General features: G+C 42.4%; 9 protein-coding genes and 1 long non-coding RNA gene across 38 annotated transcripts in view; 6 read left to right on the top strand and 4 right to left on the bottom strand.

The window, feature by feature from the left end:
* Positions 1–7,813: 7,813 nt before the first annotated feature.
* Positions 7,814–22,824, top strand: LOC139546853 (N-chimaerin-like). Of its 3 annotated transcripts, XM_071355728.1 has the most exons (8): positions 7,814–8,063; positions 8,218–8,547; positions 10,294–10,378; positions 18,121–18,294; positions 18,940–19,017; positions 19,851–19,988; positions 21,663–21,768; positions 21,913–22,824. In XM_071355728.1, the coding sequence occupies exons 2-8, from the start codon at positions 8,293–8,295 to the stop codon at positions 22,082–22,084; spliced, it is 1,008 nt and encodes a 335-aa protein (XP_071211829.1). In that variant the 5' UTR covers positions 7,814–8,063; positions 8,218–8,292; the 3' UTR covers positions 22,085–22,824. The 3 variants fall into 3 exon arrangements, with proteins under 3 accessions (XP_071211829.1, XP_071211828.1, XP_071211830.1); XM_071355727.1 differs by having other exon boundaries at positions 7,814–8,547; XM_071355729.1 differs by lacking the exons at positions 7,814–8,063; positions 8,218–8,547 and adding an exon at positions 9,953–10,051.
* Positions 22,825–26,806: 3,982 nt separating this feature from the next.
* Positions 26,807–32,744, top strand: LOC139546856 (acetylcholine receptor subunit alpha-like). Its single transcript, XM_071355736.1, has 9 exons — positions 26,807–26,965; positions 27,774–27,916; positions 28,022–28,066; positions 28,416–28,525; positions 28,906–29,101; positions 29,319–29,556; positions 31,035–31,258; positions 31,815–32,054; positions 32,147–32,744. Exons 1-9 carry the CDS (start codon positions 26,920–26,922, stop codon positions 32,276–32,278), a joined length of 1,374 nt encoding a protein of 457 aa, XP_071211837.1. The 5' UTR covers positions 26,807–26,919; the 3' UTR covers positions 32,279–32,744.
* A 428-nt stretch (positions 32,745–33,172) lies between these two features.
* On the top strand, positions 33,173–44,429 carry LOC139546854 (lysosomal cholesterol signaling protein-like). 6 transcript variants are annotated; one of them, XM_071355732.1, is made up of 16 exons: positions 33,173–33,291; positions 34,048–34,570; positions 34,766–35,165; positions 35,943–36,114; positions 36,209–36,364; positions 37,122–37,205; positions 37,401–37,521; positions 37,685–37,769; positions 37,872–37,962; positions 38,048–38,270; positions 39,637–39,767; positions 41,991–42,086; positions 42,187–42,251; positions 42,348–42,485; positions 43,640–43,726; positions 44,034–44,423. In XM_071355732.1, exons 2-16 carry the CDS (start codon positions 34,144–34,146, stop codon positions 44,125–44,127), a joined length of 2,370 nt encoding a protein of 789 aa, XP_071211833.1. In that variant the 5' UTR covers positions 33,173–33,291; positions 34,048–34,143; the 3' UTR covers positions 44,128–44,423. The 6 variants fall into 6 exon arrangements, with proteins under 6 accessions (XP_071211833.1, XP_071211835.1, XP_071211834.1 ...); XM_071355734.1 differs by having other exon boundaries at positions 43,640–43,740; positions 44,034–44,151; XM_071355733.1 differs by lacking the exon at positions 43,640–43,726 and having other exon boundaries at positions 44,034–44,429.
* An 8,879-nt stretch (positions 44,430–53,308) lies between these two features.
* On the top strand, positions 53,309–58,022 carry LOC139546859 (uncharacterized). Of its 2 annotated transcripts, none has more exons than XR_011669277.1 (7): positions 53,309–53,486; positions 54,359–54,432; positions 54,695–54,745; positions 55,230–55,332; positions 56,004–56,110; positions 56,500–56,585; positions 56,728–58,022. It is a non-coding gene; the product is annotated as an uncharacterized lncRNA (long non-coding RNA). The 2 variants fall into 2 exon arrangements; XR_011669278.1 differs by having other exon boundaries at positions 53,407–53,538.
* Positions 58,023–61,203: 3,181 nt separating this feature from the next.
* LOC139546857 (transcription factor Sp9-like) lies at positions 61,204–63,803 on the bottom strand. The gene is made up of 2 exons (XM_071355737.1): positions 63,656–63,803; positions 61,204–63,099 (listed from the first exon to the last, which is right to left on the bottom strand). Exons 1-2 carry the CDS (start codon positions 63,674–63,676, stop codon positions 61,819–61,821), a joined length of 1,302 nt encoding a protein of 433 aa, XP_071211838.1. The 5' UTR covers positions 63,677–63,803; the 3' UTR covers positions 61,204–61,818.
* Positions 63,804–63,961: 158 nt separating this feature from the next.
* LOC139546858 (obg-like ATPase 1) lies at positions 63,962–107,390 on the top strand. Of its 3 annotated transcripts, XM_071355741.1 has the most exons (12): positions 63,962–64,085; positions 64,389–64,549; positions 68,041–68,129; positions 69,507–69,650; positions 70,588–70,715; positions 87,108–87,283; positions 90,346–90,426; positions 90,777–90,874; positions 100,998–101,138; positions 101,712–101,808; positions 103,966–104,088; positions 106,878–107,390. In XM_071355741.1, exons 5-12 carry the CDS (start codon positions 70,709–70,711, stop codon positions 106,980–106,982), a joined length of 828 nt encoding a protein of 275 aa, XP_071211842.1. In that variant the 5' UTR covers positions 63,962–64,085; positions 64,389–64,549; positions 68,041–68,129; positions 69,507–69,650; positions 70,588–70,708; the 3' UTR covers positions 106,983–107,390. The 3 variants fall into 3 exon arrangements, with proteins under 3 accessions (XP_071211842.1, XP_071211839.1, XP_071211841.1); XM_071355738.1 differs by lacking the exons at positions 63,962–64,085; positions 64,389–64,549 and adding an exon at positions 67,762–67,925 and having other exon boundaries at positions 68,038–68,129; XM_071355740.1 differs by lacking the exons at positions 63,962–64,085; positions 64,389–64,549 and adding an exon at positions 67,762–67,925.
* Positions 107,391–119,146: 11,756 nt separating this feature from the next.
* Positions 119,147–128,952, top strand: LOC139546860 (transcription factor Sp3-like). Of its 13 annotated transcripts, none has more exons than XM_071355746.1 (8): positions 119,151–119,698; positions 119,785–119,896; positions 120,035–120,132; positions 120,314–120,409; positions 120,926–122,144; positions 124,605–124,791; positions 125,091–125,287; positions 125,529–128,952. In XM_071355746.1, the coding sequence occupies exons 3-8, from the start codon at positions 120,064–120,066 to the stop codon at positions 125,834–125,836; spliced, it is 2,076 nt and encodes a 691-aa protein (XP_071211847.1). In that variant the 5' UTR covers positions 119,151–119,698; positions 119,785–119,896; positions 120,035–120,063; the 3' UTR covers positions 125,837–128,952. The 13 variants fall into 13 exon arrangements, with proteins under 13 accessions (XP_071211844.1, XP_071211846.1, XP_071211843.1 ...); XM_071355747.1 differs by having other exon boundaries at positions 119,528–119,633; XM_071355743.1 differs by lacking the exon at positions 119,785–119,896 and having other exon boundaries at positions 119,147–119,698; positions 120,323–120,409.
* A 64,055-nt stretch (positions 128,953–193,007) lies between these two features.
* On the bottom strand, positions 193,008–196,307 carry LOC139546865 (cell division cycle-associated protein 7-like). The gene is made up of 10 exons (XM_071355765.1): positions 196,169–196,307; positions 195,266–195,394; positions 195,034–195,153; positions 194,715–194,924; positions 194,548–194,622; positions 194,220–194,408; positions 193,910–194,044; positions 193,663–193,812; positions 193,432–193,568; positions 193,008–193,337 (listed from the first exon to the last, which is right to left on the bottom strand). The coding sequence occupies exons 1-10, from the start codon at positions 196,187–196,189 to the stop codon at positions 193,307–193,309; spliced, it is 1,197 nt and encodes a 398-aa protein (XP_071211866.1). The 5' UTR covers positions 196,190–196,307; the 3' UTR covers positions 193,008–193,306.
* Positions 196,308–196,391: 84 nt separating this feature from the next.
* map3k20a (mitogen-activated protein kinase kinase kinase 20a) lies at positions 196,392–242,023 on the bottom strand. Of its 3 annotated transcripts, none has more exons than XM_071355762.1 (20): positions 241,892–242,023; positions 239,926–240,119; positions 236,945–237,032; positions 223,608–223,709; positions 223,149–223,214; positions 222,946–222,974; positions 222,682–222,819; positions 217,123–217,209; positions 214,050–214,124; positions 212,081–212,187; positions 207,523–207,658; positions 201,619–201,663; positions 201,476–201,506; positions 201,253–201,389; positions 201,046–201,108; positions 200,860–200,955; positions 198,718–198,834; positions 198,365–198,439; positions 197,952–198,105; positions 196,392–197,808 (listed from the first exon to the last, which is right to left on the bottom strand). In XM_071355762.1, the coding sequence occupies exons 2-20, from the start codon at positions 240,082–240,084 to the stop codon at positions 197,102–197,104; spliced, it is 2,412 nt and encodes an 803-aa protein (XP_071211863.1). In that variant the 5' UTR covers positions 240,085–240,119; positions 241,892–242,023; the 3' UTR covers positions 196,392–197,101. The 3 variants fall into 3 exon arrangements, with proteins under 3 accessions (XP_071211863.1, XP_071211862.1, XP_071211865.1); XM_071355761.1 differs by having other exon boundaries at positions 201,253–201,392; XM_071355764.1 differs by lacking the exons at positions 236,945–237,032; positions 239,926–240,119; positions 241,892–242,023 and adding an exon at positions 232,597–232,705 and having other exon boundaries at positions 201,253–201,392.
* Positions 242,024–242,411: 388 nt separating this feature from the next.
* LOC139546862 (rap guanine nucleotide exchange factor 4-like) overlaps positions 242,412–282,500 on the bottom strand; it is a 42,433-nt gene continuing 2,344 nt past the window's right edge. Inside the window, exons 1-27 of one of the 5 annotated variants that reach the window (XM_071355756.1) lie at positions 277,349–277,482; positions 268,328–268,403; positions 267,837–267,901; positions 262,741–262,847; positions 262,483–262,604; positions 262,182–262,365; positions 261,924–262,008; positions 260,148–260,208; positions 259,838–259,914; positions 259,373–259,519; positions 256,250–256,380; positions 255,159–255,244; positions 250,877–250,955; positions 250,457–250,607; positions 250,111–250,199; positions 249,988–250,018; positions 249,761–249,839; positions 249,133–249,279; positions 247,549–247,646; positions 247,073–247,198; positions 246,440–246,618; positions 244,453–244,543; positions 244,258–244,308; positions 243,934–244,021; positions 243,553–243,617; positions 243,401–243,455; positions 242,412–243,280 (exon numbers count right to left, since the gene is read on the bottom strand). In XM_071355756.1, the coding sequence (XP_071211857.1) occupies positions 243,153–243,280; positions 243,401–243,455; positions 243,553–243,617; positions 243,934–244,021; positions 244,258–244,308; positions 244,453–244,543; positions 246,440–246,618; positions 247,073–247,198; positions 247,549–247,646; positions 249,133–249,279; positions 249,761–249,839; positions 249,988–250,018; positions 250,111–250,199; positions 250,457–250,607; positions 250,877–250,955; positions 255,159–255,244; positions 256,250–256,380; positions 259,373–259,519; positions 259,838–259,914; positions 260,148–260,208; positions 261,924–262,008; positions 262,182–262,365; positions 262,483–262,604; positions 262,741–262,847; positions 267,837–267,901; positions 268,328–268,355 (2,550 nt within the window). In that variant the 5' untranslated portion in view covers positions 268,356–268,403; positions 277,349–277,482 and the 3' untranslated portion in view covers positions 242,412–243,152. Of the gene's footprint in view, positions 243,281–243,400; positions 243,456–243,552; positions 243,618–243,933; positions 244,022–244,257; positions 244,309–244,452; positions 244,544–246,439; positions 246,619–247,072; positions 247,199–247,548; positions 247,647–249,132; positions 249,280–249,760; positions 249,840–249,987; positions 250,019–250,110; positions 250,200–250,456; positions 250,608–250,876; positions 250,956–255,158; positions 255,245–256,249; positions 256,381–259,372; positions 259,520–259,837; positions 259,915–260,147; positions 260,209–261,923; positions 262,009–262,181; positions 262,366–262,482; positions 262,605–262,740; positions 262,848–262,970; positions 263,022–263,995; positions 264,080–265,607; positions 265,742–267,836; positions 267,902–268,327; positions 268,404–277,348; positions 277,483–282,500 lie in introns of those variants that run through there. The other 4 variants (XM_071355760.1, XM_071355758.1, XM_071355757.1 and 1 more) reach the window with 4 other exon arrangements.

A 282,500-nucleotide genomic window follows, 5' to 3' on the forward strand; every position in this document is an offset into this window, starting at 1 on the left:
GACGTCTATATTTCACAGAGCAGTACAGCACAGTAAAGCACAATAGAGTACAGTACAGCACAGTAGAGTTCAGTTCAGTAAAGTAGATATGTACAGTACAGTAGAGTACAATACAGTACATTATACTGTACTCTTGAGTGCTCTACTGAACTCCACTGTACTGTACTGTACAGTACAATATAATACTGTACTGTACTCTACTTAATTGTACTGTTCTGTACTGTACTATAGTGTTCTCTACTGTGCTCTACTATACTGTACCATGCTGTCTAAAGTTGTGAAACATAGACATCTTTGATTGATTCAGATTTGGTCCGGCCAGGGCGGACTGACCAAATTTAAACTAAGTCTCAACGTCCATGGACAACACAACGTCTGGTGTCAGTCGGTGCTTAGTGGGTGAGGATGCTTGTTACAGTAAATGGAAAGAGTGTAGATGGTAGGTGTCAGTAAGAGCCAGGAGAAGTGAAATTAATTGGAGAGAGAGAGAGAGAAGAAAGAGCGGGCAGAAGAGGAAGAGGGAGAGTGAGAGGGAGGAGTTGTCCAGACTGTTTTCACACTCTTGCTTTGCTTTGAAGACCAGACGACAGAAAGAGAGAAAAAAACAGTTATGAGCTGAACATAACAGTATGTAAATGGAAGGGAGGACAGTAGCAGGTGACCCAACTGTGACCCAACTGTTTGTTACTACTATGATTTCCCATTGTAGCAAATTCAATTGCAGTAATTATGTTACAGATTTGTTTTACTTTACTTCAACATTATTGTGTTTTGATGTACTTCTAATACTGTTTAAGACTTTTTCTGGTAAGTATTGTTGTCACATGTGCTCCCTCTCCGGCCTGCTCGTTATGGTGCACACCTGTCACCATCGTTACGGGCATTATGACACTCACCTCCTTGATTACCTGCCCTATATATGTCACTCCCTTTGGTTTCTTCCCCATGCATCATTGTTTCTGTTTCATGTGTGTGTGTGCTGTTAGTGTTTCTTGTTTTGTATTAAGTTCCGTTTATTTTATTAAAACACTCACTCCCTGAACTTGCTTCCCGACTCTCAGCGCACATCGTTACAATTGTCTAAGACTCCTTTTCCATCTGTTTGACCAGAAATCAAAGCATTTGCTTATTCCTCATTTTTAGCATAGATAATGGTTGAAAAATGTATATATGCATTCATTTAAAAAAAATAGATATATCCTCTTAGCTTTCATTTGACACCAAATTTGATGTGCTCCTATGAACTTCACATGTTGGTTCTCATGGGTCCTTTTACATGGAAATCCCCTGATTCATCCCGTCCCTTCCTAGCTTTGAGTTGGTGAGCTTTCTGATTCTTTACAATTAAATGCACATCTTTGTCTTTATGTGAAAATGGCCATGCAGCCTACAGAAGCACTGTCAGCGCTATCGCTTATGAAATATTCCGCTTATGAAACATTTCTTGTAACTTTAATGCGCAGGCAGCTGCAGCTGTGAGGACTTCTCTCTGGTCATGCGGGGGAGTGTTACAGAGGTAGCAAGGTTGCATAACCACAGAACACTGAGAGAGATGGACAGAGTGGTCGCAACAAATGCAGGTATTAATACTAGGCCGCTGTGTGCTGTATGATCTGTGAACTTCTCAACCAACGCTCTCTGTAATCCCTCCCTGCTATCCTTCATCAGTTTCATGGAGAGAAATCAAAAGGCAGGAGAGTTTATCTGATAACTGGGATTAGATAAGTGTAAATCTGTGGACAATGTATTTGATTGCTTTTTGGAGAGGATTAATGTTGCTAGCGTATGCTGATCGTCATCCGTTGTTCAGTCAGAGACAGAGCATCGTTGTCCTAATATTAGACATGGATAAAGATAGTAGACGTTTAACCAGAGAATGGTCAGTCTGAGTTTACATTTGCTGGTTATTTAACATATTTAATGAGATCGACAAGTCATTCTTATCAAGGTTGACTGGTACAGTTTCTCTAATATAGCTAAATGAGCATGTGTTTCGAGTTGATGAAAGGTCATCGTTTGTTCAGGAGAGAGATACTGTATTACCCTATACCCCACATACCAGTGTAGTGTGGATTAACACACAGTACAGTACCTATGCATCCCATAAGCTGCGTGGATGTGTCCTTGTATAACCCTCCTGTGTGGAATCCACTGTGGATGGCAAAGTGGGATAGCAGCACAGCATACATCACTGTCGAGGCAACAACCAAAATCACAGCCAGGTAATGTTTTTGTCTTGGAGAAATACGGTGTGAATGGTTTCTCTTTTTTGCTAGGCAAGCAAAAATTGTGAGATTTTCAGCAACAGTACCATTTCCCGGGGAAAGGTTGCCCAAGCCACAGCTGTAATAATATCAATAGTGAACTGTAGTCTTCCCCTCTATGGAAGCTCTCAATGACATGTGGAGGGATGCGTAATGAGCAGGTACAGTAGGGATGATACCATTCTGTTGCCAGATTGCAGTGGATTGTTCTCTTGCCCCTCAGTCAATTAGCCATTAGGCCATAGTTGATTCCAGCCATCACAGTTCCTATGAGGACATTAGTTATGAAAAAAATGATAAGCCCCAATTTAGAGTCTGTTTAGCTATCATTGCACTCATGTCATGATTAACACTCTTTGCCATCTTTAATTTAGCTAGGCATGTCATTTAAGAACAAATTCTTATTTACAATGACGGCCTACCCCGGCCAAACCCTAACCCAGACAGCGCTGGGCCAATTGTGCACTGCCCTATGGGACTCCCAATCACAGCCGGTTGTGATACAGCCTGGAATCAAACCAGGGTCTGTAGTGACACGTGTAGCACTGAGATGCAGTGCCTTAGACCGCTGCGCCACTCAGAAGCCCAACATATCACATGGAGTGGAATGTTACCTAAACAGACTGTTCCCCCAGCCTGGTCTCATAGACTAGACATAACATAGTAAATGTAAATCACGGACACTCGAATTAGTATGATATGTTACGTTTGGTATGGTTACCTAAGACATACAAGTATGGTTACTTAAGGCAAAAATGAAAGAATGGTCGTTGGTCGGGGTGGATGGGTGGGCATATAACACTAACGTCAAGCAACGGAAAAGTTGGTAGTTCAAATCTCATCAGACAACTTTAGCAAATTAGCAACTACTTAGCATGTTATCTCACCTTAACCCTTTAACCTAACTCCTGAACTTAAGCCTAACCTTAACCCTAACCCCAACACCTAGCCTAGCTAATGTTGTCAACCTAGCCACATAGCTAGAATTCGTAACATATCATACGTTTAGCAAATTCATAACATATTGTACGTTTTACATATTGTATGTTTAGCAATTTCCTAAACTATAATACAACTAGTAACATACTGTATCATATGAAAAATGATGATAGACATCCACAAATTAATACATGCCATACAAAACTTAACATATCATACTAAATGGAGTGTCTGGGATTTACGTACTAAATAATACGAAGTTGTCACGTCCACTCCCACTCCCCTTCCAGCAATCGATGTTGCTGGTCTACTAACCACTGGTCCTGGCAACCCATCCTGACACACACCTGGCAACCTTCATTACGCAGACCTGCGCCTCATTAGGACTTCATCACCTCCCTGATTACTTCCCCTTTATACAGTGCCTTCGGAAATACTTTTTCTACATGTTGTTACATCTCAGAAATCTACACCCTATAATGAAAAAGCGAAAACAGGTTTTTAGAAATGTTTGCAAATTTAAAAAGAAAGAATGAAAGAAATACCTTGTTTACATAAGTATTCAGACCCTTTGCTATGAGACTCAAAATGAAGCTCAGGTGCATCCGGTTTCCATTGATCATCCTTGAGTTGTTTCTACAACTTGATTGGAGTAAACCTGTGGTAAATTCAATTGATTGGACATGATTTGGAAAGGCACACACCTGTCTATGTAAGGTCCCACAGTTGACAGTGCATGTCAGAGCAAAAACCAAGCCATGAGGTCAAAGGAATTGTCTGTAGAGCTCAGAGACAGGATTGTGTCGAGGCACAGATCTGGGGAAGGGTACCAAACAATGTCTGCAGCATTGAAGGTCCCCAAGAACACATTGGCCTTCATCATTCATAAATGGAAGAAGTTTGGAACCACCAAGACTCTTCCTAGATTTGGCCGCTCGGCCAAACTGAGCAATTGGGGGAGAAAGGCCTTGGTCAGGGAGGCGACCAAGAACCCGATGGTCACTCTGACAGAGCTCTAGAGTTCCTCTGTGGAGATGGGAGAACATTCCAGAAGGACAACCATCTCTGCAGCACTCCACCAATCAGGCTTTTATGGTAGTGGCCAGACGGAAGCCAATCCTCAGTAAAAGGTGCATGACAGCCCGCTTGGAGTTTGCCAAAAGGCACCTAAAGTGTCACAGACCATGAGAAACAAGATTCTCTGGTCTGATGAAATCAAGATTGAACTCTTTGGCCTGAATGCCAAGCGTCACATCTGGAGGAAACCTGGCACCATCCCTACGGTGAAGCATGGTGGTGGCAGCATCATGCTGTGTGGATGTTTTCAGCAGCAGGGACTGGAAGACTAGTCAGGATCGAGGCAAAGATGAATGGAGCAAAGTACAGAGAGATCCTTGATGAAAACCTGCCCTAGAGTGCTCAGGACCTCAGACTGGGGTGAAGGTTCACTGCCAAAGGTGCTTCAACAAAGTACTGAGTAAAGGGTCTGAATACTTATGTAAATGTGATATTTCAGTTTTATTTAAATAAATGAGCAAAAATGTATAAAAAACTGTTTTTGCTTTGTCGTTATGTGGTATTGTGTAGGTTTATGAGAAAAAACAACAATTTAATACATTTTAGAAAAAGTCTGTAAAGTAACCAAATGTGGAAAAAGTCAAGGGGTCTGAATACTTTCCGAATGCACCGTATAGCACTCTGTCGTTATCACCCACCAGGCAATATTGTTTGTGTTTCCATGTTCAGACGCTGTTCTTGTTTTGTATCGTTCAATGTTCTTCGTCATTAAACTCACTAACCACATTTGCTTCCTGACTCTCTGCGTCTACGTGACAGAAATGCTCTGAGACCAGGTTGGGTTCCCAGGCCAGAGTGGTACAGCTCTTTATGAAACACTGTATTGAGAACTGTGGACTATCAGACATCCACTCCCTTTGGGTTGTCAGGACCTCCTTTAAATGTTGAGCCTCTTCTTGAAATTTTTTTGACATTTGGGCAATTCTGGACTGCCCTAGTTATTATGGGATCAATCTACTGACCTCACAAAGAGCCTTTTCACAATCCATTATTAGAATGATCCTGCTCTTCTGATTAGAACATGATTATGTATCACAGATTAAGTCATCTGTTATGTAACGCTCCGAATGATCTTTGGTTCTGTTCAAGGCTGAGAAGAGATGTACAATTGTTCTCTCAGCCTCCTCCTTGTATCAGCCTCCCTCTAGTGTGAATCCATCCTTCTACTGCCAGCACCACTCCCCCTCCTCATTTACATACAGTAATACCTTTTTTTAAGAACATACTTAACAAGTATCTAGAATATTAACTCTGCTAAAATGCTATTTTTTTAGCAATGGAGTTAACCCCTAATCTATACTCCCAAAGTAAGACATTTATTTCCCAGTTTATAGTCTATGTAGTTGTACCCAGTAAGAGTTTATGGCCTGAACATGAGAGAGAAACCCTGTCCACTTTAATGGCTCATTTGTGATGGTGCTAGGCCATAGAAATGCATTAAGAAGACATTACATTATATGACAATCTTGCTGTCCGCCACATATTACTTTTATTACTGAACCTCTATCCCAACTCGCAAATAATTTAGCCCTCATTTTGTGAAGAGAATATTACGAAAGATAAGATTAAGAAACATGTTTGTCTGTACATTTGTATTAGTGCAACAGAAATTCCAAAAGAGTTTCAATGCAACAGAAATGTATTTTCTATTTGCGTGAAATGTATTTCTAGAAACTCCACACAAAATGCTTGTTGTTGGATGGTTGTAAAGAAATCTTGTCTCGGACACATCAGAGACATCATCAGAGACATGGCAGGTGCATTGGGAGACAAATGAACCCAGATGCCCAGACTTGCCCAGATGGACACGTGTCTAGGTGGAGAAGCAAAAGGTATTAAGGTAACTGCTTTTGCATCCATCCTTTCTTGAAGAGGTCCAACTTGGGACATGTTTGAGAAACAAGTCCCGTCAATCAGTGTCAATTAGAGGAGCGTTCAAAGTAAGGCCACATCCTGGGTGTCAGATGCTCTCTCCATACCTAACAGCAGGCTACATAATTACTGTGCACAGCCTCCTAAAGAACCCAGGGTCTGTGAGTGTGGACGGCTGCATATGAAAGGGCTGCCTTTCATCCGCCTCTTACATGTAACTATCTACCTCCTGAAGAGAGAAGGTTCCACAGTGTGGAAGAGGACCTCTCCATTGGAAGCCTCTGTTTCATGTCCAACCTAAGTCTCTTTCAGTTATGCACACAGCAGTTATGCAATGCCATCATACCTGCAGTGATCTTCAAAGCCAGCTCGTCTCTAGCAGCTCTCATTTTGCCCCATCTCTCTGTGTTGGGGGATACACACACCATCAATAAGCTCTTCCTTTATTGATTGCATGAAGAGTGAGTCTATGTGCACTCATACTGGGCTACTCCACCTCCAGTCTCTTTTAAGAGGTGTTAGGTTGGCTTTCTAACAACTGAGCCCAAATCAGCCTCTGGGATTGGGGAGTATAATCACATTTGACTCGCTGTGTGGATTGTAGCAGGTTTCAGATCATTCCCAACGTGGCACTTTAATTGTGCTCTATATGTGATGCAGAATTTGCATACCATCCGTGCTGGCATCAGTAATAGAATAAATGAGCACAATTTCAGACAGAATCCTACTGACAGAGAGACTCAATGTTTTCCTCTTCCATTTCTCATTATAGTAATTAAGAAATATCATACAAGTCGTCTGATTTATTTTTTTTTAATAAAAAATGAAAAACTAGACTACAGTATCTATGAATTTTGGTATTAGAGAAATGTACATTTGTTCAGTATAATTCTGTGATTAATGTTTCAATATTCAGCGCATTATTTTTCCATAGCCGATATTTGAAAAATAAACGATATTACTCTTTCATGATTTCCTTCATTGACATATTACTTTAATCTGTTTATGTATTTGAAGCCAGGAAACAAAACAAAGCTCGAAGGTACCCCAAGGAGCTTGTAATTGTGTGGGATGAGCACATCTGGGTTAATTCTCTCTGGGTTGTCTGCATGGTGACTGAAATATAGGCTTGCAGGCAGACTATTGCAGTTGAAAAACATGGCCTTGCATCACCTCTCCCTATTCATAGCGTTTCCAACTAAATTATTCATATTTTTGTGAATTTTATTTTGTGAAAATGCATGTGTTTTGAATGTTTCATGTGCTATAAATTCATGTGGTTTAAACATGTATCGAAAAAGATTCTAGCTGAAAATATGAGATGTTTATTTGTTTTTCCTGTATATCATTTTGGAGTGTGAGGACAGGTCTCTGTGGTCCCTGGAACAGGAAATGGTTGGTAACCAGATTTTGAAAAGAACCCTTTCTCCAACAGCCCACCTCTGTCGTTAGCTGTGAGCAGTGGCAGCTCATTGATGATGCGTGACTCATTCATTGCTCATTATCAGCCCACGCTCACTCTGACTCTTCCGACACAAGCTCTCCTGCTTTGGATCTGAAAGGGGGATTGTAGAGGGCGGGGAAACGGCAACGATGAAGCATAAGCAGCCTCCTGCCTCACTGTGATTGGCCAGTGCGATCCATCTAATCTGTTGTGACTACTCCTCTTTCCCCTCACTCTGGTAATGCTGGCAGCATCCATCCACAGTACACACTGTGCTGTCTCTGTTCCAGAGAGAATATATCAGTTCTGCACAGGGAGGAGAGGATTAACACAACATCAGCTCATCTGCGTAAACATTCAGGGAACAAATGAGCACCCAAGGCTTCTTCTCTTTGCTATCCAACTCCAACCATCACAGGACTTGAGACTCTCGTCGTTGGAGCATCGTTCATGCAATTCTTACTGTGGTGAGAGGATTTAAAGGAGGACACATTTTTTGCGTATTGGATTTTGCGATTTGTGTGTGCTGTTTTTGTTCACTTAGTTGAGAATTGTCAAATTGGAACAATGCAATTAATATTACATCGTTTAAACTAGCTCTAAGCATCCAGTTTTTTCCAGGGGGCCTCTAACTTTTTGGACTGCGCTAGAAGGTTTGCTGCTTGTTAATCTGATTTGGCCAACCTGAGTGTCAGAATGCCATCCAGGGAGTCTTACGAGGTCCGGAAGGGAGAGAAGTCCCTGGTGCAGAAGGCCAAGCAAGAGGCCAACCAGCAGGACATACTGGCAGCTGCTCTGGGGATGAGGATCTCAGGACCCCAGAAACCTCCAGCCACAATCTGGCAGCCTCTCAAACTGTTTGCCTATTCACAGCTCACCTCGCTGGTCCGCAAAGCCACGCTGAAGGACAACAGCCTGCCGCACAAGTACGAAAAAGTCCACAACTTCAAGGTGAGACAGATCGCCACAGGAACAGTAGTTCTGTTGCACCTCTTCATGCCATTCCACTCTAAAATATGGCTTGTATTTCAGCATGTTGTAGACAGGCTGTGTTTTTTTGTAGTATGCTGCTGTGGTGGCAGTTGGCCACCAGAATGTCTGTTTGGGGGGTTATGGGGCAAGAGAAAGCCTGAGAAAACAGGACTGTTTTTGGATCTGTCCACTGAGTGTTTTTCAAAAGGAAATCTGTTGGGCGGTCTGTAGTCCACTGTTGTGGGTTCGGGCACCAGATGGGGAGATTAGGTGATGGAAGGGGGGGGGGGGCAGTGGAAGAGTGGTATCCCCATTAGGCTCCAGTCAGCAGACTTAGCCCCTGCTCTGCTCTGACTGTTTGGGTTAGTTAATGAAGTTGGGAGCTGGGGGAGAAACATTCCCTCAAAGGTTCTAGAACTGCTGACACTTACAGGACTCCTGCTTCCCTCTTCCCTTATTTATTTATTACTCTGCCATGCAGTCCATGCTGAATGCGCCATTAAATCATTTGAAGGGTCTGTCACATATTTAACTGTTTCAAGATCCCTTCACAACAGGAAGCAGTCTGGGCTGATATGATTAGGGTGTAATAGTTATTGACAGAGCATTAAAATGAATAATCATCCTAAACCTTCTGTACAACCAAGATATCTCTTTGAAGTTATGATTACAAAATATGATTAAAAAAAATGAACATTGGAGACAAATTTAACCAAATAGGCCAGACATAACAACCAGTGGTAAGTTTTATGGGTTAATTAAATGTTCTGGTTTTTCCACACACACACAAAAGAAAACGTGTTTTATTGTCACATACACCAGATAGGTGCAGTGAGATGTGTTGTTTTACAGGGTCTGCCATAGTAGTACGGCGCCCCTGGAGAAAATTAGGCTGAAGTGCCTTGCTCAAGGGCACATCGACAGATTTTCCACCTTGTCGGCTCAGGTATTCCAACCAAATAGAATAAGGTTTTCTTTCCCTCTAAACCATGGATCACAAAATAGATTCTAACCATCCTGCAAATAGTATAGTCTGATGAACTCACAGTTCATCAGACTTGATATCATCTTCACCATGGTATACCGTGGCGGATTGTTTTACTGCTAATCCTCTCATGCTTTCCCTGCTCCCATAGTGAGTTTACACAGTGTATTGGTGATGGCGCTAGTATTCTCACCTCATATCAAAGGGGCCGTTATTGCCTCCGTTGTGTAGGAAAACACCTCAGAGGGTGGCAGCACTGCCTCCTCCCCAGAGGTCTGGATCAGGCACTCCTGATTGGCTGAGCTGTTGTTATGTTGCCTGGCGGAGTGGGAGCTCCCTTCCCTGCGTGAGAATCCTTTAACCGTTGCCGTAGCACATTTCCATGACAACATTCCCTCCTCAAACTGGCACAGGGTCAACGGTGCCCACCCATCCTCCCCCGTTCTGCATCACCATCACATCACCACCACCACTATTCAGCCTGGCCACTCATTAATGGTTAGCATGGACTCGACATCCTGTCAGATTTGACTGGGCTCTAAACGCCCCTAATCTACAACACACGCACAGATAATCCCTTTATTTAACTAGTTTAAGACGCCGGCATTGTGGTTTTCTCCAGGGCAACCTGGGGAAGGTATGGTACCTGTGCAGTACATGACTGCAGCTTCTGACTGCCAGCTCTCTTTCTCTCTCTCTCGCTCTCTTTCTCGCTCTCTCTCTCTCTTTCTATCCTCCAGGTCCACACGTTCCGGGGACCTCACTGGTGTGAATACTGTGCCAACTTCATGTGGGGGCTGAAGGCTCAGGGAGTCAAGTGTGCAGGTACGTACTGTGCTATACTTAACAGTAGACAGCCACTATACAGCTGCTGCTCCTGGCTGCTCTTACTTAACAACACGCTGTTCTCTATTTATAATGGACTTTGATGTTCTCACCCCAGTATGTGGGTAACCTGGTTTTTAATGTGAGTGTTTGTAAGTATAACCTTGTATAATAGCGTGAAATAAGAACTCAATATCAAGCATTTACTCAGTGTGATGTAATCCATACTCCCACTAATGTGAAAGCCGTGCTTTAAGAGCAGATTGTGTGTTACTGTACTAATGAATGAGAGGTCAAGTTGATGAGTTTGCTTATGGCTACCATTCCACTGTTCAAATGACAAGCTATAATGAAAATATTCCCATATTCTCACGTAATGTTCAAAGCAGTTGTTTTCCACTCAACGTCAGACTAATAGTGTACTTATATGCACTCTATATGCACTCTATATCCTGTCATATTGATCAGTCCATTATCATAATGTACAGTGGCGTTCGGACTCAGACTGTCTCTCTCTCTCCCTTCTCTCTTCGCTCTCTCGCTCTCTCGCTCTAGCTCTCGCTCTCTCTCTCTCTCGCTTTCTCTCTCTCTCTCTCTCTCTCTCTCTCTCTCTCTCTCTCTCTCTCTCTCTCTCTCTGTGCTCCAGTTGCAGGGGAAGTGGGGGGTTGAGAATGCCTCTGTGGATTCATGCGGAAATACTCACTTGATGGTCTCTGAATAGATTCACAATGTTCTAACACGTGTACGCCTAGGTCTATTTATCCAATCAGGGCTGATATTACTAGTTGAGTGATTTTGCTTCCTTTTGAACAATAACCAGTAGCTGATGTTTTGGAGCCATTTACAAGATGTACAGTATAGTCATGAGATCCCTTTGTTCCCATCTAAGTGTTTTAAAAATGTTTTTTGAATGTATTCTAGTGATTTCATATCATTTTTAATATCACAGGATATTAGGTAACAAGCCATTTTATAATGCTAGGATAACGTAAAAATGTGGCATAATTGTGGCATCCCATGAATGTCGTATAAAAAATGGGATCATATTTCTGCAGTGAATGCATACTTTGCTATTGTAAAGGTCTCTAAAAAGGATTAACTAATTAGCTTGAGAGCAAAAGTTTTTGGAACACACCACACTTACAAAAAAGAAAACATGTCAAATTTGCAGTTTCACATGTGGAAATCGTATTTTCACATGTGAAATCGCACTTTCACATATGAAATACAGTATCTGTTTTCACATGTTGAGCTTAAACTTCCTTCATTTGTGAAACCATATTTTCATATGTATTACGTTTAGAGTTCACATGTTAACACCACCTTTTAACATGTGAGGAGAATGACATGTTTTCACCTTACATGTGAATTGCAGTTTCGCATGACATTTGTGGTTTCACATGTTAACTTTCATGTGGGAATTGGATATGCAGTTTCACATGTGAAAAACAATCACATGTAACAATCAAATTTGCAGTTTCATATGTGAAAAACTTTCACGTGATTGTTTCACATGTAAGAAAACTTGACACTTGACATTTGTTTAAACAAACTTGACATTTGTTTAAACAAACATGTTTAAAACGAAAATGTTGATATCATGGATGGTTAGTCCATGCATTCTTAGCATAATCTATGGATTTAAGAGTGGTTGCATTTCTCCAGCCCCATCCCTCAGCTTTTTACCGAAACTGTGGTGAGGAGTACACTTTGTTAATGTTTAAATTAAGGATTGCGGCTTTAAACACCTTCAATAGAGTAATTGTGTCATTATATGGTGTAATCCTCTATTAAGTGAGTTACTTTTGCGCCATTAATATCAAGCAAAACTTCTGAAGTCGAGAACAACATTCTTCGAATTGCCAACAAAAATAATGATATTGAAAGCAAACCATAAACCCCAAAGTATTAATAGCAAAACCAAATATTGCAAGGAAATCCTTTTTAAATGCGAGGGTAAAAAAATAGTATTCAGTGATAATTAAAAAAAATTATAATGATAACACAATTAAATATAACGCCTCCCAATTTTTTGTTGTTACCCTGGCTTTTGCTTTCGCTGCCTTTTTGAAGTTTTGGCACAATCATTCCAGCAACATATCACCCTGCATCCCACTTCTGGTTTGCCTCTGAAGCTAAGCAGCGTTGGTTCTGGTTGGTCCCTGGATGGGAGACCAGATGTAGCTGGAAGTGGTGAACATAATCATGTGAAAAATAAATGTAATGTGGGGAAAAAACAAGTGAGAAATTCACGTGTCCGAAAACCATGTGTCTGATTTCACATGTACAAAATGTACGAAACCAAGTAATTAATTTTTTTGTATGGGATTTTTTTAGCATTGTTTTTTGATAAACAGAAGATCCCAGGTGTTGATAATTCCTCAATAAGGTATTAACGTGGACTGATGTGTGTGTTTAATATATTATTGATGGGTCACAGTGAGCCACACATATGTCTGTGGAAGCTGAGCCATGAATAATTTATGCGCTGCCTTAGAAAGCAGCTGACAATCGAATGAAAAGCACCTATTTTTGTAGATTCTCTATAGAGTTTTTTGCCATTCCTTCAGACTAAACCCATGGCGACCAGAATCTAGGACAGTGAAGTCTTATGTGATCTTTGAATTTGCATTCCAAAAATGTGCTCCCCCTTTCTTTCTGTATGTGTTTTTGGGCAAGCGCCAGGAAGCCAGACCCTGCCAGTGCTTGTTGTGCCACATTTCCTCATCAGAGGACGCCCCCCAGTCTCATACCATCATGCCCATGAAGAAAACAAAGCTCTGGGCTCTGAGCACTGCGAAGGAACTCCATTTCCACCCGCATTAAAAACCAGAGAGCTAGGTCACACAGCCCATTCTCTATTCATCCCCAATCTATGCAACTACAATGGCGCCGGAGGGGAGGGCTGCCGTCTTATCGGCTCTTAACCAAGCATGCTATTATGTTTGTTTTTTCGCGTTGTTCGTAACTTGTTTTGTACATAATGTTGCTGCTACCGTCTCTTATGGCCAAAAATCAGAACTGCGATTGCTCACCTCAAACTGGACAAAGAGTTCTTCTTCAATGAGTCGGACGGGAGGGATATAATACAGACACCCGACCAGGCCCAGATCCCCGTTATTCACTGGAGAAGGAAACGCAGATTTCACGGAAAGAGATCAAGGTGCCTTGCGAGGATCAGGTGACGAGTGGCTAATCTGCCCTTGCCTTCTGTCCTGCTAGCTAGTGTTCAATCGCTGGAAAGCAAATGGGACTAGCTGAAAGCACGTATATCCTACCAACGGGACATTAAAAACTGTAATATCTTATGTTTCACCGAGTTGTGGCTGAACGACGAAATTAAGAACATACAGCTGGTGGGTTATACACTCCATCGGCAGGACAGAACAGCAGACTCTGGTAAGACACGGGGCGGGGGCCTATGCATATATGTGAACAACAGCTGGTGCACAATATCTAAGGAAGTCTCGATGGTTTTGCTCGCCTGAGGTAGAGTATCCCATGATAAGCTGTAGGCCACACTATCTACCTAGAGAGTCTTCATCTGTATTTTTCGTAGCTGTCTATGTACCACCACAGACAGATGGCACTAAAACCGCGCTCAATGAGCTGTATACGGCCATAAGCAAACAGGAAAACGCTCATCCAGAGGCGGCGCTCCAAGTGGCCGAGAACTTTAATGCAGGGAAACTTAAATCAGTTTTACCTAATTTAAACCAGCATGTTAAATGTGCAACCAGAGGAAAACAAATTCTTGACCACCTTTACTCCACACACAGAAACACGTACAAAGCTCTCCCTTGCTCTCCATTTGGCAAATCATAAATCTATCCTCCTGATTCCTGCTTACAAGCAAAAATTAAAGCCGGAAGCACCAGTGACTCGGTCTATAAAAAAGTGGTCAGATGAAGCAGATGCTAAACTACAGGACTGCCTTGCTAGCACAGACTGGAATATGTTCCGGGATTCTTATAATACCAACATGTTTCAAGCAGACCACCAAAGTCCCTGTGCCCAAGAACACTAAGGCAACCTGCCTAAATGACTACTGACCCGTAGCACTCACGTCTGTAGCCATGAAATGCTTTGAAAGGCATTTCAACATCATTATCCCAGAAACCCTAGACCTACTCCAATTTGCATACCGCACCAACAGATCCACAGATGATGCAATCTCTATTGCACTCCACACTGCCCTTTCCCACATGGACAAAAGGAACACCTATGTGAGAATGCTATTCATTGACTACAGCTCAGCTTTCAACACCATAGTGCTCTCAAAGCTCAACACTAAGCTAAGGACCCTGGGACTAAACACCTCTCTCTGCAACTAGATCCTAGACTTCCTGACGGGCCGCTCCCAGGTGGTAAGGGTAGGTAACAACACATCCGCCACGCTGATCCTCAACACGAGGGCCCCTCAGGGGTGCGTGCTCAGCCCCCTCCTGTACTCCCTGTTCACTCATGACTGCATGGCCAGGTACGACTCCAACACCATCATTTAAGTTTGCTGATGACACAACAGTGGTAGGCCTGATCACCGACAACGATGAGACAGTCTATAGGGAGGAGGTCAGAGACCTGACCATGTGGTGCGAGGACAACAACCTCTCGCTCAACATGATCAAGACAAAGGAGATGATTGTGGACTACAGGAAAAGGAGGACCGAGCATGCCACCATTCTCACCGACGGGGCTGTAGTGGAGCAGGTTGAGAGCTTGGCGTCCACATCACCAACAAACTGACATGGTTCAAGCACACCAAGACAGTCGTGAAGAGGGCACGACAAAACCTATTCTCCCGCAAGAGACTGAAAAGATTTGGCATCCTCAAAAGGTTTTACAGCTGCACCATCGAGAGCATCCTGACGGGTTGCATTACTACCTAGTACGGCAACTGTTCGGCCTCCGACCGCAAGGCACTACAGAGGTTAGTGCGTACGGCCCAGTACATCACCGGGGCCAAGCTTCGTGCCATCCAGGACCTCTATACCATGCGGTGTCAGAGGAAGGCCCTAAAAATTGTCAAAGACCCCAGCCACCCTAGCCATAGACTGTTCTCTCTGCTACCCCATGGCAAGCTGTACCGGAAGCGCCAAGTCTAGGTCCAAGAGGCTCCTAAATAGCTTCTACCCCAAGCCATAAGACTCCAGAATAGGTAATCAAATGGCTACCCAGACTATCTGCTGCTACTCTCAGTTATTATTTATGCATAGTCCCTTTAATAACTCTACATACATGTACATATTACCTCGACACCGGTGCCCTCACACATTGACATTGACTCTGTACCGGTACGCCCTGTATATAGCCTCGCTATTGTTATTTACTGCTGCTCTTACTAATTTTTTAACATTTCTTTTTGGTATTTTCTTAAAACTGCATTGTTGGTTAAGAGCTTGTAAGTCAGCATTTCACTGTAAGGTCAACACCTGTTGTATTTGGCGCATGTGACAAATAAAATTTGATTTGATGATGGAAAACTACATATAATATTATATATGCTGCTGCCACTAGAGATGGTGTATTATGCTGTGGCATTAGAGATGATGTATTATGCTGCTGTCATTAGAGATGGTGTATTATGCTGCTGCCATTAGAGATGGTGTATTATGCTGTGGCATTAGAGATGGTGTATTATGCTGTGGCATTAGAGATGGTGTATTATGCTGCTGTCATTAGAGATGGTGTATTATGCTGCTGCCATTAGAGATGATGTATTATGCTGCTGCCATTAGAGATGGTGTATTATGCTGTGGCATTAGAGATGGTGTATTATGCTGCTGTCATTAGAGATGGTGTATTATGCTGTGGCATTAGAGATGGTGTATTATGCTGCTGTCATTAGAGATGGTGTATTATGCTGTGGCATTAGAGATGGTGTATTATGCTGCTGCCATTAGAGATGGTGTATTATGCTGCTGCCATTAGAGATGGTGTATTATGCTGCTGCCATTAGAGATGGTGTATTATGCTGCTGGCATTAGAGATGGTGTATTATGCTGTGGCATTAGAGATGGTGTATTATGCTGTGGCATTAGAGATGGTGTATTATGCTGCTGCCATTAGAGATGATGTATTATGCTGCTGCCATTAGAGATGGTGTATTATGCTGTGGCATTAGAGATGGTGTATTATGCTGCTGCCATTAGAGATGGTGTATTATGCTGTGGCATTAGAGATCGTGAGATAGAGAACCATTGGGGATCCCAGGCACGGTAAAGGTTAAACTACATGATAATGTGTTGATTGGCTACCAGCGGGACTGGCCCCTTACCTCTTTCCCCACCTCCAGTGTCAAACCCTTTTAGCCATATCAGAGCAGAGCTTATCCTCACTGGAGTGTCTTCTCCTTGCCATGGCAACAGAGCTGACAGTGCAGTAAAGCAGCGTCTTTCTGCAGGCTCCTAGGCTCCCTTGGGGCTCTCCCACCACATCATTGTGTGTGTGTGTGTGTGTGTGTGTGTGTGTGTGTGTGTGTGTGTGTGTGTGTGTGTGTGTGTGTGTGTGTGTGTGTGTGTGTGTGTGTGTGTGTGTGTGTGTGTGTGTGTGTGTGTGTGTGTGTGTGTGTGTGTGTTTGCGTGCGTGCGTGCGTGCTCACATGCACAACACCAGTTCAGCAGCCCTGTGCCTGGTGAGAGGCTGCCTTCTATTACACTGCCTGTCTCATACCCTTAAGAGAATCATCTCTTAAAGGTAATTACATTTCTGCATCAATGCACATGAATAAAGCCTGGTTAAATTTTTCTGAGGGCCCATATTAATCAAAATATGTATAGTTATACCAGTAGATCATAGTCTTTTTGTGATTTGTAAATTATTGATATTTGAGGAGCAAAAATTATGACATATTTCCTCTGAATCTAGGTCTGATGTTGTCCGCTGCGGCTGAATTTCTGCCTGCACGGCCATTGTGTGCGAGCCCAGATTCTGGAGGAGAATGGAGCATGCATGTCTGACTCTCCCTCCTCCAGGCCACGTTGTTTTCAGTGGCATCTAATTCCTTCTAAGAGCCTCTGTTACAAAGCGGAGCAGGGGTCGCTCTGCGTCTGTTCTCTGTAGGCTGCTGTGCTGTGCTCAGTGTGCTGTGCTCCCTACAACCTGAAACCTGCTCTGACTCTGAGGCAGGCAGTTGCACCTCAGGCCCCAATCACTAGTACTGAAGACCAAAGCAGCGTGGGATGCTCATTAAAACTACATATTCACTGCTTAGAAGAGCATAAATGAGGAGCATGTTGAGCTACAAATTATTTTTGTGTGTAAAAATGACAAAACAAACCAAGCCACATAGGAAAATCTAGAATAAATTTGTTAGCTATAAATGTGTTAGCTATAAGATCAAACTTTGTGGAATTTGTTATGAATAATTTTTATGCATGAATGGCACACTGTCTGAATGAGGGATTGTTTGTGGACCTGTGTTCCACTCCGGTGCTCAAGGTGACTCCAATAACACCCCTGGCAGCTGACCAGTGAGTGAAGTCAACAATAGGACAGAATTCTCCAGTGGTCCAATGACTTGCTGACGGCAAATATTGATCAAGAAGATGTTGGCCTTAGCAAGCAAAAACAAAACAAGCCAGTCAACTAAAATGAAATGAGCAATTTGGGGGATGCAGGCTAATCATTTTGGTACACTTCAATGCTCAATCAGGTCTATTATTTCTCTGGAAGATAGTATCATTGGAAGATATCCCTCTTAGGTCGTCCACTCTGACTCTCCTCTTCCTCTTTTCTTTCAGATTGTGGCCTGAACGTCCACAAGCAGTGCTCCACTATGGTACCCTGCAACTGCGTGCCAGACCTGAAACACGTCAAGAAAGTATACAGCTGTGAGCTCACAACTCTGGTGAAAGCTCACAACACCAAGCGACCCATGGTAGTGGACATGTGCATACAGGAAATTGAATCAAGAGGTGAGCAGAAGATAGATGGCCATGGCTCTATGAAAATACTTGGAAATTACACCATTCCATCTTTCCTTTTCAGGACATGTTATATTTTGAGAATTGTATAGGAATTGTAATGTAATGTGATGGACTTGCACACAAACCCAATTCAGTGTAGGTAGTAGAAGGGGAAGGACTAATGATTGTAAAGTTGGTGCTATCCATTAATATGACTTGTAGAGCTGATGGGAGGCCTGGTAATTGTACATGTGTAATGGAGAATAGTTTACTGTGTTGCTGCTGCTGCCTCAGTTGATTGCATTCCAGTTGAATCACTCAACGATGTAAAACCCTCATTTCTACCTCATTGTCTAGCCCGGTAATCTACGTCTGTAACTAATGCTATGTTTGATTTATGTCTTTATTATTTTGTCCAATGATGCGGAAAACTATTTGCATCTGCCCATGTTATTCCCTGTGTGCTATTGTAGACATTCTTAATTTCTCATGCATATTGAAGAGCTGTTAATGACATTCTCTATGTTGCCCAAGGTGACCGCTGAAGGTGAATTTGCCTCTATTTATTTTGCTCTTGGATGCCCGCTTCAGTCCTATGTTATGTTATGTAAATGCAGAATTTTTCATTAATCCCTCTCTATCCCTCTGTCATAGGTCTGAAGTCTGAAGGGCTCTACAGAATGTCTGGATTCAGCGATTCAGTCGAAGATGTCAAGTCGGCATTTGACAGAGGTATGTCTTCTTTTGACACCCTATCCTTCTGTTCGGTGTTAACAAACCCCTCGGGTGCCTCTCACAGTAGCATTCTTGTCAGCTCTTAGCGCCTCCATGTTTGTTCAATGTGATGGTTTAAATTTAACTAATCTTTGAGTTAAATGTTGGCAATGCGATGTGTTTGCATATTTGTGATTAATGGGAAAGTGACACATTTGCGGAGGGATTAATCTCCATCTGGAGAGCATGGCTTGTCCTGACACGGTCCACTCACAGGATTTACAGACAGGGCCATGGGCCAGCTCTGGGGATGGCAAATTATTGGACTAGTCCAAAGGCTGTAGCTGACCGAAATGTAATTCACCGTAGTATTAAACCTCCAACTTCATTTATCTACTCCAGTTAAAGAGGTAGTTAGTCTGCCTCGTTCTCTGCCCAGTGCAGAATGAGTTTAGAAATGGATTGGGGGGAACCCTGGAGCTATGGGCTAAACCTTAGCTAGACCAGTGTATGGGAGATCACCTATGACAAGAGTGTCATTCCAGCTCACAACACTGTGATATGTAGACCCTCAGAATTAGGCCATGGCCTGCTCTGGATACTGTGTAGGACTCAGGAACAGTCGGAGTAAAGCAGGCCAGGCGAGTCAAAGCAGAGGACCAGCCTAGATTTCATCCCCCACAGTGACACAATCCCTTTAGTCCTCACCTTACACTACACCACAAGCACACCATGCTGATTGAACTCAATTTCCTTGAGTTCAATCAGCAAGACAAATGTAATGCAATGTCTTATGCACATCCAGACAGTTTTTGCCTCTTTTCTAACAAATGTGTTATATCTCTTCACAGATGGTGAGAAGACAGACATATCTGCAAACGCTTATGAAGATATCAACATCATCACGGGAGCACTTAAACTGTACCTCAGGGATTTACCCATTCCTGTCATCTCATACAACGCCTACCCCAGGTTCATTGAGGTTGCAAGTGAGTTCAACAAAAGCAGCTTTTTCCTCTTCTCTGCTGGTTAAAACGATGTATAATTGTTTCAGTCACGCACCAGCAACATGGAAAATGTACCATGCAAGAACTACCATTGGTGTGCCTTTTCATATCTGTGGTTGAATTATGTAAATCCCTCAACATTAAAGCCATGATGCATTCAGTGAACATTTATTCAGGTCTTCCTTTTTGCACTGTGAGTGTTCAGAAATAATTCTGCAAAATAGATCATGATGTTTTTGAGTTTTCGTTGTTGTGCTTTACTGAATGTCCACTAATTATGTATCATTATTAACAATCCTGGGCATTCAGTGGAGAATGTAATGTACTTTCATGCAGTCCACATGACTCGTTCCATGTCATTTCGCCAAGCCATGACACCCACCAACTCAGATTGTTCTGAAATTCTTTATGTAGTTAGAAACAGGTAAGATTCACATTCCTGAAACATTCTTTTGTTGAAATGAAACGTTATCTCAGAGAAATGAAGCTAATTGATTGCACCCAAATTGGCCATTTTAATTTATAGGATTCAGATAATATTCAATAAATATAGTACCCAACATCCGATTTGGACCAAACTTCTTCCTACCAATGAGTAACACACGATGAATCCAAAATAATAGTCAAAAGCCACCCACTGACGCCCACACCCCACGCCAACCCCACCCCAACAACCAGTATACAGTATCAGTTCTCTATGTTTGACAAGTAGTATAAAGCCATGGTTTGGAGTATTGCTTCTCCATACTAGGAAATGTATTCTCTGTGAATCTGGTGATGTTTTTTTCCCTTGTTCAGAGAAATTAGTAATTGAATTCACTCGCATTATTTACCATAAAGTAGTGTGAAAATACCAGGTTTTGACCACTAGATGCCACTGTTCCTGCTATACCACCACACTCTTTTATCCAAATACTGGTCTCATTTGTTTTATTCAATAGTTCACAACATTGCCTTTGCGACTTTGGGTAGAAAACCAATAGATTTGGCTCGTGATTAAAATAAATTGTGTGGTCATCCTCACAATTCAAGCCAGTCCTCCATGAAAGCAAATCAGTTTGTTCTTCTTTTACGCTTTAACCTCTGTCCAGGAAATGGCCCCTTCAAAAAAGGTCTGGATTAGTTACTGTTAGACCATTCCTGGGTGAACAAGCAAACCATTAGGCTACAGCAGTTCTAATGATTTCAATGTTATGGTCTCTAATGGTCGTCAATGGTAAAAGGCCCAAACACACACTGTATAGTGTTTTGCAATTGTAATGGAATTGGGTTGCGTTGGGTTTAATGGTAAATGTCACTAGTCACAATACATGTAGAGCCACAGCTTCAGCTATAAATTCAAATGGCCAATTTGGGTGCAATCAATTAGCTTCATTTCTCAGAGATCAAATTATATTTCAGCAAAATTATATTTCAGGAATGCTTATCTTATCTGTTTCTAACTACAGAAACAATTTCAGAACAATCTGAGATGGTGAGTTTCAAAATCGTCTTTCTTTTGCGTTTTGAGGTGGAACGACCCACATGATAGTAAATAATTTCAGTGAGAACCATTGAGCACGGATATTTCAATGGGAGGTTTTGAGAGTGTCTTGTGAGAGTCTGTAGACAGAGAGACTGCTCTGCTTTGATCCCGTGCTTCTGTTTGCTTCTCAGAGCTGGAAGACCCAGAGAAGCAGCAAGAGGCCTTCCGTGAGGCTCTGGAACTGCTGCCTGCGGCACACAGTGAAACCCTGAGGTACCTCATGGTCCATTTAAAGAGGTGAGTTATTGACACCATCTAGCTTCTCTACAAAGCAATTCATTACCCTGGTGATTTGTAAGAGCATGTTTGTTTATCTGAGACACATGGTTATAATTGAATGCTCAGATTGTTAATTGCCTCTCCTTGATGCCTCTTCTACAGGGTAACGTTGAATGAGAAGGACAACCTGATGAATGCCGAGAACCTGGGCATTGTTTTCGGGCCCACCCTCCTGCGTGCCCCAAACCTGGATGCCATGACGGCACTCAACGACATCCGTTACCAACGGCGGGTGGTGGAGTTCCTCATAAAAAATGAAGACATCCTCTTCTGAAAACATACATCCATTCTGCTGAGATATGGAAGGAAAGAGCCACATTTTTTTGTAAAACAGCTTGATGCTGCCTAATCACTTTTTTTGTGCCAGGACTTGAATAGTAAGGAATCTTTGTATTACATTTGTTATATATCCATTTCCACTTCTAGTGGATTAGTGCTGAACCACACTTTTTCTTCCCCTGTAACGGGTGTGGATGATGATGTACCTTAAACTTGCATGTCTGTCTCCCCATTTTTGTCGGGGCTTGTGTAGACCACTGATGGACCAGACTTGGCCGTGTCTTTATTTTGTATAGCTTTGTAGAAGTAACCCAGCATGTGGTAAAGATTGTGAAACATTGTTACTCTGCTATTATTTGTCCTGTAGATTTACAGTATCTCCCGCCCGGTTGCCTATTAGGCAATTGTTTTTGTGAACATTGTATACCTGGATGTGAAATAGACTACTGTATCTTCTGTGAACCTTTGTAATGATCTTTGACTGATCCTGTCTTTTTTTGCATTTTCAGCTGTTTTATATGCAAGTCTTCTTTAGGGGAAATTCAAAGCCTCTTTCAATCAGAAAACAAGTAATCAGTGTACTTTTAAGTGTTCTGTTACATTTCCTAACAGTCAAAACTTTATTGCATTCAAACTACTACATTTGTGCAGTTAATGTTTTTTTATTGTAATATTTGTTTACTTAATTTGCTCATGTACATTTTTATTTATTAAACCTTGCTTTCTGAAAATGCACTGGTATGGCCTGAGTCATCTCAATTGTTCCAGTAACAATGAAGCTGTTGAATAAGCATTTATTGCAGTGCATGTTCATTTTAGAATATGGTAAAATATGTCCAGACACCAGACATTGAGGTACATGGCATGCTACATTTGCGTGCACTTGCAAAATGACCTTGATAAAGGGGGCTGTTCCTCTCAATCTGCATATTGAAATGAACAGGCAGTGCTATAGACGGCCCAGGGCCCACATGACCGTGTGCAGCGTCCCCTCAAACTATGCGTCAATCACAATGATTCGCTCTGAGATTAAAACAAAACCCACAATACCTTTAGGCACGGCCTTCTCTCCATCCAGATTTTTAATTGCTGGATACATATGCAAACATTGTCACTTGGGGTTTATGCATTTTAGGTTTAATTAACCCACAAGCAATTTCTTTCCACACATTTTCCAAAAGCCAGTGATGTCTTATCTTCCTTACCCGCGGCTCATTATAAGATCAAAGTGTACCCTTGCATTTGTGCTGCCAGTGAACTAAAGCTGTTGTTATTTTGGTTCATGTGTTTTTCCTGATTGAGTTTCCAACACTTTCCGCTGAGGGGTATACTATAAAATAGGATCAATGACTTAGCCAGCTAACTTTAATAAGCAACCATAAAAAACCTTTGATTTTCTGATTCATTAAGAAGGCTAAACAGTCAGGTCCATAATTATTGGCAACCTTGATAAAGATGTGCAAAAATGACTGTATAAAATAAATAATACAAATACCAAGCTATATTGTATGCAAAAAAAAGCGACATAAAATTAGAGCTCTTTGGCCATGCACACCAGTGGTGGGTTTGGCGTTGAAAAATAGAAGCATATGAAGAAAAGTATCTCATACCTACAGTAAAATATGGTGGTGGATCTTTGATGTTATGGGGCCATTGTTAATGTCAACTTTACTAAGTAACAGGACATTTTTGCCAAAAACCTGGGTGCCTCTGCCAGGAGGCTGACACTTGGCCGCAAGTGGATCTTCCAGCAAGACAATAACCCCAAGCGCTAATCAAAATCCACAAATAAATGGTTAATTGACCACAAAATCAACATTTTACAATGGCCCTCTCAGTCACTGAGCTTGAACCCCATTGAATTGATGGGGTGGTTTGAATTGATGAGGGCAGTCCATAAGACCAGACGATGGATATCAAGGATCTGGAAATATTCTGTATAGAGGAATGGTCTAACATCCCTCCCAACGTGTTCTCCAATCTCATAAAGCATTTTAGAAAAAGGCTCAGTGTCGTTATCCTTGCAAGGGAAGGGTGCTAGAGTATTGAAAACAGGGGTGCCAATAATTTTGACACCTATCTCTTTTAGCACATTATTTATTACTTGTTTAACAAATCTTCTTTCACTGAGCAATTGTATTAGTATAAAATAATATAATTTCCCAAACAATTTTTGCATTCAATATTCCTCAGTATTTATATTATTTATTTTATAAAGTAATTTTTGCTCATCTTTATCAAGGGTGCCAATAATTATGGACCTGACTATATATGAGTTTTTGGTTGTTGAGTCAATTAGAGCATGCCCATTTTAAGCTTAACTTTCTTTAAAAGTAAAAGTTCATTCGAAAATATTTAGTCAAGTTAGCTGGCTAATTCCTTGATCCTGCTTTGTAGTATACCTTAGGAGATCTCACTGGCCATGGTTTCTTGGTGGAGAACCACAGCCATCCTGAATGACAGCATATGAAATCCCATGTGAAATCCCATGATGTGAAATCCCATTAAATGCTCTGCCATTGTTCTCGTAGTGGAAACACTACGCTTTTAGGTTGGATTATTTAATACGATCAAATTGAACCTGCCCCAAGCTTTTCTGTGTTTAGCACCTCATGCTTTTTTATTCTTTCCCATTTTGTACTCAAATCTTTGTGGCTACTGTATTCATGCTTCAGTATGATTTATACCTGTTCAGGAATTCTTGACATCTTTATCGCTGGGGTTTATCATTTACATTAGGTTTGAATTAATGGTGAAATAATGCAGCTCTAGTTTTGGTTTATTGGTCAACAAAATTGTAATTTCTTGTTATTCTATTTAATTTCAGCTATTTATTATGCATCTCTATTAGCTGCAGCCAGTAGTAGACCAAACCAAGAAACCCATGTAAATGTTCAGACTACTGCTGTGATAATGTTATGACAGACCTAGCTTCATGCAGATCAAATAGAATTCGCTAAATATACCATGGGATGGCTGATTCATATTCACATTAATGAATCTAAATGTTTTAGTGCTTCTGATCCATGAGATAACTGTCTTCTCTCTGTTGATTGGATGAAGCTGTGTGACATTTTGTCCTGCATAGGCTGACCTACATTTCCAAATGCTAAAATATGCTGAAGTATTCAGTTCAGCCATGTGAAGTGAAAATGTATGTAATGCTTGTCCCAGATACGGTAGTCGTATATTTAGTTCTCAATGTGGACACTTACTATATTTTTCTATAGCCTATGTCACTATCATATTGTAGAAATTTGGGGACATTTTTAAATTGCATAGGCCTACATTAAATAAAATTGCATCACCAAATACAAATATCCCGTACTATACAGCCATTGCAACCCTTCCCCCACCCATCATACCCATAAAACAAAATGTACATGAAACAATTGACCTACTGTTAAATACCCTTGCAACATCAAAGAGCTCTTAGAATAGCTTTAATTGTAATTCATGTTAAATTATAGAATACATTGATTGTAAATATAATTTATCTTCAGAACATAAACAATACACGTAAAACTAAACTGCTATTCTTTGGGTTAAATATTGTGTCAAAATATCCCAGTAACACACTCCATGGAAAGTGTAATCCACATAATCTCGTAGGGAGCAGAAACAGGCAGCGGGAGATGCTCAATGCACTGCCATGCCGAGCAGATGTTCCACAGACACCACATGACTATTATTCAGATTAAGAGAGTGTTTTAATCACATGTAGAAAAGAGACTAAAAGAGGTCTGACTGAGAGAAACTCCCGCCGGGCTATATAAGGGCCGACTCCTGCTGAAAGAATGAACTGGTTCTCAACCGCAATGATAGGATGACACAGTCCCACTGCCTGATCACGGTGAGGTTGAATGAGCAGATTCAATGGGTTTCTCCAGGGTCACATGGGTTGGGTCCAGGCAGGAGGTACTTAGAGGTTGTAGGATTCAGGTGGTCTATGATTGGTATGGGGAGGGTGGAGGGGCTAGAGAGACAGATCTCTCTTGATTCAGACATTGACAAAATTGCAATTTGCCACTAAATAAGATGAATGATGCGGCTGGTTGAGTGACTGGCTGATTGAACAGGTGGAGGCTGTAGGGAAATGGATTTGCCTGGTCCCATCATTGCCTTGGTGGGGAGGGGCAGGTGTACAGCGGAGGTGGGGTGTTGGGGTGTGATGCTTGGCCATCTGGAAACTCATTGCAGTAGCTAGATGGGGTCGATGTTGTGGATATGTTGGTCCAACATTACCCTCAGAGGGAGACAAAACATCTTTATTAGAGATCAAACAAGACAATTTTGGTGACAGTTTGATTACTGTATTTGACATGTAAAATCATTGTGTTTTTCTCAAACTAATCGTATAGGATTCCCAAATAATTATTCTGGAAAGGACATTATAATGTAACACAAGTTAACCAATGGGATCCGTATCAAATATCCTGATAGCCTGATTGTCAATATATCACAACAAATGGCATGATTTGGGAAAGCAGCCATATGCTATTACTGTCTAATAATATGGGAAGTATTGCACTGTGAGATATTTCAGTGCCAGATTAGCCAACCATGTAGAGCTTATAACATGTGAAGGATGACAAAGAATGTGACCCTCTCAAATGACAGCTATTGGTGGTGGCTCATAACATGTGGTGTCAGCGAACAACAATACTGTTCCCCATTACAGAACATGAAGCAGCAAGTCAGCGTTGCCATTATTTAGACCACGTTTTAAAGTAGACAGAAATCAATGTTGTCACTTTACTAGCTGCTTACCCTCTATTCGAAGACTCAGGACATTGGATACCCCAGATTTGATGGGAAAATAACACAAAAATGAATAGCCTGCTTTTTGTTTCTCATCTTCTTATCATTCTGGCAGGTAAGGCATATTCTAACCATGCCTGTTGGCTGGCTGACTGTTCTTCTGTCGACTATAACATACCTTTGCCAGGATATTTTAGGTGGTAATCTATCCTAAACCAATATTTGAATATCTCACAAATCTAGTTCATTCATGGGATATCTACATCTGATAATTTCTCATTGATTCTTGGTAATGCTTTATCCTTTAGTTAACTATAAGATTTCAAATCTTACTTGAGGTATATCTTAGCTACGATAGTGACTGTTGGATATGCTGGAATAGTTTAAAAGGCATCCCGCATTAGGCTCTGTTGATTGACAGGGGCATGTGTGCTCTATCTATCTGTGTTTGGCTCCACAAGTCGATTGTTTTGTGAAATACACTGTATATTTGTAGCCAATTTTCATAGATTTACCGTTTTGAATATCTCAAAACGTCTTTCAAGCTCTCGGGGTATGTTCTTGCGCAAAATAGGTTTAATTTCAAGGGCAGGCAGGAAAATGAAATGGGACACCGCTCCGGCATGGGTCAAATATGTAGCAGAAATAGCGGATGTCATGTCTGAAACACTATCTGTATTGACAGAGCTCTCATCTCTATCACCTCCAGCATCCCACGATGATAGTATACCACTGGTCTATAACAGTGTATGATTCAAAGTAATTAAGGAAGGAAGGAATGAGGGAAGGAAGGAGGGAAGCCCTTTAATAATAAATATACTATTTGCACTTACATTAACCACTGCCTATCAGTCTTCTGAGGCTGTAAACCCCAAACTGTACCATTCGAGCCATACGCCAAGCTGTCTCTGTGTTCCTTGTAGGTTCTGCCTGGGGCTCTGAGGATGAGACCCGTCTGGTGAAAACCCTGTTCACTGGCTACAACAAGGTGGTGCGTCCTGTCGCTCACTTCAAGGACCCAGTGGTGGTTACAGTTGGCCTGCAGCTCATTCAACTCATCAGTGTGGTAAGAAAGATATCATACCATCCCATATCAATCAATATTTATCATGCAATTCACATCACTGTCAAACACTATGTAGAAACTAAAATCAATTATCTTTCTCTGCAGGATGAGGTCAACCAGATTGTTAACAGCAACGTTCGACTGAAACAGGTTTGTTTCTGCCATTTCCTGTATCAACACGGCAATATAAATATGAGATTAAAGTATTTTTCTTTCTGGCTATTTTGTAAGAGAGTAATGATAAGGAAGTTGTAAGTATGGGTAATTATTAGAAGGAATTCCAGAATTATTTCATAAGAAACAGTAAACAATCCCTATAAACCGTTGATTTATATCAATTTTAAAGAAATTGTAACAAAACATTATCTGGAAAAATTCCATGTTGAAATGATCACTCTTTGTCAATTTCATCTGAATCAGACTTAATTTCAGGAACTTCAAATAGTCTATCTGAAATTTTCTTTGTATGCTCTTTGTACCTTGCACTGTCATTTTCCAGCAATGGAAGGACGTGAACTTGCAATGGAATCCTGAGGATTATGGTGGAATCAAAAAGATAAGAGTGCCTTCCACTGACATTTGGCGTCCTGACCTCGTTCTCTATAACAAGTAAGATTAGGGCCATATTTGCATCAAATGTCTTTCTTTTTTACCATTCTCCCACTGTGATAAAATGTCACCAGACAGACTGGATGTTATGATGTTTCCCATCTTTCCCTGTGCATAGTGGGTAAGAGCTCACATAGCATCAGGCTATATCTGGCTTCTATATCACAGGTTCCCCCCACACCATATGCTGCGTCTGACACACTGCTGTTTCTCCCTGACAACCAGCTCCTATGCCACAGCAACCTGTACCAGTCTCAGCTCTGGTTGGTTGGCCTGTGTGGATGCTGTGATGGCAGGGCCATGCCAAGCCCTAGGCAGTGACATCACTCTGTGTTAACATTATCTCCCGTGCTGATGCCCGTGTTTGTGTGTGCCCACAGTGCTGATGGTGACTTTGCCATCGTTCACGAGACCAAAGTGCTGCTGGAGCACACTGGCATGATCACGTGGAACCCCCCTGCCATCTTCAGGAGCTACTGTGAGATCATCGTATTGCACTTCCCCTTCGACCTGCAGAACTGCAGCATGAAGCTGGGTACCTGGACCTATGATGGCAACTTGGTTGTCGTCAATCCCGTAATAATCATAATCACTATTTTGTCATATTTCTCTAATTGATCCCCTGTGTATCTCCTGTGATACAGCTGTGTATACACATACAGCCCAGTGCTGATTTTACATATTGTTCTAAGTCCCAATACAAAACACCCCACGTCCTAAAACCTTCCAATAAGGTTGTGCCGTCTCTGGTCAGTTGCTTCCTTATTACATTTTTATTACCTGTGTCCACCAGGACAGCGACCGTCCTGACCTGAGTAACTTCATGGAGAGTGGAGAGTGGGTGATGAAGGACTACCGCAGCTGGAAACACTGGGTGTACTATGCCTGCTGCCCAGACACGCCCTACCTGGACATCACCTACCACTTCCTGATGCTGCGGCTGCCCCTCTACTTCATCGTCAACGTCATCATCCCCTGCATGCTCTTCTCATTCCTCACTGGCCTCGTCTTCTATCTGCCCACTGACTCTGGTTGGTATTGCATCACTTCAATCATTTCAGTTCTAAATCTCTTTTATATTTCAAGTGGCTGAAGATGAGCTGAAATACATGTTGTCATCATAGCTGCGACATTGATCATTTATGTAGTGGTTGTGAAGTACCTGTATCAGCTGGTACAACTACACGCTTGTCCTCCTAACTGTCTCTGGGCGTCAGAAGTTCCTAGTAGCTACATTAGCTGTAACAGTGATGTGTCTCAGCTAGCATCTGGCCCTGTTCCCAGTGTTGAGGCCTGCCTCATTACCCAGAGACCCTGTGTGCTGCCATGTCTGTGAGCAGGCCTTTCCTTTAATGTATAATACATCTCCGGCTGCCTAACTCGGATAGGGCTGCTGCTACAGTATGATGCAGTGGAGGGGCTGAGATGCAAAATGGAAGTCCTCTTGGTTTACTGATTTGACTGAACAGCAAAAACAACACATAGTTCACATTCCACAGTAGAATCTCTGTGAATAAGTTTTGGACACACACCCCAGCAGACGTGTGAAGAATAGCATGAAATTGGCTTCTGGTTGTGAAGGTGCTCAACTAAAAATAACACATACTAGGAATTATATTGTCTGTGTGCCTGTGTGTCTGTTTTCTTACCTGAGGTTGTTTGTGTGTAAGCCTATGTGTAAGGAAGGCTACATGGGATGGGACAAATTAAACAACTAATTGCTTTACTCCTGCTTGTAGCTATGGTATAGGCAATATTGTTCAGGCTCCAACTCACAGTTCTTTTGTATAAGCAGAATTCCTACCCATCTAATGGAGGACTGAAAGAGAGGTTGGAGGAGCTCAATTGGACCAAGCCTATAAGAGTTGTGACAGAGGCTACTCCTCCCTGTGGTCAGAATGAGTTAGTGCCCTAAAGGGTGTGATGCCACTGACAGTCTCTTGCTATCAGTCTCTCTCTGAAGCTGCAGTGTGCAGCGATGCAGAAGATCAATTATCATAATGATCACTTCACTCACTTCACACCCTCTTGTAATTAATCTGAGAGAAGGCGACCAACCAGAGGGGGGATTAGCTCCCCAAATCCTGAGACCAAATGACTATTTATTGATTTCTTTTTTTCAATTAAATTGTAAAGGGTGTCACAGTTGAGTTGCACTGGAGCAATGCTGTGACTGTAGTATTTGCTTTACCCATTCTTACCTCGTTATTAACTGCTCTCACAGTGTTCAACAACAGTTAGATGTTATGAAGCTCAGTTGTCTCCCTTATGAGCATATGTTCAGTCTCTGTCATGAGCCTGGATTCTCCACTGAACTGTTCAAAGCTGTCTGCGTGCTGTATGAATGACTGATTTAGTATGCGACAATTGTAATTGTGAAAATGATAACCTTATGTCACAACGGAACATAGTTTGCATTCATCGCAAACTCCAATTGTGCCTTTCTTCATAGATGAATATATGCGTCTGCTTTTGCAGACCTGAGTGTTGTGAACATGTGTGTCCTCAGGTGAGAAGATGACTCTGAGTATCTCTGTCCTGCTGTCTCTGACTGTGTTCCTGCTGGTCATCGTTGAGCTCATCCCCTCCACATCCAGTGCTGTGCCGCTCATCGGGAAGTACATGCTCTTCACCATGGTTTTCGTCATTGCCTCCATCATCATCACTGTCATCGTCATCAACACCCACCACCGTTCCCCCAGCACTCACACCATGTCCCCCTGGGTTCGCAAGGTGGGAACAGCCGGTACATTTCTAACAATTCGTTTTTGAAATCTAAAAAACATATGAACGGTCTTAGAGTGTCTTAAGTTAAATGGATAAGAGCGTCTGCTAAATGACTAAAATGTAAATAATAAGTTTGAATAGCATGATGCTTTGCTAACAATAACATTTGGGTTCATTTGCAATGTGTAAATGGCATGACACAGCCAAAGGATGACTTGTGCATCCGATTTGTGAATCTTATGAGTGTGTGAGAGTTTAGAAATGTATCTATTTTTAAGCATACAGTATTCACAAATTGGTCATGAAACAACATGGCAGACACACTGTGGTATCAAGTCTTCATAATAGTACCAACAAAAAAAAGTGCCCTCCCCAGTACTGCCATCTAGTGACAGAATATAGATGACTGAAGTTGTTTACTGTATAACTGTATAGTTGACTGTATTTTCTGATTTGACCATGATATTGTTAAATTGAGGAGCCAGATAAGTGTCTGAATTTGGCACATTGTAGGTATTTTACCTGTCTCAGTATAACTTCTGTTCTTATTTTTTCTTCACAGATTTTCATTGACACCATTCCCAACCTCATGTTTTTCTCAACAATGAAACGTCCTGCAAAGGAGAAACAGGATAAAAACATCTATGGTGCTGACTTTGACATCTCAGACATCTCAGGCAAGCCCACCCCTACTGCAGTCACCTACCAGTCCCCCATCACCAAGAACCAAGACGTACGCAGTGCTATTGAGGGGGTGAAGTACATCGCTGAGACCATGAAATCTGATGAGGAGTCCAACAGTGTAAGACTCTGGAATTAATTTCTATCCTTCCCACAGATTTCTCCTTAAAGATATCCGTTTACATGTTTCTAATTGTTCTCCTCTTTTCCCAGGCTGCTGAAGAGTGGAAGTTTGTAGCCATGGTGCTGGATCACATTCTGCTGTGTGTGTTCATGGCAGTGTGTATCATTGGCACACTGGGGGTGTTCGCAGGCCGTCTCATTGAGCTGAGCATGACACCCTAGAGGTCTGCGGTGTGTCATGTATAGTGCCAGACGTTTTTATTGACCTGACCAGGAAAAACTCTGGGCCCAAGTGACTCTAAAAGTCAAATATTGCTGTGTGAAGACTTGCTTGCTGCTGTTTTTGACCCTCATGTTAACAGTATAAATATGAATTATTATTGGGTGGTTTGCAATTTGTCACACCCTGATCTGTTTCACCTGTCTTTGTGATTGTCTTATACCTGTGTTCTCTGTTTGTCTGTTGCCAGTTTGTTTTGTTTTGTCAAGCTTACCAGCGGTTTTCCCTCTGCTCCTGTCTCTCGATTGTTCCTGTTTCCTAGTTTTCCCGGTGTTGACCATTCTGCCTGCCCTGACCCTGCCTGCCGTCTTGTATCTTTGCCCCACCTATCTGGATTACTGACCTCTGCCTGCCCTTGACCTGCCTTTTGACTACCCCTGTTCTATTAATAAACTGTTGTTACTTTGACTTTGTCTGCATCTGGGTCTTACCTGAAACATACAATTAGGTCAGATTGCTGGGTGCATGCATGTTTATCCATATTTTCACTAATGTGTGTTAATTATAGAGCAGTTGATCCACATTCTAATCAAGTTTATTGTAATCAAGTTCTAGTTCCTCAATGTATTTTGTTATATGTTTTCATTAATCTATAATTCAGTATTTAAATCAAGTTTATACTTGACCCTGGTAGTCAATTTTCTATATCTGTTTACTAAGTTGAATTTTGTGCATATTTTGGAAAAAAGAAAATCCTTATTGACAAATGAAAGAACAATCAATGCTATCAAAAATGAAATAGTATCTCAACAGTACTGGTGCATGTGAAACATTGTGGAACGTTGAGGTCTGAATACTACAAAAGACTGAATTTTGACCACGTGATAGGCCCATGTGCAAAATTCGGCTAAATTGTTTCCCCCCGGCCCCCCATGTAGTCTAATGTGATTGGTGAAGTAGTTTGCTGTCAGAACAAGAAGGAAATTGCGGGTTGTTGTGACATAGAGAGATACCGGTAAGTTGTCTTGTCTTTTTTTACAGTCACTTGTCGACTAGTCTAAATAGCACCCCGTATATTGGCATTTGGCAAACTAGCGTGTCATGTTGTCACCTATTTATAAATATCGCACGTACTAACTGGCTAGAGTTCGGTGAATTGGCTAGCTAGCTAGGTAATTTAGTTAGCCAACCCTCTCGAACTCCATGCCTTGATTATCTGTAGGTACTGGTAGCTAGCTACCTTAGTTGTCTTTTTAAAGAATGGCGCTCTATTTTTCATCAAGCTAATAGCAATGCTAGCCATTTTTTTTAACCATACATTAATTAGCTCAGATTGCTGGGTGCATGCATGTTTATCAATATTTTCACTAACGTGTATTATAGAACAGTTGATCGAATTTTTTGTTGTTGTAATTGATACGTTGTATCTAACATTTTACATTGTGAGAAGGATATATCGCTACAAAGTAACTACTGTAATAGACTGTTTACGAGTTTGTGCCTAATATTGACGTTACATCTAAAAAAAAAACTGTAAATGGTGGTTATACCTTCGCTTCAGGACTCAACTTCGTGAGTCTGTTGGGACATTCATTTGGCTGAAAGGTTTACCTATGTAACTACCATGTATAAATGGTTCAAATCGAAATCTAATCAAATGTTGTTTGTCACATGTGCCGAATACAACAGTGCTTACTAAGTTACGAGCCCTTTTCCAACGATGCAGTTTTAGAGACGCCAAATTTAAATTGTAGTTTGATTGTTCTCCAAGTATAGATTTTCAGTAACTGGTAGTGACACCAGCAACCCCATCAGCGTGGCCAGGCATGAGAGCTGATATCTGAGGATTTAAACCACCAGCACCACAATGGAGGTCCCTGCCATCAGTAACAACCTCAACCTTTCAAATGGGGACTTGGATCCCTCTGACACCCCTCCCACCATGTCCATTGACAAGCTCTTCCCAGCACTCCTGGAGTGTTTTGGGATCATCTTGTGTGGCTATATTGCTGGTCGAGCAAACATCATCACATCCACACAGGCCAAAGGATTGGGGAACTTTGTGTCCAAGTTTGCCCTCCCAGCATTGCTCTTTAAGAACATGGTACTCTTGGACTTTGGGAATGTCATCTGGCCATTTCTGTGGAGTATTCTCATCGCCAAGGTGTCTGTGTTTTTCATTGTGTGTGTGATTACACTACTGGTTGCCAGTCCTGACACTCGCTTCAGCAAAGCTGGCCTATTCTCCATCTTTGCTACTCAAAGCAATGACTTTGCTTTGGGATACCCGATTGGTGAGTGTTGTATTAGTCTTTCCATCCTTTCAGTTTCAGTCCTTTTAAAATGGATAACCTCCTGCAGAACCTCAGAACAAAGGAAATATGTCTTTATGTCATTCTTTAAAATCTTGTTGGTTTGTGACAAAATGTTTGATTCACTCTGCTCTCCTCCCTAAAAGGGAACTTCCTGAACTGTACCTTTCTTCACAGTTGAGGCCTTGTACAAGAACACACACCCAGAGTATCTACAGTACATTTACCTGGTAGCACCAGTGTCCCTCATGCTTCTCAACCCCATTGGGTTTGCCTTCTGTGAGATCCAGAAGTGGAGGGATCAGAGAGACCGGCAGCAGCGCAAACTCCAGATAGTGGGTGTGGTCATCCTGCAGGTTCTGAAGAACCCCATGGTCTTCATGGTTGTTATTGGCATTATCTTCCACTTCATCCTGGATCAGAAGATCCCTGCTTTCATGGAGCAGTTTGTGGATGGCCTGGCCAACTCTTTTGGAGGAGCAGCTCTGTTCTACTTGGGCCTCTCCATGGTGGGCCAGTTGGGGAAGCTCACCAGGTCCACGGTTGTAGCCCTTATCCTGCTCATCACAGCAAAACTGTGAGTGTTTACGGGGATTTATGATGGATTGTTTTGAGTTTAAGAATGTTAAGTTAGATTATTATACATGTAGGCTTCTATTATTTAATATTCATAATGGCCTACACTTCATACACATTCATACTGTAAATAAAAACACACTGTAGACATAGTGTCAGGACATGAGACCACATCTCCTTGTAATTAAGTGTTAGGTGTTCTGTGTACTGTTATTGACTCCGAGCTAACTGTGGACTCGTATTGGTCTGCTGCACACCAGGCAACCTTGGCACATGACTACCATTTTTGTTTTGTGTAATACAAACATTCTTGAATACATCCACGTTTCAGTATTTTTGACCTTGAAACCTTTATTTATTCTCATGCAATCTTGAAGGGGGAATCTGCATTTCAAACGATAACAAAGCGGAAACCCCACCACTGTTTTGGTAAACGGCTGAGGGATGTCTAGACTGTCTCAAAATGGGCAGCCTAAAGAGAACAGGAGAAAATAAACAGTCCTAAATGAAAAGCTGCTCTCTGTGTTTTACTAGCATCGTGATGCCTTGAAGACGTTAAACTGAGGCAACATTATAGGAGGAAGTAAGCCTCAAGTCCATGACAATGGAGTAGGCTAAAGCACAAATAGATCTGGGACCAGGCCACGAGCCAGACCCTTGAAAATATAGTCTCTTCCTTCTTACCTGATGATTCCTTGTGAATGAATCAGGCATTTATCTTGTAACATTTCGCAACCGCAACATTACAATGAAACTTTACGTGTTTGATCTTCCGGAGGTTGGTGATGCCATTGATCTGTCGAGAGACGGTGGAGCTGCTGGATGCTGACAACACCAGCTCTAATCTCGAACACTCCAGCCTCTCCAACTATGCCTTCCTCTATGGAGTCTTCCCTAGTGCCCCCAGTGTGGCCATCTATGCTGCTCACTATAACATGGAGCTACAAGTTGTAAGTCATCTACTCTCTCCTATATGGATAGAAGTGTATGTCATATGAAGACATGGACAGTGTCACATTTTTCTTGTGTATTGTTTTCTAACAGGTTACCTCAGGGATGGTAGTAAGCACATTTCTCTCAGCTCCCATTATGTATGTTTCTGCTTGGTTGCTGACAATACCATGGATGGACCCTAAGCCATTGATGGATTCTCTGCAGAATGTCAGCTTTAATGTCAGCATCATCAGCTTAGTTGCACTGGTGAGTTTTCCCCCTGCCTCCCATCATTATCAAAGAACTATCATTAACTGTAATCTTTACTTTTCAACTGGCTTTGTGCTGGTTATTTATTTTATTTCAGGCAGGGTGGTCGGACTTCAGGAAATTATAACCTACAAGCAGGTGTTTATTGTACTAAAGCTTCTATTCACATTATCCCATTCATATTGTGTTATTTGGGGGCGGTTTTGGGGACAGTAGTTGAGGGGGGTATCAGGTGATACTGTTAGATGATACTGTCTAGACTAGGCTACGTTGATTCAGTATTGAAAATGGAAACAATGATATTGAAAAGCTTAGAGCAGGAAGTCGATGAACAGTAGGGGTGGAGATATGACTTGCAACCAGGCAGTTCAAAGTCATAAGCAGGATGTCTCTGTCTGGTGCCAATGATATGATACTTGAGGCTTACTTCCTCCTATAATGTTGCCTCAGTTTAACTTCAAGGCAACACAACGCTAGTAAAACACAGAGAGCAGCTTTTCATTTAGGACAGTTTATTTTCTCTTGTTCTCTCTAGGCTGCCCATTTTTTGACAGTCTAGACTGGTCATATGACCTTTCTTATAACCTGTGATGTAGTTTCACTGAATGTTACTGCTCTAGAATGCATGTGGTGTTTATTGGGACCGGATATGATGAAATTGCCTTTGCAGTTTACATAAGTATGCTATCCTTTTCTGTATGGTATGTGTAGACAAGCATATCAAATGTTGAGATCTCTTATCTCTTTGTTACAGGCTTGGACAGTTACTGTCATGTTCCTGAGTAAGAAATTTAAGAGACTACCTCACATGTTCACCGTCAACCTGTTCTTGGCACAGGCAAGGCTTGCCTTTTTGAATATCTGTTAGTTTTCACAAAACATCCATCCCATATGCATATTGTATCAGTATTTCCATTGAATAATGTTGTACATATCATATTGTACAAAGCCAAATTAGCAATATCACTGTCTAAATGTCGTTTTAGGATTGCTTGCTGCTGTCTATTGACGTTTTGCCTCTCCGTGCGTCCAGATTCTAGCTTGTGTTAGCATGATCATGTGGAACTTTGTCGTGAGACAAGACCGCTTCATTGGACACGTGTTGACATTCACACTGTTGTACGGCTCACTGTACAGTACTTATGTATGGCCAGGTATGTCTGTCACACACACAACCATCAACATTTATAATACCACCATTTTCTCTTATAGTATGCTTTTGTGTTGTATGTTAACATACTGTGATTTTTAAAATGTGAATGGTGCGGTGTCTGGCAATGATTCTCTCACCATAGAGTCCATGTTGCTTTGTTTTAGGTCTGATAGCACTTTCCCTTGTGTTGATGAAGAGAGGTGGTGAGCTGAAGGTTGCGCCAGGCTTCCTGGTGATTGCAGGCTGGGGGTGAGTCATGAGCTTTCCACTGAATAATTGAATTATTGGAAACCAAGGGACCTTTTTTGTTGAATCTGCTGCTCAAACACAGTTCGTATCTTATGTCAACAGAGTCCCAGCCCTTGTGGCAGCAGTGCTCCTCGTAACTGGGGAGAGGATGCCTGACACCATCGATTCGGCTTTCTTTTATGGAAGACCCCAGGTGAGACAGACTGGGGAAAGAAGACGGCATCTCTCATAGAACATGACCTCATCATCCTGACCTTCTGTCTTTGTGTTTTCTGCAGATCATCTGCACCTCAGTTGTGCTTGCCTTCAGCATAGTGCTGGGCGGGTGCTCTTTGGTGGGCCTCCGTCGAGGCACGTGGGACTCAAAGTACCATGTCCTGGAGAGAGACTCTATGCTAGGCACTACTGAGGATCTGAGGCCCCAGACTGGCCAAGATACCCAAACTATCCCAGATATCCGTGACATGTTTGAGTCAGCCGGAACTGGAAGCATCAACATAGGTATATGTTAGCTGGATTTATGTCATGTGTATATAATACTAGTTAATCAAGTGTATGATGCGGATTACATTTTTTCTTATGGGGTATTGAGTGTAGATTGATGAGGAAAATTTTTAGTTAATCAATTTTAGTATAAGGCTGTAACGTAACAAAAATGTGGAAAAAGGAAGTGGTCTGAATACTTTCCGAATGCACTGTAAATACAAAAGTATGTGGACACCCCTTCAAATTAGAGGATTTGGCTATTTCATCCACACCCGTTGCTGACAGGTGTATAAAATCGAGCACACCGCCATGCGATCTGCATAGACAAACATTGGCAGTAGAATGGCCTTACTGAAGAGCTCGGTGACTTTCAAAGTGGTATCGTTATAGGATGACACCTTTCCAAAATGCCTGTTAGTCAAATTTCTGCCCTGCTAGAGCTGCCCCGGTCAACTGTAAGTGCTGTTATTATGAAGTGGAAACGTCTAGGAGCAACAACAGCTCAGAGGCGAAGTGGTAAGCCAGACAAGTTCACAGAACGGGACAGCTGAAGCGCTCGGCGTGTAAAAATCGTCTGCCCTCGGTTGCAACCCTCACTACCAAGTTCCATAATGCCTCTGGAAGTAACGTCAGCACAAGAACTGTTTGTCGGGAGCTTCATGAAATGGGTTTCCGTGGCCAAGCTGCCGCACACAAGTCTATGATCACCATGCGCAATGCCAAGTGTCGGCTTGAGTGGTGTAAAGCTCGCCACCATTGGACTCTGGATCAGTGGAAATACTTTCTCTGGAGTGATTAATCACGCTTCACCATGTGGCAGTCCGACAGACAAATCTGGGTTTGCGGATACAAGGAGAACACTACCATAGTGCCAGCTTGAAAGTTTGGTGGAGGAATAATGGTCTGGGGCTGTTTTTCATGGTTTGGGCAAGGCCCCTTAGTTCCAGCTACAGCATACACGATTCTGTGCTTCCAACTTTGTGGCAACAGTTTGGGGATGGCCCTTTCCTGTTTCAGCATGCCCCTGTGCACAAAGCAAGGTCCATACATAATTGATTTGTCGTGATCGGTGTGGAAGAACTTGACTGGCCTGCACAGGGCCCTGACCTCAACACCATCGAACACTTTTGGGATGAATTGGAACAACGACTGCGAGCCAGGCCTAATCGCCCAACAGCAGTGCCTGACCTCACTAATGCTCTTGTGGCTGAATGGAAGCAAGTCCCCGCAGCAATGTGGTGGCTTGTGGGGCGGCAGGTAGCCTAGTGGTTAGAGCGTCGGGCCAGTAACCACATACCACATACAGGTGTCCACATACTTTTGTTATCAGTCATCACCCTGTGGGTCACTAACAGTGTGTCTGCTCTGTGGTCTCCCTCAGGTCAGTGTGAGACTGGCTGTGAGTCACCAGGCTGTCTACTGGCCCAGGAGGAACAGCAGAGGCAGGTGGCAGACAGACAGGTGGCCCGCCATGTGCTCTTATGCCTGCTACTGACCGTCAGCCTACTAGCTGTGAGTGACTGACTCACTATTACAGAATGACGCTGAGACTGTTACTAAACCCTATTGTACTGTACTTTACTGACCTCTAATCTTCTTTACTGTAATGTGCTGTTCAATTTTGTGAAACAGAGAGGTCTTTGATTGGTTCAGATTTGGACTGACAAAATGTCAACTATTTTTTGACGTCCATGGACATCCGGTGTCCGTCTGTGCTCAGTGGGTGAGGACGCTGGTTACAGTAAATGGAAAGCGAGGGGCCTCGTGGATGTGTGTCAGTAAGAGCCGGGAGAGGTGACATTAACCCAATGAGTCCCACCGCCATGCCAACACGATTTGGACTTCTAACCCCTTTTAAACATTGGGTGTTAGAACTACAGACTTCTTGGTTGTACAATTTGGATTCATCCATTAATCTGTGATTTATTAATTTTTTTAATTACAAAAATGTTTGTAGAGTCCGAATGGTTTCAGATAGCTTTTAATAAATTTGTATCTATGAAAAGCTGAGGCTCTCAAACACGCATGTATTTTACTCTATAACAATCAAGCTACACAAGAGTCATCAGAGGGTATGGGGTTCTTCTAGAAGATCATAGGAAATCCAAGGACAGTGTCTGTAATACTGTAATAAGCTCACATAGTTGCTGTCACGAACTCCAATCTCCACACAGTTGTCACTGACTAGTTTGATATTAATTTCCCACTGACCAAACAATTTCTGTACTTAAGAGCAATCATATAAATTCATTTTTGATCAAGTTTTTGCTTTGCCTAACCTTTCATTTTAAACTTTTTAGTAACCTTTATATAACTAGGCAAGTCAGTTAACAAATTCTTATTTACAATGACGGCCTACCCCGGCCAAACCTGGACAACGCTGGGCCAATTATGGTAAATATAAGGGCTGGACATGCAGATAAATTAAAGTCAGATAAATGAAAGCCCCCCCCCCCCCCAAAGTTCTGGGGTCTCGGGACTGATCCGGGTAACTGGAGAGAAAAGAAAGGTAGACAAGGAGAAAGGCTGGGTGAGAGAGAGGGAAGGGTTGTTCAGACTGTTTTCATAATTATCAGCTGAACAGTATGCCATTGGAAGGGAGGGTGGTAACAGGTGCCCCAACTGTGGTTTGTGACTATCATTTCCCATTTTAGCTCATTTAATTGCAGTCACTCTGTTACTGATTCTTTTCCGGTGATTCTATTTTGGATTTTATAACAGAATGACACGTTTAAATCCCATAATAAATCATTAACAAAATTGTTATCAGTAAAAACACTATAGTTGGTAGGTTTACCTTTTACTTGTTACTTCAGTGAATTGTCATTATCCTCCCTCATGAGGGAGAGAAATTTGAATATATCTTAAAGATATGTGGGTTTTTTGATACAAAATGAGAAGACACTAGGCAATATTTCGTAAACTTACAGAAGGCAAATCAATTCTGCAAAATTAAATGTAAATTGATATTAGTTGGTAAGGGTCTTAAAGGGATAGTTCACCCAAATTCCAAAATGACATATTGGTTTCCTTACTCTGTACGCACTAAGCAGTCTAAGGACATCAATCCATGCTTTGGTTTAGTTTCCCTGGCACTGTTTCCACATTCTAACGTTTTAGCATTTGTGGCACAAATCCATTCAAGTCATGGAACCGGTATTAGCATTTTTTTTGCACATGTTCAAAACATCTATAAGTGACTTTGTTAAGCTTCACAATAATTTTTAGATACTTTCGGGTGATTTGGACATAATGCTTGAAAAATGCTAATATCAGTCCCATGACTTGAATGTGATTTGTGCCACATGTGGAAACAGTACCAGGGCAACTAAACCAAAGCATGGATTGCTTTCATACCTTGTCCATAGACTGCTTACAGGGTAAGGAAACCAATGTGTTAATTTGGGTGAACTATCCTGTTAACTTCAACATTGTGTTTTGATGTTTTTCGAATACCTTTGTAAGGTTTGACCAGAAATCAAAGCCTTCGCTTATTCCTAATTTTAGGATGAATGGTTGGAAAATGTATATGCCTTCATTTCTCAAAAACATCCTCATTTGACACCAAATTTGTTGTGCTCCTATGAACTTCACATGTTGGTGCTCATGGGTCCTTTTACATGGAAATGGCCTTGTGCGACAGAACCTGTATGTTGAGTTGTTTTACGGCTGTCCTGTCCTTCAGTTTTGGGCGAGTGTGACAATCCCTGTTTCAATCTCTCTCCCCTGTTTTAGAACCTGTCCAGCTGCCTGTGGTGGCTCTTTAGTCGAGTTCCTGGGAGACTTTACTTAGAGCTGCAGTTCTTCTGTGCTGTGGTCAACTATGGACAGGTACCGTACATATAGGTCTCCATAGACACATTGGGATTTGGAGCCACTGTATTTACTCAATGGTGGTGGTGTTTACATATCTGTGTTTTGCTGTTCTCAGGGCTTCATCTCGTTCGGGCTTTTTGGGCTGGACAAACATTTGATAATACTGCCATTTAAAAAGAAGTAAGAGGCTCACTGACATGCATTTCATATGATCAAGTAGTGAGCTGTGTATTGAATAAGAAGCCTTGAGAATACTTTTTTTGGACCTGTGCCCAGGATATCCTGTCTGTGGCATAGAAGGAAGCCAGAGGAGCAGCCTCAACTGGTTGTATCTGATGACATCATGATGACCTGCACTCAGTTCATCAGATACCACAAAGAGCAGTGTGTCCGGGACATTGTCCAGAATAAGAGGTGAGGGGTCAATTAGTCACCTTACAGGGCTGCTCTGTTCAGGGATTCAATAGACCCCCTGCTTTTACTGTGCACCCACTGTGCATTTCCTAAAACGGCTCACAGTATATATGAAACCTCCCATATTATGCAGTAATTCACAACTTTGCTTAGGATTTGACAGTCTGACACAGTTTGTGTAACAACTGCATTATACCCATTGATCATCCCTAATATGAATATTTTTTTTGCATGGGTTGTGTTGAGCACTTCTCTCTTGCGTTTGTTTCGGTGTGCCATCCTAGCTATAGTTCCTATAGAAAGTATTCACATTTCACATCCCTTTTTCCACATTTTGTTTTGTTACAGCCTGAATGTAAAATGGATTATATTGAGATTAGTTTTTTTTGTCACTGGTCTACACCCCAAGACCCCATAATGTCAAGGTGAAATTTTAGTATTACATTTATTAATTAAAAAAGATAATGTCTTGAGTCAATAAGTATTCAAACCCTTTTATGGAAAGCCTAAATAAGTTCAGGAGTGAACATCTGCTTAACAAGTTGCATGGACTAACTCTGTGTGCAATAATAGTGTTTAACATGATTTTTAAATTACTACCTCATCGCTGTACCCCACACACACAATTATTAAGGTCCCTGTCGAGCAGTGAATTTCAAACACAGGTTCAACCACAAAGACCAGGAAGGTTTTCCAATGCCCTGCAAAGAAGGGCACCTATTGGTAAATGGGTAAAAGAAGAAAAAAAAAGAAGCAGACATTGAATATCCCTTTGAGGATGGTGAACTACAAAGATTCAGGTGTCCTTCCTAACTCAGTTGCCGGAGAGGAAGAAAACCGCTCAGCAATTTTACCATGAGGCCAATGTTGACTTTAAAACAGTTAGTTTAATGGCTTTGACAGGAGAACTGAGGATGGATCAACAACATTGTAGTTACTCCACAATACTAACCTAACCTAAAACCTAAATGCAATACAACAGATTACTTAGTACCACTCTCCATATTTTCAAGCATAGTGGTGGCTGCATCATGTTATGGATTTGCTTGTAATCATTTAGGACTCTGGATTTCTTTCAGGATAAAAAATAAACTGAATGGCACTAGGCACAGGCAAAATCCTAGAGGAAAACCTGTTTGTCTGCTTTCCACCAGACACTGGGAGGTGAATTCAGCTTTCAGCAGGACAATAGCCCAAAACGCAAGGCCAAATCTACGCTGGAGTTACTTACCAAGAAGATGGTGAATGTGGCAGAGTTAGTTTTGACTTAAATCTGCTTGAAAATATATGGCAAGACTTGCAAATGGTTGTCTCGGGGGTTTAATACTTATCTAATCTAGATATAGTGTTTTATTTTGCATGAATTGTTTTACAAATTCCACTTTGACATTTTTAGTATTTTGTGTCGATCTTGACAGAAAATGACAAAATCAATTTGAATCCCATTTTAATACAACAAAATGTGAAAGGGTGTGTGAATACTTTCTGAAGGCACTCTATCTGCTCCCTCTCTCTCTCTCTCTCTCTCATTCCTCTTGGACCTGTCAGCTGTGGGGAGTGCCTAACTGGCCCGTTGGTGGATCCTTCCTCTGACACACAGGTGTGGGGAGAGGACAGTGGCGAACACTTTTCTTGGCAGTGAGCTGGTAGAGTGGCTGTTGCAGGTGGGTCTGTCACAGGACCGAGGAGAGGCGCTGCTCTACGGGATCCGGCTGCAGCAGGGTGGGGTGCTCCAGCACATCACCCAGGAGTATGGCTTCAAAGATGACAACCTGCACTACTGCTTCACAGCATAAGGTGGGCCCTGGGTGGGCCCCAGTCTCTGTTTTCCAGAGGCACAGGATGAAAAAGAGCTATCTACCAGACCTGAATCCAGGTCGCTACCTACATAGCACTAGCAGTATTGGTTGACTTGAAGAGTCTGCTGATAAAAAAAAAAAAAAATGCTTTTATTGTTTTGCACATGGAAATATGCATCATAACAAGCATTGAGCACTTGTTAGTTTTCTTTTAAACTGCCTATTTTTTGTGGGTTTTGTATGGTACTGTATGCATAACGAGATTTAACAGTTGTCAAAGAGGCAGAGGTAATAATGATCGGCCCAAATCATGGATGTCAAATAGCTTGCATTATCGTCTCATGTTATACAGACCAGCTTGTATCCCCTTGATGACACTCGTATACCGTAAGGCTCAGATTTTTATTTATTTGATTTTTATTTATTTAGTGTGGATCACAAGAATGGTATTTGTCAGGTATAGAAAATGTAAGTCTGTAATGGGCCTCTCGAGTGGCGCAGAGTTCTAATGCACTCCATTACAGTGCTAGAGGCGTCACTACAGACCCGGGTTCGATCCCGGGCTCTATCATAACCGGCCGTGATCGGGAGTCCCATAGGGAGGAGCACAATTGGCCCAGCGTCGTCCGGGTTAGGGGGGGTTTGGCCGGGGGTGCTTTACAAGTGGGCCGTCATTGTAAATAAGAATTTGTTCTTAACTGACTTGTCTAGTTAAATAAAAAATGTAAATGCATGCTGCTGTGTATTCTAAATACCCTTAATTTGGCCATAATTTATAACTTAAAATACATATGGCAGCTAGATCTATTTTTAATATATTTGAATAATGTCACATTTTAGGGACGCAGAATTGTATTGTTTGATATCTCCGTCCGTTCCATTATTAGTCACAAGCGATATCTCGGACACCATTGGGTGATTTTGACGAAACTTGGATGAATGATGCATCTTGCCATAGAGACCTGGCATTTACAAAATTACACTAATTGGCCCAAGGGGGGAGCTGTAGTCATTAACTGAGAACTTTGAACAAGCATATCTCCTGTCCCGTCATTTTGTACATGCAGTGCCTTCGGAAAGTATTCAGACCCCTTGATTTTTTCCACATTTTGTTAAGTTACAGCCTTATTCTACAATGAACTAAATAAAACAATTTCCTCAGCAATCTACACACAGTACCCCATAATGACTAAGCAAAAACAGTTATTTTTTGAAAATGTATTCAAATTAAACAGAAATACCTTATTTACATAAGTATTTAGACCCTTTGCTATCAGACTCGAAATTGAGCTCAGATGCATCCTGTTTCTATTGTTCATCCTTGAGATGCTTCTACAACTTGATCGGAGTCCACCTGTGGTAAATTCTATTGATTGGACATGATTTGGAAATACACACACCTGTCTATATAAGGTCCCACAGTTGACAGTGCATGTCAGAGCAAACTGAGCAATAGGGGGAGAAGGGCCTTGGTCAGGGAGGTGACCAAGAACCCAATGGTCACTCTGACAGAGCTCTAGAGTTCCTCTGTGGAGATGGGAGAACCTTCCAGAAGGACAACCGTCTGCAGCACTCCACCAATCAGGCCTTTATGGTAGAGTGGCAAGACGGAAGCCACTCCTCAGTAAAAGACACATGACAACCCGCTTAAGAGTTTGCCAAAAGGCACCTAAAGGACTCTCAGACCATGAGAAACAATATTCTCTGGTCAGAAGGAAACCATGATTGAACTCTTTGGCCTGAATGCCAAGCGTCACGTCTGGAAGAAACCTACCACCATCCCTACGGTGAAGCATGGTGGTGGCAGCATCATGCTGTGGGGATATTTTTCAGCGGCAGGGACTGGGAGACTAGTCAGGATCGAGGCAAAGATGAACGGAGCAAAGTACAGAGAAATCCTTGATGAAACCTGCTCCAGGACTTCTGACTGGGTTGAAGGTTCACCTGCCAACAGGACAATGACCCTAAGCACTCAACCAAGACAACGCAGGAGTGGCTTCGGGACTAGTCTGTGAATGTCCTTGAGTAGCCCAGCCAGAGCCTGGACTTGAACCCGATCGAACATCACTTTAGAGACCTGAAAATAGCTGTACTGCAACGCTCCCCATCCAACCTGACAGAGCTTGAGAGGATCTGCAGAGAAGACTCGGAGAAACTCTCCAAATACAGGTGTGCCAAGCTTGTAGTGTCATATCCAAAAATACTTTTAGGCTGTAATCGCTGCCATAGGTGCTTCAACAAAGTATTGAGTAAAGGGTCTGAATACTTATGTAAATTATATTTAAGGTTTTTATTTTTAATAAATTATAAATTTTTATTTGTCATTATGGGGTATTGTCTGTAGATTGATTGAGGGGGAAAGAACTACTTCACAATTTTAGAATAAGGCTGTAACGTAACAAAATGTGGAAAAAGTCAAGGGGTCTGAATACTTTCTGAAGGCACTGTTTATGCAGACCCTCATGAGCAACACGTTTCCCGTAAAGACCTAAACTCATCAAAAAAATAAATGTCCTCTCACTGTCAACTGCGTTTATTTTCATCAAACTTAACAAGATTCAACAACTGAGACCATAAAATGAACAAGTTCCACAGACATTGAATAATGTGTCCCTGAACAAAGGGGGGGGGGTCAAAAGTAACAGTCCGTATCTGGTGTGGCCAACAGCTGCATTAAGTACTGCAGTGCATCTCCTCATGGACTGTACAAGATTTGCCAGTTCTTGCTGTGAGATGTTACCCCACTCTTCCACCAAGGCACCTGCAAGTTCCCGGACATTTCTAGGGGGGAATGGCCCTAGCCCTCACCCTCTGATTCAACAGGTCCCAGACGTGCTCAATGGGATTGAGATCCGGGCTCTTCGCTGGCCATGGCAGAACACTGACATTCCTGTCTTGCAGGAAATCACGCACAGAACGAGCAGTATGGCTGGTGGCATTGTCATGCTGGAGGGTCATGTCAGGATGAGCCTGCAGGGAGGGTACCACATGAGGAAGTCTTCCCTGTAACACACAGCGTTGAGATTGCCTGCAATGACAACAAGCTCAGTCCGATGATGCTGAGACACACCGCCCCAGACCATGACGGCCCCTCCACCTCCAAATTGATCCCGCTCCAGAGTACAGGCCTCGATGTAATGCTCATTCCTTCGATGATAAACGCAAATCTGACCATCACCCCTGAGACAAAACCGCGACTCGTCAGTGAAGACCACTTTTTGCCAGTCCTGTCTGGTCCAGCGACAGTGGGTTTGTGCCCGTAGGCAACGTTGTTGCCGGTGATGTCTGGTGAGGACCTGCCTTACAACAGGCCTACAATCCCTCAGTCCAGCCTCTCTCAGCCTATTGCGGACAGTCTGAGCACTGATGGAGCGATTGTGCATTCCTGGTGTAACTCGGGCAGTTGTTGCCATCCTGTACCTGTCCCGCAGGTGTGATGTTCGGATGTAACGATCCTTTGCATGTGTTACACGTGGTCTGCCACTACGAGGACGATCAGCTGTCTGTTCTGTTTCCCTGTAGCACTGTCTTAGGCGTCTCACAGTATGGACATTGCAATTTATTGCCCTGGCCACATCTGCAGTCCTCATGTCTCCTTGCAGCATGCCTAAGGCACGTTCACGCAGATGAGCAGGGACCCTGGGCATCTTTCTTTTGGTGTTTTTCAGAGTCAGTAGAAAGGCCTCTTTAGTGTCCTTAGTTTTCATAACTGTGACCTTAATTGCCTACCGTCTGTAAGCTGTTAGTGTCTTAACGACCGTTCCACAGGTGCATGTTCATTTATTTGTTTATGGTTCATTGAACAAGCATGGGAAACAGTGTTTAAACCCTTTACAATGAAGATCTGTGAAGTTATTTGGATTTTTACGAATTATCTTTGAAAGACCGGGTCCTGAAAAAGTTTACGTTTATAAGCTCCGCCCATTCAATATTTTTTTATTTCTGCATCATTCATGGGGGACAACATGTTTACTGATGCCTTGTTAACTTATTTTAATGATTCTTGGCTCAAAGAATATATATATTGTTTTTTTTAAATACACAACTATAATTCCAGTTTGTTTTGGTTTTAGGTTTGTTGAGAGAAAAAGAGTACAAAACCGAATGTGCCAGATGAAATGCAATATTCTTTATTACTGGAGTTATTTTGGAGTCAAGTTACTTTTTCCTTAATGGGATTGTGCTTATTACGGTAATTGAGCCATGTATTCACCTTGTTTGGCATTATGAATGTTTGAATGATGGTTTGTCTTTAAATTTTTTCATGTCACTTGACTAAAAGAGAATGTACGGTATCATGCACTTTGAAGCTAACTAATGAGGCATGTTCTTCTATGATTCCCAGCCTGTTTTTTTTTACAAATAAACTGCTGTATTGCACCTCTGGCATATTCGATTCCTTTTATACTGGGTTAAAACAGAACTGATGGATACATGTTGTGGTAAAGTGTGTGTGTGGCTCTTCCTGCAGGGCCTTTCAGGGTGGCACAGGATGCCTGAAGACAGAATTTGACAATGAAAAGATGTCCTGTCTTTTTACTTCAAATAAACCTATACAAATCACTCAGTAAATTGCTCAATGGTTAAACAAGGCCAAGCTCTTCCCTCCACTACTAATGTTTCGTATACTAAGTGTATTATTTTGCATAGTGCGACATACAGGAGTTGGTCTTGAAACAACCATTGGTCATTTTAGATATTAAAGACCGATCTTAACTGTAAACCAGTGGCGGTCGGTGTCGTTTAAGATCAGAGATGACAATAATTTTTTTATGATCGTGGCCTTATTTCTATCACAGCATATTGGATGACTCATTCATATTCCATTCACCCAGCTAAATATAACATTGATAGGTTTAGGTTACGACATGACACTCATTTTCCCAATACCCATCATGAGGTTGCTACAACCTAGCTTATGAATGAAAGTTTACAACGTAAGTGCACAGGTCCTTGACTTTGTTGTCCTTAAGCCATTTTGCCACAACTTTGGAAGTATGCTTGGGGTTATTGTCCATTTGGAAGACCCATTTGCGACCAAGCTTTAACTTCCTGACTGATGTCTTGAGATGTTGCTTCAATATATCCACAGAATTTCCTGCCTCATGATGCCATCTATTTTGTGAAGTGCACCAGTCCCTCCTGCAGCAAAGCACCCCCACAACATGATGCTGCCACCCCCGTGCTTCACGGTTGGGATGGTGTTCTTCGACTTGCAAGCCTCCCCCTTTTTCCTCCAAACATAACAATGGTCATTATGTCCAAACAATTCTATTTTTGTTTCATCAGACCAGAGGACATTTCTCCAAAAAGTACGATCTTTGTCCCCATGTGCAGTTGCAAACCGTAGTCTAGCTTTTTTATGGGGGTTTTGGAGCAGTAGCTTCTTCCTTGCTGAGCGGCCTTTCAGGTTATGTCGATATAGGACTTGTTTTACTGTGGATATAGATACTTTTGTACCTGTTTCCTCCAGCATCTTCACAAGGTACCTTCAGGCGTTTGGAAATTGCTCCCAAGGATGAACCAGACTTGTAATGGTCTACAATTTTTTTCTGAGGTCTTGGCTGATTTCTTTTGATTTTCACATGATGTCAAGCAAAGACGCACTGAGTTTGAAGGTAGGCCTTGAAATACATCCACAGGTACACCTCCAATTGACTCAAATTATGTCAATTAGCCTATCAGAAGCATCTAAAGCCATGACATCATTTTCTGGAATTTTCCAAGCTGTGTAAAGGCACAGTCAACTTAGTGTATGTAAACTTCTGACCCACTGGAATTGTGATTAAGTGAGTTATAAGTGAAATAATCTGTCTGTAAACAATTGTTGGAAAATGTCTTGTGTCATGCACAAAGTAAATGTCCTAACCGACTTGCCAAAATTATAGTTTGTTAACAAGAAATGTGTGGAGTGGTTGAAAAACGAGTTTTAATGACTCCAACCTAAGTGTATGTAAACTTCCGACTTCAACTGTATACAGTTATGTTTATCCCGTTCCGTTTGCTTCCATTTAAGAAAGGTTTTTCAGTGGAATGAATACACCCCTGATCACATGCAAACACAGTTCACTGTTATAGCAGCCACATACAAACAGAATAATTTCTTCTCGTGTCTATGCGCTCTCTACCTCCCACCTTTTCCCTTTCTTGTGGACTTCCATACACAACACATGTGACCAGGCAAAAAAATACTTTCCAAGACCAACCTTCATATCATAACCACTACACACAGCCTACAATTGTAGTCACCATATTAGCTAACGTCATGGTAAGAAAGGATCCTTAATTTACATACATTTGCATAAACTTGAAATGGTACAATAACATTGCTAGGTAGGGTGTGTGGCCAGCTCCATACTGTACCTCTCAGGGTCAGGAGTTCCAGTGATGCTGTGCACCCCCGGCAGGTTGGGGTCTGTTAGTACGACAGACACCATGCTTCCTGTTGTCATGAAAATATCCTCCATGTTTATGCCACTCTCCTTGTCCCTTAGGATATCCATCATTGTCTCAGCAGTGATATGTCCTAAATACTCAGATTCATTATCAATAGTTCGCAAGCTATATGGATTCAATGCTGTTTCAAATTATCTCATCAAACTCAATTCTTCTACGCTTGACTCAAACAACTAAACCTAAAGACGTACATAATCTTCATATTTAACCAACTAACCTTTACTTTTCTCCAGTAGGTTCTGCACTTCGCAGTAAGGGCTGCCAGAGGTCTCTTCTGGCTGTAGTCATGAAAGAGTACGTCTCAGCGAAACTGAACTGGGCCTTCCCATCCCACCAGCCTTGGCTCTTGGCATACTCCCAGGGTGTTCCTTGTCTATCTTGGTTGTTATTGAGTACTGATTGGAGATATTACGATATAAAGGATACAACATATTATCAACAACAAAACTCTTATTGCTCAGTCTGCAAGTTTTCAAGTTGGGAAAACTCAAACCCTGATAGCTAATAACCTTCCACTCTCTCTGCTGCCCAGTACTTCCCAGACGTCTCAATCATCCAGGCCTCAGTCTTGTCTTAGATGAGGAAGCTATTGTGGTAGGCAAAGCCAGACTGGTCGTCCATGCGGTTTCCTCCATGCAATTTCTCCAGCAGCTCAGCCTTCTGAGCAGTCTCAGCTCTCTCCAGACCAAGTGTGCAAAGACATACCCATCACATTGATGAGTCCTCATTCTTTGCAACCTTGTCCCCATTATTTGCTTCATAGTGCAATGCATTTTTATTTTACAAGCAATAATTAACAAATACCGGAGCAATACTTAGTTGAAGAATGACAACTACAGACAGGAACATACACTGCACCGTATTTTTGTTGTTGTTTTGGCTCTGTACTCCCAACACTTTGAAATGATCATGACTATGAGGTTACATTTACACTTTAGTAATTTAGCAGATGCTCTTATCCAGAGCGATTGCATACATTTTCATTGTTGTTTTCCACACTGGTCCCCCGTGGGAATCGAACCCACAACCTTGGTGCTGCAAATGCCATGCTCTACCAACTGATTCACATGGGACAGGTTAAAGTGCAGACAAGCAGCTTTAATTTGAGGGTGTTTTCATCCATATCGGGTGAACTGTTTAGCAATTACAGCACTTTTTGTACATAGTCACCCCATTTTAGGGGACCAAAAGTATTGGAACAAATTCACTTAAATGTGTATTACAGTAGTCAAAAGGTTAATATTTGGTCTCATTTCATAGCATGCAATAACTACATGAAGCTTGTGACTACTAATTTGTTGGATGCATTTGCTGTTTCTTTTGGTTGTGTTTCAGATTATTTTGTGCCCAATAGAAATGAATGGTTAATAATGTATTGTGGCATTTTGAAGTCACTTTTATTGTAAATAAGAATAGAATATGTTTCTAAACACTGCTACATTCATGTGGATGTAACCATGATTACTGATCATCCTGAATGAATCGTGAATGATGATGAGTGAGAAAGTTACAGATGCAGAAATACCATACCCCCCCCTGATTTATTTTTTAACATCCCCTGTTATTGTTTCATGTGTAACTCTGTATTGTTGTTTGTGTCGCACTGCTTTGCTTTATCTTGGCCAGGTCGCAGTTGTAAATGAGAACTTGTTCTCAACTGTCCTACCTGGTTAAAATAAAGGTTAAATAAAAAAATATATATTAAAAAAATATTGTAATGGTAAAGAGGTTACCGTGTCCTGATATTTGTCTGTAACTCTCTCACTCATCATTATTCACAATTCATTCAGGATTATTCATAATCATGGCAGAATCCACATAAATGTAGAAGTGTTTAGAAACATATTCTATTTTTATTTTAAAATAAAAGTGACACAGTACATTATTTACCATTACTTTCTATTGGGAACAAAATCATCTGAAACACAACCAAAACAAACAGCAAATGCATTCAACAAAAAAATATAGTCACAAGCTTGATGTAATTTTTGGGTGCTATGAATATGGGACCAAATACTAAACTTTTGACTACTTTAACACACATGTAAGTCAATTTGCCCCCAATACTTTTGGTCCCCTAAAATGGGGGGACTATGCACAAAAAGTGTTGTAATTTCTAAACGGTTCACCCGATATGTATGAAAATATCCTCAAATTAAATCTGACAGTCTGTCCTTTATCTCCTCATAGTCATTGTATCATTTCAAATCCAAAGTGCTGAAGTACAGAGCCAAAACAACAACAAAAATCACTATCCCAATACTTTTGGAGCTCAGCTGGCAGGTATTCACTTGACAAAATCCATGCCAAGGGCCTCCTCGTCCTCGGCACTCTCTTCCCATACTCTCCGCCCCACACAAACAAACACTTGACCATACACTGGACATTGCTTAACTGAGATTTCAATCCGAAATAATCTGTTGATTTCAGTTTGGTGCTTGTTTCCTGTCGCTGCAGCCAAGTACTGGATCACAAATTGTAGACGACAATATAATTTTTACATGTCCCCCCGTTCGTTTTTACTTTCAGTTTATTTAGTTATTTACCAGAATTCACAAGTCCGCAATTAATGAATGTTGTGAACGCTTCAGTGTTGTTGGTGTTACGTCAGAGGTCACGCACAGAGCTGACCCGGATAAAGATTTGAACCACGTTGTTTTGTTTTTGTCATCGCCAGCTAGCCAACATTTCGCTTTGAATCCCCTAACTAATCATTCTTCAGCCATTGGGAAGTAATTTGCTAATTGTAAGTGCATGAAAGATTTTCCATCCCGCATCGAAGTCAAATATAAAAAAAAGTGGGTGGCTAAATATTTGTTCTAGCCTAGCCTTCCTCGCAAACTGAAATCAACAGATTATTTCGGATTGAAATCTCAGTTAAGCAATGTCCAGTGTATGGTCAAGTGTTTGTTTGTGTGGGGCAGAGAGTATGGGAATAAATCTACAGTAGCTAGTTTAGCTAGCTAACAGTTGGTTGCAGATGTTCCAGATACAGTTGATCTCCATTGTTCCATTTATGCCTTTACATAGGACTTTTTATTCGTCTCTCATAATTTCCCCACTGAAAGATATTGTAGCGAACGGAGGCAAACTCGGGTCGCAGGTGTAAAAGGCAAACACCCAACGCATCGCGCCATTTAAGCTGGGTTGCCCCACTTGTTGGGAATAATGTATATTATAAACTGGGTGGTTCGAGCCCTGAATTCTGATTGCCTGATAGCCGTGGTATATCAGAACGTATACCACGGGTATGACAAAACACTTATTTTTACTGCTCTAATTACGTTGGTAAACAGTTTTATAATAGCAATAAGGCACCACTGGGGTTTGTGATATATGGCCAATATACCACGGCTAAGGGCTGTGTCCAGGTACTCCGCTTTGCGTGTTGCATAAGAACAGCCCTTAGCCGTGGTATATTGGCCATATACCACACCCCTTCGGGCCTTATTGCTAAAATATAATTAACTAGGATTGCTACACTGCCTCCTCCGAACGCGAACGCATGTCCCGTGCTTCGACCATATATTTTGTTTTGTGTAAAATCACAGCTCTAATTTATCATATAACAGATATAACCATTGTCTGGCTTTTGTGTTGTTAAAACCTTTCTCATAGACTGTTGATGGGAGATGATCGTGTGAAGAATGGTCTCAACTTCATGTATGAAGCTCCATCTGGGGCAGACAAAGGTAACTACATCCATCTTGCATCTTTACCATACTGAATAATGCAAATCAAACCATAATACTGCACTCCTTCCACCCACACTCTGCAGTCTACTGAGAAGGGGAGACCAAGGAGGTACAATGTTTAATAAGAGTCCCTCACTTGTTCACAGTTGCATACTTGTTTCTCAAAGCAAGCATTGCTAGTTTGGTAAATGTTGTAGATTGAAAGGCATGTGTTAGTTTATTATTGTTCAAAATGTTACATTTTTATATTATTTTACAGGAAGGAGAATCAGAATACAAGTTTGAGTGGCAAAAGACGTCCCCTCGAGAAGTAAGTAGCTAATTGTGTTGATCAACATAAATATTCAGATGACTTGAGTCCTACTATTAGAGGTTACCTTTGCATTTGGTGATACTTTCGCTTTCATCTTTTTAGGTATGCCAAGGATGTCATGGCTAGTAAACTTTTGCGTAAATTAATATTGTGCATTTTTCCCATTTATGTTGAATTAACTTATGACATACCTATTCATGACAATCTACTGTTACATGTGATTACCCTCATTGCTAGGCTAATTATTGATAATACATGTGCTAAATATTGATAATACATGTGTTGGCATTTGACACTTGGTGGTGCTAAAGTCAAAGGATGATCTCTAACTCGGGATAACGATGTGTTTATTTACATTATGGCAGGTGTCTGGGTAGTATATATGCTTTGCTTGTTGTCATCGCAATTAGGTTGTATGGGAGGTGTTATAAGTGATGGAATGAATGGATTTAAGTCCAGTCTAATGACCTGTGATTCTCAGGTGCGCAATGTGAGATGCATCATGTGTCACAAATAGGGCCGTGTGAATACAGACAGTGGCCTGTCTGGGATCAATGCCAGCGCTGCGCCCACAGAGAAAGCAGGTACAAATAATAATCTGACCTACCTGGATGAATAGAGGAAAAAAGTAGAATGGTAATTCAAAATAATATTTCACAGATGTAGCTAATGGTTTATTTTAAACTAAATGTTATCAAGTTTTTTTTCTTCATATTTTCATTCTCAACCATAAAATCCTCCTTTTTATTTTTGCACTGACTTTTAAATAATTTGAATAAAGAACTTATGATGCAGCTATTGCAGACAAATTGCAATAATAATGTGTCCCAATAGAATGGGCATTCAGTATTACATTGGATATTTGTGGTAACTCTATACTTGTAGCAGTAGTTGCCATCACTCCTGGTGTCCTGTAGAACTTCCAGAGTGGAGCTGGTTCTGACTCCTACAATTAGGAAGTGAAGTAGTAAAGTAATGTTTACAGAGGGAGAGTCCTGCGCATGGAGTTGATGGTGGAGGGCGATAATGGAGCCCCTCCTGTGCTGGGAGAAAAATGCATTTATTGTGTATTCTGATTCCCCTAACCACTGCTTTGGGAGAATGATATTGTATGATTTGCTCAGCCTGAAGACGAGTGAGTTGATTTGGTGTCCCTTTCTGTTAACAAAGCCGGCCCTGAATTCCCCACTGTGGAAGCAGTGGCGGATGTGGACAGACGTCAATGGGACTTTGAGGCTATGATTTGTGTTAACAGGTCCGTCGATGCACCCCTCCGAGTTAATGGCAGAGATGTGAAACAGTGGGTTTGCCCTGAAGAAATGTGTCCTTGGAAGAAATTCTACTGTTTGTGATCCATCGCAGGTAATCTTCTGTTCTTCTTCCCCGCATGAAGAAAAAGACCAACAATATCCATGGCAGATCCCCGGTCTAAATGTGATTGCTGCAAAATGGCCAATTATCAGAGTAAACCACCGAGCTCTTCCAGTCGCTGCAAGTTTAGTCAATTGGGCAGATGTGATGAGACTAACTGCTAAAATTATAGGAGTGTTGCAACACCAGATGTAGCAGTATATAGTTTAACCCCCCCCCCCCAATAATCTCCCCTCAAACAGAAATCAGAGGTTATTCTGCTCTTACTTGCTTCACTTCTAACCATTTGTGACGTCTTTATTCATGTTTTTTTAGCGTTTGATGCATGCTTTTTAAAATGTTCATTGTTTGATTTATTACTAATTGTGTTTATGCTATAGGAGTATGTTGTCAATGAAGAAGAGGAGGATCCTGAGGTTGAATTCCTGAAGTCGTTGACCACTAAACAGAAAGAGAAGCTCCTCAGGTAGGAGAGCACCACCATTCCTACGTTTAGTTGTTTTGAATATAATATGCTTATTGTAAAATAAGATATGCTTATTGTAAAATAAGACAACAAAAAAAATAAACATGAACTACGAATATAACAAATTGTTTTCATTTTAAAGGAATCTTGACCGTCTACAAAAGAAGAGTGAAGGAAATCAGAAGAAGAACTGTGATAGTAGTGACAGCTCTAATGAAAGTAGCAGGAGTGACAGACTGACAGCTCTAATGAAAGTAGCAGCAGTGACTGACTGACAGCTCTAGTGAAAGTAGCAGCAGTGACTGACTGACAGCTCTAGTGAAAGTAGCAGCAGTGACTGACTGACAGCTCTAGTGAAAGTAGCAGCAGTGACTGACTGACAGCTCTAGTGAAAGTAGCAGCAGTGACAGACTGACAGCTCTAATGAAAGTAGCAGCAGTGACTGACTGACAGCTCTAGTGAAAGTAGCAGCAGTGACTGACTGACAGCTCTAGTGAAAGTAGCAGGAGTGACAGACTGACAGCTCTAGTGAAAGTAGCAGCAGTGACAGACTGACAGCTCTAGTGAAAGTAGCAGCAGTGACTGACTGACAGCTCTAGTGAAAGTAGCAGCAGTGACTGACTGACAGCTCTAGTGAAAGTAGCAGCAGTGAATCAGACTGACAGCTCTAGTGAAAGTAGCAGCAGTGACTCAGACTGACAGCTCTAGTGAAAGTAGCAGCAGTGACTCAGACTGACAGCTCTAGTGAAAGTAGCAGCAGTGACTGACTGACAGCTCTAGTGAAAGTAGCAGGAGTGACAGACTGACAGCTCTAGTGAAAGTAGCAGCAGTGACTGACTGACAGCTCTAGTGAAAGTAGCAGGAGTGACAGACTGACAGCTCTAGTGAAAGTAGCAGCAGTGACTGACTGACAGCTCTAGTGAAAGTAGCAGCAGTGACTGACTGACAGCTCCAGTGAAAGTAGCAGCAGTAAGTAGCAGCAGTGACTCAGACTGACAGCTCCAGTGAAAGTAGCAGCAGTGAATCAGACTGACAGCTCTAGTGAAAGTAGCAGCAGTGACTGACTGACAGCTCTAGTGAAAGTAGCAGCAGTGACTGACTGACAGCTCTAGTGAAAGTAGCAGCAGTGACTGACTGACAGCTCCAGTGAAAGTAGCAGCAGTGACTAAGAGTCAGAAGAGAAAGAAGAAGGGCAAGAGACAGGACTCCTGTCGTGATGACAACACTGAGAGTGATGGATGAGTCAAGAGTAAGACCAGGCCCAACCTCCAGACAGAAACAGCACAAAGATGATACCAGAGAGGAGAAAGAAACAGTAGAGATGAGACACGACAGCAGGGAGAGGCAGAGAACCAGCAGCAGCTCCCAGCCTGGCCCAGATAGAAGCAGAAGGAGAGAGATATAAAGACAAGGTTCACAGTAGAGATGAGGCAAACGGTAGAAGAGAGATAGATAGAAGTAGTAGCAGAGATGGAGCAAAGAATAAAGCAGCCGCAAAGCGAGGAGTAGGATCCTCTATGGAGGGAGGGAGAGAGAGGGGAGGCAAAGGGAGGAGTAGGATCCTAGATGGAGGGAGGGGGAGAGAGGGGAGGGAGAATGAGAAAAGAGCCAGAGGGAGAGCTGAGAGAAAGCACTGAACTGTGAGAGTAGACAATCTTACAAAGTGGGCCAGTGATACCATTTTATTTTGCTGATGTAAACATTTTTGACACGAAAGTGTAATGTTTTGAAGGTTTTATGATGCTATTGTTAATATGTACATTTTTCTTGGTGGGCCCACTTATTAAACAAACACATAGAAACCAAAGTTTTAGTAACACCATGTTTTGGTGTTGCTTGCTAGTTGGCTGCCACGGTAAAGTGAGTGCAGGGGCGTATTCATTATGCCGATTCTGTTGCAAAATGTTGAGCAGAAGCAAACGGAATGAAACGGAAAGGGGCCTAGCTGAATTTGACCAATAGAAACTGTTCAAAATGTTCCATTTTGCTACTGTTAGGACTAGTGATTACACCCCTGCTCCTCAAATAGTTCTTATTTTCATCCACTAGAGGGCAGCAGTAGACCTAAAATAACTTGAACCACAGAAATATTTTGCATTTCTCAGATTATTGAACAAATGAATGTCTTGCATGCACTATTATTCATGGTTGTCACTTTAGTCCAGAGAACCATCTTCACAATACTATAAAAAAATATTATTGCAACTCGAACTTTAAAAATAGTAAACTGTGCTCACATGGTTGTGACCGTTCTTCATTACATGTGTTACAAGTCTAGCTTAATTATGTAGGCTTGTTTCAAAGTGGTCTTCTGGAAGTGGCCTAAGCGGGAGCATGGTTGACTAATGACAATCAATCTATGATTGTTCATTATGCCATGCATACGATTAGGTCTGCGTAAGTGATTAGTGTGGAGACATCAAGTTTGTTTCAAATATTTAATACTGAATACTTAATTCTGAATCGAGATCAATGCATGGAACTGTACTCTTTCTGCAAAACCCAGTGCATGATTTACGCAACATTGCGCGCCTATCGGCCTTTAGAGATTACTTGTTGCATTACTTGCATGACATTATCATCATGATGGACAAAACAGAAGAAACGATGAGGTCATCGGGGTTCATTTGACATTGGACTGTGTAACATACGACTTCCTATTTGTTTTGGAGCCATATATTTTATGGCAAAGAAATAACAATAACTCCTGTGTCGATATGATTTGTTAAGAATTCCTGATCAGGAAAATTAAAATCGAGAATTTCTTGCATGTTTTATTTTATTTCAGTCGCTTCAGATTTGTATGTTCTGTATAGACAGACCATTTAACCTTTTGCAATGATGCCGCGAGGTGTGCACCTAAATACTGTAGACCTATGCCAATTGGTTTGATTCATTGTTATTTTATCATTATCACAATACAAGTATTTTTTGTGACCTTCCATAGTGAGTGGTGGACATTTTTTTAAATCCTGGAGACAAGAGGAGAGTCGCCCGAGGCCTTGAGCAGTGAGATGTTTTCCGTGTCCCGTAAAGTCTCACTGGTTCTCTTTGATTGTGGCTTGAAAACAAAGATGACTTCTGCCTAATGCTCAGCGAGAGGGAATTCCATGGAAAAGTAACAAAGCGATAAATGGCAGCACTTTACTGTCCGCAACCCCAAGCGTCTCTCTTCCCGAAGCATTTTGACGCACTTAACTCGTGTTGAATTTAACGCCATTTTGTAGCCATAAAATAGCAAACTATGCTCATGAATTACAGATTAATAGTTATTTCCGTCGTTATGAAAATTGATCGAATTTCAAATTCACTAAAGTGTAATGAAAATATTACATTTGCCCACAAGAAAACTGTAATTTACTTAGTGTGCCTATGCGGCAAAATAACTAAAACATTTTTTCTGAAGAAAAAAAAGAACATAAAGTCACTGCAAATAAACCGCCATTTTATAAAAAAATAAACATACACTTTTAACTGAAGGTTGTATTAATTTATCATGAACGTTCGGTTATATAATAATAGCCCTGTTTTATTTTGCCTGTTGGCTTCATTTAAAAGTTCACATATTAAATGCAAAATATAGGCTATAATACGTTGTCTTTTCTAAGCTGTTTATTCTTAAACTCGAATTCGTGGTTATAGAAAAATTTACATTTTATTTTTTATCGTTATTTTCGTGATCTCAAAGCCAGCCACACAAAAGGAAATGAAAATAATTTTCCTCTATTGCCTTCTGGTCAATTTAACTTCCTCTTCAGAAAGAGGTTATCTAGATGAGATGCCTGTCCCTAACATATTCCCAGGCCTGGGCTCACGCTGTAATTATTCCCCGGGTTTTTCTTTGAGATCGGACGCTGCACTGGGTAAGCACAAAGAAGTCAGAGAGCATCCTTGAACCCTTTCAATACGGGGCCACTGATATTCAAATAACATGCAGGAACCATTTGACTGCGCCGCGACAAGAGCATTTCAAATTCATCATTTGCATATGGCTTTTTACCCCTTTTCCTTTTCAAAAGTTTAGAAACAGTTCCCATAACATCAAATCAAGTGTAGAGTTTCAAGGAAAGCTTAGAGATGCTTTATCCTTATTCTTGGACTGCCATCTTTCCGTTTGACATGCAAATTAAAGCAGTTAATTTGGACAATTAAAATAAATATTCAGGGGGCCTTTGTCATCAAAACCCCCTGGAAGCCCCCAGATAAAGTAAAGCTGAACAAATGATGTCTCGGAGATTAATTAGATATTTGATAAGACACGAATCCCTAATCGCAAATACAAGACACATGGGGTTGCGATGTGCTCCAAGTCATAATTAATACCATTTAACAAGATTTTCATTTGGGCATGAAATGTCTTTTCCGAGGCATTAACTATTGATTTATTCCTCAGAGAGAATGCACGTCAATGTGCGATTGCCTATATCAGCAATGTATGATTGATTTTATGTAAAGGAACACTCTTGCCTATCTACATTTTACGTTTGGCAATCGTTCATTTTTACCATTTATACCATCACATAAAATACCTTGGTTCATAATTTATTTTCATTTCGCATAATGAAAACAAGTATGGGACCCAATATAGTGAAACACTCCCATTCACACGACTACTGCCTCAGATTTTAGATCGTTTTAATTATGACAAAATGAAAGTCTTATACGTGTGACTTTATACAAGTAAACATTAATATATTTTTTTAGCAAAGAAATGAAATGGTTAACTGAATTTAAAAAGCTGTGTACATACATATCCACAAAGTGCGTTGAAAGTAAACTGCCTGAATTTCAGGATCCCAAACACGAATAAAACAATCATAATTCACATTTACATGAAAATAACACGTTGTTTGTTGTCAGTATGTACAATATGATGGCGACTCACATGGGCCAACCAAGTTCATTTGGGTTAGCTCGCCCCTTTTAAGCACTGATCGTAAAAAGTACCCCGCGGTTCATTTTTAAGTTGACAGCTTTATAGTTATGTCATTTTCACATAATATAGAATAATTCTGCTTTTCGTTTGATGGTGAATAACGAGTTGAACATATTCAATCAAGATGGTGTTAAGTTTTAATTATTTTTTGTTTTCAAATGCTTTGCGTAAAATCGTATTTTCCTCCAATACTATCTCTCAAAACCAGACCCGTTTTTAATACATGTACCAGTTTTGATAACCTACTGGTAATTTGCTTTATAAAGTTAGTTTCAAGGTCATTCAAATAACAGTCATTCAGTGCTCGTCATGAGGAGATGGATCCTTGATTCTGGGGTTTACCCCGTCTAAAATGAGTTCTGGGGACTCGGACCTGGGGGTCTCCAGGTTACTGGTGTCGGTGTCACTGTCGCTTCCCTTTTTGCCTTCACCACCGGCAGTGTGGGTTTTAATGTGCTTGCTCAAATGGTCGCTCCTCATAAAGCGCTTGTTGCATACTGGGCAAGCAAACCTTTTCTCACCGGTGTGGGTACGGAGGTGTCTCTGAAGTTCATCTGATCTTGTAAATCTTTTGCCACAAAAAAGCCAATTGCAGACAAATGGCCGCTCGCCAGTATGCCATCTCAAATGGGCTTTAAGGTGAGAGGTTTTGCCATACACCTTACCGCAGCCTGGAATGTGACAGCTGTGAAGTCCTTTCCTCCGGAGGCTGGCCCCTGCAGGCCCCAGCCGCTCAGCCTCCTGACAGTTCGGACAGTCGCACGTGGCTCTGCCGGAGTACCTCCTGGATGACCTTGAGGAACCAGAACTGGAACCTGAAATCATAGCGTTCGCGGCAGAGGCGTCCGTGTATGTTGGAATGACTGTTTTGAATCCCTCTTGTGTTAACAGGTGTTGGCTAGTTGATAGAAGATGCGATGCCGTGGGACTTATACCGGTTGAGCTGAATGCCGAGTGTGTCAAAGTGGAGAAGTCAGGGTTATAGCCACTGAGTTGAGAGTGTATGGCTTGGGGGGTCCCGGAGTGCAGGGAGGTCTGCAGCGAGCTTGCAGGGTTTTGGACCTCGAGCCATGAGCCAGGGTTGGTATGAACGTCCCACCACGCGGACGCCCCATTAGTAACATCGCCCGAGATGGTTGAATGGAAACCAGACTTGTACCACGACTCATACGGATGTGCCATCCCTACCCTCGGGTACAAGGTTTCTGCTGATGTGTGGACTTTGGAAATGAAGGCTGATTGCCCAGACTCTTGAGACGAAATGCTCGCTGAGTTGGAAAACAGACTGCTGTACTCTGTGGAAAACGCAGAGGTGGTCGGGGAAGTGGAGGCTAAGCAGAACGCGCTGTTGCCTGTGCCAGTAGTTGATGTTAGTCCGGTCGATCCGCGGCTTGTTGCTACAGTGAATCCAGGGAGACTGGATCCCAAGTTGCAACTAGAGGATCTTTTCCAAGGATGAAATCCGCCTTTTGAAAAAGCACTGGAATCAGGTAGAGTGGTAAGGGGACTGGTATTGCCAATTTTGTTACAAGTAGCAGCCAGCATAGCTAGAGGTGTAGTTCCGAATCGTGGTTCTTCCTGCAAAGAGATAAATCACTGTACTTTAGAACATTGCAAGCAACATTTACCATTTTCTTTCTGTAAATAAGATGCATGCATTTGCTATAAGTATAATTTGCGTCTGCCTATGTGGTCGTCCAACCGTTCGGTTGTTGTGCTTGTTTGGATAGCAATTAGTGCATAGGCTACACAATTATTTACCGTATTGGATTCAAACATACATTTAGTGAAAATGTTCATTCATAAAGAATGTATCGAAATGTGAACTAAATATCCACTGAACCAAATAAACAGACACAATCATGGAGGAAATACAGTAACGTCACTCAGTAGATAGTTTACTGCAGGTCTCGAAAGTTTGCTCATGTGGGTAGCCTATTATGAAAGTTGGCAAAAGCAAAAATTATTTTGATTGAGGAAAATTACAACATCTAAACAAGCACTTTCAATACCTACAGTAACAACAAAGCTCAACGATAAGAGAACAATGACCGAAAAGTAGCCTATACAATTTAGTAAGTGTGAACGTATAAAGCCTACTTCACACATGAAAAACAATATTTTGTCGGCTTACCCCAAGTATAGACGTAGCCATATCCAGGGTCTTTGCTATGTTGAATTGGTCACAATTCTGCAATAGTGTACTTTTCCAATTCGACTCAGACACTTTGCTTTTCCGTAGTCACACGATTTCTCTCTTGGCTCGGAGCTCCTACACTACCTAGTTGTAGAGAGCGCGTTCTTTGAAGTACAGCTGGCAAGAGCAAGCAGCCAATCTAAGCGCTGGATTCTTGGCAAGAGGACGACGTCAGCCAATGAGAGATTCGACTAAGGACAGAAACGCTAAAGCTTCATGTCAATCAATAACTCTTGTGCGGATTTGACTGTCAAGCAAGATACGATTTGGTATTTTTATACATGTTATGTATTCTCCCATCAAGGCTCAATGTGCTCTTTATTGTAGAATCGAGATCATTTTGGTTTAAGCTAGTTCTCTGCAAGAGGTAAGAATTTGATATAATTTATTTAGAGGTATTTTGTTTCTGTTGCATTTCATAAAGCTTTCTGACCAATTGTCATTTTTTTCAACTGCAGGTTCTTGGTTTCTCTAGGCCTATATAGACATAATTGTAAAATATAATGTTCTGATGTATAGCTGCCTCTGCTTTTATCCCTCGTGGAGTCCCAAATTGTTTTTTGTTTCATGTCATGACATGAGGGGATTGGTGATTATTTAAAAAATATATATCTTTACGAATTGCGGTGCCTTCATATTTGTCAAAACTAAAGATGTCATGCACTTACAGGAATGGAGACGTCTTCATAGGCGCAGGGCATGTGCTTGCTTACACCATCCATGAAGTTAAGCAGAAGTTCCCATACACTCACCAGGGGGGCAGAAGTGCAATAAGCCGACCCATTATCAATAAATAATGGCTGACTAAAGTGAAGACGCTTACAATACAAGGTATATCATACAACAGGTGAATTATCTTAAAAGTTTCCATAGGCTCAAGCGGTGTTGCCATGTGTGCGTTTAAGAGGCTATTGGGGACTTGTTTTTAATCTGTGTGTGTGTGTGTGTGTGTGCGCGTGTGTGCGTGGAGTGCGCTCGCGCCCGTCCCCCTGCCTGTCTGTGCCAATTTACGCGCGTGTGTTGAGGCTGTACAGTGGGGATGTTTGGTTAATTAAAAAGTGACAATTAACTCGATGAGTGGTTGGTGTTCTAAGTGCTACAGCCTGGAAACTAAAAATATTAGAAAAATTTTGCAGTCATAATAATCACGAGATGTTGTTTCCCTCATGTCAGCCTGGTGAATGCATTTCATTCAACGATACAGGCTGTTTTAATATGGCACAATGAAACCATAGAGCATTCCACACTAAACATTTAGGCTAACTGAATATAACGTTTGGAGATTCAATTGAACCATTGAAAAAACATGCGGAGCGCATCAACGTTAACCTTTTTTTTCCGCCAAATTACTATATAGTTTTTCTTCCTCTGGAATTTATAAATTTTTTTAAAGATCGCAATGCAATATATGTCAACGTGTTTCACAGCTTGTTAAACATTTAGGGGTAATGACATAATGTAACAATGGCCTGCTTTGGTGTGACTCATCATCCCTTAAAAAGTTAAAGCAATTTTCCATAGAAAGGCTTCGCCAAAAGCTGTGTATTACAGTATTCAAAACGGGCGAATAATGCACCATTATTGAGCTTGAATTCTGCCAGTCAACCAAGCGCAATTTGTTCAAAGGCTTTCTCTGCTTTAAATCCCCACCTTTTGAACCGTGAATATAAAACAATTTCATCAAATCCAACGAACGGAGCCAAGAAAAGTGCTTCATTTTTGCAATCATTGCAATTTTAGTGGTGTGCTATTAGCACTATTAAATGTCGATTCTGCATTAACAAATTTGATTGCAATGCCAAAGTGTCTCGAACAGCGTGAGCGTGTAATTATTCTTTTATATTTTTCTTTTTTTTCAACTACAGTTCTAAATGTTTTGTAGTGTAATGCACCTTTGGTTAAAATGAGTACCATGTCATTCATTGTTGATTTTGATTATTTTGCTATGTGTAATGGTATTCTGGTATTATCTGTCTCTTCGTGTTTTATTTATATTTTATTGGTTCGAAAATAAAGATAAATGATTTATCAATGAACAAGGCGAAGATAAGGCCCTCGATGGAGTGCTCGTTTTTAATTAGAGTGTTTATCCCCACATTATTCAACATCTAACTGATTATTGAAACACTTCTGAAAATAAAATAAGTAAGGAAATGTATAACGAACAAAAACTTTAGAGGTGCAGGCAGATAGTAACAAAAGAGCACGAAAAAAAATAGGATTAGATTATCTTTCAAAATGACAGGTGTTGGTTCACATATGATTGCCAATACTCATTTTCAATTGTGTTGACTTTTTAGTCTTTTTGAATGCCATTGTAAATTGGAATTTCATAATGTAGGCCTACCATAATACCAATGTGATAGCCTGCGTAATAGTTGGTAGTAGCCCTACCCAATGCCAGCATCCTTGACGAAATCTTGTCATTAAAAATATTTGAACAGTGTCATTCAAGTGGGAATTTGGAGTTGAATCTCGCATGCAGGACTCCACCCGAGAGCACTTTTCTGTGGCAATTAGGAGCCTATTACAAGTCATTAGATTGATCAATGTACCTTAAACAATGAGAATGATTTATTTGGTAGAACAAAACGCTGTGCATCTATTGTGGTGAGGCTAAGTGACGGTGCATCCATCAAGGCGTTCAACGACAAAAGATAAATGATTAATCCAAACCTATTCATTTAAACTCTTGATACAAAAGGCCTTTGACTTGCTTCAAATCTAGATTATTAGAGGCTCGTTTTCTGCATGTTAAACGACTCAGGGTGCTGGATTAGACCAAGTTTTCGTGTTGGTCCCTGCAGGGATTTATTTGCTTTGGCTTTGAGGAAAGTTTATTTGTGAACAATTAACTAATCGGTGTAATCTCATGGTCGAGAGTGGCGGAGGTCCACAGGCCTACACCTGTTTCTGTCTAAGAGGGGAAACAATTTAGGGGCAATGATGTCATGCTTCAATTCTAAGTAGTTTTATATGTTAATTGATATCATTATCTGAAAACAGGTGTATGATAGTCTATTAAATCCGACAGAAATGTTCAATCAAGTAGGCCTAGCCTACAAGCTTGTTTGGGTCATGGTGATTGGTAGCCTCTAAGATAGAAAACTATATTTTCTCATTAACTCGCGTTTTTATTATATTGTAAAAACTATAACATATCTCTTTTTATAAGATTTGTAGACTAACGCACGAGATCATCGACGTGAGTCTATTTTGCGTATGCAAAGACTTGCATGCCATGCTGTTTTCCATTAATTGTCAATGTACAGTATTCAACCTGTTCCTCAGCCGTGTCTGCCCGGCTCTTGCACAGTAAGTATTGTTGGACACCTTTTACATTTTGCATCCGATGTTTGTAATTTTTCTGGTTGTCAAGGGAGTAAAAAAAAACATATGCGGGAAGACTTGTATTCACTATATAATGGTGCATAACAGGAAGATATAGAATTAAATTCCTGTTCAGTATGAAATATAATTTTATTGGGGAGAGAGATAAACTGGAGCGACAATCCAGTCTGTTGCAAGGAGTAGCCTAGAAGATTCACCTTCAGGGGCGGAATGGAACCATAAATCGGCCCTTACATGTCAAACACACCAGCCCATTTTTTTCCCTTGAGGTCCCCACAAAATGGACTAGCACATCTGGCATTTGCCCGAAATGCCAGATGGCCGCTCTGCCCCTGTTCGCCTTGTTAAAGGCACTATAATCCCACAGCTGCTTACTTGCACTGATTTAACCCTCCCTGATAAGAGGTGCAGCCTAACCAGCACTCCCATGCCACTGTCATATTGTGTGTGAGGGACTGTCATTTTGGTTACATGCCTGACACTTGCATAGGCACCTGTAATAACTCCTATAGTTACCGATATTGGCTTATACATATGTTGTCTATGTTCTGTGGTGAAGCTTGGCTCAGCTCACAAGTACAGTAGGCCTAACATTAACAAGTGTCTGCTAAATTTAGAAACATGGGTCAGCTACCAGTGTCATCTTTCATTTCGACCAGACGCATGTCCTAGTTTGAGAGTGAGGCGTTAGCCAGTAGTGTGAGTGAGGTCGACTGAACTTGCTGTTAGCTAGACCGCTATTAGCTTCTTCTCTAGAGCTTACATTACCAGCAATATATGTTTTTTTTTCACTCTAAGTTGTGAGTAGATTTAGTAGGCAGTGAAAACTGAAGAAAAGGACATGGCTCCCAAGAAGGTGTGTTTTGTGTATACTATAGTAGCTCAGGCCAAAGCTGAATGTGTAGCCTCGATTACATAATGCCACGAGGTCTGACTCGCTATGGACATTGACACGTTGTTTTTGTTAGCAGAAGGAAGGTGATGGACAGCAGCCACCACCACTGATTGGACGGTTTGGGACTTCTTTGAAAATAGGAATCGTCGGATTGCCCAATGTAGGGTATGTCTATAGTCGTTACATGTAAACTGGAAATATACATTTGACTGCTTAACAACATGGCCTATGCATTTTTAAGTACAGTACTAAATGTATTCATATGGCTCCCATGAGCCAGTGTAAAGGTATTCTGGTCATTCATTGACTAGTTCATTACAGGTCACATGCCATTAGGCTTTCACTAGACTAGTGGACACAGGTCGTGGAGTTCTTACAATTCACTGTACACGTGAAGCTAAAGGTCGCAAACGCTGCACCAGTAATTTAATTTGCCTAATGTCATTCAATAAATCATAATATTGACTCACTCTCAAACGTAAAAGATTAGAACAAACAGACACAAAATGCTTTGGATTGATACATGGGAATTATAAGATCCTACTCAGATAAAGACATACAACAAATGATACCATGGTGTATAATCCAAAAGCCTACCAAGCAGCAACAGCTCTCACACTATGGTGTTCTGCTATTTCCTGTCATTTCCACTGTACAGGGATCAGGATGGTAGCATGAGTGTTCTTTGGAGATCATTTCTCCCGTATGAAATAATAGCAGGCGTGTGGCTTCAACATGATCACTGTCCTCACCCTGCTCCCCACCCTGCATAGCCCCCACTGCTGTTGACCTGGCCTCATGCACTGTGACAGGCTGATGAATAGCAACATGAGAGCTGATTGAAGTGACATGTTTTTGTCCACCACTGTAGGCAGAATAACAAATGTAAATCTAAAGCATATTGTATTTTTCTGAGGGTGATCTAAAACATCCTTGAAATATATGATAACGGAACAATCCTGCGATTATAAGATGAATCCATGCTGTATCACAGCAATATCCGAGCAATTCCAGTCCTGTAGGTTTTGGAGTCTAAACCAACCAATCCTTGAAATGTGGAGCGCACCAGGTGAGGGGATAAAGATAGAAACGTCCAGGATTATATTTAACTGCCTTGCCATTATTACACTTGCATTCATTGAGTAGTCAGTGCAACCTGAAGCACTCTTGAGGTGCTTGTGCTGTGGAACAGAAATCGCTCAGTGAGCACGACATGGGGCTATGTTTGGCTGTACCCGATCAACAGCTCAGATCTGTCAGGAATGTAATTTTCCCCTGGATTCCAAGCACAATTGATCTATTATGGGATTATCTGACCTTGTAATTGGGCTTAGTGTTTCACAATCAGGCCGTTTATGATTCTGAAGATCAAACGTTCAATATATTAGATTGACTTCTTTCTCATAGTGGAGAATTAAATGGTCTTTCGGCCTCGCAGGCTTTGCTTAGGTCTTTGAATAAACCAACATCATACTCTCAACCCATCAGGATCCACCAACAGTTTCTGGGATGCGTTGACCTCTGTGCCGTTTTTATTTCTAGGAAGTCAACCTTTTTCAACGTACTGACAAAGAGTCAAGCTGCAGCTGAGAATTTCCCCTTCTGCACCATTGACCCAAATGAAAGCAGAGTGCCCATTCCAGATGAACGCTACGATTTCCTGTGCCAATTCCACAAGCCCGTCAGGTATGGGGTCTCACTGTTCACGTATTATTCACACTTCAGACTTGGGATCTCTGCCAAATATGTATAGGCCACCGCAAGTATACACCTCAGCGACATGAGAAGATACAGAAATGTTGTTGACATTAAGTTGCCAGTCCTTTACTCTACATATAATGATAACTGCAGTTTTTCGTGTTATTTGTTTTTTTTAAAGTAAGAGGCCATGGCATTTATGTGTCAGTGGCTGGCTATCGTATGTCATTATGAGCGAGGTTAGACCAGCCTATTGGTTTAATGTGAGAGACTCATAAATCACAGCAGTGAACCAATGTCTCGCTGTCTCTGGGGTTGACGGTAGTGCAATATAACATGTTCAGCGCTGAGCAATGTGAAACGTTTCATTATGACTCTGCTACGACTTTTCCATGAGCAGTATGAACTAAACACCATCACCCCTTAGTCATAGCACTTGTGTCTCAAACCATACATTCCAGGGTATAGGTGCCTGATGATGAAATCAAGGTATGGCACCACTACCGACCTCTGTTGTTGTAGTAGAAGTATAATCGTGAGGTGTAGAAACAGTCTTAGTGTACAGGCTTCTGCTGGGTTTTATTCTCATTTATCCACATTGAGTGGGAAGGCTGATAGAGACATGAGGCTCAAGGGCTACCACTTATTCTGATAGATAGCTAATACCCAGTAGCCAGAGAATTTAAAAAAAACTTTTGTTTTTATTGTTATGTATGTTGTGTATTTTTCATAGAAATCTTAGAAACTGTTTGACCACCAATAATCTACCCTGGTACTGTTGATCCATATCCAAAAACGTAAGAAAGACTGATTCACAAACTGTGGGCTTGTCTCTGTATTATGTTATATTAGACGTTAGACATTAGCTGACTTATATAACCCCTGTTTCCTTTCCACTGCCTTAACCCCACTGCCTGTTCTGCAGTAAGGTGCCGGCCTTCCTGAATGTGGTGGACATAGCAGGACTGGTGAAGGGAGCTCATGCTGGCCAGGGCCTGGGCAACGCCTTCCTCTCCCACATCAGTGCCTGCGATGGCATCTTCCACATGACACGTGAGTCCCACCTGTCAGACTATAGCACACTGCATATCATTCTGTAAAATGACCCGCTTTTCATCTGGTTAAAGAACAATTACTGAAAATGTACTTCATACCTCCCTGTAGTATGTTGTTGAAAGCAGTTGACAGAGCTTTTCTACTGAGGCCTATATGGTTCTGTCTGCTGGGTTCCAAGATAAACACAAAATTCAGGGATAGTGCAGGTGAAGCCAGACTCAAAACTCACATTCCTATCCAGAGTTTTTCCCTGATTTGGAATCAGAGAAAAGGGAATGGAAGGAGCCGTGTCTGGTTTGGTAGACTCACTGCACACAATCGGTAGCATACTCTGAGGTTGGGAAATAAAACTTGACTCAGAGGGATGTCTTTAGTGGCGTCCTGTGACCACAGATTATTGTAACTTGATCCCGAAATGTCACAATTGATTATGGTTGAGCACAAGAACGGTAAGTAGCCTATATGGCAAAAATACAGTAAGATTAAAGGTCCAATGCAGCCGTTTTCATCTCAATATCAAATCATTTCTGGGTAACAATTAAATAACTTACTGTGATTGTTTTCAATTAAAATGGTCAAAAAGAAACAAAAATAGCTTCTTAGCAAACAGCAATTTCTTAAGCAATAATTTTGCTAGGATTGTAAAATAAAAACTAGCTGTTATTGGCAGAGAGGTTTGGAACTCTATTTCTTATTGGTCGATTAACTAATTTACCGCCTGGAGATGTCACCAGAGGGGTATCCTGCGAAGCAAACATTTTCTAAAGCGAACCAGCTTCAGTTAGCATCACATTCCAGCTCAGGATTCATCCGAACTACAGTACGTACTACGATGGTGGATATTGCTTGTCCGCCTGCCGCTAACTCTGGGAGGCTTGTAGCTGTGTGTGCATGTCGCTGTTCGAACACCGAACTCTTCATTCAGACAATGTTGAAACCGTCAATCCATGGGCCACATTTTCACTTGTGCCAAAATCAAAAGGAAGGAAAATGTATATTGCAAATTCAGCTGGCTGTGGTGTGAAATAGGCTTTTAGAAATGCCATCTTTATTTTATTACTTATGGTTAATGCCATCTTTGATGTGCTTATCAATGCATGAGCAACTTTCATCACACTCCTATCGATAAAATAATGTTATTAAGTCATACAAACGTTTTTTTGTTTCAAATGCATTCTGTCATTACTAAATAATGTGATGGGTATTTTACCATTTTACTATTTTCTAACACACCAAAAAATTATTTGATTAATAAAATATTTAATCAGTCGTCTTCCTCAGATGAAGGGGATGATGATGCAATCTTTGCAAGAGGGAGGGAATCTGATTTCATTGGTCCTCAACTCGCGGCTCAGTCATTTCATCTAGGGTAAGGGGAGTTAGCTGTGAGTTAGCCTGCCACGGTGCAGGTTAGTTCTGAAGGATTCATTGCCATTGAAATTTACCTGGCTAAAAGGTGAGACACTTTCGTATGACTGGTTATCCCAAGTTGAACTCAGAGTTGACCAAAGTTACCTCGCTAACTCCTCAAACCAGGTACGTAGGATAGGCCTCAGGCAGGCCAAAACAGACTGAAATTTCAAACAGCTCTTACACCAAAAGGGCGTCATCATAATTTTCACATTTTCACACTATTATTCCAACCTCAGTGTGGAAATATACACTGACTATACCAAACATTAGAAACAACTGTTGAGCGTGAAAAACCCAGCAGTGGTGCAGTTCTAGACACAAACCGGTGCACCTGGCATACCCCGTTCAAAGGCACTTAAATCTTTTGTCTTGCCCATTCACCCTCTGAATGGCACACATACCCAATCCATGTCTCATTGTCTCAAGGCTTAAAAATCCTTCTTTGACCTGTCTCCTCCCCGTCCTCTACACTGATTGAAGTGGATTTAACAAGGGATATCAATAAGGGATCATAGCTCACCTCAATTCACCTGGTCAATCTACAGTATGTAATGGAAAGAGGTGTTCTTAATGTTTTGTTTACTCCAGTGTATATAAAACACAGTAAAATCACATTTTTGATTGCACTGGGCCTTTAATATTTTTTTTCTGTGTTTTATATGAAATATCCTATAGATGATGCGAAATCAATGCAATACCAGCCTACATCACACTAAATATATTGAAACATTGCTGAGTTTTCCCTCATTTTTGTGCAGATAAATGGCTTTTTAGGGTTAGTTGGCGCTGTTCAGTGAAAGCTGAAAGGCCATTCTGTAATACAAGTACAATTCAGCATTGTTGCTTTCGGTTTATCATGCCCACTAACAGCCTTTTGTATTCTCAGTAAATACACAGATGTGAGTGCATTCGCAAAAGAACCCCCACAAAATACTTCTCACTTGTCTAGGTCAACGCCTGAAGTTCTTTTGTGCCTTCGACATCGTCTTTGTCTTACATAATTAAAGTGTTACACGCTAGAATAATTTAAATTGCTGCTACATAAATGTGGATGGAGGCTATAATAAAAATTGCTGAATTTGTTTACTGATTGTATGCAGCTATTGACTTTGCCATTATATGAAAAGAGCTCTGATTAGTGACTAGGCTGTGGCAGGCAGAGAGCAGTCAAATGGACAGGGTTAAAATACAGACCATTTTCTCATATTGTTCCCAGGTCATCTCTGCAAGGGATTTCTTGGTGGACAGTATAAGTGTGTCATTTCAGATCCGAGGCCATTTTCCAATAGCCTTTCAACTGACTTTGTGTGACAGACTGTACATCGTGAACTACCTCAGGACTCTGATGAGTATCTCAAATGTGTAGCTTGTGACATTTTCATATTTCTTCACAGCCGTGGAACGGATATCCCGCTGCCATTTGCTTTCGACATGGTTACTATTTCTCCTGTGATTAAGAAGGTATGAAGAAGGCATTAGGTTATATTCTCTTCAAATATACAGAAACACATCACAATGCAGCCTCCTTTCCTAGCTATTATAACAAACCATTGAAATATACTGTACAGTATCAAGTGGAGGCTGCGCCAGTGTACACTAAATTACTTTCATGAAAGGGTGTGTTGTGTATGGAAGGATATAGTTCCCTGAGACCACTGGTCTGAGAGGAGGTTGTCTGCTTTTGTTGATGCAATTGAGGACCACCCACTGTAACTAAGCTATAGCAATGATTTACTCACTAGGACAAAGTCATGTTAGATGAGATTTGCCTACGGAGGTAACCATTACTTTTGTGGACTCTCTCTGGGAAATCCCTGTTCTAGTGAGGTTGTACTGTTTTTAACAGGTATAACATGTACTATATAGACGTGACATCACTAGATAAATGTGTCCCCGGGCGCCGAAGACGTGGATGTCGATTAAGGAAGGAAGACACATTTCAGTTGAAGGCATTCAGTTGTACAACTGACTAGGTATCCCCCTCTCCCTCTCCCTTTCTATTCTGACTAAAGATACAGGTACAGTATGTTTCCTGTGATACTGTCTTCTGTCTGCAGTGGCCTCAGGGAGAAGCAACCATGTTAATATTGTTTATTAACACTGTTTAGAGGCTTCCCAGAGGCTTATATTTATATCTACCTGAATGATTTTGTTTTGACATTGTACTTATGGATGCATTGAAATGTATTTCCAAGATGTTATTATTCGGTTTTGCGTCAAATGATATGTGCTTACGTACAGCCGCTAGTGAAAGTCTACACACACCTTGCACAGTCTTCACATTTTGCTGCCTCAGAGATGGAATCCGCAGTAGGGGGTAACAGCGCCACTGACCACCCCACCACCATTGTTATTGTTTTTGTTGCCGAGCTGAGGAGCATTGCGTAGCAACATATAGGCCCATGCACTGTTTTTGTCAAAGTTTTTCAAGCTCAGTCAATTTGGTCGATAATCATTGATGGACATCAATATTCAAACATTTTCTCAGATTTCAAACAAATGTAAGCCAGGACTGAGACTGGACCACTCAGGAACACTCAACACCTCTTGGAAAGCTATTCTGGTGTGTCTTTGCCATTAAAATGTGTGTAATTGTCCTTGAGTTTTCAGAAGACTGAGGCAGGTTTTCCTCTAACTTTTTACCTGGGCTTTGATCCTTTTATATGTTCTTTGATCTTGACAAACTCCCCAGTCCCTGCCAGTGACAAACATATCCATAACATGATGCTGCAACCACAATACTTGGAAATACAGAGGGTTTCACTCTGTTGTGTTGTATTGGATTTTAACCAAACCTTTCGTTTTTAATTTAGGCCAAAAAGTGCATTTTGCTGTGTTGTTTTGCAGTATTACTTAATGGGCTTGTTGCAAATATAATGGATGGTTTGGAATAGATTTTTTAACACCGGCTTCTTTTCACTTTGCCATACAGGCCAGTAATGTGGAGTGAATGCAATGTTGATCCTCTGTATTTAAGTATTGTGTTGGCAGCATCATGTTATGAGTATGCTTGTCATTGACAAGGGACTGGGGAGTTTGTCAGGATCAAAATAAAAATGAAAGCCTCAGTAAAAAGTTAGAGGAAACCCTGCCTCTGTCTTCTGAATACCTAACCCTGGGATGGAGTTATATTTTTCAGCAGGACAAGTACACACATGTGAATGCAAAACACATACCAGAATGGCTTTCCAAGAGGTGTTGAGAAGTTGGAAAAATCGTATTCAAAATGATTCAGAACTGTAATGGCTGCCAAAAGCGCTTCCACCAAGTAGTACCTCTGGGGTGTGAGGACATGCACGATCAAGACTTCGTTTTTTTATTTGTATTCATTTGGACCATTTTTATCATTTTTCTTTCACTTTGAAAGTGTGGAGTAGGTTATGCAGATCGCTCGGAAACTCCCCAATTTAAAAAATAAATGTTTATTTCATTTTAAGGCAGCAAAATGTGAAAGCTTTGCCAGGGATGTGTAGGCTTTCACTAGACACTGTATGTGCTTGCTTTTTTATTGACACAAAGAAGGAAGCAGATCCTCAAACCAAAACCAGTTCTGTTGTTTCTGTGTGTAGAAAACAGTCTTTCTAAATAGGGATGAAATTATGTGGATGCTTTTACTGGGACTTTACGACTATCTGTTTTGACATACCATTGTTTTCCCTCTGTGGACTCCTTAGAGACTAAGCGGTATGTTCCACAAGTTAACCATAAAACATTGCTGGTTTTGTTTTGCAATTACAGTACAGGCTGCAATATTCCAGGCACTTCTTTTATATTGCTTGATTATACGGTTGGGGTGAGCACACTTTTTCTTGTCTGGAACAGTATGTTTGTCTGAAAATTAGAAACGTGTTTCTCCAAACATCTTACAGAGCAGAGCACTAGCTGAGTGTCAGTGAAGTGCTTGTTAGTGCATGTGCCTGTGCCTGTGCCAAACTGGAGGACTGGTTGACCTGATTCTGATCCAATGAGGTGGAGGTTTGTGAAACCTCAGCCATACTGTACACTAGATCAGCTGCAAAACTGAACCCTTTTACTTTCGATTTATTCCCAATTACCATTATGGAAACCCTTTGTAAATGTAGGCCTATATGCTATTGTTTCATTCATTTTCCTTGAATGACACTAGACACTACTTTTCCCTCCGCATTTCAATTCAATTATTGTCAAGGGCGATAGGTTCCTATTATGATTTGTTTTATAGTCAAACAACACTCTCTTGTTTATGTATATTTGTATCATTAACTTGTTGGCATATTGATGAAGTGCATGATTATATTCTAAACAGTGCATTCTCCGACTTTACATACCTCAGCTGGAGCCTTATTGAAGCCAGACAGTTGTCAAACAGGCTTTTCAGCCTGGCGTTGGAACTTTGAAGTCAAGTCAGACCAAGTTGCTCAATTCTCCCAGTAGTGTGCATGTTATGAACATTTTTCAACCCCTATGGTTTAAATTTTTCTTTGTATAAACAGTGAATTTGCTTTTAACGTAACCTTCCAAAAACTATTAAGGGGCATTTTGGCATCCTGAAAGCTGATTCTATTGAATGCCTTAGTTTCCCATATTTCATAAGGGAATGGTTTGAAGGGTATGTGCTCCCAGTGCCTCTACAGTGACTGGAACACCGTTGGTTCCTTCCTCAGACACGGACACGTTCTAGCTCGACTGTTCTGTGTCCCTCACCAGCAACCATATGCTTCCTCACATGGCCTAATTCCCACTGGTTTGATCTCCAACTATTTATTGAAGAAACAGGATGCTCACAGACTAGCCCCTAGTAGCTGCATGAGCAGGCCAAAGGCAGTATCAGAAATCTTATGCGTATGAATCTGTCGCCATAGCCTGATACTGTAGATAGTTGTGAGTCGTTCTCATCCATGTGTATTAATTGCTCAATGTGCGTAGCCAAAGAAGTAGCAGACAATGTAGTACATTCATCCACAAAGACTGGATGTGGTCAATCAATTGGAAAACAGCAGTTTTTCTTGTCTCCCGCTCTTCTCACTCGAATGCCTTGAGCACCTGCATACTACTACGTTTAACCAAGATTCTTCTTAAACCAGCGGAAAAAGGCAGAGCAAAGCATTACTATACTATATCTTACATGTGGACATATTGAGAGAGTATTGAATCTTTAACAGTAATATCAAGTATTTCAGGGAGTGCTTGCTGTCTGTAATTTGATAAATAAAAACGTTGAACTTGAACATGTGAACTTAAGAAATTGCCAGTCAACAACCCAGATACTGGTAGTATTTACCTATTGCATTGATTTATCTGCCAAATTACGTCAAAGGGAGTCTGGGAATGAGACTGAATGCTGGCCTTCCTGTGTGGAGGCCCCTCTGGTGTTGGTTTGGAGGGTGATCATGTGACTCACAGAGAAGTTGCAGACAGGAACCTCTGGTGATGACAACTCACCCTGTTCCCCACTTCTGACCTTCAGGCACTTCTAGTGTCTGTGTCCCCTGGGTAAAAATATGACTGACAGAATCATCCACTGGTAACATTGTAAAATACTGTTTGTGATGGAAAGGAAACGACTGTGATGAAAGCACAATGAATTGGCAGTACTCTGTAGCGTCCTAGTAAATCAAATCAAAATGTGTTGGTCACAAAGACATATTTAGCAGATGTTATTGCAGGTGTAGCGAAATGCTTGTTGCGTAGTGAAATGCTTGTAGCTAGTCACACTGCATTCACAGATATTATTGTTCAGTTGGATAGCCACGAAATGCACAAATCGTTGTGTTTTACCTTTGTTTCCGTTACTAGAGAGGCACTTCATGTTGAACTAGTCTAAACTCATGTTTTGTATGTGTCACTGCTTTGTTGAGCAGTTTGAACACGGTGTGATTTGTACTCACTAGTCATTACAACATACTCCAAACTATTTCCAGTATTCAGAGAAATAGTATCTGAAATGACCCCAGCCCCATTTCCAAGTATTCTATGTATGTATATTCAATTATTACAGCATTTCCATAGTTGCATTTAGTCGGCAGAGCAAAGAAACGATGGGATAAGTTACTTCCTATTTATGTTCTGTAAGAGCGCAATCATTTATTTTTTAGAAATGCAGCCTATGTGCTGTTGTGTGTGTGTGTGTGTGTGTGTGTGTGTGTGTGTGTGTGTGCTCCTGCAATTATATCATCTGCTGTCTTACAGAGTGATGTGATTTCCTAGAGACACAGCGGATCCACGGCATTTTGCTCTATTTACCGGTGGAGACCATGAATCCTCCTCCAGCGTGTTTGTGGCCTGTGTTGATATATACTGTCTCACCGTTTAAATGAGCATTTGGATTCTGGCAGAATGAAGAGTTTTTGTCAGCCTCCACTCATCGTGGGTGATTAGACTAAAACGTCTACCCATCTTGACTGGAGATCACAGCAGCTCCAGATAACATGCTTGGTGATTGAAGGTCGAAATATTTTGAATTCTAATGGGGCTGGCGGATGAATTGCCTGAAATAGACTGTAGAATTTGTCTGCTTCCTCCTCCTGCCCCCCTTCCCTGTCTGCTGTGAAAAGAACCATTGGGAATGGCTGGGCCCGATGATCATAGAATTATTGGACGGTGATTCTAAACCCCTCAAAGAGGAGTTGCTATGGTGATCCCTTTCCAAACTGTAAAATGATTCACCTTTGAAAGGCTGGAGGGTCTGAAAGCCGAACACATCATTGTTCAGGTTGCGGTTGGTTAGGAAATTGCTGGTGCCTGTGCAATCAGCACCGCTATGGTAGTTAAGAATCTAAAAAGGTTTGTTCTCTGAATGATGTGGGACAACAGTGATGTGCATATGATGGTTCCTTTCAATCAAGGCGCTCTTGGACCCACTGGCTTAAAAAAAATGACAGAGGGGACTTAAATGAAAAGGGAATGAACACCATTATTGTCTATCAGAGTTAATGAAAACTGGAGCCTCCCCAGTACATTCATTCTTCAACTGCATAAATATCCAACTAGACTGAGAGGTTATCTTCCCAGTCAGATGTCAGCTCTTCACTTTGGCACCTATTTTCAGTGACAAAAATATTGCTGAAAGGATACACATTTGATACATCGGTTTGTTTGGAAGTACTGCAATTGGCTTGAGATTATATTGGAATGGGAGATACCTTGAGGTAGCCGACTGATATTCATAGGATGAAACACTGTCATTTCTTTACAATCAATTCGGAAATATGGTATCTTGCCGGAAACATGAGGATGTCCTTTTAGATATACAAACATACAATTTCTGATGTCTTTAAACATTTATTTTTAGATACAGATGTATTTTCCATTTTTTCAATCCGTTGAGAAACTAAATAACCCAAAACAAGTGAGATGAGTCCTACATGTAAGTCTGCTATCAACGTTTTTTTTCTTCATGATATATATAAAAAGAGCTCAACATAAATAATCCTGTCTACATTGCCAGTGTTTTGATGCAGGGAAGATGGCCATAATGGGCTTTTCCTGACAAACTCATAAAGTAGTTTTACTGCTTTGAATACCAGGAGAATTGCGGTATTAGATTTGTATAGAACATCTTAAAAGCGGAGCCAGGAATGCAAGTGCTTTAGATCTGCTCTTCCCCCTCTCGCATGTGAAAACATGCACAGGAAGTTAGCAGCCAGTGAATCAAATCAAATCAATAAACTGTTATTTGTCACATGCTTCTTAAACAACCGTGGTAGACTAATAGTGAAATGCTTACTTACGGGTCCCCTTTCCAACAATGCAGAGGTAACAATAAAGATTTTAAAAATATAGAAATAGTGTCACGAGGAATAAATACATAGTGAATAACTATAACGACTTAAAGTAACGTGGCTATATACAGGAAGTACCAGTACCGAAGTCGATGTGCAGGGGTACGAGATAATTGAAGTAGCTATATACATGTAGGTAGGGGTAAAGTGATTAGGCAACAGGATAGATAATAGACAGTAGCAGCAGCGTATGTGGTACGTGTGAATGAGTGTGTGTGTGGAGTCAGTATGCATGTGTGCACCTGCTATGTATGTGCGGGCATATGTAGTGTGTGTACAGATGTAGGATCTTAATTTGATCGCTCTTTTGTTGCTGAGAAATGTGAACTTTTAGTGTATTTGAGTTTTAAAATTTCAGACTCGATTTGACCGAATGAAAAATGTCCATTAATTATAATCCACATAATAATTCACATTTCCTGTTGCTGCAGGATTATTCTCCTGCTGTACCAAACTGGCTCAAATTTGAATCCTACATCTGTATGTGTGTGTTGGGATGTGCTTCCCTTTGTAGTCTGTAATAGTTTGCAAGCCCTGCCACATCCGACGAGCGTCGGAGCCGGTGTAGTACGATTCGATCTTAGTCTTGTATTGACGCTTTGCCTGTTTGATGAGGAGGATAGAATTATGGTCAGATTTGCCAAATGGAGGGCGAGGGAGAGCTTTGTACGTGTTGTGTGTGGGGTAAAGGTGGTCTAGAGTTCTTTTCCCCTCTGGTTGTACATTTAACATGCTGGTGGAAATTTGGATAAACGGATTTAAGTTTACCTGCATTAAAGTCCCCGGCCACTAGGAGCACCGCCTCTGGATTAACATTTTCCTGTTTGCTTATGGGGGTATACAGCTCATTGAGTGTGGTCTTAGTGCCTGCATCGGTCTGTGGTGGTATGTATTCAGCTACAAAAAATTCAGATGAAAACTCTCTCGGTAGATAGTGTGGTCTACAGCTTATCATGAGATACTCTACCTCAGGTGAGCAAAACATCGAGACTTCCATAGATATCATGCACCAGCTGTTGTTTACAAATATACTTAGACCGCCCCCTCTTGTCTTACCAGAGGCTGCTGTTCTATCCTGCCGATACAGTGTAAAACCTGTGAGCTGTATGATGTTCATGTCGTCGTTCAGCCACGACTAGGTGAAACATAAGATATTCATTTTTAATGTCCCGTTGGCAGTTTAGTCTTGCTTTTAGGTCATTTATTTTATTTTCCAATGATTGCATGTTTGTCAATAGAACGGATGGCACTGGGGTTTTACTCGCTCGCCTACGAATTCTCAGAAGGCAGCCCGACCTCCACCCCCTTTTTTTCTGTCTTCTCTTCACGCAAATGACGTGGATTTGGGCCTGTTCCCGGGAATGCAGTATATCCTTCTCGTCGGACTCGTTAAAGGAAAAGCTTCTACCAGTTCGTGGTGAGTAATCGCTGTTCTGATGTCCAGAAGTTATTTTCGGTCACAAGAGACGGTAGCAGCAACATTATGTACAAAAGAAGTAAAAAAAGAAGTTACAAACAACGCAAAAAAATAAAAATGATTAACACAATTCTATGGACCTTCCTCTGACACTGCCTGGTGTACGAGCGGCAGGGAGCTCGGCCCCAGCGATGATTGTAATTTGACTGAATTATGCTGACCACATAGCCTCTCCAGGTAGCAACATTCTTTATAATTTTTTTATTTAACCTTTATTTAGCTTGGCAAGTCAGATTTTTATTTACATTGACAGCCTACTTATAAAGCCCCCCCGGCCAAACCCGGACGACGCTGGGCCAATCCCTATGGGACTCCCGATCATGGCCGGGATTGTGAAACAGCCAGGGATCGAACCCTGGTCTGTAGTGATGCCTCTAGCAGTGCCTTAGACCGCTGCGCCACTCAGGGAGGCCTAGAGGAGTCAGTTTGATCAGTATTTACTTGTGACATGTTTCTCCTGTCTCTCCTTGTCTTTGTACTTGACAGAAAAGTAATGACATCAGCCCCTTTAAACTAGCTGCATGTTTTCAAGTGTTTCACTTCTACGAACTGAAAATATATGGCCTCTTGAAACAGTTGTCACCCTGGTTCATTGAAAGCTCACATGTCAGCACCCCAGAGGAGGAACAAGCTGTAAAACCAAAAACAATCAATGAGCCCATTATTGTGCCAAATGATTTGAACTAGAGACGTAACAGACCTTGTTCAGTACCTATTTGTAATTTCTTTTCTGTGAATTGTATTATATTTACTATGGGAATGGAATTCTACATTGCAGATGCTGTAAAAGGCAAAGTCAATCTATTGAGACATGCTAACAAAAGAGAAGGCAGTGCATGTTAGAGAGATAGGCACTGTTGCTCTGTTTCCCTAGTCCCTAGCTCCCACTGGTGCTGCTACTGGTGCTCCCACTGGTGCTCCCACTGGTGCTCCCATTGGTGCTGCTACTGGTGCTCTCACTGGTGGTCTAACGTAAGAGTCCTATCCCATGACTTTGCAGAGGCAAGGCTTCCCCAGACTCCACTCCTTACGGCCATCCTCTGGTCAGAGCATTGTTGTGCCACTCGGGCCCTTAAAAGATAAAGCCCTTTGTTCTGTCAATAAAGGAACACCTGCTAATGGTCTCTTCAAAACATACCGTATTTGAAACAAAGCAGTAAAATGTTAATTGGAAGATGGACTTGACTCCTGAAACCAGGCTCTCTTCCCCCCCCCCTCTTCTTTTTTTTTTACTGTCTTCCTTGTGGCTTTGTGTGGCGCCGCAGTCTCATAAGTGCCGTCTTCACAGAGGCCTACCCAGACCCAGTCGTTAAAGGCCTAATTGTGGAGATTTACCTCCTCCGTTTTTTCTTCTTCTTCCCTCTTTCTCCTCATGCATAGATAGTAGCCCAGTTACTAAAAGGCCTGAATGGGCCTGGTGTGGTGTAAATGTGAAATTAGAGGAAATTAAAGTAAATGACTTTGGAATGTAGTGTTCAGTAAAGCCTGTTGGTAGATCACTGAAGGGGTGGTGGATCAGCTGATCCTCAACCTAGAGGTACAGCTTCTTCCTCACAATCCACTTCTCAATTCTGTGTGTGTAATAGTGAGTTATCCGTTTGTTGGGTGGGCTGTTATTTAGAAGATTGACAATGTCAAAATATGACTATTATTGTTATGTCCAGCCTTTCCAACGAATATATATTAGAGATATAGCCTATAGAACAATTAACCCTCACACACATTCTTGTTTTATCTATCCCAAAAAAGAATGACAATCCTTTGTCAGTATATACATTTATGCCTCTCACAGATGATTCACATTGCGCTATTTTCACTTTAAGTTCATGGAGGGACCGTGCACACAATAGCACATTTTCATTCCAATCAGTGTAGAACTGGGAGCTGGCAAATTGGAGCAGCAAAACAATAATTCCACTGATTGGCCTCTTTCTGTGTGGCGTAAGTGAACTGTTTATACTGTGGAGTACCTCTGGAAGAGGAGAGGAACCAAAACAGCCTGATTAGGCAAAGTGTAATTGGATAAGTTCATTTTACCATGAGTATGACAACGACACGCATGATCATGACAGCTTGCACCAAGGTGTAGAGCTTCTGTTGACTCGAATGAGACTGGCAAATTTGATTTCATGTTAATCTGTCATTTTGTTGTTGATCTCATCACGCTATCAGAGTTCAAAATGATTGAATGGTGACGTAAGCAGTTGCATTTCCATAGATTGCTTGTTTTTTGTGTAATGTCAGAAGAAGAAGAAGCCAGTGTAACATGCACATAAAGAATAATATATATATATATATATATATATATACTACCATTCAAAGGTTTGGGGTCACTTAGAAATGTCCTTGTTTTTTAAAAGAAAGCACATTTTTTGTCCATTAAAATAACATCAAATTGATCAGAAATACAGTGTAGACATTGTTAATGTTGTAAATGACTATTGTAGCTGGAAACGGCAGATTTTTTTTATAGAATATCTACATAGGTGTTCAGAGGCCCATTATCAGCAACCATCACTCCTGTGTTCCAATGGCACGTTGTGGTAGCTAATCCAAGTTTATCATTTATAAAGGCTAATTGATCGTGAGAAACCCCTTTTGCAATTATGTTAGCACAGCTGAAAACAGTTGTTCTGATTTAAAGAAGCAATAAAACTGGTCTTCTTTAGACTAGTTGAGTATCTGGAGCATCCAAATTCTTTCAACAGTAGTGTATATCAGACCGTATACCACGGGTATGACCAAAAAATACTTTTTACTTTTCTAATTACTTTGGTTGCCAGTTTATAATAGCAATAAGGCACCTCTGGGGTTTGTGTTATATAGCCAATATACAGTACCACGGCTAACGGCTGTATTCAGGCACTCCGCATTGCATCGTTATGCATATATTGGCCACCCTTGGGCCTTATTGCTTAAATATAACACAGCACATAACTCAATTAGTTAACCAGGGGAGAGGAAGTCTCAGGAAACTGCAGTGTTGTTGTAATACCTGTTAAAACACCCGTCCACGCCATGAATCATCAATATTTCCAACATGAATCATAGTTGAAACTTGTTCTAAATCAGAAGTATGACAGCCATGATAAGTGGCATGAATCAATCAAATGATGTACTTTCCTCACTGGGCCTCAACTGTCAACACTCCTCTCCACTGAGGTGTTAACACTTCAAGCGGGAGTGCTGTTCGAATAAAGTAACTCATCGCCAAAACACGCAGATGCCAAATGTATCATGCATCATCCATTAACACAGCAATGCTTTAACCTGAGCTTCAATGTCCTGACAGACACTACACTGCAGGGTTGTGCTCAATTCAGAATTTTGGAATTGACTCCCATTCAACTGACGATTTAAAATTCAAATTGAATTGGCCAAACCCCACAGGATTTTGAATTTGAATTTGAGTGACAGGAAGTAGAATTTAATTCAGTGCAATTCAAATAAATTCCACTCAGTCATAGAACATGAGTTTCATTGAATCTGACAGGTCACTAGATAACAAATAGTATATCACTTTTCTCTGGAAACAATGTTTATATACTGTACTCTTTTAACGTTAGTGCTTAGAATAAGCAATTTTATGGCAAAGAATCATTTAATTTGTTTGGCGTTTTTTTAAAAGCTTTAGGGCCAACTTGAGGATTAAAGTAATGGATCCTGGGAAATGTAGTATTTCCCCCATATTTTTGGTTGTTGTGATTAATGAAAAATAATAACTTTGAATATTCGCATATAGGTTTTGTTTTCATTAATCATTCATTTTAAGAGTTTGTCCTGAAAATCTATTGTTTCAACAAATCAAATCAAATTTTATTGGTCACATACACATGGTTAGCAGATGTTAATGCGAGTGTAGCGAAATGCTCGTGCTTCTAGTTCTGACCATGCAGTAATATCTAAAAAGTAATCTAACAATTTCACAACTACCTTATACATAGAAGTGTAAAGGAATGAATAAGAACATGTACATATAAATATATGGATGAGCGATGCATGTATATAACGACACGTTTTATGTTTTATATACAATGTGTATATTGTTACAGATTACACCTAATACAGAATAGGAGAGGCATTTGAATTTTATTTAATTTCACTAAATTAAATTCTATTTCCTTTCATTCAAATTCACATTGCAATTCTGTATCCTGTTTACGACAAATTTAATTCAACTTCTAGAATTTAATTGGAATTTCAGAGGCTTTCTCAATTCAATTTTGAATTTAGCGCAACCCTGCTACACAGGTGGATGATAAAGCTTCCTTTATCGTGAAAATGTAAGGTTTAAGTGCAACTGATGATGTCAGTGTTTTACTAAAACAGTTTTAATGATTTTCAAAAAACTCATTGTTAATGCTTGTCAGGTAGAAGATGTGTAGGGTATGCTGCTAATGAGCTTAAACATACACAGAAACAACATCTTTGTGTTTAGTTACATGGTGTTTTACTCGTGGCTTAATAGAAGTAAAAGTTTCAGAAAACAAGTTAAAATATCATCCGGATGTCCTAGAAGCCATAATTGATTCTTGTCACCTGCCAGTTGGGTGAATGTTAACGATCACTGTGCTGACACTAGTTAATGACATAGTAGATAGTGGGCCAGAGAGATGGCCATGACTGGTGTTAAAGGATGTCAGTCCCCGTCTGACAGATGCCTCCCACACCCCACTACCCCTCCATTCCTGCCCCGTGGCCGGAACCCTGAGCCCTTCTCCAGAATCAGGAGGAGGGCATCATCAGTGGCTGGCTAAATTGTGTGGTTAAGTGCTTCATTATCTAATCACCATCAAGACCATTGCAACTAGGCCATTGATTAGCAGAGGGAAGGCCCTGTTTTTATGTATTCATATTTACAGTAACATTTTACGTATGAATACATTTTATTTCCAGGTGGGCATTATTTAACTCTTTGTGTTTGGTTTATACCTCACCATTTTAAGAGACTGTGCCAGACAGCCTCTTAGAAATTAACTAGCTACACACCATACAGATGTACATTCTGGCACAGGCACAGGTACAGAAAGTTGTCTTGTTTCTCAGCACAATAAAAAACAGAAACGCCTTTGGCTAAACTCACATATTGTGGTACCAAAGTTGGCAAAGAGTTCATGTTTTCCATGTAAGTAAAAGGGGGAGCCCACAACTGTTAGAGGAATTTACCATGACACTGCAAGTTGAAGATTCATAGTGGTGCTTACAAAACGTGTGCTTGCTTACGGTATGTATTTTGTAGAATAGTCAAATGTATTGTGATTTGGCTATTACATTTACCATGGTTTTCTCCCACTGTGCTTTTTGAAGTGGATGCATTTATTTTTTCCAATTTTCCCCTGAGAATGTAATCATTGTTGGTGATCTCAGTACTCATAGTACAACTTGTGACCTGAGGAACAGTCGATGCCATTGATCCTGATGATGGTGTGTGTGTGTGTGCGTGTGTGTGTGTGTGTGCATGTATCAGTGGAGGCTGCTGAGGGGAGAACGGCTCATAATAATGGCCAGAACAGAGCAAATGGAATGGCATCAAACACATGGAAACCATATGTTTGATGTATTTGATAACATTCCACTGATTCCGCTCCAGTCATTACCACGAGCCAGCCCTCCCAATTAAGGTGCCACCAACCTTCTGTGGTGTGTGCTTGTGTGTATTTCTGTAGCTACAGCAAAGGTTCAAGTACTTGTGTATGTGGTAGTGTGTTACAGTGATGTGATCCTGTTGCTGTGTTCTAGGTGCGTTTGAGGATGAGGACATTGTCCACGTGGAGGGGAACGTGGACCCAGTGAGGGACATTGAGATCATCCATGAGGAGCTGAGGCTGAAGGATGAGGAGATGATCGGGCCCATTATGGAGAAGCTGGAGAAGGTGGCCGTGAGGGGAAGCGACAAGAAACTCAAACCTGAATACGTGAGTCAATGTCCCAGCATGTCCAATGCAGCTCCCACACAGCACGTGAGCACAAATAATAACCCAGCGTTCCACACACAGTGTCAATGAGGAAAAATGTATTTTTCTGTTCTCCCCCCCATAGGGTCTCCTTCCTCTCTTCGCGCCATTCTCTCTCTTTTTCTGAGATTGAAAGTGATCGGGGGTCAGGGGTTTTCTGCTGTTGAAATCATGAATAGAGAGTTAGGTATTCAGCTGCTAACCCTGGGTCACAGTGCTGGGCTAATGAAAGTGTTTTCACAAGCCTCTTTTCATCTGAAGTAATACTCAAATCACAGCACAGCTCTCGCTAGCTCGCTCTCGCACCCACGGCAGTTTCTGGAAATTGGGTGAGGCCATACAATGGGTGACCCACAATCCCACATCCAGCTATGAATACAATAAATGTGCTTTGACAGAACATTCTTCGGTTCTCCGCAGTGATACACAGAATAGACTGTGTCAGATTAGAGGGCGTCGAAATATACTGTATATCATGTCGAAATGCATGCGGGGCCCAAACCTAAGTAATCATATTGATATATAATGAAGCTTTGCAGTATTTACTGCGGTAGTTCTGCTTCTGTTGTGATTGCATGATGTGCTCTGTGCAGGGCAGAGGGAGTGTGACCCAATGCAGAATGGGCGAGTAAGCGAGGTAATCTGGCCTTTCAGAGGGAGCGACGTGCTCAATTTCAGAACCCCTGCACATGGAGCCTCTGACCGCTCATTACACTAACGAGCGGGGCCATTTCACCTGCTGCAGGGGCCCCGGCCGGTCGGTCCCCTTCAGAGTAATCCCCCTTAGCAGCCCGGCAGACGGGCAGCCATTCAGGCCAGGCAGGTGGCCGCTGACGCACATAATTGCTGACAATTTTAGGCAATGAATAAAAATAATTTACATTACTTGTCAAAGGTTGTGTATGCCTTGCCAAGTGAAATCTATAGAAAGCTCCTTTAGAAGTGAGAGAATGGTCCTTATCAAAGGCTGCATTTCTTACAGGCTGAATTTGGTATTTGACACGTTCAGCTGAGTTTTATTTTGTTTTACTGAGAGCATCCTTCGTCCTTCTGTTTATGTCCAGGTTTAGGGTAGGCAGTACCTCTGCCACCGTATACCATGATTCTCCTTAATGTAAATAAATAAATGGTTTAGCAGTACGTCCTTTTATAGTGCCTTGAGTACCATAAAATAACCAGGTAAATACCATGTATTTGAATTTAAACGGTAATAATTAGCACTTACTGAGTAATTAACGAGAACGTAGAATGAAGCACTGATTTCTGTAGCTGCGGCGTGTTTTCCCAGAGCTCCTCACTTAGTCCTCTCTCTTTCGAAAATACGCCTGAATACTGAATTAACACGCATTTAAATACAGATATTTACATTTCTGTAGTGTGACATATTATACACGTTTCTATACAAAATGATGATGTTACTCAATATTCTATAGCTACCTACATGTGTTGGGTATTGATAGGACTGAGACAAACATGGGGTGTTTTATAACTGATGCTGATTATTCCTGTTATAAAATAGACATGATATCTGCACTTGTTCAAAAGTGATTGAAACCATGCCATCTGCCTTTTTCTGAGAATACTCGGCCAATTGAACCATGCAGGTATTTATTCAGCATGAATTCAACTGGCTGATTGTGGGTTCACAAGCAAATATGTCTTTGTATATTGTGAAACACTGTATAGGCCTTATGTTGCAACATAATGGGCTATTCGAACTCATATTAAAAGATTGTTGTTATGATCACTTCAATCCATTTGAGATCATAATGTACATTGAACAAGGACAATGTTTCATCCCAGAATTCCCTGTCCGTAACAAACAATAATATTCAGCAGCTAGGACCCCCAGCAGTGTTTCCTGGTGGCAGGCGTATGTGTTTGACCCCTGTGGGACCCATATGCCTTTTATTAACACCTGCCTGTTAGAGGAGCGCTGCACGGAGGCCCAGAGCTGATGAGGGAAACCTGGAGCGGGTTCAGCCTATGTCACTGGCCGTTTGCTGTTTCCATTTCACACATGATTAATCTCTCTGTGAAGACTTGGGCTGACGCGGGCGGACTGTGCGGTGCTCTTCCTGCTCTCTCTCCTGCTGGCTGCACTCTGGCTGCCTGACTAAAAGGCCTTTAGAATTCCTGCGGAGAGAGATGTGCAGAGAGTGAATGCAGCTGCCTGGGGGTCAGTGTGTGGAGCTTTTTCTGCCATTGTGTAATTGAGGCTCTGGCAAGCTCTTTTCCTCTGTTCTTTAAAGGGTTGTGTGATTGTGAAGTGCTGCGAGGGTTTGGGGAGGAAAGAGGAGGTAGGGGGAGTGTTGCAGGGGGTGGAGGAGTTTTTATATGAAGGGGGAGGTTAAGTTGAAAGGAACAAAAAGAATGTGTTCCGCTAATTTCTGTGGGGGCCGGATCAACAATAATAGGCTCAATTTCTTTATTACAAATTTTTATAACTGCCTCCCTCCCATGTTCCCACCCATTCCCGCTCCCAGATCCTGTCATGGCCCAGTCTTGCCTGTGGGTTCTCAACCCACAACTGCTTCAGTAATGAATATGGCAAACATTGCTGGAAAAGCCTAATATTTTCTCCAAGAGGAACAGTGTGTAATTAGTACCTGACTAGTGCATATTCAATGACTGCTCACTGCAGAGAGCCTGAGGGATTTAAAATAACACACACATTACTAACCAACTAGCCTTACCTTTTCTCTCTTTCTTCCCCTTTCTTTCTCTCTTCATACTTTTATTATTGGATGGTCCTTATTGAATATAGCGTGTGCCAAACAGGTGAACTTAGTGCGACTCACTAGAGGGCATTTTATTCTGTTTTAAGAGAGCGAAGGGGGGGCCTTGTGCGTGCCATCCCTGTCAAAGCCCGGCCTCTCCTGTTTCAATACGAGCAGGCATTGTTCATTTGGTCATCAGGATGCCATGCATTTAGGAAATAATTACCCTGTACCCTGCTGGGTTTATATTCTTTTTCATCTCCTTTAATGGCTTCTTGTTCATTCTTTTTTAATCCCGAACAGGACGTAATGCTCAAAATCAAGAACTGGGTAGCGGATGAAAAGAAACATGTCCGCTACTGTCGCGATTGGACTGAGAAGGAGGTAAGACTTTGATGTTACACTCAAATGTATTAGTGCCATTTATCAGCTTTATCTTTTCATCTGGCCTGAAAGTCAGACTCCTGCTTTTGAGCCAAATGGGTCTGATATGCAAATCACAACTGAATGTGCATGCTGTCTTTTTGGGGGGTATTTCTATATTACTTTTTTAACAAACTAATGACATCAGTCCGGCCTGATATTGATCTAAACGCTTTATAGAGGCTCCCTGCAGAGTCCAGACAAGATCCTAATTTGATTTGGCTTCACTTTTTATTCCGCATCCTGCTCAAAGGCTACTTTGGAAAGTTTGGATCCTCAGTTCTTGTCCTCTCTCTCTCTCTCTTTCACAGATCGAAGTGTTGAACAAATACTTGTTTTTGACATCCAAGCCAATGATTTACCTCATTAACCTCTCAGAGAAAGACTACATCAGAAGAAAGAACAAATGGTGAGTCAGTGCTCAGAAATAGGGAGGAACCCCACTGACTTTACATCCAGCATGGATAACCATGGACCTTCCCTTTTACAAAATGTGTATTTTCCTATTAATTGTTGACTCCCTTACATCTCACCCATCCATAACCATGAATTGATGATTCCTATTTTCAGTTTATGTGATATCAGCTCAAACTGTGAGACATTTAACCAATGTTTTCCAAGGAACTTCCATTGTCAATTTCCAATATTCAATAACAGTTTTAAAGCATGTCCCCCTTCTAACCAGTAACTGCAGATAGTTATGAGTGATGTTAGATACAATAGGCCTACAGTGCTCAGAGTAAAGTCCTATTGTGAAGCTTCTTTATTCTCCCCATGCTAAAGTGATCCCTCAGTCACTGTGGAGTTGGTTTGTCTACTACTACAGTACCCACGCTGCTCTACTGACTCCAGACCAATAAGATAGTCTCTCTGTGACAGGACTTGCCTGGGGGTGGCACTCAGCCCGCTCTGACACTCCAGTCACAGTCAACCCTGCAAAACCAAAGCAGCCCCCAAACTCTGCACTTCGTTAAGTATTAAGACCATCTGGTTTCCATTTTCCATGAGAAATGGCACATTTCCATACGATATCAAAGGGGGAAAGGCTTTAAATGACAACAAAAATGAACATTCATAGACTCATAGCCAAAATAGCAATGAATGTCGTATGGAGAGGGCCAATAAATCACAAGGATGGTTCTCTTTAAATATTATGATGTCTACAATTGTTTTCCCCCAAATGTTTGGTTTTGTCTGAAGAGTTCACTGTTTACATGTGTTTGCTCTTCTTCGAAAATATGAATACTTTATGTCTTACTGGGTTGAGTCGCCATCTCCAAATACATATTTTACATGGAATTCAAGTGAGATCAGAATGACATCTGCAACTTAGATTTTCACAGTGACTCACAAACATGTGCTTTCAACTACTGTATTTATTTCCTAGTAAACAGGTCAGTGGGGTTCTTGGTGTAATCAGGCGGTTCTATTTGACTTGTCATCTCAAGCCCTGCCTGACTTATCTCTGTCTCATAAACTCTTGAGGTGAACTCATACTAAATGAGATTGTGTCAGAATGTTTCCACATTTATTTGTTTAGCTCTGGTCTGGTAAACAGTGTTCTCCATGTCCCATTCATGCAGTACCTGATATATGGGCCATATGGTATAGCCGTGGCCTGTTGCAGAGTGCTAGTGTGGCCATAGGGGTGATGGGAGCGGGCTTTTTCACTTGAGCACCTTGAGGAGAGTGGAGCTTCCCTGGCCACAGGGAGAGCAGAGTGGGAGATGGCCATTACAGGTGAAAGGGATACTTGTCTTATCTACGCAACAGTCACATACTGTCAATAACCGCTCACCTGTGGATTGGTATCGCACTTTTTCAATTGCAGGATCTAGGATTTGGTGTCAAACAGTTTGTTCCTGCGTTTGTTTATCTCTGCTTCGCTTGGCAGACACGTTCGATTCGGAGGGAAGTTGTTCAACTGATGACTGTCTGTTCAAAATGTTCCTGACATAACAGTCTGTCTGTCTGTCTGTCTGTCTGGCGGCGGGAGGAGGGAACGCTGCAACAGAAACACATAAATCTGATGAATCATGACGTTGCGGAACATCAGTCATGTGCAGGATTTTTTTTTACTGTGAGAAATGCAATAAATCTCGGGCGTTTTCAAATGGGCAAACAGTAGTGCCGTTGTGTCCTGAGGGCTCAGCGTGGAACAATGCAGACATCAAAGTGTTTCTGATTGACAAGTGATGGGCCACTTCCCTTGTCCAGAGTGGAGCCCACACCTGTACGGAGATGATTACAGGTAGATTTAGCTGCCCCTAAATGTATACTAAATGCTGCTCTCAGCCCTAATAGCAGGCAGTCTGCTGTGGCGACGCCAGACTGCCATTTGGCTGTCGCCATGCTCCATGCTCCCTTGTTTTCCCCCAGCCTACTATTGTAATGGTGTGTCTTTACATCAGCGAAATACTTCCATGTTATATAACATAGGGAAAGAATTCTACCAGAGGAAAACACGTCCATTTGCTAGACCATCCCTGTTTGCACCCTGTTTGGAGTGCAGTGTTGTAACCTCTACATACCAAGCTGACCTCATTTCAACAAGAGTAAACCGTATTAGCGTTAGCAAGCAGCCATCAGTAATGGTGGGATCAGAGAGGGAACAGGGCCCCCTTTCATCCCCAGGTTCTCTGCTGGAGACGGTACATCATTTACTGTAGAGAGGAGCACGTGGGTATAATTCCATACAGTACAGTACAGTGCGTGTGTATGAGAATGTGTACATGTGCATGTTTGAAGTCTGTTGCCGAGGCGACTCCATGCTCATTTGGATGTTGGCGTAATTGCGGTGTGGAGATCAAAGGCCGGCTGGCCGAGTGATGTTCCAGAGGAGCCTTTACCACGCGGCCCTCTCCTCTGTGGAGCGGGGGCTGCCTGCTGCTCGCGCCGCTCCCCTCTCCCCTCCAGCCATGCGCTGCCCCCTGCACATCCCCGCTCGTAAAAAATGATTAAGGCCGCATTTGTCATGTGTTTATGACTGAGAGGCATTGCGTGATAGGGAATGGCATCTACAAGAGTCTACCAAGAGGCTTTCTCTTCCCTCGGCGTCAGTAGGCTGCCTGGAACACTTTTGTCTGTGTCACATAGTTTGTGTATTAGAGAGGGTCATTACTCCTCAGTTTATAATGTGGGTGTTTGTCTGCTGTTTGTATGTTTTCACTTGTCAAGGCACAAGCTGGTAATTTAAAAGCTCCTGGTCAGTGGAGTTTTCAGCCTTTTTAATATTTTCATTAGCCTCAATATTATCAGATATTTAATCCAAGGTCCTTAGCAGACAACCAACTGCCATCGCATTTAGTAAACGCAAAGCTCCACTTGAGAGCCAGCCTGTTTTGCTGAAGAGTTTTTTTTGATCTCATAATGTGCTTTAAAGTAAATTGGAGCCTCTTAAGTAGGTGTGTTGACCTTTAAGAAAACCGGAAAGCGTGACCTCTCTGAGTGTGCAGCGTTTGTACCGTGAGCGGGGAGAGGAATGTCAGGGTAGTACGGCTCTTCACAGGGGGCTTTTACATGCAAGGGGTCTGTCTGTCTCTGTCTGCGTGTATGTGTGTCTGGCACGTGTCTGTCTGTGGATTGGTCGTATGTTTATTGCTTTCTTCCTGCTTATGTTGTGTGTCTCCAGACATGTTACTTTGTTCTTACTGACTGTCTCTTCATTTCTCTCTTGATATGGAAAGTGAACCAGCAGGTATGTTTGCTTAGTGAACTACCCCAGCTAGCCTGTAGATGGGGCTTTGACAATTAAAGTAAAGGTACCTCTGCAGTGAATCTCAGCAGGGTGATGGTCTAGCCACGTTTAGTTTTAAGATCCCACTGTCTGAGAGGATGTGCTCCGTTTGTCCCTCGGTTTCTCTCTACAACCTACTCATCCATGTTTTGTTCAGGTCTTCTATTCATTTGATTTCAGGATTGACTTTATGTTTAACTTTTATTTTGGTGTAGAGTAATGATAACTGTACATTTTCTATAATGTTAGAGGACTTGTTAATGAACTGGCAAGCGAGCACATCTTGGTCTCCATGAGATTTTGAGGCAGACTGTCACTGAGGGAAGGCATTGTTGTGGTCTGCTGAGAACCGTTACAGGAAAGCGGTGGCAGCAGCCCACTTCTGCTACGCCAAACCATAATTCCCGTAAACAGAATTGAACGTTTATTGAGTGCAAAACCGCTGGCTCCATCCAAGTTTTAAGGAACTGCTGTCTAGGGAGTCACGGTTTGCCTTTCAAAAGCGATGTGGGAGATATATGACCAGTGGGTCCGCTTTCACTCTGTCCACAGCCATCCCCTCTCCCCTTATGTACTGTGGGATCCTGGAGAGAAAAAAACGCATTCCCGTGGTAGGAAGACATGTACCCTGCTGAAAATACCCACTCCTAGTGGAAGCCTTCAGTTAGGCTTTGTAATGAGTGTGGATGACTTTGAGAGGCTCGGAGAGGAGTAAACCATATCCAGATGGTCTTTAATAAAGGTCCCGGAGCATCAGTTCACTTGGCTTTGTTATTGACCGTCCCTGGTCTGTCTGCCTGGTCTATCACACTGTTGTTGTTCACCATGTTGGATTAGTAGAAGACATTGGGTAGCCTGGCTGCCTTTGTTGTGGTCTGGTCTGGTGAGGTCTGATGGGGCTTGTTGGGGAAGACATGCAGGCAGGGACGGCTCTGTTCGGTTGTTGTTATCACTAATGAGATCCTAACGGTGAGTGTCACAGCCTTCCTTCCTGGCCATAGGAACAAAGCAGACACTCGTTTGTTCTCTGTTGACCTCACAAGACAGCGACTTGTTCCCCAAAACGGTCCCCTTGTGTAATAAAGATTGGGACAATGCCAAGTGGGTGAACCGGGCTACATACTTGACCAGAGGGAATAGCTTCAGGTTAGATACTGATCAGAAGTCCCATTTAACTGAGTAAAGCTCGCTTACCTCTTGCTCTTGACCCGCTCATAGGACACATAATGATTATTGTGTCACTACCTTTTGCCATACTTTCTGTGTTACTAACTAGATCAACTGCTGTGACAACACTGGATTTGGTTTGAATCTGCTGCTTAAAGCATGTGTGTCAGCATATAATACATCATCACAGCCTCATTCAGTTCAGTCCCTGTTCTTTTGATAAGAATAGCCATTTCTGTTGTAACACAATATGCTAACCTCTTCCAAAGCATTCAGAAGCAGCTCAGTGGTGGGAAAAAAAGAAGCCCTCGGAAGCATTCTTTGTGCTATTGAGAGCATACGAATCTCTGTGTGTTTTAAGTCAGGCTAATGATATATTTTGATAGCTTTGGCTGTGGCAAGTTGTGCTGTTTATTATCTTTGCGATAAGGTTTAAAACAAAACACACATGTCACAGCAAGTGTCCTGCAGCTTGGCAGCTTTAATGAGATAAATTAATGAATTTAGTGTTGCCACATACAGCTCCTGAAAGCTTGTTATCAGAGTGATTGTTGAACTGTTATGAATGGAAAAAGGAAACGGAGGGGGAAAAAAGGATGGGGGGGCATGATTGGCTGATGTTCCATATGTCCTTGATTACCTTCCCTCTGCTTTTATTCTAATAAGTGCCATTCTTTGTACTCCCTTGGACGGGTAGACAGTCTGACACAAGATGAGAATAAATATTGCATGTGGTACACATTAAGCTGTCATCCAGGAAGAGAGAGGGAGAGATGGAGAAATCCACCGCTTTACATTCTGCTGCCTGCTCTTGTCACAATTGTCACATCTTGATGACTTTCTCCCCCCTCGTGTTCTTGCTCGCAGTCAATTGCAATGAATGACAGCCCTGCTGTCCCGTATAGTATAGAGAATTATTTAGGGTGATGTAGTATGTACTCCTGGGAGTTACTGTTTGAATTTCTGATCGTGATATTCGTTTTTTTATTTTATTGAGTGTTTGTTCCTTCAATAAAGCCAAATTCACTATGGATTTCATCTATGTTTGTTTTCAAGTATTTGTACTTCACAAAATAAATTTGTTAGCAAAGAAACAATCGAAAAAGCCTGTTGTTAGCATGGCCTTGTTGTGCAGCTTGAAAAAAGAGAGCAAGAGGATGCTCTTAATTAAGCCTCTTCCCATTGTACCGGTACCGCTCTGCTTCCCTCAGCCGTGAAGAGGGAAACAAGTTCACAATATTGGCTGTGATGTGAGGAAAGTAGTGAGAGAGGCTGAGGTTCTGTGCTGGCTGCTTGCCTCTCGGGGCTGTATGTATTGCCTCTCTTCGCCTCTTCATCCAGCCGTGGCCACGAGGAGCAGAGAGCTTCTGCACTCATGTCCTCACAGGAGCGCACCACTGGGAAGATGAAAGCGTCCCACAGAGCCCCTGACTTCCCAGCCTCAAACGGCACCGTGAGCTCATACCTCTCATTTCCCCACTCCACTGAGGGAGGAGGGGTGGAGAGCTGGTCGAGATGCTGTGTGCTCCCGAGCGTTCAGCGGGAACTGGGAAACAGAGAGGGGGGGATAAAGCCTCTGGGTTGTTATTGTATTAGTTGGTGCATGGCATGCAAGCCAGCAGCGGCAACAGCAGACAGATGGGGAATCCTTCAGCAGCACGTGTGTGTGTGTGTGTGTGTGTGTGTGTGTGTGTGTGTGTGTGTGTGTGTGTGTGTGTGTGTGTGTGTGTGTGTGTGTGTGTGTGTGTGTGTGTGTGTGTGTGTGTGTGTGTGTGTGTGTGTGTGTGTGTGTGTGTGTGTGTGTGTGTGTGTGTGTGCGTGCGTGATATCCAGGTTCAAGTGCTGAGGAGCTTTGTTTGGCTGTGTGTCTGTCCACCTGTGGGTGGGTCAGTAATGAAGTAGTGGAGAGGGAGAGATTGTTAGAGGATTACTTCTCAGTCCTGTCAGCATTCAATTGCATCTGAAAGGAGGCACTCTGGGCCTAGGTGCTGGGTCCCTTTGTCCCCACCTTTTACAGGCTTACCTGACTAAGCAGTGATAATGAAGCCGGTCCGTATGAATGCACGGCAGACACAGGCCCAGGTCACAGGCCCAGGTAGCTGCACCTGTACTTTAGGAGCTCCCATTGTGTCCTCCCTCCTGAGTCGTTTAAGCAGATCAAAGCTGTGACAAAGCCCAGGGCAGCCCCAGGCAGGCGGAAACACAGGAATTATTCCCCCTTCAGGATTCTCTCACAGAACAAGACAAATAGACAAGGCACCCCTGTGGGAAGTGTTCATTCCAGCCTACTGTGTGTTGGAAGTTCTTTTGTTTTTAGTAGGTTGTCATTACTTTACCATAGGTTGTTCCGTTGAATAGACAGACGTATTGTAATTGCTGCAGGCATGTATTGTAGAGCTAATAACCTGTGTTAATGTAGGTGTAGGTATTGTTGGCTTATTGTGGAATAAAATATGTAGGCGACACACAGAAAGGCTATTAGGGAATCGAATAACAGCATGTTTAGGATGTGGTTGTTTTGAATAATCTAAACAACATGACCGCAAGAAATTACCGTTAGAGTATTATGAAGACATACCAGAAATATGCATCATTTGATGAATATATATATTAGGTTGAATAGAGATTAAAATAAATACATTTAGAAATAGAAATCGTTGAAGGAGGCCGGTTTTAAAGAAAATATTGATATATTATATTTGCTTTTAAATGATTATATACTGGATATATATACATACTTTTTTTAGGAGACTAGCAGGAAAAGCAGCAGAAACCTGGCTCGTTCCCCAGTCTTCTTTGAGGCTTTTAGGCCGGTGAGTGATTAGCAGAAATAATGTCCCTGTCACCCTTAATCACATTAAAACGTGGTTAACATTTAATTTTTCCTACTTGATATGCAAAAATTTCCACTAGATTTGCAGCGAAGGCCATTGAAATTCCATTATAAAAAGAATAAAAATTTCAGGCGTCATTTGTTCAGAGAAGGAGATCTAGATTTGAAAGTGCTGAATCTTTCTATTAGCAGAGCTGTGAGAGATGGCACTCTATACTGAGGCATAATGGAACAGTGACAAGACACACACACACACACACACACACACACACACACACACACACACACACACACACACACACACACACACACACACACACACACACACACACACACACACACACACACAGTCACAGTCACAGTCACAGTCACAGTCTTCATAGTCTTCATAGTCTTCATAGTCTTTTGTTCTCTCCCCCAGTAATGTATTGTATCTACTTTGATATTTTGGCATCTTTGACAGTGGTCACCCTGCTTTTACAAACAACACATTTGAACTCTCAATTGCACAGCATGTTAAGGAACATATTTTTTTCTCAAATAGTACGGGTACTTTGAAGCATTCTTGGATTGTGTAAACTGTATACTGAAAGTGAAACATTTCGACAACAGAATATACATTTTATTTGCCAGTTTCTGATGAATTAAGCTCGGCATTGCTTAGATTGTAGAGTGCATAGTTGAGACAGATGGCCCAGACTCAGTATCAAATTGTCAGCACATTAAGATACAGGACATAGACCCATCTGAGTGCAGACAACTTTTCACTTATTAACTGCATGGTCCGACTTTGACATGACGGACTGACATCACATGACACTTTGTACGTCATTATTTACCAATGTATGCGTGATGGAATATCCTCTTGGAGAGAAGCAATATTTTTGATGTTTTGGCATGAACATTTACCCGATTCATTTGTCAAGATGCATTCTCACACAAATAATTGGAGAGGATGTAAATACTACTGTAAAGTGGCGTGACTAGACAGTGGTGAAGTTCCTGAAATTGGTCGGAGAAGTCATGTTGACAGAACATCAAATCTCTTAATTGACAGTGCTGCGTTGCCTCTGTTGGGAGAAGGGGGTGTACCTTGTTCCTGTGGCAAGGTGTTTGTCTGCTACTGTGTCACTCGATGCGAGGACCCAGGGACCCTCGTGCTCATTTGGCGCTCACATTCTCCATCTCGGCATCCGCATTATTAAAATCATCCCTCAGCGCTCCACCAAGAGCCTCTTTGTTACTTGGCTGGCGAAGCTCGCTTCTGTCAAGTCTTCACCAATTACAGTCGCAGGTACAATGGTCTATTCACAGGATCACAGCCCTTGACTGGTGTGGGGAGAGTGATTTGTGAATCATTATTCGGCTGCCTGTAGAGAATGCGATACCTGAGGAATGCAAATAATCTGCCAGCGAATAGACGGCTGGGCTCCTAAAAGTGACAGGCTACAGCTGTTATTATCCCAGATTGGATTCTTTTCCCCTCTTGGAGAGGCAGTCATCTCCTTGGCTTTCAAGCTGGAGGTTTCCACTAAATGTTATTTATTTTCCTTCATGAGAAGTGGTGGCCAGCTCATAGTGGCGGCTGTCAAATCCTCAACTCTAGTTTAAGCGCATCACAGCCTCACTCTTAGCAGGAAGGGAAATATTAGGCGATGGTTCTAGATAGATAGTTATGTTTACTGCAGAGAGAATCCATTGATGGTGTAAGAAGCGCTTTTGGCATCACTCAGTAAGATAAATCAAATGATCAAAAAAGCATCCAAGCAACCGCCGCTATGACGCTGCTATGACATTTCCCTGAAGTTGTCATTCTTTTCCCATATTTAGCATTGATTGTATTGTTCAGCTGTAAGCGGTAGAAATACACTAGATTTGATTGACTGAACCAGTGATCCAATAGCTAGATGATAAACGGTTGACATTGTTATTGGAATAGCTGTGGCATTGAGGTTGTGCGGTCACTCCCTGCCTTTGATTTCTTATAGGTTTTTAAACAGGAAAGTAGGATTACAGATAATGACAGGGGCCTTTAGAATCAATCTAGAAGTCTGGGAGCTCTCTCTGTCGGGCCCAAAGTGTTAAAATGGGTCTGTGTGATGCTGCTCGTTGGGTTTCGTCCAATCCCAGGCCAGGCTGAAAGCGTGTGGGGCTAATCTCATAATTATCCGACCCCCCTCCCCACACATTGTTCTGGCAGAGAGTTACCATTAACTGTGAGGATATCTTTGTCCTGCAATGTCAGGTGTCCCGCTGAGTCACAGGGCAGAAAAACCTCTTAAAAGGGCTTTAAGGGAAGTGAATGACTAAGACGTTCATAAGTGGGAACACTATACTTACATCCATCCTCCAGGCCTTAGAGCAATTATTGGACTGGGTGCTAACGGTTTGAAATAAATCTACTTGTCCTTTACAGTAAAGATTCAACCTACAGTAAGGATGGATTTGGGGTAAAGCATTGCCATTTTAACTATATAATTGTCAACAATCTGCTTTTTCTTAATGGGATGTCATTGCATGTATTCTTTCATACCTACACATGACATGTCACATAAATGTAGTCCTGAACTGGGAACTTGTTAATAACCGAAACTTAGCAACAAAGTGAAACTGTGCAATCGCAGGGCGACCTTGGCAGGGCAATGTTCCGAAACGGCATGGTAAACAGTCCGGGCTGTTCTCTCATGAATATGCATAGGCCAGCCGACGGATAACAAACGCTACTCTGTTCTGTCAGTCAACACCAACACCACGAAGCTCCATCCTGCCTGTGTTGTTGTTGTGTCTACCGTCCAGGTTGGTGAAAATCAAGGAGTGGGTGGACAGTCACGACCCCGGGGCGCTGGTCATCCCCTTCAGCGGAGGAGTGGAGAGTGTCCTGCAGGACATGAGTGAAGAGGAGATTCAGAAGTACTGCACCGAGCACAAGGCTCAGAGGTTAATTAGCATTCAGTCTCCCCACACTTTATTATCAACTGTGCCCTCCACGCACTCCTTTAATTGCATGCGCTGATAGAATAATAAATGGGAGAGTAATTACCATTATAAAGCAAGGATCCCTCTCTTAACGGGAACAACTCAGTCAAAGGGTTTTCTTCTAAATTAAGTTTTTAACTGTCATCTGTCATCTACAGGTATAATTATAACTTGGGCATTTTGGGTGTATTGTTCGTATGTGGAAACCTCTATGGAGGAAGAGAAATTGTGACAGCAGATTTTTTTTTCTCCCGAGCTCTGAGAGACGTTGGGATGAATTCTTAAAGGTGCTAAATGAGACGGCAAGCGTGCCAATTAATCCCCAAAAAATCACTGGAGAATTAAATGCTCTATGTTAAACGAAGTGATCCTATTTTATTTATTTAATGAGTTTATATGCTGGGATTGATGTGGTCTTGCCAGAGAGGTGGCTACGAATCAAAGCAATACTAAAATACCCTAAATGACCTAGCATTTACAGCACCGTGAACAACATGAAAATTGATATTGCTTTCACCCTGCTTATTCTGACAGCGTTCTGACAAGGATCATCAAGGCTGGCTATGGAGCCCTACAGTTGGAGTACTTCTTCACAGCTGGACCAGACGAGGTCCGTGCGTGGACCATCCGGGTAAGACCCTGTCCCAGCGGCTGGCCGCGCCGCGCACCGTTCCACCCTGCTGGCATCCAGCCTGATATCAGCCACTTTCAACTTTGTCATGGTCCTGCTTTAGCTAGTCATTACAGGCCAAGGATAACTTCAATTACTGGTGAGCTGCTGAACAGTGAAAGTGGGGGGCTACATTGATTGAGGAGGGCAACAATTGATTTTGCCCATTACGTCCTGAGAATGTTTCCATCCAGCGCAGATCTGCCTGCCCTCCTCCTGCCGCGGGAGATAAGGGGCCCTAGCATTGTGCCTGCCTAATCTGTGTGACGGGGGTTGTCTGTGCTGAAATTGATGTGGCTTTTCATTTGACCATTTGTGGGCCCTGCTGGGGGCTCCTCCTCCCTGTGTCTCAGTTTACTGAGCCCGCCGAGAGCCTGGGTGACACTGAATCACAGGAGGATTGACATCGATACAGATGTTGGCTCGGCACACTGGTATTGTGCAAATGTTTTAGAGGGAATAAAAGGATTAAGGGCCGTCCTAATAATGTATTCTACCTCTCAGGAGTAGCATACCGATGCATTGGTCAATCCTAACACATGTAAGTAACGTGAGCAGTATTTAAGACCACTAACTCAACTGAAAGTATGTACAGTATGTTCTTAAGAAAAAGACGACTTTGAGCTTAAAGTTTTAGATGGACAATAAACGCAACATTTTATTTGGGAGACATAGTGGTTAAATATATGAGCCACCTCCTCCCAGCCATGAGTGATGTCCTCAGTGTGTTTAGGAAAGTAACAGAAGTCCTCCAAGCCTTTCTCTCCTATGGGCTTGTCTCCTTTGACATAACTGATTACAGCTAGCCTTGATTGTATGTGAGAGGCATTTAGTCTGGTAAGCATCAGTGAGTAGCTATATTAACCCAATACATCTTACATTGTAAAAACTACACTCTGTAACGTGGTGCTGCTAAGCCCTTTAGCATGCTTTATTAGGCAGCCTCGAGGTGACCATTATCTATCAGGCTGCTCTGCATAGCTGTTAACTACTATGATGTGTACCTCTTGTAGTGTGGCATAGGACAAAATCATCCCCTAATCTATTTTTCTCCACCTAGACAAACCTTGATGCTGATTAATGGTAGTTAAACTTACAAGCACTCCGTCAATGAGATTGCATAGGGATGGTAATGTATTGGAGTCATTAAATACACATCATTCTTTTGGCATGAAATATGTTGACCCCAACCTGATTATATACATAATTAAAGGTGCTCAACAGTTTCGAGGCACAGTGCTACAGAGCAGAGAGAGAGAGGGAGAGCAGGTCGACAGGCACAAGTCATAATGATGCAGAGCAGGGATGTCACTTATTTGGGTCATTTGTCAATTTCCCCCAGCTTTATTTCAATGCATATAAATTGCGTATTTTATCAGAGACAGTTGTGACTTCTAGTGCTAAATGGGATTTAATGTAGAAAGAATTTATAAAACAGTTAGGGAAAACAGTTGTTTTTGGTTCTCGGAATGGACATCTAAAACAACCAATTTGATATTTTCCATGGTTATTCCATTATAATGTAAGTTCCGTTTAAATTCAAATGTATAATCCATAAAGGGAACTTTTACATTTCCTTTCAATCGTCTGCTGTGCTATGAAAACATTTTGAAGAAGTTCAAACACGACAAAGGGGAGGGCGGTATAATATTCTACAAATACATATGCAGATAGTATACACTGTATATAAAATGTAGTGAACGTTTCTATTTCAAAATAGTCAGGTATGATACAGCCAGGTCAATATAGTGTCTCTCCCACTACAACACGGCCTCTCTCGCTCTCTGATGACCTGAGGCCAGAGTAGCAACCCACAATGAGGCAAGATTGCTTGGACAGAAATCAATAGCACCCTGGAATGGGAATCAGAAATTGCTGGTGGGCATTGATAGCAGCTCTGACTCCTTATCGGCCTCAAGGCTGCTCTACCAATGCACAACTGTGTGTAGTGCTATCCAAAAATCAGGAGCGAGGTAAGAATAACCCCCAACACACCCCCTAGCCATGCTCACTTCACCATCCCCCTATCAAACAGCATGTCAGTCCTGTGCTGTAATCCATCTTCTCCAAAACAATTAATTTACCTTGTGTGTCCTTTCTCTTTCTTCCTCCTGACAGAAAGGAACCAAGGCTCCACAGGCAGCCGGCAAGATCCACACGGACTTTGAGAAGGGCTTCATTATGGCTGAAGTAATGAAATTTGAGGATTTTAAAGAGGGAGGCAGTGAGAACGCTGTCAAGGTGAGCCGTCGGGGTGCGCCAGGAGATGAGGGAAGTCTCCTGTGATCAGTGGAGCTGACAGTCACCACACTGCTCGCACTGCAAATGCTCTTCACCTTTACTCAGGGGAAGAAATTACTGCACACACTCCGCCAGCGCACCTGACAAGCCAACTGATTCCGTCTCTAAACACTGCAATTCTACTCCTGCTGCGCATATCTTTATCCCAATCTGCTCTAACAGGCTCATGGTAGGCCTTTCTTATACCTCAGACCAGCGGCTCAGAGGAAGCTCTCTGTACCCCACCAGGCGTTAACCAGCCACATCTATAGAGCGGACCGTTAGCTTTACACTCTTTGCCGCCAAATCCCCAAGCCACTGTAGCAGCACTGTTACAGCGATATAAAGGGGCAAGTTAAATAAAGTGTGACATTTTTTACATAAGGACTGTTTCACGGATGAACAGCACATAAGTGTGGCCTGCATATCTTCTTTTATAACTGCCAATGTTTGTTTTGACCTTTTTACTGGGATGTGGCTTTTAAATGGGCTCTGCTCTGTCAAATATAATCACTGTACTTCATGGTGAATTTGTGAAGACAATAGCTCTGCGATAAATACAGCAGGTTATGTCGCTGAGCGCATAAAGGCCCAGTGCAGTCAAAAACTTGATTTGCCTGTGGTTGTATATACTTCCACACTATGAGGTTGGAATAATACTGTGAAAATGGTGATAATGCCCTTTTAGTGTAAGAGCTGTTTGAAAAGACTGCCTGAAATCTCAGCCTGTTTTGTTAGGTTTGAGTTTTGGCCTGCCTGGTAACATCACCAGGCGGTAAATCGGTTAATAGACCAATAAGAAAGAGTTCCAAATCTCTCTGCCAATAACAGCTAGTTTTGAGTTTTCCCCTCCCCACTCAGACCACTCCCCAACAGTCCTAGCTATTTTTGTTTCTTTTTGTCCATTTTAATTGAAAACAATCACAGTAAGGTACTTAATTGTTACCCAGAAATCATTTGATATTGAGATAAAAATGTCTGCATTGGATCTTTAAACGTTTTTATTCTCAGTCTATGAGTGTGTGGAAATGCTCAGGGTAACTGTAAGACATTGGCCTCATCTACAACACCTCTCATCCGCCTGGTTGAGTTAATGCTATTGGGTCTTGCGTTTTCTTTTTTCAGAAGAAAGCTCGGGGCAAGGAACAACATTCCAAAGTGTTCCATGTCACACAATGGATTGTAGCAATTTCCCGACACCCACCGTGACTAGTGTGTCTGATGCTGTTGGTTTGTCTTGTATGGTCCTGCCCTTGACACAGCAGGACATGAATCTGTCCGTGTCAGTGGTTAGCACGTGTCTGGAGGAAGTGCCTCTATTGGTTTACCTCCAGAACCTTGACTGGCATCTGTTATTAGTGGGTACAAAGCCCTTCACAGTCCTATTATGTAGATAGTCGTGGTACTTAAGCTTCAAACACGATTAAACTTGACCACCAGCCAATAGCTGTTGATGACATCAAACCATGTGGTAATTGGATACTTTTTAACCTGAAATTGGCCTGGGTTCTGTTTAAAATGCAGCAGGTCTAAAAGTAACAGTAAGTATTTGTTTCACCAATGGAATATATGGATTAAACAATTAGGGATGTGGACAATGTGGAGATCACAGAGTTTCTAGATGAGTATCAGACAGTAATCCCTCCTAAATCCCGTGCAGGAGATGTGTGATTAGCACTGGCAAGTAGTGAGAGCTTGGCATACTGACTCCTAATGTCACCCAGTAGATCTCCAAATCCTCTGTCTGGCAGATATTCATGCACTACATTACTAGCCCTATAGGGATCTGGAAATGACCAAAACATTTGAATAATTCAATAATATTTCACCTCAACTCTTTGTAAAATGTGTATAAATCCTCTGTCGTGTATTGCTGGTTACTAGTTCCTAAAGTGTCAGTAGAGGGTGAAATGTGCAGGGCTCTAGGGGTTTGAACATGATTGTTATAGAAGCCTGACATCAGAGCCTCAGGTCCTGTTGCATGCTCTCTTTCCAATCCCCGTTCCCTCGTGTATATATGGACACGGAGCATTTTTGACTGCAGCATTAAGGCCAATGCTAGTTCATGTCAGTTGTGGGATCGGGCTGTTTGAATAGGCCAGCGTACAGGGATATCACATTATTAGGAATCATATCTGCTTAAGCCAAGCCTGCTCCTCCAGATGGCTGCTTTCAAGTGCAAATGAACCAGTTAGACGTGTCTGGTTTAATACATACTCTGGAATCACAAATAGCCATTGATTCCCCCCCCCCCCGCACCCCCCTGTCTCCCTCTCCAAGCAGTGTTTCTGGTGCTATAGAGTCTGGATTAAATGGTCTCCTGAGCCTTTAAAGGGACATTGATTCTTCTAATTAATTGTGCCTTGTGCAGAACCAGAATGCATAAACCCGTCCGTATTAGCACTTCAAGTCAATTATTTTGAGTTTGCCCGGGAAGGGGAACAAACACATCTAATGTATACAAAAGAAATGTTGGAACTTATTTTGTTTCCTTGAGAAGTTTGAGGTTGCTATAATGAAGAGCGTTAGTAACATTTTACTTGTACATATGAATGGAAATTGACAGAGAAGAGGGTTATTCACTCAGTGGGAATCTAGTCACCCCATGAATAAAACATGACTGTGTGTGTATGCTGTTTTCAGGAAAGAGTGAGATGATCACGTGTGTTCATTGCTAATTTGCTATTTATAGCTATTTCTTGTTTTTCATTACTGTCATTAATTAGGTGTTGTGTTTCTCTGTTTTACAGGCAGCGGGGAAATACAGACAACAGGGAAAAACCTACGTTGTGGAGGACGGAGACGTCATCTTTTTCAAATTCAACACGCCGAACCAGCCCAAGACTAAGAAGTGACTCAGTCACCGTCTGTTGGCTACCAGAATGGACTGTGCCGTTAGATAATTCGTCTTCTTTGTTTTAGACAGAATGAAGCTGGAGATTGTGATTGATACCTGCCAGGTCGGCTCAGTCCTACCTACTGCCCACTCTGCCACATTATCCCTGTTTGTTTTTGGTTCAGGAGAATTCCATACAGTCCCCCTTGCCAAAGAACAGGTCCACTAAACGTTGACAGCTTTTGGTAGGAGCATTTGAAGAAGCGTATTACTCTCTTGATACTTCATTAATCTCCATCACTGGTGCCAGGCCTGACACAGCTGACAGCAGGGACAATGCGACCTGCTCCTCTCCCCCTTCCAGAGATAATGCATGTTTTACAGTAGCCCAGATGTCTATACTCAATAAAACATTTGACAAAAACCAGCCTGTGTGTGTTTGGGGATGTCTGTATTGACTGGCGCGCGGGTTGCAGACGGCGATAGTGGGTCCTGCTGGCAACTGATTACAGAATTAAAAGACACAGTTGACAGTGGCTCTGGCAGAGAGAGGACAACCATAATTGTATCTGTAAAGCGATTCTTATTGTAGAGGCCTAAGTGTGGGATATTGATTATTTCATACAAGAGAATTGGTCAGGTGAAATTGTTTGAATGAACCTTTCCTCTCCATGGTTAGTCCTGAAATTCTGAGATGTTCTGTATTTAAAGAGACTGCTTATAAATGTGCACCCCATTATTAATGAGAGTGCCATTATCATTAGACTTAGGTATGCCTGAAGGCTGTTTTTGTAATAATTTCTCTGTGTCGCCATTCTACTGAATGACTGGGAAAACGCAACAACTAAACCAAAACAATTTCCATTCGAATAGTCTTCACAGAAGTCTTTATTTATATTAAATTCTGAAAAGAAAATAGAAGTCACAATTCAGGAGCACAACTCAAAAAAAAGAAAAAAAACATTCCTAGTCCCACTGAAGTAGTGTTTTTCTCACCTGTATACTTTGTGTGTAAGTGTTTTTGAGGCATTTATGCTGATGGAATGGTATGGCTGGAGCTGCGGACGGTGCTGCAAAGTGAAATTGTCTGCTCCACAGGAGTGAGAACACAGAGCGGATCAAGCTCCTTCGCTGAATATCTTGCCTCTATAAATACCCCTCTCTGCAGAGAACAAAATGGCCTTCTCATGGAGGCACAAAGATTGAATAAAAATTGTCATTTCTCTGGAAGTGCATTGCATGCACTAGCTTAATGAAATTGTGTGTTGACCAAACAAAGACTGCACAAACCCTACAAAGCATAGTGTTTGGCATTGAAATAAAGTTGTATTACTGTCTTCAAGATATAATCAAAAATGGAATCATGACCAAAAACTAGGATCATGTTTGATGGGGGATGTTGAGGGCGGCGGAAAACGGATGGCCTGACATTCTCCTGTAGAATTCTCTGATACAGAGCAGAATTCATGGTTCCTTCACTGCCACCACCATGCGTGACCGTTGGTATGAGGTTCTTACTGTGGAATGCAGTGTTTGGTTTTCGCCAGGCATAATGGGACCCTTGTCCAAAAAGTTGACTAAATTTAGCTAAAAAAGCACCTGGAAGATCACCAATACTCTTGGAAGAATGTTCTATGGACAGATGAGTCAAAAGTATAACTTTTTGGATGACATGGGTCCCATTTTTCCTGTGGAAAACCAAACATTGCATTCCACAGTAAGAACCTAATACCAACGGTCAAGCATGGTGGTGGTAGTCTGATGGTTTGGGGATGCTTTGCTGCCTCAGGACCTGGACGACTTGCCTTAATAGAAGGAACCATGAATTCTGCTCTGTATCAGATAATTCTACAGGAGAATATCAGCTATTCATCTGTGAGCTGAAGCTGAAGGGCAGCTGGGTCATACAGCAAGACAATGATCCAAAACACACAATCAAGTTTACATGAAAATGGCTAAAAAGCAAACAATTCAATTTAGAATTTTTGGAATGGCCTAGTCAAAGTCCAGACCTAATCCCAAGATGTTGTGGCAGGACATGAAACGAGAAGTCCATGCTTGAAAACCCACAAATGTCACTGAGTTAAAGCAGTTCTGCATGCAAGAGTGGGCTGAAATTCCCCTCACAACGATGTGAGAGACTGATCAACAACTACAGGAATAACAACCACTTATTGAGTGCAAGGGGGCAATTACTTTTTCACACAGTGGAATTGGGTGTTGCATAACTTTGTTAATTAAATAAATAAAATAAGTATACTTTGTTTTTGTTCTTTGTAAACTCAGGTTCCCTTTATCTAATATTAGGATTTGGTTGAAGATCTGATAACATTCAGTATCAAAAATAGAGAAAATCAGAAAGGGGGCAAATACTTTTTCACGGCATTGTAGGTCTTGCGGCATTACAAATCTTCCTCCTACAGTAGCCCCATTAAGAACACTCAACTTTCACTAGCCATCACAGTTGCCATGTATGTTCTATATGCTTGTGTAAGTTAAGCTACTGGGGGTATTTTAGGTTAATCATTGTGTGAGTGAAACCATGAAGTTTCTCCAGGGACTACAGCGGGGGCTAAAGACATTCTTTCACATTCTTTTTAGGCAAGAGTGGTGTTGTTGTTGTTAGCCAACCCCCAAACTCTACTTTGAGGCCCATTCATCTAGTGTAGTTTTAAGGGCCTTGGATTGACAAATTGTTCTCTGTGGTCTGCCTTCAGTGTTTTGTTTTTCATATAATGCAGTGACAGTAAATTTCTTAGGAAAGGTAATAAAGTTATTTAGAATCATACAGATGTACCCTTTAAGAAAAAACACCATAAAAGTATTCTGGTCTTTAATCATGTCATAAGTAGGCCATTTTAGTGTTTAATACCAACAAGCTTGCTATCAAAGAGCCAGAGCAGGGCTAATTTGATCTCCTTTCTGTAAGGGAACTCTACATCTGCCTGTATATCATGTCTTGTTAAATAGTTTCCATTAGCAGAAGGCAAATAATTCAAGCTGTCTAATTTAGCTGTCTAATCCAGGCTGTATCACAACCGGCCGTAATTGGGAGTCCCATAGGGTGGCGCACAATTGGCCCAGCGTCGTCCGGGTTTGGCCGGTGTAGGCCATCATTGTAAATAAGAATTTGTTCTTAACTGACTTGCCTAGTTAAATAAAATAAAGGTTAAATTATTTTTTTATTTTTTTATTCAAAAAGTAAATTAATGTTTTTAGACTTTATTGGAGAACAGCTTTGATGTTACAGTGATCTCTCTGCTTGCTTTACTGTAAAATGATTCCCTTATTTCACACTTGGTTGAACAATTTGTGGTATCATATCTGACATTGAAATTATTTAATGTGTTGAAAGTAGTTATATTTTTAAGTCTAGATCAATTCCAATGAATTTACAGAATGAAGGACAGTAGTTGGATATAGGGACATCAACAACGATTAGTAGCTGTTAGGGCCCTCTCTGTCTATTGGTACAAACGTTCTGTCAGCATCATCAATCAAGTGGTGCCACTCCGCCCAGAGGCTAACCACAATGGCACCAAATCAAGAATGGCAGAGAGTAAAAAGCCAGTTCTAAAAAGTGCAGTCATGAAAGACCAAAGCCTGCTATTGTAAATCACCAGCCTGGTCTCATAGACTAGACATAACATAGTAAATGAAAATCTGGGACACTGAAATTAGTATGATATGTTACGTTTGGTACGGTTACATAAGACAGAAGGTTACTTATGACAAATAACATGAATGTCTAGCAAACCAATGCTTGCGTGTTTGAATCTCATCAAGTACAACTTTAGCATTTGAGCTAATTAGCAACTTTGAAACTACTTTTGAGATACTTTGCAACTAATTAGCATGTTAGTTAACCCTTCCCCTAGCCCTAACCATTTAACCTAACTCCTAACCCTAACCTTAAAGGACTCCCCGCAGAGGAAGTTGCCATCTCTATTTTGATGTAATTTCCTGTCATAGTGAGGAAACGCACATTTAGGTTCCCCCTCCGAAGAATGACGAAGGCTACTTATACATATTCACAAATCGGGTGTGAGAATTTCCACGTGGAATTGATTAACATCAACAAATAGGCCACTGACAGCTGTCAGTGTAGCTAGCTCGCATGCTAACCTTATCTAGCTAGCTATCTTGCTAACCTATCTTTTTTTTTTTTTACTACACCGTATTCAAAAGATTAGACAGCTGGCTCTATGGCTGGTTCTGGAGCTGGATTTAAACAGATGGAAACCACTGCCCTATTTTAGACGTCACCATCTACTGTTATATCCAAAGTTTTGGTATCTTCCATTAATTGCGGCCACGAATCTGCCATAGAAATAGATGATGATGATCTATTTCTATGAGATGATGCTACGGTAATATGGATAACTGTTGAAAGATAGCTGATATGCGTTTTTCAACATTGTAATGGACACAGTGTAACCTTTGGTAGCTAGGCTGCTGGCAGGCTTCGGTACATTAAAGCAAGCCTGTGCTCATAGTTCTCACATGGGAAGTGAAATGATAGCCTACAATGACTTTGCTCACGATCATGCACGCCGCAAATGACTTGCAACTATAAGTTCCTTGAATTTTCTTGTGTGGGTGCCTTTTCATTATCTGGATAGACACTTGTGGTTTCTAGCTAACGTTACACCAAACAAAGCAGTGAAGTGCATAACGAAGAAATACTTTAGTGGCCAAAGCCATTCATCTTGGGGCAACGGGGGGAGTGGGTTGGCAATGCTATCATATCATGGAATTATACAATTTTACCCGCAAAAGACCAGTCTCAATGTCAACAGTGAAGAGGCGACTCCTGGATGCTGGCCTTCTAAGCAGAGTTCCTCTGTCCAGTGTCTGTGTTCTTCTGCCCATCTTAATCTTTTATTTCTATTGGCCAGTCTGAGATATGGCTTTTTCTTTGCAACTCTGCCTAGAAAGCCAGCATCCCGGAGTCACCTCTTCACTGTTGATGTTGAGACTGGTGTTTTGCAGGTACTATTTAATGAAGCTGCCAGTTGAGGACTTGTGAGGCGTCTGTTTCTCAAACTAGACACTCTAATATACTTGTCCTCTTGCTCAGTTGTGCACCGGGACCTCCCACTCCTCTTTCTATTCTGGTTAGAGCCAGTTTGCGCTGTTCTGTGAAGGGAGTAGTACACAGCGTTGTACGAGATCTTCAGTTTCTTGGCAATTTTTCTCGCATGGAATAGCCTTCATTTCTCAGAACAAGAATAGACTGACGAGTTTCAGAAGAAAGTTCTTTGTTTCTAACCATTTTGAGCCTGTAATCGAACCCACAAATGCTGATGCTCCAGATACTCAACTAGTCTAAAGAAGTTTTATTGCTTCTTTAATCAGAACAACAGTTTTCAGCTGTGCTAACATAATAACAAAATGGGTTTCTAATGATCAATTAGCCTTTTAAAATTATAAATTGGATTAACTAACACAACATGCCATTCCAACACAGGAGTGATGGTTGCTGATAATGAGCCTCTCTACTCCTATGTGGATATTCCATTAAAAATCTGCCATTTCCAGCTACAATAGTCATTTACAACGTTAACAACATCTACACTGTATTTCTGATCAATTTTATGTTATTTCAATGGACAAAAAATTAGCTTTTCTTTCAAAAACAAGGACATCTCTAAGTGACCCCAAACTTTTGAATGGTAGTATATAAAATTTTAGACACACCTACTCATTCAAGGGTTTTTCTTTATCTTTGCTATTTTCTACATTGTAGATCAATAGTGAAGACATCAAAACTATGAAATAATACATATGGAATCATGTAATAACCAAGAAAGTGAAACAAATCAAAATATATTTTATATTCTTCAAAGTAGCCACCCTTTGCTTTGATGACAGTTTTGCACACTCTTGGCATTCTCTCAACCAGCTTCATGAGGTAGTCACGTGGAATGCATTTCAATTAACAGGTGTGCATTGTTAAAAGTTAATTTGTGGAATTTCTTTCCTTCTTAATGCATTTGTGACAAGGTAGGGTTGGTATAGGGAAGATAGCCCTATTTGGTAAAAGACCAAGTCTATATTATGGTAAGAATAGCTCAAATAAGCAAAGAGAAACGACAGTCCATCATTACTTTAAGACATGAAGGTCAATCAATCCGGAAAGTTTTCATGAGGACTGCCACAGGAAAGGAAGACCCAGAGTTACCTTTGCTGCAGAGCATAAGATCAGTAGAGTTACCAGCCTCAGAAATTGCAGACTAAATAAATGCTTCACAGAGTTCAAGTAAAAGACACATCTCAACATCAACTGTTCAGAGGAGACTGCGTCAATCAGGCCTTCATGGTCTAATTGCTACAAAGAAACCACTACGAAAGGACACCAATAAGAAGAAGAGACTTGCTTGGGCCAAGAAACATGAGCAATGGACATTAGACCGGTGGGAAGTCTGTCCTTTGGTCTGATGAGTCCAAATTTTAGATTTTTGGTTACAACCGCCGTGTCTTTGTGAGACGCAGAGTAGGTGAACGGATGATCTCCTCATGTGTGGTTCCCACCGTGAAGCATGAAGGAGGAGGTGTGATAGTGTGGGGGTGCTTTGCTGTTGACCCTGTCTGTGATTTATTTAGAATTCAAGGCACACTTGAGCAGTCTGCAGCGATACACCATCCCATCTGGTTTGCGCTTAGTGGGACTATCATTTCATTTTCAACAGGACAATGACCCAACACACCTCCAGTCTGTGTAAGGGCTATTTGACCAAGGAGGAGAGTGATGGAGTGCTGCATCAGATGACCTGGCCTCCACAATCACCCAACCTCAACCCAATTGAGATGGTTTGGGATAAGTTGGAACGCAGAGTGAAGGAAAAGCAGCCGACAAGTGCTCAGTATATGTGGGAACTCCTTCAAGACTGTTGGAAAAGCATTCCAGGTGAAGTTGGTTGAGAGAAAGCTATGAGTGTGCAAAGCTGTCATCAACGCAAAGGATGGCTACTTTGAATAATCTCAAATATAAAATATATTTGGATTTGTTTAACACTTTTTTGGTTACTACATGATTCCATATGTGTTATTTCATAATTTTGATGTCTTCACTATTATAATATTTTTTTCAGTGTTCTACTCCGCTAGCCAGCACCTCGCCTAAATAGGTGTGTGTTTTTTTCGCCTCTAGATTCACTATTATTCTACAATGTATGTCAGTCTAGCTGGCTCCCGAGTGGCGCAGCGGTCTAAGGCACTGCATCTCAGTGCAAGAGGCGTCACTACAGTACCTGGTTTGAATCCAGACTGAAACACACCCGGCCGTGATTGGGAGTCCCATAGGGCGGCGCATAATTGGCCTAGCATTGTCTGGGTTTGGCCGGGGTAGGCCGTCATTGTAAATAAGAATTTGTTCTTAACTGACTTGCCTAGTTAAATAAAGGTAAAATAAATACATTTGAAACATTTACAAACTTTTGACTGATACTGTGTGTATATATTGTAACGACCCTGGGTTTATAAGCGCGGAAATCGACTCTGCCGCTTGAGCATGCTTTTGCGGCACAGTCGATAGCGCGCCGGACCTCGGGCTAGAAGGTCGAGGGTTCGAGACCTGCTCCCTGCTGTTTCATTACAATATATATATATATATTTTTTTTTTTTACAGACTACCTTAAAAATAAGTGAAAATGTACAAATTATCCAATTAATTATTGTAATTTTCTGGTTAAAACCAGGAGGTGCAAAAACCACACCTTATTTTTATTTGCTCCCTGGCTCATGCCAGGACACAAGGCTGTTTGGCTCATCTCAGTCACAAAGAGGAAGAACTGTGCAGCTGTTTCTGATTAATAAACAACACTGGTGGGTGGTAACATTCAAATAAAACCCAGACCTGAAACTAAATGTAGGCTGAAAACTATTTGTATGTCATATCATAGGGAAAGATACGGCATTCACACGGATTTGCACGAATTGGGCAGTTCGGGTTTGGCATTCAAGCCCAAATATATTCTACTTTGATTAAACAATGACTTATTGACTTAAATCGTAGTGCAACATCATGGGTAGGCTCTGGCCATTGTCTTTCAGCTCAAAAAAGTGGATTTCTACTGATTTGGGCGTTTAACCCCTAACCCCTAGCCTAGCTAACGTTAGCCACTAATGTTAGCATTAGCCACTTAGCTAACGTTAGCAACAACTAATTGTAATTGCAATAACATATTATGAATTGTAATTTGTAACATATATGAAATGGATTATTAATTAATACAAACCATACCAAACGTAATATATCATGCTAATTTGGGTGTCTAGATTTGTATTTACTATGTTACATCTACCCCTGAGTCCAGGTTGCAGTCATAATAGTTCAGCCTTAACCCCAAAAGAATGACAATTTACAAAGAATTTATGGGATGATAAATAAACACATAAATAACCTTGACATGTTGAGTACAAACAATGCACACACAAAGTATATGTGTTTGGAAATTCCATGGAGACTATAAATGTAAATAGTCCGGCAAGCGCTCTGATACCGCTTGCCGTGCGGTAGCAAAGAGAACAGTCTATGACTTGGGCTACTGGAGTCTTTGACAATGTTTTGGGCTTTCCTCTGACACCGTCTAGTATATAGGTCCTGGATGGCAGGAAGCTTGGCCCCAGTGATGTACTGGGCCGTATGCACTACCCTCTGTAGCACCTTACAGTCAGATGCCGAGCAGTTGTCATACCAGGCGGTGATGCAACCGGTCAAGATGCTCTCGATGGTGCAGCTGTAGAACTTTTTGAGGATCTGGGGATCCATGCCAAATCTTTTCAGTCTCCTGAGGGGACAAAATGTGTCTTGGTGTGTTTGGACCATGATAGTTCGTTGGTGATGTTGACACAGAGGAACTTGAAACTCTCAACCTGCTCCACTACAGCCTCGTCGATGTTAATGGGGGCCTGTTCGTCCCACCTTTTCCTGTAGTCCACAATCAGTTTCTTTGTCTTGAGGGAGAGGTTGTTGTCCTGGCACCACACTGCCACGTCTCTGACCTTCTGCCTATAGGCCGTTTCATCGTTGTCGGTAATCAGGCCTACCACTGTTGTGTTATCTGCAAACTTAATGATGGTGTTGGAGTCGTGTTTGGCCAAGCAGTCGTGGGTGAACAGGGAGTACAGGAGGGGACTAACCACGCACCCCTGAGGGGCCCCAGTGTTGAGGATCAGTGTGGCAGACGTGTTGTTGACTACCCTTACCACCTGGGGGCGGCCCACCAGGATCCAGCTGCAGAGGGAGATGTTTAGTCCCAGGGTCTTTAATTTAGTGATGAGCTTTGTGGGCACTATGGTGTTGAACGCTGAGATGTAGTCAATGAACAGCATTCTCATATAGGTGTTCCTTTTGTCACGGTGGGAAAGGACAATGTGGAGTGCGATTGAGATTGCGTCATCTGTGGATCTATTGGGGCGGTATGCGAATTGGAGTGTGTCTAGGTTATCCGGAATGATGCTGTTGTCAAAGCCGGTGCACAGTAGCTTTCCATTTAGAAGTTGTTACAACAGGAAGAGCATAACTTAAAGTTGATTTATTAATGTCACCTTCAGGCTGAACAAACCTACAATAAAGTCAATGCCATTTTTTTTACTCATTTTAAGAAATCATGTGGGGGAGTGTCCATGGCTTGCTGCAAGATGTTGACAGATCTAGCATTTCTATACATTTACCAAAACGGTTTGTTTATTGATAGACCCAAAGGTCACAGGCTGATCTGACAGATGGATTGGAATTCATTTGAATATGATTCTCCCCCAGAAAGTATGAAGTAACATTTTATACTCAAAATGGAAAGAAATATTATTTTTCCAAAGGGGCATCATTCCAGAATGTATCCCTTTTTCAAGTTCTGAGATGAGGCTGTTGTGTACATTGCAGGCCTGTGTTATTTGCCCTTGATATAGTAAACTGGGTTTCATTAGGCGTAAATGACGTTCAGGGAGTGACTTTCACTGAATACGTCCAACCTGCTACAATACAGGAGATAAGTGGGTACCTACACTTTGGACCTCCTGCTCCACAGCTGAACCCGAGTGACTCCTAGAAAACCAGAATAATGTTTCTGTGTCCGTATTCATGCCTTTTTCAAAGTTGTAATCCAGATCCATTTGGTATTCTACCCACAATTCTCCCTCCTTGCACATTTTACATTTTCCCTCTGAGGCGCCATTTACAGTGTCCCACAAGGTGTCTCCAGCAGGGCAGTTTCTCCCCATGGGGTCACCTCTCTCTTGGACTGGCCCTCATGACACAACTGTCAATACGTTAATATGAGTTTTGATCCTGTTCTTTTCATCCTGGCTGACCAAGAACACACTCTGCCTCAATGCTTAATTCTGGACAATGACAGATATTACAGGGGTTGTCTGCTTTAATTAATATGATTAATCTTATTCAGAATCGTTTAACCTTGTGCTTATCTCATTTTCCTTTTTAACCCACTGTAAGCTATTGTTGTTACTGAATACGCAATCAATTGCAGTGCTAAAATACAGTAGAACTGAAAGATGTGATGCCATTTAATTCAACTTACATTTGGTGTAAATATACTGTAATATTGAAAGATAAACTGAATATTGATGGAACTGTACAGAGCTATACAGACCATTGTATTGAACAGCTTGCTCGTTGTTGCATCAAAACTCCTACTGGGTAATTGCTATGAAAAGTTAGTCTACTCATGGCATTCTCATGTCTTCTAGGATATTGGATTAGATGTCTGCTCTTATTAGGATCTATATTTTACTTTCCCTTTTAACTTGGATTTCTTTGTTGAAATTGCTGATAACTTTCCTTGGACTGGAGTAAGACAGACAGACATAGCTGCAAGAATTTCTAAAGGCTGTTTCCGTAGGCCTGTGTTTACCTGACACTTGGATTGACAGCAGAGTGATTGGAAATATCCACCATTCACTGGCGTGAGCTCCTGAGTGCCAGAAAAGTGCTTTTGTAGTCTGCTTGTAATGGGCCAAGTTTGAATTGAAGGTTGAGAGAAATGGCCCCACTCTGGTCGCACTCTGTGAGGAACTGACACACCGCAAATAATGCTCTGGAGAAGAAGTGAGGGCCTTGCATCACAGACAGAGGAGAGGCAATACAACACAATTATATTCAATTTCAACGCAATCTTGCCAATATTGCATTATATGTACAAGATAGTTAATGAAGAAATTAGATACATGCTATAACTCACTTTACAGGAAAGCACTAGCAGTAAACTGGATAGCAGCTGTTTAGTCATTGTACCCTTGCCTAATGCCCTACCAGTATTTTTGAAGGACCTCTGTGCTACCTTCCATGATAGAAACAAGGTGGAAATTACATTTCCTTAGGAATGATGACAAGTATGGTAGAATGTATTATTCTTACTGCAAGAAAGGTCACCTTTGGTGCATGAGCTCACCCCAGTGAGAATTCCAAAACCAACATTCAATATGAACATAAAATACCACAGCCATACTTCATTATATAAATGAACAGTTTACTTATTAGAGAAAGAAAAATATTAAATGTACATAGAGTATAACAGTGTACAATGATGTTTGACTACTTTTGGTGTTCCTAGCTTTGAGCATAGGGTCTGCTCTGTGCCAGAGTGCTCTCTGGGAGTTCGTAAATTCCGAGCGTTGTCAGATTGTCCGTTCGTAAATTTAGAGCGTTTCGCTCTCGGAGCGTACACTGAACGCTCTGGCAGAGGTATAGGGTTGATCCGAGCGTTCTGACCTCACAACGTTAGTCAAGCACCCACTAACAGGCTAATATTGGCTAGCTACTTCCAGACATAAATGAGAGAACACATCACTCTGACCATTTTACTCGCTCTAGCAGAGCTGTTATCCAGAGCGTTGGTAACTGTGCTGCTGACGACAATTTATTTACACTGTTTTTCCGGCCGTTACTGACACCGGCCATATTCAACAGGTGTTGAGCGTTCGTAAATTAATCAACTATTCTGCGCTCTGGCACACTCAGACGAGAGTGATCTGAAATCGGAGTAGATAGCCAGAGTGAATTTACGAACGCACCCATAATCTCAACTACTGGCAGACTGTCAAAATCACGGTGATGAACAGTTGACAATCGATACTATGATTAGTGAAAATTGACATCTAAATTGGGCCAATCTATTTTATTCAGCTGCCAACACAAGGGAAGTATCTAGCTACAAATGCAGCCATCACATCTTATTTTGAAAAACCAAGGGTCGACCTGCACTGAAATCTCCATGCAATGACAGATTAATTGGCTAATAGTTACACTAGCTGGCTTTAAATTTAGGCTAGGCATAAATCATCTAAATTGAGAGGTCAGTGAAATCAATTAAGAGTATGTTTAAAATCCACTGTGGCTGCAGAACGCTTGTATACATTAACGGTTATCAATGAACAGCATAGCTCCTGGGTCCATATAATTTTTTGTCACCATATTCTTGTTGAGAGAAAAATAAACAGGAAAGGAATTCGTCAGAAGATGACTGACATGTACACTGGCGAATGATAATGTAGGGAATAAAATACGGTAGCCAATTGAGTTTAAGAAGAACGGAGGGATTTCCTGTGCGTTACCCAATCTTGGAGACCCCACCCTTTGTGTTTCCCGCACGGTCAATCAAAATAGAAACAATTGACTAGAATCACGGATTGCAGCCAGCCTTCGAATACTGTAAGCATGTTTCGCTTGTGGTAATACAGATATTCTGCGAAATAAAATAATTCACGCAATGACTGGTATGTAATGTTCAACCTAACCATCGGTATGTTTGCACCCTTTAGCTAAGCTAATGTTAGCTAGCTGTCTAATATTTTTCCAACAGTTTAGCCAACAGTGAACGTTAGCCTGCATGCTAGCCACAACTACAACATACGTAGCTAGCTAGCTAAGGCTTCAGACAGTTTGATCAACTCCACACCGCAGCTGTAATGGAGGTCAGTCCAGCATGAAGTGTTACGTTATAGCTAGTGGAATAGCTAGAAACAAATTTGCTGCCGTTTCCCGTGTGGAGATTGAATTTAACGCTGGTTTGTTTTGCTCCGTTTCCTTCATTCTGTACCTTGTAACGTTAGCCCCAGAACAGCCAGTGAAACAAGAGGAAATGGCTGCCTTGGACGTGGACAGCAATCAAAGCGAGTTTCTGCAGCAAGACTGTGGCACAGGAGATCAGGTAGCTAACGTTGCTATTTAGAAATTGCCCTCGTATGCTTCCCGGTTAGGGTTTCAGTAAGTGCGTGGTGCTTTGTGAAGTTCACACGTTTTAACATTTGTAGTAAAAGTCGAACTTCCTGTGTGGCACCGGACTAACGGCCACCCACTTTTTTCCTTTTAAACCCGCCCATTGTGGGTAGGACACTCAGTCGTCATCGCTCGCTCTGCTGGCAGCTACCTGCAGCAAGATCGAGTCGGCATCATCAGATGGGGGTAACGGTGCTGCCGCTGTAGTGGTAAGTCACCACCACTGGCTCTGCTAGAATGTGGACGACCCCAAAATGTAGTTATCTTTTATCAATAGAACGCGAGTTGTGTCGGCAGAGATATGCCCAAAGGCCATCATGTAGTGAGCTCATATTTGGTTCACACAATATGAATATGAAGTTAGGGTTCTCATGCACCTTCTAGGCAAACAATACTCTGGTCATTAAACACCTCTAAACCAATCTTCAAATATGTTGCTAAATCGTGTGAACAAGCAGCACCAAGCTCTTATTTCTATATTCTTCATGAATGGTAATAACTTTTTTAATGCACGTACTTATTCATAACTAATCATGCTATGGCTTTTCCAACTGGCTGAATACAATAAATAATTGGCTTACTGTTTTTTTTATGTAAGTAATTATTTCACTGCTATCTCTAACATTACATACTTCATCTCAATGTTGCAATCTGCATCTTAATGAGGCACCTTCTATGCAAATGAATAGTTTTTATTCACCAAAACAAGATGTTTTATCCTGCAGACGACAGACCTAACATCCATCCAGTTAACAGGGAACCCAGATAGATGGGAGGTTTTGACCCCCACAACAACACGGAAGGAGGAACCTGGCGCGGTCCATATCCAGAGTCGGGGGATCGTGACATCAAACGGACAGTATGTTCTTCCTCTCCAGAACCTTCAGAGCCAACCTATCTTTGTGACATCAGGAAGCGACACATCCGCCAACACAGTGCCTAACATTCAGTACATTCAGGCAGCTGATGGACAGCAACTGAGCTTCTCCACCTCCAGTGAGGAGGGGGCCACTCTGAGCCAAGATGCCACAGGGCAGATCCAGATCTTGCCTGACGGAACTCAGACTATAAGTGTGACTGGGGCTGGAGACATCCTTACTAATAACCAGAACCTCATATCACAGACTGGTCATGTCCAGCAGATCCAGGGTGTTTCTATCGGCAGCTCCACCTTTAACAACCAGGGACAGGTTGTCACTAATGTGCCTATGGGGTTGCCAGGGAACATCACCTTTGTCCCCATTAGCAGTGTGGACTTGGACTCCCTGGGCCTCTCTGGTGCTCAGACTATAGCAACAGGGGTCACTTCTGATGGCCAGCTCATCATGACCAGTCAGCGTGTGGACAGCTCTGAGAGTTTGGAGAAGACAGGTGATCAGCTCTCGCAAACACTGTCTGTAAATGACTCGAATGCTAATGCAGACATGTATGTGCCAACGTCCTCCGCCCAGCTGCCTGAGGCCATGGATGAGACGGGTGTTCTAACCCAAGCCCCAGAGCAGACAGACCCCTCTGGTCTCCAGGAGGGCTACATTCAGCAGAACCAGGTCCAGAACATCCAGGTGTCCTCAGGCCAGTCCATCATCCAGCTGCAACAGGTGCCAGTCCAGACCAGTGATGGCCAGGTGGTGCAGGCAGCAGGGGGACAGACCATGCAGAACGTTCAGCTCATCAACCCAGGGACCTTCATCATCCAGGCCCAGACCGTCACGGCCTCAGGGCAGATCCAGTGGCAGACCTTTCAGGTGCAGGGGGTCCAGAACCTCCAGAACCTCCAGCTGTCCACCAACCCAGCCCAGCAGATCACACTTGCCCCATTGCAAACCCTGTCTCTGGGCCAGGGAGAAGCGCAACAGATCCCCAACCTGCAGACTGTGACTGTCAACTCTTTGGTCCAGGCAGGGATTCAGTACCAGCAGGCAGAGGACACCAACAGCCCTGGAGGTATGGTCTCCCCCTGCATCATGTACACATCCAGCAGACATGCACACCATAATAGTTCGTAACACTGGTGGTTGTACAGCACATTTGAAAGTTTTCACACCCCTTGACTTTTTCCACATTTTGTTGTGCTACAGCCTGAATTTAAAATCGATTAAATGTAACTTTTTTTGTCACTGGCCTACACACAATACTACACACAATAATCTCAAATTGGAATGATGTTTTTTGAAATGTTAAAAAAGTTAATTAAAATGTTTTTAAAAAATGTCTTGAGTCAGTAAGTATTCAACCCCTTTGTTATGGCAAGCCTAAGTAAGTTCAGGAGTAAAAATATGCTTAACAAGTCACATAATATGTTGCATGGACTCACTGTGTGTGCAACAGTGGGGGCTGGTGGGAGGTGCTATAGGAGGATGGGCTCATTATTATGGCTGAAATTGAATGGTATCAAACATATGGAAACCACATATTTGACACCGTTCCATTTATTCCATTCTAGCCGTTACAATGAGCCTGTCCTCCTATAGCTCCTTCCACCAGCCTCCACTTGTGTGCAATAATAGTGTTTAACATGATTTTTACTACCTCATCTCTGTACCTCACACATAAAATTATCTGTAAGGTCCCTCAGTCGAGCAGGGAATTTCAAACACAGATTCAACCAAAAAGACCAGGGAGGTTTTCCAATGCCTCGCAAAGAAGGGCACCTATTGGTAGATGGGTAAAACAATAAATGATATCCCTTTGAGCATTGTGAAGTTATTAATTATACTTTGGATGGTGTATCAATACACACAGTCACTACAAAGATACAGGTTTCTTTTCTAACTCAGTTGCTGGAGAGGAAGGAAACAGCTTAGGGATTTCACCATGAGGCAATGGTGACTTTAAAACAGTTACAGAGTTTATTGGCTGGTTAGGAGAACTGAGGATGGATCAACAACATTGTAGTTACTCCACAATACTAACCTAATTGCCAAAGTGACAAGAATGAAGCCTGTACAGAATACAATTATTCTAAAACTTGCATCCTGTTTGCCACAAGGCACTAAAGTAATACTGCAAAACAATTGCAGCGCTATTCACTTTTTGTCCTGACTAAAGTGTTGTTTTTGTGCAAATTCATTGCAACACATTACTGAGTACCACTCTCCATATTTTCAAGCATAGTGGGGGGGGGGGGGCTGCATCAGGTTATGGTATACTTGTAATCGTTAAGAAATGGGGAGTTTTTCAGGATAAAAAAAGAAACGGAATGGTGCTAAGCACAGGCAAAATCCTAGAGGAAAACCTGGTTCCGTCTGCTTTCCACCAGACACTGGGAAATTTAATTCACCTTTCAGCAGGACAATAACCTTAAACACAAGGCCAAATCTACACTGGAGATGCTTACAAAGAAGACAGTGAATGTTTCCGAGTTACAGTTTTGACTTAAATCGTCTTGAAAGTCTATGGCAAGACCTGAAACTGGTTGTCTAGCAATGATCAACAACCAATTTGACTGAGCTTGGAAGTATTTTTAAAAGAATAATGGGCAGATGTTTTCTCAATCCAGGTGTGGAAAGCTCTTAGAGACTTACCCAGAAAGACTCACAACTCGCGGCCAAAGGTGATTCTAACATGTGTTGCCTCAGGGTTGGATACTTATCTAATCAAGATATATTAGTGTTTTATTTTTCATACAAAACAATGACAATTAAATCAATTTGAATCCCACTTTGTAACGCAACAAAATGTGTAAAAAGTGAAGGGGTGTGAATACTTTCTGAAGGCACTATATGTAGGAATCCACGGGGGTCTGAAAAAAATTATCATCCCCAGGAAGTAGACTACAGGAAGTAGACTATTTAATTATTGAGTCACCTGATATAAGCCTCCTGAGGCATCAGGCATGATTTGCGCTTCTCTGGTGAGGATTATTAGCTGTATATTCTTGTCAGATTTGCAAATATTTTCTTATACATTAACAACTTTGTTGTTTACTTTAAGAACACACATTTAACAACAGAACATGTGTGTGTGTAACAATAACATTTTCATCCGAATAGCTGAAAAATATGTCTGTGCCCTTGAGCAAAGCACTTAACCCTAATTGTTCCTGTAAGTTGCTCTGGATAAAATCGTCTGCTAAATGACAAATGTTACAATTTAAACAATTCTCTGACCATATAATCAACACTCTTTATAGATCTGTGAGATATAAACAATCGTATGATTAATTCTTTGAAGATTTGAAGGGTGTGTAAATCATCAAATGGTTTTGTGTCAAGCTGTCCATCCACACATTGTCAAGTTTGAACAGGGGTTTTGAATTTGTTCATAGCCAAACTGTCATGAAATCTTTTTAAAAGCATTTAGCGAAGAAGCACTTTTCACTGTGTGGCTTTTGCAGTCCATTTAGCATGCAATTGTTAAAGGTTGTGTTGATATTGATGTGTGGATTGATTGGTCTCCCTCCAGACGTCCAGATAAAGGAGGAGCCGGACTCAGAGGACTGGCAGCTGGGCAGTGACTCCACTCTGAACACCAGTGACCTTTCCCACCTGCGGGTCAGGCTAGAGGACGAGGAGGACCAGCTCGGCGAGGGGGGCAAGCGGCTACGCAGAGTGGCCTGCACCTGCCCCAATTGCAAAGAGGCTGGCGGGAGGTGAGTGAGCTCACCTGCTTATAGCGACTACGCTTACAGTGCTCAACAGCTTATAGTGGTCAGAAAAATACTTATGGTGTTTAGAATACTAGTTCTCAAGGTTTTGGGGTCTGAATGGGAAAGACAAATGTTTTCATACATATTATATTATATATTCTGTCTGGTTACTAACAGTCTTACTGTACCACCCCCCCACCCCCCCTCACCAGCATTGGCGCGCAAAGGCCCAAAAAACAGGAAGTACACATCTATAAGGCTGTATATGCAGTATATGAGTGTGTTTGTTTGTGTTCTCTCAGAGGATCCAACATGGGGAAGAAGAAGCAACACATCTGTCACATTCCGGGCTGTGGGAAGGTGTACGGGAAGACGTCCCACCTGCGAGCGCACCTGCGCTGGCACTCAGGGGAGCGGCCCTTCGTCTGCAGCTGGATGTACTGTGGGAAGAGGTTCACACGCAGCGACGAACTGCAGAGACACAGAAGGACACATACAGGTGCACCCTCCTTCACCTCAACATTTGCATTACATTTTACATTTTGAAAACCTACCTTGTAGGTTGCGCTTTTCACCAATGTAAAGTGTCCTCTTGTGTCTTTGGAAAGATATCATTCAGTATAATAGCATTAGTTCTGTAAAACAGATGACATAATGATTTCATAGTAGTGATGCAGAAGTGACATGGTTTGGTCTGTCCTACTGTTAAAACTTGTCTGGTTTCTCTCTCTCTCTGACAGGGGAGAAGAAGTTTGTCTGCCCGGAATGTTCCAAGCGCTTCATGCGGAGCGACCACCTGGCCAAGCACATTAAAACTCACCAGAACAAGAAAGGAGTCATGAACTCTGTGAGCAACGCGGTGGTGGGCTCCATGGAGTCCGCGGGCTCGTCAGACAGCATCATCACGGCGGGCGGCACCACCCTCATCCTCACCAACATCCAGCAGGGATCCAGTAACTCCCAGGACATCCTGGCCAATGCTGAAATCCCACTACAACTGGTCACTGTAGCAGCCGGAGAAGTCCTAGAGATGGCCGAGTCACAGTGACACTCACTTGCTCATCACTCATTTTCCCTGCTTGTTTTTTTATATACATGAATGAAATATATATATATATATATATATATATATATATTATTTATTACCAGTCAAAAGTTTGGACACACCTACTCATTCCAGGTTTTTAAATTTAAAAAAATATTTTCTACATTGTGGAATAATAGTGAAGACATCAAAACTATGAAATAACACATGGAATCATGTAGTAATATATATTTTATATTTGAGATTCATCGGAGTAGCCACCCTTTGCCTTGATGACAGCTTTCCATTCTCTCAACCAGCTTCATGGGGTAGTCACCTGGAATGCATTTCAATTAACAGGTGTGCGCTGTTAAAAGTTTATTTGTTGAATTTCTTTCTTTAATACATTTGAGCCAATCAGTTCTGTTGTGACAAGGTAGGGTTGGTATACAGAATATAGCCCTATTTGGTAAAATACCAAGTCTATATTATGGCAAGAACAGATCAAATAAGCAAAGAGAAATGAAATTTCATCATTATTTTAAGACATGGTCAGTCAATGCAGAACATTTCAAGAACTTTGAATGTTTCTTAAGTGCAGTTGCAAAAACCATGCTTCACAGAGTTCACTTAACAGACAAATCACAACATCAACTGTTCAGAGACTGCGTGAATCAGGCCTTCATGGTCAAATTGCTGCATAGAAACCACTGCTAAAGGACACCAATAAGAAGAGACCTGCTTGGGCCAAGAAACACGATCAATGGACATTAGACCGGTGGAAATCTGTCCTTTGGTCTGATGAGCCCAAATTGGAGAATTTTGTTTCCAACCGCCATGTCTTTGTGAGACGCAGAGTAGGTGAACAGATGATCTCCGCATGTGTGGTTCCCACCGTGAAGCATGGAGGAGGTGGTGTGATGGTGTGGGCGTGCTTTGCTGGTGACACTGTGTGATTTATTTAGAATTCAAGGCACACTTAACCAGCATGGCTACCACAGCATTCTGCAGCGATATGCCATCCTATCTGGTTTGAGCTTAGTGGGACTATCATTTGTTTTTCAACAGGACAATGACCCAACACACCTCCAGGCTGTGTAAGGGCTACTTGACCAAGAAGGAGAGTGATGGAGCGCTGCATCAGATGACCTGGCCTCCACAATCACCCGACCTCAACCCAATTGAGATGGTTTAGGATGAGTTGGAACGCAGAGTGAGGGAAAAGCAGCACACAAGTGCTCGAACTCCTTCAAGACCGTTGGAAAAGCATTCCTCATGAAGCTGGTTGAGAGAATGCCAAGAGTGCAATGCTGTCATCAAGGCAAAGGGTGGATACTTTGAAGAATCTATATTTTGATTTAACACTTTTTGCATACTACATGATTCCATATGTGTTATTTCATAGTTTTGATGTCTTCACTATATTATTAAATAGTAAAATAAAGAAAAACCCTTGAATGTGTAGGTGTGTCCAAACTTTTGACTAAATATATATATATATATATATATATATATATATATATATATATATATTAGAAGAGTAGTCAGTTGAAGTCTGTAAGCAGTCTTTTTACTGGGGTGGGGATGCAAAGAAAGCGTAAACGTGGTTTCAATACATACGCACTGAAATGCCTTATTTTCTATCATATTGTGGAGTTGAAAAGGGGGAACGGTGCATCGTTTTTAAGCTACTGTCAATTGTTTAAAGGTTTGAGTTAAATGTGTGTTTTTAAAAAAATGGTACAGAAATTAAGCGATTGGCTATTGCCAGCCTAAAGCCCTTGCTATGTTTTTTAATGACAGCCATGGTTAGGTCTGTGTCACAATCCTTTAAACAAAACATTAGTACTGTCTTCCTGATTATGTTTGTGTCATATTTGTGCTTGCCTAAATCCATCAGCAAGCTTTATCCACATCCTGCTCAGTTGCATCCTGAATAATATTGCAGGTGGCAAATAGAAAACAATCGCGTATTTGAAATGTATAATAATTCCTATTGAACTTCTACAATTGATCGGATGTTGTAATATTCATTTCTTGCAAATCAAGTATTTTTAGTGAACAGCTATATCATCGTAAACTGGTTTTATGGTATCTCAAACTCCAAGCTCTTTTAAATGGCTTTTTAAATGTGTATAGTGTAATATTCAGATGTGTTTATTTTGTAAAAACATGATTTCTAAATGATTCGCAATTTAAAAAGTCGAGTCATTTGTAGAGAGAAAAAAAGCCATGCTAAGGGGTTGAATTGCCAAATTTGACTTTAATCTCAGGGTGACTTGGTCATGCACGGTAGAGCAATCCTCCCCTGTAGCCCCTAGAGATGTTGTGGGGTGTTGTGTAGAGATGTGTTATTCGATGGACCAAAAGCATAGTTGAATTATGCTGTCACCGTGTTACCTATGCTCTATAAACTGTATGTCAGGGTCCTTAGAGGACAACCCCCCTCCCTCCCCCTTACCTTTATGAAATAGTTTGGTGAAGAGATGCGTTCTGTGTCCGCGCCTCGCTCAATCAGCCCTCTAAGACAGAAGTGAAATGGTATCGCAGTAGGCAGTACTCTCTTAATAGCACTCTTCTCTTCATCTGTAGTTTGATAATTCTCTTTTTGTATAAACGTTTTTGTATACTGCCCATGTTGGTTATCATCTTTTATCTCTGTCAGTAAATGTTTCTGTCTCTGTCTTATTTCTTTTAATCGGAGTGTTATTTTGACTCCTTTTTCTGTAGTAATATATCTATGTTTTTATTCAGATGATGAAATGTAAGATTGAAGAAAGTGAATTGTGTGCGTTGTATCTGCTGTTGTAGTGACTGGTTCTGGGAAGTTGTCTTCAACTCAGAAGGCCCCCGGTGGCTTTAAGTCCACCATGATGTTGTTGAAACGTATTATACCATGTGTGGTTATTAACAAAACACTATATTATACCTCACAGATTCACATTTAGAAGTGAACATGTCATTTTTACAATCTCAAAAAGTTTTCATCCAGATGTTTGTCATGAATCATTCTAAACATTTTTGTAACGTGGTATTCATTTCAATGATTTTATTCTGTTTTGCGGGAAACAATTGTACAATGTCCACTTTTTGAGGGCATCTTGTTATTTCATACAAAAATGACTAAACATTACCTGGTAGTACGTTGTCTTGTTATTATTGTACTATTATATTACTATGATGTTATGTTATACTATGAAGCGGTTAGTTCTGGACACGCAATCTGATTGGTCAAAAATGCGTTGCATACGTGGTGTTACGACTGCATTCAAGTGGCATAATTCTTAAACGAGAAATTCAATATTTGTGAAATATGATAATGTTAAATATGATAATGTTGTTGGGGTAGTGTCAGAAGGGCCGGCAGTTCACATAGATTTTCTGCACGCTTTCATTGGTCTTCTAAAGTGTTGGCACCTCTCTGTTGGCAGTCCAGTCCAGTAGATGTCACTGCAGCCAAAGGAGCAGGAGACAAACTGACCCTCTGACCTTCCTAGAGCCCCCTGCCGTTTCACTCATCAAGCCACTGAACCCTGCAGGAGGTAAAAAAGAGTTAATGTAATGTCCATGAATATGCCTTTCTTAGTATATGAATTCCAGTTTCCTGACTTTGATGTCTTTAACTCTATAGTGATTCCTCACGAAACAGGGAAAAGGGATTTTCACAAAATGTAATCCATAGAATTGTCCTTTGGAGGAAAGATTGTTGACATACATTTAACATTTGTATTTTAAAATTTCTATGAGAAATTATTTATCCAAGTGGGCAGATTTATTACATTTTGGGCTTACCCAGGCCTTTAAGACACCATAATGTTTCATCTGTAGGTGCTATAAAGCAACAATTGGTGTCATATGAAGCTTTACCTCTTGCTCTGTAATATGAGTAGTATTTTGATTTCAATAACTTGTTTAACATTTAGTTATGAATATTGAAAAATATAAACATGAATATTGAACATATGCCATCTTTGATTTGGCTCATTTTTCAATATATTGTTGAACATAATCTACTCTACGGGCATATCAAAGTTCCAGAGTGGGATCTCTGCTACTTTTAGAATTATGATCCAATTTGCAAGCATTACCAACAGTGAATGTGAAAATGGACTCAAAATATTCGCCCTCTGCTGGTCTTTAGCAGGATGTGCAAGGAAACAAGTAAAAGAAGGGCTGTGATTGGTTACGTTGCCTACTATGCCAATTTCTCTGTATAAAATGGGCCATAACATGGGCCATAACATTCTCAACGATCCCATTCTGGAACGTTGATATGCCCGTAGAGTATATTATTTTCAACATTATATTGAAACATTTACCAAACCAAAAATTGTATAATTTCTATATTCCTGTTTTATATTTTTCAATATTCATAAATGTATGGTGACATTTTTTTTATTGAAATCAAAATACTACTCATATTACAGAGCATTTTTTGCTTTGCAGCATCTACAGATGAAACATTATGGAGTCTTAAAGGAGGCCTGGCCAAAATGTCATAAAAAGGCCAACTTTGATTCATTATTTCTCAATTAGGCTTTTAGATACAAAGGTAAAATATATTTAAACAATCCTTCCTCCAGAAGAATATTGTATGGATTACATTTCGTGAAAATCCCCCAAAACATGGTATTTTTTTTGTCTGGGATTCTTGTGGAATCAATATAATAGGATAAAGGTTTGAAAGGTGTCCAAGAGGCATTTGAAATGTGTCCAAGAGGCGTTTGAAAGGTGTCCAAGAGGCATTTGAAATGTGTCCAAGAGGCGTTTGAAAGGTGTCCAAGAGGCATTTGAAATGTGTCCAAGAGGCGTTTGAAAGGTGTCCAAGAGGCGTTTGAAATGTGTCCAAGAGGCGTTTGAAAGGTGTCCAAGAGGCGTTTGAAATGTGTCCAAGAGGCGTTTGAAAGGTGTCCAATAGGCGTTTGAAAGGTGTTCAATAGGCGTTTGAAAGGTGTCCAAGAGGCGTTTGAAAGGTGTCCAAGAGGTTTTTAAAAGGTGTCCAAGAGGCGTTTGAAATGTGTCCAAGAGGCGTTTGAAAGGTGTCCAAGAGGCGTTTGAAATGTGTCCAAGAGGCGTTTGAAATGTGTCCAAGAGGCGTTTGAAAGGTGTCCAAGAGGCGTTTGAAAGGTGTCCAAGAGGCATTTGAAATGTGTCCAAGAGACGTTTGAAATGTGTCCAAGAGGCGTTTGAAATGTGTCCAAGAGGCGTTTGAAAGGTGTCCAAGAGGCGTTTGAAATGTGTCCAAGAGGTGTTTGAAAGGTGTCCAAGAGGCGTTTGAAATGTGTCCAAGAGGTGTTTGAAAGGTGTCCAAGAGGCGTTTGAAATGTGTCCAAGAGGCGTTTGAAAGGTGTCCAAGAGGCGTTTGAAAGGTGTCCAATAGGCGTTTGAAAGGTGTTCAATAGGCGTTTGAAAGGTGTCCAAGAGGCGTTTGAAAGGTGTCCAAGAGGTTTTTAAAAGGTGTCCAAGAGGCGTTTGAAAGGTGTCCCAGAGGCGTTTGAAAGGTGTCCAATAGGCATTTGAAAGGTGTCCAAGAGGCGTTTGAAATGTGTCCAAGAGGCGTTTGAAATGTGTCCAAGAGGCGTTTGAAATGTGTCCAAGAGGCGTTTGAAATGTGTCCAAGAGGCGTTTGAAATGTGTCCAAGAGGCGTTTGAAATGTGTCCAAGAGGCGTTTGAAAGGTGTCCAATAGGCGTTTGAAAGGTGTCCAAGAGGCATTTGAAAGGTGTCCAATAGGCGTTTGAAAGGTGTTCAATAGGCGTTTGAAAGGTGTCCAAGAGGCGTTTGAAAGGTGTCCAAGAGGCGTTTGAAAGGTGTCCAAGAGGTTTTTAAAAGGTGTCTTAGAGGCGTTTGAAAGGTGTCCAAGAGGCGTTTGAAAGGTGTCCAATAGGCGTTTGAAAGGTGTTCAATAGGCGTTTGAAAGGTGTCCAAGAGGCGTTTGAAAGGTGTCCAAGAGGCGTTTGAAAGGTGTCCAAGAGGTTTTTAAAAGGTGTCTTAGAGGCGTTTGAAAGGTGTCCAATAGGCGTTTGAAAGGTGTCCAAGAGGCGTTTGAAATGTGTCCAAGAGGTGTTTGAAAGGTGTCCAAGAGGCGTTTGAAATGTGTCCAAGAGGTGTTTGAAAGGTGTCCAAGAGGCGTTTGAAATGTGTCCAAGAGGCGTTTGAAAGGTGTCCAAGAGGCGTTTGAAAGGTGTCCAATAGGCGTTTGAAAGGTGTTCAATAGGCGTTTGAAAGGTGTCCAAGAGGCGTTTGAAAGGTGTCCAAGAGGTTTTTAAAAGGTGTCCAAGAGGCGTTTGAAAGGTGTCCCAGAGGCGTTTGAAAGGTGTCCAATAGGCGTTTGAAAGGTGTCCAAGAGGCGTTTGAAATGTGTCCAAGAGGCGTTTGAAATGTGTCCAAGAGGCGTTTGAAATGTGTCCAAGAGGCGTTTGAAATGTGTCCAAGAGGCGTTTGAAATGTGTCCAAGAGGCGTTTGAAATGTGTCCAAGAGGCGTTTGAAAGGTGTCCAATAGGCGTTTGAAAGGTGTCCAAGAGGCATTTGAAAGGTGTCCAATAGGCGTTTGAAAGGTGTTCAATAGGCGTTTGAAAGGTGTCCAAGAGGCGTTTGAAAGGTGTCCAAGAGGCGTTTGAAAGGTGTCCAAGAGGTTTTTAAAAGGTGTCTTAGAGGCGTTTGAAAGGTGTCCAAGAGGCGTTTGAAAGGTGTCCAATAGGCGTTTGAAAGGTGTTCAATAGGCGTTTGAAAGGTGTCCAAGAGGCGTTTGAAAGGTGTCCAAGAGGCGTTTGAAAGGTGTCCAAGAGGTTTTTAAAAGGTGTCTTAGAGGCGTTTGAAAGGTGTCCAATAGGCGTTTGAAAGGTGTCCAATAGGCGTTTGAAAGGTGTTCAATAGGCGTTTGAAAGGTGTCCAAGAGGTTTTTAAAAGGTGTCCAAGAGGCGTTTGAAATGTGTCCAAGAGGCGTTTGAAATGTGTCCAAGAGGCGTTTGAAAGGTGTCCAATAGGCGTTTGAAAGGTGTTCAATAGGCGTTTGAAAGGTGTTCAATAGGCGTTTGAAAGGTGTCCAAGAGGTTTTTAAAAGGTGTCCAAGTGGCGTTTGAAAGGTGTCCAATAGGCGTTTGAAAGGTGTCCAATAGGCGTTTGAAAGGTGTCCAAGAGGCGTTTGAAATGTGTCCAAGAGGCGTTTGAAAGGTGGCCAAGAGGCGTTTGAAAGGTGTCCAAGAGGCGTTTGAAAGGTGTCCAAGAGGCGTTTCAAAGGTGTCTAATAGGCGTTTGAAAGGTGTCCAAGAGGCGTTTGAAAGGTGTCCAAGAGGCGTTTGAAAGGTGTCCAAGAGGCGTTTGAAAGGTGTCCAAGAGGCGTTTGAAAGGTGTCCAAGATGCGTTTGAAAGGTGTCCAAGAGGCGTTTGAAAGGTGTCCAAGAGGCGTTTGAAAGGTGTCCAAGAGGCGTTTGAAAGGTGTCCAAGAGGCGTTTGAAAGGTGTCCAAGAGGCGTTTGAAAGGTGTCCAAGAGGCGTTTCAAAGGTGTCTAATAGGCGTTTGAAAGGTGTCCAAGAGGCGTTTGAAAGGTGTCCAAGAGGCGTTTGAAATGTGTCCAAGATGCGTTTGAAAGGTGTTTGAAAGGTGTCCAAGAGGCGTTTGAAAGGTGTCCAAGAGGCGTTTGAAAGGTGTCCAAGAGGCGTTTGAAAGGTGTCCAAGAGGCGTTTCAAAGGTGTCTAATAGGCGTTTGAAAGGTGTCCAAGAGGCAAAAGTGGTTACTTAGTAGTAACCACTTTGGCTACTACTAAGTATTTTTAAACTTCCCTTTGTCAGCTGGATGTGTCAATGTGTAGTTTGTACATGCATCTATACCAAAAGTATCCACGAAATCCCTAGTTTGAAAGCGACTGTTTTTCTGTAAGCTGTGCTGCGCCATTTTCCCTACATTTTCCTCAACGTGGGCCAGTCCCTTAACAATTCGAGTTCTAGCCAATGAGCTTCAGCCCCTCACCATTTGAGTGACAGCTAGCAAGATGCACACACAGCAGAGCGAGAGAGAGAGAGAGCAATGACATGGTGCACATATCTGCACATATGTGATGTAGTACGCAATTTTCGGGGACCACTCTTGTCTCTTGAGCGCTACTTTCAGAACTACTGGCTAAAAAGTATACAAAAGTACCAGAGAATCTTTTCAATTTAACTCTGAAAGTATGCATTGTTTCAGTCACACTACACTGCGTATACAAAATATTAAGAACACATTGCATCGCCTGACCAGGTGAAAGCTATGATCTCTTATTGTCACTTGTTAAATTCATTTCAATCAGTGTAGTAGATGAAGGAGACCGGTTAAAGAAGGATCTTTAAGCCTTGAGACAATTAGGACATGGATTGTGTATGTGTGTGTGTGGGAGGGTGCAACTCAATATTAGTAAGGTGTTCCTAATTTTTTGTACAGTCAGTGTATATCTGTCATACCTCGACATGATTATTTTAGAATGCTCCACAATTTAAGGTTGTTTTGTAGTGGTTTGAATTTGAAACTTCTCGTGTGTGTGGAAAAGCTCTCCAGCATAGTGTTACAATCAAGCCTTTCCTCTGGAGCTGATAGAAAGCATATGCATTGTGTCTGGCCACAGTTATCTCACCACTGCATAGGAACATAACTGTATGAATGCCTATATTGGTAAATCAGAGTGAAAAGCACATATGATTTTAAACATTGAAAGGACACATCTATTTTGCGGTACCTTTCATTTGAATTTAATGAATTCAATACATTGTAATGCAACACCAAGTGCACCACAAACATAGAATGACAGTTTGAGTTAATGAAATGTGTCAACAGTATCATCATTTACTTGTATGTTAATTAGTCTAATTAATTTCCCCTGCTCAGTAATACGAATATTGTAATAATCTCTTGCTCCCCTGTAGGAATGAAATCTGAGATACACCGAGGTGTGGGGAGAGGACAATCTGCAATACACCGAGGTGTGGGGAGAGGACAATCTGCAATACACCGAGGTGTGGGGAGAGGACAATCTGCTCAGAGAATCATGGACTTTCCAGTCATGGCACACATCGTCTTGAAGATGTACCTATAGTATCCTTTATTATTGGTTGCAATTAAAGCATCCCTACGAAGTAATATAAAATACGTTTGCAGTTCGAAAATCTTGTAAAAAATGACTAAGAGGAACTGGCTGGGTTTATGTATGGTAAGTAGCCCAATATTGATCAGTTCAATTTGGACAATAATGTGGCATTTTATAAAAATCTGTGGTGTTGAGAGACTCGTCAGGTGCCATAAATAAGTTCTTCATTGTGTTCTGCACTCATTTGTCCTATGTGGTGGAGGTGGTGTAAACATTCACCCAAAACTAGTAGGTCTTCACCTGCGAGCACCTCAACACTGATAAGTAGAAGCGCTTCAGTGCCACCAAGGAGAAGACGTTTCTGCTGGACTTCCCAGATAAAAGCTGCCATCACCGAACGATCCTCCTCGGCAGCCCAGCCAGGAGGGTGAAGGAGGAGTAGAGATCGTTGCGTAGCTGAGCATGACACCGGACTATACTGGCATTCAGTTTCTACAGAAGCATTTACAGTCGTGTGAAAGTTCACTTAGTGTTCACTCGTCTTGCCTGAACCACTCATTTTATCACAGGAGTAGAAGTGTCTTGATTTACAAAAATGAATTGTGTGTGTGGTTTGGTGTTTGTGTGTGTGGTGGAAATATTGAGATTTTGTGGAGAGACAATACCTTTTTTCCTAACACAGTCTTGACCTTCATCCAAAGTTCATGAGCTATTCAAGGCTATATGAGCTGTATTTTGTAACTGTTTGACCTGAGCCATACAGGACCCATCAGGAAGGCGTGTGCTCCATCCACTGATTGTCTCAGGAGTTTTCAGTCCAGAGATGGCGCTGCCATTGAAGTACCTCTGTTGTTGTGAGTATATTTGAAAGCGTTGCACTTAAAGAGATGGGCACTTACTATCCTGTATCCTGAACATTTGGTGCAGGTAGGGCAATCTGCTGCTTGGATTGACTGTAGCAGACTGTAGCACCAAGTCACAAATAGGACACTTTCTCAGTGTAATACTGTAAATATCTTATGAAACATGACAATGCTATAGTGGAAAAAGTCTAAGAATCTGTGGACAAGGGAAATCTTAAGTAAAAGATGCATACTTGAAAGAGTAAAAGGAAAGATTTCCTAGCGGTTGCAATTTAGTCTGATTTAGGATATAAATATATGTGTTCATCCTTTAAGTTGTTTGTGGTTTGTAGGGCAAAATGGCTTTTCTATAATAGATTCCTCTACATGCCTACTCTATTTGAATTGCAATGTAATTGCACATGGTGCTCAACTTCAATCATTCCAATTCATGTGCAAAATACATAAATACAATAACTAGAAAGAAGGCATAGACCACATGCTATAATAATGTAATGACTTTTCCCACTGTATTTGTGATAGAATTTTAAAATACCATAGGGATTATGGATCTCTGCCACGGGGAAGGTAATGAGAACAGTTGGCAGAAATGACTTATTTCATTATTCCATCCAAAAGATACAGCACCCTTCAAAAAGAGGAGTGTTTCGTCTCTATCCATGACCCATTTTGACTAACTATGTCCCACGGTGTTGTTGAAAGATATGCCTGCAATTTGACACAATCACTACTATTCTGCTTTTCACAGGGAAGAATCAACAATGTCAAAGTACAGTGCCGAGAATCATCGAGGCACAACAGCTGTGCTCATTTTTAACGTATGCATATCTTGTTGAATTACTGTGTTGCGAACACACATAGCATTTAAAGTCCTTTTCTATTTGTTCTTTAAAAATTGTATAGGTATACGGCTGCTTTATGCTTTACATGCAATGTTGAGAGTTTGGGACTATTGGGTTCTATCTGCAATTTTGTCAAAGTCGAGTTATTGACAGAGCCCTGTTCTGTTTAATGTTCTCTACCTACAGTTGAAGTCGGAAGTTTACATAGACTTAGGTTTGAGTCATTAAAACTCGTTGTTCAACCACTCCACACATTTCTTGTTAACAAACCATAGTTTTGGCAAGTCGGTTAGGACGTCTACTTTGTGCATGACACAAGTCATTTTTCCAACAATTGTTTACAGACAGATTATTTGACTTATAATTCACTGTATCACAATTTCAGTGGGTCAGACGTTTACAAACACTAAGTTGACTGTGCCTTTAAACAGTTTGGAAAATTCCAGAAAATGATGTCATGGCTTTAGAAGCTTCTGATAGGCTAATTTACATCATTTGAGTCAATTGGAGGTGTACCTGTGGATGTTTCAAGGCCTACCTTCAAACTCAGTGCGTCTTTGCTTGACATCATGGGAAAATCAAAAGAAATCAACCAAAAAATTGTAGACCTCCACAAGTCTCGTTCATCCTTGGGAGCAATTTCCAAGCGCCTGAAGGTACCACATTCATCTGTGCAAACAATAGTATGCAAGTATAAACACCATGGGATCACGCAGCCGTCATACCGCTCAGGAAGGAGAGGCGTTCTGTCTCCTAGAGATGAACGTACTTTGGTGCGAAAAGTGAAAATCAATCCCAGAACAACAGCAAAGGACCTTGTGAAGATGTTGGAGGAAACAGGTACAAAAGTATCTATATCCACAGTAAAACGAGTCCTATATCGACATAACCTGAAAGGCCGCTCAGCAAGGAAGAAGCCACTGCTCCAAAACCCCCATAAAAAAGCTAGACTACGGTTTGCAACTGCACATGGGGACAAAGATCATACTTTTTGGAGAAATGTCCTCTGGTCTGATGAAACAAAAATAGTACTGTTTGGCCATAATGCCCATCGTTATGTTTGGAGGAAAAAGGGGGAGGCTTGCAAGCCGAAGAACACCATCCCAACAGTGGAGCATGGGGGTGGCAGCATCATGTTGTGGGGGTGCTTTGCTGCAGGAGGGACTGGTGCACTTCACAAAATAGATGGCATCATGAGGCAGGAAAATGATGTGGATATATTGAAGCAACATCTCAAAACATCAGTCAGGAAGTTAAAGCTTGGTCTCAAATGGGTCTTCCAAATGGACAATGACCCCAAGCATACTTCCAAAGTTGTGGCAAAATGGCTTAAGGACAACAAAGTCAAGGTATTGGAGTGGCCATCACAAAGCCCTGACCTCAATCCATTTGTGGGCTGAACTGAAAAAGCGTGTGCGAGCAAGGAGGCCTACAAACCTGACTCAGTTACACCAGCTCTGTCAGGAGCAATGGGCCAAAATTCACCCAACTTATTGTGGGAAGCTTGTGGAAGGCTACCCAAAACGTTTTACCTAAGTTAAACAATTTAACGGCAATGCTACCAAATACTAATTGAGTGTATGTAAACTTCTGTCATGAAAGAAATAAAGGCTGAAATAAATAATTCTCTCTACTATTTTTCTGACATTTCACATTCTTAAAATAAACTGGTGATCCTAACTGACCTAAGACAGGGATTTTTTTACAAGGATAAAATGTCAGGAATTGTGAAAAACTGAGTTTAAATGTATTTGGCTAAGGTGTATGTAAACTTCCGACTTCAACTGTATATAGTACTCTAAATACCCCAATCCATGTTCTTAAGTTCAAAAGAATACAAGATAAAAAATCGTTGACACCATTCAAATCAATGAGTGCTCTGAACTTTAAAGCCAATTATCTCAGAACAATATTTTTGCAGATAGAACCTTATAGTCCCAAGATCTCAATGTGCTGCTCAATGTACCTCTTGTTCCGCTAGGGCACTCTGTTTCTGAGTCAGTTAGGAAAGTGAAAACTCTCTGAAAGTCTCCTGCTTGGTCTTTCTCCGTTCTACATTCCAGACACACTCTTGCCCTTGATTAGCTGCAAAAGGCAGCAGACAGTGGAGCAGATCATTTTCCCCTGGTAAGGAAACACAGCATGGATCGACTCAATAACCTGATATTCCCTGTCTACTGAATATGGCCAATTTTGTAGAAGGTCAGTGATTCTTTTTATTCCAGAGACAATTTGGTGACCTCCCTCTGGAGTCCCAGCAGCGCTATGGGAGAGAGTGGAGAGGTAGAGGAAGAGAGTGGCTGTGTTGACATTGTGTTTATGGCTGGCCTCCTCAAGGTGAACAGATACCTGTGGTTGCACAGGGGGGCTATTATGCAAACCTGATAGTGGCCACCAGCGGCGGCCATATTCTGCACTTTGTTTTGCTCCTGTTTCCTGCCATTATTTGTCATCAACGTTTATCTGAGGTGTCTGGGTGGATGTTAAATTGAAAGATGCAGACTGTGGAGGAGGGAAGGGGGTGGGGGGGGGGGGTTGTAGTTGTGGGGGGGAACAGCCCAGCTGCAATTGTTTCATCTAGCTTTCCCCAGCAGAGCGAGGTGTGTTATTCACAGGGTCTAATTAGGTGCTTTCTTGTTTCAGGAAAATTGCTGGTTTGCATCGCTGTTCTCTTACGGGAAGGAGGAATTTCAATGATATTATTCTTTGTCATCCTTGTTTGTTTAAGAGTTGTTAAGTGACATCTCACAAGTATTTTAAAGCTGTGCTTTGTGAGTGTTTTTAGTTTCTTACAGAATAGATTCTGAGAAATTTGTTATAGATTTGAATGTATTGTATTCCATGCCCCTTTAACTTTCAGTGGGTGTAGGATGGATTCTATGCCTCTCCTCCTTTTGCTACCAGTATAGTGTTGCCAAATGTCATGTGGTTGGTGATGACCTTCTGTATTCTAGAGCTAAAGTATTCTTGATGCTGAAGATCAAGCATGAACATTTTTCAAATTGTGAATGCAGAGGAGCCAGCAAGCGATCTATGTATGTGTTCCAGGTTCTCCACAAGTGGCAAGAGCTGGCCTTTAATAATATTCAGCTTGATGAAAACAATTTTAGTGTGGAACGGAACAGTTTCTGTCTGTGAAAATGTACATTAAACGGTGTCAACAATATCCCAGGGGTCAGCGTGGAGTCCCCATGGAGACAGACGGCGGCCGGGTGGCTCGGACTCAGGAGGCGGCGAGATTCGACGCCCCTCTGAGTGGCGGAGCCGTGATGGCTCTCAGTATCTCTCGTCATGTCCCTGGCAGCTTTGACACAGGTAATATGCATGCAGTCTGACAGAGCCGGAGATGTGCACCGGCGACAATGATGTACATATCATTTTCCTCCCTGGCTGATTGAAGACTGTAATCTGTGCTGGACTTTCTCTCTGATTACACACGTCTCTGTCTCGGGGAGCAAAACAAGGACTCTGAACTGCCGCTGGGCACCGGGCTCATCCTGGGCTTTCAGCCTTCGAGAGGACTGCTCTCTGCCTCTAAGGTGAGCTCAATTTTAGTCCCATTTACACTATTGTTACAAGTGGCGGATGGAACGCATTGCGGTGCATAGTGGTCAAACAGTGACTGTCTGCAGATGAAACAAGCACAGAGATGTATCTGACTCCCAAGGTCATCCCATTCTCTCTCACCATTACGTGTACTGCACATGCACACTCCCTCAAAGCAGCCACTCGCGAGTAGGAAGAGACAGTGTAATGAATATTACATCCGTGACATTGTGTTTTGAACGGCTGAATGGTGGGTAGAGTTCTGTTCTGGGCCCACAGGCCAGAGAAAGATGACCCTGCCTCTGGCCAATAGACCAATCTACAAACAGCTGAAAAGGAGGTACAATCTCTTGCCTAATATTATGCTGATTTACTGTATTTGCAACACTGTCTTTGTTTGCCAGCAGACCTCTTCCTTTAATATGCAGTCTGAAGAAATTACAGAGGCCTGTGCCTAATATTTCATTTGTATGTAAACTACCGTACTTGGGAGCAAACTTCAGCTTTTTTCTACCATGTCTAACATGCACTTTACTGTCCCTGTAACCTTGTTTCTTACATTAGTCTCTTTAAAATGAAAGAGATTTCTCTGTTGACAATAGGTCACTCCTTTGCAGAAGGTACCTAGCACATTAGATGGTTAGTCTCCAGGGAGAAGTAATGGGTTCTGGGCAATTGACCAACCTGCCACGGTTTACTGCACCTGCACTGAGTTAGAGCTGTCATCATTACCACTTCCTCTAACGTTCCCACGGCAACCCGGGTCCTCCCACTTAAAGCCATGCAGAACAAAATGTAAAAGTATCGCAGCACTGTCGTTTTAATGCTCTCATTTGCTGCGAGCAATGCTCACCGGCCTTCTTCCTCAGGGTAGGTCTATGCTCCCTCCAAATGAGAAACAATCCAATTAACACATTGAAAGTTTATGACAAGATTTTTTTTTGTGAAGCGTGAAAGAACAATGTACACCGGAGATTGTAAAAATGTGGTAAAAATGTGGTGCAGTTCTTATCTCTTCAGTGGCTGTCTAAATACATTTTTCTTGAAGGTAGCTAATTTGTACAGGACAAAGTGATGCCGTATTAAAGGCTTACCAGCTAACCTCATAGCATAGACATGTCAAAAATGTAAGAGAAGATTTTGTCCGACAGAGCGAGTTTGTAACTACTTCACTTTGACTTCCAGATGTCTTATATCAGTCTTTTCTGAATCCAAACGACCAGCTTGAAAGAGAAAGGAGAGGAACTTTACATTGTGCCAGAAAAGGAATAGAAAATTACGGGCAGTGTCAGATAATTGAGCTTGTCTTAAGAGACATGTTAATAACAGACGTAGACGCGGAAGACATGTCACTCCGTACCCCGGGTGACAGACTCTCTCTCCTGTTGATGAGCTGTTTAGAGGGGAAATTGTTCCACGCAAACACCATCGTTATTACAAGCTGGCAAGCTGCTTGCATGTGTACCCAATTCAGCTTGAACTGACAGAATCCAATTGACCGGCACATATTCATGCACTTTATTTTCTTTATTCTCACCAACAATGCAGATAATTACTGCACCAAGTAAAACTGAAAATAGAATTTCGCAGGGCACAAGAAAACAAAGCCGGAGCTGTCTCAGCAAGCCTCTTTTAATGTCTGCTGAAATTGCTGTGACTGGTATTCACGCTTGGTTGGGAGAAAGTATCAATCCAAGATGTTCTTGCCTAGTTAAAACATACACAACCAAATCAAATTCACAACTCCTATCATTTAGATAGCACATTATGGTGCACTAGGAAAGCATATTGATTGTAGAGGTTGAGCTGAGACAGCCAGAGACAGGCTTTAAACCAATAGCCGTACGATACAAGGCAAGTAGGGGTGGCAGGTAGCCTAGTGGTTAGACCGTTGGGCCAGTAACCGAAAGGTTGCTAGATCAAATCCCCGAGCTGACAAGGTAAAAATCTGTCGTTCTGCCCCTGAACAAGGCAATTAACCCACTGTTCCTAGGCCGTCATTGTAAATAAGAATTTGTTCTTAACTGACTTGCCTAGTTAAATAAAGGTTAAATCAAAAATTCAAATCAAAAAGTACAGGGTTAGCATAACCCAAAATAAACAAGGGTGCACTTCCAACAAAGGCCTGAAAGACTGTGGGTCTATCTGACTGTGGGTTTTGGTGTAGTATGGTGTGAAGAAGTAATTGAATGATGTTTTTTATGACGGTTGCTAATACCATTAGGGACCAAGGGAATCAGCGGTTCTCCTGAGACAAACCTCTGTGTTACCATTGGCTCTTGTGATCCAGGCCTAATAGCATATCAAGCACCCGGCAGAGGGGAGCAGGTAACAGGCAGCATGGGACCAGGACACTGCTGGCTTCATCTCTCTACCTCTCTTCCCCAAAGACAACTCATTCATTTGGAGAACACCTTCATGTTTTAAGTATACACCAAGTCTTGTTTTTGATGTATATAACCTTGGTCTTTTGCAACTTATTTGTTTGTCATGTTGTTCATGTCTCCCTTCCTCAGGTAATGGTGTCCGCCATACGGAGGTAGGCTGTCCAACAAGTCGTCTGTTATCAGAGGGAAATGTGTCCGTTCAGAGGTGAGGGGGGCTTTGTGCTCTCAACCAGGCCACCTCTCTGCCTTTGTCGTGGTAACAAGCTCAGCTCAGGCTCCATTGAAGCGAGAAATTGTAAACTCTCCAGAGAGGCCCAGTGGAGAGATAAGGGTTTAGTGTTTGCTGGCTGTGTGCTTGGGGATGAATCAGATAAGCTAGAGTCCCACGCCAGAATGGGAGTGATGATACCTCCCCTTCTGTGGAGTGTTATGTTTAATCCCTTTGCCAGTGTATTCACTTGCAAATCCTCCTGTCACCATTAATATGTATTAACACTCCTCAGACAGTGTTCAATACAGATTTATCAGACTCTTTATTTTTTTCCTCTTGTTTCCACTGTCGTCTCACCCTCCTCTGTAACCGTGGAGCTTTCTTTTCAGTGCTAATATCGAGGCAACATGCTTTTGTTGTAAGATACCAGATATCACTGTGTACTCTCTCTCTCTATGGGGTTTCTTTGAACAGTCCCTTCTTTTCTTTAAGTTCGGGTTTCTGTTCTACAGAAGACTTAAACTCCTAACATACTTTATTGCAGTACTGTATGAATATGTGGGATCCCTAAATCTCTGAAAGTATAGCATTGGCTCACTAATCAATGTTTGATTTGTTGATTATAAGGCTCAGTCACTTCACACAGAGCTAAAAACCTGTCTTTGAATTCCCCTCGGGTTGATACATTTCCACTGTATAATTAAGAATAGCGGTGCATTAATCTATTTGATCCAATAAAATAAAGCGTATTAGATAGGGATGTTTTAGGAGATTTTGTTTGCACCAATTTGTTTGGTGGCCTAATCCTCACAGAGCCCTGTGAAGCTCATTATGGCCCTGAGCCGCTAGTGGTACGGTACCGTTAGCATTAAAACAGCCCAGCAGCGCCACGGCCTGCATGCCTAGCTGTCAGCTCCCTGGCAGAGCGCAAATCAAGCTGTCAATTACCGGACGTGTTTATGGAAATTACATGTTTGTTAACATGCTGGAAAAATGTGCTTCTCGGCTCAAGCAGCGTGACTTCGGATAACAATTTAGCTCTGAAATCACCTTTTAGTCTGATATAGGTGATCCTCATCAGATCACAGACATGGCATTTTTAACACCGGCTAGCCACACTAAGATGCATCACAAAGAGCCCTCGCATTGGATCTGCAGGCTCACTACTAACTAGGAGCTCCAGCCAAAACCAGAGCTCTGTAACAAACTGACACTCAGATACACTAATGTATTCATGTGTCTAGACAGCTATATCAACTGTCTGGATAAAAAATACAAAATACAAGTTGTGGGGTTACTGCATAAGAGAGCTTGGTGAAAGATGTTGTGTTGTGCTTCCACACAAGTATATACAGTATAGGCTAGTGTTACAAATACTCCACTATGTCAATTGTGTGATCTTATGTGAGTATTTGGGACGCAACTGGACTTTCAGACACAACTGTCTGACATGTCATGCTTATTGTCGATTTCCCCCATTTACATCCTATTATTCTCTGACTGTAGAGCCCTTGATTTGAGGCCAGCAGATGCGCACGACATCGAGACTATCGACATCCATGCCTCAGAGACGTGTGGCCAAGCTCATCACACAGAAGGTCATTTTGTCAGAGCAATTACCTGGCTAATGTATTCTACTGTCGGGGCATTTTCTGCTGCTTAGGTGAGCCGCTGACATGTTTTGATTTTTGAGAAATTGTGCCCTTCACTCTGAAAGAAGTCCCGTGTCTGTCTGGCTCTGTCTTTCTCCCTATGTATCACCCCCGTGATGCTCCCGTATTTCACATAGCTGCTGCGGAGAAGTATACCTAATTAACTTACTGTATGTAGAAGTGCTGTATTGGAATGCCTTAGCATGTGCCGAGTGGAGTTGACAGAGCTGCAGATATGATGGGGAGTGTGTTTATGAAGGGAAGATTCCTGCTGTAAGATATACCTATTCCGAACAGTGCTGCATCACCTGTCAGGGATGATCACAATGTCCCAGAGAACACCACTGTGCAGTGAAACTGTCATCACACAATTACTCTCACCATTACTGCCCTACAGCTCCATGGAACGGCTGTGACACACTTTACAATTCAGATTGTATTCTCAGTCATTGGCACTTAAATGCTGCACTCCATTTTATAAAAATATAAAGATCTCTGTAATCTGCTGTCAGGCTGCATTTTGTCATTGGCTTGATGTTGTCAAACCTTGCAGCTTCACCCGTTGTTGGCCCTGTGTACATGTTTGTTTTTTGAGTGTGCTATTGTGTTGCTTGTTAATGTGATTGTACAGTCAGGACAGGAGTAAGACCTAGGCTCCTGTGTCTGCGACCACTTATCTATTTGATTCATTGTGAGGAACACAATGTGTACTGCGCTATGCAGTAACCATAGTGAGGTACACTGTAAATCACAGTGAAGTACCAGGTGTCAGTGCACTTTCCTGAATCGGCTGTATGAGATCTTTCTTCGTTGTATTCAGTTCCTCACCTGGTGAAGTGGTATTTTGGTATCTCTTGGTCAAGGTTAACAGGTGATAGTCTGCTGGTTTCCACTTGGTGTAGACAGAATCTCTGGCACAAGCAAGCCTTAAGTATTAGTCCTCTTCGTCACCAGGTCTTCCAGTTGTCCTGCAGATGCAGAAGTGCTCATCGTAGACAGCAACGAAAAGAAGAAAAAACTGTGTGTGCAGGTAAGATAGCAGATTGAGTTTAACAAGCCAGATGGGTTGTAATCGTCGGATCAATCCAATGTTTGTGGGCTTTTATGCTTTTTATTATGGTTTGCTTTCCTTACGTGTAATTTCCTCTGATGATTAGTCTGCCCCTGGGTAGAGCTAGAGAGTTAATCTGCCCGGCCATCACTGCCTCTGCCAGGGTCAGGACCGTGACCTGCCCCCCTGGGCTGGTTCTGGCACTCTTTGGCTGGACTTCCAGTGGAGCAGCCCGGAGCCCCGTCCTCCATGCCTGTTGGCCATGCTGCTGCGGTTTTAATGCCCACCACAGAGAGCAACATCCAGCACCATATGGCTAATGTCCCCTCTGTCTCTGAAGCGGCTAGTTTTTGGGGCGTTTGTTTTTTCGGTCACTTTTTTAGTTCGGGAAGTTGGCCGCTCAGTCCCTGATACAGATGTTGTGAGACACAGATTGGCTTGGAGGCCAACTCATGTGTTTGGAATTGAATGCCACAAAGTAGTCAGATATCACTTCGTGACTGTGGTCTTGTGCATGTTATGGCGACACTGCGGCATAAGCTGGGAGCATAAGAGACTTGCAGATCTCGCTGTGGGCTGACGTTTCAGAGGCAGCCTCCCTTGAAATAATATGATATGAGATACGGTTCTTCTTCACAGTCACACGTGAACCCTACAGGTGTCCAGCTATACAGGGGAAGGCGGGGAGAAGAACTTGACTTGAGTTGATCACTGAGAGGCAGAGACTGGCAGGTCTTCTAGGCATTGTTTGATCCTGGAACCTGTACCAGCATGCTTCCTTCTGAAATCATAGCACAAGTGTTGTTCTCCTTACAGATGTGAAGGGGTTAATACTTCACTTTTAGAACCCACAGGCTGGCTTTGTCACTCCTGCTTTATCCCAGTAATTGAGTCACTTTAACAGCGCTTTTGTTTCTTTTCTTAGGTATGAAAGGAGCTGGATAGATACTCCACATGCTCAATCAGAAAGAGCTAATCTGACTATATTGTTTGACAAGTGTGTTCCTTACAGCTTGGAGTGACTGAGATGTAATCTAAAAACAATTATGTCAATTCCTGAGAACAGTATGGGGCAGGTAAGAAGCGTTTCAGCTTTCGTCAGGTTAAATGTAATGGCTTCACTCTAGCCCTCTTCAAGCCCTGAACTTCTCCGTTTGTGAATAAGGGTTGTGCTTGTGCCTGTTCAAAGTTGGTGAATTTCCGGCAACTTTTTCAAGTTGATTTTGGAGTGGATGGAATGAATTGCAGCCACTGCTGCTTCTGGAGACTGACAGCTAATGTGTGACCATTTCCTCCATCTCCTCACCCCTCCTGTGGGAGCTTGATATTTTAGGATCATGTGGATCCTTGAATCCTATCTGTGACAAGTGATCTGATCACTGTTATGTTGTCTCAGTCGTGACAGATGTTATTTTGTTGTACCACCCACGCACCCACACTATAGTCTGCCATTACTTGACACCGCTTCCTCTACCACCATCCATCCACCATCATCTCCAGAATGTGAAGTTCATTCTAATTCTGCAGCACATCAGGTCCCTAATCTTAAAAAAAAAAAAAAAGGCAAGCAAAAGGCCTTGGAGGTGCTTTTGCATTTCCGAGCTGGTGAAGTAAGAGAGAAGAAGTCAAGGTTGCAGAGGACTGCAGCCCACCTGAGCCGGCTCTTTTTAACCCCCGTTGGGCTTTTACATTTTTATCACTCCTGGTATTTGTTCTCAATGGCAAATTAACGGCCTTCCTTGTGTCGTTCAGTTTCTTTTCGGAAGACGAGGCTTAAATTTAGTCTAACTGCCTGAATTTACTACTATTCTATTATTCACACGGCACAATCAATACCAGGACTGAAGTAGAGAGGATAAAAATTTATGATATCTTGCAATTTAATGGTTGAAAAGATGCAATTTGAAAGATCATAAATTGTGAAGGAGCTTATGCTTCATTGCCCTTGATTCAGTGCTTGCTGTTAGAACTTGATTTGCGAGTGTCTGCAAAGTGTGATTAACGAGGCGATCAATGTGCGCCGCGGCACACTACGGCACTCCTAATGCTCTTCATTAGAATAAATAAAATGAATTGACTGCAGCTCTATGAAAACTCTGGAATGGTTAAAAATCAAAGAACGTCATCCTTCTCCTACGATCTAGCCCCTCTCGGCCTGTGTCCACCTTCATCCCATTACTCCTGACAGCCCTGTCCCCAAACCTGCAGGGGCCCCGGCGACATGCTCAGGGTGAGGGTAGTGGAAGTGGTGTCGACGGGGGTGAGAAGGGATTGTTTAGTTGACTGGTAATCATAAGTCGGGGGGGCTTTTTGCTCAGAAAACGTTGGGGGGAAGGCAGTTTGTGGAGTATTAATGAATGATAGTTGATAAACGGTTTTCTCTCTCTCTCTCTCTCTCTCTCTCTCTCTCTCTCTCTCTCTCTCTCTCTCTCTCTCTCTCTCTCTCTCTCTCTCTCTCTCTCTCTCTCTCTCTCTCTCTCTCTCTCTCTCTCTCTCTCTCTCTCTCTCTCTCTCTCTCTCTCTCTCTCTCTCTCTCTCTCTCTCTCTCTCTCTCTCTCTCTCTCTCTCGAACCCAAAAGGCTACACTCTTAGGAAAAAGGGTTCTTTGGCTGTCTCCATAAGAGAACCCTTTGAAGAACCCTTTTTGGTTCCAGGTAGAACTTTTTCGACAGAGGGTTCTATATGAAACCCAAAAGGGTTTACCTGGAACCAAAAAGGGTTCTCCTATGAGGTCAGCCAAAGAACCCTTTTGGAACCTTTTTTTCTAAGAGTGTAGCCTACTCCCTGTAAAGCAAAGTTATTATGAGAACTTAGTAGCCAATTGTTTTGCTCCTGTTGATGTAGGCTCTGTTTAACGTTAGCCAGCTAGAAGGATGAAGCAAGAAGCTAAGTAAAAATAGCCAGAGCCCTTCAACGTTACTGCAGTAGAAGTCTCTGCCGGAAGCTAGCCACCTGACTGACTGACATACAGTGGCAAGAAAAAGTATGTGAACCCTTTGGAATTACCTGGATTTCTGCATAAATTGGTCATCAAATGTGATCTGATCTTCATCCAAGTCACAGCAATAGACAAACATAGTGTGCTTAAACTAATAACACACAAATGATTGTATTGTTCTTGTCTATATTTAATAAATAATTTAAACATTCACAGTGTAGGTTGGAAAAAGTATGTGAACTTTGCTGCCTCAGGGCCTGGACAGCTTGCTATCATCGATGGGAAAATTAATTCCCAAGTTTATCAAGACATTTTGTAGGAGAATGTTAGGCTATCTGTCCGCCAATTGAAGCTCAACAGAAGTTGGGTGATGCAGCAGGACAACGACCCAAAACACAGAAGTAAATCAACAACAGAATGGCTTCAACAGAAGAAAATACGCCTTCTGGAGTGGCCCAGTCAGAGGCCTGACCTCAAGAGAGCAGTTCACACCAGACATCCGAAGAATATTGCTGAACTGAAACAGTTTTGTAAAGTGGAATGATCCAAAATTCCTCCTGACCGTTGTGCAGGTCTGATCCGCAACTACAGAAAACATTTGGGTGAGGTTATTGCTGCCAAAGGAGGGTCAACCAGTTATTAAATCCAAGGGTTCACGTACTTTTTCCACCCTGCACTGTGAATGTTTCTATCAAGACATGAAAACATATAATTGTTTGTGTTATTAGTTTAAGCAGACTGTGTTTGCCTGTTTGTGACCGAAGCCACTCCTGAGTTGTCTTGGCTGTGTGCTTAGGGTTGTTGTCCTGTTGGAAGGTGAACCTTTGCCCCAGTCTGAGGACCTGAGCACTCTGGAGCAGGTTTATATAAAGGATCTCTCTGTACTTTGCTCTGTTCATCTTTCACTCGATCCTGACTAGTCTCCCAGTCCCTGCCTCTGAAAAACATCCCCATAACATGATGCTGCCATCACCATGCTTCACAGTGAGGATGGTGGCAGGTTTCCTCCAGACGTGGCGCTTGGCATTCTGGCCACAGACTGCAATCTTGGTTTCATCAGACCAGAGAATCTTGTTTCTCATGATATGAGAGTCCTTTAGGTGCCTTTTGCAAACTCCAAGCGGGCTGTCATGTACTTTTTACTGAGGAGTGGCTTCCGTCTGGCACTCTACCATAAAGGCCTGATTGGTGGAGTGCTGCAGAGATAGTTGTCCTTCTGGAAGGTTCTCCCATCTCCACAGAGGAACTCTGGAGCTCTGTCAGAGTGACCATCGGGTTTTTGGTCACCTCCCTGACCAAGGCCTTTCTCCCCTGATTGCTCAGTTTGGCTGGGCGGCCAGCTCTAGGAAGAGACTTGGTGGTTCCAAACATCTTCCATTTAAGAATGATGGAGGCCACTGTGTTCTTGGGAACCTTCAATGGTGCAGAAATGTTTTGGTACCCAGATCTGTGCCTCAACACAATCCTGTCTCAGAGCTCTATGGACAATTCCTTCGACCTCATGGCTTGGTTTTTGCTCTGACATGCACTGTCAACTCTGGGACCTTGTATAGACACATTTTGTTATGTTAGTTTTTTTTCTGAAATGGATTAAAGAAAAAAAATGTTAATCAATCTTCACACAATACCCAATAATGACAAAGCGAAAACAGAAATACCTTATTTACATAAGTACTCAGACCCTTAGCTATGAGACTCGAAATTGAGCTCAGGTGCATCCTGTTTCCATGGATCATCCAGATGTTTCTACAACTTGGAGTCCACCTGTGGTAAATTCAAATGATCGGACATGATTTGGAAAGGCACACACCTGTCTATATAAGGTCCAACAGGTGACAGTGCATGTTAGAGCAAAAATCAAGCCATGAGGTTAAAAATAGCTCTGCTATTCTCCCAGTCTAGAGAAGACTGGGAGAAACTCCCCAAATACGGATGTGCCAAACTTGAAGTGTCATAACCAAGAAGACTTGAGGCTGTAATTACTGCCAAAGGTGCTTCAACAAAGTACTGAGTAAAGGGTCTGAATACTTATGTAATATTTCCAGGGTTTTTCTGGTATAAATTTGCACAAAAAAACAACAACTTGTTTTTGCTTTGTCATTATGTGTTATTGTGTGTAGATTGAAAACAATTGAATCCATCGTAGAATAAGGCTCTAACATAACAAAATGTGAAAAAAGTCAAAGGGTCTGAGTATTTTCTTTTTAATTTTTAATTTATTGTTATTAAAAATGACAGAGATCCGGATGTATGTAGTTACTGCCATTTCTATAATAACATTTACCAGGGTATTTATTCTACTTAGGCTACTTGCCTCACGCTTTTTTAGTAAATACCCACTGAGCACACACTGGTTGAATCAAGGTTGTTTCCACATCATTTCAATGAAATTACTTTGAACCAACGTGGATTAGCCTTGAATTTACGTCAATGCCCAGTAGAAAGTGTTTAAAGTAGTCCTACTGACTCCTAGGATGGTGTTGAAGGAGGAAATGCTATTTCCTAGAAACAACTGTCATGATATTATGTTCTCTGTGCCGTTGTCTGTTGGACTTTCTGCCCTCTCCACTGGCTGACCGCATCTTCTCTGTATTACTTGAAGTCCTTCAATAGATTTTTAAAATACATTTTCCATTAGGTTGTTGAAATCAATTATCAATAAGTAATTTGACGCAGAATACAATTTTAAATTAGTTTCTATTGATATTTTCATTTTTCTCTATCAGTAGAATACCATTGACTAAGAGGTCGATAGGTCACATTGTCAACGGTGTGTCAGTGTCTTACCCTCGATTACTAAGAGGATATTAATCATACACCCACAAATCCATATTGCTGCATACTTGGTGATGACCCTGTAGGTCATGTCAAAACCAACAAGCATTTATTTGTGCTTAAGATAATGCCCCATTCATAACTGTATATCATAAGAGTAGTACAGGTTTTGTTGATGCATTGTTGATAGCTAATATAGCAAGTTAAACCCAGAGCTGTTATGCAGCGTCCTCCAGTTATTTAGCTAATAATGAACCCTTTCACATATTTTGCTCATGTAATTTCCAGACCTCCACAATGGAAAGAGCTTTATAATTTCAGAGCAGATGTATGAGGACCGGGGGTCCTGTCTTCCAAAGACCTGGTACAGCGATGGGAGATGATAAGGTGCCTAACCTGAACTGTGAGAGGGACTGCATGATGTCCACGGTCCCTTTCTGCCTGTGCGACACCTTTGCAGTGTTACAATATGGGTGACTCCCTCCCCTCCCGCCTTCGCCAACCTTTATTAGCTCTCTGCCCATTAAACCTGACCTGAGCGCTCATTCTGCATGGAGACACTTAATTGCATGCTGCCGTGGTGCCAGTCCTCCATTGGGTAACTAATAAGCGCTGGTTCCTGAGGAGACTATGCATGAACTGCATATGAACTGTAAAACTTTCCCTCTTTTTCCCTCCTCTCAGTTCCGCTCATTATCTTAATCACCTCAGAAATGATGCTCTCTGAATTAAACACACATCTGCCATCTGAAAATATTAGCCCTTGTGTAACTTTACAAATATGAATTAAAGATGAAACCATTCCTTCTTTATAAATTATTCCATTAAGTGTATGTTAAATGGTTTACAAATAATCAGTAATTACTTGATTTCAATTTTCAGAAATGTATAAATCTTTATGCGCAATCACACTTTGGGGAATTATTAAAATTGCTGGTTTTAGAAAATAGATAGACTTGAGATGTATTTCCAGTGGAATTGTTTTTCAACTTGTGCTTATTGAGTTTATTATTGAAGTTTGACATCCAAGGTAAAACATTGTGCTTGATGACATCTGTAGTTTTCCTTTGCAGATGGCCATATCCTGTTACTTTCAAATATGTTTCATACTGTTTCATAGATTCGGAATATGCCTTCTTACTTCTTACAGCATTAACCATTTAGTGGTCACCGGCTCCCATGCCTAAGCCTATACAGCTTACGTAAGTGATGATCCAGAATAGGGAATAGTTTGTTGGAGTAGTAGGACACCTCTGTCTAACACTTAGTGCGAAGTCTGTGTGTGTTAGTCATCTCTCTTGGGAAGAATGTGGCAGCCCACAATGGGAGTTGTTAATTTTGTCCCTTATTTTGCCTGTGGCTTTCTTAGCACATTCAGGTCAGAACCCAGACATGGCAGCCTCACAGATATTCCATGAGAGAATATTGGATACACTAAAGTAATTATGGTAGCATCCATCTGAAAGATGTTTTGTTCTCTTGATGATTTCCCTCGGTATTTCCTTTCAAATCCAGGACAATGTGTACAATTATTTGTTTGTTTTTCATCATCATTCAGAATGCAGTTAATAAACCATGCCCATTTTTTTGAATGCTTAACTGTAACTGGACACAGTCAAATGACCAGGTCAACATTTGAAACAAACAGATCAGGTTTATTTAGCAAATTGCCAAGCATGATAAACAGATGTTGGCTATGAAGGGAAGCCACAAACATCAATACAGGATGAACAGACCCTTTCCAAAGAGGTTTTCTGTTATGGATAATGTTACTCAACCCATTGTAGTCATTTCTGGTAATTAGTAACAATTAATGATATTCTGTAAAATGATATCACAGAATGTTGTGATGTATCCTGGTTGTTTGGAAGTTAGGTCCAGCCTGAGGGGATTTCAGGGATGGCACGTGACATTACATTTAAGTCATTTAGCAGACGCTCTTATCCAGAGCGACTTACAGGAGCAATTAGGGTTAAGTGCCTTGCTCATCGGCACAGACAGATTTTTCACCGGTTCAAAGCCCTGCAGGGCTTAGGGGAAGGGTTAGCTAACATGCTAAGTGGTTGCAAAGTAGTAAGTAGTTGCAAAGTTGCTAATTAGCTAAAATGCTAAAGTTGTCTGTGATGAGATTCAAACAAGCAGCATTTGGGTTGCTAGATGTTTGCATTGCTTTAAGTAATCTTCTGTCTTATGTAACCATTCCAAACATAACATACACTACATGACCAAAAGTATGTGGATACCTGCTCGTCGAACATCTCATTCCAAAATCATGGGCATTAATATGAAGTTGGTCCCAGCCTCCACTCCTCTGGGAAGACTTTCCACTAGATGTTGGAACATTGCTGCGGGTATTTGCTTCCATTCAGCCACAAGAGCATTAGTGAGGTTGGGTACTGATGTTGGGTGATTAGGCCTGGGTCGCAGTCGGCGTTCCAATTCATCCCAAAGGTGTTTGATGAGGTTGAGGTCAGGGCTCTATGCAGGCCAGTCAAGTTCTTCCACACCAATCTCGACAAACCATTTCTGTATGGACCTTGCTTTGTGCACGGGGGCATTGTCATGTTGAAACAGGAAAGGGCCTTCACCAAACTGTTGCCACAAAGCTGGAAGCACATCCATCTTGTAGCATTAAGATATCCCTTCACTGGAACTATGGGGAATAGCCCGAACCATGAAAAACAGCCCCAGACCATTATTCCTCCTCCACCAAACATTACAGTTGGCACTATGCACAGTGGCGGAACTAGAGTTTTATACATGGGGTGGCCAAGGCTACTTCAGGGGGTCCATAGACCATGACATAAAATGTGTGTGTAACCCTAACCTGGCATCTAAGGAGCATGAATGAATCCTATGATTGCTGATTAGAGGTAGAAGTGATAATTCACTTAACCCGGAGTTCTTCAATGTGGCAGATAGTGTGGTCCAAAAGGGTTACTTCACTAGAATTCTTTAACATACTATGAATAGTCAGTGTCTCTACCTCGGAACTGCAGCTCAATTTCTTTCTCTCTCTCTCTCTCTCTCTCTCTCTCTCTCTCTCACACACACACACTGTACTCACATACTGGAGAGACTTGGGTCACTCTGTTTTCATGAATATACACTGCTCAAAAAAATAAAGGGAACACTAAAATAACACATCCTAGATCTGAATGAATCAACTATTCTTATGAAATACTTTTTTCTTTACATAGTTGAATGTGCTGACAACAAAATCACACAAAAAATTAGGAACTGCTGACACACTCCAGCCACATGAGGTCTAGCATTGTCTTGCATTAGGAAGAACCCAGGGCCAACCGCACCAGCATATGGTCTCACAAGGGGTCTGAGGATCTCATCTCGGTACCTAATGGCAGTCAGGCTACCTCTGGAGAGCCCATGGAGGGCTGTGCGGCCCCCCAAAGAAATGCCACCCCACACCATGACTGACCCACCGCCAAACCGGTCATGCTGGAGGATGTTGCAGGCAGCAGAACGTTCTCCACGGCGTCTCCAGACTGTCACGTCTGTCACATGTGCTCAGTGTGAACCTGCTTTCATCTGTGAAGAGCACAGGGCGCCAGTGGCGAATTTGCCAATCTTGGTGTTCTCTGGTAAATGCCAAACGTCCTGCACGGTGTTGGGCTGTAAGCACAACCCCCATCTGTGGACGTCGGGCCCTCATACCACCCTCATGGAGTCTGTTTCTGACCGTTTGAGCAGACACATGCACATTTGTGGCCTGCTGGAGGTCATTTTGCAGGGCTCTGGCAGTGCTCCTCCTGCTCCTCCTTGCACAAAGGCAGAGGTAGCGGTCCTGCTGCTGGGTTGTTGCCCTCCTACGGCCTCCTCCACGTCTCCTGATGTACTGGCCTGTCTCCTGGTAGCGCCTCCATGCTCTGGACACTACGCTGACAGACACAGCAAACCTTCTTGCCACAGCTCGCATTGATGTGCCATCCTGGATGAGCTGCACTACCTGAGCCACTTGTGTGGGTTGTAGACTCCGTCTCATGCTACCACTAGAGTGAAAGCACCGCCAGCATTCAAAAGTGACCAAAACATCAGCCAGGAAGCATAGGAACTGAGAAGTGGTCTGTGGTCACCACCTGCAGAACCACTCCTTTATTGGGGGTGTCTTGCTAATTGCCTATAATTTCCACCTGTTGTCTATTCCATTTGCACAACAGCATGTGAAATTTATTGTCAATCAGTGTTGCTTCCTAAGTGGACAGTTTGATTTCACAGAAGTGTGATTGACTTGGAGTTACATTGTGTTGTTTAAGTGTTCCCTTTATTTTTTTGAGCAATGTATAATCTGGGTCTATAAGTGTTGAACATCCAAAATATTTTTAGAAAATAAAGCTCAGGCACCAAGGAGATAAGATAGCATTTGTGTGTTACATAAATTGCATAGTTAATTTACAAAAAAGTACATTTACAAAAAAACACTGCAAGTCCTCATTTATGACATCTAACATTGATGAGTTGCTGTCAATAGACCTTTTATGCTGATTCTAAGCATACATAGCATTGATATGATGCTTACCTTCGAATCGAGCTTAAACCCAGAATCTTTAAACAGCGCCTTTTTTCAGTTACAAAAACCTGAATGTGATGTGAAGACAGATTCAGGTGTATTGGGCAGAGAAAAATGCTTACAGGCTTACAGAATATTAAAGCCATGAATTGTCCTTATACCACGAGTTGTTGAAAGCCCTTTTCCTAGTACCATGCTGAGTTCCGGGAAATGTTTTCAAACACAGCTGTACAGGACCCTTTTCTCTGGATCTTGAAATGTCTGAAATACACGTTAAATAATGTGTCATATCTCTAATGGAAATGTATAATTTAAGGGATCCACAAGATTAGATACTAACAGCTGCAAACTAAAATGTGTAGTTTAAAGTATAGGCCTGGCCTACCATTGGGTCCTTTTGGAACAGAAGTCTGATATCTCTCCCTTTCTTTTCATGTTTAATCGATCCTATGCAAAAATACGAGAGTCTATGGTTACATCTAAGCATCCAATTACCCACATTTTAGTCCAATCTCAATCTTAATTACAAATCCCCTTTATCATAACTGTACCTTAAAATAAACTACCAGCCTAAGTTACTAGTTAGATCATGGCTAGCCCTACTTTGCAGTAAGTAACTTAGCTAGCTATAATTTCTTACACCTTTACGATAGCAAACAGGCTATCAGCAAATTGGGGTAATCTTTTGAGTAACGTTAACAGATTGATAATAACAATTGTTAGTTTTGAGTTCAAGTACGAAAATCTAACTGAGTTAATGGATTTCAAATTGCTGAATGTTAACTTGCTGAACACTGACAGCTGTAGCCTACTAGTTACCTCACATTAGCTAAACATTCGTATACTGTAACTTACGACACTACACTGTATATGCGTGTATTACTACCACAGATGTAAATATAATTTTAGGCTAAATTGGGAACCGATCTCTCTTATCTGATTAACTGTCTGTTAATGGAGCAAAAGGTCTAACGTTAACTTACACAGAGACTCAACTTTCGTAAAAGTTGTTCAGGAAACCTACACCCGATGCTAAACCTTAAAACTTACTTCAAATATGATGCTTTTGCCAATCGCGAAAAGAGCTTGTGAAGCTGTGGAAATTCTCTCTTCTTCTTCTGTATGTTATTCTTATTCTTCTGTATCTCGCAACCAACATTAATATTCTCTCTTCCTCGTCCTTGATTTGAAAAATGCGCCTCCGAACGTCAAAATAAATGTTTCTTTCAACAAGAGGTGAAATGAGATGTTCATCAGCATCAAACTGCCAGTAGCGAATTACATTTTGGGGTGGCACCCGGGGTGGCCAATCAGATGTTAGGGGTGTCCAGTGTCACCCCGGACACCCCTCTGGCTCCGCCCCTGACTATGCATTGGGGCAGGTAGCTTTCTCCTGGCATCCGCCAAACCCAAATTCATCCGTCGGACTGCCAGATGGTGAAGCGTGATTCATCACTCAAGAGAACGCGTTTCCACTGCTCCAGAGTCCAATGGCGTCGAGCTTTACACCACTGCAGCCAACACTTGATTGCGCATGGTGATCTTAGGCTTGTGTGCGGCTGCTCGGCCATGGAAAACCATTTCATGAAGCTCCTGACGAACAGTTATTGTGCTGAGGTTGCTTCCAGAGGCAGTTTGGAACTCGGTAGTGAGTGTTGCAACTGAGGACAGATGATTTTTTAAACCAAATCAAATGTATTTATAAATCCCTTTTTACATCAGCAGATGTCACAAAGTGCTTATAAAGAAACCCAGCCTAAAATCCCAAACAGCAAGCAATACAAATGTAGAAGCACGGTGGCCTGGGAAAAAAACCCTAGAAAGGCAGGAACCTAGGAAGAAACCTAGAGAGGAACCAGGCTATGAGTGGTGGCCAGTCCTCTTCTGGCTGTGCCGGGTGAATATTATAAGAGTACATGGCCATTAAGGCCAGATCGTTCTTCAAGATGTTCAAACATTCATAGTTGACCAGCAGGGTCAAATAGTAATCACAGTGGTTGTAGAGGGTGCAACATGTCAGCACCACAGGAGTAAATGTCAGTTGGATTTTCATAGCCGAGCATTTAGAGGTTGAGACAGCAGGTGCGGTAGAGAGAGAGAGAGGGAGGGAGAGAGATAGAGAGGGTCGAAAACAGCACGTCCGGGGCAAGGTAGCACGTCCGGTGAACAGGTCAGGGTACCAAAGCCGCAGGCAGAACAGTTGAAACTGGAATAGCAGCACAACAAGGTAGCACGTCTGGTGAACAGGTCAGGGTTTCATAGCCCAGTGGCGATTTTAGCATGTAAATCTTGGTGGGGCAGAAAATAAAAAATTGCCAACACAACACAACACCTTAACAATACATAAATTGCACCATAACGGTGACAAACGTTGCCCACAAACTGTTAGGGCCTACATAAAGCTGTCCCAACTGCAGAGCTTTCTTTTCAGGACCATGGAATGACTACCTCTACACCTGGCTATCAGCGGAGCCTTGTCTGGCAGCGAAACAGTTCATTCAGCCTCATTTACTGCCTAATAAGAAAACATAGCTGATATGGCTGACTTGCTTAAACAAATGGGGTTTCTACTGACAATTGAGATGTACAAACTATGGCATAAGGGAACGGCGAACGCATAAGAGGCAATCCGTAATTTTGTTTAAGACATTAATGAGCGAGCAAGGACGGACATAGTCAATATACAGTGGGGAGAACAAGTATTTGATACACTGACGATTTTGCAGGTTTTCCTACTTACAAAGCATGTAGAGGTCTGTCATTTTTATCATAGGTACACTTCAACTGTGAGAGAAGGAATCTAAAACAAAAATCCAGAAAATCACATTGTATGATTTTTAAGTAATTAATTTGCATTTTATTGCATGACATAAGTATTTGATACATCAGAAAAGCAGAACTGAATATTTGGTACAGAAACCTTAGTTTGCAATTACAGAGATCATACGTTTCCTGTAGTTCTTGACCAGGTTTGCACACACTGCAGCAGGGATTTTGGCCCACTCCTCCATACAGACCTTCTCCAGATCCTTCAGGTTTCGGGGCTGTCGCTGGGCAATACGGACTTTCGGCTCCCTCCAAAGATTTTCTATTGGGTTCAGGTCTGGAGACTGGCTAGGCCACTCCAGGACCTTGAGATGCTTCTTACGGAGCCACTCCTTAGTTGCCCTGGCTGTGTGTTTCGGGTCGTTGTCATGCTGGAAGACCCAGCCACGACCCATCTTCAATGCTCTTACTGAGGGAAGGAGGTTGTTGGTCAAGATCTCGCGATACATGGCCCCATCCATCCTCCCCTCAATACGGTGCAGTCGTCCTGTCCCCTTTGCAGAAAAGCATCCCCAAAGAATGATGTTTCCACCTCATTGCTTCACGGTTGGGATGGTGTTCTTGGGGTTGTACTCATCCTTCTATTCCTCCAAACACGGCGAGTGGAGTTTAGAGCAAAAAGCTCTATTTTTGTCTCATCAGACCACATGACCTTCTCCCATTCCTCCTCTGGATCATCCAGATGGTCATTGGCAAACTTCAGACGGGCCTGGACATGCGCTGGCTTGAGCAGGGGGACCTTGCGTGCGCTGCAGGATTTTAATCCATGACGGCGTAGTGTGTTACTAATGGTTTTCTTTGAGACTGTGGTCCCAGCTCTCTTCAGGTCATTGACCAGGTCCTGCCGTGTAGTTCTGGGCTGATCCCTCACATTCCTCATGATCATTGATGCCCCACGAGGTGAGATCTTGCATGGAGCCCCAGACCGAGGGTGATTGACCGTCATCTTGAACTTCTTCCATTTTCTAATAATTGTGCCAACAGTTGTTGCCTTCTCACCAAGCTGCTTGCCTATTGTCCTGTAGCCCATCCCAGCCTTGTACAGGTCTACAATTTATCCCTGATGTCCTTACACAGCTCTCTGGTCTTGGCCATTGTGGAGAGGTTGGAGTCTGTTTGATTGAGTGTGTGGACAGGTGTCTTTTATACAGGTAACGAGTTCAAACAGGTGCAGTTAATACAGGTAATGAGTGGAGAACAGGAGGGCTTCTTAAAGAAAAACTAACAGGTCTGTGAGAGCCGGAATTCTTACTGGTTGGTAGGTGATCAAATACTTATGTCATGCAATAAAATGCAAATTAATTACTTAAAAATCATACAATGTGATTATCTGGATTTTTGTTTTAGATTCCGTCTCTCACAGTTGAAGTGTACCTATGATAAAAATGACAGACCTCTACATGCTTTGTAAGTAGGAAAACCTGCAAAATCGGCAGTGTATCAAATACTTGTTCTCCCCACTGTAACTATTTGTTCAGCACTTTCAGAATTCAGAACAAGTCAGAACCGTAGGATAAAAAAGGGGGCATATAAGCAGACAATGAAAGCTCTTACAATATTAAATGATTACATTTCTCTAAAACAGGCTACATGTGCACAACAAAGTCAGAACAGTAGGCTAAGTTATGAAGGGGAAAGGGACCAAATTATTAGAGTGAGGCACATGGGCTACTAACAGCTTACTACACAACATACACTTAGTATTACTTTCTTAGCTGCAGGATACTGTACATACCTCCCTGGCATATTACATCATTTATGCAGCAGCATACAAGACATTTTTGGACTCACCTTGTTGTGCAGTGCTCACTTGAACAGGAAGGTGGTCCTTCTTGTGGGCAAATTTTGTCATCAAACTTCGTCATCAAAGTCTGACATTCTCTGGATTTATGGTGCTTTCAAGACAACTGGGAACTCTGAAAAAAACAAGGTCAAATCATGACGTCAGTGATCTTCAGGTCGCAGTTCTAGAAGGAGGCCTGAGTTCCCAACTTGGAATTCCTGAGTTGGATGACCATTTAAAACGTATTTTCTCAGTCAGAGCTCGTTTTTCCAAGTTTCCAGTTGTTTTGAATACGGCAGAAGTCATGCTGGATTGATAGCATGGACAATATATTCAACCTTTTCTGGCCCATGGTGTGTTGCTTGGAAAAGAGACCCTTAAACCCAGACTTGGACCACATACCCTCTCCACTGAATAGCAGGCTAGTGATTGCTTTGCAAAGCTTGAAGTTAGCCACTGATTCCTTCCAAACCACACATTGTTGAATTTACAATTTCCAACATTACACTTGTTGTGTAATGTTTATGTCCAATGGCCGATAAGCACTGATATGTTTTATCTATAATTTCTCTTCATATGACAAGGATTTAAAGGGTTTTGCCAGTAGATTGTCGACCTGATTCATGATGATGACTGCTTGCTAGCTAAGATTTTGAAACTATGATGTTGACATGATCAGTCCAATCAAAGCTACAGTAGATATAACATGATTTGATGTCATTTTATCTGTGGCCAATGACCTTGAGCCTTCTTGGATGGGCACTTCTAATGTAAATCTATGGCAGCACCCAAGGGCCTTTGCATTTTGAGCTCTCCCTGTATATTTTGCAGTGATGCAGTGTCCCCATGAGTGACAGAACACTGAGCCAATCACGGCACAACTAGAGAACATTACCAACCAGTACGCACCATATTTTCTGCTGGCTGCCCCACTAGCACAGAAAGCACTGAGCTGCCTTACTCAAGAAAGCAAAAAAGAGACCATGTTTGTATGCGGCTTTATTAACTCTATTATTATTATTTTTGACATTGTTTGCAAACTGATATGTGACGTGCATTAATGCCAAAATAATATGCAAAACAGGGGTCTCTGCCCCACCTGTCCTGAATGAAGGGTCGCTACTACCATAGCCACATGCAAAACAGCAGAAACTGGATAGAACCCCACCCACTTTGCCAATGCACAGCCCCCACACCACTAGAGGGATATCTACAGACCACAAACTTTCTACCTTGAGATAAGGCTGAGTATCGGCCATGAAGATCTCCTCCACCGCATGAGCCCAAGGGGGCGCTTCAGCACTCGGCTACGCGCTTCAGCACTCGGCAGTCCCGTTCTGTGAGCTTGTGTGGCCTACCACTTCACGGCTGAGCCGTTGTTGCTCCTAGACATTTCCACTTCACAATAACAGCACTTACAGTTGACCGGGAAGCTCTAGCAGGGCAGAAATTTGACGAACTGACTTGTTGGAAAGGTGGCATCTTATGATGGTGCCACGTTGAAAGTCACTGAGCTGTCCATTCTACTGCCAATTTTTGTCTATGGAGATTGCATGGCTGTGTGCTCAATTTTATACACTTGTCAGCAATGATGGGTGAAATAGCCGAATCCACTAATTTGAAGGTGTGTCCACATGCTTTTGTATATATAGTGTATCATACTAATTTCAGTGTCCCAAATGTTCGTTTTCTATGTTACATCTAGTCTATGAGACCAGCCTGGTACTACAGCCCCCTACACAGAGTCTACAAGTACCACCGTCCTCCTCCACACCGATGGCCAGAAGCAGCAGTGCCTAATCATTACTTCTCAGCACTCTGTAAAGCCATCTCCAGGTATGGGGGGGTGAGTGAAGGGTTGAGAAGGAGAAGGGGGGCTCTGGAATAATCACACCTCGTTTGAAAACTTTGACAAACACACTCCTCATCACAGTGAAGTGTGGGGAGCCGGGAGGGGGCACAGGTCAGTGGAGCTGTGAATAGGCCTCATCAGCGAGGGTGAGGGATCAGATCCTCATATTAGTTACACTGCAGTCACCCTCAGCGACCCAAGCCGCTTTACGCAATTATTTGCAATCAGCAAATGTGGGATTCATTATAAAATATTTTTTACCCTGACATAATTTGCTATTGTTCGTGTAAAAAAGCCACACAAAAGAACAGTTTTAAGTGTTATTGTGGAGAGCAGGACCTCTGTTTAAGACACTTTCACATTGCAGCTTTGAAAGTCTGATTAAACTTTCAAATTGTGAGCAAATTGTGAGCAAATTATGCACTGACCCTTGCTGAGAGAGAAAGTGGCAGGCTTCTTGAGCACCTGTTCTATTGGGCTGATTTGTAAATATAAGCTTTTGAAATATTGTACTGTACAAGCTCATGAATATTTCATTTTGTTGCGTCTCATGGTGCCATAGTAATCCTTTGCATCTTGTGTGTTAAGGATAGACAACACTGACCTAGCTAACTACAATCTCCATATATGCTATATTGATGGCAGGAAGAACTCAGTGTAGGCCTTAAACTGCTGCTGATACTCTCATAATGAGATATACTTTAGACTTCCAAATATAACCTGGATTCTAAGAGGCAATTAACCGCTCGAGGTGTTTGTCTGTACATCTGTGTTTGTCTTAGTTTCATTTGTTGACAGGAAATATATGGAGCCCAAACTCTTCAGCATGCTGCTATCTGTTTTGGTTGGACTGTGCTAGTTAGTAATGCCAAAGAAATATCAGTCTAATTAGCAATTTCCTCACGTTGCTATACGTTGTTTCGCTCTGCATATTTCTGCCTTCCAGATAGTAATGCAATTAGGTACACAAAAAAAATTCTCCCAACAAAATTGCTTAAGTAGATGTAATTACGAAGTACATGCAGTGATGAGGGGAACATAACTTAAAGAATATAGCCATAAACCTCTATAGTGTAGAATCTCCACATTAGAAAAAATCTCTCTTTTGTTTCGCAATTTGTTCTTTAATCCTGTAAAAATGTATTGTATGTTAGTATAATGCATAAGGTTATGGACACCCTGTTTATATGGATTTGGAGACATTTTTCAACATAGTCAATTGAGTTTCACACCAGCTTGAGAAATTCATTCTGAGTGAATGTGGGATAACTGTTGTCCACTAAATGTGAATTCCTATGTTTGAGAGTCAACCTCCTGGCTTGTCACAAAAAAAACCACAGCATATGGTATACCATTTCAAATTGGTTGTTTGACAAGAAGATAACTAATTATGTGATAGCATAGACTGCATTGTTTTCTATTGTTTAATTAACATTGTGTCGTGACCTAATCTCAGCGCCCAGAACCAAAACAGCTACTCAATGTTAATGCAGTTGTTGGAGACTAGTGACCAAACCACACCAGTTATTGCATGAAGTGTTTTTGTGTTTTGTACAAGTGGGAATACTCAATGAGCAAACAATTCACTCAGGTATGGAACGCCGTTTGGGTCTTTGCGTGTCAAAAACTATACATGTCAAATAACACTATTTGACACATCAAATAAGCTTTTCATTTGACACGTCAAATAATACAATTATATTAATGCAGGGAAACTTAAATCCGTTTTACCTAATTTCTACCAGCATGTTAAATGTGCAACCAGAGGGGAAAAAAACTGTAGACCAGCTTTACTCCACACACAACGCCTACAAACCTCCATTTGGCAAATCTGGCCATAATTATATCCTCATAATTCCTGTTTACAAGCAAAAACTAGAGCAGGAAACACCAGTGACTCGGTCAATAAAGAAGTGGTCAGATGACGCAGCTGCTAAGCTACAGGACTGGAATATGTTCCGCGATGGCATTGAGGAGTACACCACATCAGTCACTGGCTTCATCAATAAGTGCATTGATGACGTCGTCCCCACAGTGAATGTACGTACATACCCCAACCAGAATTCATGGATTACGGGCAACATCCGCACTGAGCTAAAGGGTAGAGCTGCCGCTTTCAAGGAGCAGGATGATCAGAAATCAGAAATCCTGCTATGCCCTCCGACGAACCATCAAACAGGCAAAGCGTCAATACAGGACTAAGATTGAATCGCACTAAACCAGCTCCGATGCTATTCGGATGTGGCAGGGCTTGCAAACTATTACAGAATACAAAGGGTAGCACAGCCGCGAGCTGCCCAGTGATACGAGCCTACCAGACGAGCTAAATTACTTCAATGCTCGCTTTGAGGCAAGCAACACTGAAGTATGCCTGAGAGCATCAGCTGTGTGATCACTCTCCCCGTAGCTGATGTGAGTAAGACCTTGAAACAGGTCAACATTCACAAGGCCGCGGGGCCAGATGGATTACCAGGACGTGTACTTTGAGCATGCGCTGACCAACTAGCAAGTGTCTTCACTGACATTTTCAACCTGTCCCTGACCGAGTCTGTAATACTCACATGTTTCAAGCATACCACCATAGTCCCTGTGCCCAAGAACACTAAGGTAACCTGCCTGAATGACTACCGACCCATAGTACTCACGTCTGTAGCCATGAAGTGCTTTGAAGGGCTGGTCATGGCTCACATCAACACCATTATCCCAGAAACCATAGACACACTCCAATTTGCATAGTGCCCCAACAGATCCACAGATGATGTAATCTCTATTGCACTCCACACTGCCCTTTCCCAACTGGACAAAAAGAACACCTATGTGAGAATGCTATGCATTGACTACAGCTCAGTGTTCAACACCGTTGTGCCGTCAAAGCTCATCACTAAGCTAAGGACCCTGGGACTAAACACCTCCCTCTGCAACTGGATCCTGGACTTCCTGATGGGCCACCCCCAGGAGGTAAGGGTAGGTAACAACATATCTGCCACGCTGATCCTCAATACGGGGGCCCCTCAGGGGTGCGTGCTCAGTCCCCTCCTGTACTCCCTGTTCACTCATGATTGCATGGCCAGGCACAACTCCAACACCATCATTACGTTTGCAGACGACACAACAGTGGTAGGCCTGAGACAGGCTATAGGGAGGAGGTCAGAGACCTGGCCGTGTGGTGCCAGGAAAACAACCTCTCCCTCAACGTGATCAAAACAAAGGAGATGATTGTGGACTACAGGAAAAGGAGGACAGAGCATGCACCCATTCTCATCGACGGAGCTGTAGTGGAGCAGGTTGAGAGCTTCAAGTTCCTTGGTGTCCACATCACCAACAAACTATCATGGTCCAAACACACCAAAACAGTCGTGAAGAGGGCATGACAAAGCCTATTCCCCCTCAGGAGACTGAAAAGATTTGGCATGGGTCTTCAGATCCTCAAAAAGTTCTATAGCTGCACCTCTGAGAGCATCCTGACTGGTTGCATCACTGCCTGGTATGGCAACTGCTTGTCCTCCGACCGCAAGGTACTACAGAGGGTAGTGCGTACAGCCCAGTGCATCACTGGGGCCAAGCTTCCTGCCATCCAGGACCTCTATACCAGGCGGTGTCAGAGGAAGACCCTAAAAATTGTCGAAGACCACAACCTCCCTAGTCATAGACTGTTCTCTCTGCTACCGCACAGTAAGCGGTACTGGAGCACCATGTCTAGGTCCAAAAGTCTTCTTAACAGCTTCTACCCCCAAGCCATAAGACACCTGCACAGCTAATCAAATGGCTACCCCCCTTTACGCTGCTGCTATTCTCTCTTTATTATCAATGCATAGTCACTTTAACTCTACCTACATGTACAGTACATATTACCTCAATTAGCACATTGACTCTGTACATTGCCTCGCTACTGTTATTTTACTGCCTCTCTTTAATTATTTGTTATTTTTTTTACTTATCTATTTTTTACCTAACACTTTTTTTTCTTAAAACTGCACTGTTGGTTAAGGGCATGTAAGTAAGCATTTCACTGTAAGGTCTACACCTGTTGTATTCAGGCTTATGTGACAAATAAAATTTGATTTGATTTATTATAGAATGTTGTGTGTGCTGAATTTGCACGTGCAAGCCAAGCTCCACCACTAGGATCAGTTGCACTGTCAAAGCAAAGCAAACAAGCACACACACAATGTGTTTACAATACCATGCTGGTAATAAGGCATTATTTGTTTGACCGAATGGTAAAACTTCTGTGTGAGCATTTGAAATAAGATCAGGATCAAAAATGTTTGCAAATATCTTTGATACAGATGTTATTAGCAACTTCTGCGGTAGGTAGCTAGTTTTAGCTTTGTACCTAGCTAGCACCAATGCAACCAGCCTGAAAACAATGAGCAGTAGAAACTGCAGTCATTTTCAATATTCTTAGCAATGATTAGGAATCCATGTGAGTAAGTATTAGCTAGGTAGCCACTTGTTGTTGAACTTCAGTTTATGAAAATAACTAGCTAGCTAGCTACTTAACCCTGTTGTCCAACAGATAGCGGCCAGATAGCTTCCTCTGGCTAGTGAGGATTGACCAGACCGGATATGTGTTGTGAAGCTAGCCACAACAAGGAATAACCACAATAGTAGAATTTGAGATCGGCCTTCAAAGTCCCTCTTTGTTTATTTATTTATGTGACTTTTATTTAACTAGGCAAGTCAGTTAAGAACAAATTCTTATTTACAATGACGGCCTACCCTGACCAAACCCTAACGCGGACGACGCTGGACCAATTGTGTGTTGCCCTATGGGACTCCTAATCACGGCCGGTTGTGATACAGCCTGGAATCAAACCAGGGTCTGTAGTGACACCTCTAGCACTGAGATGCAGTGCTGTAGGGCGCTGTGCCACTCGGGAGCCTTTGAAAGGGACGCAGAACATTACAATTGGTGGAATCATGCCATATTTAGACTAGATAATGTTAAACAAGGTTGGAGGGTTGTAATGTGGAGCAATGAAATGTGGTATCAGTCTGACACCCGCAGAACACAACTGTGAAGGGTTTACACAAATATTAGCGTCGTAGCTCTTATCAGGGACTTTGACTGAGGGAAATCACCTGCCCTGTCAGCCTATTGTGCATACTGACAATCATACAGCACTGTACAGCCTTACCTAAGGATTGGGGATTAATGAAATTGGGGTATCAGTCTACTCAGTACCTAAGTGCTATTTTCCCAAAGTCCTCCTCAGAGTTATCAGACTCCAAAACATCCACATTGTATTGTTTTTCCTCTGGAATAGTGTTCAATACACATAGAAGGTTGACTGGTACAATAAAGGTTCTCTGGGTGTCACCGACAAGACTGATACCCCCATGTCATGGATCCACAATCCATAGCTAAGGCTGTACAATGAAATAAGTATGTGTCACGGATCCCTCTGGAACTTTAATTGCGCACACCTGGCCCCTATTCCCACTGATTGTATTTGTATATATGTGCCTTTTGTTCACCATGGTGCTGTCGATTATTGTTACATTGTCCGTTGGTGCATGTGAGTACCTGTGCAGTGTGGTTTGGCTTTCGTGCCATTGTAGATTGCCCAGATGATTACGGGTCTCGTCCCGTGTGTTAATCATTGTGCGCGTGTGTTATTTATTCGAGGTACTCCTCGCTCTTTTGTTTTGGGTTTCTACCCTGTGTTTTGTTACGTGTCTTCGTCCAGTGCCTTTACGTGGCACGCTGTAATTTGGGTACAATAAAAAAAACTATTACGCATTCCTGCACCTGTCTCCCGAATCATTCATGCCGACGTGACAGAATAATCGACCATTAAGGGAGACAGCGGGAATGGCCCGTTCGACGACGCCACTTCAGCAGCCACAACTGGCCCGTCCGTCGCCACTCCTACTGGTCCGTCCGACGCCGCCGCAACTTTGGCAGCGGCAACTGGCCGGTCCGACCACGACGCAACTGACGCAACTTCGGCAGCTGCATCGGGTCCTGATCGACCCGCACTGCGTTCCTGTGATCGTCCTCGAGGCCGGTGTCATTGCGCTGCTGGTCTTCGTCCCCGTGCCTTTACACCGCACGCCGTAATTTGGGTTCAATAAAAAAAACTATTACGCATTCCTGCACCTGTCTCCCGAATCATTTATGCCAACGTGACAGTATGCCCCCAATACAATTCTAAAGTATAATACATTTTATGTTTTATTAATTTAACTAGGCAAGTCAGTTAAGAACAAATGCTTATTTACAATGACGGCCTACCCCGGCCGTGCTGGAACTCCCAATCACGACCAGTTGTGATACAGCCTGGAATTCTACCAGGGTCTGTAGTGATGCCTCTAACACTGAGATGCAGTGCCTTAAACCGCTGTGCCACAATCCAGTGTGATTTCAAAAGATTTGTCAGATTAACAAAATTGTCTTTTGCTGAATTGATATAACAACATTCCAACCTCGTTTAGCATGATCTATTAAGTTATGGCATAAATCCACTATTTTTATTAATTTGCTTCACCGTCAATGACAGCCTTTTATTTTGAAGGCGAACCGCAAATTCCACTAGTGTGGCTAATCCTTCTTGTGGCTAGCTTTATATAGGTGAGTCCTTCCACCGTTAATCAAATAACAACTGTCTTATAACTTAGGGGTATTTTAGATGACACCTAGCTATATAGTAAGCTAGTTAACTATAGCTACTGAAACAGATTATGTTGTTTTGCTATGTTTTTGGGAAAGAACATTGTTTGCATCCATCAACTTGCTAGCTTTTTTTTAATAACCAGCACTGTAGGTGCGCGAGACAACTTGACCAGCATCATAGCATATGTATCGGTGAATCGTTGTGACATATGAAATACGAGTGATAGTGTAATGTGTAATAATGACGTAAAAAAATTAATGAACCTGTTAAATTATAATGTGACGTCCAGTCATATTCAGGTCCTCATTGGTCAACAAGCTTATTTGACGCATCAAATAGTGTTACTTGACGTGTATCTTTTTTGACACGCAAAGACCCATACGGCGTTCCATACTCAGGTTCTAAAACATAGCTCCCTCTGGTTCCCTTTCCCATATCATGCATAGTGAACTCCGAGGCATGCAGAGAGTTTATGAACGTGTGTTGGCATGTGCATGCATCTGTGTGAAACCTGGGTGCCGCAGCAGGATACGTTACCATCGCCCATATATACGATCAGTTACAATGGAAATAAATAATTCATGACGGGGAAATGAGTCTAATTAGCAGGCAGTTTTGGGTCCTTTGATAAAGTTGAGGACTAATTCTGTGAAGGGCAGGAAGCTCTGTCATCAGTCAGCCCTGAACAGATTAGCATCTATTATGAATGAGGGACGAGCACCCTGGTGAAACCAAGTGTGTCCTAGAGACAAACTTAATAGCTCCTGCAATGGGACAAACTTCACCTCCCCCTTCCCTCCTCCCCCAGCCAGCTCCACACACACTAGTGAGTCCCCACAGGGCTATTGTGTGCAGGTAGGAGCATGCTGCTACTGTGGAATTCCCAGCCTCCCTGTCCATCATTTTGACAGCTGTGGAAATACATTTTCCAAGCAGTATTTAAAAGCATCCGCTGTGTTCAACAGCACTTTAAGCACAAAAGGAACCTATAATTCAAACTCTGCCCTTGGGGTAACTATGCATGTGTACAATTTAAGAGTTTTGGCAATGGATTCTCCAGCATTTAAAATATTCGGGAAGGTGTTGTGATGTTTTGTAGTTCATTTTTATTCCACAGGATGTTGGCACGTGTAAAGGCCTGATATTTAATCTAAGAGTGGTGTATGTGATAAAGTGTGTTATTTTTGGTGAGAAGTAGAAGTAAAACTTTCTGAGCTGAGCGATGTCATATTTATTTTCTCTGATGAGAGCCCAACATAATGAGGGCCAATTAGAAGCTGGTGTCGTGGCAGTGGCGGGTGGCGTGTGTGAGGTGCTGGGGACAAGTGAGGGCCCGGTGTCAGGGGGACACGGGTGGGCGTGGTATGCCTGTCAGGAGTGCATTGGGAAAGATAACAATAAATGGCTAGTAATGACACTTAATGAGCTTGATTAAGTTGATTTGTTACTGGAAAAAATGAAGTAGCAAAGGGTGGATGTAGGCGATGTAATAAGAGATTCATTTTAATAGATAGCAAATTCTGTAGGGCTTTGAAACACAATGGGACTGGAGGGGAAATTAGTGTAGGGTACAAAGGGATGCTAAATTAATTCTTACCAGACATATTTAAGATAATTACGAAAAATGAATATCATCTCTCATTTAGCTGAGCACACTAGCTCTGTTTATACCTGGTTCTAACATGTGGCCTTTGTCCTGATCTTGTCCTCATTCTGATTGTGCCCACATTTTTAGACAAGTGTAGAGAATCAAAAGACGCATTGTGACCTGATTGTGATCATATCAAATAAGTGTAAACAGACAAAATCAGGTCAAGATCAGGACAATGGACGGACGTTAACGGCAGGTATAAACAGGGCTGTTGACTGAGTTATGCTTTCAGGTGTACTTTTTCAACATATTTCATCGTATTTTCCAGATGTCCTTGGGTTTATTATTTTTAAACACATTTTTCTTGAGAGAACAAGTTGAACATTTTCCCATATGAATATATCATACTGCTATTATGGATATGCTGATGACTGTCAGGTAATTATCTCACCCACTCACAGTGTTGAAGGCTGTAGGATTCCTTTCATTCCATCTGATAATTGACTATGAATGGGTGGGAAATGTTATATACAGTTCATATAAGCTCACTTTCCCTTACACAATACCAGTGGAAATTATTACAGCCTATACACGTTTCTGAATGAATCTGTAAACAAAATGCCATATTATACAATGTTTTTCACTGCTTTTGAATATGCCTCTCCCAATTTTCCTTTGAAAGCGTCAGAAAGTCAGATGAAGGGAAGTTTAATTAAGTAAGAACCTGTTGAGGAAGATTTCCAATCATGGTCTTCAGAATGAGTGCATTCACCGTATTCATCTCCAGGCGATATCCTCTCTCTTTATCCAAGTGTGCGCTGGAGTTCTCTAGAGGGACCCCAGTTAATTGAATACATTAAAGGAGAGCGCCGGGGGCTTTATTTATTTTCTACTTTTCAGAGACTTGTTTAAATGAGACCAACTGCTGCTGTTTGGTCCCTTCTAGAGTCTAAAGGGTCTCTACACTGGGATTGGTGGGTAGCAGTGGCTAGAGCACAGGCTCAGTGGAATCCAAAGTGTTATTTATTCATGTTGGACCCCTGAGAAAGACTATCTCAATCATTTGGCAATCATTCAAAGATAGTAAGGCCATTGCCAAATGTCCCATATAGCTGCTGTATGAAGTGGTATGAGGTGTTGAAAACATTAGGCCTTATATTTGATCTGTCTGACCCTCTATACCTCTAAATTGCAAAGTTGTGTGGAACTTTTGTCAAGAATACACAGAGGTGAGTTGTTCTCCTCTTTGTCCTTTATGTTGATATATTGTTGGTATTATTCTCCTCTCTAGGATAAAGCTGAGCACCATCCATCTCCTCCTGGCCTGGTTGGCATAGCTGCCCTCTGTGGTTTCAGACAAAATGTAAGATTACTTGCGTAACCCCGGTTCTCTGATATTGTGAGTGAGATATGGAGGTTCACTAGGACCCCCCTCTCTCTCAGAAGGGGAAAGGTGATACCTAGTCAGTTGTACAACTAAATGCATTCAATTGAAATGTGTCTTACTCATTTAACCCAACCCCTCTGAATCAGAGAGATGCGGATGTAACGGATGTGAAATGGCTAGCTAGTTAGCGGGTACGCGCTACTAGCGTTTCAATCAGTTACGTCACTTGCTCTGAAACCTAGAAGTAGTGTTGCCCCTTGCTCTGCAAGGGCCGCGGCTTTTGTGGAGCGATGGGTAACGATGCTTCGTGGGTGACTGTTGTTGATGTGTGCAGAGGGTCCCTGGTTCGTGCCCGTGTTGGGGCGAGGGGACGCCATAAAGTTATACTGTTACATTGTATCCCCTCCAGTCATTTCGATGGCGTGGCAATGTAACAGTATTACTTTAAACCGTCCCCTCGCCCCGACACGGGCGCGAACCAGGGACCCTCTGCACACATCAACAACAGTCGCCCACGAAGCGTCGTTACCCATCGCTCCACAAAAGCCGCGGCCCTTGCAGAGCAAGGGGAAACCCTACTTCAAGTCTGACTCAGCCACACTCCCCACACTCCCCTGACTCAGCCACACTCCGAACCTGACTCAGCCACACTCCCCGTGTGCCCCCCCCAACATTTTTTGGGGAGCTGCCTCTCGGGCTTTCTTACTAGCCGTGTCCCTTCGTAACGCTGCAGCTCTGCTCTTGCTGCCTCTAGTTCCTCCCGTGGATGGCTATACTCCCCAGCCTGCCTCCAGGGTCCCTTACCGTTCAGGATCTCCTCCTAAGTCCAGGAATCCTGGACACGCTGCTCCTCCTTACTACGCTGCTTGGTCCGTTGTTGGTGGTGGGAAGTTCTGTCACGGCCGTTGGAAAAAGAGGACCAAGGTGCAGCGTGGTGACCGTACATACTTTTAATAGTAGATGTCGCCAACAAAACAATAAACAATACCAAAACAAACCGTGAAGCTTAAGGCAATGTGCCATCAAACAAAGTTAACTTCCCACAAAGAGAGATGGAAAAAAGGCTACCTAAGTATGGTTCTCAATCAGAGACAACGATAGACAGCTGCCTCTGATTGAGAACCACACCCGGCCAAACACAAAGAAATAGAAAACATAGAAATAAAGAAACTAGAATGCCCACCCTAGTCACACCCTGGCCTAACCAAAATAGAGAATAAAAGCCTCTCTATGGCCAGGGCGTGACATTCATGTTGAGAGCTCTAAATCCTTCTGAGAACATTATGGCGAGATTAAACTTTTTTTGCTGCAATCGCTAGTCTCCCATTCATATGCCATATTGTAAGCCATATTGTAAGCCGAGCTGCGAGGTTGACAGACAGGGAAGGTCGATCTTTCATCTAAAATGCAGAACATGTGACGTGTCGCTCCTTATGCAAATTAGGTTTTCGATTTTCCATACTGTATTTTAGATGAGAACGGCTTGCGAAGCGATCAGAGCTGTCACGGAGTGCACAGCAATTGATGTTGCTCCATTCACACAAACCTTTTAGTCGGAACAAGTCCCCCAAAAAGGACTTTATGTTTAAGTTAAAAGGACAACTCTCCCGCCTTCTGTTTATTATCAAGCATGCCTATCTTCTTCACGCTCTTGTGAGCAGGGGAATGTGGTGAGATACCTCACTCACAACATCAGAGAACCGGGGTTACGCAAGTAAGCTTAAGTTCTCTTAAATTTTACTTTTTGATATCTCACATGGGGGGGGTATGGCCAACTCCCGTATCGTAAGACATGCTCTCCGAAGCCAGGGTTGTCCCAACATCAGCATCCCTTAGAGGTCCCGAAACTAAGGGAGTACGCATCAAAAATGTTCTGAGACAACCCATCAGAAAACACCTCATTACAAAGTGAGGGGAAGCCCAATACAAGGTTCACACAATCTTAGTTTAATGAGATATGTCCCAAAAACAGTGCCCAAGAGGTAAACTCCTCTGTAGGATTGGGCCCTTCCAGTCCCCTTCGAAGGCTATCACCCTCTCGCCATTATAAATCAATATAATAGTCCCAATGATCCGGCAGGATAACGTCAAAAAGAGAAAGGCCACCGTTGCCCAATGATCTAAGAGCATAATACCCTTGCACGAACACGCCTACAATCCAAGTAGATGTGCACTGCACGTACTTGACAACGACAGCCTTCTAGGGAAGGTGACAGCTGAAAAGCCTTAGGCTCCAAGGTGCAACAATAGGAAAAAGTTGACTCGGGCCAAAGATTGGGTTAGGTACATTAACCTGGAAAAAAAAACAACCAGGGCAGACTGTGGGCGTGACTAGTGGTTGGTAGAGCACAGTCCACACATACAGTTAGGGACGCCAAGGGCAGTAGCAAAGTGAAAGATCAAGGAATTTTACATGTTCCCACTTTTCAGCGTGGTCTTCTCTTTCTTTTTTTCTTTCTCTCTTACTGGCTATGCCCCGAAGGCTAAAGCATCCAGGTGAGGATAGAGAGTTGCTTCGTTCGCTAGGGTATAAGTCCTGCATGACGATAGCTGCCAGGACTGGTCGTAAGCAGGGTTGACTGGAAAATCACTGGTCATCGAGGGGCTCGAAGATGAGGAGGGAAAGCATACGGCATCACCAAAATTTCCCTTGGTGTGTCAGCTCGTCCACCCCAAATGGCGTGGACCCTGTGTTTTGGGCCCTCATAGGGTCGTCGCTTCTACCAGGCTGCAGCAAGTCAGTCTGGATAGATGCGGGACGCTGGCTGTCTCGGGACAAAGCAGCCAGCGCCATGACGTCAGACGTCAGGCAATACAGGACAGCAGTATTCCTAATCCTGGGCAGTAGGACAGCTACGTAACTAGTATGTCCTGGTCCTGCTCCGTGGAGGACGGCTGTCAATAGCAAAGATAGTTCCTCAGCTGCTCGCTCCTCCATGGGGAGGCAGACCAGGCAGTGGTCAGGCTAAGTGAACCAATCGCAGTAAAACATGGGACAAGGAAAACCAAAGCTTTGTGGACTCAGGAGTACCAGATAGCTGTCTGGGGGTCTGATGCCTGATTAGGGAATTACTATACTTACTGATCTCTAGCTCAATGGAGAGTGTTCTCAAGAACAGAGCCAAGTTCCGCCACTCAGAATCCTAAAATGAGCTGAGGGGTTTGAGAGTGAGCCCTGGAAACCTGTCCTCCAGTAGAACAAGGGAGCGGAATAGTTATGTTTCCCCTGCCTTGTTGTATAAAGTAGCAGTGCCCTCTGGCAGGAAAACCGGAGTGGCGCACACAAGAACTTGCTTGACTGTGATAGCTTGCGCCATAGCAGTCAGAAGCAAAAGGCCATAGACACTGGGAAAATGGGCCACACTAGATGGCGAAAGACAGATTGCCGTCCTGCTCCATGTGTCTGTGGGACCGGAGGGAGGGCTAACATGCTGACTTCTGCCCCTGACTCAAAACCTGAGGGGAGAGCCTGAGGGAGGGAGGCATCCGGGGAAACAAAAAAGTGCATCTCCCCCAGGAGTAGCAACCGTTAAATCCGAAAAGAGAATGTAGGGGAGAGAGCCCTACTATTCTCCTCAGCCACCAGGGCTACGCCCTAGGTTAGCTGACCCTTAACTCCCTTAAGAGGGTTAGAGGGGCACAAGACTGCTTCCCTACAAGTTTGGCCTGGTTCAGGGGCCTAACCTTGGTTTTGGCAGACTGCTGAGTCGCCGAGGATCTTAGTCCCCCAAGGCCAGCTTGTTGTCCCCTCCCTAAGGCTGGGGCGAGATGCAGAAACCAACAGGCTGTCACAGAGCAGGGATCTGCATGGCAGGCAGAAGATGAAGGCTTCGTCTTCTTTTTTGTTTATGTCACACTTCTGCCGAATGGCAGCGACAGTCGGCCCAAACAACTTCTTGAGTGTCACTGGAGCATCCAGGAGGTCCACTTCTTCTTTGTCTGTTAAACAGGGTGAGCTCATCCAAAGTGCCCTTTCTCCCACTCTCAGTAGGCTCATGGTACGTCCACATCCTTGGATGACACTACGGGAGGCATGGAGGTTCAGGTCTGTAATCCCACAGATCTCCTAAGCATCTGGGTCTAGGGTGTCGAAGTTCATTTGCTTCCCCACCACCTCCAGTAACTCAGCCTGATATGCCAACAATAAAGAGGTCACATTCAGAACTCTAATTGCTTGGGCTGAGGCCTTGTACATCTTCTGAAAAAACGGAGGCAGTAAAGTGCTTCCCCTTCCCAGGGATTGAGGCACTGGTGTCGTTAGCAAAATGGTACAAGGGGCTGAGGTGGTAAGAATCTTTCTAGTGAGGGTTTTTTCCCACAAGCTCCGAGCTTCCCTGAGGCAAGCTGGTACTGCTGGGAGTAGTTCCTAAAACGGAGCTGTATAGGACGGGAGTATTTTCCCGTCATATAGGTCTCTTGACAGGCCCTGAGCCCCTACAGGAGACGGCCACTCGATACCGATTCTTGCCACGGCTCGTTTGCATACATTCGGGAGCCCAAACTCCACTGGAGGAGGGGCAGCTCCCCATGTTCTCGGGGCTGTCAGGCCTGAGAGGTTGGGAGAACGGGGTAGTCAGTCCCCATCTCTTGCCCTATCTCAAAGATATCCATGAGATTAATCCCATCATCATCCTTGTTATCCCTAACTAGCCTTCCCCTGACACTACATCGTCAGACAGTGAGGGGAGGGAGTCGAGGCTATCTATGACCTCGACCCAATTGGGCTCGGTTGCGGAGAGCTGAGCCTCAGCTTTCGCTGTTGGCTCTGAGGCAAGAGGGGCTATCGAGATAGAAGCATGTATAAGCCTCCTCTTCAGACCTGCCCTCATCAGCAGTCTGCAGTGCTCACAGAACTCAGGGTCCTCGAGCGCCTCTAGGGCATGTACCTTAGCAAAGCAATTGATGCATAGAGGGTGGGAATCGTTCCCTGCAATCATGGAACCACAAGCACAAGAACGTGGGAGTTAGAGTGCTGGGCTAGGCTCGTCCTGGGATGGGATAGCAGTAGCCATGGTGAGGAACAAGGCTTGCTAGGGGGACCGAACAATGCCTGTCGTAGGAACAACATGTAGACGGTGTATGTTGCAAAAAATGTGGCAAAGAAATTAATTTTATGTCCTGAATTCAAAGTGTTATGTTTGGGGCAAGTCCAACACAACACATCACTGAGTAACACTCTTCATATTTTCAAGCATGGTGGTGGCTGCATCATGTTATGGGTATGCTTGTCATTGGCAAGGACTGGGAGTTTTTTAGGATAAATATAAATGGAATAGAGCTAAGCACAGGCATAATCCTAGAAGAAACCTGGTTCAGTCTGCTTTCCAACAGGCACTGGGAGACCAATTCACCTTTCAGCAGGACAATAACCTACAACAAAAATATACACTAGAGTTGCTTACCAAGACCACATTGAATGTTCCAGAGTAGCCTAGTTACAGTTTTGACTTAAATCAGCTGGAAAATCTATGGCAAGACTTGAAAATCGCTGTCTATCAACAACCAACTTGACAGAGTTTGAATAATTTTTTTAACAATAATATGCGATTCAGGTGTGCAAAGCTCTTAGAGACTTACCCAGAAAGACTTGACGCAGTAATCACTGCCAAAGGTGATTCTAACATGTATTGACTCAGGGGGTTGAATACTTATGTAATCACTTAGCATTAGTGTTTTAGTTTTCATCATATTTTACAAATGTTAGAATTTTTCTTCCATTTTGACATTACAGAGTATTTTGTGTAGATCGTTTACAAAAAAGGACAATTAAATCCATTTGAATTCCACCTTGTAACACAACAAAATGTGGATAAAGTCAATAAGTGTGAATACTTTCTGAAGGCACTGTATGCACATTAATAACACCACGCACAATTAATCTTACAAAAGCAAAATGATCTTCTCTCCTATTGCATAATTGTTCATTTTTGTCACTTGACTTTTGATTTTGCCCAATATTCTGTGTTCCTACCTTGCCACCAGATTTCAAAGGTCTATGCACAACAAGGACGTCATCATAAAATTGGTCCCATGTTTCATGAGCTGAAATAAAAGATCCCACAAATGTTCCATATGTACAAAAAGTTTATTTCTCTCAAATGTTGTGCACAAATTAGTTTACATTCCTGTTAGTGAGCATTTCTCCTTTGCCAAGATAATCCATCCACCTGACAGGTGTGGCATATCAAGAAGCTGATTAAACAGCATGATCATTACACAGGTGCACCTCTAACATGTGCAGTTTTGTCACACAACTCAATGCCACAGATGTCTCAAGTTTTGAGAGAGCGTGCAATTGGCATGCTGACTGCAGGAATATCCACCAGAGCTGTTGCCGGAGAATTTAAGGTTAATTTCTCTACCATAAGCTTACTCCAACGTTGTTTTAGAGAATTTGGCAGTACGTTCAACCGTCCTCACAACCGCAGACCACGTGTAACCACGCCAGCCCAGGACTTCCACATCCGGCTTCTTCAGCTGCGCGATCGTCTGATACCAGCCACCCGGACAGCTGATGAAACGATTGGTTTGCACGTCCAAAGAATTTCTGAACAAACTGTCTGAAACCATCTCAGGGAAGCTCGTCTACGTGTTCATCGTCCTCACCAGGGTCTTGACCTGACTGCAGTTCAGCGTTGTAACCAACTTCAGTGGGCAAATGCTCACCTTCGATGGCCACTGGCACGCTGGAGTAGTGTGCTCTTCACGAAAGAATCTCGGTTTCAACTGTACCGGGCAGATTTACATTTACATTTAAGTCATTTAGCAGACGCTCTTATCCAGAGCGACTTACAAATTGGTGCATTCACCTTATGATATCCAGTGGAACAACCACTTTACAATAGTGCATCTAACTCTTTTAAGGGGGGGGGGGTTAGAAGGATTACTTTATCCTATCCTAGGTATTCCTTAAAGAGGTGGGGTTTCAGGTGTCTCCGGAAGGTGGTGATTGACTCCGCTGACCTGGCGTCGTGAGGGAGTTTGTTCCACCATTGGGGTGCCAGAGCAGCGAACAGTTTTGACTGGGCTGAGCGGGAACTGTACTTCCTCAGAGGTAGGGAGGCGAGCAGGCCAGAGGTGGATGAACGCAGTGCCCTTGTTTGGGTGTAGGGCCTGATCAGAGCCTGAAGGTACGGAGGTGCCGTTCCCCTCACAGCTCCGTAGGCAAGCACCATGGTCTTGTAGCGGATGCGAGCTTCAACTGGAAGCCAGTGGAGAGAGCGGAGGAGCGGGGTGACGTGAGAGAACTTGGGAAAGTTGAACACCAGACGGGCTGCGGCGTTCTGGATGAGTTGTAGGGGTTTAATGGCACAGGCAGGGAGCCCAGCCAACAGCGAGTTGCAGTAATCCAGACGGGAGATGACAAGTGCCTGGATTAGGACCTGCGCCGCTTCCTGCGTGAGGCAGGGTCGTACTCTGCGAATGTTGTAGAGCATGAACCTACAGGAACGGGTCACCGCCTTGATGTTAGTTGAGAACGACAGGGTGTTGTCCAGGATCACGCCAAGGTTCTTAGCACTCTGGGAGGAGGACACAATGGAGTTGTCAACCGTGATGGCGAGATCATGGAACGGGCAGTCCTTCCCCGGGAGGAAGAGCAGCTCCGTCTTGCCGAGGTTCAGCTTGAGGTGGTGATCCGTCATCCACACTGATATGTCTGCCAGACATGCAGAGATGCGATTCACCACCTGGTTATCAGAGGGGGGAAAGGAGAAGATTAATTGTGTGTCGTCTGCATAGCAATGATAGGAGAGACCATGTGAGGATATGACAGAGCCAAGTGACTTGGTGTATAGCGAGAATAGGAGAGGGCCTAGAACAGAGCCCTGGGGGACACCAGTGGTGAGAGCACGTGGTGCGGAGACAGATTCTCGCCACGCCACCTGGTAGGAGCGACCTGTCAGGTAGGACGCAATCCAAGCGTGGGCCGCGCCGGAGATGCCCAGCTCGGAGAGGGTGGAGAGGAGGATCTGATGGTTCACAGTATCAAAGGCAGCCGATAGGTCTAGAAGGATGAGAGCAGAGGAGAGAGAGCTAGCTTTAGCAGTGCGGAGCGCCTCCGTGACACAGAGAAGAGCAGTCTCAGTTGAATGACTAGTCTTGAAACCTGACTGATTTGGATCAAGAAGGTCATTCTGAGAGAGATAGCAGGAGAGCTGGCCAAGGACGGCACGTTCAAGAGTTTTGGAGAGAAAAGAAAGAAGGGATACTGGTCTGTAGTTGTTGACATCGGAGGGATCGAGTGTAGGTTTTTTCAGAAGGGGTGCAACTCTCGCTCTCTTGAAGACGGAAGGGACGTAGCCAGCGGTCAAGGATGAGTTGATGAGCGAGGTGAGGTAAGGGAGAAGGTCTCCGGAAATGGTCTGGAGAAGAGAGGAGGGGATAGGGTCAAGCGGGCAGGTTGTTGGGCGGCCGGCCGTCACAAGACGCGAGATTTCATCTGGAGAGAGAGGGGAGAAAGAGGTCAAAGCACAGGGTAGGGCAGTGTGAGCAGAACCAGCGGTGTCGTTTGACTTAGCAAACGAGGATCGGATGTCGTCGACCTTCTTTTCAAAATGGTTGACGAAGTCATCAGCAGAGAGGGAGGAGGGGGGAGGAGGGGGAGGAGGATTCAGGAGGGAGGAGAAGGTGGCAAAGAGCTTCCTAGGGTTAGAGGCAGATGCTTGGAATTTAGAGTGGTAGAAATTGGCTTTAGCAGCAGAGACAGAAGAGGAGAATGTAGAGAGGAGGGAGTGAAAGGATGCCAGGTCCGCAGGGAGGCGAGTTTTCCTCCATTTCCGCTCGGCTGCCCGGAGCCCTGTTCTGTGAGCTCGCAATGAGTCGTCGAGCCACGGAGCAGGAGGGGAGGACCGAGCCGGCCTGGAGGATAGGGGACATAGAGAGTCAAAGGATGCAGAAAGGGAGGAGAGGAGGGTTGAGGAGGCAGAATCAGGAGATAGGTTGGAGAAGGTTTGAGCAGAGGGAAGAGATGATAGGATGGAAGAGGAGAGAGTAGCGGGGGAGAGAGAGCGAAGGTTGGGACGGCGCGATACCATCCGAGTAGGGGCAGTGTGGGAAGTGTTGGATGAGAGCGAGAGGGAAAAGGATACAAGGTAGTGGTCGGAGACTTGGAGGGGAGTTGCAATGAGATTAGTGGAAGAACAGCATCTAGTAAAGATGAGGTCAAGCGTATTGCCTGCCTTGTGAGTAGGGGGGGAAGGTGAGAGGGTGAGGTCAAAAGAGGAGAGGAGTGGAAAGAAGGAGGCAGAGAGGAATGAGTCAAAGGTAGACGTGGGGAGGTTAAAGTCACCCAGAACTGTGAGAGGTGAGCCATCCTCAGGAAAGGAACTTATCAGGGCGTCAAGCTCATTGATGAACTCTCCAAGGGAACCTGGAGGGCGATAAATGATAAGGATGTTAAGTTTGAAAGGGCTGGTAACTGTGACAGCATGGAATTCAAAGGAGGCGATACACAGATGGGTCAGGGGAGAAAGAGAGAATGTCCACTTGGGAGAGATGAGGATCCCAGTGCCACCACCCCGCTGACCAGAAGCTCTCGGGGTGTGCGAGAACACGTGGGCAGACGAGGAGAGAGCAGTAGGAGTAGCAGTGTTATCAGTGGTAATCCATGTTTCCGTCAGTGCCAAGAAGTCGAGGGACTGGAGGGAAGCATAGGCTGAGATGAACTCTGCCTTGTTGGCCGCAGATCGGCAGTTCCAGAGGCTGCCTGAGACCTGGAACTCCACGTGGGTCGTGCGCGCTGGGACCACCAGGTTAGAGTAGCAGCGGCCACGCGGTGTGAAGCGTTTGTATGGTCTGTGCAGAGAGGAGAGAACAGGGATAGACAGACACATAGTTGACAGGCTACAGAAGAGGCTACGCTAATGCAAAGGAGATTGGAATGACAAGTGGACTACACGTCTCGAATGTTCAGAAAGTTAAGCTTACGTTGCAAAAAATCTTATTGACTAAAATGATATAGTACTGCTGGCTGGTGAAATAGGCTAGCTAGCAGTGGCTGCGTTGTTGACTTTGTTTGAAAGTGTAGCTGGCTAGGTAACCTCTAACTGGCTAGGTAACCTCGACAATTACTCTAGACTACACAATTATCTTGGATACAAAGACGGCTATGTAGCCAGCTAAGATCAAACAAATCAAACTGTTGTACTGTAATGAAATGAAATGTAATACTACCTGTAATACTACCTGTGGAGCAAAGCGGAATGCAACTACTCGCTCCAAACCAAACCGGAAGTGCGTATCGTAAAGGGAGAGGCAATAGAAGTGTTGTTTCTTGTATTATTGTCTTTTGTGTCTTTAGAGGACTGCTTCACCTTAATGTCCCCTTTCCCTTTTCTTCTGTCCTTATTTTGTCCCACTTTGTCCCTTCTTTGTCCCTTCTTCTCTTCTGCCAACTAGACACTCCTTGTTAGCTAGCTAGCTTCTTTCAGGAATGTCCCTAGCAACTGCCTAGCAACAGGTAAACAACTTAGCTAGCTAAGAAAACGGTATAATTTTATGAAAAATTGTTACTTTTTCAAAAGCCTTTCTTCTTTGTTTGCTGCTTGTTTGGTCTCCTATTCAGTTTGCAGTTTTCTTTTGATTTTTTTTCGATGTACTTTACTCTAAAAAAACATTTACATTTCAATATTTGTAGGAGCTCATCTTTTCAGCTGCTGCTGCTTAATTTGGAACTCCGGAACCATCACCAGATGACAGACAACATGTTGTGAACAGAGTGCCCATCGTGCGGTTATGGTATGGGCAGGTATAAGTTACGGACAATGAGCGGAATTGCATTTTATCGATGGCAATCCGCTGCCATCACCTCTTGTTTCAGCATGATAATGCATAGTCCCATGTCGCAAGGATCTGTACACAATTCCTGGAAGCGGAAAATGTCCCAGTTCTTCCATAGCCTGCATACTCACCAGACATGTCACCCACTGAGGATGTTTTGGATGCTCTGGATTGTCGTGTACGACAGTGTGTTCCAATTCCCACCAATATCCAGCAACTTCGCACAGCCATTGAAGACGAGTGGTACAACACTCCACAGGACATAATCAACAGCCTGAGATGTGTTGCGCTGCATGAGGCAAATGGTGGCCACACCAGATACTGACTGGTTTTCTAATCCACGCCTCTACCTTTTTTAAAGGTATCTGTGACCAACAGTTGCATATCTGCATTCCCAGTCATGTCAAATCCATAGATTAGGGCCTAATGAATTTATTTCCATTGACTGATTTCCTTATATGAACTGTAACTCAGTAAAATCTTTGAAATTGTTGCGTTTTATTTTTGTTCAATGTAATTATCCTTGAAACATTACTTTTAAACAAATCATATGTTTGTCTACTAATGTATTTAGTACCTTTTTTACTACCAAGTAAGTAAACTAAGCCTATAGGCATTAACAAGTAAAATATTCATCTTTGGCTGTTGAAAGATGTCTTTGAACATCAATCGACCTGGCCACAATTCCTCACTGAATATGTAAAACACTATAATTTGTGGATTGAGATCCCTTTTAATAAAGAGACTAAAGCAAAGATTTAAAATGAACATGATGATTAAGAGCAAATGTGCCAGGCATTTATATAGCAAGACTGCAAGATAATTAATAAAGATTCATGCTTTAGACCAAAATTTGAATTTTGAACAAAATGTGCCTGATGTGGGCAGCATTTAATCACCTTACTGACAGGAGTAACTGCTTTCATTTAACCTTGACTGAAGATCATGAATTCTAACGCGTTTAATTGGATACATCATTTAACAGAATGAACAGAGCAAATTTCCCCCAATTCAAAGGCTCTGATTGACAGACAGTGGCAGTAAGACCTGCTACAATTAAAGCTGATCTGTATTCACTGCCCCCGTCAACCAGCTCCATAAGTGATGTGACTCTGTTTGATCATCGCTGCAGAGAAACTTTGCTGAACTTCACCTTGTTTTGAAAGGGCTAGACGCTGAATGAAAGGGGAAGGTTGGGGGGGGGGGCCTCAAGGGTGGAGACACACACAAGCCCCTCGGGTGCCAGCGATGCCTCCCACCTCTGGCCCAACAGCAGTTACCCTCCTGATTCCTGGCAGAGACAATGACAGGACAAAAGACAAAACTGGAAGTCTCACACCATTATGTTTATTATCACCATCAGCAGCTTAATTGAAATGTTTCAAAATCAGGAAAATGACAATGCCATCTTTCCGAGACATTGGAAGTAATGACTTTGTCTCATAGCCCTCTGCAGACAATTGCCCCAATGATGTGAAAACTGTGTTAAGTGGCATACAGTGAAATGTGTTGCAGACACTTAATTGTTTTCTTGCCTTTGACTCTAGAGAGAACAAATTTAATCTGTGAGCCAGACATTTCCTCAGCGACGAAGCCTAACCAGACAAAGCATGTTTGGTTAAGCAACCATGCTCCAGGGTTAAATTTCATATTTTGCAATTACAGGGTTTATTTTTTTCGAACAAAAATGTAATGCATTATTTAAATGATCATAGCTTTGGGATGTTTCAAGGATCATGCTTCCATGATGTTATATTAGGGAGTTTAACTGTCAATATGTGAATCAGTGGCATATAGGCTACTGGCTAATGGATGTATAACCCTGTCAATTGAATTATTCATTTATTTTGACGTTTGTGTTGGAGAAAGACCCTTGGTATGGTGCTAAACCCTCTCTTGTTGTTGCAGCATGTGATACAAAACAGATGGATGTGTAACAGTGAATCTCTGAGTCAAAGTGAATGTTTAACTCACTGACTCATAGCTTCGAAACATGTACTACCTGATCTGATCAATGAGAGTGTGTGTTGTTTTGGAGATAAGCAAGGTTACGACATGTTATGTGGACAACAAATCTCTCACACTTGTTCTTGGGAACAATCGTTGGATGTTGCAATAGACTAACTGGGGGATGTTGACACAGTGGTTAGGCCAGCTAAGTCAGATCAACGCTGATATTAAGGAACAGAAGACAAACATGTTAAAGGGAAAGCACATTTAGGGGATCAGATCCAGTCGAGTGTTGTTCATTCTGTTTCCCCACAATAATACAAACCATCTGTGCTGATTTTAAGTGGTGAGAATGATTTTAAGATTATTGAGTGGCTTCTGGTGCTAATTATCTAAGAGCTCTTTTCTTTCTCTCAACTTTAGACTGACTACCTCAAATGTTTTCGCTGTTTCTTTTGTCAACTGATAGCTTTGCGGAGATATTGTTTGAAAGTTGGCTAACAACCATGACAGATCCATTATTTCAGCATGTGTGGTGAAACAGATGTCACATGATGTTCTTCAAGGCAGCAGTTCTAAATACTTTGAAATGCAGAAACTTTAGAAGCCTGTACGGTCTCTCCAGAAGTCTACAGACAGCCAATGCTTTATATTTGCTACTTTTACTACCGCACATTATTTCAAGTCTGACTCTTTCCTCATTCTCCAGTATGAGACCATATACCAAGTCAAGCGTCAGATCCAACACTAGTAAGACTTGTATGTCCAGCTGTTGTACTTAGCGGTCAATCTACAAGGTCACGCCTGGGTGAATTTGAAAGTCACCCCCTATTGCTGCCCCGCCTCCACCCGTTTCCTCGGCGCTGTAAACCAGTATAGTCAACCACCATGGGTTAATAGAGACAGTAGATGTTACAAGGCAAAGAAGCATGCAGGTGCTTTCATGATTGATTGATATTGTTGGGTTTAAGACTATAAGACTATAATATTAAACAAATGGTCCATTGAAAAGTAGGAGGTGCCATGGCAATGATTGAAATCCTTGCTGAGGGAAAAGGGACCGCTAGATGTCAATAGATGTTTTAGAAACAGAAGAGTAAACCAAGAGAGCTCATGAGATACTTGACTTTGTGTGTCTTTCAGCTCTGCGCGTCCACAACGTTGAATAAACAGTGGTTCATACATGATTCATTCATTAATGTACTGCTTTTTCTCGGTCAAGGCAAGAGGGCCTTTTGACCGGAATGTCTATGATGAAATATTTTGACGTGGGAACAAGGGTCCGCAATTTATTGATGTAGCGTCATCGTGGCGCAATTTAGTTCACAAACATGCAGACTCCTCTGCCAATTATCAAAGTGTTTAACTTTTAAAAACATGGAAAATGACTTTTGCTCCATTTTAACCTCCACAGAACAAACGTACAGTAAATTCCTCTGGATATCAATTCCAGACAGAATTTATGCTTAACTTCAGTCCCTAGACAATTCCTGGGATTGTTTCTTAGCTTTTGTTTTTTGGGTCCTCACAGCACTGCGGATATAAAGGAGCTTTCACTATATGATTTATTTGAGACATCATTATATAATTTCTGCAGTTTAATTTAAATGCTTCATTTAACTAGCTAGAGTAAAGAATGCTTTGTTTTTCAGACATGTTTTCCAAATGTGAAGACATTGATCAAATGTAGTGACCTAACTCATAAACACCAAATGCCTCTGAGGTTCTGTATTTTGCATGTGTTTGTGATTTATTTAGACTGTGTTAGTCAGTATATCCATTGCATTGTCTTGTATGTACAGTTGAAGTCGGAAGTTTACATACACTTAGGTTGGAGTCATTAAAACTAGTTTTTCAACCACGCCACAAATTTCTTGTTAACAAACTATAGTTTTGGCAAGTCGGTTAGGACATCTACTTGTGCATGACACAAGTAATTTTTCCAACAATTGTTTACAGACAGATTATTTCACTTATAATTCACTATATCACAATTTCAGTGGGTCAGAATTTTACATTCCTTAAGTTGGCTGTGCCTTTAAACAGCTTGGAAAATTCCAGAAATGATGTCATGGCTTTAGATGCTTCTGATAGGCTAATTGATATAATTTGAGTCAATTGGAGGTGTACCCGTAGATGTATTTCAAGGCCTACCTTCAAACTCAGTGCCTATTTGCTTGACATCATGGGAAAATCTAAAGAAATCAGCCAAGACCTCAGAAAAAAAAGATTGTAGACCTCCACAAGTCTGGTTCATCCTTGGGAGCAATTTCCAAACGCCTGAAGGTACCACGTTCATCTGTACAAACAATAGTACGCAAGTATAAACACCATGGGACCACACAGCCATCATACCACTCAGGAAGGAGATACAAAAGTATCTATATCCACAGTAAAACAAGTCCTATATCGACATAACCTGAAAGGCCGCTCAGCAAGGAAGCCACTGCTCCAAAACCGCCTTTAAAAATCCAGACTACGGTTTGCAACTGCACATTGGGACAAAGATCGTACTTTTTGGAGAAATGTCCTCTGGTCTGATGAAATAAAAATAGTTCTGTTTGGCCATAATGACCATCGTTATGTTTGGAAGAAAAAGGGGGATGCTTGCAAGCCGAAGAACACCATCCCAACCGTGTAGCACGGGGGTGGCAGCATCATGTTGTGGGGGTGCTTTGCTGTAGGATGGAGCACTTCACAAAATAAATGGCATCATGAGGAGGAAAATTATGTGGATATATTGAAACAACATCTCAAGACATCAGTCCGGAAGTTAAAGCTTGGTTGCAAATGGGTCTTCCAAATGGACAATGACCCCAAGCATACTTGCAAAATGGCTTAAGGACAACAAAGTCCAAGGTATTGGAGTGGCCATCACAAAGCCCTGACCTCAATCCCATAGAAAATGTGTGGGCAGAACTGAAAAAGCGTGTGCGAGCAAGGAGGCCTACAAACCTGACCCAGTTACACCAGGTCTGTCAGGAGGAATGGGCCAGAATTCACCCAACTTATTGTGGGAAGCTTGGGGAAGGCTACCCGAAACATTTGACCCAAGTTAAACAATTTAAAGGCAACGCTACCAAATACAAATTGAGTGAATGTAAACTTCTGACCAACTGGGAATGTGATGAAAGAAATAGAATCTGAAGTAAATCATTCTCTCTACTATTATTCTGACATTTCACATTCTTAAAATAAAGTGGTGATCCTAACTGACCGAAGACGGAGTTTTTACTAGGATTAAATGTCAGGAATTGTGAAAAACTGAGTTGAAATGTATTTGGCTAAGGTGTATGTAAACTTCCGACTTCAAATGTATCTGATACTGCTGTCCATTTTGCCAGTGCTCTGGATTCATGACCAGCAATGAATTGTGTGTTGTAGGCTCTGGAGGAGACAGTTAATTAAGTAAATTAATGAAGCACGTGAGCACCACCAACTCACGGCGGTAAGCTCCTTCCATGCTCCTTTCGTAATGTATGATCTCAATTCAATCAATCCAATGTACCAGTTCTCGTTTAAGGTAAGATTAGATTTACACATTACGGCCCAGCACTTCCCTACATCATAATTAGCCCCTCCCTCTGCTAGGGACATAGTGGCATGCTGGACTCCCCTCATCTCCCTATTGCTACTCACAAATTTAATGAGAACTTTCACAAGGCTGTGCGCACTGACAATGTCATCACCCTCTCAGGCCCCAGCTCTAGGCCCTGCCTGTGTGAAGCCCTCACTAGTGGGACAGAGTGAGGGACAAAGAACCCAGACTAGTCCTCCTCAGCTCTCTTGTTCTCCTCAAGTCCCTCCTAAATCAGTCTCTCGGGGGAATAAGCTACAGTAATGAAATGGTACTCTAAATGAAGCACTATGCTAGCTACAGTATGTACTTAGCCTACATGGATTGGCGACACATCTGTGAAAGTACTACTCTCATTGACTAAAGACGAATGAATCTGTCAATTTCCTGTAGTTGCGGTTTAAATCATTACCACAACCTCATTGATAAGATGCTTCTGTTTCTCCACCAACTCTGTGGTAGGGTCACTGAAAGTTGCAGCTGTCAAGATGACGCCCTGTATAGAGTTGCCTGTATTGGAGCTCCCCCTTCAGGAACAGCGTATTGGGTATCTACCATCAGATGAGGTGATAAGATAGAAAACAAGCATTCAAAATCTGGTGATAGTGTGAGAAGCCATGCTATGTCTGTCCAAACTGCCCAAAATCAGGTATGTATGTATGGTTAAGAGTGTGGAGCATGCAGCACTGACCACCAATGATCATTTGTGTTTGACCACGGTGGTGCATGTGTGATCACAGAGCAGTTAGGGTTGCTGTGGTGAGGAGAGGGTCAAAGGTGAATGTAGTAGAGGTAGTGCATTGAGTCATAGCCTAGCTACGGGAGATTAATAACCTTGTTACTCCTCAGAAATTCCCTTTCAGATGTATCATTTATAATCTCAGCAAAAAAAGAAACGTCCCTTTTTCAGGACCCTGTCTTTAAAAGATAATAATAAACAGTATTTAAACCCCATTGTAAAGGGTTTAAACACTGTTTACCATGCTTGTTCAATGAACCATAAACAATTAATGAACATGCACCTGTGGAATGGTCGTTAAGACACTAACAGCTTACAGACGGTAGCCAATTAAGGTCACAGTTATGAAAACTTAGGACATTAAAGAGGCCTTTCTACTGACTCTGAAAAACACCAAAAGAAAGATGCCCAGGGTCCCTGCTCATCTGCGTGAACGTGCCTTAGGCATGCTGCAAGGAGGCATGAGGACTGCAGATGTGGCCAGGGCAATAAATTACAATGTCCGTACTGCGAGACGCCTAAGACAACGCTACAGGGAGACAGGACGGACAGATGATCGTCCTCGCAGTGGCAGACCGCGTGTAACAACACCTGCACAGGATCGGTACATCCGAACATCACACCTGCGGGACAGGTACAGGATGGCAACAACAACTGCCCGAGCTACACCAGGAATGCACAATCCCTCCATCAGTGCTCAGACTGTCCGCAATGGGCTGAGAGAGGCTGGACAGGGCTTGTAGGCCTGTTGTATGGCAGGTCCTCACCAGACATAACCGGCAACAACGTCGCCTATGGGCACAAACCCACCGTCGCTGGACGAGACAGGACTGGCAAAAAGTGCTCTTCACTGACGAGTCGCGGTTTTGTCTCAGCAGGGGTGATGGTTGGATTTGCGTTTATCGTCGAAGGAATGAGCGTTACACCGAGGCCTGTACTCTGGAGCAGGATCGATTTGGAGGTGGAGGGTCCGTCATGGTCTGGGGCGGTGTGTCACAACATCAGCGGACTGAGCTTGTTGTCATTGCAGGCAATCTCAACGCTGTGTGTTACAGGGAAGACTTCCTCCTCCCTCATGTGGTACCCTTCCTGCAGGCTCATCCTGACATGACCCTCCAGCATGACAATGCCACCAGCCATACTACTCGTTCTGTGCTTGATTTCCTGCAAGACAGGAATGTCAGTGTTCTGCCATGGCCAGGGAAGAGCCCGGATCTCAATCCCATTGAGCACGTCTGGGACCTGTTGGATCGGAAGGTGAGTGCTAGGGCTATTCCCCCCAGAAATGTCCGGGAACTTGTAGGTGCCTTGGTGGAAGAGTGGGGTAACATCTCACAGCAAGAACTGACAAATTTGGTGCAGTCCATGAGGAGGAGATGCACTGCAGTACTTAATGCAGCTGATGGCCACACCAAATACTGACTGTTACTTTTGATTTTGACCCCCCCTTTGTTCAGGGACACATTATTCCATTTCTGTTAGTCACATGTCTGTGGAACTTGTTCATTTTATGTTTCAGTTGTTGTATCTTATGTTCATACAAATATTTACACATGTTAAGTTTGCTGAAAATAAAGGCAGTTGACAGTGAGAGGATGTTTCATTTTTTGCTGAGTTTAGTAGAGGTAGTGCATTGAATCAAATAGCCTAGCTATGGGAGATTAATAACCTTGTGACTCTCCAGAAATTCCCTTTCAGATGTATCACTTATACCTGAAATATCCAAATAATCAGACAATTCGACGGTTTATGATTTTGAACATATGCTTTAAATGCTCCCCAACAAGTTAGCTTTAAGGAAGCATGCAAAAATAAAAGAATTGACAAGTTCAGTTGCATGATGTGTTTTTCCCCCCTCTGTGAAGAATTCTGTATTTATAACGTCATTTTGTCACGCGTTCTTTGAAGGCGGCAGCGAGTGCACTTATGCCTTCCTTTGTTAGGGTGAGTTGGCAATTTCCTCAGAGATGGAGCAACTGCAGGCAGCCTTTTTTCTTGGATAATGTCCCTGACACCTGGACCAAACTGCTGTTTCCATTTGCTCACAGTCTGGAGTCGGTGGTAAGATACATGTCATAAATCTCCTGCCACCCAGAGTCACTCAAGGCTGTTCCTCAACAGCAGCACACTCTCTCGCCAGTCTACAGGACACAGAGGTCTGGGGGAAAGGAATATTATTATCTAGAAACTTCTGTCCAACCTGCACAAGAAATCACAGAAAAGAGAGTACTGAAGACGTCTTCGTCCCCCTGAATGGGCTCTCCTGGCGTTCTTTTTGTGCTTGTGTGATCCGGGCCTTACAGTAGCTCCTAACATGGAACGACAAGACAATCCAGTTATGTCGTTCCATGGCAGTGAGCTGAAAAGGGTGTTTATTGCGGAGATCTGACAGGTGTATTCTACATTGTAATTCATCTGTTGATTTTGAACTACAGATCCCATTGTGATCATGAATTGTGTGTTCCATTTATTCAGCTGTTATTCCTCTGGCTTCACAACAATCACTAGACACCTGCAGGACACTCTAGGAAAGTAAAAGCAATTTTGCAACCCTGCAGCCATAATGAAAATATCAATCAATTAAACTGGAGAAGGAAAAAAACCTGTATGAAAAATGCTTCTATGTAATCTGAAAACCTGCATGATAATAGCTATGCAGTTCAACCAGCACAATATCACTATCATTATTCATGTAACATGATTGTCATCATTACTACTCTAATTCCTCCAGCCCTGGCAGAAGAGGACATTGTGGGGGCTGAGGGCCCATCTGTGTGCAGTCTTCAGATAAAGTGATGTAGTGCTGGTGGCTGGACAGACAGGACCAAGGAAGGTCTGTGGCTCTGTGTTGCTCAATGTGGCATGGCACTCAGGGCACTTCAACCCCCATTCCCTCCTTACAGGTACCCGACAGCCCACCACCGTGCGCTACTCATTTACTGCTACACTGGTTTTCATAATTAGCGCCGCAAGGCCTCATTAAATCCGCTCTAATGAATAAATATTGTATTTCATAGCCTGATTACCAGATCAGCTCAATGCTTGCACGTCGTAAACAATTATTTCCCTAAATATTCATCACCTCAAAGTGGATGATCATTGGTATTTAATACCAGTATTTTCAAGTGCATGTTTATTATGCTAATAATAGATTTTTAAAGATTTGTTTCTGGGGGAGAAAAAGATGATCCAAAAAATATTGAAGTGTGATATAAATGATGTAGGGAACAGAGATGACAAACTCAACACAGCATCACTGTATGGATTTGTGGAGAACAGCTTTTTAAAGCAGTAGAACTTGCTTCATTCTTTGCAAATCTCCAGATGTCTACTTTTATAAACCGAGAATGCTATTCAGGCCAAATCTGTGGCATGCCTTGATCAGCTTACTGGAAAAGGTCTAAGATTTTTCCCAATGTCAATGCAAGCCAGAGCCATTTTCCACTGCATATGACTAGTAATACACAGAAGGCAATGGACTACTACAAACGTGTGACCAAATATGTATCCTTTTGTAAACCCAGCAGGACGAGCTCCCAACTGTTTTCCAAAAAGAGAACAAAGCAGCGCACTCTGAATTAGAGTAGCTACTCTTGTAATAAGAGAAAGTCTTCCGCCAAACACACTCAAGTGTTGACTAATTTAAAAGGTAAGTAAGTGTCAATGAGAGCATGCTCACTGGAAACGGTGCAGGTCAAATTTAGTACATTTTCAAAGGCTTAATAGCAATGAACCACCAAAGATTCCCTCACATTTCCTGTGTGGTACCACACTACTGAACAGAAAATACAGGCAATAACTTCATTGCTACTTGAGTGACACCTGAGAACATTACTATTTGCACTGTAAAACATAGCTGGAAAATGAAAGGAGAGAAAGAGCAGAGCGAGAAAGTGCTTTAATAGAATTGATTTACAGGTATGAGATTCCCATTAGACACTGCTAATTGTTTCCACACCATTAGTGACAGTTATCTAATGAAGGATATAACCAGGCACTGTAGGATATCACAGTCCCTTTCAGCCCTGGGGGGGGGGGGTCAATGGCTCACTGTGCCCTCCACCTCAGGGGCATGGTGGGATAATGACGGACTACTAAATAGTCAAGAGTAACCGTGACAACATTTTTTACTTTCCAACAGCTGAGACTAAAACAGCAGATAAGCCTTATTGAAGTTAAAAGCAAATTTTCTTACAGAAAGATTGATGAATCTTGAGTACAATTACCGTAGAGACCAACTAACCTTTACACATTTAATATATTTGGTTTTATCAGAACTTGCAGGTTAAAAGTGAGATCACAAGCAAACATAACTATAAACATTGAAGATATTCATCATAACAGTATAAACAGTGAGGAAGACTCATCAAATTACGTCACGTAATTGATGGTAAAACTTTATACATTTAAAACAATGTAAGAAAAAAAATACAGAATCAGGAGCAATAGAATAATTAACTGTTTTGCATTATGGAATATAGAGATATTTAACATAACGCTGCCAGTCAGGTCCAGAATCAGGTGACACCCTCCGTGGTTTACTGGCTCTCGTCCATTTCCTTTTTAAGGCTGCAGAGAGAGAAAGAGCCATGTTTGACTTCCCAACACCGTACCAATCACAGTACTAATACGATTGAAATGCTTCAGCGGAAAGAGCATTTACCTTTTTAAGTAGGCATGGGCGTTGTCATAGCCGTGGTATTTAGCCAGGTAGACCAGGACTCCAGTGGCACAGCGACCCTCTCTGGCTCTACAGAAACTGCAGTTGCAGATCCCTCTGCATGTCGGACACTCCCACTCCTGCAACATACCAAGGCGAGTTTAACCAAAGAATCAATCAAAGAATGAGTCAGCGTTTCTTGATGGCTCGGGAGTAGAACAGTGCAGTACTTACAGGATCCAGCAGGGCATCTCGGACCTCCTCTCCGTAGCGGTTACGGAGACATGGGCCACAGAACTGACCCCTCACCCCCACACACTCTGGGTTACGGCAGTTGGTCTTGGTGTCGATCGTCTTCTGGCGGCACTGGTGGCAAGTGGATCCCTAGGTCAAGCAAAGCAGAGGGGTGAATTTGCTGAACATGGCAGTACGAATGTGAAACCTTGCGTTTGAGAACCCCTGTAGGAGAATGGGAACTTACAGTGGAGCTGTTGTACACCTTCTCCCGCACGTTGTTGGCGATCAGATCCAGCTCCATCTGGGAGATGTCCTCCACAGGCCGCACCACATGAGGAATAGCTAGCACCCTGTTGTAGTTGCGCTGATGGGGCGCCTTCTATAAACACATTCACAAATATATCAACCGAACTGACAACTCCTGGAGTTCAGATTCACTATTGTTGAACGGACAGATCAGGAGACATCAAAATATTTTACTTTACTTGACACTCATCGTCACCAACCAAACAGGTGACGATGAGTGTCAACAAGGGTATGGGTGTGCCACTCACCGCCTCATCCACCTCCTCATAGTAGCGACTCCTGCGCACCAGGTTGAACTTGTCCTCCTCTTCCTCTGGAGCGGGGCTGGGGGGGCCGTCCACCAGGGTGCGGGAGCGAGTGTGGGGCCGAGAGGTGCGTTCAGGGTTCCTCCTACGGGGTCCTGAGGCTCCCAGAGACTGGCGGGGGGCACGGCGAGGCTAGAGAGGAAATTAAAACATACCCAATCAAATACAGTCCAAAAAACATGGTAGCTAGACATCACATCAATAGTCAAATCTTCGGTTTCCTGATATGCGTTTTATAGTACAGCCTCATCCTCCATCTTGTCCCACTTACCGTATTCATCATGGGCAGGGATGTTCTTCTGGGGAAGCCAGGTATTTTGTTGAGTTCTGCCATCAGCTTTGCAAGCTAAACAAAATAATTGAAAAAGAAAAATGAGCACTCAGATGTCACTCAGCAGGCGACTGCCAGAATGACTCCTGTGAATGAGCCCGTCCTACCATTGCTTTGTTCTCCTTAATGTTAAGCGCTCTCTTGTCCATGAAGTTGCCTCCCTCCTTGGAGTCAGACTCTTTAATGGGCTGTTTAGATGGCTCTGCTGCAGTAGTCTTCTGGATGGTCCTCCTGGTGGGGAACTTCATGGCCACCTTCAGGGTCTGGGACCGACGGCCCGTCCTCCGAGGCCCCAATGACTCCTCCGAGTCCACTCTCTGAAATGCATATGAGCAACATTCTGAGAGGCTTTTGTTTATAGTAGCCACCATTGTGTAATAAAATTAAGCTGGTAATATCAAGACCAAAAAAATAAAAAATAATCACCATGGCACTCATTTCGCTGCTGAAAGCATTCTCGAACCCAGTGAGAGACTCTTCCTCCGAGCTAGCCTCAAATACCTTGGCTCTCTCCGCCACCTTCTTAGCTCCTCTGAAGCTACTTTTCTGCACAAAGTGAAACCACAACATTCCGTTTCATTAACAACGAACTCATTCAATGAGTGAATATGGTAAAACATGAATTGTAACTGGATGGTAATGTAACAATTTGGCTTACCGTGTTGGCAAAGCCACCGTCAGAGCCAAAACTATCACAGCTGTCATCTGAAGAGGATGTCTCCATGGGCACGTTACGGAAGCTCCGCAAACTCATCCTGATGGAAGGAGGCTGGGGGGCCTGCTGGAGCTGGAGAGACAAGCGGAAAAAGTTAGGAAAACCTGAATGGATAGAAGCTCAGACCATAGACAAACACAGCGAGTACTATTGGTTTTAGAAACTGCCTGCACACTGCTGCCCTCCTTGACAGGGAGAAGCAGCAATACCTATGGTGGTACGGGTGTGACTGCAAGATTAATTCCCGGACACCACACGGTAAGTTAGCTAATGTACAGCTATATCACGGCTAACACAAATGTATCTTACAAGGTCATTGAAGCTAGCTATAGAAAAAGGAGTAACGTTAGCTAGCTAGCTACAGTAGCCAAGTAAGATTCACTAACTTTGATTTAGGATACAACCAACATTTGAAATGACAAAACTTGTCAGGATAAAATATGAATCTGAGTAGCCAAAACTGTGGTGTAACTAGTTAGTAGCCACGGAAATGGTTGATTAAAAACATAACTAGTTAACATTACTTAATTTAAAAAAACATTTTTTGTCTAGATGCACACATGGTAGCTAGTTAGCGAAGCAGGATACTTGATTTGAAGCAAAGGCAAAGTAACGGTTGCATTGCAACTCCAATGAGACTGCAGGCAGGTCTGCAGCAGCTTTTGCGGGAAGTATGCAACAGCTTGACTAAAATGTGAGCAAGAAACTAGAAGAGTTAACGTTAGCTAGCTACAAGTTTACCACAGCAGAATTGTAGGTAGCTATCATTCTCTGCAGGTATCTAGAAGTACCATGTAACTTTTTGATATAGCTATTCAAATAAATATGTAATTATACATTCCTTACCTTAGAGCGAGATGGACGCATTTTGTTTTCTTGAAAGTTTTCTGCAAAGAAAGTTAATCAAAACTCGTGTGGACGTTTCTGCAGTCCTTTAATGAATGCAGAGAAACACCTCCAGACTTGCAGATGGAGCCGAGAAATTTCCCGCGCCGGGAAAGTGTCCTAAAAGGTATATAAACTCTTTTTTAAATACGAGCTAAAAGGAAAATAGAACACACAAATCTGCGACCCAACAAATTAGAAAACATATATTTCTTAAATACTGCTGTGAAATACATTTTTAGTTTTACACATATTTGAAAATATTATGCATTATACTGATCCACCAACTTGTAACCTTTCAAGTACTACGCCCTGGCGCGAAATCATAGCGGAGAACTGTGCATAAAGGGGCGGGTTTATTGAAAAACTCCCGCGTCCTTGCCACCAGGTGTGGTGGTCGTGTTCTTGGATAATGAGAGAATCATATGAACTTCATGTATGTTTATCTTTTTTTTTACTCTACATATAGTTAAAACCTATATAAAACATCTATTTTTAAGCATCAATACGTACATTAACTTTTCTATATTGTAATAAAAGGCACAATTATCTCTCATAAATAGAAATATTACAACAATGTAGTCAATACAATTTACAAGAGCCTTATATAAAACATTTCACATATACAACTACAAATTATATGTAGGCTTACATGTTAAATATTAAAGATATTTGGGTGCATACAGTGCAATTCAGAATTCAGCCCTAAAAGACTGAATTGTGTGCATTCCCTAAATCACAATTCTCACAAGCTCAAATGACTCCTAAAAAGATTCCTCAAGAGAGAACGTTTTAAAATGTATATTTATGAAGTAGTGTGAAGGATAATGTTCAAAGTAAACCTGCTGTCCAGTCTGTTCAGACATGTAAACAGTTTCAAACAGCAAATGATCCTCAGCTTCGACCACTACAGCCACCTCTACCCCCTCTCCTCGGTCTTCCTCTGACCTGTTTATTGTCCTGTCGCGGTAACCTTTTCTGGCGCTCCACTTTGATCCATCCCCCCTCACTGACTTTAGCCCCCTCTTGCTCTGTACTGGGGTTTTCCACCGCTGGTGATATGCCCGGTATCACCCTGGGCCGGTTCTGAGCTACTACACTGTAACTATGGGACCGAGGCCTCCCTGTTTGCTGTGAGGTTCTGCTAGACTTATTCTGTGTGTAGTTGCCCCTTGTATTGGACCATGCACCTCTGTTGTGGCCCCCTGTCACAGTCAATGAGTTTTTAAAGTAGCTGCTGTGCCTGCGGTAACCTTGCACTGCCCCAGCACTGAGCGGTCGTTCACGCTCCAATGCGCTCTCTGAGGTGGTGCTGGAGGGGCTGCTGCCCTTTGACCCCAGGTAGAGGGGGGAGAGCATGGCGGACAGGCCGGTGGTGGGGGATGAGCTGCGGGAGCACCAGGGAGAGAGCGAGCTGCGGTTGGGAGACCTCCGCACTGCTGCAGCGTAGGAAGAGGCCTGGTCTCCATACACAGACAGGAACTGAGACAGGGTGCAGGTCTCTGAGCCACCGGTGGGGGTCCGGGCACCATGCTGCTCTGCTGCTGACTGGTTCTTCAGCTGCCTCTGTCTCAGGTTGTACATCCATCTGGGATCCACATCTGGAACAAGAAAGAACATCCACTGTTAGGATTGGCTACATAGAAGTGCTCATACATTTGTTCATTCTGTATTTAAGACAGCTTTAAATGCACCACGTCTCAATGAAATCTGTATCCAAAGCACAATAGAAAAGAAAGTTGACCTTTTGAATCTGATCTGCTTCTGGGGTTCCCTTCTATGTTCAACTGGGTTGTTTCTATCAGCAGCTCCACAGTCTTGATCTCATCTCGTCCACCGGTGGGGTTCCACATCACTGCATGGCTATATCTCGTAGACCTTGGGGATCTCACATCATTCTAGTGGCAAGTGTAGAGACACAACAATCACTGTAGGCGATTTTAAACATCAGATCACATTTACACGTCAAATTAAATTCACAATGTATTTCATTTTTTTAAGACGTACCATACAGTACACTGTGAACCTACATTTTACTGTAGAATTCTTATTATTGGTAATGACTAGCCTAAATGTGGTGTAGTGTAGGCCTATGTAGTGCAATGGTTAGGTCATTGTAGGACTGTCTCCCTATAGGATATGTTTCGAATGACTCACCTCATAATTAACAATGCAGTCAACAACCTGATTGTCCCGTAGTCCAACTACCCATTTGTCCATCACAAATGGGGGCTGCAAGGAAATTGTTTGATAAATGGTAATTAATCATCATGCATAAGCTAGCTAGCACTGTGCATCTTCAACACTGCAATGACATCAATTCAAGGAATAATTACATTTATCTGGAGATACAAAGAGGGACTTTAAATGTCATAACATTTAGCAAAAGGGTACGCTCCTTCAATGGTCATAAAAACCGTCAACAAAGAAATGTAAAGGACAAGTGACTGTTGATTTTAAGTCCGGATGCCCTTTCAGCACATGGCATGGCGTAATGCTTATGATCACACCTTGGTCATCTTCAGGACATCCACATCCTGTCTGTTGGCATCAAAGGTTACATCCTTGATGTACGTTATTGCAACTTCATCTCCGTCAAGTTCCATGTACATTTTCCATTTGCAGTCCTAAAAAAGAGATTGTAGGTCTTACAGTATATTTTTTATCCCTGGCTGGTTCCAAACTATGTTGCTTTCCGCAAAAAAATATAAAATAGAACTGCTGTCAGTTGAGAACCTAACTTCATTTTTTCCTAAACCAACAGCACAGCCTAGAGGTAATTCCTTAGAACTGAACATTTCTGTAATGTGAATGTATATGAAATTCGGATCAAATTTGACAGAAGCACAAGTTATGTTGTACTTTTAGATTTGAATTCTGCTTTCACCTAGTATCCAGTGTGAGTTGCGTTCACTTAAGACAAAATGTTTGAAGATTGAGTGCTTTCCCCACACTGATGTGCTCTCAGAATCAGAGGATAGCATGTCTCTTGAATTATCATAGCATGAAGGATGACATAACAAGTGGTCAAACATTAATAATAATGAGAATATTAACAACCTATGCTTGCAAAGACATTTATTTTACTTCAGGGGTAAACATAAGTTGCTATGGTGGATATCTAGTATTATTTCCTGTAGTGGATATGGTTTGCAGAATCTTGACACATGGTGCTATTTTTTGTGAAAAAATACAGTGTAATGCTAATGTTATTCCAGTTAGCTGAAAATCAACTCAGTATTTCAATATTTTCTGCTCAATGGACATAGGGATCAAATCCTCACTAGGAAATACAAATCTGAGCAAACCCCAACGCCATACTCCTTCTGAATATTGCATGCTGACAAAGCAGTAATGATTTTGCCATCCCCAAAAGCCAGCCATGAAGCCACAGGTCACTGCTTAACCACACAGGGTTCACGGTGTGGACCAATCTATTGTGTGGAGGATCACAGAAGAAGACATCAAAGAAGTGCCACTAACACACTCGTCTGAGGATCCTCAGCCCACTCCTGCACCGTCCCCAGGGACTGGCCGGGGCTCAAAGGGGGAGCAAGTGTGAGGAAGGCTCTGGCTCCGAGACACACCAGGCAGCGGCCCTGTGTCGGCCCTGGCCAGTCGCACCAGGGCCCCCAGGTCCACGCTGGTCTAATCACTCCAGCAGAAACAATGTCTGATAATGATGCCCAAGACCGGAGTGCGTCTGCTCTAATGACAACTCATACATAATTCAGCACCTTTCTCTTGGCTGCGCGGTGATATCCTCATTAGTAGGGGACCCTCAGTGGTTGTCAGATGGTGGCCGCACAATCGCAGGCCCTCATTTTGTCTTTGAGAAGTGCAGCTGCTACTATGACACCGCCAGCAAAGAGAGGCGGGAAAAAAAGCAGTGCGGGTTTGTTTTATTTAGTGCAAAAAAACCTTCCAGTTTGTAAAAACAAGGCTGACACAGAACCTGACACCAGGCAGGGGGAAAATAATTAGCTCTCATTTTCTCAGCCTCCTGTTTCCTTCTCCCTGCTGTGTTTTCTACCCACTAAAGCACCACATGTCAGAAGAAATGGGAGGCAATTAGCAGGCTCGTTTCAGCCCCGCCGAACTCACTGAAAGGGGACTATTTATGATGGGACAATGAACAGCTGAAAGATTAAATAACATTTGCCTTTTAAAAAGAAAATGACTTCTGGCTAAATGGGCTATTTTTTATGAAATTCAAAAAGCAAGTGGAGAAGCAGCCTCTCTCCAGCATTTGAGACCCTAACAAAGGACGATGAGCAAGTGGGGGTGGATGGGATGCATGGCTTTATATGAAATATTTATTAATCTGTTTCTCTTGTAAGGATATGTCTTGAAGGCAAAGCAAGCTCAGTGAAACAGTGGTCAGTGTTTGCTTGAGTTTGATGGGGAACATATGGGCATCTTTACCTCGAGAAACAGCATCTCGAAGATGACCATTTCCATCTTGACATACCAGTTTCAATCTTATCTGACAACAAGTTTGCTTTGACTATATGCATTTGAACCAAACCAGAACTGAGACTAAATTATTTTACAGATACATTTGAAAATGCAGGGACAAAATATTAAAAAAAAGTACCAAGACATCTTGGTTATTTGTCATTGAATATTTTCAGTGTCCATTGAAGACCTACTGAGTGACCTGTTCCTGCTTTCCAGTGGTACCCAAACACTAGCTCCAGATTAACGATCTTCCTCGTCTCCTCCTCCTCCTCCTCTGCACACCCATCCTGTGGAACAGAGATTTCCAGACTGAACATATTGTAACAGTAAACAATGCCAACCATTTCATAACATTAAAGAGAAAGGACATACAGTACCTTCATTAGTGGAGGGAAGTGGAAGAGCCCAATGTAGTCATTGGTCAGCTTCTCAATTTCACTCTGTTGGAGAAAGCATGTTATACATAGACTTCAAACGTCAAAATAATTTGTATGAGCATATTGCTCAATTTCAATAATTATACCATATGGACACATTGTGAAATGGCTGGCTAGTTCATGCTAGTTTGAAAGGTAATATGGTACCTTGAGGTGCATGATGTGACCTTTGGACCTGACCCCCAGGTCTCGCATGTCTATTTCCGTGAGCAGCAGCAGCCTCTTGCCAGTGATGTGGTTTTCCTTAAACAGGTCACCATACAGCTGCATGCCATATGCCCCCTCTTCTGAGAACACGGAAAACAAATGCAAATTAAAACACATACACGCCAAAATGATGGGTTTATTCATATGGTGACTTTGAACATACCCGCCCCAAATATCTGCTCCATCCAAAAGTACTGTGGGGATGGAATTGGAAAAGCATTATTATTCATAATCAATGGAGGCAGAATGGTTATTAATGGTTAATTAAACAAAATAAGTAATCGATTGATATGTGTTGATACTGACCACATGTTCCTCTGTCCAGGAATGAATATGAAGGTTGGGAAGGAGCTGCGTGAAAAAAATACAAAACTGAATTAGTACTAGGGAATACTGCTCTAATGGTCACGTAACACAAATGTGTACAGCTCAAAGAAAGAAATGCTGCCTATTCTTTATGTTTGGACTCTAACACAGATCTTGCATTTAGCATTCATGTGTACAAGTAAATAATTATGAACATCGGTGCATTACATACAGTATACATTATATATAGGCTTACTTCATTCCAAGACATGTTTACCATGTCTTATAGCAATGGTTTTTGCAGCTATTGTTCTGCAATCAAGATTACTGGGTCCTAAATGTCTAAATCAAACTAAAATATGTCCAATGCCCATCTGACTGGTCTTTCATGATGCATTTTAATGATAAATCATTTACTGTTCATTAAGTGTAAACAGGCAGAAAGTAGCCAGACAAAATACAAGTTTCATCATTATGATCACGAGGCTGCTATGCACCGGGAGAATTGAGGGGAAGATGACTAAATTAATTACTAATCGGAGCATTCTCTATTTGCTTCCCACGGAATCGTATAACAGCCCAGAGCCTGAGATGAATGGCAATCTCAACAAATCGCATTCAAAGAGGGCCGTTTTAGAATTAGCGCGATACACTTCTTTGCAGCCTCCTTCTAAAGTCCCTCACCCCCAGCTGCATTTTTCGTCTACTCCAGTGGTATGGTTCGGAAGTAATCACATAAAAAAACACCACCCCTACCCTACTGCCACAGTTCCATTACAGATTTTGCCTAATTAAAGTGACATAATATCGCGATTACAGGAGCCATATTGTATTTCACAAATTACTTCAAATCGTTTAATAAAATCCTAAGCATACTGTTGACAAACGGAAACAGATCTTAATTGATGACAGGAGGGGAAGGATGGGGGGGGCATCAGTAGAAATTGCTCAGCCTTTGGGATTCCTTTGGCAGGGAAGAGGAGTTCAGTAGTTCACACAACTCTGCCCCCATGTGGAATGGGAGTATACTGTAGCAAGTTGATTACACTATAGAGGCAGACAAGCATTGGAAACCTGTTGGCTAGTGGTTACACCACAAATTCAACTAAATTCAATACGACTTTGTCAATCCCCGCAGGTGCAATTAAGCAGGCGTTGTCGGTAAGTGTAACATATACCATACAAATTGATGTTCTGCGCCAAGTATGAGTGGTGCCCAGTTAGCTAATGATAGAAATCCCACCATTGACTATATCTTTTTTTGAAGCCTTGAGGACTACAGTGTGAACATGGGTCTAATGCAAATCAATTAATGTAATATGACTAATTTCAGGTCTTACATGTTAAAACATAGTTATTCCAGACCTCATCTGAAGTTATATTTCTAACACCAGTCACATTTTGTTCATTTTCTCCCAGCACAAAATGTTTCTTATTTTCTTGGCCACATTTGGAATTTTGTGGCTAACAAACCTTTGTTGTGACGTTATTGTAACGTTATTGAATTAGTTGTTAGATTCAAGGTAAAAAAAAAAAACTGGGAAAACCAAGAGGAAATGTGAGAAGACAAAGGTTTAGAATGATAGTGGGAAAATGGCGTCCCTTAAGAGGGCAAGAATGAGATGAATGTTAGGAGAAGTACAATATTACCATAACGATACATATACGGAGGAGGAATGGAGGGAAAAAGAGAGGCAAAGGAGGTCGAAGAGAGAGACGGAGGAAGAGGGTGAGCTTGAATCAGGTAAACACTTTGGAAAAAAGGGAGATGGTTTGTCAAAGAATGGCAGAAAGTGTAAGCAGTGTGAGACCTATGCCAGATTGAAGACAGGAGGAGAAATGGAAGTGAGTGAGTGCGAATTATCGGAGGTGGCAGGTGTGATGAAGTCCTCGGAGCCTGAGGCTTGCACTGATGGTCAGGATAAAGACGAGTCTGTTACTGTAGGAGTGACATTTTTGGAGGAAGTGGACCCCTGCCTTTTGGCTGATCCATTTGTGGTTTCAGTGTGTGAAAAAGGTGTTGGGTACTGTGGAATCAGTGAAGGTAACCCGAAGTGGTCTTGTGATAATTGTTTGTGTTTCTGCTGGTCAGAGGGAGCAGAGGCTTCGCACCAAACTAATTGTGACAATAGATGTGACTTGAATTGCTCCCAAGAAAAGGGAGCCGTTGAAAGGAGCGATTACTGGGGTAGCAGTAAATGTGAAGGTTGACCAACTGATGGGGAAGATTCCCGGTGTTTGTGATGCTCGTCGTTTGGTGCAACGCAGACAGGGTGGCGTGGGTGGTGAAACAGAAGAGTCATTGGCTGTTCTTTAGAGTTTTGATGTTGAGTCTCTGCCCAACAAAGTGATGTTAGGATATTTCAGTTCTCGTAAAAGCTTGTTACAGGTTGTTACGTTGTTACAGGTGTCAAGCTTATGGGCATGTGGCAGCAGTGTGTAGGAGGGAGGGTCCTTGGTGTGAGAAGTGTGCAGAAGGGCATGAGACAAAGGAATGTGTAGCATTGGGGAAAGAAGCTGTATGTGTTGATTGTAGGGGTGCCCGTGGGGCTGGGGATCTGAAATGTCCGGTGCAAGAGAGGCAGGTTGAGGTTACCAGGGTTAGAGTAGAGCAGAGGGTGTCGTATGCTGAGGCAGTGAAGAAAGTTGAGGAAGATGGGTCAAGGGGGAGGGATCCTGAGAGGATTTGTGTGAGTAGTAGATCTGTATCAGTACAGAGGGATAGGCCAAAATATGATATATGCTTCAGTAAGAGTAAGAGTTACAGGGTTAAAGGGTTTTTCGAGTTGTAGTGTACCGTCCTTTCAGGCTGTTGGCCTGAGGTAGGACTAGAAAAGTTTAAATAGTGGAGTAGGGTGGTTGGTTTTTAATGAGTGTAGGGTTAGATGGTAGGGTATTTTAAATATATTTTACTTTTTCAAGCAAAGTATAAAGGGAGTTATACTACAGTCTAGTTGGTGGCGGTAATGCAACATTGGATGCCAACCGCCGTTAAACCTCATCGAAGAAGAAGGAAATGTAAGAAAACAGGGAGAGTAAAGAACCAAAGCAGGAAGTTTAATGAGAAAATGTTTATTGAAAAACAAGGAACAGTAGAGGTTGCAGCAAAATATGTTCATATCAAAAAGCTAAAAACGGTCTAATAGTGTCTCTTTAATGGTGTACCATAACTCTATCGGAATAATCCAAGGAATTGGACTAATCCAAGGTGCTGAAGTTTGCATAGATCATATTGCAACTCTGGGTATTCGATGTCCTGAAAATACCTTACAAAGTGGTTGACTTTCACATCAGGAATTGTATCGGTTGGTTATTGTCTATGTCAATGGATGTGTTTCGGAGTGACTAGGTTTAATAACTACACAACAGAATACAAAAACATACATCAACTAAGTAGAAATAGGTGAAACCTGCAGGGCCAGAGTCAGACAGAAATATCCTCCATATTGGATATGTTTAGAAGAGATGAGGTCCCATATGACCATAAATAGCAGAATTTACAGGGCGTTTGGGGATGGCACTTGTTAGGTGAGCTTCAACAGGCTCACTTTGGGGGTTGTTAAACACACTTTGGTCTGTGGTCAAAACTGCTGGTGCAGATGCAAACATGTTTAGCTGATAGATAATCATTAGCTTAGAGAAGCCATCTAAAGAGTATTTCACATCATCTCTCCAAAGAAATACTGTTATTACTTCCTAAATAACTGAATGAAAGGCCAACCTACCACTGAATAGCAGAGTTAGTGGAATAAAGGTCCTTAATAGTTACCTTTTGTCTAGGAGAACTTACCCCTGTCAAGGTGTTGTAGTCTAAGGTCTATGGTACTCCTCACAAACATCCTGATTATATGCATCTATAACATGCAGCTGTCAACCAGCACACAAAGCGAGACTACACAAACCCCTGTAGTGCACTTTACACCAATAAGCTTGAAATCCAAATATTCCAAACACTGTGTATATACAGAAAAAGGGCACAGGAAGTCTGTAGTTTAACATGGCTATCAGGAAACTTTTGACTGACATGAGTCAGGGTCAGCTGAGGGACACAACATGTACTTTCTCGTCCTGGTGAGAGACTCAATCAGAGCAACTGCACTCCACCACATTCAGAACAAATTGGCCAATCTTAATGTCAGCAAAATGTCATAAAAGCTTTGCCTCCTCAATGCAAGTTGCTCACATGACTCTTTACAGCATGGCACTATACATCCAGTACATTAGGCATTAATGACATCCATGTGAGCCATGTAGGAGGAAGGTTTCTAATACATTGTGTTCATACGGCGAGAAGAACATCTCTGTGCTACAACAAGTATTGTATCTTTGGATATGCTTTATTGTTTTTCAAAAGAACGTGTGCAAAAGAAAATGGATTGTTCCAACAACAAAAAAAACAGTCAAGGAATAAAAAGCTATTAGTAATGAATGATCTAATGTACGAAGATGGCGTCCATAACACCAGTAATGTGAAAAGGAATATGCATGGGAGCTTGCTGCAAGACCACAGTTTAGACACAGGCCAAAGTGATTGATTGACAGATGCTACCAATCAGGTTGCTCTAATCACTGTCGTCTGACATCCCCAAGGCCATGTTGATTTTGCGGCCCTCTCTGACACTGCTGGACTTGGAAGAGTTCTGCTTGGCCAGCATGTTGCCCTGCATGCCAGAGTGCAGGACGGGGCCCCCCATGTCCAAGGCAAACATGTCCCCAAAGCCCTTCATCATGGCCTGCAGACTCATCCCCTCCACCTCCCCGTTACTGGAGGATGTGATCTGACACGTCATCTCCGAACTGTTCGACTCCTCCGTCTTAGACTCATAGAACGACTCAGTGCTAATCTGAGCCTCCACGGGTAGGAACAGCAGAGAGGGAAAGATGGGGGAGAAAGGATAGGAAGGGAAGAAGAGGGAGGAAAAGAGGACGGGAAGGAAATCAGTCTTAGACCACACACTGTACACCAAGACAAATGATTAACTGTGATTTCTTTTAATACCCATTGTAAAAAGGTGACTGTCAAACACTAGAAGAGTAGAGTTGAGAGATATAGTAAATTGGATTATCAGAGAAGGCTGGACTGAAACGATTGGAGTCTACAGGACAGATTAAGGTAGGAGAAAGGGAGAAAACAAAGAATAAAGAGATAGCTAACATGGTAACATCTCTCAGGATGACGGTACTGATTCTTACCCAATACATCAGTGCATGTATCAATTTAAACTAAATGTCAAATTGACACCAAGGCAAAGCACTGTAAGACATTCCCAATGCATGGCTGTATAACGCAATCATACAATGGACAAAACAAAGTATTAGTGCTACAATGTGGAAGTGCCGAAAACAAATCCAACCAACTAGAAAGGTAATATTTAGGTTAAATGTGTTGCATGCCAAAGCAACAACAGAAACAGGAGGCCAAGGCCGAGTGGGGTGTCCCTTTGAAAGCTTCACATAGAAAAGGTAGTATAGGCAAATACACACAAGCAGCGAAGACTCCTATATCAGCGTGACAACATTGGCATTACCAACGTTACAATCACACTGATCTCTAAATTATCATTGATGGCCAATGGGAGCTCAGTGACATAGTCCCACACAGAGTAGCACGATGAGCTAATACCTCTACTCAACACAACAGCCCATCGGTGAGACTCATTGAGCCTAGCAAGAGCCTTATTTATATATTTTCCCTCCATTCCAGACAGACATCGGTCTGAAGTAAACTGAATTCTTTGCTTCCCCTTGTGACAATGTGGCCAAGAACATAGGCCGTGACACATGGACCAACACAGTGAAGGTGGTGCTAAACTGGGGTGCTGTTCATGTTCAGGGACTAGACAGTGTGTGGGGGTTGTGCTGAGGGTGTGGGGTGCAGTGGGTATTGGCTCCTGAGGAACTTACCGGGGTGTTGGACTGCTCGATGAGCTTGCGCTCCCACATCTTCAGGCGACGTTCTCTCTCCTTCAGTTCCTGCTCTTTGGTGCTCAGATCCCTCTCCAACTTCTTCAGTCTCTCGAGTGTGGCCTCGATCTCACAGCTACAGCACAGACAACATAGGGATGTGTTTCAGTGGCATCAGTTTAGTTAAACCTAGGGTATGGCAAAGTGAGGTGGGGTGTGCGAAGTTGAAGCTCATTTGCTGCATTTCTACAGAATTGAAAAACTCTCAAATGCTATTTGGAGAACAGCAAAAACAAAATGACCCCAGCAATGAATTATTATCCGCAATATTAGTTTTAAAGGTCTGTGGAACGGCGTGTACAATGTCAACCACTACTCAAGTCCAACTCATCATTAATTGACTAATTTATTTGTGGAACGGGGCATACAGTACAACATGAAATAGATGCATAATAGACGCTATGAAGTCACAACCAGGCCGACTTCAAATGCAGACATCAATGTGAAAGTAACTAGTGCATAAAACAGCTGACCGCGGATGCAAACTATGCCAGATAAATCATACACACGCATTGAAATGAAAGGCATAGGTCTACATCAAATGCCTTACTTACAATCGACAAGGACGCATGAAGACAAACAAACTCGTTCAAAGAATTACAAAATACAAAAGGAAAATCTACAGCTAAGGCCCCTTTAACTGTCACTTTGGCAAACCTATGCGTTTCGTGTAGTCAAATTTCCTTCCGATTGCCTAAGCTAGTTTTTGCATTTGCCTGTCTGCATTATTCGCCAGGGAAGGGAAATATTATGTGACTATTGAAGCATTGTATCAACAAGGCTGTTCAGAGAATATTGAAACGTTTTGTGTCAACAAGGCGGCTTCGAAATATTAATACAGCCAACGAGGGGGCGGCCCGCAAAAAAGTTTCCCCGGGCCATTTTTGTCTCCTTCTGATATTATTGTGTTGCCTACAAAACAGTTGCGATATCTGACTGCTCATTCTGTCAACAACAAAAAACAGCCCTACAGCTACACTATAGCCAGTACTTGACGTGGAATGAAATAGGTGCCAGTACTGTTTAGGAGCTCCACAGTATTTTTGAGCTAATATTCTATAAGATGTGCAAGACCTCTAGCAGTAGAAACATAGACGTTGGTACTCAGCTCCAGTGAGCTCCTGCCCAAGTCAAGCACGGACTATAGCTAAATAACTTAGCAATACTTAATGACGTTTTGCAAGCAAGATTGATCTGTTAGAATATCCCATTTTAATTCAGGAAGATGGACAAACTAGACTGAGAGGTGGAAATGCATTATATCAGGTAGGGATTATGGATGAAGGCTGAAGATGATGATGTAGGCCTAAGTAATCATTCATGATTTGCATTATCTGAATATTAGCATTCTGTCACTTCATGAAAATGCACATTTGTTGTTGCCTACAATTGTTATTGTCTTCGAAGGCAAAAACAGGACATGTATTTTGGGCAAATGCTCTAAATAGCAAGTTGTTCAATTGTGTCTATTTTCATACATGAAACCAAAATTGCACTAGCCTACTTGGCAAATGAATGAAAATATCAATTAGGCCTAGAGCTATCACAACCTATATTTTAATATCAATAATATACACTGAACAAAAATATAAAACGCAACATGTAAAGTGTTGGTCCCATGTTTCATGAGCTGACATCCTTTATTTCAGCTCATGAAACATGGGACCAACACTTTACATGTTGCCAGAAATGATCCCAGAAATGTTGCATACACACAAAAAGCTTATTTGTTTACATCCATGTTAGTGAGCATTTCTCCTTTGCCAAGACAATCCATCCACCTGACAGGTGTGGCATTTCAAGAAGCTTATTAAACAGCATGATCATTACAGGTGCATCTTGTGCTGGGGACAATAAATGGCCACTCTAAAATGTGCAGTTTTGTCACACAACACAATGCCACAGAGGTCTCCCCTACTTTTCTTTTTGAAGGTCTCTGTGACCAACAGATGCACATCTGTATTTCCAGTCATGTGAAATCCATAGATTAGGGCCTAATGAATTTATTTACATTGACTGATTTCCTTATATTAACTGTAACTCAGTAAAAAATTTGAAATTGTTGCATGTTGCATTTATATTTTTGTTCAGTATTGGTTTTGGTTGCGGATGATCACCAAAAAGGAGGGCTCCCACAACTCCCAATTCCCAATTCAAATAATCCCTGGTTATCAGATTACAGCAAGGTTTAAAAGCACGAGTTCAAATGCCGACATTAAATTCAAAACAATCAGCGTACTGCCTAAAACGGCTGACAGGCAAAGCAAACTCACACTCTCTGCTTTCTAAAAGTGAGAGAAAAGCCTGCAGGCTGGCAGCTGCTCTCCGAGTGATGTTCTACATGGTTCTAAAGCCCTCCAGCCACCCAATACACTGAACAGCCATTGCGTTTTAATCGGGATTTTAGTCAACTTTGTTGTTGTTGCCTACTTTATATTTTTGGTCTTGAGCTAAGGTATGACACCCCTGATGTGTTTAGTAACCAACATCATCCACCTCATCACATACAACACTTATAATACTGGTGTTAAACTGTTGATTTGAGGTACTTGTGCTTAACTCAGATTCCAACTCATATCTCTCCCTGACATCCATGCAATATACACAAAAGTTCAAAGTTCTGCATGTTTCTCAAGTTTGGATTCTGCTCTTTTAGTGACAGCTCTAAGGCCACAGACAGTAGAAGAACACTTACCTTCCAGTGTGTTTGCTAATGCGGTTCACCCACTGAGTGGACGGTTCTGCTTTGCCCAGCAGGTGGGGCTGTGTGGTGCACCATGGGTAACCATGCTGAGTCAGAGGCCAAGACAATCAGCTCCCAAAGTAACTATTTATAAACAGGCATGTGACACAGACAGGAACTCCTGCCCTGTTCCTGCATCCTCCCACTCCCCCTCCCATCCCCTCAAAGACTTTACACGAATACTTGAAACTTCCCTCATAATTGATTCTCTTGCTTGTCGCTTTCCTGACAAACACTCTCGGTATTTCTAGTCCTACCCTGCTCATATACAGTTTTTCTAATACGTCTCACATTTCCTCCCCCTTTCTTTCCCTCCCCAACTAACTACCCCTCTCTGCTCCTCCTCCCGGATCTAGACAGGTGCCAGAGAAACAGGGAAAAGAGGAGTCCCTTCATGCTCTACTGGACCATGTGCAAACTGCCTTAATATAGACTGCAACAAGAGCCCTGTGAGCCATCATTACAGAGCAGTGAGCAGCTTCTAACTGACACTATTACACAAATGAGTGCATTGATAGCTAATGAGACAGAGAGCCACTGTTCACTGGACTAACAGTCTGATAAGAGAGAAGAAACATAGCATGAGGCCAGATTTAATATAGCCAACACCAGGAGCCATTTGTCAGTGGAGGCTACCAAGGGAAGAACGGCTCATAATAATGGCAAGAACAGAGCAAATGGAATGGCATCAAACACCTGGAAACTATGTGTTTGATGTATTTGATACCATTCCACTGATTCCGCTCCAGTCATTACCACGAGCCCGTTCTCCACAATTAAGGTGCCACCAACCTCCTGTGATGCAAATACAGGAGACCTACTCCTAGTTTGACTTTTTTTCAAGTGCCAGAATTGACAATACCATTGAGCCTTCATCAGTGGGAAACTTACTAATTATAATAATAATTTGTTGGGTGCTTATATATGTACAAGTTTGTATTGTACACGTGTGAATTGGAAGAGTGGGGTCACGGCCAGGGTCAGCCAATACCAATGGCGACACTGGAGCAATTAGGGTTAAGTGCCTTGCTCAAGGGCACGTCGACAGATTTTTTAATCTTCTCGGGTCTGGGATTCGAACAAGTGACCTTTCGGTTCTGGCCCAACGCTCTAACTGCTAGGCTACCTGCCACCCTGAGAAACTATAACACACCGCTCCTGCAACCTGTTTGCCTCTGATGCAAGAGGAGCTCAGGCAGCACCACTCCACTCTTCTCCCGCTTCTTACTAGCGAGATACTACGACTGTACTTGATGTGCAACATTTCCCTCACTCTAACGCACATGTTCTTGATCGACTCTCACTACTGAGCTGCTCACTTGCAGATGCCTGCTTGGACACGTCTCTATGAAGAGTTGTGAGCATAGAAAAGCCCAAAGAGAGAGAAATCAGTAGCAGCTGACACCAAGGCTGTGCTGAACATCACTAATCCTCCAGCTGCTCATACAGGCCAATTAAACACTTGGACTTGAAAAAGATGTTGATTATTTTTTAGACCTTATGGGTATAGAGAGGAAGGAGATCCAGATGGGGGATTCTTTAGATATTTGATGCCTTTATGTTATCAGTGCAATTATAAAAGATCTGTATGCACACTCCCAAAAATCCCTTCAGACATTTAGTGGCCCACAAAAGCAGCACTTGCGCATAGATGGGCCTATTGATTTGAAACAGTTCTGGCATATCCTTAGAATATAGCGGTGTTGGTCTAGAAGAGATGGAGAGGATTGCAGTCGTACAGTATGATCTCAGTACCTCCATTCTGCCTTGTTGTGTAGGAAGGAGTTGCACTGCTCGGGAAGCTTGCTGTCATTGGACATGGACTCCAAGGTTGTAAGGATAAGTTTGAACATTGGTCTTTCCTAGGTGGAAACGAAACAAAACAGTGTGATATTCATAAGCAGACATGTCGTATATCTATCTACTCAAGACTATTGGACTGGCCTCGTAACTGTATGTAACATAACATTACTGTTTAGTATTATCCATTGTAGTACTGACTTGGGTGCTGAGTCTACTGTGCACAGTGGCTATGTGTGAGTATGCACAGTTGAAGTCGAAAGTTTACATACACTTAGGTTGGACAGATTACTTGTTAACAAACTAGTTTTGGCAAGTCGGTTAGGACATCTACTTTGTGCATGACACAAGTAATTTTTCCAACAATTGTTAACAGACAGATTAATTCACTGTATCACAATTCCAGTGGGTCATAAGTTTACATCCACTAAGTTGACTGTGCCTTTAAACAGCTTGGAAAATTTCAGAAAATTATGTCATGGCTTTAGAAGCTTCTGATAGGCTAATTGACCTAATTTGAGTCAATTGGAGGTGTACCTGTGGATGTATTTCAAGGCCTACCTTCAAACTCAGTGCCTCTTTGCTTGACATCATGGGAAAATCAAAAGAAATCAACCAAAACCTCAGAAACAAATTGTAGACCTCTGCAAGTCTCATTCATCCTTGGGAGCAATTTCCAAACGCCTGAAGGTACGACATTCATCTGTACAAACAATAGAACTCAAGTATAAACACCATGAGACCACGCAGTTGTCATACCGCTCAGGAAGGAGACGCGTTCTGTCTCCTAGAGATGAACGTACTTTGTTGCGAAAGTGCAAATCAATCCCAGAACAACATCAAAGGACCTTGTGAAGATGCTGGAGGAAACGGGTACAAAAGTATCTATATCCACAGTAAAACGAGTCCTATATCGACATAACCTGAAAGGCCGCTCAGCAAGGAAGAAGCCACTGCTCCTAAACCGCCATTAAAAAAGCCAGACTAAGGTTTGCAACTGCACATGGGGACAAAGATTGTACTTTTTGAAGGAATGTCCTCGTGTCTGATGAAACAAAAATATTACTTTTTGGCCATAACGACCATCGTTATGTTTGGAGGAAAAAGGGGGATGCTTGCAAGCCGAAGAACACCATCCCAACCGTGTAGCACGGGGGTGGCAGCATCATGTTGTGGGGGTGCTTTGCTGCAGGAGGGACTGGTGCACTTCACAAAATAAATGGCATAAGGAGAAAGGAAAATTATGTGGATATATTGAAGCAACATCTCAAGACATCAGTCAGGAAGTTGAAGCTTGGTCGCAAATGGGTCTTCCAAATGGACAATGACCCCAAGCATACTTCCAAAGTTGTGGCAAAATGGCTTAAGGACAACAAAGTCAAGGTATTGGAGTGGCCATCACAAAGACCTGACCGCAATCCTATAGAAAAGTTGTGGGCAGAACTGAAAAAGCGTGTGCGATCAAGGAGGTCTACAAACCTGACCTAGTTTCACAAGCTCTGTCAGGAGGAATGAGACAAAATTCACCCAACTTATTGTGGGAAGCTTGGGGAAGGCTACCTGAAACATTTGACCCAAGTTAAACAGTTTAAAGGCAATGCTACCAAATACTAATTGAGTGTATGTAAACTTCTGACCCACTGGGAATGTGATGAAAGAAATAAAAGCTGAAATAAAATGTTCTCTACTATTATTCTAACATTTCACATTCTTAAAATAAAGTGGTGATCCTAACTGACTTAAGACAGGACATTTTTACTAGGATTCAATGTCAGGAATTATGAAAACTGAGTTTAAATGTATTTGGCTAAGGTATATGTAAACTTCCGACTTCAACTGTATGTGTGCGTTAGCATAGAATTACATATAATTTAATAGGATCTCTGTGTGCGTGACGATGCGCTTATGTTTGAGGACGTCGTACCTTGGGATCAGTGACCCAGCACTTCCTCATCAGCACAGCGAAACTGTCTGGGCAGCGACTGGGAATGGTTAACCTCTGGAACAGACAGACACAGTCACACGCACAATCACTAAAATGATTGCAGTAGTCTCAGCTTTCAGTTCTGAGGTCAGAATATGAATTTAGAGCATGTCAGGAGGCAGGTTAAATATACGGATGACTTATGTGACTGAAGACCTGGTGAGTGAGACATGCAAGAGATGTCCATATTTTTTATTTTATTTCACCTTTATTTAACCAGGTAGGCTAGTTGAGAACAAGTTCTCATTTGCAACTGCGACCTGGCCAAGATAAAGCATAGCAATTCGACACATACAACAACACAGAGTTACACATGGAATAAACAAAACATACAGTCAATAATACAGTAGAAAAATTAGTCTATATACAATGTGAGCAAATGAGGTGCGATAAGGGAGGTAAAGGCAAAAAAAAGGCCATGGTGGCGAGGTAAATACAATATAGCAAGTAAAACACTGGAATGGTAGATTTGCAGTGGAAGAATGTGCAAAGTAGAAATAGAAATAATGGGGTGCAAAGGAGCAACAATAAATAAATAAATACAGTAGGGGAAGAGGTAGTTGTTTGGGCTAAATTATAGATGGGCTATGTACAGGTGCAGTAATCTGTGATCTGCTCTGACAGCTGGTGCTTAAAGCTAGTGAGGGAGATGAGTGTTTCCAGCTTCAGAGATTCTTGCAGTTCGTTCCAGTCATTGGCAGCAGAGAACTGGAAGGAAAGACGACCGTGTCCAAAGACGGGCCAGAAGTATACAGAATGGTGTCGTCTGCGTAGAGGTGTATCAGAGAATCACCAGCAGCAAGAGCAACATCATTGATGTATACAAAGAAGAGTCGACCCGATGATTGAACCTTGAGGCACCCCCATAGAGACTGCCAGAGGTCCGGACAACAGGCCCTCCGATTTGACACACTGAACTCTATCAGAGAAGTAGTTGGTAAACCAGGCGAGGCAATCATTTGAGAAACCAAGGCTGTCGAGTCTGCCAATAAGAATGTGGTGATTGACAGAGTCGAAAGCCTTGGCCAGGTCGATGAATTACGGCTGCGCAGTAATGTCTCTTATCGATGGTGGTTATGATGTCGTTTAGGACCTTGAGCGTGGCTGAGGTGCACCCATGACCAGCTCTGAAACCAGATTGCATAGCGGAGAAGGTACGGTGGGATTCGAAATGGTCGGTAATCTGTTTGTTAACTTGGCTTTTGAAGACCTTAGACAGGGTAGGATAGATATAGGTCTGTAGCAGTTTGGGTCTAGAGTGTCACCCCCTTTGAAGAGGGGGATGACCGCGGCAGCTTTCCAATCTTTGGGAATCTCAGACGATACGAAAGAGAGGTTGAACAGGCTAGTAATAGGGGTTGTGTCACGCCCTGGCCATAGAGGCTTTTATTCTCTATTTTGGTTAGGCCAGGGTGTGACTAGGGTGGGCATTCTACTTTCTTTATTTCTATGTCTTCTATTTCTTTGTGTTTGGCCCGGTGTGGATTTTAATCAGAGGCAGCTGTCTATCATTGTCTCTGATTGGGAATCATACTTAGGCAGCCTTTTCCCACCTGTGTTTTGTGGGTAGTTGTTTTCTGTATAGTTTAGTTACCTTACAGAACTGTTTGTTTTTCTCTTTGTTATTTTTGTTCAAGTGTTCTGATTAAATAAAAAATCATGAACACGTACCACGCTGCGCTTTGGTCCAGTCATTTCCAGGAAGAGGAAAGTGACAGGTTGCAACAATTTCGGCAGATAGAGAGGGTCCAGATTGTCTAGCCCGGCTGATTTGTAGGGGTCCAGATTTTGCAGCTCTTTTAGAACATCAGCTATCTAGATTTGGGTGAAGGCGAAATGGTGGGGGCTTTGGCGGGTTGCTGTGGAGGGTGCCGGGCAGTTGACCGGGGTAGGGGTAGCCAGATGAAAAGCATGGCCAGCCGTAGAGAAATGCTTATTGAAATTCTCAATTATAGTGGATTTATCGGTGGTGACAGTGTTTCCTAGCCTCAGAGCAGTGGGCAGCTGGGAGGAGGTGCTCTTATTCTCCATGGACTTTACAGTGTCCCAGAACTTTTTTGAGTTAGTACTACAGGATGCAAATTTCTGTTAGGAAAGCTAAGGCTAGCTTTTTCAAACTGCCTGTGTATATTTGTTCCTAACTTCCCTGAAAAGTTGCATATCACGGGGGCTATTCGATGCTAATGCAGAACGCCACAGGATGTTTTTGTGCTGGTCAATGGCAGACAGGTCTGGAGTGAACCAAGGACTATATCTATTCCTAGTTCTACATTTTTTGAATGGGGCATGCTTATTTAAGATGGTGAGGAAGGCACTTTTAAAGAATAGCCAGGCATCATCAACTGACGGGATGAGGTCAATGTCATTCCAGGATACCCCGGCCAGGTCGATTAGAAAGGCCTGCTCGCAGAAGTGTTTTAGGGAGCGTTTGACAGTGATGATCGGTGGTCGTTTGGTCGCAGACCCATTACGGATGCAGGCAATGAGGCAGTGATCGCTGAGATCTTGATTGAAAACAGCAGAGGTGTATTTGGAGGGCGAGTTAGTTAGGATGACATCTATGAGGGTGCCCGTGTTTACGGATTTGGAGTTGTACCTGGTAGGTTCATTGATCATTTTGTCTCACACCATACATGATACATTCATTATCATGCCCTCTCTGTGATCAGAGTCAGGACTTTTGCAGTACGTTTCATCTTGTGCACAGATGTAGTCAACAAGATGTAGTCAACAAGATATAGTCAACAAGCGTATCACCTCCGCTCTGAGAATGAGGATATTGCATAAGCGGGATCAATTGGCTTTGGTCCATATGACGATCCCCCAACTAGCTATACTGGTGTGTGATGACTGAAATGATTCCTGTAAAGATACACTGGCTCATTAAGAAAAACTGTCAGGAATCTGTCTCTTCACAAAATCTATTAGCATAGATAGAGGAAGCTACAGTACATCTACAGTCAATCTGTTCCTAGAAGACTGCATAATGAGGAAAAAGGAAGTGCAGCTGTACCTCACTCTTCTCCACCACCAGCCAGGCGACTTGTAAACCCTCCAAGCCTTTAAAGGGAATCTCCCGGGTGAGCATCTCCCACAGAACCTGACACAGGGAAATGAGAGGGGTTATGGTCAGTCAACGAGCAAATGCATCTAGGTCTTTCTATAAACTAGGGTACCAGTGAGGATTTCCTAAACTGGATAACTTATTACAGCTGATGATAAGTCATTGATAATAATCTGCCAATTTTCTTCATGTCATTACATTAAGATCAGTGGCGGTCGGTGCCGTTTAAGATGAGGGAGGACGATTCTTTTTTTTATGAGCATGGCCTTATTTCTATTACAGCATATTGGATGACAGTCATTCATATTCCATTCACCCAGCTCAATGTAGCATCGATAGGTATAGGCTACTTCATGATACTCAAATGTTCCCTATACCCATCATGAGGTTGCTACAACCTAGCTTATGAATTACATTTTTGTAGGTGCACAGTTCGAGATAAATTTGAGTAATCAAGGTCACAGACAGTAACACATTCAATACCACCTTGCACACTCTTGCCTGCATGTAGCTGATCTATAATTCCTTCTCGTATATACAGTATGCGCTCTCCTCTCAACCTTTCCCTTCGCTTGTGAACTTCAGTGCACAACACATCAGCTGTCTGTGACCAGGCGAAAAAACTTTCCAAGCCAAACCTTCATATCATAACCGCTAACCTCTACACACAGCCTACACCATTGTCACCATGTTAGCTAACGTTATAGTCAAAATAGCTAATAGAACTAACGCATTAGTAAACTTTCTACAATCATGCAGTACAGTCAGCAAGCAGTTTAGCTTACCTTGACTTGGAAGAATTCCAGTGTTGGATAGCCAAAGCCAGCTAGCTAACATAATCTAGCTTCCCTCTCCGAGTGTTTCAGTAGGCTAAACTAGCTAGCTGCATTCACTAAGGGAAAGTGAAAAAAATACAAGGAAATCTCTCTCTTACTTCTCCATCATTTTTGAAGAAATTAATTAGTTCAAATATTTTAAACTATTTTCTTTCTCTCTCTTTGAGTAAACTACTCACCACATTTTATGCACTGAAGTGCTAGCTAGCTGTAGCTTATGATTTCAGTACTATATTAATTTTCTGATCCTTTGATTGGGTGGACAACATCTCAGTTCATGCTGCAAGAATTCTGATAGGTTGAAGACCGTCCTCTGGAATTTGACATAATTACTGTGTAAGTCTATGGAAGGGGGTGAGAACCATGAACCTCCTAGGTTTTTGTATTGAAGTCAATATACACAGAGGAGGACGGAAACTATCTGTCCTCCGACTACACCATGGTGCTACCCTACAGAGTGCTGTTAAGGCTATTGTAGATCTTCATTGCAAAACAGTGAGTTTTAAATAATTATTTGGTGACATGTAAACATATTTTGTATAGTTCTATCTAAAAAGGATAACTTTATTAATGTTTCACTATTTTTATTTTTATGAAATGCACTGAGGAGGATGGTCCTCCTCTGAGGGATAATAGCTATTTTCAATAAAATTCAAGAATTCATTGAAATGTTTTATGCTTTATTATGGTTGGTGTCTTGACAAATGTGTTCAAAATCCTGCGACATAAAACATAACTTTTCTGTCCTTGCATTTATGCCCGTGTAAATTGTTGTTATATCATATATTAATCAGTTAAAATAGACATTGAACTTGAACTCTGTAAGAATCCTGAACTCTGACAGTTTTTTTTATATAGAGATCTCAGAAATGCAGTGTAATTACATAACATTTCCTGTCTCCTTATGTTATGGGGTGAAAACAGATGTCATCGGCACACATATCCAAATGCATTGGAAAATCGAATGCTTCTAACCAAAAGAGTCACCTCACCTTAATACTTAAAACCTAAAATCGGTACTGTCATTAACGTGGTTCTTCAATAATTATGCATAATACTCGTTGGATTTCATTTGGTGTCCAGCTGATTAGTTGTGCTTTAATATTTTCACACATCATCATCTGACCCAGGAAGGAATTTTCTGAATGACAGTCAAGTGGGGAACAGCTGTTGTGATAGCGCATGTGATGCGACAACAGCCCAAGTGCTGGAAAAAAAATGTGTTTGCAAGGAATGTCCAGAATATTTTGGTGTCTCACTCCTTACGCCGGCGAAGACAGTTGTGCCGGGATCCACGTTGGATCTAAGATCCCAAGCGAATTGATGTTGAATTATCTATTGTTGTCTGGTTGATTTATAGCAGGATCTCATTACATTTTTTAACAGAGAAAAAAAAGCATCAAGGTAACGAGTTCATGGTTTCCTATGTTTTTGTGCCTCGGATTGGACACAGAGTCTACTGTATGCAGTTGTGTAGTATTGACTATTGCGCAACACCCAGAGCTATTTTTATTAATTATTCTGGATATAATGACAAATTACTGTACACAGCCTGTACAATATCATCTGGTAATGAAATAACATGACAAATACATTTTGTTTTCCATGTTAGACCTGCATTTTTAAACAATACAAGGGGCTTGAAGGAGCCTACTTGAATTTGAAGCTCAGAAATTCAAGTAGACTCCTGGAATAGGCCTACCTTGAAAATCAGACATTTTCTCAATTTGATGCTTGAAAAGTTATTCTAATTATTCTAGGCAATTTATATATTCTCCTGCTCCCTTATAATTATCTGTGATTAAAAAAAATCTGTTTTTGTGAGAGATGTTGCCACATTCTTTTTCCGCAGCTTCAAATGAAGGGTGTTGCGCCAAATGTGGTAAAACCACGTGTGGTTATTATGAGGACAACATCTAACGTTGGCTTCAACTTGGCTTTCCATACAAATCCTTCCATTAAAAAAGGAACCTGGTTTTTGGTCACTTTCTCATTATAAAAAGAGCGACGGTGAGATTCAAATGGTGAGATTAATGCTACCGCTACTCATGTGTGCCTGCGTCGACCACATAGGATACAGAAAAATCACCATGCATCCAATCGATTTAGTCAGGCAATGTCCACATTATTCTCACATACAATTATTACTACATTCTAAAATACAGTAATACCAATGTATTGGCAAGGCCTAAAAAAAGCATTATTCTTAAAGTGGTAATGGCCTACTTTTTTGACACTTTTTGGGGGAGGCGGGGTCCTATATTAGGCCCTAAATGTACAATTATTTAAATTTTACAATTGTATAACATTGCGGTCATTGAAAATTACAATTAAGTGCTTGAAAAAGTCCCTGAAAGTCTTTGAATTTGACTTGCCAATGTCTGTATGAACCCTGCTTAAAGGATGTATAGTCCTAGGCCTATTTTGTTGAATACTATAGGTGGAGATATGGGCCAATTTGCATATATTCACTTGTATTCCTCTAAGTGCACATGAAAGTCCTTTTTATTTTAATCTTGAAGCTAGGGGGCAGAATTTTTATGTTTGGAAAAATAACGTTCCCAGTGTGAGCTGCCTATTTCTCAGGTCCAGATACTAGAATATGCATATAATTGATAGAGTAGGATAGAAAACACTCTAAAGTTTCCAAAACGGTCAAAATATTGTCTGTGAGTATAACAGAACTGATTTTGCAGGCGAAAACCTGAAGAAATCCAACCCGGAAGTGACTCTTATTTTGAAAAATCACTGTTCCATTGCCTGCCTTTCGTCCACTTAAAGGGAAATCAACCAGATTCCTTTTCCAATGGCTTCCTCAGGGTGTGAACAGTCTTTAGACATAGTTTCAAGCTTTTATTCTGAAAAATGAGCGAGATTTATCAAAACGCGTCAGTGGATAGGCGGAGGTCCTTACATTAGTTCATGCGCTCGACACTGGTTGCTCGACATTTTCTTTCTCTCCAGTATTGAATAGTTTACAGTCCGGTTGAAATATTATCGATTATTGATGTTAAAAACAACCTGAGGATTGATTATTAAAAAAGTTTTACATGTTTCTACGAACTTTACAGATACTTTTTGGAATTTTCGTCAAGCCTTGATGACCTGCCTAAGGCTGTGGAATACTGAACATAACGCGCCAAACAAATGGAGTTTTTTTAATCTAAAAATAATCTTTATCAAACAAAAGGAACATTTATTGTGTAACTGGGAGTCTCGTGAGTGCAAACATCCTTAGATCAAAGGTAAGCGATTCATTTTATTGCTTTTCTGGCTTTCGTGACCAATATACATTGCTGCTAGGTGTTCTTAACGTTTTGTTTAGTGATCGATAAACTCACACAAAAACGCTTGGATTGCTTTCACTGTAAAGCATATTTTCAAAATCTGACAATACAGGTGGATTAACAACAAGCTAAGCTGTGTTTTGCTATATTGCACTTGTGATTTCATGAATATAAATATTTTTAGCAATTTTTTTTGAATTTGGCGCTCTGCAATTCAGCTGTTGTTTACGAAAATGATCCCGCTAAAGGGATCCGTGCGTCAAGAAGTTAAAACCATTCTGAAATGTTTATCCAATGTCACACATCGGACCCATTATTTATAGAAAGACCAATCTACACCACAGAATGCATGGTCTGGTCAGAGTCTTCCACTGAACTGAGATTCAACACAGACTAAGACTTTAGTTACCATATTCAGAGAGTAAAAAAACCTTGAATGAAAGGCAAATCATACAAATCACTACACATAATACACATTTATAACAATACAGTAAATGACATTGTGTGTGGTAAATACACCCCAGTTTAAGTGAAAGCCAGGTGGATTGCGATAGAGAACAGTGTGCCGACCCAGACGCTGGCTGACCTGACCTCAGGCCCTATTCTTTGTTCACTGACTGTTTATGTCACTCAGGAGTCAGGCCCTTGACTGGCTGGGTGACTCAGAGCGTCCCCTATATACACTTCACACCTTCTCCATCGCCATGCAGGAATGTAGCGAGCAGTCACACACACACACACACACACACACACACACACACACACACACACACACACACACACACACACACACACACACACACACACACACACACACACACACACACACACACACACACACACACACACACACACACACACACACACACACACACACACACGTCAAACTCTCTACTCAGGGATGAAAGATGATAGAAATGAGGCAGAAAACGTATGGAACTGCTGCTAGCACTTCTACAAAAGGTCAATAATGCCGCTCACGACTACTTTTCCAGTGGCAGTAATGAAGGCATGAAAATGTCATCTCTGAAAAGTCTGTTATTTCAAGTGCTAGGTACTTGTTGATTGACAGTCTATTCTCTCAGCCATGCAGTTGCAACAGTGACATTAGAGCTTTTTCTTAACCATACTTGTTATTTGGCTTCCTCTACAAACTAAGCAACTTCCTTACCAAGCTGATTCAATCCCAAGTCAAACAAGTCTCTCTCTGATGGTTTCTGTACTTAGTAAATAAAAGTCTATGTATGAGCCGATACATATGAACATCACAAGCAGATTGTCTCGCAGAATCAGCTGGAGAAAAATAGCCCAGTCTCAGTAACTATTGGATTGAGTATCAACAGCTGATCTGTGGTCAGTGTGTGTCCTATGTGTTGGTCACTCACCACGCCGTAGGAATAGGTGTCACAGGTCTCAGACACGGGCAGGCTCTGGATGACCTCCGGGGCCATCCAGGGGAACGTGCCTACCAGGGACATGTGTGTGGTGTGGGAGTGGAACCGGGACGCCCCAAAATCACAGATCTACACAGGGAAACAGGTACTGGTGAAGGCCCGGGTTTTAGCAAGGGTTGGGAGAAAAAGGTTTTGTGTAAAACCAGTATGCATACGTAAGATCCCATGTATTCAGGAATGTGCAAACAAATGTACCTTAAGAACTTTGTCTGCCGTCACAACCACTGCAATAGAAAACATGTCTTTCAAGTCAGGAAAAATATGTATATTCAGGTTTCTTCTAATTCAGCTTATGTAATATTTGCCTCTGGCTATATCCGTTAGACCAGAGGTGTCTTTTGTATAGACTCAGACACATAACAGAAGGCTAGATGATGAAAATGAATCTAAAATCTTACCATTCCTGGACTTCAGGTCTCTGTGGATAACCTTGACCGGGGCCTCTGAGTGTAAATAGTGCATGCCTGATGGGGAAATAAAGCACATTTCCTTTGACCAATCAACGGGCAACCAGGCTCATATAAACAAGTCTGTGTTCATCTGTGCTCTCCTAAATGCCTCGTCCATGCCTTCCTCACAATGCCCATTACTTATGTAAACTAAGGACACAGATTAATCACATGTAGGCCTTCATGTTTTGACTTCACTTGTTCTCAATGAGACCTATTGTTCTCAATGAGTTGGAATAGACCCTGAGCGGACATATCTGAAATATATTCTACTGTTGCTAATGAGCTAAAACAAATGTGGAATCTCAGTCAGTGTTTTAGTTTAGTCAAATGGCTTTGCAAAAATTCGACAAGAACATGTACCCTTGCATGTTTTAAAGGAGCTAAGACAATGAATCATGACTGTACCTTTGGCAATCTCCATGGCCCAAGTCATGACCTGTTCCTGGTCCATCTCCTCACTCTCTGCACTGGACAGGTAGTCATACAGGGACCCTCCACTGGCATAATCTGTGGCGAAAACACATTATAAGACTCCCAAAATAGCATTTACATTGCTCTGCACTATCAAATATGTCTTTATACTATAGTTAAAGGTCCAATGCAGCCGTTTTCATCTCAATATCAAATCATTTCTGGGTAACAATTAAGTACCTTACTGTGATTGTTTTCAATTAAAATGGTCAAAATGAAACAAAAATAGCTTCTCAGCAAAGAGCAATTACTCAAGCAAGAATTCTGCTAGGATTGTCAAGGAGTGATCTGAGTGGGGAGGGGAAAACTGAAAACTAGCTGAAATTTCAGGCGCTCATTTAGAACAGCTCTTAAATGCTGACCAAACCGGCCGCATTGCGTCTGCGTAACCAGGCGCTAAGATATAACTTGGTTCTAGTTTAGATGCTTGACGTGCTGCAAGTCCCGCCCCTCCCATCTACTCATTGGGTGATTGAAAGATGAACAAGGTCCACGCTTCAGCCCAGTTTGTGGCGGTAATTCACCTTAAAGTTGGTTGCCAACCACCATATAAACTGAACAAAAATATAAACAGATATGCATCTGTTGGTCACAGATACCTTAAAAATAAGGTAGGGGCGTGGATCAGAAAACCAGTCAGTATCTGGTGTGACCTGATTTGCCTCATGCAGCGTGACACATTTCCTATGCATAGAGTTGATCAGGCTGTTGATTGTGACCTGTAGAATGTTATCCCACTCCTCTTCAAAGGCTGTGCGAAGTTGCTGGATATTGGCAGGAACTGGAACACGCTGTCGTACAGGTCAATCTAGAGCATTCCAAACATGCACAATGGGTGACATGTCTGGTGAGTATGCAGGCCATGGAAGAACTGGGACATTTTCAGCATCCAGGAATTGTGTACAGATCTTTGCGACATGGGGCCGTGCATTATCATACTGAAACATGAGGTGATGGCGGTGGATGAATGGCACGACATTGGGCCTCAGGATTTTGTCACGGTATCTCTGTGCATTCAAATTGCCATCAATAAAATGCAATTGTTTTCGTTGTGTGTATCTTATGCCTGCCCATAACATAACCCCACTGCCACCATGGGGCACGCTGTTCACAATGTTGACATCAGCAAACCGCTCGCCCATACGACACCATACACGCTGTCTGCCACCTGCCAGTACAGTTGAAACCGGGATTCATCTGTGAATAGCACACTTCTCCAGTGTACCAGTGGCCATCGAAGGTGAGCATTTGCCTTCTGAAATCTGTTACGACGCCAAACTGCAGTCAGGTCAAGACCCTGGTGAGGATGACGAGCATGAAGATGAGCTTCCCTGAAACGGTTTCTGACAGTTTGTGCAGAAATCCTTTAGTTGTTCTATCCCACAGTTTCATCAGCTGTCCGGGTGGCTCATCTCAGATCATCCCGCAGGTGAAGAAACCGGATGTGGAGGTCCTGGGCTGGCGTGGTTACACGTGGTCTGCGGTTGTGAGGCCGGTTGGACGTACTGCCAAATTCTCTAAAACAACGTTGGAGGCAGTTTATGGTAGAGAAATAAACATAAAATTATCTGGCAACAGCTCTGGTGGATATTCCTGCAGTCAGCATGCCAATTGCACGCTCCCTCAAAACTTGAGGCATCTGTGGCATTGTGGTGTGTTACAAAACTGCACATTTTAGAGTGGCCTTTTATTTTCCCCGGCACAAGGTGCACCTGTGTAATGATCATGCTGTTAAATCAGCTTCTTCATATGCCACACCTGCCAGGTGGATGGATTGTCTTGGCAAAGGAGAAATGCTTACTAACAGGGATGTAAACAAATGTGTGTACAGAATTTGAGCAAAATAAGCTTTTTGTGCATATGGAACATTTCTGGGATCTTTTATTTCAGCTCATGAAACATGATACCAACACTTTACATGTTGCATTTAAAAAAAACTTGTTATGGGGTATTGTGTAAAAATCACAACAAAATGTGGAATAAGTCAAGTGGTATGAATACTTTCTGAAGGCACTGTACATAGTCTTAGCAAGATTTTTGGCAGCAAGTTAAACCTATTATAATATTTAGCTACCTACGTTAGTTTAGCTAGCTAGCTACCGGTCTCAGCCTCCTAGTTTCCTAAGTGACAGTGGCCGAAGAATCTAGTGTAGGCAATAAAAAAAATGTCCGTAAAACCAGCTCTAGCTTACAAGAAAGATTGATGTTTATTTTCTACAGGAAAATGTATTTTTATGCACATGTAGTGTACAGCAGCAGCGAAAAAACGGAAACAGTCATTTCCAGAAAGTCCCCTGCAATTTGACCCCCCTTGTGCGAGAGAAAGGCCTATACAGGGCAGGCACTTGCTAGCTAGCTAATCATAGGATGTAGCCAGCTTGCTTTCAATAATGTTCAACTTGAACTGGCAAAGTAACGTTAGCTAGCTAGCCAACTAATTTCAACTCAGACAAAAATATAATAACTAACTGGGATTTGCAAGTTAGGTAGCTAGCTAGCATTCGGGGGCTTCGTTTGCTAACCCAAAACAACATGCCTGTTCTTATAAAAGTTTGTGTATTTTCTAGGGCAAAAATAAATGAAGGATGGTACTTATCTACTAAATATATAGCTATGGCTCTGGCAGCATAGCAAAACATATCAGCAAGCATTCAGGAACGTACACAGCTGGTTGCATAGTAACAGCATCAGCGTCACTGAATCTATTCTGTAGTTGCAGTGCCTGTTTTAGCATAAAAAGTACTTTTTAAAATTCATTTTTCTCACTATATGTTTATTGCGTGATTATATTTGATTTCCTTCTATGTACAAAACCTGATGGATTTGCTGTTCAGCAGCATCATGGGAGCCCCCCTACCATATCAGGAATTGTTACAGAAGGCTGAGGCAGTGGCTAGATACCAGTCCCGCTTCAGAGTAATGGAGGACACTTGAATCAGGTTGGTCACATTTGATCTGGTCAATTGTCAAATTACTATGTCCTGGAATTCACTTAACCAACTGTGTCTTGTATGCTGTAAGGAGGTGCCCCCTTCCACTGTGCCAATGGACTACTCCTGAGCCAGAGTGAGTAATGCCAACCAGTCAGTGCCATACTGGCATGTGTCCCATGTGAATTAGCAGAGAATCAGGAACTCTGACTGGCTAGGTTCAACCGTATAGTTACTGTTGACTTCCATGACTGTGCGCGACAGTCTTTCTCTCTCTCTCTCCCTCTGTGAAACAGGAGCTGTGTTGAAGAAGCCAGGCTCCTTCATGACTAGTATCTGTGATGAGAGGTCTGGAGCAAACAGGTCAGGGAACACCCTACAGGAAGGTATAATATTTGCACATTGTTATATTAGCAGAACACTCCTAATATACTTAAGGAACAATGGTTTCTTAAGTATTATGTGAAGTATGCTTTTTTTCTACATGGAACTGTTACACTTGAAAGTTATCAAAACACTTTTTTCAAAATAGGGCTACTTAATGTTAGATTCCTCACTTTGAAGGCAGTTAGTCAATTAACTAATCACTGATTATAATCTTGATGTGATTGGCCTGACTGAAACATGGCTTAAGCCTGATGAATTTACTGTGTTAAATGAGACCTCTCCTCCTGGTTACACTAGTGACCATATCCGCGCATCCTGCAAAGGCGGAGGTATTGCTAACATTTACGATAGCAAATGTCAATTTACCACAACAAAAATGACTGTTTTTTTAGATATCACAATCTCTTTCAATAATGACAGGAATGGAGGTCTTTATTTCATTGAGATTGCTAAGGCGAACACAGCCATGTTTAGTTTTGCCCAACCTAGATTGAGGCACAGACATGGTCTCAATGGGGATAGCTGAGCTGACTACATTGACTATGTTAGTGAAGAAAGTCCACTAAGCTGGCTGAAAGCAGTTTGCAACCAGCGATTGAATTGTGAGTGCTGTAGAGCGGAGCTTCTAGTCAGGAAATCTATGCAGCGTACTCAATCACTTTTTATAGCTACTGTTTACAGGCCTCCTGGGCCGTATACAGAGTTCCTATCGGACTTGTAGTCATGGCAGATAACATTCACATTGTGGGGTACTTTAATATTTCATATGGAAAAGTCCACAGACCCTCTCCAAAAGGCTTTTGGAGCCATCAACGACTCAGTGGGTTTAGTCCAACATGTCTCTGGACCTACTCATTGCCACAGTCATCCCCTGGATCTATTTTTTTCCCTGTGGAATAAATATTTTGGATCTAAAAGGTTTTTCCTCATAATCCTGGACTCTCAGACCACCATCTTATTACGTTTGCAATAGCAACAAATAATCTGCTCAGATCCCAACCAAGGATCATCACAACCCAAAGATTCCTAGATGCCCTTCCAGACTCCCTCCACCTACCCAAGGACGTCAGAGTACAAAAATCAGTTAACCACCTAACTGAGGATCTAAATTTAACATTGTGTAATACCTTAGATGCAGTCGCACCCTTAAAAACAAAACAAAAATTGTCACAAGAAACTAGCTCCCTCCCTGGTATACAGAAAATACTTGAGCCCTGAAGTAAGCTTCCAAAAAATTGGAATGGAAATTGCTCTTTACCAAACTGGAAGTATTCATACTAGCTTGGAAAGACAGTACCGTGCAATATCGAAGAGCCCTCACTGCTGCTTGATCATCCTATTTTTCCAACCCAATTGAGGAGAATAAGAACAATCTAAAATGTATTTTGATACTGTCGCAAAGCTAACTAAAAAGCAGAAACATTCAATGTTGTCTTGGTAAGCAACTAGTGTATATTTGGCCTTCTGTTTTAGGTTATTGTCCTGCTCAAAGGTGAATTTTGCCTGTGCTAAGCTCTAATCCGTTTCTTTTTATCCAAAAAAACTCCCTAGTCCTTGCTAAAGACAAGCATACCCATAACATGATGCAGCCACCACCATGCTTGAAAATATGAAGAGTGGTGTGTTGTTGGATTTTCCCCAAACATAACACTTTGTCTTCAGGACATAAAGTTAATTTCTTTGCCAAATCTGTTTTCAGTTTTACTTCAGGGCCTTATTGCAAACAGGATGCATGTTTTGGAAAAGTTTTATTCTGTACAGGCTTCCTTCTTTTCACTCTGTCATTTAGGTTAGTATTGTGGAGTAACTACAATGTTGTTGATCCAGCCTCACAGCCATTAAACTCTAACTATTTTAAAGTCACCATTGGCCTCATTGTGAAATCCCTGAGTGGTTTCTTTCCTCTCTGGCAACTGAGTTAGGAAGGACAGCTGTATCTTTGTAGTGACTAGGTGTATTGATATACTATCCAAAGTGTAATTAATAACTTAACCACCATTTGGAGCATAAAATCATCGAAGCTCTGCAGATTTAGTTGTGAGGATACAATCTCTGCAGATTTTGTTGTGAGGATACAGAATCAATAGACCATTTATTTTGGTATTGCCCTTAGGTAGCCTGTTTCTGGTCTCAGAAATGGCTGAAAATGCATAGCATTGATCAAAAATTTACCCTAGAAATAGTACTGTTAGGCGATCTGGAGAGACCGGGTCAGTCAATTACTAATACTCTTAGTAAAAGTATTTATCTTCAACACGCAATCTGTAGATTCTATTTCGATTAGATAGATTGAAATTGTACGTTGAACATTATAGCATAGTTGAAAGATACAGTGGGGAGAACAAATATTTGATACACTGCCGATTTTGCAGGTTTTCCTACTTACAAAGCATGTAGAGGTCTGTAATTTTTTATCATAGGTACACTTCAACTGTGAGAGACGGAATCTAAAACAAAAATCCAGAAAATCACATTGTATGATTTTTAAGTAATTAATTTGCATTTTATTGCATGACATAAGTATTTGATCACCTACCAACCAGTAAGAATTCCGGCTCTCACAGACCTGTTAGTTTTTCTTTAAGAAGCCCTCCTGTTCTCCACTCATTACCTGTATTAACTGCACCTGTATGAACTCGTTACCTGTATAAAAGACACCTGTCCACACACTCAATCAAACAGACTCCAACCTCTCCACAATGGCCAAGACCAGAGAGCTGTGTAAGGACATCAGGGATAAAATTGTAGACCTGCACAAGGCTGGGATGGGCTACAGGACAATAGGCAAGCAGCTTGGTGAGAAGGCAACAACTGTCGGCGCAATTATTAGAAAATGGAAGAAGTTCAAGATGACGGTCAATCACCCTCGGTCTGGGGATCCATGCAAGATCTCACCTCGTGGGGCATCAATGATCATGAGGAAGGTGAGGGATCAGGCCAGAACTACACGGCAGGACCTGGTCAATGACCTGAAGAGAGCTGGGACCACAGTCTCAAAGAAAACCATTAGTAACACACTACGCCGTCATGGATTAAAATCCTGCAGCGCACGCAAGGTCCCCCTGCTCAAGCCAGCGCATGTCCAGGCCCGTCTGAAGTTTGCCAATGACCATCTGGATGATCCAGAGGAGGAATGGGAGAAGGTCATGTGGTCTGAGACAAAAATAGAGCTTTTTGGTCTAAACTCCACTCGCCGTGTTTGGAGGAAGAAGAAGGATGAGTACAACCCCAAGAACACCATCCCAACCGTGAAGCATGGAGGTGGAAACATCATTCTTTGGGGATGCTTTTCTGCAAAGGGGACAGGACGACTGCACCGTATTGAGGGGAGGATGGATGGGGCCATGTATCGCAAGATCTTGGCCAACAACCTCCTTCACTCAGTAAGAGCATTGAAGATGGGTCGTGGCTGGGTCTTCCAGCATGACAACGACCCGAAACACACAGCCAGGGCAACTAAGGAGTGGCTCCGTAAGAAGCATCTCAAGGTCCTGGAGTGGCCTAGCCAGTCTCCAGACCTGAACCCAATAGAAAATCTTTGGAGGGAGCTGAAAGTCCGTATTGCCCAGCGACAGCCCCGAAACCTGAAGGATCTGGAGAAGGTCTGTATGGAGGAGTGGGCCAAAATCCCTGCTGCAGTGTGTGCAAACCTGGTCAAGAACTACAGGAAACGTATGATCTCTGTAATTGCAAACAAAGGTTTCTGTACCAAATATTAAGTTCTGCTTTTCTGATGTATCAAATACTTATGTCATGCAATAAAATGCAAATTAATTACTTAAAAATCATACAATGTGATTTTCTGGATTTTTGTTTTAGATTCCGTCTCTCACAGTTGAAGTGTACCTATGATAAAAATTACAGACCTCTACATGCTTTGTAAGTAGGAAAACCTGCAAAATCGGCAGTGTATCAAATACTTGCTCTCCCCACTGTATATAAATAAAACTCCCAGTAATTTATTGGGTAAAACAACCCAATACATTACTGGGAGCTTGTGTGTATATATATATATATACAGTTGAAGTCAGAAGTTTACATACATACACCTTAGCCAAATACATTTAAACTCCGTTTTCCACAATTCCTGACATTTAATCCCCGTAAAAATTCCCTGTTTTAGGTCAGTTAGGATCACCACTTTATTTTAAGAATGTGAAATGTCAGAATAATAGTAGAGCTATGCTAGCTAGCTGCTGTCAGCTTGGTTAAACATAAGGTCAGCACAGGTTTTAGCCTACACATAGAACTGAATTAGCTGACCATCTTAAGATGGCAAGTCAGTCAGGAGAGGAGAAGTCCTGAACGTCGATCTCATAGCAAAGCTAGCTTAGCTTACCTCACTGTACTCACTACTGGCCTTGTTGTGATTGAATGGCAAAGACACACCCAAGAAACACCAACATTAGACCCACACACACTCATGACCGCTAGCATTTCTTAATGAACATTGATGGAAAACAAGGCCAAATCAGGAAGTGCAGTCACCCTTTAAACTATCTATGTCAAAACTATATCCCTGTAAAACTATTTTTCTATAATGTTCAAGAAGGATCAGACCCATCATATTACTCTAATGCATACTTTCCCCAGACCAGTAGTGAATTGAAACACACTAACATAGCAATAACAGAAGCATCATGTGGAAGTAGGATGCTTTGATAGTCCATGCAACACCTCCTTGTAAAAAGGCCACAAGCACTGCCAATAATCATTGTTAAATCCCTGAGACACTTCAGTACCGGGGAGACACAGAGACACAGACACACAGCTCTCCTGTCGCTCCATGAACTATAGAGTGGCCTCGCCTGACAAAGACAGATGGCTAAAATTGACATTATCTGATATCAACTAGACTAGTGGGAGTCTGATGTTTGCACAACATACATTCCTATCTCACCACAGATAATAGTGCAAACAAGAATCACGGTTGAGGGAAGGAACCAGGCCTGTACTTGTAATTAATAATATGAATTGACCGGACCAAATTATGCCCTAATATAAATCCAGGAAGGATGTAGGTTATAGATCTAATCTTTTACATTATGTGGTTTAGATACGAACGCCAAGACCTCCTACAGATTTCATTGTGGTCTTAAGGGTTACTCTCAACCCCAATTTCAGCCTTTGCCTAACCCCTTCAAATATTTTTTATACAGGTGTGAATTGCTCATAAATATTAACTTTGGGGGTGGGTAAACATAGTTGTACCTGATCCCAACACTTCCTCACTAAAGCATACTTACCAGAAGTCCACTGGCACTCTGATAATAAAACTACAGTATGTGCATCGTTAGCAAATGTGGCTCTGGACAGTTAGCTCACAGTGGTAATGTCAAGTCGGTATGAAGAGATCGGGAGACAGGCGCAGGGATGTGTAATAGGGTTTTTTATTTCCCAAATTACAGCGTGCCGTGAAAAGGCCCCGGGGTCGAAGACCAAACAAACACGTATATAAAACACAGGGTAGAAACCCAAACAAAAGAGTGAGGAGTACCTCGAATAAATACACAATCGCACAATGATTATCACACGGGACGAGACCCGTAATCATCTGCACAATATACGTGGCACGAAAGCCAAAACAACATAGCACAGGTACTCACACGAACCAACGGACATTGGAACAATAATCGACAGGACAATGGTGAACAAAGGGCACATTTATACAATTACTAATCAAAGGGAATAGGGACCAGGTGTGCGTAATGACAGTTCCGCAGGGATCCGTGACAGGTAAGGCACTAAGTTCCTAACATCTATTGCAACAGGTCTTCTGTTTGCCCACATTTATCGATTCATTCATTTCCCATCATGAAAATGTATCCCCATTCCCAAATCAAATACCTTCATCGATACCACAAAAAAAATAAAAAAGACAAACACAGCTTTTTACTCCAATCTGGCAACCCTCATAAAATCCGACATAGCACCAGTATCCCAAACTATTAAGCGAAAACAAGCATAGAAAACAGCATTGGCATTAATAGAAATTCAAAATTCAAAATGAAGGCTTATTATAAGTATTTCGGTGACAACCTGGCTTATTAACAATATTGGGTTGTTAAATAGTTTTTTTATATAAATACATTTAGGATACAAAAAAAGACAGCTCCAAAAACTTTCAAAATATTGTTCCCGAAGTTTGCCCGCCAAAAATGTATTTTCCTATGAATGTAGTCGCACAAAGAGTTGTGTATTTTCCTATGATTTAAGTCACACAAAAATGTGTGTATTTTCAAAGGAATTAAAAATGCACAAAATCTGCTGAAATACTTTTTGTATATATTTGCACGAATTGAGTGTGAGATTGTGTTGCACTTGCAGAGTAAGTTCGAATCCCCCATGGAGCACAAAATACATCTTTGAAATGTGGACTCACATTTAATAAGGTATTCACATTTATTGCGGTATTGTGTTGGGAAGAAAAGTGCAATCATCACCTTGAAAATGAAGATCAGGGGCTCAATTCAATCCAACCCACATTGCAGTATATAAGCAGTAGCTTTTTATCCAATGGTCAAATTAACTCACAGATTTGTCTTGGGTACTGTATACAAACTATACTACACTCTTAAAAAAATGGGCTATCTAGAACCTAAAAGGGTTCTTCAGCTGTCTCCATAGGAGAATCCTTTGAAGAAGCCTTTTTGGTTCCAGGCAGAACGCTTTTGGGTTCCATGTACAACCCTTTCCAAAGAGGGAAACCTCAAACCTACAACCTTTCCAGGTATAACCTCAAAAGGGTTCTAACTGGAACCAAAAAGAGTGATCTTATGCGAACAGCCGAAGAACCATTTTGGAACACTTTTTTCTAAGAGTGGCAAATTTAATAGATAATACAACTTCCTGAACTGCTTTTATCATACAAAGTTTTGCTGTCCATCACAATATAGCCCCCTCAACGTGAGTATGAATCATAAACTCAAAGGAATAACGATATAAGGTGTTATGACATTAAAAAAATTGCTTTCCTCCAGTAAATGTAGGTAGTTATTGACAAACACGATGCCACGTGGGTCAGCCGAGACAAATGTCATCTCCTGATAGACATTGTTTGTTAGATAGCGGAGACACCAGCCCCTGATATATGAGCAGACAGGAGAAATATATAACTGAGCTGATGAATGTGGAAATGGCATGATCAGAATTGTCATAAAACACTTTCCTTTATCTGGTGCTAATTAGATTCTGCTTTGATAAATAGAGACAGCAGCTCCTTGACAACCAGCCGACCCAGTGTTTCCTTTGGATATTGCGGCGGGGTGGTTGTGTATAAGAACTGAAAAGTTCTGGTGACCTTTTAAAATAACATTCTAATCCAAAGCTGACACCATGTAAAATGTAATTTCCACCTCTAGAAATGAGCCCAATAGCATATTGGTAAAATGATTTGTTAAAATAATTTTTACATATTGGACCATGCATATTATCAGGTATGCTATTTGCAATAAGCATTATCATCAGTAGCCCAACTGATGCAGCATAGTGGCTATAGATAAAAAGGCTGAAGCATGGGGTTGCCCATCTACATTTAGCCCATCAGGCTAATCATTAGCCAGATCTCAAATGTGATCTTTTAAATTGTTAGCATCCTATTGATTGATTTTATGTCCCAAAAAACTTGCTTAAACAGTGAATATAATATAATGGGGTAATCCGCCACCTGGTATAACACCCCCCCCCCCCTGCCTGTACTTTTTACAAAAACCACATCATGTCACCCTGGTTGCCACTGCTCTTGCTCAACAAAAAATGTAATCTGTCTCATCACAATGTTTTAAGTCACTCCAAGAAAATTATTTTAGGTAGGGTGGCATTTTACCCAAAGTTACCCTACAATTGACCATTGTTACATATAGCCCCAGTCTCCCCTGTGCACTCCCCTGTGTTACATATAGCCCCAGTCTCCCCTGTGCACTCCCCTGTGTTACATATAGCCCCAGTCTCCCCTGTGCACTCCCCTGTGTTACATATAGCCCCAGTCTCCCCTGTGCACTCCCCTGTGTTACATATAGCCCCAGTCTCCCCTGTGCACTCCCCTGTGTTACATATAGCCCCAGTCCCCCCTGTGCACTCACAGTGAATTGCAGAGAAGTAACCTTCTTAACAGTGCAGCTGCTAAAGTCTCTGGGTTTAAAATGGTGCAGTTGGCACATATTTAGGGGTTGAGAAATAAATAAATCAAGAATGGAAAGCTGGGAGCCCCCTCTTTTTAATAAAGGCCATTAGAACTGCTGTTTTTGCAAATTGCAAGAATTGTTGTGCATTGACTGCTTGTCAGAATGCATGTTTCCATCCCTATGGCACTCGTAATTTGAATGCACCTCGAGATTAATATTTATCTAGCATAGAACACACAACAACAAGGTAAATAGATAAACTATTCTACTACGGGGTTGTCTGATTTTTCTATTCATTACTCCTTTTGTTTGCAGAGGAAAAGTAAATGTGGACTGTTCTATTATCTTCAAAGTGCGCCTCGGCAGAAATATTTGTTCATGTTGCTTATTTTTGGGGCGAGGCGGCAATGACTTTGCCATGGAGCAGAGCCACAGCAAAACGACTGCAACAGAAACACTGAGCCAACCCCATCTCTCGCACTCATGTAACACTGGCTGGAGGAGTGAAATGTAAAGTCGGAGAACACTGTGAAAGATTTGAACATTACTGCCTCGTAGCGACTAAAGGGCAAATGTGGCTGTATTATAAGACATAAACAGACAGAGGAAACATCAAAGGGGCATCTGTTTTCCTGTCCGAGCAATACCTGATTTTAACAAAGATATTTTCCAATTCATCAATCCATGAAGTCGCACAATGCTTATACAATGTGATTTCTTTCTTTTTTTTCAACTAGGGCTGCATGTTTCCACACAACAACGTTCCACGATCTATGGGAGCAGAGCAAGAGCAGGTGGAGTAAGCATGGGAGTGGGTGGCCTGACATTGAATGGGAAAGAGTACATGTAGTTAAATGTCATTTGTGGAAATCATCCTAAAAGTAGTGTTTGGACACTTCCAAAATAACCTGATTGCTTACGTCACTTTAAGGCCAAACTGCAAAAACTTAAAGGAAAATACCACTTTTGTTTGTTTCATTAGTCCACTGTTGATACAGTCCCAACATGTTTTTCATGTCAGCAATCAAGTTTTCAAGATATATAGCTCTCAAAACACAGAGAGTGTTTGGACACATCATCACTTTCTGTATTTTGAAAGTTCTATATCTTGAAAAATGTGCTAATGAAACAAATACCAAAATATTGTTTTTGAGTGTTATTGTCCTTCAAGCTTGCCCCCAAAAATTATCTATAGAGAACAAAGATAGAATCATGTCTGAGGCAAGGCTGCAGACAAGAGTTCACCATAAGTGCAGTTGCATGCTTAAAAACCCCTAAGGAAGAGATAAGGGAGGAAATGGAGGCATACACTAAGTAGTAAAACTCCTATTAGTAAATGAAAGGTGAAAATCTACAAAGTATAAATCAATACAGTAAATAGATATCTAGTGAGCACTATTTCTATCAACGGCAGTGTCATTCACCACTCAATGGCTGAAAAATTAATAGCTAACATCCTAACCATGGGAGTATTGAGTCTGCCATGTGATGTGATACTCAGAATATGCACAGGGAGGGGTTTCCCATACCACAGGGTGAGGACTGTCACATGTCACATGGTAAAACATCAGTCGCTAACATTAACAAAAAGCCAGCAACATGTAATCTTACTGAACCATAAAGCCATCTACTAACTAATGTGTTAATATAGACCACAGCACCATTCAGTTCTAAGCAAACAAAATAGCTGTGAAACAAGTATGAACAGATGGTGTTTCTTGGTTTTCCATTAACACGATAGATATAAACGTGGTCTGAATCTGCTGAGGAGATAATAGCTGTGGTTAGTATTGCATGACAAACTAGCAAGATTAGGGTTGTAGAGACTTACCAGTGACAATTCCATAGTTGGGTGCTTCAAGGATCGCCCCATAGAACTGAATGATGTTCCGATGGCTCAGTACACTGAGGATTTCAGCCTGAACAGGGGACACACAGGCAAACATAGAATTCACAAACAAAATATACTGAAAATTTACAATGACTTCAGAAATTATTCACACCCCTTGACTTTTTCCAAATTTTGTTGTGTTACAGCATGAATTTAAAATGTATTGAATTGAGCAGGGATGTTTTCCAATGCCTCAAAAAGAAGGGCATCTATTGGTAGACGGGTAAAAAAATAAAAAAGCAGACATTGAATATCCATTTGAGCATGGTGAAGTTATTAATTTCACTTTGATTGGTGTATCAATCCACCCAGTAACTACAAAGATACAGGTGTCCTTCCTAACTCAGTTGCCGGAGAGGAAGGAAACCGCTCAGAGATTTCACCATGAGGCCAATGATGACTTTAAAACAGTTACAGAGTTTAATGGCTGTGAGGCTGGATCAACAACATTGTAGTTACTCCACAATACTAACCTAATTGACAGAGTGATAAGGAAGCCTGTACAGAATTTTAAAAAATCCAAAATATGTATCCTGTTTGCAACAAGGCATTAAAGTAATTCTGCAAAAAAATGTAGCAAAGAAAATTAAGCAATTCACTTTTTGTCCTGAATACAAAGTGTTATGTTTGGGGCAAATCCAATACAACACATTACCGAGTACCAATCTCCATATTTAATCATTGTGGTGGCTGCATCATGTTATGGGTATGCTTGTCATCGTTAAGGACTGGGGAGTCTTTCAGGATAAAAAAAGACACGGAATGGAGCTAAGCACAGGCAAAATCCGACAGGAAAACTTGGTTCAGTCTGCTTTCCACCAGACACTGGGAGAGGAATTCACCTTTTAGCAGGACAATAACTTAAAACACAAAGCCAAATCTACACTGTAGTTGCTTACCAAGAAGACAGTGAATGTTGCTGACTGGCCGAGTTACAGTTTTAACTCAAATCTGTTTGAAAATCTATGGCGACTTGAAAATAGTTGTCTAGCAATAATCTCCATTCAATTTGACAGAGCTTGAAGAATTTTGAAAAGAATAATGGGCAAATATAGGACAATCCAGATGTGAAAAACTCTAAGAGACTTACCCAGAAAGACTCACAGCTGTAATCACTGCAAAAGGTGATTCTAACATGTATTGACTAAGGTGTGTGAATACTTATGTACATTTATTTGTATTTAATTTTCAATTTATTTGGAAACATTTCTGAAAACATGTATTCACTTTGTCATTATGGGGTAATGTGTGTAGATGGGTGAATTTTTTAAATATTTAATCCATTTTGAATTCAGGCTGTAATATTACAATATGTGGAATAAATCACTTGGGTATGAATACTTTCTGAAGGCACTGTAGCTGTCATCTAAATTGTGTAGAATTGTGTACGATATCAGTGAAAATATTTCTGCAGGCCCCAAAATAGGCATATTAAACAGAATACGTATGAAAAGGTACACCATATATACAAAAGTATGTGGACACCCCTTCAAATTAGTGGATTCGGCTATTTCAGCCACACCCGTTGCTGACAGGTGTATAAAATCGAGCACAGAGCCATGCAATCTCCATAGACAAACATTGGCAGTAGAATGGCCTTACTGAAGAGCTCAGTGACTTTCAACGTGGCACCGTCATAGGATGCCACCTTACCAACAAGTCAGTTTGACAAATTTCTACCCTGCTAGAGCTGCCCCGGTCAACTGTAAGTGCTGTTATTGTGAAGAGGAAATGTCTAGGAGTAACAACAGCTCAGCTGAAAAGTGGAAGGCCACACAAGCTCACAGAACGAGACCGATGAGGGCTGAAGGGTGTAGTGCGTAAAAATCATCTGTCCTCAGTTGCAACACTTACTACAGAATTCCAAACTGCTTCTGGAAGCAACATTAGCACAGGAACTGTTCGTCGGAAGCTTCATGAAATGGGTTTCCATGGCCGAGCAGCACCACACAAGCCTAAGATCACCATGCGCAATGCCAAGCGTCGGCTGGAGTGGCGTGAAGCTCGCCGCCATGGACTCTGGAGCTGTGGAAAGCCTTCTCTGTAGTGATGATTCACACTTCACCATCTGGGTTTGGCGGATGCCAGGACAACACTACCTGGCCCAATACATAGTGAAAACTGTCAAGTTTGGTGGAGGAGGAATAATGGTCTGGGGCTGTCTTTCATGGTTCAGTCTAGGCCCCTTAATCTTAACGCTACAGCTTACAATGACATTCTAGACGATTCTGTGCTTTCAACTTTGTGGCAACAGTTTGAGGAAGGCCCTTTCCTGTTTCAGCATGACAATGCTCCCACGCACAAAGCGAGGTCCATACAGAAATGGTTTGTCGAGATCGGTGTGGAAGAACTTGACTGGCCTGCACAGAGCCCTGACTTCAACCCCATCGAACACCTTTGGGATGAATTGGAACGCGACTGTGAGCCAGGCCTAATCGCCCAACATCAGTGCCCAACCTCACTAATGCTCTTGTGGCTGAATGGAAGCAAGTCCCCACAGCAATGTTCCAACATCTAGTGGAAAGCTTTCCCAGAAGAGTGGAGGATGTTATAGCAGCAAAGGGGGGACCAACTCCCTATTAATGCCCATGATTTTGGAATGAGATGTTTGACGAGCAGGTGTCCACATACCTTTGGTCATGTAGTGTATATCAGATGTATTTTTGTCACTTACAAGAAATCTCCAGAATCAGAATCACCCATGCTTTAATTGGGCCTAATATGATCCCTCATTTGGCAATAGTCGTTCTTTAAAGCATACAGCATGTGAAAGTCTGTGCACAAAGCGAGGGGGAGTATAACGACTATGACTGATGGGTACCAAAAGTCACCACAACCCACTAAATGGGGTAGCAATTAAAATGATTACTATACCGACAATTAAAAAGTATATGAAAAGCCTCAGCAATTAGGACTCCTACCTCATTTTCGATCTTGAGCAGCTTTTTCACCGCCACCTCTTTGTCCTGAGGGATCCACCTGGCTCGGTACACGCTCCCGAAGCTGCCGCCGCCGCAGTTCTCGTAGAAGTGGATGTCATCAAACTTGATTTGCACGAAGGAGGCACTAAGAGGCAACATCTCATAATGACACTCAGCCCCAACTCAACGTCTGTCTGGAGGACCACAGGGAAGGAGATAGCGGAGGAGGAAAAATAAGCAGAGTTCACTAAAAAGCAGAACCGATGCTCAAATCTGTCATAGGCTTGTCCCCCCCCCCCCCCCAAACTCTGATTCCTCAAAGTAAAAGTCCTGCACCAGTGACAACTGAGAGCAGCTGTACACTTGAGGACACCATTAGAGTGTGTGACTGGGAAGCTGGATGTGCTGCGAACAGTACCCCAGGGAGGCCTCTGTGTCATTGGCTATGTCTGCCCGGAGTGGCACCGTGATATCCCTGATCTCAGCCAGTGATTTACGGGCCATTCAACGAGCCCGCCTGTCCCAGACCTACGCCACACAGTCACCAGTACGCACTAAGTGAGTGTCCCAGGATCCTCTGCTTGTATAAGGACTATGGATGGCATCCCTGGCATGCATTCTCCCTCTACTGTGATCACTTTGCACAAAATACACACGGCCAAAGTCACCGACTGTTCCAGCAGAGTCTAGAGTGGTCTGTAAGGTACATGTAAGGCTACAAAGCTAGACACAGCAGAGGTCTTAAAAGGATTGCATCCTGTAGTCTCCCATGAATCACTGCAAACTTTTCATGACACACTATCACTACACACCTGTTTTAAAAACAAACCCAAAGGTGCTACACACCTCTAATTCTATATTCAAATAACAGGGACTATGTCTTCCTAATGTATATAAATTAAAGTGCAATAATAGGTAGAGGGAACACCAAACCAACTTTTTGCCCACAGACAACAATTAACACACACTTCCCTTTGTTTTTAAATATCAACCTAAATGCATCTTGTAAAGAAAGAATCCCTTCATTACAGGAAATTGTAGCTCGGTTATTGTTCAGAAGTTTCCCATTTACTGCTCAGCAATTATGGCTTTTAAGAGGCTGTTACCTGGACCTAAATCAGGATTGCTATCTAGCCCAGCAGGAAATGCCTCCATTGTCACAGAGGGGAGCCAATTCTCTCTACTGATTTACGGCTATTGATGCTATACTTAGCTTCACACCAATCTTTTCAGTACATGAGCAGCTCCGACATTTTCTGTAGACACTTAAGCATGAAGGGTTACAGGGATATTGGAGCTCGTTTTTGCCTGTCCTCACTGGAAAGTAAACACTCTGCCCCAGACACTGAAATAATGGACCAATACCCATGTGAACACATACAGGCAAGTGGATACCTGCCAGAGCTCTACAGATGAAAATGTACAAATGTAGCAGAAATAATCAAATGTATTGAGTTAAACCTCGTCTGCTTTACCCATTCATATCATCCCGGTGGCGGATATGATTACATACTGTGTCCCATCAGGAAGTACAAACTTCAGCTCCAGAGAAGCTGCAGTGTTTAAACTACCACCCGAAGCAAAACTAAATAGAAGTCTCACTGCGGTTACTTACATAATCAAAATGCCTCCAGGCATTTACAGTAAATAATTTAACAGGGGAATGGTCTATTGTTTATGCTGCATACATACAGCACACACAAAATATGTATAGGCTAGTGTAAATTGTGTTAAATATAATTTAGCCAGATTAAGACACTTCAGCAGCTCAGGATCAACAGGAGTTTAAAGCAAGAATACCCATTTCCTCGATGACACGCATGAGACCAAAGCTTTTGCCAAACAGACAACTGTAAAACAATGGAATTTGTTATTCACAACTTTCAAAAAAGTATGTAATTGAAAACATGTAATGCCGCGTAGGCCTACTCACTGAAACATAATGCGATATTAGTACATAGCCTACCTTTGAATTGTGCAACAAATAGAAACATTCAGTTTGACAGATCCAATGGGTAGCTTAACTTCTGCAGATAAACATTGAACTACTGTAAAGAACCCACTTTCCTGGAAACCGGGCGTGACGTGTATGATTTCCCCACACCGGGATTTCTAGTTACACAACTTCTTCCTTGACTCGGGCTGCGTGCTGAACGCTATAGAGAAATAGCCATAGACATTAAACCCAGGGAAGTATCCCAACATCTTTCAAAGAGCTTCACAGATTCTGATGACAACAGCGCCACTCAATGGGCAAAACCGGTACACCTCCAACGACACCATTAAATTAAATAGCAGTCTGTTATAACAACCAACACCTGCAATAATGGGAAATTGAATTCGTTTTCCTATTATGAAAAGACATACCATGACAGCATAAAAGTGTATTTGAAATATTATTTCGGGCTACTGTAAATATTTTTTCAGCTCATAATTATTTATACTAACTAATTATTAAATGAATCAATGGACAATCAAATGGGCATCATCAGCAGATACATCAATTTCATTTTTAATATTTACAGAATACACATGGCTAAAATGTTTGCAGAAAACCATAACCTTAGAGACTTTCAAAGAGGAATGTTCTCACATACTGTATATCCCAGCATCTCAAATCATTGCATGCTGAGGTCATAATACATATATGAACACATTGTACAACATGTGTAATAAAAAGCATCTAATCTGATTTAGAAAAAAGATTGGAAACCACATCTGAATATCAGGATTGGGAATTTAGGAGGTTAGAGAGTGAAGTAAGAGCCAATGTTTCCATCTGGAAAAGTGATCTGTTTAACAAACCTCACAGATTATTATACAATAATCAAATGGATGATTATTTCCAAACAATAATTCACTTTATAGATTGTGTCCTTTTCATGGGGCTGGTGACTTTGAAGAATCAAATAGAGCTTCAGGGACATGAGAATGAGATGAATTTGAAAATGACTTGGTGAAATTTAAAGCAGAGTGACTGCTGCCCATTGATAACGAAAATGAAAACAATACACAAAAGAAAACAAGAAGCAGAAATTATACTGACATTTGAAATACAGTTAAAGGTGGAGCTGATGAACTCTGCAGCTGACTTGACTATACTGTATAATAATGTAAAGTTCCATGTAGCAGAGTGGATATGTGTGTGTACTGGTACAGCATATAAAGCAAGCTTATTGTTGGCAGTGGAGCAACAGCATGTGACATGTCCAGTGTCCGTCCAAGCTTCAGGTCCTGCGTGGTTCCAGTCTGTGGGAGAACTGAGATAGTGTTCTCTGGTTGTCAATCACAGTCAGCTGGCGCACATAGCTCCTCACGTCCGGGTGGTTCTTACTGGTCTGAGATGGTTCTGCACCTGAGAGACGATGGGAAAGAGAAATACCATTTTCATTATAAACAGTGTCCTGTACGCCCAAGCACTTAGAAACCTTCCCAGTCAATTGAAGACTTTTAAAAGACAGTTATGTTTACTTACTGAATGGCAGACTTCTGCAGTATCTCGCTATTCTCACTGTATTAGCGATCATTCGCTGAAAAACAAAAAAACACAAATAGATGTTACCATTATGATTTTAGACTTCCAATATAATATCATGTCAAAATCAATATCCTCAGGGAGGGCCTTACCATTTTCTCAAAATTGACCAAACTGTCAATGAACGTCTTGTTTCCATCATGAGTGAAAGTCATGTCTGGAAAGATAATAGCAATATGATTGCACACATAGAACATAGACAAAAGAATATGGATTGGAATTGACAAGAGCAAACAATATAGAAGCTAGTTACACTGTGTCGCAGGCTGACACTCCAAAAAGAGATCAAAACTTGCTGATAATAACTTCTTCACACAAGAGGCAGTGAGGATAAACCTCTCAATAGTCAGTCAATAGGTAAGATAATGGGTAAAACAACATGGAGGGTCATGTAGACGGTGGGAGAGAGCTGTGTTGGGTAAAACATGGTGTCATACAGGCGGTGGGAGAGAGCTGTGTTGGGCTGCACTGACCTTTGATCAGCAGCGGCATGAAGGGAATGATGGGCGGGTCCAGCTTGGCCACAGTGAGCCGGTACGCCCGGTGGTTCCTGGACGGGTCCTGTGGAAATACTCACACTGTTCTGAGATCTGCCACAACCATGTTAAGTGGGCACATCAGTCACAGCCAAGGGTGGTGCAGCGCAATACATACATTGTTAGATGACAAATGACCGTGCAAGAATGTGACGTTTCAATTCAATATTTGAATAAATTAAAGCTTTAGAAAGCAAGGCTAGAGACTATGTGAGTGGATGAATGGTTGATGTGGGACTAAAAATAGTTTAGAGTACTCACCATTAAGCTTTCAAATTCACTGTAAAACTTCTTAAATTTGCTGGGTAGTTTCTGTCAACACAAGTAACAGGGAAAGTTAACAGATAGTTGAAATCATTATATTCTTGGGCAGGTGCTAAACACATGTGAGTGTTGTTGGACAGACAGATGCACAATGTCAGACAGACACACAGTGACAGACACACAGACACCCACCTCCCAGGTCTGACTCAGTCTGCTCACGGCTGGGTTGCTCATGCCCATGATAATAGCAAAGAAGGAGTTGAGGTTCTTATACTCCTTACAGCTGTTAGAGAAAGTAGTCCAAAGATTTATCAGTATCAGGTAACATGTTACGTGTGACTAATTTAAGTCATCACAGGGGGCCATGAAGGAAACACTTGTCATTACCAAAATGATACATGTACAGGTCATTCGGAAAGTACTCAGACCCCTTCCCTTTTTCCACATTTTGTTACGTTACAAATTGATCAAAGAAAAAGAAAAAAATCTCAATCTACATACAATACCCCATAATTAGAAAGTGAAAACTTGTTTAGACATTTTTGTAAATGTATAAAATAAAAAAAATAAACAGAAATACCTTACATAATATTCAGACCCTTTGCTATGATACTCTAAAATGAGCTCAGGCGCATCCTGTTTCCATTGATCATCCTTGAGATGTTTCTACAACTTGATTGGAGTGCACCTGTGGTAAATTCAATTGATTGGACATGATTTGGAAAGGCACACACCTGTCTATATAAGGTCCCGCAGTTCAGTGCATGTCAGCGCAAACACCAAACCATGAGGTCGACAGAATTGTCCGTAGAGTTCTGAGACAGGATTATGTCAAGTCACAGATCTGGGGAAAGGTTCTAAAACATTTCTGCAGCATTGAAGGTCCACAAGAACACAGTGGCCTCCATCATTCTTAAATGGAAGAAGTTTGGAACCACCAAGACTCTTCTTAAAGCTGGCCACCTGGCCAAACTGAGCAATTGGGGGAGAAGGGCCTTGGTCAGGGAGGTGACCAAGAACCCAATGGTCACTGACAGAGCTCCAGAGTTTCTGTGGAGATGGGAGAACCTTCCATAAGGACAACCATCTCCGCAGCACTCCACCAATCAGGCCTTTATGGTGGAGTACCCAGACGGAAGACACTCCTCTGCACATGACAGCCCGCTTGGAATTTGCCAAAAGGTACGTAAAGCGCACTCCGACCATGAGAAACAAGTTTCTCTGGTCAGATGAAACCAAGATTTAACTCTTTGACCTGAATGCCAAGTGTCACATCTGGAGGAAACCTGATACCATCCCTACGGTGATGCATGGTTGTGGCAGCATCATGCTGTACAGATGTTTTTCAGCGGCAGGGACTGGGAGACTAGTCAGGATCGAGGGAAAGATGAACGGAGCAAAGTACAGAGATCCTTGATGAAAACCGTCTCGAGAGCACACAGGACCTCAGACTGGGGGGCGAAGACTCAGGACAACGACCCTAAGCACACAGTCAAGACATTGCAAGAGTGGCTTCGGGACAAGTCTCTGAATGTCCTTGAGCATCCAGTCAGAGCCCGGACTTGAACCCAAAACAACTCCTGCATTGAACCATCTCTGGAGAAACCTGAAAATAGCTGAGCAGCAACGCTCCCCATCCAACCTGACAGAGTTTGAGAGGTTCTGCAAAGAAGAATGGGAGAAACTGCCCAAATACAGGTGTGCCAAGGTTGTAGCGTCATAACCAAGAAGACTCGAGGCTGTAATCACTGCCAAAGGCACTTCAATAAAGTACTGAGTAAAGGGTCTTAATACTTATGAAAATGTGATATTTCAGTTTAAAATTTTTAATACATTTGCAAACATTTCTAAAAACCTATTTTTGCTTTGTCATTATGTGGTATTGTGTGTAGAATGATAAGGGGAAACAAAACTATTTAATCAACTTTAGAATAAGGCTGTAACGTAACAAAATGTGGAAAAATTCAAGGGGTCTGAATACTTGACGAATGCACTGTACATTCAGCCATTCACACATTTGTTAATCTTGACATTTAAACCTTTCCTTTAGGGATTGATTGGGAGGGTGACAGTGACACAGGTATGCAATTCTACTACTACAGCTCTGCAGTCAGTGGAGACAGTGTGTGCGCAAACGTGCGTGCATGAGAGAAAGGGCGACAAGGCAAGGGCCACTCACTGGGCAGCGATCTTGATGAACTTCTTGAGCAGCTGAACACGCTTGCTGAGCTGAGCACACAGACAGATCTCTGTGATCACCCACAGCTGGATCTCATTGAACCTCCTGAGGAACAGGTCCATGTTGGCCGTGGTCTTCTTGAAGTTCTTCCTCCCAAATGTATAGTAGATCAGCTCATGCTGTAGAACAGGGCAAGAGAGAAAGTCAATGACCGTGTCCCTGATAGTTTCCATTATAATGTATCAATATATTATAATGTATCAATATATTGGTTTAATAGTTGATTGATACACTCTTAGAAAAAAAGGTGCCATCTAGAACCTTCTGAAGAAACCTTTTTGGTTCCAGGTAGATCGTTTTGGATTCCATGTAAAACCCTTTCTACGGAGTGTTCTACCTGGAACCCAAAACAGTTCTACCTGGAACCAAAAACGGTTCTACCTGGAACCAAAAACGGTTCTACCTCCTATGGGGACAGCCAAATAGTGTAGGAAGACATAGTCTGCACCCAGAATGGCACACTATTCCCCATTAGGCAGGGGTCGAAAGTAGTACACGAAACATGTATAGGGAATAGGGTGCAATTTAGGACGCAGCCATAGAATCAAGTAATTCCTCATTGGTCTGAGGCACCTCATGTACACAGTGGAAGAGTTCCCAGTCGTAGAGAGTCATCTGGTAGGCCAGGTCTTTAGAGCTCATCAACTCAAAGCTGCCCATGGAGCCTGTGGAGGGTCCTTCCTGCTCTGGTAAGGGCATCTGAAATATTGCGCAAACGTAATATACTGTATAATTTACAATTGTCTGTATATCATTCAACTAACACTGATATGAAATACAGGACTGTTTTGATAGCTACAATGACAGTTATACAACTATAACAAGTCGAATTGCAACAGTAGCCTCAGGCCAGTGAACATATGTCAGTCGATTAAAACAAATATATTCCATTAGAGAAACACAACATGAGACGCAACATGCTCCATAGTAACAGCTGCATGAGATGTAGCTTGAAGGAAAACCTCTGGGAATTAGTTGCGTGGGTCTGAATGCTTGTTTTTCTGTATTGTTCATTTGTTGGGCAATATGTTTGAGGGGTATTTACGCACCAATGAATCCAGTTGATCCCTGGGACAGACAAATAGACGGCCGTTGATGCTGAGTGTGGAGAAGACGGAAATATCGTTGGGTTTTAGCACCACTTTATCTGAAGGAAAACAACAAACGAGCGATAATTAAAACATGATCATGTTAAATACAGTACATTAGCATATTATTATGGTCTGTTCTGAAGTCGCATAACAAGGGTAAGGAAACGATGACGCTGCAGTGGATATCAGCCGTTTTACGAGCTCCCGACCAATTCAAATCAAATCTTATTAGCCACATGCGCCGAATACAACAGTGAAATGATTACTTATGAGCCCCTAACCAACAATGCAGTTTAAAAAAACTACAGATAAGAAGAAGAGATAAAAGTAACAAGTAATTAAAGAGCAGCAGTAAAATAACAATAGCGAGACTACAAAGTCAATGGGCGGGGGCACCGGTTAGTCAAAAAGTTTTACAGCTGCACCACTGAGAGCATCTTGACTGGCTGCATCACCGCTTGGTATGGAAACTGCTTGGCAGCCGACTGCAAGGCACTACAGAGGGTGGTGCGGATGGCCTAGTACATCACTGGGGCTGAGCTCCCTGCCATCCAGGACCTCTATACCAGGCGGTGTCAGAAGAAGACCCGGAAAATTGTCAAAGACCCCTACCCATAAACTGTTCACTCTCCTACCTCATGGCAAGCAATACAAGAGTGCCAAGTCTGAGACCAAAAGGCTCCCGAACAGCTTCTACCCCCAAGCCATAATACTGCTGAATAGTTAATCAAATGGCTACCCGGACTATTTACATTGAACCTTTTTTGCACCGATTCTACGCACGCTCACAGGACTCTACCCACAAAACACACACATATGCATATTGATGCCACACACAACCACACACTGCTGCAACTATGTTAATTTTCAATCCTGATTGCCTAGTCACTTTTACCCAGAGTCGTCCTCTAACTTTATTATCAAAGAAAATGGTCAAAAACACTAGGAAGAGGATGAATTTATGATAGCATTAGAACTGGCAATATTGCATTGATCATGACAGACGGGGACATCCATCTTCCTCTGAGTCCTCAGCAGAGAATTGGGCCCAGATTCTTAGCAGCAAAACAAATGCTAGTAAATAACAGATGTATGGGCAATATGATTAGGATCTCAGAGACAAAGGAGCAGCGCTTATGGCTTTATTTACTACTTGGTACGGGTGAAGCGCAGTTTAAACATAGGCCAGAGAAAGAGGTGGATTAGTACACCCTGGCAGAGACATTGGAATATCCATACAGCAAGTCCCAGGCGATGGCGGCAACATGCAGGTGTAGAATCTTATGAGTTGAAGCAAGCTTGCAGCAATATTGCCCCCACCTTTTCTCTATGCTGCTCTACTGCAGGCCATGGCCCTCCTGTCCCTATATTGAGCATATACCGGGTAACTGAAACAGACCAATCCAGCACCAACACCCAATCATTTCTAGTAAATCAGGCCTGATTAATGAGCTTCATAGCATCTGTAAATAGCAGGCCATGTGTGGAAAGACTGTGTCAACCACCATTGTTTGATTAGCGTATAGCTGTGGCCCTTTTCACCTCCGGCCGAACTGAGGTTGACCAGGAGAAGGTCCTCCGCTGACCCCAGCTTGTCGGCCACTGCGCTGATGACCTCTCTGACCGAGGCGGCCATGGGGACCCGGATGGTGGTGTAGGTGTGGTCGCTGCAGTACACTTTGAACAGGACTGCATGGGGAAAGAGCACAGAGCACAATGCAGGTCCCTTAACATTTAGGATTGAGGGGTGGGTACTGGGAAGACAGATCAGAGGCCAAGTGCATCAGCCTTGTCATGGTAGAGGTTCAAAACAGATTAGAAAACACTGTGTGTCACTCCTGGCTGCAAGGCCAAAAGGCTCATGACTGCTAAACTGTGCTTTTCTATAACTTATAGCTAGCTCTTTTCTAACGCATATCCTGCATGCTTTCACACATATACACACTGTATATATATTTTTTGAATTTTCATTGTTGGACATAAGACTGTAAAAACACCAGGAAATCAGCTCCAAGTGATATTAATTTTGGAAATCTGTTCCCAAGTATTCCCACGTATAATAGAGACACGTGATCATCTAAAAATACAAACAAAGGTTTGAAATTATTGTTTTAGTCAAATATGATATATTTTTGCCAAGTTGGAAAACCCTGCACTATGCCATACTTACTCTCATCATTACTCTTGATGGCCTGTCGTTTCTGCAGCTTCTCATCCCCCATGCTGAACTGCCTCAACAGGACTTTGTGCTAGAACAGAACAGGACAGACAGACGTGTGTTGGTTCAACAACATGACAACAAAACCATGGGTGGGAGTAGGATGTAGCTCGGGCTGACAATGAAAACAAAAGCACAGAATATGACTGAAGTGCTTGTGTCATAGCTGGGTGACATACCTTTTGTTGAGAGGATCTGGCGTCATCAGAGCTGAGAAGACAAACAAAGTGAGATTACATCATGCTGAAGCCGGGGACACTAAAGATAAGTACAACGCAGTAACAATACATTCACACACTTACTTGTTTTTAACTATCTTCTCTAACTCTGGGAGTTGATCTTTCAGAGCAGGAATCAGCCTGGCATCATCAGATACAGACACAAAGAACTCCTGCAGCACACAACGCACTCTCAATGAGGAGAGATTAATGAGCCCAAACTAATTTGGATTATCAAATGACAAATCACTAATACTATTACAGCAAACAGTATATTTTTAAGCAACAAGCTGAATAAGAGCGCCTATTGAGGTTTGTGAGGAAGACACTGGTTACATCTGCAATGGCAACCTATTCTCTTCATAGGGCACTCATTTTGACCAGGGCCCTGTGCCCTATATAGGGAGGTACTTGTTATGCATCCACTGACCTCTAGGAAGGCGAGGGAGGCATCCTCCTCCTGCAGGTGGTCTCCATGTACTGAGGCCCACTGCAGCACCAGCCTGATCACCCTCCTCTTGTTGTTCAGGGTATAGTCAAGACGCTCCTGTTCTGAGCCCTGGGACGCCTCAGCATGGTAGGTGCAGGGCAGTTAAGGACAGAAACACATCTGCGCTACATCTTCACATCTAGTCCAGGGGCCTAGCAAGCATCTCAGAGTAGAAGTTCTGATTCAGGATCCATTTTGCAATTTAAGTCACAATGAATATGATTATTTGGCAAGGCAGACCGGATCCTAGATCCTACTCTGCAATTTTAAATACATAGAAGGGATACTGATACTCACCAGTAGAAATACACACAAAAACATACGGTAATTATTTGCTATTTTCAGTGACTGAAAGGATATTGGGCCATGAGCACCGGACACAGCTGACTGTTAGGGATGAAGACGCAGTGCATGAGCACAAAGTCGTCCAGAGCTGGATCTGGGCAGACAGAGAAAAAGAGATAGAGGAAGCAGAAGACAGACAGACACAGAGACAGAGACAGAGACAGAGACAGAAAGGGGGGCACCTGTGATGTCAGATGAAAGGATGCCAGACCAGGCCAGCAGGCTGACAGTACTACAGGCCTGATCACACATGGCTGCTGGCTCTGTCACCGCAGACGGCTGGGACATGAAAGCAGCCAGGAGTCCAAGCGTAATTAGATCAGCCCTGTGATGCGCTGCTAATTATAAACATGAACAAACAGGTCAGCAGCAGCATGGAGGCCGGATGCTCGCTCTCTCGCTGATGATACAGAGACAATCTAAACACGACAGCCATGACGAACACAACACATTCATCTACATTACAGTCAAATAAAATCTTATGTCACATGGGCCGAATACAACAGATGTAGACCTTACAGTGAAGTGCTTACTTACAAGCCCTTAACCAACAATGCAGTTTTAAGAAAATTCCCCAAAAAGTAAGAGATACGAATAAGAAATAATTAAAGAGCAGCAGTAAATAACAATAGCAGGGCTATATACAGGGGGTACCAGTACAGAGTCAATGTGTCAATGTGCAGAGGGAAGGGGGGCACCAGTTAGTTGAGGTAGTATGTACATGTAGGTAGAGTTAGTAAAGTGACTATGCATAGATGACAACAGAGAGTAGCAGTGGTGTAAAGAGGGGGGAGGGGGCAATTGAAATAGTCTGGGTAGCCATTTGATTAGCTGTTCAGGAGTCTTATGGCTTGGGGGTAGAAGATGTTTAGAAGCCTCTTAGTAAGCGGTACCGGAGCGCCTAGACTTGGCGCTCCGGTACCGCTTACTGTGCGGTAGCAGAGAGCATAGTCTATGATTAGGGTGGCTGGAGTCTGACAATTTTTAGGTCCCTCTGACACCGCCTGGTATAGAGGTCCTGGATGGCAGGAAGCTTGGCACTGGTGATGTACTGGGCCGTACACACTACCCTCTGTAGTGCCTTGCGGTCGGAGGCTGAGCAGTTGCCATACCAGGCAGTGATGCAACCAGTCAGGATGTTCTCGATGGTTCAGCTGTAGAAACTTGAGGGTCTGAGGACCCATGCCAAATCTTTTCAGTCTCCTGAGGGGGAATAGGTTTTGTCGTGCCCTCTTCCCGACTGTCTTGGTGTGCTTGGACCAGGTTAGGTTGTTGGTGATGATGTGGAGGCCAAGCTCTCAACCTGCTCCACTGCAGTCACGTTGATGAGAATGTGGGCGTGCTCGGTCCTCCTTTTCCTGTAGTCCACAATCAGAAGTTGCTGTCCTTGCTCCACACGGCCAGGTCTCTTACCTCCTCCCTATAGGTGGTCTCATCGTTGTCAGTGATTAGGCCGACCACAGTTGTGTCATCGGCAAACTTAATGATGGCGTTGGAGTCGTGCCTGGCTGTGCAGTCATGAGTGAACAGGGAGTACAGGAGGGACTGAGCACACACCCCAGAGGGGCCTCCCGTGTTGAGGATCAGCGTGGCAGATGTGTTGTTACCTACCCTCACCACCTGGGGGCGGCCCGTCAGGAAGTCCCGGATTCAGTTGCAGAGGGAGGTGTTTAGTCCCAGGGTCCTTAGCTTATTGATGAGCTTTGAGGGTACTATGGTGTTGAACGCTGAGCTGTAGTCAATGAATAACATTCTCAGATAGGTGTTCCTTTTGTCCAGGTGGGAAAGGGCAGTGTGGAGTGCGATACGGATTGCATCATATGTGGATCTGTTGGGGCGGTATGCAAATTGGAGGGGTCTAGGGTTTCTGGGATGATGGTGTTGATGTGAGACATGACCAGCCTTTCAAAGCACTTCATGGCTACAGACGTGAGTGCTACGGGTGTAGACGTTTTACGTTAAGGGTGTTGATGTGAGCCATGACCAGCCTTTCAAAGCATTTCATGGCTACAGACATGAGTCTTACTCACATCAGCTGCGGAGAGCGTTATCACAGTCATCCGGAACAGCTGATGCTCTCATGCATGTTTCAGTGTTGCTTGCCTCAAAGCGAGCATAAACGTTATTTAGTTCATATGGTAGGCTCGTGTCACTGGGCAGCTCTCGGCTGTGCTTCCCTTTGTAGTCTGTAATAGTTTGCAAACCCTGCCACAGCCGACGAGCGTCGGAGCCGGTGTAGTACGATTCAATCTTAGTCCTGTACTGACGCTTTGCCTATTTGATGGTTCGTCAGAGGGCATAGCGGGATTTCTTGAAAGCGGCAGCTCTACCCTTTAGCTCAGTGCAAATGTTGCCTGTAATCCATGGCTTCTGGTTGAGGTATGTACGTACAGTCACTGTGGGGGCGACGTCCTCGATGCATTTATTGATAAAGCCAGTGACTGATGTGGTGTACTCCTCAATGCCATTGGAACCGGAACATATTCCAGTCTGTGCTAGCAAAACAGTCCTATAGTTTAACATCTGCTTCATCTGACCACTTTTTTTTTATAGACCGAATCCCTGGTGCTTCCTGCTTTAATCTTTGCTTGTAAGCAGGAATCAGGAGGATAGAGTTATGGTCAGATTTGCCAAATGGATGGCGAGGGAGAGCTTGGTACGTCTCTGTGTGTGGAGTGGTCTAGAATTTTTTCCCCCTCTGGTTGCACATTTAACATGACAGAAATTAGGTAAAACTGATTTAAGTTTCCCTGCATTAAAGTCCCCGGCCACTAGGAACGCCGCCTCTGGATGAGCGATTTCCTGTTTGCTTATGGCGGAATACAGCTCATTGAGTGCGGTTTTAGTGCCAGCCTCGGTCTGTGGTGGTATGTAAGACAGCTACGAAAAATACAGATAAACTCTAGGTAGATAGTGTGGTCTACAGCTTATCATGAGATACTCTACCTCAGGTTAGCAAAACCCTGAGACTTCCTTAGATATTGTGCACCAGCTGTTGTATACAAATATGCATAGGCCCCCGCCCCGTGTCTTATCAGAGGCAGCTGTTCTGCCGATAGTGAGTATAACCCGTCAGTTTTATGTTATTAATGTCTTCGTTCAGCCACGACTCGGTGAAACATAAGATATTACAGTTTTTAATGTCCCGTTGTTAGGATCTACGTGCTTTCAGTTCGTCCCATTTTTTCCCCAGTGATTGAATGTTAGCTAGCAGAACGGAATGCAAGGGCAGATTAGCCACTCGTCGCCTGATCCTCACAAGGCATCCTGATCTCTTTCCGCAAAACCTAAGTTTTTTTCCAACGAATCACGGGGATCTGGGCCTGGTCGGGTGTCCGTAGTATATCTCTCTCGTCCGACTCATTGAAGAAGAACTCCTCGTCCAATTTGAGGTGAGTAATCTCTGTTTTGATGTCCAGAAGCTCTTTTTGGTCATAAGACACGGTAGCAGCAACATTATGTACAAAACAAGTTACGAACAACGCAAAAAAACGAACAAAATAGCATGCTTGGTTAAGAGCCGATAAGACGGCAGCTTTAAAAAAATATATAGATATATTGTCATGTTTTGTCATTGATTATCATGTCTTGTCCCTGTGCTTCCCTTCTATTCGTTTCCCTCTGCTGGTCTTATTAGGTTCTTTCCCTCTTTCTATCCCTCTCTCTCCCCCTCCCTCTCTCCCTCTCTCGCTCTCTCTCTCTATCGTTCCGTTCCTGCTCCCAGCTGTTCCTCATTCTCCTAACTACCTCATTTACTCTTTCACACCTGTCCCCTATTTTGCCCTCTGATTAGAGTCCCTATTTCTCCCTCTGTTTTCCGCTTCTGTCCTTGTCGGATCCTTGTTTGATGTTTGCTGTTCTGTGTCCTTGTTCCGCCCTGTCGTGTTTTTGCCTTCTTCAGATGCTGCGTGTGAGCAGGTGTCTATGTCAGCTACGGCCTGTGCCTTCCCGAAGCGACCTGCAGTCTGTGGTCGCGTCTCCAGTCGTTCCTCTCTACTGACGAGAGGATTTCAGTTTTCCTGTTTTGGATTTACCTAAGATAATATCCAGGAGTATCGTTTTTTGTTTAAGACTGCAATAAAGACTCTGTTTCTATTAAGTCGCTTTTGGGTCCTCATTCACCAGCATAACATATATAGGGTTGAAATATTTGTAATTGAAAATAAGAATTTGTTCTTAACTGACTTGCCTAGTTAAATAAAGGTAAAAAAAATTTTTTTAAAGGCTCCTTACACAGAAATACAATGGTCCACAGTGGCGAGAGATGTTATTGGAGTGACAGAGTGCACTACTCTACCTGATTCGTTAAGGTGAGAGTCCAGTCGCATCATTTCCAGAAAGTGCTCCAGAATCTTCTCCGGTGTCCCAGACATCACAGTGTATCTATAATGGCAGTGTCAATCAATCACCTACTTCATTAATCCAGACAAGTTTACTGCTAGTGCTCACTACTGTTCCTATGCCACACTTCAATGACCTGTGTCCTCTGAATACCTGGCTGTGATTACTACATTAGATAACAATCCACAAACAGTCAAAGAGGTCCTGACCACTGATGTAGGTTTTAGGGGGATGGCTGGGTGAGAAAGGGTGTGGAAGGCTCTCCATAAGTAAAACAGAGGAAGAGACCACCACTCGACCATAAGAATCAACACGCTACAGCCAGGCTTGTTGTGATTGGCTAGTTAAGGGGAGAGAGGACGAGCCGTGTCTGTCCCAAATGGGACCCTATTCCCTATAGGGCCCTGGTAAAAAGAAAGTAGGGAAAAGGATGCCGTTTGGGACACAGGCGGTGTGTGCCAGGCACTCCACGGGGGAAGGAGAGGAGCTTGACACCCTCTTCATATGTGACTGGCGCTGTAGTTGATTAGAGGCCTACCCTGGCGGAGTGATTGTGACCCGCGGGGCCTGCCTTCTCCCCGGGAGCCCATCTCTCAGTCATTACCATTAATGTGTCTCTCTCCATTACTGCAGCCGCGGTCACTGACAGCGGCTGCCATTAAGACTAGCTAGTAGCTAACAGACGTCTGCAGCCTTGTAGCCTCAGTCTTGGCTTCACACTAGAACTTCTACCCCCGGCAACCAGATCCACACTACTATACACTCTTTAGCCGAGGGTAGCTCACAAACTCACCCACTTTTTACACTCACCCTGTGCAAATTTTCAAGAGCCTCTCACACTAACCTCACTCCCTGTTATGAATCTAACGTCAAGAGACATTATCACACACATGACCCTCCCAACAGGAGAGAGTATCTCACACACCCACAGTCCCCTTTAACTTCTTATAGAACTCTACCTCTATTGAACAGTGCTGCTACAGAAAGTAGTTCAATCATATTGTGAGGGGATGACTGGGCGAGACAGATAGAGAGTTAGCTCAGTACTTGTAGTGTGAGGAGGAGGTGGTGGTGGTGGAGCCATGGGTGGAGGCCTGGCTGTTGCTGCTGGGGCTCTTCTCCAGGACCAGAACATCCTGATAATGCTCTTTCAAACGCACCGTGTTGGCCTCCACATCCTGGACACACACAATTGATCATTATGTCATCATAAATCATTGTACTGTAGTTATGTTTTATTATGAAATGACATGCCATTCCTAATGACTACAAGTGGTTATCTGGATTACAAGATTTTGAAAATGAATAAATACATTTCCGACTGAATAGTACTGTAGCAAATCCTGCAGAGTAGACCATCCCCCAAAATGTCTGGGATGACTTCTCTCTCCGACTCTAGTGGCATCTGGTAGTTAACATGGAGGCTGCACTACATTACATCATCCCATCAGAACTATGGTACTGTAAGCATGGTGGATTAGTCTGCTAGTACAACTGACAGGGAGACTGGGCGGTCAGCATTTTGACTGAGGTGGAGTCACAAATGGCACTCTATTGTCTATGTAGTGCACTACTTTGACCAGGATGTGCACTTTATAGGGAATAGGGTGCCGTTTGGGAAGCTCATCAGTCCAAAGCCAACAGGAGATTTACAGGAGGAGGAGGAAGACTCAATGAGCCACATACAAAGGGTCTGCCTCTGTGGATCACACAGATGTCCATCATCCATCAGCTTTTCAGTAGACACAATCAAGACCCTGATGTCCTATCAAAGTCCAATGTAAGCTGCATGTGGGCGGAGCTAAACAATAGGCTGTGGAGGGAGAATGTAGAGAGACTGATAGCCCAAACGCAGGCAGATGTCGATATTGATCTAGTATTGATGGTTCGTACCTAAAACATTCTCCACTCAGGCTGCAAAGGCGTCGATTTCCTCCTGAACTAAACTCAGCAAAAAAAGAAACGTCCCTTTTTTATTACCCTGTCTTTCAAAGATAATTCGTAAAAATCCAAATAACTTCACAGATCTTCATTGTAAAGGGTTTAAACACTGTTTCCCATGCTTGTTCAATGAACCATAAACAAGTAATGAACATGCACCTGTGGAACGGTCGTTAAGACACAAACAGCTTACAGACGGTAGGCAATTAAGGTCACAGTTATGAAAACTTAGGACACTAAAGAGGCCTTTCTACAGACTCTGAAAAAAAGAAAAAAAAAGAAAGATGCCCAGGGTCCCTGCTCATCTGCGTGAATGTGCTTTAGGCATGCTGCAAAGAGGCATGAGGACTGCAGATGTGGCCAGGGCAATAAATTGCAATGTCCGTTCTGTGAGATGCCTAAGATAGCGCTACAGGGAGACAGGACGGACAGCTGATCGTCCTCGCAGTTGCAGACCACGTGTAACACCTGCACAAGATCGGTACATCGGAACATCACACAGGTACAGGATGGCAACAACAACTGCCCGAGTTACACCAGGAACGCACAATCCCTCCATCAGTGCTCAGACTGTCCGCAATAGGCTGAGAGGCTGGACTGAGGGATTGTAGGCCTGTTGTCTGGTGAATACCTGCCTTACATCGCCGGCAACAACGTCGCCTATGGGCACAAAACCACCGTTGCTGGACTGGAAAAAGTGCTCTTCACTGACGAGTCGCGGTTTTGTCTCACCAGGGGTGATGGTCGGATTCGCGTTTATCGTTAGACTCGGCCAGGGCACATCTTTTAATTAATTAATTTTTTCGCGTTACACCGAGGCCTGTACTCTGGAGCGGGATCGATTTGGAGGTGGAGGGTCCGTCATGGTCTGGGGAGGTGTGTCACAGCATCATCAGACTGAGCTTGTTGTCATTGCAGGCAATCTCAACGCTGTGCGTTACAGGTAAGACATCCTCCCTCATGGGGTACCCTTCCTGCAGGCTCATCCTGACATGACCCTATATCATGACAATGCCACCAGCCATACTGCTCGTTCTGTGTGTGATTTCCTGCAAGACAGGAATGTCAATGTTCTGCCATGGCCAGCGAAGAGCCCGGATCTCAATCCCATTGAGCACGTCTGGTACCTGTTGGATCGGAGAGTGAGGGCTAGTGCCATTCCCCCCCCAGAAATGTCCGGGAACTAGCAGTTGCCTTGGTGGAAGGGTGGGGTAACATCTCGCAGCAAGAACTGGCCAATCTAGTGCAGTCCATGAGGAGGAGATGCACTGCAGTACTTAATGCAGCTGGTGGCCACACCAGATACTGACTGTTACTTTTGACCCCCCCCCCCTTTTGTTCAGGGACACATTATTCCATTTCTGTTAGTCACATGTCTGTGGAACTTGTTCAGTTTATGTCTCAGTTGTTGAATCTTGTTATGTTCATACAAATATTTACACGTTAAGTTTGCTGAAAATAAACGCAGTTGACAGCGAGAGAACGTTTCTTTTTTTGATGAGTTTAGGAGGAAAAAAACAGGGGCTTTCTTTATGGCTAATGCTACTTCCTGATCTTGCGCCCTGGATGCAGAATGCTGCAGCCTGATTGGCTGAACGCGATACGCAACATCCGGAACTAGCATTCCTTCCTAGGTATTAACCACTTTAGCATGGTGGTGGAAAATGGTGTTTCATAAAGTATGCATATTTTCCCCGTTTTTTCCCACCTTCTCACCATCAAATCTAGTTCAGGAGCAAATTGATGCATTTGCAGCCTGAATGGAGATTGTTTTAGGTACGAACCGGTCCACGGGGATATGAGTGTATTGCCAGCTGCATACAAGCGTTTGGACGGTAAGATGGCAACGACTCAATATCGCCATCTGCCGGCCATTGGGCTAAGAGACTGACAGCTGACAGTTTGGCTTTAGCGTTTATACCGTACCTCGCCTACAGACAACTGTCTCCATTGAACCACAAAGTTGATAGTAGTCTATCATTAAAACAATTATATATGAAAACGGGGACTTGACTCTTAAATGGTACAACTGGTTAATGTATGCATCATTCTGATGAACGTTTACACCTCTCTTTTTAGAAGCTGCAATGTTGAATCCGAATCTCAAACAATAGAGGGCGACTATACCATTGAATACAGATAAAGTGGAATTTCACTTAGTGGACAGAGAGGTGGAGGGGGCCATGCCATCTCCTGTGAGGACAAACAGGACTTCCCCAGATAACTCACTTTGAGGATCCGATTGAAGTCCTCCTTGTCCACACGTAGGAAGTGGCAGTTATCCTCTCGTAGGACAATGGAGGCGGCGCGGGGGGCATCGTTGACCAGGGCAAGCTTCCCAAAGTCATCTCCCTCATGCAGCGTGCAAACCACCCCCTATATGAAACAGGACAAGAATAAGCAAACAAAGAATGGCTGTGCCTTAAAGGGCATAAGATGTCCATTTGATCATTTCAAAAGTTCCAAACAGTCAACACACCAAATCAGAAATAAAAGTGCTTCTATAAAGAAATAGATGGCTTTTATCACATTAAAAAAAACAAGTTCAGAGGACAATACTTTTACATCTGCTATGTAATTTATCCACTCATATTTTCTATAATTGGCTATAGTGATTAGCTGAATACTGATCAAATGGGGATGAGTCGTATGAGATGCCAGATTCAAATAACATTTGAACAATCTTTTTTTTACCTTTCCATAAATGACAACGTTTACGGAGCCCTTTAGAATGATGTACCACGATGTGCCTTCCTCCCCTTGATTGAACACTAAGTAAAAATTACAACATATCAAAACGGATATTTTCCAACAAAACATTTCCAAGAATGCATCTCAATGCATTAACTTACAGAAACAACTACGAAGGATTTACTATTTAATCCGGGATTTTCTTTCTGCCTCCATATAGATAATGCATTTATAAATCAATGAATAGCGTGCAAAGTTGATCAAGTTAAAAGGGGTTGAACTCTGGTCATGGAGGCAGTGTTAAACTACTTACACACGGTTCCTGCTTTGGTATGGGACTCAATGATCAGGACGCCGGCTAACTCCTTCTTTACCTGTAGAAGCAGGGGGGGGGGGGGGGGGGGACACACAGCTAGGTTACAGGGTTGACATCATACAGTGCCTTGAAAAAGTATTCACACCCCCTTGGCCTTTTTCCTATTTTGTTTCATTACAACCTGTAATTTAAATGGATTTTCATTTGGATTCCATGTAATGGACATACACAAAATTGTCCAAATTGGTGAAGTGAAGAAAAAAAAATGATTAACTGAAAAGTGGACTATAAAGCCCCTAAATAAGATCTGGTGCAACCAATTACCTTCAGAAGTCACCTAATTAGTTAAAGTCCACTTGTGTGCAATCTAAGTGTCACATGATCTGTCACATGATCTCAGTATATATACACCTGTTCTGAAAGGCCCCAGAGTCTGCCACACCACTAAGCAAGGGGCACCACCAAGCAAGCGGCACTATGAAGACCAAGGAGTTCTCCAAACAGGCCAGGGACAAAGTTGTGGGGAAGTACAGATCAAGGTTGGGTTATAAAAAAATATCAGAAACTTTGAACATCCCACGGAGCATCATTAAATCCATTATTAAAAAATGGAAAGAATATGGCACCACAACAAACCTGCCAAAAGAGGGCTACACACCAAAACTCAGACCAAGCAAGAAGGGCATTAATCAGAGAGGCACCAAGGAGACCAAAGATAACCCTGAAGCTCCACAGCGGAGATTGGAGTACCTGTCCATAGGACCACTAGGCCGTACACTCCACAGAGCTGGGTTTACGGAAGAGTGGCCAGAAAAAAGCCATTGCTTAAAGAAAAAAAATAAGCTAACACGTTTGTTGTTCGCCAAAATCAAATCAAATTTATTTATATAGCCCTTCGTACATCAGCTGATATCTCAAAGTGCTGTACAAAAGGCATATGGAAGAAGGTACTCTGGTCAGATGAGACTAAAATTGAGCTGTTTGGCCATAAAGGAAAAAGCTATGTCTGGCGCAAACCCAACAACTCTCATCACCCCGAGAACACCATCCCCACAGTGAAGCATGGTGGTGGCAGCATCATGCTGTGGGGATGTTTTTCCTCGGCAGGGACTGGGAAACTGGTCAGAATTGAAGGATGGCGCTAAATATAGGGAAAATCTTGAGGGAAACCTGTTTAAGTCTTCCAGAAATTTGAGACTGGGACAGAGGTTCACCTTCCAGAAGGACAATGACCCTAAGCATACTGCTAAAGCAACACTTGAGTGGTTTAAAGGGAAACATTTAAATGTCTTGGAATGGCCTAGTCAAAGCCCAGACCTCAATCCAATTGAGAATCTGTGGTATGACTTCAAGATTACTGTACACCAGCAGAACCCATCCAACTTGAAGGAGCTGGAGCAGTTTGCCTTGAAGAATGGGCAAAAATCCCAGTGGCTAGATGTGCCAAGCTTATAGAGACATACCCCAAGAGACATGCAGCTGTAATAGCTGCAAAAGGTGTCTCTACAAAGTATTGACTTTGGGGGGGGTAAATAGTTATGCATGCTCAAAATCTGTTTTTTTGTCTTGTTTGTTTCACAATAAAAAATATTTTGCATCTTCAAAGTGATAGTCAGGCTGTGTAAATCAAAAGATACAACCCCCCCCAAAATTAATTTTAATTCCAGGTTGTAAGGCAACAAAATAGGAAAAATGACAGGGGGGTGAATACTTTCGCAAGCCACTGTATACAGGCCGACAATGAATTATGAATGTAACCGAATCTGTACTCACAGTGGTGGATAGGTGCGATAAGGCTTTTATATGGAGCAGCTCCTCATAAATTATCTCCAAATCATCCGCTGCCCTCTGTCCTGGCCTGGGGAAGGGGAAACATGCACCAATAAAACAAATAATTTTAAAACGTATTAACTTTAAACAGGACCTTCACATCAGCTTTGCACTTTGCTTACATATCTTATTTATCTTGCCTAACCCAAACTTTCCAGAACTGCATACATCCTACCCGCAGGTGGTGATCTCTGATCTTACTGTTTCCTCAGGATCATGCGCATGTGTGCGTCAGGGCCTATTTGGGAGAGGAGGAGGAGGGTATCCTGCAGCTCCTCATCGCTCTCCCTGGCCTCCTTCTCAGTGGGCAGGGGAGCGTCCCCCTGCTCATCATCCAAGAAACGGTAGAACAGATACTTGTCCTGGAAGGTCAGCTCCTGGTCCACTGCAACCCCAACAAACAGAGAACACAGACGGGTTGAGAAATGGACCGGCTTTCACATGCACACAGACAGACAGCGAGGTTACTCTTAGTACGGTCTACTGGACTGTTCTGGCTCACCGTGGTTGAGAACTCCTTCCTCCAGCAGCACCTGCCACATGCCCACTGCTTGAATGCGAGAGTGAACACAGGAGCTCTGCTGCATCTGCCAGTCAACCAGCTCTGTTCCCACACAGCATTGCCTGCAGGAGATACACACATCACATCAGGAAATACATACAGCAAAAAACAAACATAACCAACACAGACAGACAGATGTACACGTACTGTGATATGAGTGTGCCAGGTGTACATGGTACAGGGGATATTCCAACCCACCTGTATGTCTTCAGGTGGTACTTCCTGTCTCGGATGATGTGGGGAGCTCTGGAGAGGATGGCATCACGTAGAACCTTCCCTGCTCGCATGATCTTCTCAGATGGGACCTGTGGGGAGAAAATGGGCCTTATACTAGAGGAGAGGCCAGGCCTTATAATAGAGGAGAGAAAAGGAGATCAATGGACAGATACAGATGAGATGGCCTCTATTGGTGTGATGGCCTTTACTACCTGAGAAATGGATTTAGGATGAAGTTTGGCTGGGCTTTCTGTGAAGGATTTCTGAAAAGTAAAATGACATGACATTGACTGGAAAACGCACACACACGTACACACGGAAACATCATGGATTTCAAAAACTCCCTAAAACACTTCTGCGAGCAGGCCTTTTCTAATCAACCTGGCACGGGTATCCTGGAAGGATATTGACCTCATCCCGTAGGTAGAGGATGCCTGGTTGTTCTTTAAAAAGTGCTTTCCTCACCATCTTAAATAAGCATGCCCCTTTCAAAAAAATTTAGAACTAAGAACAGATATACCCTTTGGTTTACCCCAGACTTGACTGCCCTTGACCAGCACAAAAACATCCTGTGGCATACTGCACTAGCGTCAAATACTCCCCGCGATATGCCACTTTTCAGGGAAGTCAGGAACCAATATACACAGTCAGTTAGGAAAGCAAAGGCTAGCTTTTTGAAATAGAAATTTGCATCCTGCAGCACTAATTCCAAAAAGTTTTGGGACACTAAAGTCCATGGAGAATAAGAGCACCTCCTCCCAGCTTCCCACTACACTGAGGCTAGGAAACACTGTCATCACCGATGAATCCACAATAATCGAGAATTTCAATAAGCATTTCTCTACGGCTGGCCATGCTTTCCATCTGGCTACCCATACCCCGGCCAACAGCTCTGCACCCCCCGCAACAACTGGCCCAAGCCTCCCACACTTCTCCCAAATCCAGATAGCTGATGTTCTGAAAGAGCTGCAAAATCTGGATCCCTACAAATCAGCTGGGCTAGACAATCTGGACCCTCTCTTTCTAAAATTATCCGCTGCCATAGTTGCAACCCCTATTACTAGTCTGTTCAACCGCTCTTTCGTATCGTCAGATTCCTAAAGATTGGAAAGCGGCCGTGGTCTTCCCCCTCTTCAAAGGGGGAGAAACTCTAGACCCAAACTGTTACAGACCTATATCCATCCTGCCCTGCCTTCCTAAAGTCTTCGAAAGCCAAGTTAACAAACAGATCACCAACCATTTCGAATCCCACCGCACCTTCTCCGCTATGCAATCCGGTTTCCGAGCTGGTCACGGGTGCACCTCAGCCACGCTCAAGGTCCTAAACGATATCATAAACGCCATCAATAAAAGACAGTACTGTGTAGCAGTCGTCATCGACCTGGCCAAGGCTTTCGACTCTGTCAATCACCGTATTCTTATCGGCAGACTCAACAGCCTTGGTTTCGCTAATGACTGCCTTGCCTGGTTCACTCATGCTGCCAAACATACCCTCGTAAAACTGACTATCCTACCGATCCTTCGGCGATGTCATTTACAAAATAGCCTCCAACACTCTACTCAGCAAATTGGATGCAGTCTATCACAGTGCCATCCGTTTTGTCACTAAAGCCCCATATACTACCCACCACTGCGACCTGTATGCTCTCGTTGGCTGGTCCTCGCTACATATTCGTCGCCAAACCCACTGGCTCCAGGTCATCCATAAGTCTTTGCTAGGTAAAGCTCAGCCTCATCTCAGCTCACTGGTCATCATAGCAACACCCACCCATAGCACGCGCTCCAGCAGGTATATTTCACTGATCATCCCCAAAGCCAACACCCCCTTTGGCCGCCTTTCCTTCCAGTTCTCTGCTGCCAATGATTGGAGTGAATTGCAAAAATCCCTGAAGTTGGAGACTTATCTCCCTCACGAACTCCAGTGTTAATTGCTAAATTGTAATTACCTTCCCACTATGGCCTATTTATTGCCTTCCCTCCTTACTTAATTTGAACACACTGTACACAGATTTTTCTATTGTGTTATTGAGTTTGTTTATCCCATGTGTAACTCTGTGTTGATGTTTTTGTCACACTGATTTGCTTTATCTTGGCCAGGTCGCACTTGTAAATGAAAACTTGTTCTCAACTGGCCTATCTGGTTAAATAACATTTTTAAAAACGGATTTCAAAATAAAAGCACAAAATGAAGGACAGGGATGATAAGAACATTTGAGATTGTATGACACACGATACAGACTTTAGTGAATGGTCACAGTTCCCTCCCTATCAATGATGACAGAGATTAGGCCCTTGTGAAGATGTAGCCTTTACCACTATCAACCAAGGGCGTACTTTCAGATAAACCTAGGGTATGGCAAAATGACAGCTGTATAGATGCAGTCTCCAAAAAGCCAGCCAGCCATACCAACAGCCTTCCCTCCCACTCCCAGGCATTCCCATGGTCCTAAAGTCAGCCTGCTAATACTGCTAAACTGCATCTGCCTTTAAAAATCAGGATTGGAATGATTTCAGTAGCCCATTTTCAATTGTTGGTGTTGGGCCATACCCAATTGACAACCATGCTAACAACCTCCACTGTCAACAGGGCCCTGTTAAATCGGAAGTTAAAACAACAGCTGGTGTCTACTGTCTGTACTTACATCCCAACCCTTGGACCCACAGCACAGAAACCACCTTGAACAAGTTATGTATGGATGTGGTATTCATGAGTTCTACAGCAGAGAAGAATCAAACGGAACTATACATACAGCAGCACTCTATACTATAAAGTGGACATGAGGACTGTTCAAACTCTATAACACCTCCTTTCTAACTTAATTTCTCTCACAGCCAAGAACAATACTTACATAGATGCTTAAAGGGATACTTCAGAATTTTGGAAATTAGGTCTAGTATGAAGGAAGTTAAGAGATAGTGTCGCAAGCCAATGTTAACTGGCTTTAGCACAGTGACTGGAAGTCTATTTGTATCTGGGTATAACTGAGCTCAGGTGCATCCTGTTTCCATTGATCATCCTTGAGATGTTTCTACAACTTGATTGGAGTCCACCTGTGGTAAATTAAATTGATTGGACATGATTTGGAAAGGCACACACCTGTCTATATAAGGTCCCACAGTTCATGTCAGAGCCAAACCAAGCTGTGAGGTCGAAGGAATTGTCCGTAGAGCCCCGAGACAGGATTCTGGGGAAGGGTAAAAAAAAAAGTGTCTGCAGCATTGAAGGTCCCCAAAAACACAGTGGCCTCCATCATTCTTAAATGGAACAAGTTTGGAACCAACAAGACTCTTCCTAGAGCTGGCCGCCCGGCCAAACTGAGCAGTCGGGGGTGAAGGGCCTTGTCGGGGAGGTGACCAAGAACCCGATGGTCACGCTGACAGACCTCTAGAGTTGCTTTGTGGAGATGGGAGAACCTTCCAGAAAGACAACCATCTCTGTAGCACTCCACCAATCAGGCCTTTATGGTAGAGTGGCCAGACGGATCCCACTCCTCAGTAAAAGGCAAATGACAGCCCGCTTGGAATTTGCCAAAAGGCACCTAAAGGACTCTCAGACCATGAGAAATAAGATTCTCTAGTCTGATGAAACCAAGATTGAACTCTTTGGCCTGAATGCCAAGCGTCACATCTGTTGGCAACCTGGCACCATCCCAACGGTGAAGCATGGTGGTGGCAGCATCATGCTGTGGGGATGTTTTTCAGCAGCAGGGACCGGGAGACTAGTCAGGATTGAGGCAAATATGAATGGAGCAAAGTACAGAGAGATCCTTGATGAAAAGGCGAAAGTTCACCTTCCAACAGGACAACTACCCTATGCACACAGCCCAGACAATGCAGAAGTGGCTTCGGGACAAGTCTCTGAATGTCCTTGAGTCTTGAGTGGCCCAGCCAGAGCCCGGACTTGAACCCGATCGAACATCTCTGGAGAGACCTGAAAATAGCTGTGCAGCGATGCTCCCCATCCAACCTGACAGCTTGAGAGGATCTGCAGAGAAGAATGGGAGAAACTCCCCAAATACAGGTGTGCCAAGCTTGTGGTATCATACCCAAGAAGACTCGAGGCTGTAATCACTGCCAAAGGTGCTTCAACAAAGTACTGAGTAAAGGGTCTGAATACTTATGTAAATGTGATTTCAGTTTTTTTATATATATATATAAATTAGCAAACATTTCTAAAAAACTGTTTTTGCTTTGTGGGGTATTGTGTGTAGATTTATTAAAAAAAAAATGTTTTGCCTTAATCAATTTCAGAATAAGGCTGTAACGTAACAAAATGTGGAAAAAGTCAAGCGGTCTGAATACTTTCCGAAGGCACTGCACATGAATTACATAAGTCACTGCATTTTTTTGTTGTTATGACTACAATATGTAGAGCCTTCGAGTTAGGCAAATATTTACCAACAATTCAACCGCAGGGGGGGATTTGCTAAAAAACAACAACAAAATTACAATTATCATTGTAGTTATTTATAGTGCACATGTTTTGGCTGGTCTGGAGAAAAAAAAACAGGAACAAAGCCCAAGCCACAATAAATCATGAAACCCCAGAGTAGCACCATGTTATCTGTATGGAGGTAAGGAAGTCACAACCGGGTTAAGGTGGAAAGGGAACTATTAAGGACATGCTGCACACTAACGGAAGCTTGGTCTCAGCTGCCACCTTGTTTGTATTTAGTCAAACTTTAAACAAGCTCGATATTCCAGACTTATTTTGAGCTTCTGGTAACTAAAGAGGATGTTGTTAGATCAGGGCCCACGCAAGCAGCATGTAAATAGGAGTAAATAACCATCCCTTTACCACCCGCTGTCACTCTTCCATTCACAACAGTGTTCAATCTGGATGATATTCACTTCACATAAAGTGGTTACTGATCTCTTGTACACAGATGAGTAGCTGGTCATTAACGTTAGATTTTGTCTCTGGGTTGTCAAGATCACATGGTTACCGCCATAGTCACACAGTGCTTTTTGAATGTCCACTATCATCATCCAAAAAATCAATGTTTGATGGTGAAACTAAGTCATTCTGATATGTAATGATGAAGTCTCAGTTTTGCGTTCAGGACGTTCTACTGTACCTTACTCAGATGTTTAGAGATGGATCCAAAAGCGTTGTTGCTTATGTTCTCTTTGTCCGGCATTCCTGAATGAAAATGTTTAAATGTGTAGTCAATCATCGGTAAAAAGTTGAAAGCCAATACATCACTACTTATTTCTCTGCAACAATTGGTGCATTTTCACAAATATAGTACTTTGATGTTAATACATCATCTCAATGCTATGTTGAATGTAGATATGTGTCAACTAAAATCTCCTTGAGGAGTGAGTTACATTACGTCAGTCGCCAAGGGAGATTTCTACAGTAAGAAGAGGGTGATGTTTTTCCCCCCTCAGGAAAACACAATTAGTTATTACACTTCAAAACCTTTTCTGGAGGGGAAATTACCCCAATTCTTAGACATGACTTTCAGACTGCTGATATCACTTTTTCCATAGTAAAGGTGAGAGGTAGGCCAGTAAGGAGCATCGTAGATGGACATTGCTGACGGCGCTGTAGTCTTGTACTCACTGTCAGAGATGGGTCCACCACTTTCCATAACTCCATAAGATGGGGCTAGCAGTCCAGCTATGCACTGACGATATTTCTACAGAGAGACAGAAGAGCAGTCTTATTATTAGACATGGTAGAACAAGCCACAAGCCAAATCCTCAACACTACAAGGTTTATTATACAGTGTGTCGATGCAATTCAATTCAAGATAACGATGTAATTCATTGTGAACTACGGTCACCTGTTTATGTCAGGTGATAACCCATGGAATCATTTGGATTGTAGTATTATGCGTCTCTCCCCTATACTCGCTTCTCTTAATCAACGTGTCTATTGAGGACTATGTAAATACACAGCTGAGACTCACAGCTGGCAGTTATGAGTATTCAGAAGCGTCACAACTGCTGCAGTCTCATTTAAATTATCCTTCATCTCACAAACCAGTGCATTTCAAAGGGCAGGAACAAAATAAACGTTTCATGTAGCTTCATTTGAAGTAAAAGCCTATTGCTGTAGGCCACAGTAGCTGACGTGTATACAGGACAACATGCTTCCGAAACTATAGTAAGGAATTGATGTGGGAAATGGGCAAATGTTCAACTACTGTATCTATGCTTTTCATGCCATATTTTACTAATGATGGCATCATCGGAGATGAGTAGATTCAGTCAGTGTGGCAAGAGTTGATCAAATTCCCTTAATATGTAGTCTATACAGATTAAAAAGATTTACAACAGATTATACCAAGAATCAACAAAGACACACCCTTACAAATATATATATATAAATCTGTCACGATCGTCGTCAGGGTGGAAATGACCGGACCAAGGTGCAGCGTGGTAAGCGTACATTTCTTTTTATTATGAATGTCGCCAACAAAAACAAGAAACAAAAAACCAACAAAAACCACACGTGAAGCTGACTAGGGCTATACAGGCCACTAACAGACAACTACCCACCACTAAGGTGGAAAAACAGGCTGCCTAAGTATGATTCCCAATCAGAGACAACGATAGACAGCTGTCCCTGATTGAGAACCATACCCGGCCGAAACAGAAAACATAGAAATAAAGAAACTAGAATGCCCACCCTGGCCAGGGCGTGACAAAATCACAGGTGAAAAGAACACGGTTTTCAGACACTTGTGATATTTCACATACATTTTTCACGTGAACAAATATATGTGGAAAAATGTCACGTGGGAAAAACTGACATGTGGTTTTTAGACGTGTGAAGATTCACATTTTCACATGACTCAGACACATGTGGTTTCCCAACATCGCACATGTGATATTATACGTTTTACATGTATGCTTTTGTAACTAGCGGGATTAGAACGCGGGACTCCTATGGGAGAAGCCAACGTCTTGATCATTCGACCAAGAGGTCAAACACAAATTTTGAGGTTGCAAGCAGGACAACCTCATCACGTGACCATGAGCAACCATGACCGACTCATGTCCGCTTCACTTTCACATGTGCATTTTCACATTTTAATGGGAATAAATGAAACATAAAAACTCATGTATTGCAGGATTTGTTGTGATTAATCACAAATTCATAATTTGCTATTTTGATTTTGTCCAAAGGTTAGCAAAATCAGGTAAATTGTTAAACCTACTTTCTTTAACCTCAAAGTCAACTTGTTTTGACATCACATTGTTATTTTTAGCTGGATAGATTATGTATGTGAATGTTTTCAGTGCATTTTCAACGCTTTCAGACAATATGATTTTTTTTAAAGTCAGTGCTTTGAATGATGATAGTGGACAATGTTTGATGGTGAAACTAAGTCATTATGATATGTACCATATTTTGACATGTATTCAATTTATTGTTCACATGTTAACACCAGCAGTAACACTCTGAATGGATGGCTCAGAAATAATACATCTTTCATTTTTAAGACACTTGAATCATTATACTCAGGTAGGCTAAGTTACCTTTCACAGAATGGCATTACAGAATTTGCAATTCCATATGTGGAAACATTGCTACTGCAACATGTTAACACCACCTTCACACATGTGAGGAGAATAACACTATTTCACCACCACATGTGAACTTGCAATTCCATCTGTGAAAGTTCGATTTTCACATGTGAATGTTTCTAACATGTGAAACTGCAATTCAGATTGTCACGTGTTTGATTTTTACATGTGAACGTGCATATCCAATTTTAACATGTGAATCCGCAAATTTCACGTGCATCCGCAAGTGAGGTGAGAAAATGTTTTTTTCCCTCACATGTGAAAAGGTGGTGTTAACATGTGAACTCTAAATTGAATACGTGAAAATATGTTGTTTTTTTAAGCTCAAGGTGTGAAAACAGCTATTTCACATGTGAAAGTGCAAATTTGCCATGTGTTTTTTTGTTGTAAGGGCACACACACGAGAGGGAAACATCCAAACCTCTGAAAATGTGTCTGGATCTCTTTACACTGCATAGTCCCTCCCATCAGAGCACAGGAACAGCTGGGTTCCTGTGGTTTTCTGGTGCACTGTAGGTTAGGCCTATCTCTATATGCTCCCCAGACTCCTACTACTGGGCATCGCCTCAACCCATATCAGTCTGTGAGCGTTAGTGCACTCATCCTACATGTAGAGAGCGATCCTCTGAGGAATCGGAGCATGACAATAAGGCCATAAGTGGCTTATACTGCAGCTGTGCCTTGCAGCATGACTGTTACGTAACAAACATGATACCCATGTCAAAGTAAATGCCGTTTCTTAGCTCATGACAATGCAATACGGGCCTATAGGGGTCAAAGGGCACATTAACAGGAATATCACTTCAATAATCCAAACATGCACGAAACCATTTGCATGTGTAATTCTATGTGAAGAGCTTCCATATCAAGGAGAGTGTAGTAGAGCTATGCTTGTCTGGTAGAATAAAACAACCAGAATGTCTGTCTTTCTGCTAACCTTTTATAGGCTTGTACTGTGCCTTACTAGACCTTAGCTGCACAACAACAGCAAAAATCAAGAAGAGGGTCATTTAGATCAACACTTTATGCAATTTCACTAATATTAACTGGATTGGCTAGTTACTTACTCAAGAATGCACTTCACAAAACCATTGTGATCAATCAAACAGATCAAAATCCCTGAAATGGATTGCTGTTAAATCAATAACCTATACCAGCATGTGCTAAAGGGCTTCCAAAAACAGGTATATGGACACAAGCATAATACAATGGGCTAAGAGCCTAAATGAAGGATGGGACTCCGTAGAAGCTGCTTTTAGCATTTAGCAACATATCGATGCTGCCTGACATCCTTTTTTAAATCTTTTGGTCACTACAGACCTAATGAAAGCCCAATCTACAGAGTCATTTGTTACCGGATGGCAGTTTGCGCCCAGAGGTCAAATTCTAAATTGAATTATACCCACAGCTAATCATTTTAAGATCCCATAAGAGGCAAACAGCTTTTTCGCTCAATTAAGAAGCCTCTTGAAAATGGCTCAATGACCTCTGATTTTAGAAGCATTTCCCCTTAATGTAGTCCAAAATGCTAATTGACTCTGTGCTCTCTGCATGTTGCTGAAATATGAGCAAAAATGGTATCATAAACCAGACTATATACTGACTATATACTGTATCAGCGTGTATTCAATCTTAGAACTGACCTTTATCATCACATTTGTCTGAAAAAGCATAAAGGTCATTCCAGCAATTAGGTGTCTTTATGACAGAATGTAAAAAAAAAAAAAAGGTTTTACACTAGTCAAAAGAGCACATGTTCAACTACATGATAAACATGTTTTCCCATCTCAAGAGGTTACATTAAAAAAAAGACTACAGTAAGTGCCTATTAGGTGCCAAATAAAAAGTAACAGGGTTGATCGTAACAGGGTTGACCATAACGGAGTTGACCATAACAGGGCTAACCATAACAGGGTTTAAGACTTCATCTTAAATCGTCCATAATCCCCTTGTGACAGGGGGAAGCTTGTTGTGTGCAACAGGGAGGGGTAATTGAATGCAAGCTTCACAACAATTATTTACATTTCTAGCCTATCTATTGGTAACAGGGTTGACGTGTTATGCTCGACTCGCTCTCTTTTCCAGCACAAAACACCAGAAAATTGTCAAAATGAGTAGAACCAGCTCACCTGTTTTTACACTATGATATTTATCAGATGTTCAATGTTTCTTTTGAAAAAAAAGTTAAGTTCATGTAACAGGGTCGACCTTAAAATAAGGGACAGTTTTTTTTTTTTTTCTTAAAACTCGTCACTAATCACATTAAATAAATAATCATCTTCAGAAATGACTGTCAAAGCAACAAAATAACTAGGGCTTTACAATGGTGAAAACTTGGAGAAATGCTGGCGTTAGTAGATTAAAATCTTCCTAAGAAGTCACAAAGGATGCTTACAGGAACATGTCAAAAGGCTGACTTTTGGCACTTTAGCAAGACTTTATTCATATTAAAAATCAGATTTATAGAATTTTCCATGTGGTTTATATTAAAGGGCACTTCATTTAATATAACAGGCTTTTAAAATTCAATATTTTTGCACAATTTCTACTTAAAATATTAAAGGGACGCAAAAGGCACTCATTTCGTGGAACAATCTATATAACAGCATGCTTTTTCAGTTAATTATTCAATGGACATTAGTGCCACCGAAATAAGCCTTCAGGATCAGTTACTGTAAACATGCCCATCTTTCTTTGTTGACAATTAAAGGGCTTGGGCTTGAGAGTAGCACTTAAACTGAGCAACAAATGAGCATTCAGTGCACAGGAGACGCCTCCAACACTTAAATGACCCTACTGAACCAATAAGTCTCTCCCCTGAGCGACTGTCTGGCTGAAGGAGAGAGGGTGGGGTGTGGAGAGACAGTGGGTGGGGTGTTGTTTTAGAAGGGTGTTGTTTTAGATGGGGATTAGTGCTGATGGCAGGAGTGTCAGAAAACACTCCATTTTCACAAAGCTACAGTCTCCCCCCCTGTGACCTACTGTACTCTGCACTTGCTTCTATAGGAAGCCTCTAGCTATACAGATGAGGAACAATCATACATTATCAATGATTCCTTTTGCCAGGGCAGCCGTATTATAGTCTACCCGAAATATGCTCGAATGAAAAAATGTATATAGATATTACATCAAATATAATGTATATTTGATTGTTCTTCATCTGTGAAAATGAATTAATCAGCTGACTAAGACAGATAGATATATATATCTATCTCAGCCCATCTTACAATTGTCCCAAGAGTTGTGGGACAACTGAAAAATAGACTGTTCTCGACAATGCAATCGACTCTTGTCCATTTCCCTACTTTCTTGTCACGTGAACCCCTTCATTCTAAACTCAGCAAAAGTTTAAACTCAGAAAGGGCCTCTCGCTGTCAACTGCGTTTATTTTCAGCAAACTTAACATGTGTAAATATTTGTATGAACATAACAAGATTCAACAACTGAGACATAAACTGAACAAGTTCCACAGACATGTGACTAACAGAAATGGAATCATGTGTCCCTGAACAAAGGGGGGGGGGGGTCAAAATCAAAAGTAACAGTCAGTATCTGGTGTGGCCACCAGCTGCATTAAGTACTGCAGTGCATCTCCTCCTCTTGGACTGCACTAGATTGGCCAGTTCTTGCTGCGAGATGTTACCCCACTTCCACCAAGGCAACTGCTAGTTCCCGGACAATTCTGGGGGGGAAGGGCACTAGCCCTCACTCTCCGATCCAACAGGTACCAGACGTGCTCAATGGGATGGAGATCCGGGCTCTTCGCTGGCCATGGCAGAACACTGACATTCTTGTCTTGCAGGAAATCACACACAGAACGAGCAGTATGGCTGGTGGCATTGTCATGCTGGAGGGTCATGTCAGGATGTGCCTGCAGGAAGGGTACCACATGAGGGAGGAGGATGTCTTCCTTGTAACGCACAGTGTTGAGATTGCCTGCAATGACAACAAGCTCAGTCTGATGATGCTGTGACACACCGCCCCAGACCATGACGGACCCTCCACCTCCAAATCGATCCTGCTCCAGAGTACAGGCCTCGGTGTAACGCTCATTCCTTCGACGATAAACACGAATCCGACCATCACCCCCGGTGAGACAAAACCACGACTCATCAGTGAAGAGCACTTTTTGCCAATCCTGTCTGGTCCAGCGACGGTGGTTTTGTGCCCATAGGCGACGTTGTTGCTGGTGATGTCCGGTGAGGACCTCAGTCCAGCCTCTCTCAGCCCATTTCGGACAGTCTGAGCACTGATGGAGGGATTGTGCGTTCCTGGTGGAACTCGGGCAGTTGTTGTTGCCATCCTGTACCTGTCCCACAGGTGTGATGTTCGGATGTACCGATCCTGTGCAGGTGTTGTTACACGTGGTCTGCCACTGCAAGGACGATCAGCTGTCCGTCCTGTCTCCCTGTAGGCGTCTTAGGCGTCTCACAGTACGGACATTGCAATTGGCCACATCTGCAGTCCTCATGCCTCTTTGCAGCATGCCTAAGGGACGTTCAGGCAGATGAGCAGGGACCCTGGGCATCTTTCTTTTGGTGTTTTTCAGAGTCAGTAGAAAGACCTCTTTAGTGTCCTAAGTTTTCATAACTGTGACCTTAATTGCCTACCGTCTGTAAGCTGTTTGTGTCTTAATGACCGTTCCACAGGTGCATGTTCATTAATTGTTTATGGTTCATTGAACAAGCATGGGAAACCTTTACAATGAAGATCTGTGAAGTTATTTGGATTTTTACGAATTATCTTTGAAAGACAGGGTCCTGAAAAAGGGACGTTTCTTTTTTTGATGAGTTTATTAGTTAGCCCAAATCCCATTAGCGGAGATTCAGCACTGTAATTACAATGAGCACTTTCAACTCTCACACGATTATATGTATAGTATCGATTCATTTTTACACACACCAGTTACTGTAGAGTGAAAAACAACAATGGTCAAAGCGCTGTAGCATCTGTTGCAGGTAAAGCGGTCACAAAGGGCATGGCTGCTCAAGAAAACAGCATTTCAATATTTCATAACAACTGAACCATTACGTGGGAAGTTATGCACCTTTCAAAATGATTTTATTCTGTTTTAACCGCAAGTCTCATTCAGTCACACCAGATAGATATCAATTTTACTCATATGAAAATGGGAGGCACTACACAACAAGACAACCATCAAACCGTGTGTGTGCAGAGATCTGACGCAATGTGATATGACAGGTCAGCAGAGCTTCATTGATGGCCTGCCTGACACACAGCATCAAAGGAAGTGTCCTAAGTCACCATGTCTGATTACCTAGCCGGCCCTACTGTATCACTTCACTGAGAGAGGCTGCCTGCCCGCTGTCCATTAGGAGTAGTAATGAGGCTAGATCAGATTGAGGAGATATAGGACTACATGCTAAACCTATCCATCCCACCGTGTTAGACTGGTGCAAACGTCAGCAGGTCGTTCAGAAGATGTTAAGAACTTGTTTTCACATTAAAAGGGTCATTTGTTTGAGTTATCTATAGCCAAATGTAAATAAAAATAAAACGTTTCCTATTGGGTTAACATAGAAGGGTCACAGTCACTGATGCCCCAACAAAGCAGAGTCAACAGGATTGGTAGTCACCGTTCAAAGTAAAGGCAGTCTATGGAGATAATCCCTGTCAAGAAGTCCTTGAAGACAGTTTGACAACTAGGCAACAGCCAAAACAATGGCTTAAGTCAAACGCTTCACTCTTTATCTGATATTACTTTTACCAGATAATGAAACAGTCTGTGATCGCGTCATAGCAGTGAGCTTAGGAGGTTGTGATAAGAAGCATTGTTAGAGTGGATTTCCTTGGAGTTAATGGAAGGATTTAAAAGCATACACAGGGATTTTTTGGTGTTCTGTTCTCTGAACTGGAGGACATGTTAGGACCAGATCAGGAAGTTACCTGGGATTTGAATCTGAAAGAAGAATCGTGAATTACTGTGGTGGAGAGAATCCAATGCACAAACCCGGATTACATAAATAAAAGCTACTACTTTATCATATAGTGCCAAAAACTCTTCTATGCAATTAAATAAAGACCCAAGTATAAACACAGGCCCAAAACACCCCATATCTATATAATGATACACTCATAATAACAGGAGTGCAACTATTCCTCTGTGACTCATCCTAAACATCACTTATCCCATCATACTAACCGAGGCTTTATCAACGCAATGACAGCGGTGTCTATTCTCTTTCTCTCTGGGGGGGGGGGGGGGGGGGGGGGTCAGGGCAGCTACTATCTGATCTGCCTCATCCACTCTGATTCACACACACACACACACACACACACACACACACACACACACATGTTTCAAATATACTAAAACACTTCTAAAATAACATTATCCATTTGTCAAAAAATACAGTAACACTTCTAAAATAATGCTGACATGCATTGGACATATCACATCAGTGATCATATGTATGGCATGGACCTACAGTAATACTGGATTTTAAAATCAAAGTCTAGAAATATGAAAATATAACAACTTGTCACATTACTAAATTCCCAGCTCATGTTCTCGCTCCTCCTCTGCACATTTTGCACTCTGAGCATCATTATGCATGGATGTTGTATGTTGAGTAATTCATCCCAGATGACATAACATACATCATACAAACTGCTGCCTGCTCTCAAGACATTTCCTTAACTAGTCCATACCCTCCACTGTCTGGCAGACTTCAGGCTGCTTGGAAAACTATTTGGGGAAGCAGCTTAAGGCTCTCAGCAAACAGAGACATTTCATGCAAACTTTTCCAAAACATTCCAGTTTAAAGTTATAACTATAGTTATAAGTTAAGCACGCTTATCCTTGTGATAGGTTTCTGTCGAAGTCAAGATACACATTATTCAAAATGTGTAATTTATTATAATGTATTAATTGTCTAGAAGTGTATCCCATTTCTAAACTCCTTGTGATAGGTTTCTGTAGAAGTCAAGATACACATTATTGAAAATGTATTAATTGCCTAGAAGTTTATCCCATTTCTAAACTCCACATTAGCATCACACAAAGGTTTGATAAAGCAAGACTCACCTACACGTGCTCCCAGTCTAGTTATCTTCATGAGATGATTCTACAGTCCCAGTAGTAGAATCCACCTTTCAGAGTCCCCGTGTCAGTAACTGGTCTGAATTCCCTCACATCCCCCGGTTGTCAGTGTGGTCCAGTCCTGGTGCCCCAGCCTCCATCCCTCTCTCAGAGCAGAGTGAGTTGAACCCAGCCTGCCTGTGCCCAGTAGAGTCCCTGCCTCCCAGCCAGCTGATTTCCCCCATGCAGCAGTTGCTAGGCGATCACTCCACTCCTCCAATCACCATGCCCTCATGAGCGGACGCTCTCTCCGTTGCAGCGGCACACAGCTACACTACACGCAGCGCAGACACAGTTGGAACTTGCTCATGTGGTCCCAAAAGGCAGGGACATAGGGGGGGCTTTGCTCTATTATTTAAACCATTAAGTCGTGTTTACACAGAACACAGATATGTATTTTAAGTGCTCCCGTCTTGAAAATAATACAAAGTTAATACATAACACTGGAACAACGGTTTGGGAGAACACTCAGCATAGTTTTACAAAAGGATACCAACAATGTGTCATCTTCCATGCAGTTACCCATGTCGCCATCTCCCAAGCAGGACATTCATGAAATTAATTATTCAAAATTGCATGTTCATACCTACAGCTGGAAGGAAATGAATCTGACAGTCTTGTATTGTCCAGGCACACTGGGCCTACAGCAAGGTATTACGTGATATTACATCCAGAACAAAGCAGAAAGCCAACTGGAGCAATCGCTCTTGGCCTCCGATTCTTCAGGGGCGACAAGGAGCCATACAACAAACATCCTTTTTGATGCTCCGGAATACTTTCTCCTTTATTTAGTGAGTTCTGACCCCAAAATGTTCCGTACTTTCAGTACTTCGGGTTCTATTACTTAGCCTCTCTTCATTACATCAAGGACAGTGGTGACCACAGTGGTGACCACTTTGACCTTCCAACTGATTAGAGCCACACAGGCCTACAGCTTTTTAACTCTGGCCTTGTAGCCAAACAGACAAATAAGTGTTTTTGACAACATTGTTACGTGGGTAAATCCATTTGAATTCAATCACTTTTTGACTGCATCCCTTTTCACTTAAACAAAACTTTCCATACATGTTTGCCCATGGAAGAAGTGGTCAGAAAGTGACTTTTTGGACCTGAATGGCAAAACATTCAAGAGATACAGGTGCTCAAAAGGTGACCCATTTTGCATACCCCACCACACCATGAGACATCCATGTCTTCATCACTGGAAAAGAGAATTGGTTCAGTTGGATTGTATTTAAAAGCTTACAAACAGGGTTGTCAAACTATTTTATAATAATTCTGTTTTTGTTTTCCCTTTAAAAGGGGCAATCTGCAGTTGCTTCATCCATTTAAATGTACCCATTGATTCATGAAGAACTTCACTTATAAATGCCTCATGAGCTTAGTTCAACAGTCGTACCCCATCAGAACTCAAAATATAAGCTTGTTTCACTCCAATGTTTATAAAAAAAGTAAATGTAAACAAACTATTTTAGCCAAAAAAACATGGTTAAAAACACTAATTTTGATATCATGGATAGTCAGTCCATGTATCCATAGCTCTGTCCATGAATTTGAGAGTGGTTACATATCTCCAGCCCTATCGCTTCAGCTTTTTTTTTACTGAAACAGGCATGGGGAGTACACTTTGTTATTGTTTCAACTGCTGATTGCGACTTTAAAGTCAGTTATCTAAAAACATGTGCACGCTGATTTTTGTTCATGTTTGCATGTGTTCTAGCTTAGACTGTATTTTACATCAACTTTTTTTTTTTGTGTTCCGCCCACCAATCGGTTGAGACACAACATGTTTATAAGCTTTTAAAATGATATCAATCTCAACCGATTCTCTTTTCCAGTGATGAAGACATGGACGTTTCATGTTATGGTGGGGTATGCAAAATGGGTCACCTTTGAGCACCTTGAATGTTTTGGCATTCAGGTGTATTCAGCACTTCTACAATGGGCAAAATGTATGGAAGGTTAGATTTACCCAGGTTGTAAATATGTTAGTATCTGAGGGCTGACCACTGCAAAGAATGTATCAAAGAATAAAGTAATAATTGGACGACAATGGAGAAGGGCCAGCCACACTCCGTGCCATAGGGGGAACTCCCCCCACTACTGCAGTGAGGTAGTAATAACGAATGTCAATTTATTGGTGTGACAGGGAGAACAGACCAAAGCCCCAGGGTGTGAACAGTATTGCCAGTGTTGCATAACTGCTCAACTGCAGCCAAGTTAACCCTGAATCAGCTAAAAGAGAGACAGTGAAATTGGAGAGAGGTGTCTGTGTGAAAGGGCCCCTCTGTCAGTTGGTTTGGAGTGAAACAGGGGGAGAGGCAAGGAGATGAGCAGGTGCAGATGCATGTGTGTTAGTGGAGAAGCTCTGGTGGACACCTCATATCCAGCCTCTGAGCCGCACAGGTCTGTCACGGCTGCTTTGGGGAAACAGAAGAATCATGAATTTATTGGACAAAGATGACATATATATAATCATAATTGTAAATCACATAACTTGTTTTTGGTTTTCAAATGGGCCAAAATTCACACTTTGATCGGTGACCCCCAAGCCTGGCCTGTCTAAATTGTTTTAGTACACTTTCAGTCAGCTTTAGACAAACACTCTGGGAGGTTACAATAATGTGTTTGTAAAAGATTGGGAACATGGCATGACAGGGAACACAGAGCTCGATTTTGAACAGTTCTGTACAGACTTTTTTTTTGACACAGTAATTTATTAGATAAGGTTGGGTTACATCCACATTTTCCGAGACTGAAATAGTGCATGATGAATTGTGAAGTCTACAATGCAGTAAATAATGGACCATTGTGAATAAACAAAATTAGTAAATCTATGTCCTGCATTTCTATTCTCCTCATGTAATAACAGTGCATGGATATTCAATTCACAAAGCCCCGACAACACCACTAAGTGCAAAAACAATGAAATGCAACCAAGAAAAGTGAGAGAGTGACAGATTTAGCAATTCTCCTCTCTACACATCATCCACTGGAGTGTGTGTGAGAGAGCGTGAGTGTGTGTGAGAGAGCGTGAGTGTGTGTGAGAGAGCGTGAGTGAGTGAGTAATGAATGTGCACATCTGATGGTGAATATACAGATGATGTAATCCCTTTGATCACTTATGGTTCCATCTGACTGAACAAAATCAGCCATGAAAAGCTGATTCTCTTCCAGGTTGAAAATCATTGTTCTAACGTTTTTAACTATGAAACGACTGCGAGAACGGATAAGGAGATAAACAGAAGTGTTGTTGATACAATAATCTCAGCGCTCTTTACTTGTGTATATATTCACTGTTCTCTGGCAAGGACTTGGGTCTGCTGGCGTTTAGATGTAGTAAGAGTGCGTGGCACACACACACACACACACACACACACACACACACACACACACACACACACACACACACACACACACACACACACACACACACACACACACACACACACACACACACACACACACACACACACACACACACACACACACACACACACACACACGCCACTGGTCTTACACTGCCTATGTATGCGGATGACTCCACACTTTACAGGTCAGCACCCAAAGCCAGTGAGCTTAAAGTGGTCGCCCACCACCCACCCACTGTCCTGCCTCCAACAGAGCCTCACCTCAACATTGCATGGGCTTGCCTGTCATGCACAAACGCTAACTAGGCATGCCTTTGAACACTGTCGCTCCACTACAGCACAGATGTACAGCGTATAATATAACAGAAAAGTGGGCTACAATAAAATCCTGGGTATGAAAGTGAATCCTATGTGCACCACAAGCGCATGGAACAGAGACAGGGATCTGCTGGCTAGAGGCTACTGATCCAGATCGTGCTGTCATGCAAGAAAGCAAAGCACAAATCACAATTGTGTTGTTTCATTCTCGATGACCGACCGGAAGCAGAGAACAAAGTATAGGGTAAATTGATGATCAGGTCATTGGAGCCTCAGCCAGTGTTCCTGTGTGTGCAGAGCACAGCCCATGTCTGATCTGTTAAATAAACAAGCACATGCCTGCCTCTCCCAATAACATAAGCCAGACTCGGATGTGCAAAGCGGGAGCCATGCCTGATAGCAGTGACAGTTGACGTTGTTGTTGAAGGCGGGAGTCAGGGGAGTAGAGAAAACCAACATTGCATGTTCCAGCAATATTTCTGTGACTGCCACCACCTTCAGTGTCAAGCTGAGCGGGACAGTATATCAAACCATAATCACAAATGGTTTGTGTCCCATCGGCCTCAGCATGAACGGATGCAACGCTTTTGAAGAAGATTGACGGAGCAAAAATGTTCAAATTGGGAGCAAAGGCCATCAGTAGAAATACTTGTATAAAAGTATTTGAAGCGAATATCCACGTACTGTCTGGACTTTTTTTTTTTTGGTGATGTTTTGAATTCAGAGACTGGATGAAAAGTGTGTTCTGAATACTTAACATGGCAGCCATGAATAAATAATACCCAGCAGTATATTCAGGCTGTGCTGTTCTCAGTCTGTAGGGGTGTCGAGGCCAAGGCTTTCTGCAGGGAGAGAGATCTCAGATGTGTGGGTGGAGTTGTGTGTGTGTGTTCATGCGTGTCAAGGCCCTCCCTTACCCTAAGCATCTTGTTCCTCGGGGGATGGACCTTGGGTTAGGACAACTCCGGTCAGCATCACCTCAACGTCACCTCTCTCTCTCTCACATATCTGTCTGTTCATCAACTCCTAATGGAACTACTACTCTTTGTTTCTTCAGACAAATCATTAAATACAGCTAATACACTGTTCAATCATTTTTAAGTCATGGCCTGAGGGAGACCATTTGCCTTTTAATGAGCTTTGTGTTGGACTCAATCACAACAAAGAAACACACAATGTCAAGTCAGGTTGTCTATGCCGCTGGTAGTTAGTCTGCATTTACAATCAATTGCAGCACAGTACAAGAGATATAGCGTAAACAGGCAGGGTATAAACAACTAAGAAAATGAAGAGTTTCTAAAGACCTGTGCTGCTAGTAAGAGGATATCAGGAGCAGTTGCGGCAAGGCTGACAGAAATAAATGGGCACCCCTGGACCGTCTCAAACCAAGGCTCCACAGGAAAGCACAA

Source organism: Salvelinus alpinus, chromosome 20 (assembly GCF_045679555.1).
Source record: "Salvelinus alpinus chromosome 20, SLU_Salpinus.1, whole genome shotgun sequence".
NCBI classification, from domain to species: Eukaryota; Metazoa; Chordata; class Actinopteri; order Salmoniformes; family Salmonidae; genus Salvelinus; species Salvelinus alpinus.

Excerpts from the sequence above, each read along its gene's own strand:
- LOC139546853 (XM_071355727.1), top strand. The coding sequence starts at position 8,293 with ATGCCATCCAGGGAGTCTTACGAGGTCCGGAAGGGAGAGAAGTCCCTG. Across the intron at positions 10,379-18,120 it reads TCAGGGAGTCAAGTGTGCAG|ATTGTGGCCTGAACGTCCAC; the intron begins GTACGTACTGTG and ends CTTTTCTTTCAG. Across the intron at positions 18,295-18,939 it reads ACAGGAAATTGAATCAAGAG|GTCTGAAGTCTGAAGGGCTC; the intron begins GTGAGCAGAAGA and ends CCTCTGTCATAG.
- LOC139546856 (XM_071355736.1), top strand. The coding sequence starts at position 26,920 with ATGAATAGCCTGCTTTTTGTTTCTCATCTTCTTATCATTCTGGCAG. Across the intron at positions 26,966-27,773 it reads TCTTCTTATCATTCTGGCAG|GTTCTGCCTGGGGCTCTGAG; the intron begins GTAAGGCATATT and ends TGTTCCTTGTAG. Across the intron at positions 32,055-32,146 it reads CTGATGAGGAGTCCAACAGT|GCTGCTGAAGAGTGGAAGTT; the intron begins GTAAGACTCTGG and ends CTCTTTTCCCAG.
- LOC139546854 (XM_071355730.1), top strand. The coding sequence starts at position 34,144 with ATGGAGGTCCCTGCCATCAGTAACAACCTCAACCTTTCAAATGGGGAC. Across the intron at positions 34,571-34,765 it reads TGCTTTGGGATACCCGATTG|TTGAGGCCTTGTACAAGAAC; the intron begins GTGAGTGTTGTA and ends CTTTCTTCACAG. Across the intron at positions 37,206-37,400 it reads TCAACCTGTTCTTGGCACAG|ATTCTAGCTTGTGTTAGCAT; the intron begins GCAAGGCTTGCC and ends CCGTGCGTCCAG.
- LOC139546857 (XM_071355737.1), bottom strand. The coding sequence starts at position 63,676 with ATGGCTACGTCTATACTTGGG. Across the intron at positions 63,100-63,655 it reads TGGCTACGTCTATACTTGGG|GAAGAACCACGATTCGGAAC; the intron begins GTAAGCCGACAA and ends ATCTCTTTGCAG.
- LOC139546858 (XM_071355738.1), top strand. Across the intron at positions 70,716-87,107 it reads TGGCATCTTCCACATGACAC|GTGCGTTTGAGGATGAGGAC; the intron begins GTGAGTCCCACC and ends GCTGTGTTCTAG. Across the intron at positions 90,875-100,997 it reads ATCAGAAGAAAGAACAAATG|GTTGGTGAAAATCAAGGAGT; the intron begins GTGAGTCAGTGC and ends TCTACCGTCCAG.
- LOC139546860 (XM_071355742.1), top strand. Across the intron at positions 120,133-120,313 it reads ACTGTGGCACAGGAGATCAG|GACACTCAGTCGTCATCGCT; the intron begins GTAGCTAACGTT and ends CATTGTGGGTAG. Across the intron at positions 125,288-125,528 it reads ACACAGAAGGACACATACAG|GGGAGAAGAAGTTTGTCTGC; the intron begins GTGCACCCTCCT and ends TCTCTCTGACAG.
- LOC139546865 (XM_071355765.1), bottom strand. The coding sequence starts at position 196,189 with ATGCGTCCATCTCGCTCTAAG. Across the intron at positions 195,395-196,168 it reads TGCGTCCATCTCGCTCTAAG|CTCCAGCAGGCCCCCCAGCC; the intron begins GTAAGGAATGTA and ends TTGTCTCTCCAG. Across the intron at positions 194,623-194,714 it reads TTAAGGAGAACAAAGCAATG|CTTGCAAAGCTGATGGCAGA; the intron begins GTAGGACGGGCT and ends TATTTTGTTTAG.
- map3k20a (XM_071355761.1), bottom strand. The coding sequence starts at position 240,084 with ATGTTGCCTCTTAGTGCCTCCTTCGTGCAAATCAAGTTTGATGACATC. Across the intron at positions 222,820-222,945 it reads CGGCAGACAAAGTTCTTAAG|ATCTGTGATTTTGGGGCGTC; the intron begins GTACATTTGTTT and ends TTCCCTGTGTAG. Across the intron at positions 198,835-200,859 it reads AAGCAGGAACAGGTCACTCA|GACTGCAAATGGAAAATGTA; the intron begins GTAGGTCTTCAA and ends TCTCTTTTTTAG.